Genomic DNA, 288,358 nt, shown 5'->3' on the forward strand with positions numbered 1-288,358 from the left:
AGAAACTGATCCTCTTGCTGAGGTATCACGTCCCACGGTGCCTGGGTCTGTCCTGCCCCTGTCCCCATGCAGGGAAGGGAACAGATCCAGGTGTCAGCAGGATCTGTTTTGCTGCCAGGTCAGGGCTGCTGGGGTACTGGGAATGGCTTTGGAAGGGGCCAGACTTCATCAGGCTGGAGCCCGCAAAGCCCTGAGTGAGGGTCACCCACATGCCACAGGGCCTATTAAGGACTCATAAAGGTATCATGCTTATCAATAACGAAGAGGCAGAAGTTACGTGTGAGGAGGTTTGAATGCCCCGAGCCTGCAAATGGGTGGCTGAGAGATTTCTCTCCTGCAGGTGAGCCACACAGCAGCAACCACAGCCGCAGCTGAGACCTTACTGCTTAGAGAACTGTCCTGGGCTTCAAAACCCACCCGTCTGTGGGACACACCACAGGAGAAACCAGATTTTCAGAGTGGTTTTTACTGAATCCTGTTCATCACCATTATAAAGTTGTCTCATGCCTCTCTACTACTCTATGTACTACTCCAGTTGAAAAAAATAATTGGCATATTTCTTTGCCCTTAAAGATACAAAAAAGCAAATCTTCAAAAGATAGTGGGGAGAAAGGTGCTTTCACAATGACATTCAGAGCAAAAATAGAGAAACGACATTTTACAGATCATTAGAGAGCTATCTTTGGCAGAATATTTCAAATAAATTATTTTTACAAATATTTTCTGCAGTTATATATTTATTTTGAATAGTTCACTTTCAGCTATAGGGTTACTGGTTCACCACTCTCTATTAATAGGAAAACACCACAAATATAAAAATATATGAGCTCAGCACAACTTTTAGGCTACCACAACTGTTTCCAACGGTTTCAAAAGTTGTAGATTGATACCACAGAAAATATGAAACAGGTATTTCTAACAGCATGTGTCAGGTTAGAAGATCGCAGCTCTTCACTGTTGTAAAACCCGCCAGGGAGGGCGGCTGGTGCTGTTGCACAGGATTAGTGTGGAAACAAGTTGGAGGAGCTGGATGCTCAGAGCTGGTCTCTGCTGCCATCAGACATCGCTCCACGGGGAATTGTCTCTCTCTGACCATAAAGCTTAGAGATGTCACGCTGGGTGGCAGCTGGAGGGTTTCCACCCTGGGCAGGAGAGGAGGGCAGTGGGTGGGCAACACTGGGCTCGCCGTGCTGAGAGTTTCTGACAAACAAAGCTGAACCTGGTCCTGGGCTTTGTCCCCGGGAAGAACAAGTGTGTCCACTTTTGCCCACAAAGTTGCCTGCCTTCACCTTCACGAGGGGAAAAGCACCCAGGGAGCCACCGGCTCTGCCCTTGCACCACAGCCAGGTCCTGCCCCGAGCCTTGGCCAGGACTCCAGCAGGGTGGTGACTCTGCCGGGCACCCTGGGCCTGAGCTGTGGCGGGCCAAGGTGGGGGCTCACCTGTTCCCAACCTCCTCTCTCAGCATGTGCCACCGAGTCCACTGAACATATAGATTTAAATATTTCACCTTTTTTATACAGCATGTACAGAATATACAGCATCGGATACTTATTTCCCAGTAGACTACAAATGTCTCCCAAGATGACCTCATTTATCAACAAATATATATAAATTGACGGTAATAAAAGAGTCGTACCAACAAATATTATGGCTTTTCAAATAGTGTAGCTGCATTGTGCCACTGAACTTAGAAGGAACCACGAGAGAGACTGGGAGATTGGGAGGCTTCAGCTGCAGAGCCCGGGGGACCCTCAGCTTTGCCCCACCAGTGCGGGGGCTTCACACAGGCAGCAGAGGGAAGGTGGATTTGAATTTATGACCCATACTCTGGTTTATGTTTCCAGGCAAGCCAGTTCTTCTGCAAACTCTCATTTTCAGCCCCACTTTGGAAAAATGTGGCTCTGCCCAGTTGGGGTCTGCCTGACCCATCCCTGGCAAGGGCACCGGGTGGCACACTGAACTGTCAGAGCCCCCCTCCATCTCCCTCTCTCTTTCTCAGGGTTTGCACAAGACGTCTGTCTGCCTTGCCCTAGAGTGCCCTGTGTCTGTGAAGGGGAAAACACACAGGATGGCGGGTGACACAGCATGTGGGAGGTGACCATGGCGAGTGGCTGGGCTGACCAGTGCTTTGGGTGCATCAGGAAGGGTGGTCACAGCCTCCTCCCTGCCTGTTCCTCCTGTGCAGCTCCTGTGGCCATGGGGAACCGCCCTCAGGCTGCTGAGCAGGGGGACAGTGGCTGCTGTCAGATGAAAGCAGGAAAGTGGGAGCCATCATTTTTGGAGCACATCAGCACATCAAAACCACCAGAGGACAACCTTGCCTCAGCAGTGCCATCCCCAGCTACTACCCAGGCACGGCATTCCCTGTGTCCCAGCACCACATTAGTAATGGTTCTAAATTTACTGCTACTGTAATTTGTTTTTTTTTTTACTAATTCCCATCACATTTCTCTCTTCTTCAGAATATTATGGCCACTCCCTGCAGGCCTCTCTGGCTGAAGTCAAGCCTGATGCTCACATGCACAAGCATGGGCAGCCCAGAGCTCCCCTTTGTCTCTGCCTGCAGGATGCTGAGCGACAAGTGGCTCTGCCCCCTGTGGCAGCAATGCAGGGAGCAGCACGGAGAGTGTCCTACAGCAAACCTGCTGCCTTTAAGACATGAGATTTCCCAACAACAGCTTTGCTCCCTGGCAGTGTGACCACTGGGAATATCCTGTGGGCTTGTTTGTTGGGGCTGGGGAAGGTAGTACATGGTGTCCTCTGTGTCCTTCTTGCTTAACTAACAGTGATGTTCACACCTCATAAATGCCATATCCTAGGGACAGTGGTAGGTGTGAAGTTGCTCATCACTGCCTAGTGGTCTTCAAGAAGTCATGGTTTTGCTTTTACAACCTTATGCCACGTCTCTTTGGCACAGAGACCCAAGGTACACAAGGTTGCCTTGTACCAAACTCAGCATTTTGTGGCTTTTACCAGCATGTATGTGTTTCTTCCAGCACGAGCTCGGAAGCTTAGAAGAATTCACCAAGTTGTTCCCTCTATCCACAAATAAAACCATTTTTCTGGATTGCAAATGTCCTCAACGGGTAGTCTTGAAAGCTGGGTTATTTGCAGAGCTGTGCCTCCTAATGCTTAATGCATTATGGAAAAAAGAAGCTGGACAAGTGTTGTCAGAAGCTAAGTTGTCATCAGGGGAAAAAATAAGGAACATTTTATTTCTTGCTAACATAGTGACTATAATGTAAAAGGTATTATTGCAATCTTTTGCACTCTAGAGCTACTGGAAGTGGTGCATGTTTCCTGATTAAGAGCCAGACAAGCAGGTCTCCTGCATGGCTCACTGTGTGAGCACATTTTCTCAAGAGCTTGGAAGATGAAGGAAGCAACATGGGGCAAATAAATGAAGACACAACAGGCATCAGTTTATTTTCATCTGTACAGGGGGAGCTCAACCAAGGGACAGCTAATCACAGCTCTTATTGCAAGAGCAGGGCAATGCACAGGGCTATGGCTGAAAGCGAGGGGTACGGGAGCCATCTCAGGTTTACACCAAACAAGGAGGAATCTCGTTGTGCACCTCCCTGCATTCCCAGGAGTCACAAAGCCACTAGTTTGCAAAAGCTTTCATTATAGCTCCCAAATAAGCCCAAGAGCAAGCTGGGACACATTTATACCAGCAGGATCAAATCTATCCTGTGGTAGTATAGCAGTTTTACAGTCACTCAGCAACCTTCTGTGTTTCTAAGCATCTCTGCAAAGAAGCTCATGTGCCAGAAACTCACATTTCTGTAAGCAAGGAGCCTGCCAGGAGCTGTGGGCTGGGGCGGAGGGACACACGCTTCTGGTGATGACAGTGCCGTGGACTGCCATGGCCATTTTCCTCAAGAAAACAGAGCAAAGCTGTCCTCCATGCAGATCTCACCCTGCCATCATCTGTCTGGGACTACTCTGAGTTAGAAATAAAGGAGAAGAAATAAATCCAGCCTCAACAGAGATGTCAAGAGGTGCAGGGACAGAGCCTGCTAGCAGTCCTCCATGTCCTGCAAGGATTTTAGGAGCTCGAGGGTAAGCATCCCAAGCCATTGCAACTTGCTTGACTTAAACTCTCCACAACTTAAGCAGGAGCAGGAAAGTTTTGTAGGCAAGTAGATAAGTTTTAGAATGTTTAGAGCACCAGGAACAGGCTCCATTTTGAAATAAAGGAGCTGAGGTGAACCTTGAACCCCCACTTAAAACATTTAGTATGCTCTGGAACCATAGAGACAGGTGGAGGGGTGGTGGAGTTATAGCATCTGTTGGACTTGATAATGGTGGAAATTCAGCAGAAATGTTTAATCTTCAAAAACCTCATGAGTGAAGGACAGCAGTACAATGGAACGTGGCTGCAATGGTGCCTGGTGATGAGCAGGAAGGGTTCAGCATACTGACGTTTGCTGCGTGGAAACTTGCATGGTCCTTTGCTTGCAGGGGTTTAAGTCCAGGACATCTTTTGGAGTGGTAAGTCTTTGCCCTGAGATACAAACAGCAAGCCTGAGCTAACAAGCTGTTTAGTCCAGTGAGAGAGGAGACTTGTCCCACATAGCAAGCCTCCAGTTGTGGGGCAAGAGAGACAGAGAAGGCTCCTCTGCAGGGATGCTGAAGGACAAGGGCATGCGAAGAGGCTCCACAGGTGGGACAAGCACAGATCAGGCCCCAAGCTGGGTAATTACGGAGTGCAGATGAACATTCCAAGGCCTTGAGGTGGCTCAAGGTGGATGCTGGAGGACTCCACCATCAGGTAGCACACACTCCTGATGCGTTGCTTCCCACCATTACCTAGACCTGCGCACTGTTGGGGGTGGAGCTGTACTGGGAGGGATGGAGAGCTGTCATAGTACACTACAACAGAGCAAGGGCTATTTTGAATTAAACAGATAAAAATAGTGCCTGGGGCTGCTGCTCACAGACAGCCAAAAAAGCTGGAGGCTCTGCAAAAATCAAGATGCATGTCCACAGTCATGACAACTGGGTCAGGGGGACATGCTGTGCCTAAAAGAGGGTTTCCAGGCCTAGGTGAGACTTCACAGCAATTCTCTCTTCTCTTGTGATGCTGTACATCCCACCAGCAGCACCCAGCTCTGCCTCCCAGCAGTGGTCCACAGCACCCACTCTGGGAAGGACGTGCATCCCAGTGCCCTCTTTCACACTTCTGGGGTGGGGAGCCCCAAGCTGGTGTTCATCTTGGGAGGGTGGGAAGGAGCCAAGGGAGGCTACAGGGCCTGAAGGAGAGAGTGATGAACCACCCCGGGGCACTGAGTGCTCAGGTTCAGGGCTGGCCATTCTTGGGATGCTCCAGAGAGAGAGCAAGACCCTGTGGAGACCCCTTGGATGCTCTCAGGGACATACCGTAGACAGCAAATCCTGCTGCTAACAGCAATCTTCTGGCTGTCTTTGCTGCCAACAACTCCTGCTTGACCTGATAGGCCCCTTTCCTTCACAGCGTCCCTTCCCTATGTGTGAAGGGTGTTGCTGGCTGGCAAGAGGCTCTCAGCACCTCCAGTTCCAAAAGGAGGAAAGCGTAAGTCCTTAAAAGGTGAGGAATCTCATTGTATTTATTGTCCCTTGGTGCTTTTTGCAAGAATACAGATGCCTCTGGATACTTTCCTGCACAAGTCAGGGTTTTTTTTTTAACAAGATAAACAGGCTTTTCTGCAGCTGGGCATGTGTATGTGTGTGTATGGTTGGTCATCACATGCTCAGAGAGGCCAGAGAGGTTCCTGGTGCACTGCAAACACGCTTCCCCAGATTGTTCAGGATGACAAAGCCTATTGAAAAACAATGCAGGGGTTTCTCCCAGAATAACACCCTGTGGCATTAAGTTTTCCCTTTTTTCTTTTTCTCTGTCACTTTCTGGCTATGCCCAGCTTTGTCCCGCCAGGAATGCAGCTGAACCTCCTCCTTAGGTATGTATATGGCCCCCAGTACTGTTGCACTTGATTCTTACCCAAGCATTTAAAAATAGCTGTAACAATAACACACAGGCTCTGGTTCTCCCCTCGTTGCCCATAGCAGAAATGACATGGTGAGTTTATAAACTACATTCAGACTCGTGACCAGAATAGGCTCAAAGCCTCCCTTTTCCCTTTTGTCCTTCAACCAAGAGATGAAAGTGGGGAAGAAGATGTACAAAGTACTCTTGCAGTCTCCCTTCAACCCAGAGCCACCACAGGCTGCCTGGGAACGGGTGGCACGAGAGTGGGCATGTTGTTTGGAGACAACCGGTTTGCATCTCTGGAGTGAGTTCAGGCAGGCTCAGCCATGAGATGCTGCAGGTTTGTGGCTCCCGCTGGCACCAGGGACCTGCAGAGTCCTTGGCTCCTTTGCACCTTTTCCACATGTTCAGGTTGTGGCTGGCATTTTCTTCCCTTCCCATTGGCCCCTGAAGAGCTGGAGACAGGGTTTTGCTAAGATGCTCAGGCCTGTCCCTGCTCCATCCACTCCTTCATTTGTCCCCAAGTGCCTTGCAGTGGCCTTTTGAGTTATTTGGATGTCCATCTCTGAACATCCTTTGCACCGTGCTTCATCCTTTTCTATGGAAAGATTTGCCTTTGGCTAGGGGGGTGATGACAAGAGGTGAGAGTAGCCAGGTCAGGTGGATAGATGGAGGCCAAGGCTTTGAAGTGGTGTTTCTGGAAACTCCCTTAAGTCCAGGGCTTTATCAGAGATGCTTGATCCCCTTCCCTTGTGAGTGAGGCTGGGAAGGAAGAGAAGATAGGACAGCACTGGCACCAGACGGGGGAATCCATGGGTGCAAGGGCAGTATGTGCCCACACTGGGGCCGGTCCTCCCTCCTGGCAGCACACAATTTACTTTTGCCTTTGAGGGTTTGGTTTAAAGATGTTGCAGAAGAGCAGGCATGACACCCTTGGGAACACAGACAGGTGGCTGGGGCTTAGTAGAGCGGTCCTTCCCCTCCTTGGCATAACCAGGCAGCAACCAGGTAAAAGGCTTGCTGCTCATCCATGGCTCCTCCATAAGCAGCTGGGCAAATACAACATCATGCTTTGCATAAGCTGATTAAAGTTGCCAAAAAGCAGGCAGCTAGCTGAGAATAATTGCATAAACAAGGCTGGTGTTTACTGTGTGGTTTAGGCCTTGTCCTCCACAAACAATGCTCCATCATTCCCTTTGGAAATTTCTGTGAGCAGAACCGTTATTTATTGCCTGTTAAACTGAGCTGCTACACACATCTTGTCCAGCTTGTTAATGACTTCAGTGGCTGCAATTCATTCTGAAGAAGCAAATTATGAGGATGAAATACCAACATCACCTTTCAGTAGATGTAATTACTGGGTCAGGAGAGCTGTTTCCCTTTTGTAATTCACTGCGTGGGAAAAGCACACAGGCGTGACCAGCTGCCATTGCCTGGAGCATGATGGACATTGAAGCTTGACCCGCACCCATCCTGGAGGGTGCTGAGCACCCGCAGGGAGAGTGAGACCAGCGACACAGATAGCAAAAAGCAGCGTAGGGTGTGGGGAAGGAGCAGCCCAGAGATCATGTTAAATCCTCTGGCTGCTGGGATGTGTGAGTTACCTGCTCTGCCACACATCCCTTACCTCAGCAGACAGGAATTCCGCTGCCTCTGGGGCTCTACAGACACAGTCATGCTGCAAAATCAATGATCTCCTATGCTCTCTCTCTTTGCTTGGTGGCATGTTTCTAGCCTGGAGTTCAAAGGCCAGACGCTACTGCTGCTGCCAGCCTGATGGACTGTGACCCTGCACATTAGACAGGCAGGAGCACCAGCAGGACCCTGGCAGTGCCTCACCGCGAGTAGCAGGAAGACCCTGCCAGACAAAGGCAGCGTTTGCCTGGGACTCATCTCTGGATCTGGTGTTTGAGTTCAGCTGTCAGAGCAGGACCTTGGAAGCACGGTGGGAAGGGTTTATTTGGGGACAGCTCAACAGATGCTGGGTGAAACACAAGGAGGAGCAACATCCCTGGGTGTGTAGAGACTCTTCTCCTCCTCAATGCTGTCTGAGCCACATAGGTCAGAAATGCACCATGGCACCTAGACTGGGGCATGGGCAGGCAGCTGCCCAGAGCAGCCCAAGCTCCGAGTTTGCTCAGCAAACTTGTGGGGTGTCTCAAATCTGCTTTGGCACTCATGGACTCTGCTCCAGTAATGCATTTCTTGCATTCCCACTTATCATTAGCTAGCGGCTTAACCTAGTGCAAGTCACCTTTCCATACTCAAAAGAGTCCTGTAAGAAAGATGGAGACAAACTTATTAGCAGGGCCTGTTGAGATAGGACAGGGGCTAATGGTTTTAAACTAAAGGAGGGGAGATTCAGGCCAGACATGAGGAAGAAACTGTTTAAAATGAGAGTGGTGAAACACTGGAACAGGTTACCCAGAGATGTGGTAGATGCCCCATTCCTGGAGACATTCAAAGCCAGGCTGGACAGGGTTCTGAACAACCTGATCTGGTTGGAGATGTCCCTGCTCATTGCAGGGGGGTTGGACTAGATGACTTTTGAAGGTCCCTTCCAACCCAAACTATTCTGATTCTGTGAGGCTGGAACAAGAGCAGGAACAGTTCTATATAACTAGAGGGCATAAGCACAAAGAGTTCTAAGTACCTTGGGGGCATATGCACAGCTGTCCCCGAGCCTAGGGCAAGCTAGCACTGATGGTGGGCCCAGTACAGGAGCATATCCTGGCCCCAGAAGGGTTGCACTGCAGCTTTGTCCCTGGGGGGTTTCCTGCATCCCCATGAGAGCTGGGTAGGCCGCCAGCCCCAGCTGTACTGCAGCACACTGAGCCCACACATGATGGAGATGGAGCAGGAGGAAAGCCATGAGATGGGGCAAAGCGGGCATGTGGAGACACCATTGCCCCCGATCAGTGGCAGAAACACAGTGAAGGCAAACCAATGAGTAAAGGAGAGATGGATACAACGTAAAGAGAGACAACAGGAGGGTAGGGAAGGGTTTTCCATAGAGAATATGCAGGAGCACTACTGGATCCATCAGGAATCATTACAAACTTTATTTGTCTGTGCATTGTGTACCATTGATAAGGATCATCACAATTAGTGGACTCACTGACTATAGTGGTGGGCAATACACACAAAGAAAAATCAATGAAGCCAAACAGATGAAGACGAAATAATTGTACATAAAGATAATCATAAACCTGAACAACCTGCACCTGTGTTTGATTCTTTCCCCAAAACAAGGAGACCCCAAAACACATCCAAAATGAAAAAAATGCTTGAGAAGGAAAAAAAAATACCACAACTTCATACTCTGAGAGAAAATCTTAAAACAGATTAATTAAAAATTCCACAGATTGTTCAAATGAGTACAAATAACCCCAGCCAATTAGATATGGTACAAGCATCAGATGTGGTTTTCAGCTAAGTTGGAAGAGCTCATCAGTGGATGTGCAGCCTGGGCATGTGCCTGGCTGGGACAAAGGGCATAAGGACATCTCTCAACTTCAAGTGCACGATGTCATCCCTGTGCTGCACCCAGGGGAGCTCGGCATCCACACTCAGTGGGTGTTGGGAGGTGATGCTGAGTTACACCTCACTGTCTCACTCATCCTTTCCCTCAATTTCAGATTTGGACAGGGCAAAATGTGGCCTTTTTCCTTGGGGGATGTTTCCCAGTTACGCTCAGCAATGTGGGAGATCTCCTTATGGCCCTTCAGCCCTTATGCTGAATTATTCTACCTCCAAATGGCTGTGGGAAAGGACCAGCTTTGTGGACTGATCCTGATGGCTTAGCGCTCAGAAGCAGAAGCTGTCACTAGACCCTGGGGACACAGGGAACAGCAGGGAGCCAAGGGGGTTTTGAGGCAGCCACAGGCTACAGAGGCAGAGGCAGGTGATGTGCTGTGCTCATCCACCTTGGGCTCCCTGAGACCTTGTGTGAAACCTGTGGATGCTGGAGGCTTCACACCAACTTCAGCATGTCATGGACTGGCCACTGTGGGCGGGACCCCGTCCACATGGGAGGACGAGCCTGCAGTTTCTGGGATGTGGGTTTTCCTCCCCTGAAAATCTACATCTATGTGGCTGTTATTGCTTCTCGTGGACCCACATGCAGAGCAATAAACAGGGACATCTTTTCTTCCTTTTACCCCCACTAAGAGGAAACAAGCAAACTTACAAAAACCCTATGGCAAAACTAAACTAACTGAAATAAATAAAATTGCAGTGAAAAGAAAACACTTGTATCTGCAATGATCAACCCACACGGCTGGAAGGACTATCGCTATAGAATGCTATATACAGGTAGGGTTCATTTCATTCATGCAAATGTTACAAGTACCACGACAGCATGCCCGAGGAGGCGGCTGAGGCAGGAGGAAAGCCCTCGCCACTCTGCACAGCCTTGGCTTAGGAGACTGGACACGAGGTTGCAGCTGTGCATCCCCGAAGTGTGGAAGAGGAAAGGGAGAGGCATGTGGGGGGAGGGAAATGCTAGTTGTACACACGCCAAAACAAAACAAAACAAAAACCAACCCCAAATCAATGACGAAAACGGTTTGTGTTCTATCCTTTAGAAAGCTCCCAGTTTCCCCTTGTTTTCAGTCCGGTCTCTCGCTTCTCTCCAACAGGGCCAGAGGGAACGGTCCCAAGTGGCGAAGGCAGGCGGACGGTGGTCAGAGACGAGGACCCTCACTTTCCCCTCCTTCCCTTGCCCACTGCTCTGCTTCTCACCAGCTACTCTGGCCCTTCCCTGTATGGATGCTCCGTGGTCGCCTCTGCATCCATCCTCCTGGGGGGGCCAGTGGGCGGGAAGGAGCGATGGGGAAGGGTTTGATGGCTATCAATCAGCCGCTCTTGTCAGTAGAGTTGCAGAAAGGGCCCTGCTGCGGAGCTCCTGCCAGGGCTGCTGCCTGGGGAGGGGTCCTGCTGGCTTTGGGGTCCTGCCTCCTAGTTCAAAGGATGCTCCAAAGCCGCTTTCCGTCAGCAGGTGTGTGAACATGGCAAATCTCTTTTATTCTTTTTTCTGTTCATTATACACAGCGTTATATCTATATCTATACCTATATATCACTCTATATAGATACATATAGATATATATATATTTACTATCTCTGATTGTCCCTTTAGAAGCCCTTTATGTGGCAGTAGGCTTCCAGAGATGAGAAGAATATGTACAAGAGCCAGAGGAGAATAAAGAGTGAGGATGTGAGCAGCTTGGAAGTCCGCGGCCCGCCCAGCTCACCTCCAATCTCCGGTCTCCGCCTGTAGAGCAGCACACCCACACTGATAAAAGCAAAAATGGTGAAGAGGGTGACAGAGAAGGCCAGGGTGCCAGGTGAGACTTGGAAGGCTTGTCCGTGCGCCGCATGGTAGATGGCTGCGATGGACCAGGCTACCCCAATGCCCAGGAAAACGTTCACAGCATTGCTCCCGGTGACGTTCCCAATGGAGGCATCTGCGTACTGGTCCTGCGTCGCTGCTACTTTGCTGGCAAATGTGTCTGCAAAGGGAAGGTGGAGAAAAACCCTCAGGAAACAGGCTGATAAGGAGGGACAGCACCAGGCAAGTCTTGTGGACAAATGTCAATGGCACCACTTGGGGAATGAAGATAGAGGGTAAGGGGACAGGGTACAGTACTCTTTGTGGGCACTGCCAAGGAAGGGCACATCTGGCTGGAGTCAGAGTGACAATCTAGGTTCAGAAATGCCCAGGAGGGAAATCTCAACATCCAGAAATATGGGACATCCCCCATTATGGACCCAGATGCCCCACGGTGCTTCAAGCAAGAGACAACACTTGCCAGTACTGCACTGTGTTGGCCCCTTCTCCACATTCACTAATTTGTTGACTTGCAAAAGTGCTGAAAAGGTTGGAAAAGTTTTGTGGGAGCCACAATAGTTTGTATCTGTCCTTCAGGTTCCCTGAAGTTTTGTATTTGTGTTTCTGTGTTTGCTTTGATGATGTTTCTCCAAAACCTTTTGTCTCACTAATGTCCAGTGTCTTGTGCAGACCCCGACACTTTGGTAAACAAGTGATCATCTTTCACCCCTTATGGGGAAAAACCATGCAGGTGGGTGTACGCTTGCCCAGGTGCTTCACCAGTTTTAATACTTGTAGCAAAAGAGAAAAAGAAAATTATGAGGTCAGATTTTATGTTTTTTCAGTTCTACGGAGTTTCCTTTACACTCCTTCCCAGCAAGGCTTCAAGGTGAGCCAGTGAACCTGGCATGAAGACCCAGTTTCATGTAACAGGAGGGGCTGGGCACCTATAAGCAGTGAGAGGGGCCATTTGCAGCAAAGAAATAAACCCAGCTTTATTTATTTTTTTTTTTAAAAAAAGCTCCAATTGAAATGAATCTGACTGTTGAGGGAAGGAAGCCTTGGTACAGTAACAGGGCTGTGGGACAGTGCTGATGTCTCTGTGGCGCTGCCGCTCCCACTGGGAGAGGAGGGATGGGGAACATCTGGTGAAGATCTGGGGCACATCTGGGGCACCCTGCCAGCACCTGCCAGGGTATGGAAACAACCACACAACCACATGCACTTCTGCAAGCTTGAGTGGTGCTTTTAATGCAGGAAAGGTTTCTGGCAATCTTGATTTCACTGCACATTCATCTGATGCTGGTCTGCCTCCCGCAAAGCACCCTGCACCTCCCTGGTGCGGGGGAGCCTGACGAGCACCCAGCTAACACAACACGGTCTGGCAGCATCTGCTAGTTCAAACAAGAGTAGCCAAATGTATCCAAAAAAGAACTTCTTAAATGCCACCTTTTGTCCACAAAAGCAGGAAGGAAGATTTTTCACTGTCAAGGGTGTGAGACAGCACTACAAACCTCATGCCTACAAATGCCAGAGGTGTAAAATTGCTACTTCTTCTGTTCCTTGCCCAAATCTGTTCTTTCTTTTGGTTCTACTGCTTCTTTTTTGAGCTCTGATGGCATTAAGACAATTTCAAGATCTTCGAGCGCCCAAATGCTGATTACTGGAAGTCTGGGGATGGTGAGGGTAAGTGTGACTGACATGGGGAGTAGTTGGGTTGCATTAGAGCTCCTTGTCTGGGAACCAGGCCCTGCCTGGCCAGCACAGCCCATGGAAGAATGTGTGTAAAAGGCACAGGCCCTCTCACACAAGATGACATGGGACTTCCCAGAGCAACCCTGTCACTGGGATCATCCTCTCCAGTGCATGGGTTCACCCCTGAGAGAGACCCTTTGCTGTGCTATCAGAAAAGGAAGCTGGGTTGCAGCAAGGCAGTGTGGATTGGCAGGGCAAAGTGGCATATAGGTATGGAAACTCCTGTTTTATTTCTCTCCCTGGTCAGTCCTCAGTCTCTGCTCTCTTCTGAGGCTGGGTGACTGATTGATCAGAAATACGTCTCCAACCATTTGTGGGGCTGGGGCCTTCCTGGGGCTTCACAAGTCACATTCCAAGCAGGTCCCCCAGATCAGCAACCTCACCTCAATCCATATGAACCAGAGCTGAATGTGTTCTTACACAAAGGTGTCCATGCTGGGCAGAGCACTTTGATTATGGACTTGCACCTAACTCACCTGGGAGGCAAGGTTAAAGGAGCAGATGCTCAGAAAGAAAACACAGGACTGCCACCACAGGTGGCATTTTAATTAAAGACAAATTTCCAACTCTGAGAGTGGATGCCATGGAGGCAGTCCACAGTAATAGTTACTTCACGGTCTTTGCAAGGGGAAGATCCTTGAAATAATTTCCAGGGGACTGAATCCACATCCTGGTTCAGTCCTCCTGGCCCATCTGATACTGAAAAACAACTTCCACATACACCTCAAATCTGTCCTCAGGCATCCTGCAGAGCACAGCTGAGGACCTCACTGTGCCCACCTTTCCCAGCCCAAACCTAAACCCAGACTGGGCAGAGATGGACTTCTAGAACAAAACCTGCTGTTGTCCTTACCTGGCACTGATGTCCCCAGTGCGACAAACACGACTGCAGTGACTGAGTCCTTCAAGCCAATGGTGCAGCCAAAATGGGAGGCCAGGTCACCAATGAAAGCTGTCAGGAGGCCGATCATGAGGATGGAGACAACAAAGCAAGCCCAGCCATTCCAGTAGTCTGTTGGGGGCACGAAGGCAAAGAGAACCTTCCAGAAGACAGTCAGAAAGTGCATCACATAGTCGAAGCAGGAGGGCAGCTTCTCCTCCCCACATTCATCGTCATCGTCATCTTCCCCTGGAGAAAACCACCAGTGCATGATTAGACTCACCCATCCTAGGGGAGGTTAGGCAAAGCTCCCATGCATACTGCAGCCCACTAAATGCCATCTCTCACGATTTGGGCTCTAGAAGGCCTTGACTTCCAAATATCTTATTTTCTGGGCAGTCACCAGAGGGTCTCAATGACCTTTCCTGGCCCCTTCCCATGGCACAGAGAGACCGTTGAAAGGTATTGATCTCGAAAACCAACCTGCACTTCAGAAAATGCAGAGCCTCACAACAGCACCTCGATCTAGGTTTAACTACCAGGTGCTTCCTGTGACTCAGCCCCTGCTCAGGAACCATTTCCCTGGGAGATGTGGAAAATGACCAGCCTCATGCTGGCTGGAGCTGATCAGGGTGGATAAACCCACAAAGAGCAACATGTGCTTCACAGAGACTCCTCTAAGGAAGCCCTTTTTGAGCTGCTTTTCACAAGTGCCAGTGATTGCTTTCAGGTCTCTGGAAAGACAACTGGTTTTGGTGGCTGCTGAGCTGTTATCTCTGGCGCTTTACCTTTTCTGCTATGAAGAATACTTACCCTAAAACCTCCCTGGTCCATCACTGCTGATTATCCTCCACTGTTGAATTTATCTGCCCCTTCATGTGCCTCCCTATGATCTCTGACTGCCCGTTGCTTTTGGTCTGGTCTGATCCAGGTCACTGGGCACCCCCTGCACATGAAAACGCTTTTCCATTTGCACTCTTTCCAGGTAGCTGTCAAGCACCCCAGGCTGTAAGCCAGCCATGGGGCATCATTTGTCACAACAAAAATACACTTTCCTCCTTCTCTTTATTTTCTGTCCCTGATCCAGGTCAGTGCTTCACTTCTCACCGATTTGTTGTTAATGCCTTGAAGGGGTTGTTTTCCCAGCATGAGCCTGCCAGCAGTCCTGGCCCCATCCTTGCTCACCAGGCACATTGTGTGGGTCAGAGCCTGGCTTTCCTCATGCTGTGCTGAGCACTCAGCCCTGCACAGTGCACTGCTGCTCATGGCTGTGGTCCCCGCAGCACTTGCAAGACCTGGGTCTCCAGCACAAACAGGGAGTTGGGGATGTGAGTCCTTGTGCCCATCCTGCCTGATGTCCTGGGGGCTCTCAGACCCTGAGTGCCAGATGCTGTGTGTCCCCAAAGGCTCTCAGGGAGTTGTGCATCCACAGTCATGTCCCCTAAACATGCAGGCTGGCTTGTGCCCAGAAGCTGCCTTGTGGGTGACAGGGAAAGAGCTCAGCAGATGTTGGTTTGTCCTGACCCCCTCCCCTTCTTCTTTGACCCTTTCCCCTGGCACTGCCCCAACACATCTTAGAATCATAGAATAGTTTGGGTTGGAAGGGACATTTAAAGGTCCAATCACTCTGCAATGAACAGGGACACAGAATCACAGAATAGTTTTGGTTGGAAAAGACCTTTAAGATCATTGAGTCCATCCATTAACCCAATGCTGGCACTAAACCATGTCCCTAAGAACCTCATCTATGTGTCTTTTAAACACCTCCAGGGATGGTGACTCCACCACTTCCTTGGGCAGCCTGTTTCAATGCCTGACAACCCTTTCCAGGAAGAAGTTTTTCCTAATATCCAATCTAAACCTCCCTTCATGCAGCTTGAGGCCATTTGCTCTTGTCCTTGCTACTTGGGAGAAGAGACCAACACCCTCCATGCTACAACCTCCTTTCAGGTAGTTGTAGACAGTGATAAGGTCTCCCCTCAGGCTCCTTTTCTCCAGGCTAAACAGCCCCAGTTCCCTCAGCCGCTCTTCATCAGACTTTATCTTCAAGATTAGATAGAACCTCCTATGTTTCAGTCTGTGCCTGTTGCCCCTGATCCTGTCTTTGGGCACCACTGAAAAGTCAGCCTGCTCTTGATTTGGCTCAGCTCCAGTACATGTAAATCTTGCACTCTGCTTGCATCCTTGAGGCTCTCAGCAGAGATGCAGGTGCAAGGGAGAGAGTAGTAATGGAGGTAGTGAAAGCATGACAAGAGGGAGCCTCTAATACAGTTATTTCTCTGTACATAAGGGATGTGGCATTCCGCATGAGGGCTGGGGTGAACCTGGAGGGGATTCAGTGGGGCCACCAAGGTGATTGGAGCCTGGAGGATGTTGCGCACGGGGAGAGGTGGAAGGAGCTCTCTTGGAGGAGGTTGGAGTGGACCAAGCAACAGCCTACAGTGACCTGGAGGGCAGGTACAGAGGATGGACTGAAACTTGCTCCTGCACTGACAAATAATACAACAAGGGGCAATAGCCACAAACTGCAGGTTGGATGTTTACATAAGGAGAAACATCTTCTCTAGGAGGATAGTGCAGCTCTGGTATACATACCCTGGCTGATGGACATAGTCTTTGGAGGTTTTCAATATTCAGCTGAATAAAACCATGACTAACCAGGCAAAAGTAAAACTCAGCACCCTGTTGGGGTACAACTTTGCACTCATTGTTTGTCTTCAAATCACTTTTGCAGATCAAGACCAACACATAAGATAAAGGCAGTGGGAAACTTGATGTCTCTACAATAACTTGATGGAAAAGCATGTGTTGCTTGGCTTTAAAGCTTCAAACTCACTCTGGCAGAAACGGCATGGTGTTGTTATTTTGGCAGATATAAATACCCTATTTCTGTTCGTTGTCATGGAGATAAGGAACAGTTTTTCAGACTGGGAACTCTATGCTGGCCTGTCTTTTATTGCTTTTTGAACAAAGGCTGATACTGGCAGGATACACTGTGCTGTGCTCACACTGTAATCCTCTCCCTAGCTGTATGGTGGCAGCAGGACTGTCATGGTTCTCTTCACTGAGATGATAAAATAGACTGAAAAATGAATGAGTGCCACTGTCATAACACTCATCCAGATCTGTCTATCATTTTGTTAAGCAGCAGTAATGTCTCTCTTTTGAAAAGCTGTCCAGATCCTGTGAAGGTGAGTTGAAGTGCAGAGTGAGGTTGAATCACAGAATCATAGAATCATTGTGGTTGGAAAAGACCTTTAAGATCAAGTCCAACCATTAACCCAACACTGCCAAGTCCACCACTAAACCATGTCCATAAGAACCTCAACTACACATCTTTTAAACACTGCAGGGATGGTGACTCCACCGCTTTCCTGGGCAGCCTGTTCCGATGCCTGACAACCCCTTCCAGGAAGAAACTTTTCCTAATATCCAACCTAAACCTCCCTTTGTGCAACTTGAGGCCATTTCCTCCTGTGCAGGAGTATAACTTGCTGTTATACTTGGGAGAAGAGACCAACACCCTCCATGCTGCAACCTCCTTTCAGGTCTCCCCTCAGCCTCCTTTTCTCCCAGTTCCCTCTGCTGCTCCTCATAAAGCTTGTGCTCCAGACCCCTCACCAACTTTGTTGCCCTTCTCTGCACTCTCTCCAGCACCTCGATGTCTTTCTTGTAGTGAAGAGCCCAAAACTGAACACGGGATTTGAGGTTTGGCCTCACCAGTGCCAAGTACAGGAGGACAATCACTTCCCTGGTCCTGCTGGCAATACTATTCTTGATATAAGCCAGGATGCTGGTGGCCTTCTTGGTCATGGTGATCAAGTGTTGCATTCAGGTACAGGCTCACAAGGGTCAGGATGTTTTTGCTGTGAAAGGAACTTTCTGGGCTGTTGGTCACACACTGAAGACAGCTGTGGGTGAGAGGCTTCAGCTCAGCCCCACAGATAGCATGGGGTGCCCAGTGTGGGGTGGCACGGTCTCGCCTTCACCTCCACTACCCTTCTGCAGCCCTGTCCTCCTCCTGCTCCGTAGCTCAGCCTCCCTGCCAACATTGCTGTCAGTTGCTCATTGGGTGGGAAACCACACTTAAATGTTTCTTTTCTTAGGGGGTATGTTACATTTTGAAGTGGGAATGTGTGACTTTCACCTGCTTTCTGTGTTGGGCTGCAGGGGAAAAAAAGCCAAATTCCAGTGTTTAAGGCATTTTAACTTGCTCAGCACAAAGCTTGAGCAGCTAAATCCTGCCAAAATGTAGGCTGAGAACTCAAAGACAAACTACTATTCCCCAGCTGCAAGGAACAGCTCACGTTCACCAAAATATGCCACATTTGTTGAATAGTTTTTAATCATCCTTTTGGCACTGGTGGTGGCTGTACATTCAAGACACAGTCGCAACAGGGCTTTCAGATAACTGCAGTCTTTACGTGTGTCACAGAGATGGGATCCAAGTACCAGAGATTATCTTTGCTTTAATATAGGATGCAATTAAATAATTGATTCTGGCATAGATTAATTTAGTGGTATTAGCTATAAAACCTGCAGCAAGGATTGTCTTGCATGGCATGTTAATGCTGTATCCAAAATAATGGGAAGCTTTTGGCTGGAGGCTCTAAGAGTAACTATGCTACAAGAGGAAGGATCACAATTTGAGGAGATAGCTGCTGCTGCACAATGTCCTGTCCTCATTTTCAGAGGTGGAGAGTGAATGGTATGGCCATCACTTTTAATTACTTTGTGCTGGGCAGAGTTTACTCTGTACAGCAGAGCTCAAAGTAGGAAGTGTGAGTGTTCCTCCATGCATTTCAATGCACAGTTGGCCAGATGAACTCAAATTGCCTTCCTCAGTAATTTAATCTAAAAGCTGGTTGATTTTGCCCTAATGTGTGCACACAGGCAGCCTGGGCTGGACTGTGTGGTTGTAACATCCAGCCAGTGAACTACAGTGTCTTCAGCTGTTAAAACCACATCTAAAGGAGCCTTTCTTTCATCTCCTACAGATGTCAGAATGCTAATATATTCTATATTGGGCATACTGGTAAACATGGCACTGGCGCCTGTGAGAATGGTACAACAGGGCATTTCTGAGGGAAATGCAATTTTCCAAGAAGGGGAAGACATGATCAAATATGATCTGATATGACCACAGATTTCATGTGCTGCTGCAGCTACTGGGCTGCTGAGCCAAAATCTCCAGCCACAGCTGGCTGGAGCAGCAGGAATTCCTGAAGGAAGGGGGTCAGTCAGGGTGTTTCTCTGCCAGGTGCTAAAGGCACACTTAATGCAGGAGGTTTCCTACACATCAGACAATTTGATCTCACAAAAAGGTTTAATCAGCTGTCTTATTTATGCAGTAGCTGTAAATAACTCTGCCACCTGTTTTGCCTCATGCTGCTCCACTACATTCTGTGTTATTGGCACAGCCAGGCCGAGACACAAGAGAGGTTGACTGTAATTCACTTGGTCCAAACTCACCTGCGCTGACAGTAATAGCCTCAATAAACTGCTCCCTCCAGCTGTTTGTGCCAACCACCAGGGCCAGGTTTGTCTTCTTAATGAGCTTGTCCACTGTATTCTGTGAATGGAGACACAGAGGAGAGAATTAGAGGCTATTGGGCTGGAGATGCTGGGCTAAAACCTACCAGCGCTGGTGTTTGCAGCCATGCACTCATATTAAAAACTTAGTGGATTTTAACTTCAGGTCAAGAGCCCCAGCAGTGAAAGCAAATGTAAGTACTTGTAATTCCCCTCACTGCTGCTCAAAAGGACCTTTTGAAACCTGCTCATGATGAGATTTTGAACCATCTCAGCAGAAGTTTAACAGCAAATAGTGCTGAGATGCCACAGCTCCTGTTCCCAATGTCTTGGGAAGAATTTTTACTGGACTGCTTCAAAAGTACTAACTGGGACTTGACCAGGGGCCATTCACAGAACTGGTCTTTACCTCTCTGTGCTGCTCAGAGGACAGAGCTCAGTGCCAGCAGGGAAGGTGCTGTGGGCAGGAGATGCTCCTGAGCAGGCAGTCTGAGGGCTGCCCCCATGCTGCAGTGCCTCAGATGCACAAAAAACACACAGCAAAACCATGGGAGTGAGGCAGCCACTGCTGTGACACAGTAAAGGTGATCTGTTATTATTGACACTATAGAAAAATAGAAAAGATAATGAAATGGACAATTTTCAGCTCTTGGTCTGGCACATGCATTCACGGCAGTTTAGTTTCACATCCATTTCTTGTGTTTAGGGTATCAGCCCTTTATACTGGTAGCCTCAGACTTGGGCCTCACTCAATACTGCCTGTAAGTAGGACCTCGGTGTAGCACATCACTGTGAGAATGAGCTTATATTTTGAAGCAACCTGCAGCATTTTAGAGCCCAGTCAGCTCCTAGTCTCACCAGATTGATGTGCTAATATAATAATAAACACAAACAGTCTGTGAGTGGGACAGCAAGTCTGGGATCATCCCCCAAGGACCATGGCTGTGGTCTAATAGACAGAGCGAGAATGCAGACTGTATTTTAACCCACCACCATCACCCTTTCATTATGCCTTGGCTCAGCCATCTTTCAAAAAGCCTCCCTGAGTCCTGCGCTGAGACCTTGTGATGCCAGGAGCTGCCTTGCTTTGCTCTGATACCACTAGTATGTGCTTGTCAACGCTGCGCAAGCCCAAAAGGAGGGTCCCCAGCCAGAGGGGAAGAAGAACAGGGGCAGATGATGTGGACAGTACCTTGAACTCATAGGATTCCTCAATGATGATTTCAAGCTTAGTGTGCTCCCCCAGGACTGGGCGCCCCATCTCCGCAATTCGACGCTCTTCCTCCTCCTTGCTGGTCAATGGCTGCTTTTCTTCGTTGTCTTCTGCAAAGCAAAGAGCCCGTTGGTGAGCCAGGCCCAGGTGGTCACTCTCTAGAGCTGGCTGTCCATCAGAAAGGAGGTCAGGAATCCTCCAGGTGGGAGCATGAGTGACAGAGCAGCTGAGAAGGAGGTCATGTAGCAGTAGATAAGGTAGTTTTGCTGGGAAAAGCTAGCAAGAGCTCTACAACTCATCCAGCCTCAGGAGTCCAGTTTACCCTCATGGCTGGGGAGTAGCTTACTGCCTTGTACCTGCTGCCGCAGGGATGCTGGGAGGGCACAGATCATCACTAAGGCTGCTCCATTTCCCAATTCTCCAGCTCTGCATCGGGGCATGGTCAGGACATTTCCATCAGTGTGTTACAACCAGAGAGAGCTGCCAGCAGCCCCAGGGCTGAGATGAATATGAAATCTCGGCTCTGCCTCCTTCTGAGAAGGACTTTACCTTGGAGAGGGGGCTGGCAGCCAGAAAACATGATAGTCCTGCTGGGATGGTAAGGCTGGAGGAAATAGTTCTGGGCCACACAGGTACAAGGAGCCATCCACAGGGCATGACCTGAGAGAGGAGGCAGTGAAGGGACTACAAGAGCAATGGAGCAGGTCTGCACTTCCACTGTCACCTATGCAACCTTTGGAGCATGGGGGCCCTAGGCAGCCTGGTTTTTGTTACTGTCCCTGCACAGACCCCTACTGAACTGGTCTGCCCCAGGGATGAGCAGAAGGACACCAGGGCCAGGAAGGGCTGGATTCACTGGAGACAGGAGTTAAACTGTCAGTAGCCAAACACCCCTGTGAGTTTGTGTTATATCCCACAACAGCCCTTGGGCATCATGCTGAGGGTACCTTGGATGGTGACCATCGTGCGAGGAAGAGGATGATCTCTAGCCTGGACCTTCCTGAAGAGAGGTTTGCCTATCAAAGTGATCAGCAGGAGATCAGCAGGAGGGAACATATGCCCTGTGCAAACTGCTGCTGTGCTGTTAGTAAAATCTACTCCTACTTCACACAGGGTTAGTGTTGCTCCCTTGCCAGCTGCCCTTTGTCTGCACAGGCAGCAGCACACTGTAGAAAAGCCGTTCTTCTACTGTTGGTCAAAGGGACAAGTCTTGTGGTCAGAGCCTCATTAGTCTGAATTATTGTTTCCAGGGCTCCTGAGGGGCTGCTCTGCAACATGCGGGACCTGGGACTTTCTTCCCCTGCAGTGCTCGGCCTAATGACAGGTTCTCAGCTGGCTAATGACGGATGAGCAAACCCTGCTGACAGGTCTTGCTGGTGGGAAGGACAAGATCTGTGTGCCTGAAGCAGCCACAGGGTCCTGCAGCTCCTGCAGTGCTCAGGCTGCTGCCTGGGGAGTGGGAACAGGTCCCTTGTTCTCTGCACAGCCCTGTGACCACCTCCCATGTGGGCAGCAGGGAGGGGACAGCTGGAGCAAGTTCAGAAGCCCGTCCTGCTCCAAGAGATGGAGTGGGCCTGCCTATCACATCAGAGGTGACAGCTCACCCTCCCTGGGAAGGGGGTTAGTTGTGTGCAGCAGGCAGAGCACTCTGTGAGAGTATACAGCATTAGTGTGATTGACTGGGGCAGTGGGGCCACGGGACGGCGCCTTCTTACCCTTCCAGAGTTTCCCTCCAGGACAGAACAAAAGCAAAGAGGAAACCAAGAGGAAAGAGCAAGGTGAGCATATGGCCATTAAGAGGAGGGAAGGGGGGGAGGGGGGAGCGCAGAAGTCCATACCTGTGATGGTGAAGTCACCTAGATGAAACCAAAAATGACAGAGAGAGAGAGAAAGAGAGAGAGAGGGTTAGCATCAGCGCAGCAACAGAGGCAGCCTGCAGCACACAGGAAAGCAGTGGTCCTTTCCTACTCCCCAGCCAGGGACTGTGGGCATGGGCATGGAGGGCCGCTTCCTGACACGCACCCCAGGGGCAGTGCAGAGAGACATGAACACAGACTCTTCAACCCACATCTGCAAGCTGCCAACCCCACAGTATCTAATATATGCTGTGGAGTGGGTGAAACCAGTGTAGGCCTGCCCTGGGGCTGCTTTGGGGAATGAGGGTAGTTTTGCTTCCCTCCCTGGCCACCCTATCCTGGAGATGGCCAGCAAAGAAATTCAGAGGCCAGGTGGGCTCTAAATCTTCCCAAGACCAAAGGCAAAGTTTGCACAGCATCTTCAAAAAGTGTTGGCCAGCTTTCCTGTCCAGCCACAAGCATCCTTAAGTCACCAAGGAATCCTGTTTCTGCCACGCCAGAGTAAGAGGCGATGGGTTAATTTGCAGGGTGCAGGTTTGAAACTCGGGGTGTTGGCGGGTTTACTATGGCTGTAACAGTGCTGCTCCCGATAAATGCTCCTCGGCACAGCGGGCACTCATTAACGTTAGTGACTTTGGGGCCCTACTCCGAGGTAAGATGTGGCATTAGATACCTCATCTTACATAAATAGTGCTGACCACCCTAAAAGAGAATGCTGTGAGCAAAGAAAAATGTCAAACAAAATCAATTGTCTCACAGACAAACTGGAAAAATGGAAAAGAAAAATGAATGCGCGCTTACCAAGCTCATTCAACAACAGGGCTGTGGAGGAGACAGACAGAGACAAACACAGAAGAAGAAAAGTAAATGAATAATGAAATTAAAAGAGATATCCACAGAAAGACTCCAGATCCCAGGACAGAGATTTCAGATCTGTAAAGCTGCAGGACACTATTAGTGTTTAGAGAAAGGCACTAAAAATAAAGGAACAGAAACATTTAATGGGACTGTGGATTTAAAATAAAAATTATTGCAAATGTGGGGTGGACATGGGATTAAAAATCACACACCAAAAATTCATTTTTCCCCTTTGAATTTTATGTGCAAGATCTTCCATTGGTCTCGGAGGTAGTTCTGCCCCGGGGGAGGACACAATATGTGCAGCGGCTACTGGCTTTGACCTCCTCCAGCTGCCTAATGAGGAGCAATAGCTCCAGCAGACAGCTGCTCTTCTGGCCTATGCAATCGGAGTAGAAAAGTCTGTGGCAAGGCTTGGCTCAAGGATCTTGTTCAAAATTTTAGGTCTCCAAAACAAAATAAAAAGCCACTCCCTTAGAGCACTGGTGGGTCTCTGGCCCCCATGGCATGGATCACACCAAGGCTACATGGCCCAAGGGTGACATTTCAGAGATGATCTTGTCTCCAGGGTGCTAAGCATACTTCTCACCCCACCTCACTGCCTCTTGTACAAAACTAAGCACAAAAACTGTGTTTAAAAAAAATCATTGCATGGCCAAAACAGCAAATAGACTTGCCTTCCATCTAGTGAATTTACAAAGTTGAGCTTCTTTTGAGTCTCCTCAATTATCTTTGTGACCAGGAAGATTAAGAAATTTCTTTCCTTTTCCTTTTATTTTTAATAAAAAATTTCAGCTGGGGTCTTATGAGTTGGTATCGTGATTCTCAACCTTGACTCCTGGAAAGCGTGTTTGCTTTCGCCAGACTTGCAAGACTGAGCCCACATTGGTCCCTGTGACACTGGCCAAAGCCAGAGTTGCTGGGTGGAGTCGTCTATGTGTCACTTTATCCTAGCAACACCAGCTATGCTCCATAGATGCCACCAGCACTGTTTCATGGTACAAATCCTACCTGCAGAGCCTGGGACATGCCAGTGTGTCTGGTTTTTCATCCCTGCTTCTGCTACTTAGTCACATAAACTGACAGTAAATCCAATGGAGGGGACAATGCAGCTGACCTAGGTGGCACCTGTGGTGAAGGGGAACATGGCATCGCTGCCTGATGTGTTTTCAGCCTGAAATACAAGAGCATGTCCTCTCTCAGCATGGGGGACCTCTGGGGGGCCTCTCTGTCCTGAACAAATAATATATTACAACCCATGCCTGCTGAAGGGAGAGCTTATGTCCCAGAAATTAGAAAGCAGCTCCAAGGCAGACAGACCAAATACTGCTGCCAATTTTTTACAAAGGCTTTAATAAGGGTCTGTTGTAGGGCAACTAATTATCTTAAGTAACTCTGAAACTGCTTCTTGCTCAGTCACTAATAGTGTTCAGAATTAGCTGTTGCCATTAATTTTCACTTAATTTCCTAGCAGAAAGAATGCATGGAAAAATAAGTGAACTTTATCTTTTTTTGGAAGGTTTGCAGTTGGTTTAGAAGTGTTTTTATTTTATATGATGAAAGACGAAATTGTTTTTATTATTCCTATGAGGAGCTATTACCCAGTGCAGAGCCATGAAACTATTTGAGTATAACCTGATTTCTCCTAGATTGATTGCATCTCATAGTATTACCTGCTTATGCCATGATTCTCAGCTATACTCAGAGCCTTTTGCCAGTATAAAAAGGCCAAAATTACTGCTCTGGCCATGCCTTTTATTTCAGTGAAGTCTGTTTTATCTTACAATAAAAATGATGCAGCGTCACCTTTTTACTTCCCGAGACTGCATTTTCTACTCGATTAAATGAAGGTGCAGCTGCAGCCTGGCAGGGCAGCACTCTTGAAATGTTTCTGGGGGCTGGTAATACTCAATGTCCCCTGCCCAGGTGCTTCAGGGCCTTCCTGGGAGCACATCTTGCTCCCGGGGGGCCCTTGTGAGTGAGATGGAGTCCTCCCAAAAAGAAACAGGAAAGAAAACAGAGCAAAAAAGGTGCAGTGGCCAGGCTTTAAAGGAGGGAGGGCAAAATGGCCAGGAGCCAAAGTGCGAGGAGAAAGGAGTGTGAGAGTAGAGAGACACAGAGAAAGCAGACGGAAGCGTCTCAAGAGCTGGTCTGGTTTTACTCTCACACCTTTCACTCCTCGTCGTAGCCACACCGGGTCCCCAAGCACAAGGAAGAAACTGCACTCTTTCTCATACTCCTCACGGTCAAGTACTCTAAGGGTAATGAATTTCCTGTGGGAACACAAGACAAAGGCAAACACATGATTGGCATCACACACGCATGCAGTTCACGTCCACCTGGATGCCGTGGTGCTGGAGATGGTCAGGTGGGGGGAAGCGACTGCACATCCCCCCTGGGGCATATGGGGAAGGGCAGGAGAATCTCCACCACCCTTGGTGGGTTGGGGAAAGACTGAGTTCAGGGGGGTTGGGAAGCCTCCTCCCTCCTGCCCTTTTCCATAGGCATTGGAGATGTGAGCTCAGTGTTGCAGGTGCTACGCATGAGTGAGCCAGACAGGGACACACAGGCTGGGCTCAGCCCCAGAGCACATCCCCCACCTTTCTTCTCACTCATCTCCACCAGTCGGGGCTCCCCAATCTCTAGGAAGAAGGTCTTGTTTTTCTCATACTCCTCATCATCTATCACCTTGATTGATATCGTTTTGCTGGAACAGAGAAGAAGAAATAGAGATTCAAGAGTAAGGGGGGGGAAAGGAAGGGGGGGAGACAGGGAGAGGAGGAGGGTAGAAATGGCAGGAGAAGGAGACTGTGGACAGAAAACAGTGGATTTAGTAGCACAGGCTGGAGAGGCAGCACAGCTGAAAGCAAATGGCAGGAGCTGACGGGTCGAGATTGGCTCAGAGTGAGCATGGGCCACAGGGTCAGAGAGTCAGCAGCTCGCAGGATGCCATTGTCCTCCACATAGACAGAGACCATGGCTGGACATGGCGTAGCCTGGACCAGCCTCTCTCAGAGGTGCCTCAGCTTGGGGTCGGCAAGACATGACCCTTTCAAAAAACCCAGGGTGCGGAACAACCCCTTGGCAGCTTGCACACACCTCACAGGCTCCCAGCACAAGCACTGGGAACCACCAAGGCCCTGAAAGCTCGACACACTGCTTAAACCTGCCTCTGCACGTGGAGAAGGCTCTGTCTCACCAGGCACAGCAGATCCATGCACATCATGATCAGCTGCTCAGTTTGGTCTTTGGAGGCTCGAGTTCACAAGATCGAAAGGGATGCTAGAGGTAGGACTTTGTGGAGGGGGAACATAAGGGAGCAACAGTCTTTCTCGTCAGAACAGGTTGAAGGAAAGCTTCACTGATGGTGAGATTTGACTTTTAAATTTTCCTTTGCAAGCAGCACATCCTTCTCCAAGCCTCAAATGTTTAAGAGTCATGTAGCAAGTCTCTCTTCTCACATGGCCCAGGGTTACCGAATTGCCACTGTGGCATTAGCAGGGCAGGTCCAAAGGCAGAGCCCCTGCTCAGAGCACAGCCGCAAAGAATGCACCATGAAGGGTGAAAATCTTGCAGGAGACTGTGGCCAGCAGCATAGAGAGTTGTTCCTTGGGGCACCCAATATGGTGAAAATTGAATGAATGAATTGCTTTGCAAGGAAAAAAAAATAGCATGGAACTTTTCCAGTTCTTTTCAGGGTCTCACGTAAGTAGCCCAGAAACACCCAACTGGAAGCTGCTTGCCAGAAGTTGACCAAACCCCTGGGGTACAAGGTGCTCCAGCATGTCAGGGAGACTGCTGCGTTTTTTCTTACAGTGCAAAGCCCTTGAAAGAAAAGATAAGGAGGCAGAAATCTAGCAACCCCTGCTCCCACCTGGAGCATCCTGCTCACTGTCACATATGTCTGGCATTGCTGCCAGGAGTGGACAACCTACTGGCTCTGACCTTGTCCCAGATGTGGATCAAAGAATCATAGTACTATAGAATGGTTTGGGTTGGAAGGGACCTTAAAGGGCATCTAATTCCAACCCCTCTGCCGTGCATGGGGACACCTTCCACTAGGCCATGTTCCTCAGAGCCCCATCCAGTCTAGCGCTGAACACTTCCAGGGCAACCTGTTTCGGTGCCTCACCGAATTTCTTCCTAATATCTAATCTAAATCTACCCTCATTCAGTTTAAAGCCATAAACCCTTGTCCTATCACTACATGCCCTTGTAAAAAGTCTCTCTCCAGCTTTCTTGTAGGCCTGGTTTGGGTACCAGAAGGCTGCTATAAGGTCTCCCTGGAGAAATAGGAAAGCAATAATAACAAGAAATAAAATGGCAATGCAGTGACTATCTGTAGCCCTCTGCTTGCTGCCGACCTTCTGGCTGGGTTTGCTCTTCCTCCATGATTACCCTTCTGTGAATACTCTTGCTTAAATAAGCTTCCCAGTCATTCTCCTCCTGCCCAAGCCTGTCTGTCCCATCCTTTGAAGAAACACCTCTTGTCCCATCGCTGGTTCCTCTGTGCTTCCATGGGCAGCCAGCACAAATTGGAGCATCCCCGAGGCTGGTCTAATGTACGATTAAGGAGGATCTGCTGTTCCTGGCAGGTCCCAGCACTGAAAACCCATCAACATGGAAGAAAGCCACTCACTAAGGGAGTGAAATTCAGGACATGCTGCCATAATTTCTGGCTTTCTCCCCTTCTTGCACATATGTACTGCCACCCAGAGCCCCTCTGTTAAGCTGAGAAGTATTTGACACCAGAGTGGACATTTTATTCTCATTCAGAGCAAATACTGCCAAGCACTTGGAGGAAAAGCCAGGATGATTTCTTGTGCTGTTTGCTTTGAGTCAGAAGTATATTAAGTTTGCCCTTCATGCCTATAATGAAACCATTTACTCAAGAGCAAGCAATGGCTGTGAAAAGTGTAACAATGCAGCACCCAGACTATTTTATGATTCTATGATTCTATGGCTCAGTGTAATTGTATTTGATAATGAATATCTGTAATAATTTGTTCTGTTTATAATTATTGCTGCAATAGTTTGTATATAGGAAAAACGGTTACCAAGCACACAGTTGATCTTGTTTTGATGAGTTAATGAAGGATACAAAAATGCTCTGAGCCAAGCTATCAAAGAGGACCTGACAGAATTAACAGAATGGCACAATTTCAAAAGCATTACTAACAAAATCAATGTTTTTCCTGAAAACTGCCATTAAAATTTACACCACACCCTCCTCCCATGTATGAAAAAAAGCCATTATCAGAAAAATTAATTTTAAAAGCTGCTTTCATAAATTCTGAAGGCAGTAGAGATACTAAGATGTAAACTTCCTAAGGGTGTGCTCTGGCTTGCTATGTGTGGCATTCCTCAAAGCCCCACAAAATTATTCTTTCTCACAAAAAGACACCTGGGTGCCAATTAAAAAAACTGTTCCTAATGTTTATACCCAAGACTAATAGGAATTCCTTGGGGCTTAAAGTGCCACTGCCAGCAGCTGCTGCTGTTATGCACTTTTCCAAGTGACCATTCCAGGGTGCAAGCAAGTGCTCTGTGTTGGGTAGACATATGCACTGCTGCTGTTTCTGCTGTACAAGGCTGTTGGGAAAAAGGGTGAGAGGAACAAATGAAATGGCAAGTCTGCTCTATGGATGAAGCTACAATCAGCAAGAACTACTGAGGCAAATTTGTCCCTGAGATGAGGCTCCAATCCCAGACAAAATCTTCTTCCTAATGATGTCTGAGATGACATCTGAGAAACAGCAAGTACGTGAGGATAGCACAGGCTGTCTTTAGAGCATGCCTGATCTCCATTGCCCTGCCTTTTGCCCACTGCAAAGCCCCTCCACAGGGTCTCCCATGCACATTGCCATGCGGCAGGGTTTGACCAGCAGAGAAGGAAGGTCACGCAACTGCGGCTTTTGTTGTGCATTAGAGTAAGGGTTGCTTCCTACAGGAATCTGGGATGTGCACTGATGACACTCTGTTCTTGCTGGATCCTCTGACATGGTCTCTACTTCTCATTCCTCTCCTAGGCAGAGATTTTCTGGGTAGTACTGGCAGTGACAATGTGAGCAGCACCCAGCAGGCATGTGGCTGTCCGAGCAAGCTGTGGATTGCAGCCCATTTTCCTGGTGGCCTCACCTAGTCCTGTGCTCCTGCTGCAGTCAGTGTCCAGCTTAGCAAAGTTTGCAAGCCTGTTGCCTGCAGTCCTTTTTTTTTTTTTTTTCCAGCCATACACATACTGTGAAAGGCTGATTTTCTTGCATTAAAATACATGGTGTGAATGGGGCAGAGCAGGGCCACTGGGCAGAGCCAGGACAGTTTGCTGAGGCTCAGGGAGCGATGTGGTCTGCAGCACTGAGTGCAGCAGCTGAGATGTCTGCCCCTTGGTTTCCCCAGCTAGACACAGTGGGATGAAGTATGCTGAGACACAAAATCCTGACAGTGCAAGTACATACTGAAATTTGCATTTAAAATCTCTCCTATGGTTCATAGGTTCTTTCAGCAGAAGAGGTGATAGTGCTTGTGTAAACAGAAAACAAAAGGGACACTGTACAGCACCCTGAAACCCCCACTGCTGAGTCACTGCAAGGCCAGAAACCAGGAGTCCCAAATCCACCAGAGGGAGAAAGAAACAGAAGAGAAAACCAGAAGATTAAAGCAGCCTCTAAAACATTACACATTTTCTTCCCCTCACGTGAATCTGGTGTCAATCCAGATGGTGTTTCCAAGCTGTTCCTCAAATCCTCAAAGAGGTCTAGAATGTGCTTTGATTTGAGGATGAAAGTGGTGTTTCTGCCATAATCTAACATCTCTAGGAGATAAGTATTTAAGCCAAACACTCAAGACCCCATGAGTGTGCAACACCACAGCCCTTGAAAAAACTGGAATACTTTTTTTCCTGCCTTGTCTCTCGATCACACTACTAGTGGGAAAGAGCAATTTCTGGAGCATCTCTCCAACAGATTCAAGTGCATGGGGCTAGAGGTTTCTCTGCTGAGCCAGGCTGTGCATTGGCCTGAACCACCATGCTTGGCACATCTCCTGTCCTCCTCCTTGCCTGCTGCAGGGACTCTCAGTGAAACCATGGGGCAAGTTTGCAGCAAACCACTACTGCTGCCGGCATTTTCCTTCCATTGGTGTTGAGTCCATCTTGCCTGAGCTGAAGAGCCCTGCTCTGGCATGAAGGCTAGGGGCATCCACAGCACATCCAGCTGTCCGCATTTCTGTACCAGAAATTGCTCTTCTCTGAGTCTGTAGCCAAGGCAATTGCTGGGGGAATGAGTTTCATCTTATTTCCATGTACCAGAAATCAAAGAATAAAACAAATCTTGCAGAATTGTAACTCCAGCTTTCCTCCTCTTGCTGACGCCCTGCAGCAACAAGAGAAGGATGGTATTTTCGTGATCATGGCATAAAAATCTCTGCCCAGTGCTCTCCATTATTATTTAGGTTTTTTTTTTTTTTTTTTTCCAAACCATGCTATTTCATCCAAACTGTAAAGGTCTTTTAACAGAGCATTCCTCCACAACCCTTATTGACAATAGCCCATGGAAAAGTCCTCTTGGCTGATGATGCTCTAAGGATGGTGCACCATGGGAAGAACTGCTATATGTGATGGCACCCAATAGCCATTCAGCACAGCCTCTTCTTCTGATAGCTGTAAAGAGCACCTTGGAGTAGAAGGATGTAAGAGTAGAATGGGCATATCAACACTATTTCCAACTGATGCTCTCCCAGCCCCTATGTATTTATGTCTCAGGGGTTTCCTAGCCAGACCAGGTTTCTATGTATTTAGTTAAATGGGGGCTACATTGCGCAGAGGTGCAAGGAGCTGGGTCTCCTAACTCTTCTATCTCCACCAGACTTTTCTCTCTTGTGGGATCAGATGGCATGAGGAATGGCTGGTGACAACCTGCATGGACCTTTGCATTCCTTTTGAACCTGTATATCTGCACAGTCATGGCACACCAGTGCCATGGATTTACATCCTCAATAGACGCGCCAAAATTCTGCCATTCCCAATCTATACTATACTTCTTAGTTACATGAAATAAGAGAAACCCCTTTCATGACTTGGACAAGCAACTAGCACTGCAAGGACCAAGAGAGCTTGCTGTTTCCAGGGCATCAGCAGTCAGCTCCAGAGAAATCCAGGCAGGACATGCTGGGGGAGTGGGGACATCCCTGCGGGCACTTCCTGACAGGATCGGATGTCCAGGAGCAGAGGTGTGTCAAGTCCAGAACTTACTTCCTACTGCTGTTCAAGTTCAGCACAGGGAAAGGTGGTTTTCATTGCTGCACAGCGCATCTATTAGCTCTCTTTCAGAATGGTAGTTATGCTTTTTAAACACTGCTTTATTTTATTATTTTTTTTTTCCAAGTGAGAGATTGCAGCTAGCTCCATCCTTGGAGATTTTCAAAGCTCACCTGAGCAACTTCTTTTAGCTTTGACATTGGCCCTCTGAGAAGAGCTTGGACCAAAGACCTTTTAATCCAGACACCTTCCAATCCAGAGACCTTGCCCATCTCAACCGTGCTATGCACCTAGGTCAGAGATCTCACAGTTAAGAAAGTATCACTGTGCTCAGATCATCCATGAGCTGGAGCTGGAAGAGCCAAGATATACTGCACACAGCCAATAATGGTGTCTCCAGTGGGCCAGGAAAATGATCATCTCTAAACACACAACCAAACAATCATTACAGCGATCAGTAACTAGTTTGCCAATGAGAGTAGAGCATGCTGTTGCTGCCTGGACAGACAAACACTTATTTCTGAATCGATAGAGGGAATAATCCTCTTATGCAGCTTGTCACCCATCCAGCTTCCACTGATCACTCAGGAGAGCTATATGAATAGCTTGGAGGACTTTCAGCTGCAGTTCCACAGCTACAACATGCAGGGTAGGCAGTTGGGAGTGGAGTCCCATTGCCTGAACCTGGTGCTGCCAGGCCTGAGCCCACAACAGTGAGACACTTCCCACTCAGAAGGTCAGTGATCATGGTGAGAGGATAACCACGAGGGACGCATATTCTGGAGGTGACATTTCAAAGCCAAATCCATTGGTGTTGCCCATCCTGGCATGTCTTCTCAGACTTCTACAGAAAGCTGCAACAGTGATTTCTCATATGTCTGCTTGTCAGCCAGTCACTTAATTAGCTGAAGTTAAAGATTGCCATGAGAGTCAGGCACATAGCTTGGGAAACTCCCAGCCTCAAGCAGCTCGTGTGAGTGTTGAGCACTGGGCAGTGCCTGTGCAGAGGGGCAAGTGGGCTGCTGTAGGGGATCAGGTGCCATGGGGGAGAAAGCTCTCAAATCATCATCAGGGCTGGACATCATCAGAGCCAGCAGCCAAGGCCATGTAAACTGGCTGTGGTCACAGCGAGGAGCCTGGACCAGACTCCAGGGCATGGTGGGAGCCAAGCACTGAGAGGAAGGCACCTCTTTCTCCTCCATCCCCTCCTTCACTATGCTTTGCTGTCCTCCTCCACTTGGTGAGCCTCCTCGGAGGCTGCAGGGTCTTGAGGCCCTGTCTGTGCTGTTAGAGATGCAAAGAGACCTAGCTACTCCAGTGTCTGTGTCTGCTGCATGAAACTCTTCTGACTGGGGCATCAGTGAGTGCTTTTATGCACTTAGCAGTTTCATTGCTCAACATTCTGACAGCTACTCCAGGAGGGAAGTTGTCTTGTTAGTGCAAAGGGAAAGGAGCAGATCAGGCTTTTCTTCCACAAGTCAACAATAAAATTGCACCTGATGGTGAGGAGGTGACAGCCTTGCATGCAGAGAGAGACCCAGGTCTGTGGTGAAGGTCTCTGTCCCAGCCACAGGGAACGAGGCTTGTTGGGAGACACATGAGAGGGCAATGCAACACCTGACCAGGCAGAGCAGAGATGCACCTTCCTGAGGGACAGAAGATTTGCAGAAATGGGCCAGATTATGCGAATGACCTTGTATCACACACGATTTTAGCTGTTACCCACTGGTCTGCGACAGATGTGTGGGTTCATTAGGGTTTCTGTCCCTGCTGATGTGATCCTGTCTTTCTAAGATGCCCCATGAGACAGTCATGCAGGGTCCTTTGCAGAACCAAGCCTTGCTGACACGAAATGTCTGTACTTTTGCCTGAAGTGTGCTGCAAACATGATGGGGAGCCTGATGCATGTTTTGGGAAGTGTGTATGTGAGCTGATCTGATGTGGCAGCTTGATTTGCTGGTCCAGCGGCCCAGATCTTTGTGGGGCTGCACAGTACAGTACCTACCAAACTGTGATCAAGCACACTAGCCTGGGCACTGCAAACAAAGGGAGAGCGAACCAGTCCCTCTATCCTCCCTTCACCTCTGCAGCCAAAATTCATCTGGCTGCTCTTATTTTCTTGGTTGCCCTCCACCTCTTTTACCAAGGCTTGCTGAATCAATCTTTGTAACACCACAGGGCTGTGTTATCATTTCTGTGGCTACAAAAACCAATCACTCCCCTGGCCTCCGGATGCATTAAGTTTAAGTGACAATGTATGGCTCATATACCTAACTCTGACCTGCTCCAGAGCATCATTACCAGGAAAATCCTAGAAAAGGGTCCAGCCTGCTCTTCTTTGGCCTCGTGGAGATACAAGATGTGGGAGGTGTTTTGCAGAAACAGGAGGACTGAGAGGTGTTGCTGCTTGAATAGCTGGGAGATAAGAGACACAGCTGATGCTCAGTGCCTCACAAAGTACTTTTCAGGAGTAACAATTGCCAGGCAGGACGACTTCACATGCTAGACCAAATGCTGCTTCACTCTCTTCTTAAAAAGATGACCATATTGGGCAGGATCTGTCAGACCAGAAATACTTTTCTGAAGAATCTCCAATATTTGCTCTGATCTGATTGTGAATTTTGAACACTGACTAATGCACTTCCTCATTCATCAGTCAATATCACATTTCTCAAGAGGTCAGCTGGGCAAAGATGCATGGCAATCTCTTGATCTGCCCCAAAACAGGGCCTGAGCCCTAGGTCATGCTTAAATGTTTCTCTGTCCTGGGACAGCTGAAGTTGTGGTGTCCCACTTCCCATGCCTCCGGATGCAGTAACACCAGGACAAAGCAGTGCTTTGCTGTTCTTTCCCAATCCCATTGACATATATGTCTAGTGATAGTGATCCACAGCCCTTACAGGTCTCAGAGTGCTTGCTGGAGTCAGGATCACTGGAGGATCAAACAGGAGACACTCCACCTCGATCAGTATCTGGATCTCCAAGGACAGCATGCCAAACAGTGCAATACATGTGACAATGACTAGGAGAGAAAACACGTTTGATGTGAATTTGATCAAAAACACCCCTAGCAGCAATTGCTTAAGGCACCCAGGAAAGCTGACAGAGCAGAAATAACTTATCCCCTGGCTTTGCATAACCCTGCCCATGCCAGCTAAAAACTGCCATTAATCTCTAAAAATTCAACCTGTTCCGCAAGCAAAGGATTGACAGCCCAGGGCTCAGCCCAACCCAATATCCTTGCTCAGTATAAAACCTTGCAAATCTCATTTCTAAGACTGCAGGATTCAGAGCCAAAATCTGGTATTTCTCCCTATTCTGCCTTTCTGGGATTTTCTCCTTGTGCCTGGCTGGTCAGTCAGGTCTGTGGGTAATGCAGGTAACAAAGGGGACAGAAACCTCGCTCCAACGTTTCATCATGCTCCATAAGCAAGATTTGTCCCAGTTTACAGGGCACAGAGTGCCTTGGGTGGCATGTTGCAGGGAAGAGATGTGTGCTGAACTGAGAAGGTGTCAAGGCTGGATTTTAAATCCCTGCTGGAAAATTTGAAGTGGAAAACAAGCACAGTGAGGAAAAAAATCATGGAGTGGTTTGGGTGGGAGAGGACCTCTAGGTCAACTACCCCATCCCTCTCCCTGATTGTTCTCATACATGTTTTCCCCAAGGAAAGCAAATGGAAACTCATACAAGTGCTTCTTTTCTATGCATCCACATATGTATGTGGCTTTTCTTTATAGCCAAGTTCCCCCCTTATGACAACAATTGCTCTAACCTTTCAAATAAGTATGCATTGTGCTTCCCTATGTGTACCTGGCATAGGTGCCATGACAATGTTCCTCAAACAGGAGACATCACACTTATTGAAATGGCTTTGGCACTCCTCAAAATGAATTTAAACAAGCAACTGCCAGCAGACATTTCTGCAGCCCTGTAAATCATTTAGCAAACTTTGCTGAGTTAAAGCTGACTAAACAAAACAGTAGAGACCATGCAAAATAATAGGACCATGTCTAATAGTGTGGCTTCAGCATCAGGAATCAGGATTGAAGGAAGCCCAAGATACATCTGCTGTGCATCAGTTGCTCCAGCACTGCCACTGCAGCAAAATTTTGTATCAATCATAGCAGTGCTTGTGTCTCAGGGAAAAACATATTTCAAATCCCTCTTGCCTCGGTTTCAGGGCAAGGGAGAATTTCTCTTGTTGTTTGGGAAGACATTGGACAAGGGGCAGGTGGCTCTGCTGCTGGAAAAACATCTGTACGTGGGAAAAGAAGGAGACAACGAGGAGATGCTCAGCAACAGCAGAGGGCATGCCACAGCAATTCAAAGGGCAAACATCAATAGTAACTGTGCAGGCTCCCTTTCAGGAGCAGTATCCAACTTCATTTAAACTCCATGCTCAGTCAGAGATACCTCTGACTCCTGTTATCTGCTGGATAGCCCCAAAGATCAGCCCCTTCTTTTCAAGACGCTCCCACAAAACTCTTGGAATGGTGACCCAAATGCAGGATCAGGGTCTCTCAATGGTAGAAATAATGGGCAGAAATAAACCCTTCACCATCACTACCTTTATCACCCTTTGCCCAGTGATGCAAGTGACTGATTTCAAGCCTCAGAAAACACCTGTAACGGAACCATTTTGTGCTGTGTTGCTCACACTGACGTGTCCTGCTGCTCTCAACAGCTTCTGTGTCAACTTAGCAAAACATGTGTGCATGCACACACATGCACACAAGTTGCAGTAAAACTGCTGAACAAAATGACATCTACCTCGACACACAATGTGGGCATTTGTGCAGATGTGATCTGTATTTGCAAGCACAGCAGGCAGCAAACATCCTACCTGCTCTGGGACCCCGCTGATGCTGATGGACTCCTAAGCTACAGCAAAGCCTTTTGATCTTTTACGAGCATGTTGCTAAGTGTCACGCTGAACTTTTATTAGAAGTTGTAAGTAATATACTGTCAAGGGAGGTTCAAGTGCAATGCTCGCATTTCAGCAATTTAAATAACTGTCTGCAGAGTTCACTCCTGGTCCAGACTCTCTTTGGCAAGTCACGTGTTCTGGACTAGTATCAGGGCTTACCTGAATCTATAGAAGTCATGAAGTCTCTGGGTACCAGCATATGAAATGCTGTTGTTATACAGACTTGAAGCATCAGGGATGCTCATTTCTGAAGACCATAACCCAAGCCATGAACTACGCCCCAGTGCTATGCCATGCTGTTGCTATGCCACCAGGCAAGCCCTGTGAGCGATGTGACGCAGAGCTGCCCAGAGATAAGGCCAGCAAACCCAGAACAGACCCTATAAAGTCCTGTGCAGTTACCCCCAGAGAGAGGCTGCTGCTATGGCAATGCTGCCTTAAACAGTGACAATATTTGGAGCATTAAGTCAACAAATGACCCTAAAATCTCAGCTCTAAGTCCTGCCCTAAAGGTACTGCTTGGTACTTTCACACTGTTGTTTCCATCCTTTCATAAAATCATACAATGTCCTGAGTTGCAAGGGACCCACACAGTACATCGAGTCCAGCTCCTGTCCCTGCATATGACAACTCCACAGTTCCCACCATGTGTCTGAGGATATTGTCCAAATGCTTCTTGAACACGGTCAGGCTTGGGGCCGTGACACCTCCCTGTGGAGCCTGTTAGAGTGCTCCACGATCCTCTTAGTGAAGAAACTTTTCCTAAGGTCTAACATGAACCTCCCCTGACTCATCTTCCTGCCATTTCCTTGGGTTCTGTCATTGGTTGCTAAAGAGAAGAGTTCGGTACCTGGCCCTCCTCCTCCCCTTGTGAGGAAGCTGTAGACTGTGATGAGGTCTTCCCTCAGTCTCCTCTTCTCCAGGCTGAACAAACCAAGTGACTTTGGCCACTCCTCATATGGTTTCCCTTCTAAACCCTTCACCAACTTTGTAGCCCTCCTCTGGACACTGTCCAGTAGCTTTATAGGCTTTTATATGTCCTTTTATATCCTTTGGGGATGGCTCTGGCCAAGAAAGAGCATGTGCTGGGGTTGAGCGCCAACAGTGGAGTTCCTTTCTGCCCTGAGCCCAGCAAGACTTTACAGGGAGGGGATAAACTTGGCCCCAGGTCTTGGCACCTAACATGGCAGAGCAATGGAGAAAGCTGATCTGCCTCTGAAATTTGTGTCTCTGGACACTACTTGTTTTCAGGAAGAGGGAGTGAGCACAAGAGCTGATTTTACCTCCCCTGGCTGGAAACACAGTGAAGCTTCAGACAGTTTGGGAGTTATTTTTGTTTTATTTTTTTTTTCTCCTCCTCTGCCTTTCCAATGAGTCACCTCTCCAGAGGGCAGAGAAAACAAATGTTCCAGCAGAGATGTTTTTTTTTTCCCTGCCTTTTCAAACACTTACAGGTCTTTAGGAGCTGCCAGTGATTAATGCCCATCCCCTTGCAGAGACCTTTCTGACACTGCCCCAATAAGACCAGAGGAACTGAATGTCCTTGAGCTGCTGTGTCCTGGCAGAGGCAGGTGCTAGAAGATGTGTGGGGCTGTGGTACCCAGGGGGAGGGTGCTGCCACAGCAAGGATCTGTTCCCTGTCCCTGCCTAAGTGTTTTGCCACTCCAGTAGCTGCAGCATCTTGATAAAGGCCACTTCAGTGGGGTCCCCCGATGCTGGACACATGTGAGATCAAGAACATCTAAGCAATTTCAAGAGCCATGGTTCACAGTGTGTGACTGACATGCTGTCTGTTCACTGCCAAATAAATTAAACTGTGGAATATGGCCCTCTCAGCTGAAACTGTCTGCATAACAACCCTTTGAAAGAGATACCAGGTTTCCTGAAATGCCCAGTGATATGGGTTAAAGCCTATGGTGGGAGCACTAAAGCAAATGCTTATTTGCTAAGGATTCCTCCCAGTGCTGAGGTAAGCAGCAAACCAACCCTATAAGGAGGATGAAAAATTCTGCTTCTGTCTCCAGTTAGCAAGGGCATTGTTTAAACAAACAAGAGGAACAGAGTGGTTGAAAGAAACATGAACGTAGAAGAGCACTCAAGTGCTTTCTGTCAGCTTGCTGCATTACAACCTGGGCAGGGTCCCTGTGATGGGTTCAGCCTTGGCCAGCAGGTCTTCTCTTCCTCGGGAAAAAAGTCCATATTTCAGTTTACATGCACCTGAGTGAAAATGGCAAGGAACATTTAAAAACAGCAATATGGAAAAATCTCTGCTCACAGAGACCTCAGTCGAGTGTCAGTCCCATTTATGGCAACCACGGCAGCAGGATGCAGCATTTGATGCCCTCAGCCTAGATCTTTGTGAGCACAGGCCATTAGAGGACACCCCCCTATGGGAGCGAACTAAATCCAGCTATATGTGGGGCTAAAAATGACTCCCCTTTGTCACCAGCTCAGCAGCTTCTGTCCCTGTCCCTTGGAGGACTGGTGGATGTATAAAATGATGGATGGAATATCCTACTGCAGGGCCCCATGAACACGCACATGCTGGATTTGCTCCTGCGACAATCAAAGGTAAGAAGACAAAGCCCACCAGATTGTTTGCAAGTACAGGGCTCTCTCAAGCCCCACAGACCACACACCCCATGTCAGGGGCTGCACAGGGGCTACCCCAGCTTTGTCTGCATATTGCTGTCATGCTGAAAACTGCTGATGTTATGTGGAAGCAGCGATTCCCACATAAAGCCTGGAAGCTGGTTTCCATCTCTCTGTGATCCTTAGTTCAGATAACAAGAGGGAAAGGTTTCCAGACATTTTTTCTCCAGCTGATCCTCATATCTTACACATGCTCATCTAGATGCCTGATGCTCTTAGACTTTTGAGTTAAAAGCAGAGCATGTCAAAGCACCTGTCATTAAACTTGCCCATGACTTTCTATTATTTTTAGAGTCTGTTTCAATTGCTTGATACTTTGCCATACTCTAGTAACTTGCAAAATGTGTAGGCTTCTTCAAACTGGCAGCTCAAGGTCTTGGAGTATTTCATCTGCTCTGGAAATTCTCCATATTCTACTAGTACCCAACCTGCCTTTACATGGGCTGTGCCCTCAGCCAGGGCTTTTCCAATGTCTGGGAGTGGCTGGGGAACTGGGAGCTCTGGGCTATCAATATCTCCAAGCACATGGGCTCACACTTGCTGTGAGGATGACAGGATCTCCGCAGTAATTTTCATAGCCCTTCTCATCAACTTGTGCTAGGTAAGCAATGATGCTTGCATCTATCTTTGCCTCCTTGTACTCAGCCTGAGACTGGCAGGGGATGATTCTCCTTTTTTTAGCTGTCTTGATCCTGAGCTCAGCTTAGTGAGCCAGGCCTGCTGGGGAAAGCCAGAGACACATGGCTGGAGTTTATCTAGAATCATAGAATCACAGAATCATGGAATGTCCTGAGTTGGAAGGAAGCCACAAGGATCATCAAGTCTAACTCCTGTCCCTGCATATGACAACCCCAAAATTCACACTATGAATTCACACTCTCTAGGCCAAAGCACTTGGCTTGGTAGGACCATGCTCCAACTTGCTCATTGCGTTGGCTGTCTGCAGATGGAGTGATGCTGCAGAAAAAACCCTGCTGCTACTGGGAAAAGCAATTTAAAACTACAAGACTTGGAAGCATTTAAAGCACAAAGACATAGAAACACACATAAGTATTGTCCTTGGGAGTTTGTCCCTAGCCTGGACCTGGTGAGGACCACAGGAATGGTTTTGGAGCTGTCAGGTGGAGGGAAAGCAGGAGGGATGCTGGGGGAACAAGGGCTACTTGGAGAGCCCTCCCAGTGCAAAGCCTGGGAGGGGAAGAAAGAGAAACAGAGCTAACATTTGCCTTTGGCTCTAGAAAGCCAAGCTGGTGATAGTAATTGCAGCGTTAAGAAAACAGGTGTTTTTAAGAAGTGTTGTAAAGACACTGTCTGCCAGGATTCAAGTAAACTGTACTGAAGGGTAGAAAGAGGAAAACAAATTGACCAAAACAGCCAGCCAGGAAATAAAGTCTGCCTTTTGTATTCTGCCCCTTTTCCTCTCTGAAACTCATTAGCTTTTCCTTCAAGCATGGGTAGGTGCTGTTGTGGGGATATTAGTGCTTTCAAAAAAGAGAATGATATCCCAGCAGGAGACTCCATTCAAAGAGCCTGTTTGGAACTGGCTGAGGTACCCTTCCAAATGCTACTCCGTGCAGCCCCCACCACTGTCATTCATCACACCAATTCACACCATCTCATCATGGTGCCTGTTTTTTTGACTATCAAGATGCCGAGCTGACCATGAAACTGTTTGTTTATTGCAGCCAGCTAGAGATTCTCTGCAACACATATTTGCAGTTCTATTTTCTCACCAGTGCTCACATTTTTAAAGTGATTTAGGTGTTTAAGGTTAATTTAAACCCTAACCACAATAGCTGTAGCAGGGCTTAAGCATGGTCAGGGTTTCTGGCAATGTGTCTGCAGTCTCCAGCCTGAGCCTGACCAGCCAGAAGCTGCAAGAACACCTGTGGCAGCACCATCTCAAAGACTCAGCTGATGGTACCACCATGTGTAGCAAAATGCATGAGGACCTGGATCAAATCTGTAGAGAAGGGCCATGAGGCCACATAATAAAGTGAAATTTACATCCCTGCACTTTTCAGCATGCTTTGACTGCATTTCAAAACGAATGGGGAAAATCCAGGCAGCAAGCAGAAAACAAACCTCCAGAAGTGCTCAGAGGAAGGCAGCATCAGGAGAGACAGGGTGAGCCCCAGCTCAGTGGGCACAGGGCTCAGATGCTCGGTTGAGCCAAGGTGCCCAAGAGGAGCTGCTGCAGCCCTGGTCTTGGGAGCCCTCTGCGGAGGTGAACATTTGTTTGTGGTTGCTCTTTCCCCAGAGGAACTTTTGCAGAGCATATTAGCAAAAGTCTCCAATTTTTATTGGCACTACTCAGGGAAGATGTCAGGGCATAGAAAAAGAAAATGAAAAAGAAAATAAAAAAGAAAAAGAAAGAGATGGGAAAAAGGAAAATAAAAAGGAAAAGAAAAAAAGGAAAAAGAAAAAGGAAAAGAAAAAAGGAAAAGAAAAAGAATAAAAAGAAAAGAAAATAAAAGGAAAAAGAAAGAAAAAGCTTAGGGATTTGTAACGGTGCTGCATGCATTTGCTGAGAGAGATTTTTAATTTGCTGCCTCCTTTTCTGAGCACTACAAAATGCATCAAAGAATATGCATTTTTTTAAAGAAGTAAAAAAGTAATGTTTTTTATTGTTTTCCAATTCATAGCTGCCAGAGAGCCTGAAAGATTATTTGCACAGAGCTATAAATGATGCCCCATATTAATGATTGCTTTCGCTGATCTTTGGAGGGAAATTCCTGGGTGACTTGTGAAGATGAGCTTTCCATTTCTACACCTCAAATAAAGAGTTTCATGTCAAAGCCCATAGCAGACAGGCAGAAAAGTGTCCTTCCAAGTTCCCAGAAACCCAGATAAAAATGCCCAAGGTATATTCCAAGTGGATGACAATTTAAGTTCAATTTGCAAACAAAACCAATCTGCATTTGAAGAGCAAAGAGGACCTTGCACCATGTTCTTGGGTTGGGTAGCATGCTCAGGCATGAGGGTAGAGCTTTTCCTGGGGCCAGAAAATGTTGTTGTTTACCAACTTAAACAGGTGTGCACAAAAAGATATCAGAGGGAGGCTGGTTTGAAAGTTGAATATAATAGAGATTTATATTCAATTCATACAAGATCTAGGTAGAGACACCGATTCTTCTGTGTTTCCTAAGGAGCAGAACAAGTCACACAACAGCCTGGTGACTTCCCTGGTACACATATGGTGTCCCACAAAGTGCAGGGCCATGTATATTTAATAGGCACTGGCACATACAGGCACAGCCCTGAGGCACGCAGTCAGAGCTGTAGCAGCTGCAGACACCCTCAGCCTCAGTGCTGCCTTGTGTTGTTTCTGTCTTTTAAAGTTCAGAGCCGCCCCGTTTACCTTCTGCTACTCCTGCTCACAATCGCCAGACAGCCACAGGTTTCCTAGCGGATGGGCACATACAAACCCTGTAAAGACAATGTGTCAAGAAGCTGGGGTAATGCCGCAAGCAATACAGACCTGTTTGCTGACATCACAGAAGTTATATTCACCATGAATTTTGTCCTTTATTAGGACTCATGTATGCACTCTATTATTCATGAATCCACCCTCATTTCCTCAAACTGCAGAGGAAGCCAAGGGCTAATCAGGATGAATAATTTCCAAGAGCTCATTGGATGAATAATTTTGGGGCTGGCGCTCTTCACCCGCCAGCACCCACAGGGATGCACCCAGTGCCAGAGGATCCAGGATTTCCATTCCACGACCGTTACGAGCATTATGGAAATGAGCAATATCCAGGCAAATCAAGACCAGCTGTGGAAGACACTGCAGCTGTTGGGAAAAATGTGACCAGCCTGTAGGGTTCCCTTTTTCTAGTATGTTGATAGCTACAGGAAACAGACACTTTTTAAAGTTTTCACAACTGGGTTTCAGGAGGACTCATCAGCCTTATTAAATACAATATTTCACTCTGCAAGCCCTTATTTATTTATTTATCTTGGCCCCATCATACCCACAAAGCTGCCTGGAATCAAGGAAACACAGCCTCACTGAATTTCAGACTGGAGCAATGCTCTGAGGTCTGCAAGCCAAGGAAGAACAGAAGCCAAGTTGAAAGTCTGCATACATATATATGTATACATGTTTGCAATTATTCTTTGTGGCAATGGTTTTGGAATTTGTTTGATTGTTTTCTTTGTGTTTATAGACCCTCTTTCCAAATGTGATAGTTAGAAAAACATATTTTGTTACTATATGCAGCAACCTTTATAACTTTTTGATTTGTGGTGTGACTGGCTATCCCACAAAGAGGACTCCAGCCAGTCCCTGGTAAACAAGAGAAACAAGGCTGGGAAGGAAGGTATGTGGAATGCTTGTTTCTGTGGTTTGTAGCTGTTTATTTAATAAGGATCTGTGCATAAGCTGGATTCCATGTATCAATGCAACAAAAACAGATGCCACCTTGGTAAGTGCATCCAGGCAGTGGCTGATTTTTTCCCATTCTCTCAGCACTGTTTGCTTCAGCTGTGTGCTCAGATTACAAGTGGGTTCATCCTGTTCCTCCATGTGGGTACTGAAAGAGCCCAAATGCCTCAGAGGAAATGAAAGTGCCTGCCTTTGGAGCTGGCTGTGCACACCAGCCATTTGAACCAATTTGCATATGATTTGCATTCCATCACTAATCACTGCACAAATATGTGGAAAATACCATTTTAATCAGCTGACTGTGGGCAAACAAAGTAATCTCTCTCACAAATTGGAGCCGGCAAATCTCCTGTCACACCTTCAGAAGTGAGGTCAGTTGCTGCTCAGATGGCCCAGGCTTTTCCCAAGCAAGCCAGGCCACCAGCTCAGGGACATCAGGACCCCATGCCCTGCCCATCCACTCTCCTCTGCTTCCCTCTCCCTGGCAGCCCTAATTTCTTCTAGGAAACTGCTGTGATGCTCTGTGCTACTCATGCTGTTGTTACTGTCAAGCACATACCAGAATCCCAAAGCTCATGCTTGCAAGCAGAGGCTGGAGGTGTCGAAGCACAAGACTCATCCCAGCCTTGCTAAAACTGATTTTGTTCTCAGCAACTCCCTCCATCACTGGACAGATAGATAACCCCAGGGGACAGTCTATCAGGAAGCCAAACATTGTGGAGAAATCTGCTTTCACACCCGGGGATGAGCAGTTCACCAGCACTCGGCTCTGCAGGAGCATCAGCAGCTTCTATTCCTGACCCATCGTTTTTCCTGTTTTTGTTTTGCACTTCAGCTCTTTCTAAAACCTGAATGTGGTTTTCAAAAGATGCCGTGTGAAAACCTGGGCAGCTCACAAAGTGCTGTGCCCTTGGATGGGCAAGGAAAAGGGGATCATTGCCACAAGGAGCTACTTGAGGAGGATAAAAATGGGTGCCCATCACCAAATGGGCAGCCCATTGCAGTGATTCCAGGGCAGTAACTGGGCCTGTCTGTCGAGCTGCAGATGTTGTCAGAGCAACGCATGTGCCCCTTACAAAGCCATCTACTTTTTGGATAGCTATTTTAAAAGCTTTCTTACCAGAAAGAAATAATCTAGCAGTGATTTACACCTCTCTTCCTGTTGCTCGGCACTGTGGAAAAAATCTCCATTCTGCTATGGCAGTGGGAGGTGAGCAAAGTCAGGAAAGATGGCTTTTGCTGACACTGGGGTTATCAGCCACACAACCAGCACCTGCACAGCTCTGCCCCTGTACCCTCAGAGAATACGATGCTTTAGGACCTGCAGCGTGGGATGTCTCCAGGGAGACAGTAGCCTGCTTGCTGGGAGGGTGAGGCTTACAGCATCACGAAAGCACACCCATTTCCCTGCCCTGTCTCCTTCCCTTCCCTCTTCTTGGGAACTCCATGACTTCTTGGATGTTTTTAGCCACATCCAAAAATGTGTTTTGGCATAGTGTGCTTATTAGACATTGCTTATTAGACATTAGAAAGCTATACCCTGCCAGCAGCCTTCCTGCTGCTAATCACGTACAAACTCCACATGCAGCTTTTTATGCAGCAGGATCATGCCTGATGTCTTGCTCCTGTGTGAGTTTGCAGTTGTCACATATGGGCTTGAGCTACTCTAGCCTCCATTTTAATTCACTTGAGACATCTGTCAGCCATGGGCAAACCAAGCCTCACTGATCAGTCAGATCCCAAGCTGAGCCTCATTTATACCAGCACATACAGAACAGCTGGTTTTCCTTCCTGAATCTCTCAAAAATAGGCAAACCTGTTCAATTCATCTTTTAAATATTTGCTGATGGGTCAAGACAAAAGACAGGAAGCTCTGATTGAAAGAGGAAATTTCTTGGCAAATCTGGTGTGACTGGGTTTCCTGAGGACAGAAGTGGACCTTTGTGAGCCTGGGGCTGAGATATTCAGCAGAGAAATCCCAGCTCTGCTCATGACCCATTGTATGAGGTCTCAGGAGAACAAGCCAGGCCAACATTTCAGGACAGCCTTTGGAGGACAATACTGAAATCACCCAGTCAAAACTGGCCCTATGCCTAGTGGCCAGTGTCACCCAAGTGGGCAAGGGGCCAGTTCGGCAGCTCTGTAAATACAGCCTTTTTAATGAAAGTACTGAACTGGATCTGGATGTCTGGCCTTAACAAACCCAGATTACCCAAGAACTGACTCCACTCTGCTGCTATTTTTAGCTTCCAAAAACAGTCTCACCATGTGCTGTCCTACACCCTCTGCCTATGAACCCTTTCAGCTCTATTCGACTCAGAAACTGATTTGACACAAGTGTCCCTGTATCTGCTACTCATCTCCAGTGTCCTTGAGGTGTTCTTCCACCTCTTTCCACATCACGCTCACTTCTGGCTGTATTTCAATCCACTTGAACAAGTTGGTGTCTCCAAGCGTTGGCAGACCGTTTCCTCAGGAGCTGCCTTGGAGGCTGCCACATTCAGCAGGTTGCTTCCCAGCAAAACCACCTGAATATGCATGTGGCATCTCCTCTGAGCCTCAGGAGCTTTGCTAACGTAACAAACTGGTACATGTACTGCCTCTCAGGTTCATTTTGCCACTGACAAAACACAGCTCTGGAAGCAGCAGCCGTTTGAGTTCATGTACCAAAAATCACTCAGTATCTTTAGGAAAGGGAGATCCAATGGGGCCAAACTGGCCGAGACAGAAATGGCTTAGCCATGTTGGCTTTGATCGAGCAGCCTTGGTAGGTGCCAGCTGAAATGTCCCAGCCAGCAGGTGGCACAGGGAGAGCTGCTTGTGCATTAAGACATCCAGATCTGCTTGAAGCACACCAAACAAGTGATGTCTTGCTGGGTAGAAGCCAAACAGATATAGCCCCAGCTGCCTTTCTTTTATCACCTCCAGGGCTGAGTGCTGGCACGTCAGGCAGAAATGCCATATGCCTCTTCCCAGATAGGTAAGGCACTGAACAGGCAGAAACTTACTGATACTGAGGTGTGAAATCCAGTGCTGAGCTCATGCTTAAAAATGGAGGTCCTGCAGAACTCCTTATCTGTCCTGCTTCATGAAATGCAGCCAGATAAAGCTCTGAAAAAGAAAGTCATGGGTTTTTCCCCCCACTGGTGATTCTCAGAGGAATGCAAGGTCTTTAAAAGCGTAGGCGATTATTAGTGGCCTGGCTCTATTGTTTCCTGAATCTCAGACTACCAGAAGAGGACAATTAAGTTTGGATCAGAGAATCAAAATCTACTTGAAAAAACCACACTCAGCCTTACCCCAAACTCCTTCAATGCGAGGTACAAATTCTGCTCAACTAGGAGCTGCTCCTTTCTAATTACTTGATTTTACAAGGAAAAGCTTTTTCCACTGCAGTTCAGAGAGACTTTTTTTTTTTTGGTCAGAAGTCAGATGAAAATTTATTAAAGGTAAATATTTCCTAGAACACAGATGGGGCACCGTTGTGCAGATGTGAGTGTTAAGCCTTATCTGCATCACAGTTTGCAGGAAGCTGCTTTCTTTAACCTCCCAATCAGCATCAATACACAGCAATACACAGCCCACACCACTCATAGACACATCTGGTCCTGTGTTGCTGAGGACTGTGGTCACCAGCAGGCCACCCACAAGCAATGGCAGGGAGGATGGCTGCATGCGGAGTAGCTCAGCTTTGGTTTTGGCTCAGCCTGGCAGCAGTGGCATTGCCTGCTGCCAGCCCTCGAGGGGCTTGGAAGCACAAGGGACTTCAGCTGATACTTGAGGCTGGACTGTCTCTGTTACCTCCCCATCCTCAAAACTCTCCTTCTCTGGAGGAACAAGATGCCGAAGGAGGGCAGATGACCACATACCCATTTCTCAAATATGCTCTTTATGACCCAAAATGTATAGTTTAGCAGTGCTCTATGTCCTAGGATCCATTTAGCATTACCTTATGCTATTAGATGTTAATTCATTTACAATCTTATTTTCTATGTTCATAGCATAGGGGCCACAGTGCCCCTACAAACACCCTCATCATAACTTGCTGAAATGGCTCAAGCTCTTACTTCTTGTACGAAAGCAACCTCACTGCCCTAAATCAAGATAGCCTTACCTCCCACACATCAGTCCAACAGACTAGCAGATCACAAACGCCATTTGGCATTCTGGCCCAAATAACAGAGCTCAAATGCCTTTCCCCTTGTCAAAGGCAGACTATGTGACGCTCATTTGTGTTACACCACTTACTACAGCTTCCAGGCAGATGGGGCCCAATTCCATCCTGCTCACATCACTCTAGCTAACTGCAGATGGACTTGCAATCCCATTCAATAGACATCATGACTTCAGCTCCATGATAAGACCAATAGCCTAAAATTACCACTGCTTTACAAGGGGGAGGACCAGGGTGGGAAATTGACAGTATTTCTGCTCTGGCACATTTTAGTCTGGTCATGCTCAGTTTTCAGCCTGTTCAGCATTATGAAACAGCAATCTCACATTGCACAATTAAACTGAAACTTCTCCTTCCTGCGTGGGGTCACCTGTCATGGAGAGAATGTGTGTGAGATGGATCCCTCCTTGCTCGCCATCTTCAAGGAACCTGCAAAAAGACTTTGCAAATCCCTTTTTCTTCCCTGAGTAGCCATTCCTGTCTGCTTTCTGCTAATATCCGAGCTTCTATGTGGCGGATAGAGAATTGCACCCAGGAGGTTTGGGGAGACCAGGCAGAAATCTCAATGCCTCTGTGAAGCCTATGGGAAATGTGCTGATGCTGCCAGGTGCAGCAGCACTTTGTCCCTTGCCCATTTCTCCCAAGTCCTTCCTTGCAGACTCTCCCATCAAATGGACCCACATCATTTGGCTGTTCATTTTATCTCAAAAGCAGCAACACTGAGGCTGCTGTCCCTGTCCTTGCACTGCACTCCAGCCCCAGGGGTGCAGTCTCTTTAGCCAGGGCATGTGCAGTGCCCATGGGTGGCTCAGGCTTCAGCAGACCTGGGCATTTTTTCCCCTGAGCATGCAGGATCAGTCATCTTACAGAATGCTCATCCCCTCAATTGGAACATGGGTTTATGATCCCTTTCTCATCCCCACAACCCCAGAGACATTCCTGGAGCCCAGCAACAGGAAGAGCCAGCCTTCAGCCCAGGCTGGTGGGGCAGAGAGCAACATCATTCCCAGCCTTCATTTCCCACTAGGCTGCAATATCAGGAGGTGCCTGAAACATGTGCTGTGAGGTGCAGTTGCCTCTCCCGTCTGCCCCAGTCCTTCCCCAGGGCATGGCTTTGGTTTTGGGGAATGTGAAACATCATCAGGGCAGTGGAAATACCTGTTTGGCAGTAGCTCTTTAGACAAGGATGCCAAGGGTAGAGGAGCTGTTGCGAATCACTGGGAGTTATTTCTGCAGTAATAGGGAAGGGGGACAGTGCTCAGGGATGTGTAGAGAACTGATATCTGGAAGATGACACGGAATACATCTCTTTTTCTCCAGGCCCACCCTGAATGCTACATCCACGGTATGATACCTTTGGAAAGATGAAGGTGACCTTGAGATGTGTTAGAAGATGTTTAAAAAGCTCAGGAGAGGCTAGTAATGGAAAAGAAAAGTTTTCCTGAGAAAAACTCATGTTATCATGTCAAAAATACCCAGTCTGTCAGGCAGGGGAGGTGGTGGCACTGGTGGCACAGAGGCAGGTCAGGCTGGTTTCCATGGCCTTGTGGGCTAGAGAAGTGCTGCCATGCATTGCGGACTATGAAGAGTTACTCCTCGCCACATCTCTCAGCTTTTCTCCCTGTTTTTTTCCTATTGCTCTGTTCTTATCTGCAGCAAAGGAAACCTCTTATCTGCCTGCATCACTTGTCAGCTGCCCCGCAAGTAAAATGAGGCCAGAGGGGGGTCTGTGGTGCTGAGAGGTTTTGGCACAGTGAAATCTGGGGAGAAACAAACATGTTGCAGCCTGGCCCTGATGGGGAGATTATAATATGCCTGTTGCATGCAGCACTTGACGTCCAACATAGTTAATGCATCCTTAATCACTCATAAGCCACTCTGCTCTGAAATAATAATAATAATAATAATAATAATAATAATAATAATAATAATAATAATGATAAACCCCCCTCTTTAGTCTCTTCTGCTTTCTGTTTTCCTGTTTGTAAATCCCAAGGCCTTCAGCAAAACACTGTTGCTGATGAGTGAACTTGATCGTTAACCTACAAAGAGCCACCAATGATTATGCCTCTGAAAATAGATTTTATCCATTCCTTCCACTCCACTTTACTGATCTAGACACAAATGCTTAGTGATTGTTACTTGGCAACCATGGTAAAAATGTACTGAGCCACAAGTGGCTACAAAGGATGAAATCACTGTCATGAAATTTCCAAAATAAGTACTGTAATACCAGAGCTCTTACTCCTAAGAGGAACAAATAAATGTCTTCCCTCCTTATATATTTTTAAAAAAATATATATTTTTATTAGCAAGGTAAAATTTTTCTTCTTGCTTCTTTTTGAAGCTTCTTTGTGGCTCGATTCAGCTTATTTTGTTGCAGTTGAGTATACCATACATTTCTCTGCATATATGGGCTCATAACATTTGGGAAAGCTCATATAGCCTCTCCTGAAGTCTGAAAGAAAGACCAATCTCACAGCTAGGGCAGGGTGGTCATATATAGCTCTATAGAGGTGTGCATGTGCACACACACATCTGGGACACTTTCTAGAATCTCAGAAGCAAGCTCAGAGCACATAGTAACAGGTTAATCCATCTGAGACTGCTTTAAATGAGATATCACTAGTGCAATGAAAAACTGGGATGGATACCAGTTATTGATTAACCAACTCCCTGAACCTACGGTTGTCAAATGTCCAACTCACATCTCCGTAAATCCATTCTCTCCTATAGCTCAGCTCCTGTATTCAATGCTATGTAGTCCCTGGAACTACAAAAAAGAAGATGCAACTTGTAGCAGATACTTTTCCAGATAATGAACATCTGAGCTTTAATCTTTGATGAAATGTTTCACAGTGAGAAAATGTTTGTGTCACGGCTCTCATGTGTAAAGCTCTGAGCCTTTATATCTGATTGAAACCCATCCTTGGTAGCCTTTGATTAATATGTGTTTCTGTGTTGATCTCTCAATAATGCAGGGAAGAAATTAATGTTTTTATGCTTTGCTAAAAGGCCTGGAGGCTGGCCAGCTTCTGGACAGACTAAACCCTACACAATCAGACCTATCTAAAACCAATGTACACCAAGCTCAATTTTTCATACAGGAGCCTCTTGAAGTTGTCTAAGTTCTCACCAGGGAAATATTTAATTCCAGAGATTAAGCACTCTGTCTAGAGACTCAGCAGCAAAATGTAATGCTGATTAGCATTTGTCTCAAAGCTTGATTATTCACACTGTTCCCCTTTTAGGGAACATACTTCTTTCAAGCTCATACATAAATTTGTGCCCACAGATCTTCTTTCTCCTCTGATCAATACCCATTAGTAGCAACTTTTCCTAGGTCTGAGTAGCAAGGGCATTCATTGCTCTCCAGACCAGTACCAGAGGGGATCAGCAATCTGAAATCAGATTCACCCTAGTTTTCAACCCAGCCCAGCCCCAGAGCCCTGCACACTGAGCTGGTGCTTCGTGTAAAGACAAGGAACATGAGGAGAGGCTTGTGCATCTCTGCCATGGTCCCCCTGGCAGAGGGAATGGCTGCAAGGCGGATTCGGCTCCTGAAGTAGGAATATCTGCTCAGCTCCTTTCTGCCTCTTAGGGTAGAATTTTATCAGCAGTGAAGCAACCCACACCATCTCTTCCTGCAAGAAAGGGCTTAGGGGGAAGGGTCTATTGCTTCTCTAGGATATTTCCAGGCTGATGCAGGCACTCCAGCATGCTTGCAGTGTATGGTGGGTTGAATAGAATCATAGAATCATAGAATTATAGAATCATTTTCATTGGAAAAGACCTTCAAGATCATTGAGTCCTGGTTTACAACAGAAGAAGCCTTTCCCTGCTCTGCAGCTGCAAAGGGATGAAAAATCCTGGTAGCAAAAGCCGTGCTGTGAGGCCCATGTTTGCTCCAGCATGACTATCCATTGGGGATGCTCCCTGCACAAGGGCAGCAGTGCTTGCTCAGCCCATCACAGATGGTGCTCTCTACCACAACCCACTGGGATCCCCAGGCTCCTCCATGGCTGCAACCAGGCTGCTCTGAGCCCCAGATTGGTGGTATGGCCTGAGCAAGGAAACCTGTGAGCGCTGGATGGACCCTGATTCCTTGCTGACATCTCTGATCCCCTCTCAAATGCTGCTGTCCTATCTTCCAGTCTGGCTATAGTGCCAGCACAACTCTGGAAAAGACATCTGTGCTTCCCCTGCCTTCCCTCTGCACAGGTGTGGGACCAGCACCCAGAAATCTCCAGGAGGCCCTTGCAGACAGTGAAATGGTGGAAGAGGCAGCTTAACCATGTGAAATGAGATGATGCCAAATAAAGATGTTCCTCCCTTTTTTCTGAATTCATCTTCCCTACCAACCTACCCCACCTTTATGCCTGGCCAGGGGGTTTGGGCTTGTGGGCCAGGCAGTCTGTGTGACAAGGCTGCTCTGATGCTGGCATCTTGGTCTACCTTGCTGGGATTTTGTCCTAGGCAAAGCCAGTGAGGACGCTTCGCAGCTCCCTGTGGCTATTTCATGCCTCCCTCACAAAGCCTTCAAAAAGCAATGGCTAGAAATCCCATGGGCACAGGGAGCAGCTCTGGGACTCCCTAGCTCAGAGGGAGATGCTTTCATCTGTAAAACACCCTGAAAGAATGCTGAGAAGGTAAGAGATTCACAAAAAACATGTTGAGTTTTTAACTAACCTGCCCAGGTCAGTGACACAAAACTAGCCTTAGAAAAAAACATAGTACAAAACCACACACAGCATTTTGCATCTGTTTCCTGAAGGCTGTGTTCAGCTGGGCTCTAAACTCCCCTAGGAAATATTTCTGCTTCCTACTAGCACTTTAGAAATGTGTTTGGACACTGGCTTTTTAATCAACAAGAACTGCTGAGCCATATCAAATTTCCCATATTTGAAAGTTGATTTTTCACAAGTGCACTTTAAAAAGATTCTTTTAAAAAATCCCTTGGCCTGCTAAATTGCATCTACTTTCTAAATGTACAGTGCAGACATGCAGAGCTATGGGTGACTAATAGGTATTTAAGTTAGCTATTATTTTCTTCTGCTAACAGTGGCAAACCACAAATGCTAATCATATGGGATTTCATTATCTCACATGCTAAAGACTTAGCACTTGAGATAGCTGATGTGCAAGGAGAAAATAAAACTATGCATCTCAAAGATGCAAGCCGTAAGTATGCTGCTCTGAAGAATGACAACTTAAACCCACCTCAGCAGCTCTTTTGCAGGGTCAACTTGTTAGCATCAACTTGCTGGCAAATTCCCAGCACAAGTGGTTTGTGGGTATTTAATGCCTTGACTGCAAAAGTGTGCCCAGCAGCAGGGTGGTGTGACCATACAGAGACACAACACTGTCCCTGACCCCATGGCCTTCTCAAGTGCTGCCTTGCTTCAAGCAAGAGCCCCGATAATTTCACACCCTGTTCTTGGTGATTTGGCAGTAGCTGCATTGCACTGAGAAGACACGTGCGTCAAGAGCTACACATGCACAGAAGTGCCTATGGGCAGGAAAGCAAAGATTGTCCGTATAACCTGAACTCCGCACAAATGCACGTGATCATACATCTGAAGTTCAGTATTGACATAGAACATCTCCAGCAGCCAAATGTAATGGTACCACCTGTGTAAATCATTCTGAGCATACAGGAACGGGGCAACACACACACCTGAGTGCTCCTGAGAGAGAGCATGTGAAACATTCATTTTAAACTATTTCCACATTGAGCTGCCATCACTGGGAGAGTTCTGAGCTCAGCAGCACTTTCAAGACTTAGCCACAACTAAACCCCATTTCCTGGCTGACAGATAATCTTAGCATAAAAGCCAAGCCTTGCCTGCCTCTGTTTTGCACGCCAAGGCAGAAAAAGACCAGGAGAAAGGAGATATCCCTTCTGTCTTATGGGCAGCAAAAGGAGCTGTGAGATTTTAGATGGTTGGTTTTTGTTTTATTTTTGTTTTCACCAATACCTTGAACACAAAAATGTTTCATATTTTAATCCCCCCAAAACACCCTCACTGCGGCTCTCCAGTCTGGGAGCATTTTGAATCAAAATGAGGCAGGCTATTTGCAAATTCACTTTTAAATAAAACGTGGCTTTTAGCGGTGCAGGAGGACAGCTGGGGAAATGGCGGCTGCCCCTGCCTCCTGCCCTGTGCTGGCAGTCAGCAGCTGGTCGCCATCACACCAGAGCAAGAGGAGGGATGCGACAAAGGGGTGACTGGGGTACCAGTGCTGACAGAGCTCCTGTGTCCAACCTTCTCCTTCCAACTCTCCATCCCACTTCTGTTTGTCTCATCTCTGCCTTCCTCTCTATCTGCCTCAGCTTCCAGCTCTCTTAGGGACCAGAATCCCAGCAAGACATTACAGCAAGCAGCACAGCAGTAGCCATCTGCATGAGGGGACATCTGCTTAGCTTGGGCAAGCAAGGATCAAATCCCCTCAACAGAAGGGCATGGACACAGTAGCCTACCCAAACACCCTTGTGCAGAAGTCTTTCTCCAGTGTCCTGCTTCTCTCTCCCCACCTTTCCCTCTCCCCACCACTGAAGACAGGGACAATCCAGTCAGGGAGCTTAATAACCTTTTCCCAGCCTACATGAGCCATTGACCATGAGCCTTGTGGCCAAGAAGGCCAACAGTATCCTGGGGTGTATTAGGAAAAGAGTGACCAGGAGGTCAAGGGAGGTTATCCTCTCCCTCTACTCTGCCCTGGTGAGGCCCCATCTTGAGTACTGTGTCCAGTTCTGGGCTCTCCAGTTTAAGAAGGACAAGGAATTACTGGAGAGAGTCCAGCGGAGACCTACAAAGATGATTAGGGATCTGGAACATCTTTCTTATGAGGAGAGACTGAGACAGCTGGGTCTGTTCAGCCTAGAGAATGCTGAGAGGGAACCTTATTTGTCCTTATAAATATCTCAAGGCTGAGTGTCAAGAGCATGGGACCAGACTCTTTTCAGTGGTGCCCAATGACAGGATGAGGGGCAACAGGCACAGTCTGAAACACAAGAGGTTCCATCCAAACATGAGGAGAAACTTCTTTACTTTGAGGGTTACTGATTACTGGAACAAGCTGCCCAGAGAGGTTGTGGAGTCTCCTTCTCTGGAGAAATTCAAAACCCATGTGGACACATTCCTGTGCAATCTGTTCTGGTGAACCTGCTTTAGCAGGTGGGTTGGACTAGATGATCTCCAGAGGTCACTTCCAACTCCAACCATTCTGTGATTCTGTAATAAGCATAGTAGCCCTTAAATAACTGTTTGTTGAGTCAAAAGAAGACTGACAGTTCCCTCCAGCCTCCCAGCCAGTGAGAGCTGGGATTATACTGGGCAGCAATGAGATGTTGCCATGGGTGGGAGCCTCTAGCAGCACAAGCAGTGCTTGAGCTGGGCTGGCACCCCTAACCCTGTCCCCACCACTGCCTCACCTCTGCAGCTGGCTGTAGAAGTACAGTGAGGCTGGTTGTGCCATCAGTGCACAGCAGTGTTTGAAACTCTGCCAGCTGCCAGCAGAAATCGATTATATTTTAACATGGGCTATGATTCACTCCTCTGTTTTAAGAGCCCAGGGGCAGCCTAACAGTCCACTAGGCTCTGGCCAAGAATAGTTGAGCAATTTATCATGTCTGGGACAACATCCTACAACAGGTGATGAGTCACCCTGACCTCCACAGGCATCGTGGGACACACATGGACACCATACAAAAGGCTGTGTTGCTTCTACGTCTCTAAACCTGCTTGGAGATAAAGGAATAGGTAAAGGCAGGAGCTGTCAGGAAGGCAGCAGCTGCCAGAGGAGCCAAGGGACAGATTAGTTTGCATAATTCATTCCCAGACTTCAAGGGGAGGCTCACGAGCCAAGGTCTCCTCTTGCTGAAGCTGCTTTCCTCCGTTGGCTTGCAGTGGAGACACAATCAATCACAGCCACTGCAGCTCCCCAGTGACATTTTTAAGTACTCCACTGAGTGGAGATGAATCAGAGGTGGTCACGGTGTAACTGTGGGGTGCCCAGGTCTCTCTTCCAGGCTCCCGCAGCCACCAAGCTCCATCATCGCTTTCCTCTCAAACACGTTTCTCGAGACAGATAGGATCAAGGAGATAACACTTGTACCAGCACCAGTCCTGATAACAAGCTATTAACAAGAGACATTTTCAGACTGCACCACTTTTAACAGGAGACTGACAACCACAGCGTAAATGACATAAAGCAGATAAAACCCAAGTGTTTGTCTTTATGAAGTGCTGCTCACAACCACAGAACAGTGTTCAGACTGTTAGCCACATGCTGGAAAACTCAGCTGTGTGGTCTAGTCCAGCACACATCACCTCTGCCTCAAACCTTCTGTGCCCCTACCTCTATGACAGCATGATAACAGTGGGGTTTTGTGAAGCGTCTGGGGACTTCTAGCTAAAAGTGCTGGATAACACTCTAGATGTTGCTGCAAATTGCTGAGCTACTGCAGATTTATACTGATTGCTTTCTTGGGTTAAGTATGGGACATGGACAGCAGCATGGCCAGTTGGGATTTGGCCTTTGGACCCTGAATATGCTCTGGATTTCTTGTGTGACCACTTCAGCCCTGTCAGTATCATCTGCCCCTCTGTAAGCAAGGAGAAATCCTTTGCCAGGCTGTGCACAGTGTGTTCCCTGAGGTTGCAGCTGCTTTTCACTCTCTGCTTGTCCAGCCATCTTGATCTTAAGAAAGCCCTGAGCTGTGACACATTCCCTCTCAGCTTTCTTTGGAGCCTCAGCTCCTGCAAGGAAAGGATGGGAGAGCTGTGTGTGCTCTTTGCTCCCACCGAGGGCAAGGACTGCTCCATCCTGCAAGCGCCTGCTCATGGCGTCACAGCCTATGCCCAAAGGGTTGCTTCCCCTCTTGGGCCTGCACTCCCCCAATGCCAGGCACAGCTCCCAGCTGCAGCTATTTTTCACTCGGTAGCTATTTTTACTAGGTAATCCATCTGCAAATCACAGGACCTTCAACTCTGCTTCTGCCCAAGGACCATCAGTCTGCTGGGCAGCTGTTTTTACATCTGGGAAGGAAGGAAAGGAGTGCATGCTGGGACAGCACAGTTTGAACGTGGTGCCCTCTGTCACCTTCCTGATCCATTTAGCTTAAGGTGAACTTCATTTCTCTCCAGTATTACCCGGGCCACAAAACCCCCACATGAGGGGCAGAGCAGTATGCAGGGGCACCCAAGGAACACATGAGAACCCCTCCAGGGCATGCAGAAAGCAAAGAGGCAATTCAGCACTGATGATGTGATGGCTGATCCAAGCCTGATCTCACCTTGCATCCAAGCTCACAACAAACATAGACTTGCTCCAGCTGATGCAAAAGACATCCCCCAACAATTTAGAATCATAGAATCATTTTAGTTGGAAAAGACCTTTAAGATCATCAAGGCCAACTGTTAACCCAATGTTGGCACTAAACCATGTCCATAAGAACCTCATCTATACGTCTTTTAAACAACTCCAGGAATGGTGGCTCCATTACTTCCCTGGGCAGCCTCTTCCAATGACTGACAACCCTTTCCAGGAAGAAGTTTTTCCTAATAACCAATCTAAACCTCCCTTCATGCAGCTTGAGGCCATTTGTTCTTGTCCTATCACTTGCTGCTTGAGAGAAGAGACAAACACCCTCCATGGTACAACCTACTTTCAGGTAGTTGTAGACAGCAATAAGGTCTCGCCTCAGCCTCCTTTTCTCCAGGCTAAACAGCCAAAGTTCCCTCAGCTACTCCTCATGAGACTTGTGCTCCAGACCCCTCACCAGCTTCGTTGCCCTTCTCTGCACTCTCTCCAGCACCTCAATGTCTTTCTTGTAGTGAGGGGCCCAAAACGGAACACAGTATTCAAGGTGCGGCCTCACCAGTGCCGAGTACACAGTATCACAGTATGTTCTGGATTGGAAGGGACCTCAAAAGATCATCTAGTCCAATCCCCCTGCTGGAGCAGGAACGCCTAAGTGAGGTTGCACAGGAACATGTCCAGGTGGGTCTTGAATGTCTCCAGAGAAGGAGACTCCACAACCCCCCTGGGCAGCCTGTTCCAGTGCTCTGTCACCCTTACTGAGAATAAGTTTTTTCTCAAATTTAAGTGGAACCTCTTGTGTTCCAGCTTGATCCCATTGCCCCTTGTCCTATCATTGTTTGCCGATGAGAAGAGCCTGGCTCCATCCTCATGGCACTCACCCTTTATATATTTATAAACATTAATAAGGTCACCCCTCAGTCTCCTCTTCTCCAAACTAAAGAGACCCAGCTCCCTCAGCCTTTCCTCATAAGGGAGGTGCTCCACTCCCTTAATCATCTTGGTTGCCCTACGCTGGACCCTCTCCAGCAGTTCCTTGTCCTTCTTGAACTGAGGGGCCCAGAACTGGACACAATATTCCAGATGGGGTCTCACCAGGGCAGAGTAGAGGGGAAGGAGGACCTCTCTTGATCTGCTAACCACCCCCCTTCTAATACATCCCAGGATGCCATTGGCCTTCCTGGCCACAAGGGCACAGTGCTGGCTCATGGTCATCCTGTTGTCCACCAGGATCCCCAGGTCCCTTTCCCCTACACTGCTCTCTAATATGTAATTTCCCAACCGATACTGGAACCTGGGGTTGTTCCTGCCCAGATGCAGGACTCTACACTTTTCCTTGTTAAATTTCATTAGGTTATTCCCCGCCCAACTCTCCAGCCTGTCTAGGTCTCGCTGGATGGCAGCACAGCCTTCTGGCGTGTCAGCCACTCCTCCCAGCTTAGTGTCATCAGCAAACTTGCTGATAGTACACTCTATTCCCTCGTCTAAGTCATTAATGAATATATTGAATAATACTGGCCCCAGTACTGACCCCTGAGGGAGTACAGAGGAACAATCACTGTCCTGGTCCTGCTGGCCACGCTATTCTTGATACATACCAGGACGTTGGTGGCCATTTTGTCTAGGTGCCAGTGAAACCCTGAAACTGCAAGACTGGACCAGAGGGTAAGCATGGCAGAGACAAGCAAGAAGGCAGACGTAACTTCAAACTACACGGCAAACACAAGCAGCTCCCAAAAGCTGATGGAAGGAGAGCTCGCTCCTGAAAGAGGAAACAAGGTATGAATTAATGAAGCTGCTCAGTGAGGAGACAATGTTGCTGTTCGTGCCAAGCACTGCAGAGGCAGCTTGCAAATGGAGAGCAGCAGATGTGGTGGGAACAGGCAGTGCCCAGGGAGCTGAGAGTCCCACTGCCACACAGACACCCGGCCCTGGCACCGATAACTAAAAATACACCTCCTGGGTGTATTTCCCTGCCTGGGAAAGAGTGGGATTCCCATGGCACGGCCAAAAAAGCAGAGAGCCTGTGGGAGGGTGCAGCAGCTCCAGTGCTGCCGTGCAAACCCTCTGTCATCCCGGCGAGGGAGCTGGGCTTGGAAACAAGAGGGTCTGGAAGGAAGCAGGAGGAAAATGTACAAGTCATCAGTGATTCCCATCCAGCAGACAATCCAGATGCTTCAAAGCCCTATAACTGCAGCTTCAGCAAAGGGATATGGTTTGAGCTTTCGTTTATTTCCCATAGGAAGACCATTGCAAAACTCTCACTACTGTGGCTGACATCTGTCCAGACTTGGGGTCAGCCCTGCATGAACCCTGCAGGGTCACTTGTCTCAAGAAATACACCGGCTGTCCTTGTGCACAGACGTATGGCACTGTACTGCTGCTGCGATGGAGCAGCCCCTTGCAGCCTTCTCACCCCACTCTGCTGCCTGCCCAAGGCCAAAGCAGAGGGGGAAATGCAGGCAGGTGGGCAGCACTGCCAATAAGAAGCTTGCTTATAGGGCCACAAAAATGATCGGAGGAATGGAACAACTCTGCTAGGAGGACAGGCCGAGAGAGTTGGAGTTGTTCAGCCTGGAGAAGAGAAGCCTTATTGTGGCCTTTCAGTACTTAAAAGGGGCCTATAAGAAAGATGGGGACAGGCTTTTTAGCAGGGCCTGTTGCAACAGGACAAGTGGTAATGGTTTTAAACTGAAAGAGGGGAGGTTCAGGCTAGACATGAGGAGGACATTTTTTTCCAATGACGGTGATGAAACACTGTCACAGGTTGCCCAGGGAGGTGGTAGATGCCCCATCCCTGGAGACATTCAAGGTCAGGCTGGACGGGGCTCTGAGCAGCCTAATCTGGTTGAAGATGTCCCTGCTCATTGCAGGCAGTTGGACTAGATGGCCCTTCTAACCCAAACTATTCTATGATTCTGTACAATTTATAGGGCCTGAGAGATGCAGTGTGCATGAGATGAGTGTGGGTAGGGGGACAGGGGAGCCTTGGGGATGGCTCAGCTCAGAGATCCTGGGGAAGAGCACCCAGCAAAACTGTAGCTCTGCTCTCAGCTCAATTTGTGTGGGTGAGTCATTGCCAATCCACAAAGTCACTTGCCAGGTGAGGAATTTAAATAGATGGCATCTGTTAAAAAGATGAAGGGGATGCTGCTTTCTTATCAGTGCAGGAGTGAGATTTAGACCCTTTACTGGAAGAAGCACAGGTCTGAGTCATGGGCAGTGGCATTTCTGAGGTTCTCATCTAAGTGCTTGGGTTGGCACGGGGGCATGCAAGCTTGTTACAACTCACTTTGTTCAGAGGCGATGTTTTTGCCAATCTCAGCAATAGCGGATGATGTAAGTATATAATCCATTACTACTCTTTTCATTCCTGACACATGGAAAAATTAATTTTCTTTTAAAAAGTGATGTATGAAGAACCTAGATTTGCCTGAATAATATACAAACCTATAATCTGGCTGTAACCCTTTGTCTGAAGCATTAACATTATCAGAAGGCAATTTAGAATGATTGCTTTTAAGTTGTAGAGCCAATGTTCAATTAGAGCATGAAATGAAAGACATCACTAGTACTGGCATAGAGATTTATTCTCAAAGTGTTTCTTTTCAGCCATAAAGATGCTGGTTTTCTTGCAAGTGATATGTTTAGAACAAGATGCTTTTGTCTAATAGTACTATGAAAAATGGTTTGGAATCAAACATTTTTATATTTAGGATAATGACAGCATTTTGTTAAAAAAAATCAACATCATGCTTTGAGTTTCAGTTATTGACTTGCGTTTGAGGTTTCCATTCATCTATTGGGTCCTGCTGTACCATGGGCTGTAGAGGATACTGTTCAACTACCACAAATGTTTTAATGACCAAACAGAGCTCTCTGCAAGTCTGAAGCTTTGTGGAATCCCCAAAATGAACTTTCTGTGAACTAAGTCTTTGTGAAATGCTGAGGACCAGAGCTGTAGTCAGCGTTCTGCCCAACAAACAAAGCTTGTGAACACTTGTCTGTATGCAAACCCTGGGGCTTTCAGGGTGCTTGAAAATGGTAATTCCCATTTTGTTTGCACCTTTGGATGGCCAAAGACAGCAGGCTTTCTAGTGAGATCTCAAGAGAGGTATGGTGAGGGATGGATTTATGAAGATCCAGCAACTACAGCAGGAAAAACTGTGCACCTCTGGGGAAATAAAAGAGAAAGCAGTGACAAACAGCCTGCTGGTATGTAACATTGTTACACAGCAGCTGGTCTGCATGCTGCACAGGGCTCTTCAAGTAATTGCTTTGTCCCAGATATTACTGATTTTCTGCATGCAGTGCCATTTCTTTGCTGTGTGCTGCCCAACCCCAGTGTCCATTCTGCCTCATGCTTCCCAAAGGAAAGAAGCGCGTGGTCAATGCCACTGGCTGCGCACTTGAGTTTTACACTGGACTAGGCACAAAGACCTACAGGAAAAAAAAAAAAAGGGCACTTTGACACTTACTGTGCCAGCAGTGCTTGGAAGTAGCCGGAGGACACTGGTGAGAGTGAGCAGAGGACAGCCATGGTTGTTGGGCTCAGGCCACCCAGTGCTGGTAGTGGGGGAATGGAGGAGGTGCACATCTGTGCAGCCTGCCTCTCCCTAATTTTTTTCAAATCGAAAAGACACTGAAGTGGAACTTAAGGGATGCTGGGGCTTGAGGCCATCAGGGCTGAGCTCTGCCTGGGAGAAGGGAGCCCTCACTGTCGCTAGCTCCCACCGGGGGCAGCCGTGATCTCCCTGGTCCCAGGGAAGCTCGCCAGTACGTCTTGTTCCTGCTCGGCACTATTAATTTGGCTAAAGCGGTCAGAGCTGGCAACTTGTCTGCACAGAGTCCTGCACTGAATAATAAGCCCCGACACTGAGACACAAAGTAGGGCCAGGACAGAAAAAAAGCAAGCTTTGCAAGCTGCTTCTCTCAGTCTGGTGCTGCCCACCCATGCCCCAGAGTCCAGCACTACCATGCTTCTTGCCCCTCTAAAATGCGTCCCAGTTTCTTCCCTGTTTACAAGCTGTGATCCAGATGCCTGTGTGCCTGCTCTCACTCTAGAAGCACAGTGAAGACCAGAGTTTAACTTCCCGAAATTGCAGCTCATATCTTTCTCTGATCCTCTTGCAACATTCATGTAAAAAATATGTATGCAAGCAATAAGACACACAGCAGCTCTCTGCTGGCATAAAATGGCCAGTTCCATCATGGTCAACAGAGAGGTACTGACATCTGGAAAGCAAAGCTCTAGACCTGAATTGTCACTAGGACTTTTTGGTAGAAACATTATCCAGCCATGCTTTCATGTGCTCAGGTTGGCAGCTGTTCAGTTTAACAATATGGCAGGGCTAGTTAGAGCAAGACAGTTGGGTATCTGCAATTAAACCATGCCTAAAACAGACTGAAAATGAGCAATACAGTCTGCTTGGACCTTAAGGTGTTGATATGGAAATCCTAGATAAAAGATTAAAGGAGGAAAAGGACATCATACCTCCAAGGGAAGTTTATTAAAAAAAAAAAAAAAAAAAAAGCTGGGTTCATTTATACAAAGCTGTTTTTCAAGGCTGTAGTGATTATCACCCTGCTGAGGTATTTTCCAGCTGCACTTTGCAGAGGTCTGGATGGATCAGAATTACATTTTAGTTTTGGGCAGCCTCTGGCAAAAGTTTATACAGCATCAAGAAATGGAAAAAAAATACTAGAAAGTTTCTTGCAGAAAGAACATTTGTCACTGAGATGGTTCACGGAATAAACCCTGGGCACAGGAGCAAGAGAAGTAATTGGACTGGCCATGCTCCATGTTTAAGATACTTGCCTTGGGCTTTTCAAATGTGAAAAGAAGATCAGGTCTTTCTTCAAGAGAGCAAGGAAGAGAGGGGTTGATGGCGTTTGTTTCTCAGGCTCACATATCCTCTAGGCCTTTACACCAAAGCCATGCTGCTTTGCCCCTCAAAACCCTGTCAGCATGAAAAACAGCCATTCACTGTTGGAGCGAAATAAGGACTCAGCAAAACAAGTCGATTCAATGTGAATCACGCTAAAGCCATTTGTTACAGAAACAAGCCTCCTTATATATGCAACTATATTCTAATCACGTGTCCACACTCCAAGCATGGATTCGCTAAATGAGTATCGTGGGCTGTCTGTGCGCTGGAGTCTTACTGATGATATGTCCGATGATTCACGCCACGCCAGGACCCTGGTGACTGTGGAACGCCCCTCTTTCTTACAGCAGTTTCTGTTCTCAGCTTCTCGAAGCGGCCTTGAGATTCCTTTGAGCCTGACTAATTCAGCAACAGATCTTTATCTATCAAAACCCCTCCACAATTCACTGCTGCCCTGAAAGGCCTGCAGTGCACCAAGCCACCTGTGCAGTGTTGCCGGAGTGGGCAGGAGCGGGCAGGAGAGGGCCCATGTGGGCATCACGCTGCAGCACATAGTGAAGTTAGCCTTGGAGTCGTGCAGGGACAGTGCTTCCAGAGAGGCACCTCGCCACATGCCTACAGTTTGGGAGAGCCAACAGAGAAGTTCTCAGCATGCCTTTTGCTGGCAGCTCCCCCTGGCCGTCCATCTGCCACCATAGTCTCGAGGGTGCCTCCAGACTGACAAGGAGCAGGCAAACCCCAGCCCTTTGTGCACAGCCCCCTTCCCCTCTCCAAATTCCTGAGGGCTGGGAAAATGGAGGGAAACATGGTGGGAGCACCAACAGGGTAGAGAAGACTGTGGCCAGAGCTACCACTGTGCATCAGGACCTAAGAGACCACAGCTGGGTCTAAAGGAGCTGGGGACAACGAGCCAACTCACACATTGCCAGATCTGCACAGGCAGAAAGTAGCAGGCAAACATCGCTGCTTCTGGAATCCATGTTTTGGGTTGAATATTTGGACTGGCACATGCAATGGACCCTGCTGCCTGCTGAGCTGAGCACCCACCCATCTCACTTCAGGAATGACTCCTGTGAGGAGTTCAGGCTGCATGGAGGGACCCAGCAAGAGGCCAGGATGGAGCTGGGGGAGAAAAAAAGCAAATCCACAGCTTTAGGGTTCACCTGGGACAGTTCTGAATTTATCCTCATGCAGGCAGCCCCTCTTGGTCTGCTGAGCTTGTGGCTGGTTTTGGGGATTCAGTTACTGTTGCACGGGTGAGGCGACCTTGGAGAGGCAGGGGTGGGATTCATCAGGGAAATTCAGGGTCCTACAAGTCTGTGTGTTTGGAAAGACTGAGTGTGGCTGGCATGGGTGGTAGGGGAGAGATCATATGGGCTGCATGCAGCGCAGCCTGGACTGGGGAAACTGCTCTTCACCACGCTAGTTCCTCAACCCAGTGACTCTCCAGGCTCCTCTGGCATTACACCACCTTTCTCAGCAGGGATCTGTTGATGTGGATTTTTTTTTTTTTAACTAATCCTCCATCCTAATATGCGCCTAGCAGGTTTTGAAATAAAACAATAGAAACTGGAGCCACTGGTTAAACAGGCAGTAACACAGATGTAACAACAGCTCTGTGACTGCAGGACCTGCAGCAGTCCCTGCTGAGATTGCCCATGCTTCTTAGGGCTGGTGTAAGTATCAGCATATTAAAGACTGCAGCTAGCTGATGTATTGCCAGGTAGGTAAGTACTCAAGCACAGATTAATTGCTAGCTTCAGAAGGTAATTAAAGGACACTGAGCCCCACCTTCCACCCCAGGCAGCACAGACCACATGTCTCAGCCCATGTGGCTGCAACTGCAGAAAACCTCTGCCTCCTGATCTGTGGCAGGGAGATGAGACAGATAGATTTACACAATATTTGTTTGCCAACAGGCCATCCGCCATCAATATTTAAAGCTGAATGAGTCTCAAGAGTGGGATGAAGAGCCCTTCATAAGGCAGCATCCATCATTTTGGTTTTTAATTTTGCTCTTGCTCACTTTCTGCACAGCATTATATGCACAATGGGTAAATGAATAACGGATAAATAATTCACCAAATTGCTCAACCTCTTGGTTTTCCCAATCATCACGGAGCTTGGGCACCCAGCACAGGGTTCCTGGAAGCACCAAGTGCAGGATTTTGGGGATAGTACCACATCACTGCATTACTCAACACTTCTGAAATCCCTCTGCTAACATCTGGAACACCACAGCTGTCCAGCTGGCTCTGTAGAGGCATGTCAATGCCTGATGTCCTCCCAACACCACTGAGGAGCATTCAGGAGTCTCAGCAGCCCCTGCTCCATGTCTCTGCTTGCTATGCCTGTGCACGGAGCACCAGGCTCCCATCCCTGCCATTCCCAGTGTACTGCAGGCGTGCCAGCAGCTGCATGGGCAAGCGCCCAGGACTTTCTGCTGCAACATCTTCATGCTTCCAAGGGCATTCAGAGAAATCCCCATCCTCCTGAAACCTATGCCACAACTCTGCTGGCCAGGCAAACAGAAATGTTAACCTCTGCTGCCATTGCTGAATGGGGAGGATAGGCTTTTGTTACCTCCCCGTGTTTTTTGTCATAAGGGCTTTAGACACTTTACTTCACATCCCACATCAGCACCTTTTAAAGTGGCACTTCTCAAGCTGAGTGTAGAAGGGATAATGTTGCCATTGTCTCCTGTAGGAAAGGCAATGAAACCAAGGATAAAATTATGCCAGGAAGCCCTCCCCACACACTCTTGTGAGGCTATGAGTCGGCTGCACACCAGTCCGCAGACATAACACCTTTTTTCTTCCCATCCCTCTTGTGTACTCTGCTGCTGCCCAAGGTTTGGCAGGTCCCTTCTGCTCTAACACAGCTCTCTGCTCACCCTTTGCTTTCTATAAACAATGTTGAGGTCTGCAGGCCATGCATGCCAGGTTCAAAAGCTGCAGGATCATTTGCTGGAGCACCCAGAAGCCTTATCTGTAAGAAATGCTAACAAATGTGTAACTGGATGGTAATAGCATAATAGGTGTGGGTGAAGCTGTGGAACAGGCATTTACCATGTGCAGCTTTTCTGTGAGGCTCCTCTGTGGACCAGCCATTCATCCTCACCAGCCACCCCCAGTCACGCTGACACCATTCAAGAGACCTTCTGCTTCTACCCTGTCTCACCCACATAGCAATAACCTCTCCTGGTGCTCAGCTGCACACAAGTGTCCTGCCATTGGACTGGGGCATCTTGAGCTCTGGTGATGAACAACCACAGCCTAACCTCAGGGCTGAGCCACCCAAACAGGCCATACAAGCTGTCAGTCTCCAAGAGCAGAGCCATGAAACCCCCAGAGCCCCAATTCCATGGCTGGAAAGGCTCCACTTGCCCATGTTCACTGTGTGCTGCCATTCCCACAGCAGGGACACTGCCAAATCATTGCCCCTTTGCAATATTGGCATGGCCAGCACAGCAACCCATCTCTGCCTGTCAGCCATCAGCACAGCATGCACCTCTGTTTTGAGACAGAATCATAGAATAGTTTGGGTTGGAAGTGACCTTCAAAGGTCATCTAGTCCAACCTCCTGCAATGAGCAGGGACTTCTTCAACTAGATCAGGTTGCTCAGACCCCTGTCCAGCCTGGCCTTGAATATTTACAAGGATGGGCCATCTATCACCTTTCTCAGCAACCTGGGCCAGTATTTTATCACCTTATTGTAAAAAATTTCTTCCTCGTGTCTAGCCTGAGATCTTAGCCTTAGCTTTGGTCAGATTTTTCCAGTGCATCACCAGAGAAACTCTGCTGCTAGAGTACCTTGGGACACTGGGGGAGAGCAAATCTCTCAGCAGTGCTGCAAATCTTCCCTAGTACAGCTTCTCCTCTGGCTACCAGATGCACAACAGAGCTGCTTGGAACACCCTTGGTCTTTAGCCCTGCATTGGGACCTTAAGTTGGCAAATAGAGAATCATCTCCATGTGTTTGGTGCAAAGGCCTCAGCAGTTCCTGCTGGAAGTTGCTGTATGCACAAGAGCTGATTTTCTCCAGCAGCCATCAGCAGTCTCTGAACCTCTGTAAAGCAGCTTGCTCTGTACCGAAAGCTTTACAGCTACACCAGGACTTCTCTGCTCCCATGGGTGTGTGCAGGTGGTATCACCTGCTCCAGAGCAAGCCTAGCCCCTCTCTGACTGCAGAAGCTCTGATCTGATGTGACAGTCATGATCCAGGTCTACTCTGGTTTCAGACCTGGGGTTCAGAGGGTTGCCTCCTCATACCTTCGTGCATTTCTGGGTCTCAAGATGAGATATTGGAGCTCACCAGATCCACCAGCTCACCAGCCAGTAAGATACACAGCATGTCTTAAAGTTTAGCAACCAGATTCTGGTTGGATTCTGAAATATGGAAAACAGTTTTGCTTTTCCTGCAGCATGTTTGCAGTAAACAGCCATTTTGCAATGCTAAACCACTTCATTCCATTCACGGTAATGCTTCACTGGTGTCGGCAAAGGTATTTTCAGCCTGCAGGCCACTGACAGACAAAACCCATGTACAAGGGTCACAAGTATCCTGTAAGATGAGGTAGCACAAGGAATGCACAGATATGTTTTGGGCATCCCTGGGGAGCTTTCTGCTCCTCTCCTCACTTCTGTGTTTCTCCCCATTGCAGCTATCACAGAGACCTGCATGGAGACTCATTGTGGCAGCAAAAGTGTTTCCCAGCTTCAGCAGGAAACACAGGCAGGAAATCTGCAGGAAGCTATGCACACCTGAGTGGTGGCTGGGACTAGGGGAAGGCCTTTCCAAACCACCTCACCAGGTAAAGCCACGACCTTGCTCCAGTCCCTGCTGCGCTGCTGCAGTTTCAGCACTAGTGGTTACAGGGGATGCAGAGACAAAATACTCAAGGGGCCAACATTAAGGCAAGGAGCCAGCTAGTGTCGTGGCAAGAGGGAATCTCTCAAACTGTGGTACACCCTAGCAGTAAAATTTGACTTTGTTTTTTTGACAGATTTTTTCTTTTAATATATAAACAACAAAAGTCATTCTTTTAGCAAGCGCATGGAGTTGTGTTTTGACATGTGAAGTGGTTCAGCATGTGATAGCTGAGTTCATGAGCAAGTGGAGTGGTGTCTTTAATACACTGCATGGATACTTCTTCTAATGGGAAAATTCATGGAGGTGCAAATGAGCAGCAAGCAGAAGAAAGTGGTGTAAGAGAACCCCTGTCATCCCTGACAGGGCTTCTAGCAGTGACAATCAGGACGAGGTCTCTGGCCAGTACTGTGCCCAGAGCGGACACACGAAGGTACAAGTAGAGATGGGGAGGTTGACTCCTATTCTGTCTCCCCCACCACAATCCAACAAAGAGAAACGAGAGCCCAGTATCAAAGCAAAAAGTAATCAGATCCCTCTGCCTCCTTGGTTCATTTTGTGCTGACCTTTAGTAATTGTAGAATGGGAAAGAGGCTGGTCAGTTTGCATTAGAAATTCACTGAAGTGTCTGGTGCTTTCTCCTGCTTATCAAATCCAAGCCACTTGGATGAGCCCAGTGGGCAGTTAGTGCTACAACCTTCAGCCAGAAATTTTGGAAGTCCATTTGCATATAGTTAGGAAGGAAAATGTTGCTTAATTTGTTCTGATACACTCCAGAAAAAAAAAAACAAAAAAAACAAAAAAAACCCAAACAAACAAAAAAAAACCACCAAAAAACCAACAAACCTCAAATGGCATAAAGGAGCTCAGGCAGATTATAAAGATTATAAACTGCCTTGCTCAAGATTGTAAATATCTCATCTGTGCCTCCCTGTGTGTTTTGAAGACATCTTCAAGAGCTGTGCCTGTGTGGAAGAGATTTGTTTTAATATTTTACCAAGAAATGCATATTTCATCTGCGTGGTGCTAGTGAGGGAGGGATTTTTTATTTTTAAAAGCTTCTTCAGCTGTGAGGAGACCGCGTGTGGACGATACACAGCCATGTAACTGCAACACACCAGGACGCTGCAGCTGCCCTGAGATGTGATTAAAAATGCACAGGGCAGGAAAGACAAAAAAAAAAAAAAGAAAGGAAGAACAAGAAAAATGAAGCAGGCAATGCTTCAGCCGTGAGGGAAACGAGGCACAAAGCATGATGCTGAGCCTCAAGCCTCTCATCACCATGCCTGCAAGTGCGCCAGGGGCCAGTGGAGTCCAGGCAGAGAAGGACCTTTAAATAGTGGCTGCTGTTAATTCAAGACAATCACCTCTTGCCATCAATAATCAGGCATTTACTGATCAGGGCTGGCATGCCATTAACATCAAGGGATCTTATATTTGAATCAGGGGATGGTCAACAAAGTCTCTTGATCCCTCCAATGCAGGATGGCAAAGTTTTAAGGTACTTAGACCTCCTGATGGCCTCTCGAGCAACATTAGCAGCTGATACAATGTTTTCTCTTTGCCTAAGGAAGAAGCTTCAAACTTCAAACAACTTTTTGAGGGTAACAGATTAAAGTTCCCTGCCCTTGTGGAGTGATCTTCACAGACCCCTTAGAGGTCATCCATGGTCAAAAGCAATGATGCTCAGTGCAGGATGTTGCCCAGGATGTGCAGGGACCCATTTCTAATGTCCAATGCTGCAGGAAGCAATTGTTTGCAGGGCTCGATGTTGTGCTGTCTTGTGCTCTTCCAAAGGTCTTGTCTCAAGCCTGGCAGCTAAATTTTTCATCAAACATAACCAAGCTTCACCCTATACACTTGCAGAGGAAAAACTGAAAGTGTGAACTGAGTAAAACCTAGCAGCTTCCATGGCCAACACAAAACCCCTCCATTGCCACTGAACCATCTGTCTCCTTCAAGGGTACAGGAGTTGGAGTTGATGATCCTTGTGGGTCCCTTCTAACTCAGGACATTCTGTGATACTATGACCCAGGAAGTTTCTTGCAGCACCTGGGCTGCCTGAGTTGATACTCCTGCATTGAGCTGTGAAAGCTGGTTCCCCTGGAAAATTTCTGCCTCCTGCAGCTCCTGGCTGTGGTGGGCTGTAACTACACATGCTCAGCACTGTGCACAGCCTGCTCCCAATAAGATATTTCCTGGGGTAAGCAATGAGTCTGGAGTCTGAGGCATTTGAAGACCTGAAAACAATTCCCTGCCTTGCCAGAGCCAACGATCTATCTGAACAGAGGGGTCCTCTTCTTAAACAGACAGCAGGAATGTCCCCGGGCCCTGCACTCTCAGTGAAACCAATGGGGCCCATTCTGTGCAACAAGCAGCATTTTAGGGAGAAAGTAAGGAAGACAGACTGAAAGAGCTGCCTTTTAAATAGTTGCTAACATTTAAAGGATGCCTTGAAGAATTTTGTCTATTTTTGTGCTCTGACCGGAGCTCTGCTTATCTAAATCCAGATTGGCTGCACTTCACAAACATGGTAGTTCTGAGTTCAGCCTGGTTTAGCTCTGGCCTTTTATCCTTGGTAAATGTGTCCTGCTACAATGATGAGCGGAAGCACAAAGAACAGAACAATGTTACGAAAAATGCCGAGAAATCAGCCCTTGAAGCCAAAGAGACAAGCACATTCTTGCAGGGGGTAAAATCCACGTGCAGCTAACTGCAGTTATCCTGAGACACTGCAAGCAAATGGCTAATTCAGCAGCAAGACCTCCATCAAAGGCAAGCTAAGAGTTGGAAAGACGTAATAGTTTATACTGTAACTCACTTGCAATGCTGTCAGGGATGGATTCAGCTTGGTTTGTCAGTGTTCAATGTGCCATGTCAGAAAAAGGCTCCTTTTCTCCTCTGAGAATCATTTTGGTTGGAAGAAACCCTCGAGATCATCAAGTCCAACTGTTAACCTAACAGTGGCACTAAAACACTTCCCTGGGCAGCCTGTTCCAATGCCTGACAACCCTTTCCAGGCATAATTTTTTCCAAATATCCAATCTGAACCTCTCCTGGTGCAACCTGAGGCAATTTCCTCTCATCCTATCACTTGCTACTTGGGAGAAGAGACCAACGGCTCCATGCAACAGTCCCCTTTCAGGTAGTTGTAGAGAGCGATAAGGTCTCCCCTTAGCCTCCTTTTCTTCAGGCCAAACAGCCCCAGGTTCCTCAGCTGCCCTCATGAGACTTGTGCTCCAGACTCTTCACCAGGTTCATTGCCTTTCTCTGAACTCTCTCCAGCACCTCAATGTCTTTCTTATAGTGAGGGGCCCAAAACTGAGCACAGTATTCAAGGTGGGACCTCACCAGTGCCAAGCACAGGGGAACAATCACTGCCCTGGTCCTGCTGGCCACACTGTTCTTGATGCACGCCAGGATACTGCTGGCCTTTTTGGTTACCTGGGCACACTGCTGGCTCATGTTAAGCCGGCTGTCAACCAAGATATCTATGCAGGTTGCAGAGACACTTGCAAGCCCTCTGGGTTTCACAGCTGATGCCTGCTGAGTATTAGGGTGGTTGCTTGGCCGGGGTGGTCACTGTGCCCCAGGCTCTTTGCAGAAAAGCAGATTTGAAGGCTGGGATAACACAAACAGAGGAGGCAGGGATCCCCCGCCTGGCTGCCAGCAGACAGGTGGCATGCAGCCCTGCGGGTTCGCAACAGCTCCTGGCTGCTGTCAAGGCCTTCAGCCTGGCTGTGCCAGGTGTTGGCAAGGTGTCAGAGCAGCACAAACACCAAGTAATGCAGCAGGAAAGAGCCCAGCATATTGCTCCTTGGTGTTTGCTCAGGCCTTACACTAGAAAACCTCCATGTTTTTATCGCACACTCTTTGAGGTGGAACAATGCTATTATACAGAGAGGAGACACAAGACACCACCAACACTTTTCTTCTATAGGGGTCAGGACAGGCCTCATCATCCTCAGAGCTCCCTCCTAACACAGCCTTAGGCTGTAGCATAGATGGCATCTGCCTCCTTGGGAGCAGCAGGAGAAGGAAGCCTTTAGAACCTCTGGGGGACACTCGTGGTTCCCCAAAATGCTGGCCATCAGCTGGAGGTCACCAGCCTGGTGGATGGAGGTGGGTGAGCTTGCTGCTTTCTCTGCTGAACACACCTGCCCCTGAGCTGTCCAACTGCAACTCTCCTTGTCTACAAGAAACTATGCACGGCCTCTGGCCACAGATGTTTGGGTGGCCACACACCCTCCAGCAGGCAGCCCCCAAGGGGGAAATCAAATTGCTCTCCCAAACACATAACCTTGTGTCTGGATGCACAAAGGAGGTCTCTAGCAAAGGCCAGGCACTGCAGGCAGGATGCTGAAATGACTGAACATTTATTGTTGCATCTGCCTCTGGTTTCATTCCTGTCAAGTGGCATAAACAATCAAATCAATGTTAATGAGGGCATTTGGGGAAGATTTTTAGGTTCTTATCTTGCTTTTAGTGATTCATTCAGCTTCTCTTGGCTCTTGTAACCCAAGCCCTTTCCATCTCTCCATCTCTCCTGGTGGTGCAGCAGGGAGGAAGTCCCCATGGCTTTGGGGTAGGTGCCAGGGCACACCCCACACCACTCTGCCCCCCACCTGAATGCATCAAGGTGGGAGGCAGCTACCTTCACCTCTGCGCCATTTTGGCTGGAGCAGCTGTCACCCCAATTCATCTGGAGTGGAGAAACGCTCTAACGCATCCTGCATCCATCAGACAGCTCTCCCTGCTTCTTGATGCTGATTTATGGTCTTCTTGTCCAGCTGCCAGAGGAACCCTTTATACTAGATAGCTTTTATCTCAAAATAAGCCCTGGAAAAATACCACAGGCTTTATTTGTCATTCGCTCTGGGAAAGTTTTGAGCTAATAAATAAAGCGAAGTTATTTTAAAGGGCAGCAGCTTTCCTGAAAACTCAAACTCAGGGCTCTGACAGAAACAACAATATCTCCATTGCCTAAATACCCCCTATAACCTTAGTGTATGCAAAATTAGGTTTCTCAGGTTGCAAAGAACGAAACTTTGTGAATCAAATTGCTTCATGCTCATGTAATTAACAATTATCTCCCTGGTGGAAAATGATTCCCCCACAAAATATTTGGGTGAATCACACCCAAGTATGGGTTGTGTGGGTTTTTTTTGGTTTGTTTGGTTGCTTGGTTGGTTGGTTTTTTAACTTGTTTTTTGCAAGTGCACACACACACAGAGGCACATCAGGATCTTGACGAAGATCTCCCCTTTAATCTGCCCTTCATTTCAGTGCAATTCAGACCACAGGCCCCAGATCTTAAACCACAGGAGACTTCCAAGTGTTAGTGTTGATATTAGCAACCCCACTGCCACACTGACAGCAAAAGAAAAATCAAGTATGGGTAAGGTCTTGCTCCCTGACGTGGTGAGGCCAGGCACAGTTTTGCAGAGCTGTTTACAGTGCTTGGGCAAAGAGGTGGGGGTGTTAACTCCCCCATGACGGTGAGGACACGGAAGATGCACAGCATCATACAGGAGAAGCACCCTTCACCATGAGCTGGATTTTGCACACTCATTTTCACTTGATAGGTCAGTGCTATCACATCCTCTGCCAGGACTCACTTTTGCCTAACCTCAGCCTTGTGAGACCCTCCTCCAGGAACAAACAGATTTCTCCTTATTTTCCTGGTCTTGTGGGAGCAGATGTGGCCTTTCATCACTTCCTCAGCTGGAAAAGTTGTCAGGATGATGAAAAAATGAATGGGTCTCAGTAAATTCACCCAGTGATGCTGGCCAAGATTGAGACCCCTTGCTCAGAACCCTAACACAACCATAAGACTCAGCGCAGCCATTAGAACAATGTACGTCCATGCATGTATCTATATTTTTATGGTAACTCATGAAAAGCTGGGTTTCGAAGCCATTCTAACTCTTGAATTGGTTCAGGTCCCAAATCAGCAAGAAAAACACAAAGAACAAGACCACATGCCAGCATAAACCGGCACTGCCTCCACCATCCTCTGAAAATATACATCCTTAGGACTTTGCCCTGATAGCGAGGGTTTATATACACTTTGGATCCGATCCAGGAGTCACCTCTCAAAGGCAAAATCCATGTGACCCTGCAAAGCAGCATGGCATTTGTACCCATGAGAGAAATGCAGAAGAGGAGCCACAGGAGGGTCTTTGCTTTCTTTTTATTCTGGCTGAGAAAGGAACTTGTGGGAGTAGGGGAAAGCCGCCTGCACCCATCGGAGAAAACAAATACAGCTCTGGCAGGCAGGGCTGAAGGGTACTTGGAGCAGGATCCTATTTCATGCAGAGCTGTCCCCAGACTTCATTTGTCTGCAGCCTGGACCAGCCCTTTCACATGTTATTTCAATACACAGCTTGACCAGAACTGCTCACTTTAGGTTGCTGTTGGCATTTCTGTTCAGTGAATGAATGGTTCACAGGGTACCTAGTGCTTTTTTTGTTGGAACTGGTTTCCCGGTTTGAAGGGAAATGTGACTTTATTGAAATGTGAGAATTCTGAATTCCACCCCCAAAACACACATGGCAATGATGGTCTGGGATAAAATAAGCTCATAGTCTGTTTTTATGTTCTCTTTCCCCTCCATACCATTTAACATTGTTTCACAATGGCTCAGTAACAGCATGCATGATACACTCCATTTCTCCCAGTATGGTGAACCAGAATTTTATGTGTACAATTATTAAGAGAGCAGCTCCTCATGCTGAATGAGACACCAGACCTCTCTAGAGCAAAATGCTCCCCCCTTGGCTTGTCATAAAGGGACTCACTGACATGAAGCTAGCTTAAATTTTTTTGAAAACTTCACAAAATGAATACATCTGTCTCCTCTAAAGTGGATCTAAAGCTGAAAGGCTACAGCACAAGGCAAGCAATGCAGCAGCCCTCATCATGTTCACTGAAGGGACTACCACTCGTCTTGTTTCAGGACATACAGTGGACACATATCCCACTGCTTTATGTAAAACTTGGTTATGTTGTTCCTGGCCTCCTTAAGGATTCCCAAAGATGTTTTCAACCCTCCTCTGCTGATGGAGGTTGTCTGGATCTGCAGTGGTAGCATCACTTCATGGCCCTCCTGGAAAACTGAATCTGGCCCAGACCCTCCATAGAGAGTTTCAGTGCTTCAGCAGGCAGGAGTGATTTACAGCCCATAAGGAGATGCTTCTTTGCTCCTGGGTGGGTTGTTGGAGGGGAATTAGATCTGATTGTGTGTTGTGTGCATGTTTATTTGAATTTTGGTGCACTGAGTGGGGCAGCTGCTTGTGGGATAGACAGCTGACAGATACATGGGCAGTGTAGCTGTAAGCCCTGGACCTGCTAATCCTCATTAGTTTGCTATCTGAGCAATAACAGGTCTTCAACATTTTGTCTTCCTCTCCTGCCCCTAGCTCACATGTGGCACAAAAATTTCAAACTTTTTTTATTATACAAAGTGGCTTTGTGCAGTAACCAGATTAAATTTGGAAAGAGAGTGAGCCATCAGCCAGAGGCATCTGGCGTCAAGAGCAGGAAATTTGGGGATAACCATCTAAGAGCACTCTGTGCAGCACTGTCTCATGTATGGTTCAGATGGTTGCAGCCTGGTCCAGGCCTCACAAAAGGATGGCAAGGAAAGCCAGTGATCAATAGTTAAGAGAGGTTGCAGCTTTGAAAATAGCTCAGAACTGGAAAACAAGGAGAAAGAATAAATGGTCAGTTTTCAAGAGAATGAGCTTACCAGTGGGGTGCCATACAGTTACGTGGCAGGATATGCAGGGCTTTGTAAATTCTTTAACAGTCTGAGAAAAAAGCCCATTACCCCCTCCACATTCCCCCATATATGTATACATATGTACATACATACAAATATACATATATATATGTATATGCATATTTGACTCAAGTTCAGAGAGAGCTGTGGGAATCTTCAAAGGCACCCAAGAAGGGTGAGGGAGCGGGAAGATGAAATCTGAAGAAATTAATGCAAAGCAACACACACAGCAATGGCAAAAAACCCCAAACTACTCCTACACACCCTACATTGTAAATCAGCTGTACCTGCTCATGAAGAGGACTTTGCAGCAGTCAGCCCGGTGAAGAACTCTGCTCTGACACCAAGAAAATGAAAGAAACCCTTGGATATGCAAACAGTAGATTGAAATAAAACAGTACTAAACTAGGATGATGACATTCAGTAAATCTACAGCAAGAGCACATACACAGTTTCTGTCATTCCACTTCAGAAAGGGAGAACACCAAGTAACAGGGTGACAACTGATAAAGAGGTGCAGAGATTTCCATAGTAAGCCAGGCTGCACACAGTGGATTTGTTTAGCTTAAAGATAAAGGAATATATAAAAGGTCTGTCTGACAGTTCTCATTTATCCTTCCTTGACACCAGAACAAATGATCTCTTGGTAAAATGAAAAAGTAACTGATTTAAAAGAAACAAAAAGATTTTTATATTCTCACATAAAGCATGACAAATTGTGGCACTAACTGATGAGTTGAGGTCACAAGATTAGTATGATTAAAGACAAAATCAGATATTTAAGTGGAAAATACAGTTACTTTAAATGTAAAAATTCTGAAAAAAAATAATAGAAAAAAGCATGCAAGTCCCTGTGTTTGTATGAGGAGGTGTCAACAATATGCTTTCTCCTTCAGTCCAGGTCAAAAAATCAGGAATAAAGAATAGGTCCAAAGGTGCTAGAGGAAGGCTTGTAGCACTAAAGTAGTAGCCCTGGAACTGGTGCTGCTCTCTCACTGCCACACTCTGTGTCCTGAGCCAGGTACATAGACAGGGAGATGCTGGCTTACAGCAGGGAGTCAGGGATGTGACAGCTCAGCACCAATTGCACTACTGCAATATCTTCTAATTCTTATGCCCACCTTTTCGTATGTTTGTTGGAGGGCCTGATGAAGGCTGAAGTCCAGTTGAGGTCTGGAAAACTCACCTGGCAGAGCAAATTCAGAATTGGGATGCACTTTTCTGTTCCTTTGGGAGGTACTGATCTAACTTGAATAGCCAACAGCATCACTTGTGCTAAGAGAAGCCTGAGGAATCCAGATGGTCATTGAAACATGCAAATGCATGCAAGTAAGTAAGATGAACAAAAAAATTATCTCTGTCTGCAGACAGAAAAAAGGGTTGAATTTACTCAATAACGGGAGTAATTTAACGCCCTTTTCTCTGAACCATGTAAGATTCAGAATAGACCCCTGAGCAGGGCTTCCCCAATTTACCAGTAGACAGGATTTCATCCATCAACTGTTTTTATCCTACAGCAGCCTTATTTCCCTATCCTTCTTCCTAGCTTGACTCCTCTCAACCTTGTGCTTCACAACTGAGTGCTTTGGTCGGAAAAGATGGGTTTGGAAATGAAATCACTGCAAGATGCAGAGTGTGAGCAGGCAGCCCAGGGTGTGCTTCCAGAGATCATATCCTCCTGGCCTTTCCTATGGGAAAGTGCTGTCTAAACCTGCTCACATACTTCTCCAAGAGGTTCAGAGCCTGAAGCTGATCACCCAGCCACATGCCTGTGATGATTTTCACCAGCTGGGTTAGCCAGGAAGGATAACTTTGCTGCAGTGAGCAAAAGGTTCCTTTCTCTTTTCTGGGTCCCTGATGGTGTTGCTTAGAGTCAGAAAGTGACTATTCATGGGGAAATGTGAGCAAAATGGCTGCTCCATGTCTGTGGTAGGGATACAGAAAGGGACAAGATCTCCCCATGGTGGGCTCAGCTTTGTGGTGGGAATGAAACTCCAGTTCCTGGCTGCTGTGAAGCACGATCCACAGACCAAGCCAAAGCAAATCATTGGCTATGGTGGTGAGATGTTTGCAGAGTGAAATAGCTTTATTTCTTAGCTTTATGTGCCCTTGGATACATCAATATTTTTCTCTTGTGCCACAGAAGCATCAACAGCCTGGGAGCTGCTCTAGGATGACAGGCAGGCATCACAGAAACAGTGTGACTCTGCCAGGGTCCTGCTTGGCACCTGAGCTGGGCACGGGACTGAGTCTTTTGGTGCTAAGTGGGCTCTACCCACCAGGCCATGCTACCTCCTTGTTGCAAAGTGCCAGGTGTGCTCTCCAGCAAGAACAACAGTGACTGTGGCTGATTTGGGAGTTCCCAGCCACAGAAACAAAACTGAGTTTTGTCTGGTGCTGAACAAGTGCAGCCAAGGCCTGGAAAAGGCGATGCCTGCAGCAGAAGAAGGGATGCACAGAGGCTTGTTGGTCACTAGACTTGGCTACTAGCTCTCTATCAATGGTCCCACCAAGGGGAAAAAGACCCTAATGCTATTCCCAGCCCCTGCCCTGCCCTTGGCAACCCTGGTGTGCCATCATCTCCAGTTCTCTTCTGCTTGCTGTGGAGCAATGCAAAAAGATGGGTGACATGTAAAAAACAGCCTTCTCCTGGGACTGCTTGAGCACACATGCGCACAGGAAATCTCCATTGCTATCTCCTTTCAGCCTCTTTATACTCAGAGAAGAGTGGAGTGATAGGATCTATGCATGGTTTTCAGCTGCTGCTTTGTTTTTGAAGGCAGCGAGGTTCAACAGATGGAGGAGATCTGTGGTTGATCCAGCCCTCTGCGAGGTGGTTTGTTTGTGGGAGAACCAGCACAGTCACCCACCAGAGTTACACCATGACCCCATGGCCTACAACTGGTTTAGGGATCACCTCTCAGGCCTTCCTGCCTTAGTGTAGTGGGTGCCACACACCTGATGTGATGAGGACATTGTTCATCCTTACAAATAGCTTTGCTAACCATTTCTGAGCATGAAAGCCACAATGTACATTTTCTTCTGCTCATCCTTGCCACCCGCAGTTCCTGCAGGCAGGTGTGGGGCAGCTAGGCGGGACAGTGCCCCAGCTTCACCTGATAGAGCCTGGTGCTGCTCACAGCCATTCACCCCAGCAAAGGGCTTTTCAGCACTGCTGAAAACAAACTACTTATGCAAGACAGACCTGGAGGGGAAGGTGAGTGGCCCCCTGGTCCTACCAACCCACCACTCCTCCAGTCTCAAAGCTCAGGCTCCCCAACACAGGTAGGTGACGTCTGGAGGGAGTGGAGAACGTGTACATTCTTTGTTTCTTCCCATTGGACTCTCTTAATCCTGTTTGCCATCAATAGGATTAAACTGTCTTTTAGATAATTTCAGATTGTGATTTTTTTTTTTTCTGAAGGCATCTCATGGAAAATGTTTAGAGGTTTTCAGCCTCAAAGCAGCTGGCAAACACTACTGCAGAGGGGCTGGGGGGGTTTTCCTTCCTTGCCCCCCATCAGGTCTGTTTCACCAAGGGGCAGTACAAAAGGCTCCAAGCCCCTTCACTCACTTTGCATTGCCATTTTGAGACAAACAGTCCCAACGGTATTGGACCAGCTTCATCATTGGCCACTCAAAGGGAATCATGCCTGACCAAGACCTGGTTCCACCACTGTACCGGCACAAGGACAACGGCTACAATATGTCCACATGTGAATTACTGGGGCCTGGGGAGGCCCCCTGGTCCCTGAGGATCCAAGGTGAGAGACTGGGCATGGTTCATGGTAAAGGGAAACTCAGAGCTGGGACACCAGTGACAAAGAAGGCTTTGGGTTTTGCATGGACAGAGGAGGCACACAGACATCCATAACAGAAGGTGAGCCGCACAGTCATACATCTAAGAATGGGCAGAGACATCATAGCCACCAGTGGCTGCAGGGTTCTCCCCATCCCATAAAACCCTGTCAGAAAAGCAGGGAAAGGGGGGTGCTGCAGCTGACAGGAGGAAGGTGCCAGGGCTGAGAGTCCAAGACACCCATCTGAGATGTACAGAAGTGCAGCTGGTTTTGTCTCGAGCACATCCCCAGCAATTGTCCCAAAGCTAGGGATCAGATATTTAAATATAAGGTATCTATCTTGATCCTTATACAAGCCCTGACCCTACACTGGAGTCCTTTGTGAAATAAAACAAACAATCACAAGACCCTTCCCTTTGAAGCAAGATCAGGAGCTATGGCTTTGCATCCCCAAGCACGTCAACACACATCGGACATGATCTCCTACAGCCCCGTCTACTATTTCTGTCCCTGGGTTTCTGCAGTGTCTTCCAGCAACGCCAGTGTGGTATCCAATTAACTCATCAGTCACAGCTCCAAGAGATTTGCTGGGTGGAAACTCTCAACTACATGAATAATAAATAGGCAAATTAACATCTTGTCTCTGTTTCTCTGCTCCTTTCAATTGCAAATGCATCTGATGCAGACACCTTAGTATACACACACAAGTACAAACACACATGCACTGGCACATGGAGCAGCTAAGTGCCTGCAGTCCAGTTTGATTAATTCTGCATTTGGTGATGAGTTCAGTTTATGGCAAGGCTGTACACACAGCTAGAAAATAACACTGGCTTTAATTTTCATTGAATTGAAATAAAAAGACCTAATTTTCATTATTCTTGCTGCTCTCTCTCCACCTCACCGAAGAAAGGAACTGAGGTTAATCAGAAAAAAAGGACTCTCCTTCACAGAGCTGGTGGGAGTTTGCAGCAGGGCTGTGTTGGTTATTTTCCATATTCCCCTAAGGCCCATGTAGGAACAGACATTTAGTCCAAACTATATTACTTGGTTAACAAGATTTACAAGCAGTTTGAGATAATGCAATCATTTCCAAAATGAAGGAAAGGCATTCTTTAAAAAGTAAAGCTCAGAGGAGGGAACTGAGAGCTCATTCTCTCAAAATCCATTATGTGCAGCCTGGGTTTTGCGTGTGTGAGTGTGTGTGTTGCTTTCAGTCTATGAAGAGTGAATTAAAGGCCAGCTCTGTATATTCACTGCTAGCCTTTATCTGCAGCATCATTTTTAATCATCATCTGGATTTTTTCCCTCCCTCTGCCTCCTATGAATCTTACACAAACAATGAAATCTAATCAGGCTGCCCAACCTCATTTTATCACCACTGCGTGCTGCTCCGTGCAGCCTTCGCTTGTCAGCAGCGATACAAGAGCAGAGCACGTATCAACACAAACAGGAAAGCTCAGCTAATACAATAAGGCTCTCACAGATGGATGCCTGCTTTGCAGTGTGTCAGATCCCCAGAGATCATGCCTGCTTCTTATTCACCTGAAACTGTGCAGTAATGTGAATAGCTCTCTGAAATGATCAGTGGTCATTGAATCATAAAAATCAGGGATGGGAAAACCAACTGCATCATACTGCTGTCCATGACCTCACCTATGTACACACCCATGCATGTACACAGAAGCTCCCAGCTGCTGATGCAGGATATCTCCCTAAGGCTGAGTACAGCTGGGCTTTAAATTACTCTGGTGATTGGGTTTCCAGTGACTCCCTGGGAGTCTGTGAGCTAACCAGGCAGACATCACCCACCTTACTGACAGTCTTTCCTCCTCAAATGACTAATTTTTACTTGGTCCATCATACTTGCTGTGCATCCTGCTGAGTCCCCTTCCAGAAAGCAACTTTTTCCCAGCTCCACCAAGCTCTGCACACTCAACATTTCTGCTCTTTCAGAAAAAGTGAATCCCTCAGGCTTTCTCTACCCCCGTGTCCATGGTCCTCCTGGGGTCACACACTGAGATGTGCCCGGGTAGGCAGCTGAGGTTTCACTACAGAGGGATGAGAAGAAGCAAGTGGTCATGGTGCAAGCGGCAGGATGGCCAAGGCAAAGGAACTCCAGGACAGGTAAAGGACTGTGCTCAGCACAGGAGAGAATGCGCTGAGGTGCAGCTGGAGGAGCAGAGGTAAGAGCAAGGGAGTGAATCTTGCTCCTTCTAAAAAAGGAAGGTCGCACATTAGAAATCCTGCATGGCTTTAAAGACAAACTACCTTCATGCACTTCATTTGCCAGGTTTCATGTGTGCTACAAGGTCTGGTAAGTGCACGGGCTGTTTAATATTAAATAAACTATTTATTATTTACACAGCAAAAAGTGCATGCTAAGGAGCTCTCCAAGGCAGATGCACTGAGCCTGGCCCCAAAAAACCTCCCTTGCTCCTCCCAGCAAAGTCAAGAGGAACAAACTCTTAAAACTTTGGGAATACATTCAATGGCAGCAGGGGTTTATGTAGGTCACAGGGGCGCAGTGAAGCCCAGGGCCATGGCCAAGCCAGGCCGCGCTGCCTTGGACCCGTGCAATGGCTGAGCCTCTTCCCCAACCTCCTCCTGCAAACCAGGTCTGCTCCTGCTATGGGTTGCCTCTTCATCTTCCCTCCTGATCTGCACCGTGGGGGAGTTGTCCTGCCTTCACTATTTTCTGATTTCTGACACGGTGATAGCAGCAAGAGGAACTATAAATTATTTCAAAATAGGACAATGCTGTGTATCAACAAAGAAAAGGTATGAGCAAGGCTAGATGTGGAGCTCAGCATTTCAGGGTGGGAGTGCTGGGGGACTGGCCTGCAAGGCTGCAGGGAGGGATTCTTGCTAGAGATGGTGGGAAAAGCTTCAGATCTCTTTGGAAATCCCTCTCATTTCAAGTGGTTACACAATAGCACCAGGTTGTCAATTAAATACAAGAGCTGTTAGAGCTAAAAGTAACTGCAAAAACCTTAGACCCTGGGAAGGCTTCTTTGAGAAAAAAAACCAAAACAACATATTTCTCTTAACTAGTTAATAGTTGAGACCCTGGCTAAATTTGTAGCAGCCTACAGTAAACTTGCAGATCAGCTAACATTGCTGTCTGCCCACCATCCTTGTGCCACTGCTGGGAGCATGGGACAGACCCTTCCTCTAGCATCAGCTTTCTCCTGGAGGAGTCCCAAACCCATCTCCACTGTGTCCAAAAGCACACTGATGCTCTGAACCAGGCTGGCAGGCCGCCTCTGTCATACCTTTGAAAGTCCCAAGTGCTTTATTTTGAAGATGGTAGCAGGAGTCATCTTCCAAAGCAAAGAGTGGGCTCCTGGATTATGCCACCAGCAAGGCTTGCCTTCCAGTGTGCCACCGCAACAGAGACAGCTGTGACATAAATGATCACAATGGCTTCAAGGTGGTTTTGTGTCGATGTATTCAGAGTACCTCACCACCTGCCTTCCAGACACAAAAGCCATATAGGAGGCATGACTTTTTAAAGAAAGCAGCCGCAATATTTTCTCCTTGCACAGAGCAGTTTCTGGCAACGTCTAAAGAGAAAAAAATCAGTAGCAACAGCCGGCGCACACTGTAAGAGGCTTTCAGATGATAACCTTATCCTCACCACACCATGACAATCCAAAGTTTTACACTTTCATATCAAATCTTCTCCCATGTAGCTTCAGTCAGACTCTTCTTCAGCACTTCAGTGCTTTTCATTCCTGCACAGACTTGTGTTTGTTGATGAGAAAATGAAAATTACAGCTTCAGAAAATATATGTAAGTTCCTATTGGAGCCAAACACCCTGCAGATCAGACAGAGACTGTGCCTCATCATGACTAATGCACATGTGCTTAGCCCCGGAACAGAGACTGGAGAAAATTCCTTATCCAAACCCCACCATGCTGAAAATTTCTACATATATATGATGGAAGCCTATGCCGGTGGTTTGCACAATGCATCTCAAAACCGCTCACTGCTCGTTGGCAAGGCCGTGTTGCACTGGACCAGCAGAAGCTGCCTGATAAACTAAGACAGCCCAGGAGTGCAAAGTGATGGAAGAAGCAGCAGGCAAAGCACTGTAACTCATCAGACAATGTAAGATATCATAAGTAATAAGCAGCAGCACTCTGCAAAGTGGTTTATAAAGGGCTTGATGAGTAACTCAGTTGAGCCTCTGGATGACACACGAGACAAATAATTTCATTTCTGTGCTTATGCAGCAGCCCATTGCAGTGTGCAAGGAACCATCCCTGTCCCTCACGTCTCAGAGACTTCAGATAAAAGGGTGAGAATAGCTGCTAAAACCAGGCAACACAAAGCAAATTTTTCACTTGCTCCTGAAAGAGATGAGTGATTCTTCATGCCTGATCTCTATAATTGGGGAGTACTCAATATGCACAGATGTGCAAAGCCCTAAATGGACACACAACAAAATTCAAGAAACGGGCTGTGCTGGATGGTAGCTTTTCCCAAGTTCAAAACTAGATTTGGCCAGAGGCATTCACACATTATAAAGCTGCTCTGATTGCTGCCCCGTGCAATACTGTTGAAATTCAGGGAACAGACTATCTGCAAGGGGGACCCACAGTGAGCCTGCATACCGTCATGTGCAAAAGCTACAAGCACCCACTTCTCTGAGCCTATATAGCTACCACCTTCAACACATCAGTCCTGCTTCATTGACAGAGCCTCCCAGGCTGTCTGCCCAGGCGGATCCTACTGCTTCAGCTTTCCTACTCTCGCAGGATTTTCCACCACGTTATCTCCATTCTGGCTTCTCATGAGGAGTCCTGAGTAACCTACTCTCTGCATACTTCAAATTGCCTGAATCATGCAGAGACATTGACAAGCCAACAGCAAACTTGCCTTGTTCTCCTGAGGATCTGGGTTAGCACTTTTGAACTGTTTCACCTACTTGCAACCAGGAAACTTCTGCTGCACATGCAGCATGCTTGTGCAGGACACATTACATCTCAGGCATGTGCTTTCTTGCAGTTTCATCTGCAAATGCTCAGCAAGGTTGGTGTGCCCAAAAGGCACTTGGGTGTTCACAGACCACTTGCACAGTTAGGCCAGTAGTGAGCTGTGTGCATTTAGCTGGGACTGACTGGCCTCTGGGACTTCAGCCCCAGTAGTCCTCTGCTTGCACAGACACAGCATATCATGAAGGTCCTGTCTGGGAAGAAGCAGATTCCTGCAATCTGATCCAAGCGCCTGGCCAAGAGACAACCAAGAAGGAAGATGAACCCCTACTGGAAACAACATCTGTGGCTTGAGAGTCATACAGAGACACAAAGCATTTGGAGTGTAGCCACCTGCAAATATTGCTCATCAAAGCAACTTTAATTAATTAATTGCATTTGCAACAAAACATATAGGTATGTTGATCTTGTCAGGGGAGCCTGGGCATTCCTGGAGGGTGCTGAGTTGAGGATACGCATGCAGCTTACTCACTAGTGAAGCCCAGGCTCTGCTGCTCAGAGCCCCATGGATGCCCTTCCTTCCCCCTTGCGTGAGGGGTCAGCAAGCAGTTTCCATCCCCAGGCATGGGCTCTGCCAGTGAGCTGAGCTGCCAGGCAGAGGAGCCTGGGTCTGTGGGGGCAGCCGAGCACGAGCTAGCTCATCTCCACATTCCCTGCAAGGCAAGTCCTGCTAGATGTTATCAAGTGACAATGCACTTTTGGGCTCTTGCCAAGAAAGATGAGTTCATGTCAAATGGAAAGACATCAGCAGAAAATGTCTTAGAAATGTTTCAGATCATTGCCTTGCATTTCAGCCCACTGCACCGAGGAAGAATTGCCCCATCCACCCTCTGCTCTACATCCCTGAGTGCAGTGGCACCACTGCCACCACCTGAGAAAGCCCTCAAGCATGGAAACAACAAGTCCTAGTTCACTCAAAGAAGAGCCATTCCCGGAAACTCATCCATCTCTCACACAGTGCTCTGCTGCTCAATGTAGCACAGATAACATCCTTCAACCCCGACAAGCTCACTCAGTTCATGCTCAGCAGCAGCAGGCAGGCTTTTGGCTGCAGATTTCCCCAGCAGATTTTTGGCTGCAGATTTCCCCAAAGTGGAGCTCTCTATACCATGGCATTTCAAGGCAGCCCAGCTGTTCCAGCACCTCTTGCTCTAAATAGTCCAGCATTACGCAGAGCTGGTTTTAAGCCTTAAAGTGTTGGTTTTCAAAGTGCCACAAAGAGCCATATAACCACACCCTGAAAATCACCAAGTGGCTAGAAAAGAAGGATTTGTTATGACAAAGGAGAGAAGTGCTTGCAAGTTTCTGGGGTGCATGAGATTGTGACCAGCAGACCGAGGGAGGTTATCCTCCCCCTCTGCTCTGGTGAGGCAGCATCTGGAATACTGTGTCCGGTTCTGGGCTTCACAGTTTAAGAAAGACAACGAGTTACTGGAGAGAGTCCAGCGGAGCATGTTTCTTATGAGGAAAGACTGAGACAGCTGGGTCTGTTCAGTCTGGAGAAGAGAAGGCTGAGAGGGGACCTTATTTATAATTATAAATGTCTCAAGGGTGGATGTCAAGAGGATGGGACCAGACTCTTTTCAGTGGTGCTCAATGACAGGATGAGGGGCAACACGCATAGTCTGAAACACAGGAGGTTTCATCTAAACATGAGGAGAAACTTCTTTACTTTGAAGGTGACCAAGCACTGGAACAGGCTGCTCAGAGAGGTTGTGGAGTCTCCTTCTCTGGAGACATTCAAAACCTGCCTGGACACATTCCTGTTCAATTTGCTCTAGGTGAACCTGCTTTAGCATGTGGGTTGGACTAGATGGTCTCCAGAGGTCCATTCCAACCTCAACCGTTGTGTGATTCTGTGATTCTGGTAAAATCAATCAACCAAAAATTTAAAAACCTCCACAGCAATCAAATAGCTGATGCTGTTTTCTTTTAAACCCTGGGCTGCCATTGCTCATGGCTGGTTGCAGCTAGGAGCTCCTGCAGCAGCTGTCTGTCTGTTTGCACTGGAATGTGATGTGAGGGAGATGACTGGGCAGAACTTGTGCTGTAGCTGACATTTCAAGTACACGTGGGTCAGCAAGGCTGGCTGGGTTTGAGAACAGGAGCACATCGAGCCATACCAGTCTGGCTTCCCAAAGCATGGCAAAATAACAGCATAGTCCAATCTTCCCTCCAAACTCATGACCATGAGACATCCGCACTTTGCTGCCTTCATCTATCTGGTTCAAAAAAAAGATCCACACCTTTGATGGTGAAGAACACAGTGCAAGCAGTTGCCTTTCACTTGAAAAGCCCAGAAGTATCTTGGCTAGTGTGTAAACTGTGCTTTTTCCCATTCTACAGCTGGTGACTTGTCAGTAAAGCGAGTGGAACAAACCCTTTCTGGCTGAAAGATGGTTTTCAAGAAGGCTGTGATGAGGGAAAGTGTTTCTATTCTGAGCCACATCTCCCAAGGTCTCCAGCACATGGCTTCTTTCCCCAAACTTGTTTTAATTTCTCAGGAATGAACCTGGGGAGAGAGTGTATATGCAGAGACCCCCTTTCTGGGGGACTGCCTTTTGGAACCATGACAGTGGGCTTTCAGCTTCAAGTTGCCCACAGGAGGGACAGGGACACACAAGTATGCTGGAGCACCATGGGCTCTGCTGTTTGCTCAGGTAGGTACACCTAATCCTACACTATCAGGCATCAAATACGTCAGGCTCTCCAGTTCTCTTTATTTCCTAATTTATTCTACCAGGCAAAGACATAGGCTGGGGGGTTCCAGTGTAACTGTTCTTCAAGGCAGGTTCAGAGACTACCCCATCTTGCACCATCTGGGTAATAAACCAGGATAATAATGCATTGTGACAGAGCAATTAAGAGAGGGAAAGGGAAGCAGAGCAAGGGAATGAGCATGAATGAGCGCTGGTGTGAGCCACTGCATCTGAGGTGATTTATTTTCAATTTAACTTATTAAAACCACTCTGGGTACAGATTGCTTTTCCCTACTTTGTCTTCGTTATTGCTCCACCTGCCTTGAGACTGGGCAACATTGGTGTTTTGACAGACTAATTGGAAGCCTGGCTAATTTCCCTGGTGCTTCCTCTGTGGCATGATGAAACCACTCCAGAGAGCTGCAGCAGCCATGCCAGACAGAGCCTTTGCTGCCGCTGAGACAGGTCTGTGTTGCAGGGCCCTGAAGCACAACTGTGTCCCCCGCCCTTGAGGTGATTTCTATTTGCACTGGCATGCAAAGGCCAAGCAAACAGCAGGTCTCTCTCCAAATGTCCTGCCATCATGATCAGGGTAAAGGAGGATACAGGTGGGCCCCTCTGACTTGCTGCTTCAGGTGTGGAGCAGCAGGAGAAATCAGGCTCCAGGAGAGACTTGTGCCCAACAAAGAAACTGCTCAACTGGGAATAAATCCACACCATCCACCTGTAAGTCTTCACCCTGACCAAGAACTGGTGCTAGCATGGACCCAGGTCAGCAGGACTGCCTCTTCTCATCATGCAGATGAGTCCCAGGGCAGTTACAAGTGGATGTCTTGAGATATTACATCATGTAAGGCCAGAATTGATGTAGGACAGACTTTTCCTCCACTTAAGACCCCCATTTCAGTGCTGCAGAATAAACAAGCTTTTGCTACATTTCATAACCAGCACTCCTTCCAGCATGCAGGACCTCTTCAGAATAGGATATGGGATGCCCAGTAAAACATTTCTCACCAGTCACAATCATACCCTGGTCTTCAGCATTTCCTTGAGTCATACTTAGCAGGCACCAGGACTTGGTCTTTGGTGGAAGAAATTCAAGTCATAAACATTTTGCAGCATCGGAAGTTATGGTGATCAAAGACAGCTTTCCCATAGAAAATCAAGTTGCTTTGGAGAGGTGCATCTCAATCAGTCACCAGTGGAGAGTCTGACACCAGCCGTAATGGAATCTGTTTGTGTGGGAAGCAAAAAGCAAAGCACGGAGTTTCTCCCTCTTGCGCTGATGGAGACCACAAATATCTCCCTTGCAGGTGGCATGCTGCCAGTGACTCCCAAACATGCTGTGGTCTGGACCATGCTCAAGAAACTATCCTATCACATTAATAGCTTCATCAGTAGTCAATCAGCTTTTTTTCTCTCTTGTCTCTAGGTCACCAAAGTGTTGAGGGCTGGTGCTTCTCCAACGGAATTTATTTCCTTCCACAACAGTTTTGCACCCATCTCTTCTCCGCGACTTCCTCATATCTTACACTGCCCCAAGGGTTTGTGAGATCTAATCAGCCAGTTCGAAGGTGCTCCTGGCCAGATCCAGCAGCATCTGCTATCCTGCATTTTGGACCCTAAACAGGACAGGCTGCAGCAAAACCAAATAAAAGGCACTGATTTCACAAGTCAAAGGCTTCTTTGAAACAATGGGAAAATACCTGCTTCCCATGCTAAACTAGGATTTGTGTATCTGTCTTCAGTGCCTTGTACAAGGAATTATGGCCACCTCATTGGCAGGATTTAGAGCTGCAGTCAGCTCAGAGAGATATCGAGGCTGTATCTACTTTGTCACAGACATAGGGGTTTATCACATCCTGTCCCTTGAATATATATGTCCTTAAGTATATATACACCCAAGGTGTCTTTGTGCAGAACTCCGAGAATTGGATGCATTAGGAAGAGTGTGACCAGCAGGTCAAGGGAGGTTATCCTCCCATTCTACTCTGCCCTGGTGAGGCAACATCTGGAATACTGTGTCCAGTTCTGGGCTTCACAGTTTAAGAAAGACAACGAGTTACTGGAGAGAGTCCAGCGGAGCATGTTTCTTATGAGGAAAGACTGAGACAGCTGGGTCTGCTCAGTCTGGAGAAGAGAAGGCTGAGAGGGGACCTTATTTATAATCATAAATGTCTCAAGGATGGGTGTGAAGAGGATGGGACCAGACTCTTTTCAGTGGTGCTCAATGACAGGATGAGGGGCAACAGGCATAGTCTGAAACACAAGAGGTTTCATCTAAATGTGAGGAGAAACTTCTTTACTTTGAGGTTGACACAGCACTGGAACAGGTTGCCCAGAGAGGTTGTGGAGTTTCCTTCTCTGGAGACATTAAAAACCTGCCTGGACACATTCCTGTTCAATCTGCTCTAGGTGAACCTGCTTTAGCATGTGGATTGGACTAGATGATCTCCAGAGGTCCATTCCAACCCCAACCATTCTGTGATTCCATGATTCTATGATATGATTCATCCTGGCCTTTACCTGGGCAGTTAAACTTTCTGTCCAAGCACAGAAGAGTTGATAGCATAAGGCATGCTGGAGAACCGGCTTCCTCACTTGTGTAATGTACCAGTTTGGGTCTAATTTTCCCTTGGTACCAGCTTCTAATGTGACAATTACTTAAACCAGACATGTTCTTAGAGTGCTCCTCTTGCCCATGTGTGCTGGGTGCTATGCTTGCACACTGTGATTGTACATCTAAAATTATGTCAGCTGATAAACTGGAGGCAGAAAAGGAAGTTAGAGCTCAAGCAATAGTCTGCCAAGTTTCTAATAAAATTCAAAACACAGCAATATTTAAGAGTGTACGTGAAGCCAGCATTTGTCTGTGTTTCAGTCTGCCTTGAAATCCCCTGAGCAATCAACCCATGTGGAAGAGGCTTAAGGAATGGAAAAATCAGTCACTTCTATTTCTCATGTCTTTTTTAGTCTGCAAAGTACAATATGCAGTGGGAAAATGAGATCCAAAGCACTTACTCGGCAACAAAAGCAATTTTGCTTGTTTTCAGCTTGCGAAAATGGATGATATCTCTTCCTAAAGCCTCTCATGACAGAAATCCATGGATGCTTGACCAATCACCTATCCTCAAATGCAAAAGTTTCTCAAAAGAATGCACTTGTTCACAAGCTCCCCACATGATCCTATATTTCCATTGTCCATGTGCACACGTGTTTTGATCCAAGAGGCTTGCTCACAAGTTTAAGTAACAAAAAACCCCCTTCTCCACCACCATTACAACTGTAGTTGTCACTATTCAGTGCTGCACTCCCAAACACAGTTTTTTAGTCAGGTCTTGTTAAATATCCAGAAGGGAATAGGCATTTGTGCTGGGTCTGCAGTTGTGTTCTCCATCTTGTACAGACAAGGTTTGGGAGATTCCAGTTGCCAAGGTCCCTGGTCCCCCTCAGTCTTTCAATGAAAAAAGTTCCTTTAGTGGTAGGAGACACACAGAGATACCCTGAATGAGTCAGGAGGAAGGTGAGAGCTACATTTATCTCTTGTATATCACTGTGTCATCACATCCACGTGCTCTGAGCTCTGAAAGAAGAGTGCAAATATGATTCCCTGATGGTTTCCCATCCTGGAAACACCTGACCAAGGACACCTCTCTCAAGTTCAAGCGAAGAAGACAAGGCTGCTCTCTCCAGCACAACCACTGTCTCTGCAGGCATTGCTGTGGTCTGGACCTGGGCCAGCATGAGCCTCTATATAACTTGCTACCTGTGCCATAGGCACCACTGGTATAGCTGAGCGAGTGGGGAGGGAGAGGCCAGTCTGGCCTGGGGCACCTATGAAAGTATCATAAGCTGTTCTTCTCCTGGTGAACAGAGCGAACAAGTTATTTGGATCAGTTTCTACCATGGCAATGTGCAGAACAAGGACTATGCTAGCTTCCCCTTGGTGGAGGAGAAAGCTTCCTGTAAACTCTTCATCCCAAATCTAACCAGGTTATGGCTTTGAGGAGGTCCACCCTACAATAGGTGGAACAAGCTCCAATCCCAAGGCAAGGTGGGACATTACAGTTGATAATAACCTAATTTTGTGGTTAAAGGAGACCGAAGTCTCCAAGCAATCTAAAATAGATCAAGATAAATATTTGGTGGGCAAGGAGGGACAACCTTATGGCTGCAGAGAAGCAGGAACCTGGAAAGAAGCAGATGGGGCTGGAATCACCCATGGCTATGCAGAAACTCCACGTTTCTCTTTCCATCTGGGGCAAACTCTTCACTGATGTTCTGATTCATATCAACACACCTGCAGCTTTCCCACTCTTGGATAAGAGGGCAAAGCTCAAGAGAAACAGATCTCAGCTGCAAAAAAGGATGCCTCTCACAGTCCTTAGCCAGGCTGAGGTGGATCCTTATGAAAACTTTCACTAAAAAAGATGCCAATGCCTCTGAGTTGCAGCTGGTATTTCCAGAGCTCTGATGATGCTAAGTCACATCCTGGTGTTTGGCACAACCCCTTAAAATCTCCATTTTGTGCAATAAGACCAATTTTTTTAAAAAACATAGTTCACATTTTAGCTGTAATACGAGCTCACATGACGTGAGAAGTAGCACCCTACAACCAGAAACACCTTTGCTTGTGACAGTTTGGCTCTAGATTTCATCTCAGAAGTACTAATTGCCCTTAGGGTGGGAGTTTTTCCCAGATTTCCTTTTGAAGATAAGGGATCACAGATCCTTAAACAAAGCAGAGTAAATCACTGCATTTGAGTAGGGGCGACTTGCTGCTCTGGCTTAAGAAAAATTTCTCTATTTCCTTTAAATGTCCACAATTCTGTTGAGAGAAATAATATTTACTATCACCGCTGTCCAAAAATGTCTTGTTGAAAGATTTTTTTTCCCCACAAAACTTATCTTGCAATTCTTTGCTGAAAATTTCAAGCCCTCTCTATCCTCCACACTAAATATCTGAATACCACTTTTTCCATGTCTATTTTTAATATTTTTAATATAAATATTATATTTATTGTATTATTAATTTTATTATGGTATAATAGGGAATACCCATTTCCCTACCATTTCTTCAAGTCCTCACTGTTGATGTTTCCCTCCCATTTCTTTGACTTTCCTTCCAGTGCTTCATTAATTTTTTAAAACTACCAAAAATGGGAGGGAAAAAAGGAAGAGCTACTATCTTCTTTTTGCTAAATAGACTTTGTAAAGCTAGTGAAATTCTGAAATGCTACAAAGTTACCATAGCTGTGGTTCTTCTTTTCATTTGCTATATCAGAAGTTTCTTCCCCCAAATCCAGGGAATTCTGGAACAGATGAAGAGTAGAATGAGAGAAAGAAATAAATTAAATAATTTCTTCCACAACTCTCCCTGTGACTTGACAATCACCTCTAGTCATGTTTGGAAAGATGGAATCAGAGCCAGAAAGAAAAAAAAAAAAAAAGGTGAAGATTCTAGGGTTTGGGTTGGTTTAGGGTTTTTTCCTGGATTAATCTGTAATTTTCTTATTTCAACACTTTGAGGTTTTGTATTTTTTCAATTAAATAACTTTTTCCCCTCTTGAACCAGCTCTACCCTTCAGACTATGTAATAATTTTTTCTATTTAATATTTCTGTAGCTTGTCTTGCATGCGCTTCCAAAAATAGGGCTCAGCACTAATTATTTCTGGTTCTGAGAATAATTAACTCAGACAAGAGCCCTCCCCATATGCAACTTGCATCATTCCTGCCCACACAGTGCATTGTGTCCACATTTAATCACATACAAACACAGTTCCATAATTCTTTGTGCAAAGAAAATTCTAAGACACAGGTCACCATCTCTGCCCTGGTATTTTGGTTTCCCTCTGCTCAAGGTACACCCCAGAGCCTCCATCCCGGTGAATCGCTGTCCCTAAGGACATGCTACCTCCAGGATATCTGGGGGCAGCCAGTTTCCTAGTTACGAGGTATTTCTCTTCTCCACCAAGTCTCCATTTACCATTTGTGAGATATGGAGAATGAAAGCTCTGGGGCATTATCAGCCTAAGTCAACACATACTATTAATAATCATTACTCCTGCACTGTGTATTGCTTGGCACCCTCAGCCAGATTAGCTCTGTTTTTGCATCACAGCTGTAGACGTGCTTGTCACCACACAGTTTACAACCAATGCAATTACTTGGGCGATTACTGAAAACTACAGATACGGCAGAAATAATTTTTTATCTCTTGAACCATCAGAAAACCTCCAGGGCTAAAAAAACCCCAACAATAAAGTGATTGTCACAGGGATTAAATGTTTTTGTTTTCTCCCATACTTACTTGAGTGTTTGCTTTTTTCTGGTTTACAAACAGAACTGCCCTAATCATTCTGGCAATAGCATTGCCAGGCCCCCTTCCTTATGGTGAGAAGAGAAGCAGGTGAGCACAAGCACGTCTGCCTGCAGCAGCTTTGGGCAGGACAGGTGAGAGGGACTGAAGTGACCAACTCAAACAGTGGCAGAGGGAATCATGGCCCCATAACTGCAATTTTCCAGCTATTTTCAGAGCATAACTCAATAAGTTTGTCTACTTTTAATTCTGAAGCATAATACACACAGTCCTTTAAACTGCCTGAAGTAAGAGAGGGGGGAAAAAAATAAAATAAAACCTGGAATAAGGACAAAGCAAACAGAAATTATGCTCACAGAAGCCTCTATATCTCTCAGTGTCCCATGCTGGAGTGAAAGATATAAACTAAAATCTTAGAATTTCCTACTTCCAGCATGTGTCATAAACAGAAAATCCTGGCTTTGCAAGGGGACACCAGGGACCCACACTCTTTTGGTAAATTATACCATGTATTTCTGCTGTTCAGCAGACTGCCCATCCTGTCTGATACAGATGTACCCTTGTGTGGACCACCAAATCAATGGTCATAGGTTTTTGGAAAGCTCTTCATCTCATGGGTACATGACTCAAAACTGCCAAGCCATGAACAGCTGCCCTCATTTTGTCCTCAGAATGCACATTGAGAGATACTGACTATGAAGTAGGTGCCAAGCAAGATTAAAAAAACCTTGATGAATTATTTTGAATAAGACGTGCCCCAAACCCATGAGCTTCTGCTTCGGGTTTAAAGTAAAATGTGGAGAGCTGAATTCAGCCTTTTAGTCAAGCAACAGCTAAAGCATATTAGAAGACCTATGAAGGTCTATTGGTTTCCCTCAAGAGATGCTCAGCGATTGAAACCAGCAGGAAGAGGCTGTGGACAGGACACGGCTGTTAGTTTTCTCCTCCCAGCAGACTCAGCACACCTGTGGGATGCTGAATTGCAGAAAGCTTACCCCAAAACGCACATGCGGTTTTGAGACAGAATCATAGACTCATAGAATAGTTTGGGTTGGAAGGGACCTTAAAAGCTCATCTAGTCAACCCCTTGCAATGAGCAGGGACATCTTCAACATATCAGATTTCTCAGAGCCCTGTCCAGCCTGGTCTTGAATGTTTCCAGGGACGGGGCATCTACCACCTCTCTGGGCAACCTATGCCAGTGTTTTACCATCCTCATCGTAAAAAATTTCTTCCTCATGTCTAGCCTGAATCTCCTCTCTTCTAGTTTAAAACTGTTATACTTACTCCTGTCTCAACAGGCCCTGCTAAATAGCCTGTCCCCATCTTTCTTATAGGCCTCTTGTAAGTACTGAAAGGCCGCAATAAGGTGTTCCTGGAGCCTTTTCTTCTCCAGGTGGAACAACTCCAACTCTCTCAGCCTGTCCTCACAGCAGAGCTGTTCCAGCCCTCTGATCATTTTTGTGGCCTCCTCTGGCCCCTCTCCAACAGGTCCACGTCTTTCCTGTACTGAGGGCTCCAGAGGTGGACACAGGACTCCAGGTGGGGTCTCACCAGAGCAGAGGGGCAGAATCACCTCCCTTGAACTGCTGGCCACAAACCTTTTGATGCAGCCCAAGATACAATTTGCCTTCTGGTCTGCAAGCGCACATTGCTGGCTCATGTCCAACCTTTCATCCACCAGTACCCCCAAGTTCTTCTCCGCAGGGCTGTTCTCAATCACTTCAACACCCAGCCTGTATTGATACCAGAGGCTGCCTCCAACAACTGTTACCAGGTGCTGGTATGGCAGGGCCCTGCTTTTGGTCCTTGGACATGGAAATACTGCTCTATTGTGTGAAGCAACAAGCTGCTGTGGGTTCTAGGAGAGAGTGAGTGGAGAGGTGGTGCACAGGAAGGAGAATGCTGCAAACATTGGACATGGGGGACAAAAGCATGTGATCTCTACGGTGATGGGTAAAGGCACAGCTGTGGGTTGCAGAGGAGGTGAAGGACATCGGATACAATGCAGGGGTAACCCACCTGCCCTGGGCTCTCTCAGGAACCCACATTGTGGTTAAACTGCCTGAGGGCAGCCAATAACACCCTGTGTATAAAGCATCCTGCATGCACCGAGAAGTCTGGCAAGCAGGGAGGTTCCCAGAGAGGAGGGGAAGGCTGGGCTAGATAAACCCCAAAGGGTCACTTCTGAGACTAGCCTAGGAACATGAGCAGGACCTGGCTAGTCTTCCCTGCAAGTTGCCTGTGCTGGAGGACAGGACCTGAGAGGGAGACTTTTGGGGCAGCAGCTTGTGCACTTATAGGTTCCCTTTCACAGTCTTGGGCAGAAAGGAGATGCTGGATGCCAGCTCAAGCCACACACAAGCGAGGCAGAGATTTTCCTCACTGCCCTGAGACATCTATTTTTAAACTATTGCATATATTTCCTTTCATTATCAGTCATATTCATTTGCTTTGAAAGGAGGTTACAAATAAGGAGAAAGCCCCTCATTAATTGACTGGATGAGCCCATGCCTTTGGCTGAAGTGATTTATTGCCTCCTCCCTCTCTTCACAGCCACACTGGCTTAAAGGCTGCGTGAGGAAGAGCTGCTCAGCTCTTGTTTGGAAAGGAACTCGGCACGGACCAGCGTGGAGGACATGGGATTGACTGAAGTCATTGGTTGCCTGTCTTTTAACCTCTACACAGCTCTTTGGAAAGAAGATCCCCAAAAAGGTGACCGATGACAAGTCGAAACCTGCACCCAGCTCTGCCAGCACCACGTTTGGTGTTACTTACTCTGAAGCATCAAAATTCACCCCTGCTAGGCATTTCTGAAAAGTATAAATACAGACAGGACAAATGGACAGAGATTTTCTACAGGCGTTTTTCCACACACAGAAATAATCCTGCTCTCTACCATCCCAGAGGGCAACTTCCACCATTCTTAAAGTCAGTCCCAGCAACTGATTTATCAGACATATTTCTGGCTGCCTTCAGAGAGATGGCCCAGAAGCACCACCAGGAATTTGATTTCCCTGGATAAAGAGGGAGGAAAATTACTAAAAAGGCTCAAAGGAAAAGGAAAAAATGTATGAGGAATAACATAATGGAAAGACAGAGGTAAAAAAGAAGAGAAAGTGGAAAAAAGTTTAAACTAAGCTTCAATAGCCATCAGGGAAGCAGAAAATAAAATGGACCCCTGGTCTCCATCAAGGTGTTCAAAAGCCTCTATTCTGAGTATCAACAGAAGAGCTCAGGCAGGCAAACCAGAAGGATGTTATTTGAAGCAGCTTGCTGGCTTTCCCTGGAGTTTAATAATAGCAACTGTATTTATACAACTAAAATGTTTTTTTTTTTTGTATAAAAGGCTAAGCACTGGTATGTCACACTAGTCACTTTAATTTAAAATAAATTCTAAAAGTTCTCACTGGAAAGGCTTGCAGCTAACTATAAATATATGCAATATGCAGATGGATTTTTTTTGAAAGCAGCTTTATTCTTTAGACATACTAAATTGCACAGCAGTGCAGCACTTCTGTGGCACAAATGTCCAGAGGTCCTAGGAGTCAGGATTTCTAAATACTGCATTTTATTTTTTAGCTCTTCTGCATGGAGCAGTGGCTCTGGCCTGTTTGACATGGCTTTTTGATCTATGAAGAGATTTTAGAAGACAGAAGAGAGAGAGTGGGGAATATGAAAGAGTCCTAGGCAGGGTGACATCTCTCATCCTCCCTGTTACTCTGAGCATTTGGAGGAGAAACCTGGTCAGTCAACTGTGAGGCTGAAAGCACCTGGTTGGACTCCAGTCCTTGTTCTTCTCTAGGTGAGTGACAACAACCCCAAATGCTTACTGCATTAATTACTTTCCCCTAAAAATGTAAACCATAGAAGCTTCCTCTAAGAATGTCCAGCCCATGCACTCCCCTGGCTGCGCATTACCCCATGCAATAGGGACAGCCAGGTGATGTGCAGGATGGCATTTTCTTCCTCTGCCTTCCCAGACACAGGGAGCTCTTTTCTGATGGTCAGCAGAAAACAGAGCCTGGGTGACCCCATGATTCCCACGATATGGAGAATGCCCAGACGCACCTCCCATCCCCTGTGTGGCCTCACGAGGAAAAACTACAGGAGACTGAGAGTGGTGAAACCCTGGCACAGGTTGCCCAGAGAGGTGGTAGATGCCCCTGAAGACATTCAAGGCCAATCTGGATGGGGCTCTGAGTAGTCTGATTTGAGTGAAGATGTCCCTGCTCATTGCAGGAGGTTGGACTAGATGACCTTTGAAGGTCCCTTCCAACCCAAACTATTCTATGATTCTATGATGCAGGTGAGCCTTTTTATTGAACACTTCCATCTCCTTTGTAAGCCTTGGGATGTCAAAAAGAAGGTTCATCTGCATTTCAAGCCCCAGCTCCTGCAAACTGACACAGCCCCTTGGCCAGACTCTGGTCAGCAGCACTCTGCCAGGAAGGGGAAAGCATCCAGGCAGGTTCGAGCCTGCAAAGGGAACAGCAGCTTCCTCTCTTTTAGTGCTTGCAGAGAGTATAAAAACATTGTGGATGGCCTTTACATGGACTTTCTTTGGCTTGTAAGCATTGCTGGAGCGCGTGACATCATACATTTACGTTGCCCTAGCAGTGGCCCCCTAGCAAAGCAACAGAGCTGCAGTGGCAGGCACAGGGGCCAACAGCACTGCAGCAGTCTTGGCAGCTGAGCTCTGCCTTCACCTGAGGCTTCAGCCTTCGTGAGACTTCCAAAAGGTGGTGCAGCCCCATCCCACTGGGGCAGCTGGACTGCACACTCCATTCACCAGCCTTTGCCAGGAACAGAGTTTTCAATGCAGCTGTTATAAAGGATAACTATGGTGAATTCCTTAGAAGGGACTGAAGTCAGCCTGCTACCAGATAGCAGAAAATATTTATAACAATCACTTCCAACTGCAGCCTTTCATCTAAAATCTAAACAGAAAGATGAAATCCCCAGGCCTGTAAGTTGATACCTTGGCTATATATGGGCAAAGAACTACACGGAGGAGAAAAAGTAATCCTTGTACATGCAGCAACAGCGAGATCCATTAACCTCTGTAAAATTAACAAGCCACTATTGTCAATTAGCTTTGAAGTGTGATTGTCACGCATTTGCATTAAGAGCTCTGCTCTCCCAAGGATTTCTCAGCATGCTGCACTCACTGCCGCATGTGTGACAGCACACAACATGCTGGAAATGCACAACAGACATCCCCCAGCCTCACGTGTCTGCAGCAGCAGTTCTGGATTATAAAACACTATTAACTATTGCAAAGACATGGGGTGACTTCCTCCACTCCCAAAGCAAAGCACTGCTGAGCAGCAGCAGGGCATTTTACGAGACACTCAATGACCAACAGGGGACTGGTGTTTTCTGGTATTCAGGCTTGCAGAAATGGGAGTGAAAGCAACTCCTGCATAAAAACGGACCCAGAAAATTACAAGGTATTGAAACACTTTGCTTCAGATGCTAGTAGTGACTACAACTGACCCTTCGTGAAAAAGTTCTTTTGATAGCAAAAAGTTCACATTTTCCATTAAAACGTCAATTTTTTTTTTTTTTTCTTTTTTAAGAACCCTCCATATGTCTTTCCACAACAGCAGAAATGAGCTGCAGAGCCTTACTCAGAGAGGCGCTTCACACACCACATTTCTCCACAGCCACCCAGTCACCCTGGCTGAGAGCAACAGCACAGGGGTGCCTGTCTCCCTAGTGCAGAGCACATGGCCTGGCACAAGGTCTCTCTTCACTACCAGGGAATTAAGAAGCTGGAGCCTGCCTGGGATAGTGGTGTTTTCTTGTCACACTCCTCTGCTTTTAGCTGAAGGTTTGCTAACCTAACATAACAGATGTCAACCTTTCCCTTCCTTCCTTTTCAGCTTGCAAACTGTTCCCTACCTCCCTGCTTTCACATTTACTGTAATACTGGAAGAATCACTATTTGTGGCTTTGCTGTGTTTGGGAGGGCAGGGACATTTCCTCTTAGGTGAGACACAGAATAAGGATTTATGGTCATAGACACATGGGCTTGAAAACCAGCATGGCATATTTTCCTTCCAGGAAGAACATGTTCATAGCCCCTGAAGAATCAACAGCTTTGGCCCTATGATACTAAGTGCTTTCTTTCTCTAAGACACTGCTGTACATACACACTCCAACATGGAATCATAGAATAGTTTGTGTTGGAAAGGACCTTCAAAGCTCATCTAGTCCAACCCCTGCAATGAGCAGAGAAATCTTCAACAGATCAGGTTGCTCAGAGCCCTGTCCAGCCTGGCCTTGAATGTTTCCAGTGATGGGCAACCTCTCTGGGCAACTTGTTCCAGATGGAAATGGTCTTATGCTCAAAAGCAAAGAGCTGCCATTCCTGCTCTCAGTCTGCTGCATGTAGGCTTTTAACAGCTCACCCATAACATTAAACACAAACCAGTCAAGTGACTTCACCAACACACATAAACCTTGAGCTGGAGTCCACAACACCTGGTCCTTATCAGGAGATCAGCCTCTGCACAGGACATCCTATCAAGCAGCCTGACAGGCAGATGAACTCATGTGCCTCTGGAGTAGTCCATTTCTTTTTTGTTTCTTTTTGCCCACCCCCAATTCATTACTTGCAATTTGGTTTCAAGAAAACAGCAGCAAACATCTGGATTTAAAAAAACCAGAGATTATAAAAGTCATGTTTCCTTTTGTGAGATCTGTCTCAACCTGCTTATTGTTACTAGGCAAACAGCAGCAAATTCATTTATGCATATGTCCCTGCCACATGTGGTGACAAAACCATGAAAACCATTTCTGTTTAAATACAAACTCTCTTTTGTTTCTCTTTCTGTAACTCATGCTGTATCTCAGCAGGGCATGGTCACAGCCACCACCAACCAACCAAATTTTGACCTCAGTCAGTGCCAAAGTCACAGTAATGCCAGCTAGTTATGCCATAGCAAATGATGACTATACAGGGCAAAACAACAAGCCTCTTTACAGTGATGGCAAGGAAGAAGATGCATGTTTGAGAACTGCTGTTTGAAATATAAACCCCAATATCTTTTCCTGGTAGTTATTATGTGGGCTGTATCACAGTGCATATTTGGTGCATCTAACCAGTGCCACAGGGATCTTGATGCCTTCTGACTCTTCCCAGCTTCCTCATGTGCCCCAGAGCCACTTTGCTGTCAATTTTTTCTGCACACCTCAGAAGCCGGGTTACCTCTGACCCCTGGTCGGCATTGTTCCCTGCCTTCATGCCACAACCAAACACTTGATGCTTGTAAACACGGAGCAGGAAATGTGGAAGGACAGATCTAAAAAGAAAGGTGCATCTACTAGATGTGCCAAGCCACAAGGTTGGAAGGGAAGGGACCAAAGCCCAAAACAGAGTAGCGATATTTGCATGCAGACTCACGCATTTGCAATCAGCCGGTTACACCCCCAAGCTGACAGGGAAGAGTCAAATGCACCCTTTCAGGTGAGTATGCGGCATCCTTAGTAGAAATCCAAGTGTTAAAAATCTTTGTTGGATCTTCTCTCAGCAATTTCAATTGATATAACCCAGGGGTTTAGTTGCTGGGGAGATTTATCTTCAGTCTTCTATACTCCTCTACACTTTAAAAATGGGCTGCTCTTGCCTACAGCCAATAGCTTTGAGGTTTGAAAAGAGTTTCTTTGCTGAAGGAGCATCTGTGGAGCCTACCAACAGGAACAGTGGCCAGATGATTAACCTTCCTGCTTCGAGGCATTGGCTTCCCTCTACCAGGTTGAAGCCACTCTTGCAACTCTTCTGGCAGAAAGGGGAATTATTGTCCCTCAACCTGGCAGGAGTTGCTCCTGAGGCCTCAGTGCCCACATCCACAGGGCAAAGACAAAACTGCCTCCTGTGTCCTGCCTATACATTCTCCTTCCTCCACTTGGCCAAGACATACACAGAAAGTTCCCATTTACAAGATAATGAGGAAAAAGAAATACAAGCCTGAAAAACATATCTGATGGGAGCATTTTGAAAGGCAGACAAATTCCAGAAGGTAAGAAATATTCTCCACCACATCAATTATCTACAGGGATGCAAGAAACGGGTTGATAATGAGAAATTAGATAATAAAATCTCTGTTTTGACTCATTAAGGGTTCCGTTATGGCTCCAGGTAAGTGTATTCCCACTGCATGCAGAATTTTATTTATGCCTGCATTGCAACTACCTTTGGATAGCACTGCTACAGGGCACAGAGCAACAAAAGAAGAAATCAAAAGTAATGTTGTTCTGCAGCTCAAGAGAGGTGAACTATTTCCACTGTCACAGTATGCAAGCAAACCTCCACGTCCATCACAATCGAATCCCAAACAATGTGACTGTACCCCTACTGTAGAATCATGGCCCAGGGTCTTCCCAGCACAGTAAATCTCTGCAGGTCACTCAGTGTTACTGTTGCAATGTGGATTTCTGTCATCAAAGTAGGCAAGGGTCACCTTTTATTTTGTCCCAGGTGTCTTCTCTGGAAAACAAGCCAACCTCCCCCCTAAATCTATTCGGTTTCTTCTCCAGCTTTTTAAATGAAAACCAGGCACACTTCTGTGGAGTTTCCAACTTCCATCATTTTCACCGAGAGGAGAAAATGCAGTGAGCTACTTCTGGGAAAGAATACCCTCTAACAAACATTTGCTCAGTTTTTTAAATGACCTGTGCTGCCATCCAGTGAGATCTGGACAGGCTGGAGAGTTGGGCAGGGAAAAATTTAATGAAATATAACAAGGGGAAGTGCAGAGTCTTGCATCTGGGCAGGAACAACCCCAGGTCCCAGGATAAGTTGGGGAAGGACAAGAGAGCAGTGTAGGGGAAAGGGACCTCGGGGTCCTGGTGGACAGCAGGATGACCATGAGCCAGCACTGTGCCCTTGTGGCCAGGAAGGCCAATGGCATCCTGGGGTATATTAGAAGGGGTGTGGTTAGTAGGTCGAGACGGGTTCTCCTTCCCCTCTACTCTGCCCTGTTGAGACCCCACCTGGAACATTGTGTCCAGCTCTGGACCCCTCAGTTCAAGAAGGACAGGGATCTGCTGGAGAGAGTCCAGCGCAGGGCAGAAAAGATGATGAAGGAGTGAAGCATCTCCCTTATGAGGAAAGGCTGAGGGAGCTGGGTCTCTTTAGCTTGGAGGAGACTGAGCGGTGACCTCATTGATGTTTATAAATATGTAAAGGGTGAGTGTCAGGAGGATGGAGCCAGGCTCTTCTGGGTTACAATCAATGGTAAGACAAGGGGTAATGGGTGCAAACTGAAACACAAGAGGTTCCACTTAAATTTGAGAAGAAACTTCTTCTCAGTGAGGGTAACAGAGCCTGGAACAGGCTGCCCAGGGGCTTGTGGAGTCTCCTTCTCTGGAGACATTCAAAACCCGCCTGGACACGTTCCTGTGTAACCTCATCTAAGTGTTCTTGCTCCAGCAAGGGGATTGGACTAGATGATCTTTTGAGGTCCCTTCCAATCTCTTAATACTCTGTGATTTTGTGAATGACAACCAGCAAGCCTGTACAACCTCTATCACACAGGAAGGTAAGCCAAATGACCTTTACAGGCCATCTCTAGCAGCTTTGACATACATAGTTGTGTCGTGTTTGTGGTTTAGACAACCTGTGAGATGAAGTCTTTCTTTACAACCAATCATGTACATTTAAAAATCTATGGCCTCCAAAATCTGCCTGCAACCAGCCGAGATATCCCACAGAGCAATGAAGAAAACCTTGCTCAAATGTCAAGGTCACCTAGGCTGCTTGAACACACCAGTAGACAGAGAAGATCCTCAGGAGACACAAAACTGTTTTTTCCTGGGAGGGTTTTACACTCCTGGGTTTTGTCCAGGTTTCCCCTCACTTGCAATTGCCATGGCTGTGTGACCTGTTTTGTAACATGACTGATGGAGAAAACAAGGGAGAAGAAGGAGAGAGCAATGCTTGTGCTGACATGTCTCCAGATCCACTTTGTTCACCCTGCAGCATGCCCCCATCTGCAGGAGGATGTTTGTGCAGGAAGGGATTCCCCTCTTGGGTCAGCAAATGTTTTAGTTTCCAGCCTTCTAAGAGTTTAAACTCAGCTAGTTAGTCCCAAGTTTGTTACAAGCTCACTGGAAACATCATAAACTAGCCTGTCTTAGCCTCTCCTTTTCATTCAGTAGCTTCACACCACTCCATTGCATTAATGAAATGCTCTTCTTTCTGTGTTAGAAGTCATTAGTGCAGTGGTGCTGGGGAAATAACTGCTGCCAAATCAAGACCTCTGCTCACAGTAACTGTTGCAAAGAGAACATCACTTTACTTCATTTTTAATGACTCAAACACACACCTAAAGCTACCCATGTTCAAATACGTTAGCAGAGCTCACCAGTTCTCCTCTAATTAGTCCATGTGCCTAAGCAAAAAAAAATAAATAAATGAATAAAACTCATGCCACAAACCAAAGGGTGCTGTACCCCAGCAAGGACTGGAGGGCAGGCACTATGCACCAATCCCCACGGTTGCTGGTGGAGGTCATCATTCTCATGCTGAGCTCTGGGTCCAAACCTGGCACATGGCTTTGTGACTCTTACCTGCTCCTTTCCAGGATTTTCCATCACGTAATTAGGGTGCTAGGAGCAAATTCATACTTGCAAGGAGCTGTTGCACAAGTTGCCTGACTTGTTATATGCCTTTTCAACGTACTGGCTTTCACAGAGAAATTGAGATACTGAAGTGTTTTTGCTTCACCTTCTGCCACAGTTCCTGTTAGCAGCATTTTTCAAAACACTTGGACTGAAATCCATCCCCTGCTTAAGTTTCCAGAGTTAATGAAGAAAAGTTTGGGTCAAGCTATGACTTGAATTTTATGTGAAGCAATTAAAATAAAAAACAAAAAAGCGAACCACAACACTAAACTTCAATTGATTTCTTCAGACTTCCAAATTAATTTATTCAGTTGCAACTTTCCTAAAAGGTGAAGCTTTCTTCCCTAATTAAATAATGTTCACACAGATCAGTACATTTCCCCTCATGCCCAGCAAAAGAATTTTAAACCTCTGGTCTAGCTGGAATGGAAGCGATTAACACAATATTAAATATGGAGCTCTTCATGTTACCTTTTTGCTTTCTCTCTCTCATATGCGTGTACCCATCCACACAGAGTGTGACTACCTTGGCACCAAAATGGTGACCAATAGCAGGAAAATTCAGATCAATTTAGTTCTCCCTTTCCCATGCACAGTGATTTTTCTTGGTAAGGCCAGAAGAACTCTCTTTTATTCATTGCTTTTACCTTTGCTGCCTGGAGTCAAACCAGGGCTCTCTCTGCAAGCACACTGAAGCTGAAACTTGTACAATATCAGCTCTATCAATTTAAGACATGAATGTCAAACTCATTCTGTAGCAGAGCCAAGCAGTTTTTTCAAACTAGCTGTTGTAAAATTGAGCAGCCCAACCCTTGCTCTAAACTTTGCTAGGACTGGAGGCCTCTGAACATGACCCTGAGCATGTTGCACCTCTGGAAGTGATGAAGAAGCACTCAGATGAATCATTGTGACTTTGGTTCCTCTTCCATTTTTCAGCCCAGCACTCTTTTTTCCATTTTTTATCATGCATTCACCTCTCTTTTACCTTACCCCACTTCATCCCCATACAGGCACCTCCCTGGTCAGTCTGTTACCTACTCTGCTGAGGCATAAGCATATGCAACTCTTGGGTATATGGGCACCTTGAGGTTCATGCATCCCTTTTGGAGATGGCTACAGTTGCCGCATGAGTAAGTTCTACTCACGCCAACAGGAAAGGGCAGTGGTGCAAATCAGGTCTGTAGCTGAGCTGTGCAATAGCTGAAGGCGACAAATGTGCTGTGCCCATGAAGGAGAGCAGTGGCTGAGCAGTGCCACACTCCCTTTGATGTATAGGATTAAGGACCCGGTTTCCAAGCCCCGAGTGTATGACTGTATTTTCCAGAAAGTCTCTGTTTTAGACCATGCACGTAGCTAAGCTTTGAACTAGATTCTCGTGGTTCTCCGTTCTCCCTAGTGCTCAACTCTGCTCTCCTCTAATAGAAACATAGAATAGCCTGGGTTGAAAGGGACCTTCAAAGCTCATCTAGTCCAGGCCCTCTGCAATGAGCAGAGACATCTTCAACTATATCAGACTGCTCAGAGCCCCTTCCTGCCTGGCCTTGAATGTTTCCAGGAATGGGGCATCTACCACCTCTCTGGGCAACCTGTGCCAGTGTTTCACCACCCTCGTTTTAAAAAATTTCTTCCTCATGTCTAGCCTGAATCTCCCCTCTTCTAGTTTAAAACCTGTTGCCCCTTGTCCTATCACAACAAGCCCAGCTGAAAAACCTTTCCCCATCTTTCTTATAGGCCTCTTGTAAATACTGAAAGGCTGCAATAAGGTGCAATAAACCTTCTCCAGGCTGAACAACCCCAGCTCCCTCAGCCTGTCCTCACAGCAGAGCTGTTCCAGCCCTCTGATCATTTTTGTGGCCTCCTCTGGCCCCTTTCCAACAGGTCCATGTCTTTCCTGTACTGAGGGCTTCAGAGGTGGACACAGGACTCCAGGTGGGGTCTCACCAGAGCAGAGGGGCAGAATCACCTCCCTTGACCTGCTGGCCACGCTCCTTTTGATGCAGCCCAAAATACAATTTGCCTTCTGGTCTGCAAATGCACATTGCTGGCTCATGTCCAATCTTTCATCCACCAGTACTCGCAAGTTCTTCTCCGTAGGGCTGCTCTCAATCCCTTCATATCCTCTCCACTTTGCACCCAAAACCTGGCAATACAGGGCCCCAGCATGACATCTGTGTGCCTACAGCCCATCTATGAGATTACAGTGATTGGAGGTGGAAAGCGATGCCTCGTGCACCACCTGTCCGGCCTGGCTGCCTTGCCCCTGTGACAACCCAGCCCTGTGCTCACACCCATGGAGGCGATAGACACCTCCTCTCACAAGTTTCCTCTCAGAGCTGCCAAGCCTCTCGCCCTGCATTACAGCGAGCAGCTAACAGCTTCCCAGCATCTCCACTGAAAATGCATAGATCTAGCAGTGTAATGAGCTCCACAGGTCGAGTCTTTTACTGACTCCCAACAAATCACTGAAAGGACAAACTACCTGTTTGGTTCATTAACAAGCGCTTTGTAGAAATCTGTGTTTATTTGCAGGAGAAAAACATGCTCATTCATACTAGGTCTAAGAAAACTTGATTTGAGAAGCAACTTAAGCCTCCCACTTCCCCTTTCAGCACTACAGGATTGACTGTAGAGAGCAATTCTCCCACCAAAAGCATGTAAAATTCTCCCCTGGCACACCAAGGGCCAAACAGGGCACTCTAGATGCTAGTCAACATTTTTTTGGAGCCCCAACTCTTGGGGCTTCTGATTCAGCAAGAAATTTAATTTTCACCTTGACACAGCAGAGGAAAACATCACCAGAAAGGCTCAGGCAAAAAAACGGACCTCAGTGGCACTGGTATCGCTTTCATGTCTTGTAATATTTTAAGGAGCCAAATCACCAGGGAAGCTGTTTGTGACAACATCACAGATGCAACTCATGGATTCTGCGCATGGACCTAGAAGAAAGTTGGGGTAAAGACCAGTTGAAAAAGGAATACCAGGAGACAAGGATGAAGGAAAAGTAGTTCTAGCTTTTTGCTCACGCTTTTCAAAATTACTGCCTTGAGGAGGTAGAAGCCCTCTGGCACTTTATATTTACAATTAAAACAGGCGCTGCCTCCTTTGGTACCCAAGGCTGAACTAAAGCCTTCCTTAAGAGTTTGAAGTTGCTGAGGAAGAGGAATTTTGGAAAACTTCAGGCTGGTTCTGCATTTCTACTCTATCAGATGATATGAATCCATCCAAGCTTTCCCTCACCATGGTTTTACTACATTAACACCCAGAAGCAGCTATGGATTAAAAGCTACTGCCGCAGTCCATAAAGCTGGCACAGAGAGCAACACTGAATGTTTGAATGCAGGGCAGACACTTCACAGGGAAAGCAAACTGCCCTCCTGGCTTAGAGAGGGCAGGCTAAAGGATCAGAAGTCAGGGGCTATATATTTGCTGTGGCAGAGGAGCACGGAAGGGAAGTAGCTGCTTCAGTGGCTAGAGCAAGCTTGTGGAAAAATAACATAAGATAACTTTGCAGGATTGTGGAGCAAAGGGGAACACCGGCAAGGTGCTCCCTGGAGTTATCAAGAGGCCCCTGGTTGGCAGGCACAGGGACAGGAGCTTTGTTTTCTGTGCATTGAGAGAGAAGGGCACGAAGACTCTTTGTCTTTCTCAGGGCAAGTATTTAGAATCCTCACCAACTTCCCCTACGTTTCCAAGATAGCCTCTCCTTGCATAGGTGTCTGCAATGGTTTATGCCCAACTGCATGGAGGAGCAGAGCAATCTCCCTTTCAGTGCCAGAGCTTTGGGTTCCCATTACCTGTTCTGGGAGAGGGAGGACACCACACAGAAATAAGGAACTGTTGGTCTAAGGGAGTTTTCCTAGCTCTTCTCTTCAGACGTATTGCCCAGGTGAAGTTTAATAACCACAGCCCTTAGGCCACCGCTGCCATCAGATCTGTTCGTTAGCACCTTTGTGAGGGCTTTCCAAGACTGCCAGTTCTCAGGGGAATGAGAAGTGTTTTAATTGTATATAATTAAATACCGTTCCCTTATCTAGATTTCAAAGTTTACTGTTAGAGCTTCAGTACCAATGCTCTCTTCCCCTCTAATTAGCTTCCTTAATATGTGCAGCATTGCTTCTTCCCCTACGGGGACAGGGCTCTCCTGCAAGGAAGCTTGGATTGCATCTAATTATTAGCAAAGGAGACAGACAGCAGGCAAGCACTGGAGCTGTCCCAGATATTCCTTGTGAGCAAAGAACCCAGATTGGATTGCCACAGGGAAGGTCTGAAGGTTGCATGTGTATGCGTACATTTGGTCTTTCTGCTTCATCTGTAGGTTGCTTTGCGTGTTACCCCGTTACACATTTGTGGCAAAAGTCCATGTAGGACAGAGGCCACCTGACTGAAGTACGACTCACATGATGAACCCTTTTGCCTGTCTAGCACATAACAACAGGAGAGGATGAGTTTCCAAGACCTCATCTGACCGAAATCTGTCCAAAAAGAAACAATACACCTGATATCTTCAGTAAATTTTTGAACAGTGTCTCTAAGCTGTCCTCTTAAGCTGACCTGCTTTTGACAGAGGTCATCCACTCCCCTAAGCTACTCCTGAGTGGACCCATCTGTTCCAGGAGGAAATTTTCCCTCCTATCTGATCTGAATTGCCTCTGTTGCTTCCTCAAGACCCTGCAGACACAGACAATATATTATTGCCTTTTACATGGCTCAATGCTTAGACCTTCCCTATGCCTGTGTCTTTTTAAATTAAACAGCCCCATTCCTCGCAGTCTCTCATCTGAGGTCACATTTCTCAGACCACCAGTCATTGTGCTTTCCTTTAGACTATTCCCATCTTCTTCTGGAGTCGAGTGCTCAGAGTTGGACGCAGCTAGGCAGAGCATAAGGATGGCTGCACTCCTCGTGGATATCTTCAGGATGACATTTGTCTCATTCATTGCAAGAGCATGACGTTGTGAGCTCAGATTTGGCTGCTGGCTCACAATGGCACCCCCTGACTCAGTCCTTCCCCTCCCACTTGAATTTGTGCTTACAACTATTCTAGCTCAAGCAATTCACAGTGTCCTGTATCTACTTGGGCTATTTTCCAGCCCATATCTGTAAATACCCATCCTACCTTCAGTAATGCTTCCACCTTCTTCACTCTTTCTATCTGCAAGTTTAAACACCAAACTTCTCTTTTCCATGTCCAACAAGCTCTAGTTCAGCACAAGCATCTGCTGAACACCTCTTCACCCCCATCCAGTGCCACATTTCTCTTCCCAGACAGTGGCCCATTTAGCCAGTGCTTCCTTGCAGCAGTACCGAATGAGACAACATTAAAAGCCTTTCTGAAGCTGAGTCATATGAGAACCACTGCTTTTCCCTTACCCAAAAGGCTTGCATAAAAGGAAATTAGGTTGGCTTGATAAGATTTGTTTTTGACAAATCTACGCTGGCTGTTATCTCTGCGGTACTTACAAATAACGTGTTGATTTATTCTAGGCTCTTTTAGGTACAGAAGCAGACCTAATCTGGCTGAGCTTCTTTTGAAGGCAGCTCCTGAGCTTGCCTGCAGATCTCATCTGTTGCCCAGAAAACCTTCCAGGAGGACTGCTAGCAGCTCTAAGAGCCCCCCAGGCATTCTTTTAACAACACAAGGCTAATTTCACTATGCTCGCATGGTCTGAGGACAGGTGGCTTACTTTATCTCCATCCTACACCTGCAGGCCACATGAACACAGATGTCCACAGAGGGATGTGCTTCTTGGTGGAATCTGTCATTCAGTTCCCTTCCCCTTCTCCCTCTGCACTGCTAAGGCATGGATAGGACATCTCCTTCCCCTCTAATTCTCGTCCAGTTCATGCTTAGCCTGACAGTGACCCAACACTCCCATGCTGCTCTGTTACACTCCTCCACGCTAAACTGACCCATTTTTGTGGTTTTATATGATTCTTTTTGAGTTTCAGGTCACTGGAGAGCTCATGAGTCAGGTAAATTTCCTGTTATGCTTCCTGCCCTTTCCTCTGTGGTAGGATCATTTGTGTCTGGTGCATTAATATGCAGGACTGATACCTTAGGCCCCTAGGTCCCATCACATATACAGTCACTAAGGATGAACATAAATTTCAATAATCAAACCTAAATTGTAAATGCAAATCCACTGAACTAAGCAAATACAAATGCCTGTGCAGAGTCTTATGCCAGGTAAAGCCTGCTCCCCACCTGCATGAGCCAAAGCAACAGGTTTCATCTCAGATCCATCCTCCCGTTGTCAATGAAACCAGTGTGTCTCTCCCCTGCTCATCACAGCCCTATTTATTGCAGACTCCCTGCAGAACAGAACTTTTTTTCTGCCTCATGTACTCTGACACGGCTGCGTAGTCATGTGACAGCTGTGCAGTATTAGGACAGCAGAGCCTGGGCTGCAGAATGGCATTGTCAAGAGGAAAAGGAGGGCTGCAGCTAAGGACCCACAACTCCTCGGAGCACATGTCCATGTTCTCCAGACCCACATGTTTCTTGCTCATGTGTAAAGGCATGCCAGGATAAGTCATCTGTCACAGCCCTGGCAAGAGAAGCACTCAGGTTGCACAGGTAAGTTTTTGGGTCAGAGGATCTGGAAGTCCTGGTAGTCAACAGGTTGACCATGAGCTAGCAATCTGCTCCTGTGGCCAAGAAGATAAATGGTATCCTGGGGTGACCAGCAGGTCGAGGGAGGTTATTCTCTTCCTCTACTCTGCCCTGGTGAAGCCCATCTGGAGTACTGTGTCTAGTTCTGGGCTCCCCAGTTTAATAAGGACAAGGAACTACCAGAGAAAGTCCAGTAGAGAGCTACAAAGATGATCAGGGATCAAGAGCATCTTTCTTATGAGGAAAGACTGAGACAGCTGGGTCTGTTCAGCATGGAGAAGGCTAGAGATCTAATTTATGCTTATAAATATCTTAAGCGTGGTTGTCAAGAGGGTGGGACCAGACTCTTTTCAGTGTTGCCCAGTGATAGGATGAGGGGAAACGAGCGCAGACTGAAACTCAGGAGGCTTCATCGAAACATGAGGAGAAATTTCTTTACTTTGAAGGTGACCAAGCACTGGAACAGGCTGCCCAGAGAAGTTGTGGAGTCTCCTTCTCTGGAGACATTCAAAACCCGCCTGGACACATTCCTGTGCAATCTGCTCTAGGTGAACCTGCTTTAGCATGTGGGTTGGACTAGATGATCTCCAGAGGTCCCTTCCAACTCCAACGACTCTATGGTTCTGTGACAGCAGAGCCAAGGCCACGGGAATGGCACAGAGACAGGAGCGTGAGGGCTGGGTAAAAGGAGAAGTTTGGAAAACACAGGCACAGACTGAGGAGCTGAGCCATCAGCGCTGTAAAGCTGAGAGGCTGCCTGGGAAGTCTGAGGGGCTGAGGAGCACTTTAATGGATTGATATATTTCTACTCTAGATTGTTTGTAGAAGCCAAATTTATAACTATTTTGTTCTTCTGGAAGCAAGCAACAGAGCTTGGAAAAGAACTCAAGGCAAAACAATAAGTTTTGTTTTGGTTTGTTCTGAATCCAGCAATAAACTTTGTCCTTCTTGTATCTCAGCCAGCAAGACAACAGCTTTGTCACCTGGTGACAGTGCATCTGGCCTCTGGGACAAGGCTCTCCTCAGGGCATACTGCGCCTGTGATTAATTTACAGCCACATCCCATGACCCCAAAATAGCCCAGTGTGTGACTACTGCACACTGGTGTTGTAACAAGAGGAAATAACCAGAGGAATCACTGTCGTGTTTTAACCCCAGCTAGTAATCACAACCAGAATAGCCACTTGCTCAATCTCCGTCCCGGCCCCTCCAAACAGGGGAGAGAATTGAAAAGGAAAGAAGAAACTTGTGGATTGAGATAAACACAGTTTAACATATATAACAAAACAATGCTAATATACCACTACTACTACTAAGAAGATGTATTAAATAGAAAATAGAATATGCAATAAAAAATACTCAATTCAGTTCCTCACAAACTCCATCTGCACCAAGAAGCCAGTCCTGGGAAGAGAATAAGCACCCTGGTCCCAAACAACCCATCCTGAAGAGAAAAGAGAGAAAAAGGCAGAAAGGCCCATAGGTCTCTGCAAAATGGCAGGATGTGAAAAGGCTGAACTAAAAGAAACTCACAAATGGAACTCCACTGAAACAGAGCAGAACCAGAACTATCTCCATCTCCCTCTTGCTAGCCAGAAACCTGACTCCCTTAAATATAAAGCATGATGCTAATTACATGGAATATTCCCACTGATCAGCCTGGATGTCAGTCAAGGTCTGCCCCATCCATGCCCCAGTTCCTAACAGCCTCACACCTGGAGGCAGAGAGCTGAGAAGGACTTTGGTTCTCAGACAAAAACTAAGGTAAGAGCAAGCTCTTACATTCTCTTTGTTCCAACTCAAAGACACTGGAAAGTTACTTGAAGAAAAACATAAATTCTGTCCCGAGGTGTTATCTTCTTGCTCTCAAACTAAATCCAAACAATGATCACGCTAGCTACAAAAAATTGAAGTTGCTAACTGCATGAAGGAAATTAACTCACTTTGTCAAACCAGCACGATCACACAAGCACTTCAAACAGCAAAGAGACTTCCTGACAACAATGCTATAAGATGTAAATCACCACTAGAAAAAAAAAAAGGTAGTATCTGCACACTGGACTCTACTCAGTCCATCTCCATCCCTGTCCTCAGCTATTTGAGGGCAGAGGACCTTCCCGTTCAACAGGCTTTGCTCTGGAGGAGCAGGCATAAGCAATCAGCTCCATCATTCTGCTTCTAGCGCTCAGTTCCCAGAGATCCAGTCTGTGCCCCTGTTCTTCATTATTGCTCTGTTTCTATTGCCAGACACATTTTATTGTTACTTTGATTGTGTAGGAAGGAGTCCAGACACTATGGAAATGGAACCATATAGGGACTGGACAGAGGAGGCACATGCTGGTCACCCTCTTACTTGCACAGCAGTGGGAATATTTTCTCTCTTACACTAAGATATTTTTAAAACAGAGAATGCTGTTATTATTATTTTTTGTCACCCAGGATCCAGCATTGCCATTCTTGGAAATCAGTGCAACGCATCCAATGTCAGTGTCAGAAACATTATTAGTGGAGTTTTTGATATCTCCCAAGATGTCCTCAAACTAAATGGCATTTATGACTTGGAGAGGGCTGATCTCTACTCCAACCATGCCTGAGCCTACAAAGCAGAGAACATACCCACTAATACCCCTGCAGCTAAGCCATGTATCCAGCCATCACAAACATTGTGGCTGTGAAAGACTTTTAATCAAAGCTCCTCATCTTAGAGTACTGTAGCAATACAGGTGGTTTAGCAATACCACACGGTGAAGGTTAAGCTAACACAGTTATTCTATGGTGCTGGAGAACAGGGCAAGGAGAAGAGACAAGGGATAGTATACGTGTCTTACCCCTTGCATGGCAGTGATGTGCATGTCCTTGCTAGTGAACACGCAGTTTTGTCCCTGATGTGACCAAAGCCAGGAGGGACATACACAAGGCAGATTCGGACACGGAAGACTATGCATCACCTCTGGTACACCTGCCTGACAAAAGCAGAGCTCCATCACATACCCCCTGCCAGCCGAGAGCTGGACGACAGCACTCCATCTGCCTGCAACACATCAGATGATGCTTTTGAGCTTAGCCTCTCTCCCTGGGGAGGGTCTGTTTCTGACTTAGCCAGTTGTCTGCCAGGTCCAGCTTCTCCTTTCTGTTTGGCTTTGGATGACAGCAGATGTTTCTCTGCCCATCTGCACAGATGCTTGGATGCCAGCTGTGGTCAGCTGTCTGCTTTTTGTTCTGTCACTCTCGTTTGAAGCCCACAAATGCAGCCCTGCTGCTGGAAGAAAACTATTGAGCACTATACACTGATATCAAACCTGAAGGCAAAGTATCAGAGGAAAGAAGCCTTTTCCCAAGGCAGATGCACAACTCAAACTCAGCACTTCCATCAGGGTCCTGGGTATGAACTATTTACCTCTCCCTGCTCAAGGATTTGCTAGAGTAAAGGATCTCATGTGCACAGGAGGGAGAGAGACAGATCCCTGCTCTGCTGACAAGGCCTGCATATCACAGCTGGTGTTAACGGTGCTGCTGGCAGTGTTCAAGAACATGCCAGGGAAATAACAGAGCCTTCAAAAGGGTGACAGGACTTCTCCTACCCCCTCTCTCAACTCCCTAGCAAGGACCTGCAGAGCAGCGCTTCACTCCAAGTAACTCTTAACCACACCAACAAGCTTTGCTAGGTTTGATGCTTTAATTTCTTAAAACAAGCCCAGATCCTCTGTTTTATAAATGACTACAATGCATTTAATAGGTAGCCTTTTCATAAAGGAGCACAGCGGATGTGTGCACAGGCTCTGATGAAGCTAATAACTGCCTCTCAATGGCTTTCAGAGAGTTATTACATATTTAAGATCCAAGCTCCCTTAATCAACCACAGAGATGCAGCTGGCAGCAGTAAATTGCCAGCAACAGCTCATTACAAATAAGGAAACACTGGTTTTTCAAGGACAAAAACTGTGTCAGTTCTTCAGCAAGAGCTAACCATTCTTGTTCTCACCCTTCTCTCCCTCCCACCCTTCTCCCCAGTCATGTGTTGGCTCAACTTGCTTCATCCAATAACAACCTCACTGGCTAATCCCCTCCACAGCAGATATCATCAAATCAAGTTCCTAGATTTCATGACTTATTTGGGCAAACAGCACAGACTGCATCCCGTGCTTACCCTCCCCAAGCAAGCTACAGACAGGACTTGTCCTACAACACCATGATGACATAGCCCTTGGCTTTAGCCTGGAGAGGAGAGGACCAAATCAGGCCATAAGACACTTAGAGACACAATTGTGAGTATGTGCTTTGCAGGCTTGAGAGCTGATGTGAGACTTGGGAAGGATTTTTTTCAGCCTATACATACACATCATGTCTCTGTCACTCTGTGCCCAGTCTGTGTGCACAGGACAACAGCAAGCACCTGCAGGCTCTTGGTTGCAGGAGAAAGGGGAAGGTCTATGAACATCACATGGCCTTATTTCCTTGTTGTCTCCTAAGCCCCCCTCCCATGAGGGTTGTCCAGTGCAACCGAGACAAGAGCACAGCAGTTTAAGAAAGATGCACATGGCTGGGAGATATTAAGGTTAACATTTTAGGAGTGTTTGGGAAAGACTAAACATAGTGCAAAATAAGAGGATAAAAAGAGAAGCCAGCTCACCCTGTTATATTTGTACCTTCTCCCCCGGAAAGGGGATGCCCAACTTTTGGTCTTCAAGACCCAAAGGAATGATATGTTTCAGTCCCATGGAACTTCTCCCCAAAACTCCTCTGGAAAGCAAAACAGGCCCCCATGCCATGTCCCAGCCTCATGTGACACGTGTGTCCAACTCCTTGCTGTGGGCCATGGCCAAGGCCACCTCCCATGAGATGGACCCAGGGCACTGAGTGCTCCTGCCACAGGCTCAAGACCTAGGTCCTGGTGGCCATATTTGAACTGCCTGGAAGTTTCACTGGGCCAGCTGAGACTGCAAGTGTTGAGGGGAAAACATGCTCTAAAATCCAAGCTGGGCACAGGAAGCAGGCTGAATAAGAGTTTAATCTCTGTTTGGTCTGTTTTGATATCTCACACTGCGCCTCCAGACATTAATCCTATACAAGCCAGGGGTTGTAAGGGAGGGAATGCACACTGACCCACATGAAGTGGGACAGATAAAGGAAGAGATAATACGTTCAATGATGAAACATGAAAAAGGGAATGTTTGCTTGCTTCACCTTCAGCCTCATTTACAGTGGTCTCTCTGCTGCATCAGAAAACTCTCTGCTCTTCAGCTGCATCCTACTGCAAGGCTGACCATGACAGAGGTTTCATATCTTTCTCTGAAGCTGCAGGCCACAGATGCAAAACTGAGCTACAGAGGTCCCAGGGCTGAGTCAGGATTTTATTTTTGCTGTTTCTTCAGAAATACTTCACCCAGCTTCTTTTGGAAATGGAAAGAGGAACTTAAAAAAGCAGTACCACTTGGTTCCCCACTGCCACAATCTATACTTATTGACATTTTCAAAGAGCTCTTGGGAGGGAGGCTATGTGATCTCTGGGGACATTTTCCCTAAAAGTCAGAGGACTTAGTTGATGTTTGTGTCACTTAGTATTTGGCTCCTAGATTTATGCTTCCAGAGAAATGGCAAACCTGGCTTGGACAAGTCAAATTCAGTGAGCCAAGAATGTCTCTTCCTAAACGTGCAGCAGATACCTTTTATAAAAATAGATAAACTATATATTATGAACAGCAAGATCTATTGACATAAGATTCTTCATGCACTTAGAGGTGTAACTGCATAGGTGAAATACCAGTTTCATTGGTTATCTGTATAATTGTGTGTATCATCTTCCCCACTGACTTATTAATGCAATAAAAACTTGTCTTTTGTGGGGTGTGGGTGCAGACACCTGGAATGCAGATTGTAATAGATCTCTAGTTGCAATGTTATCTCTGGAAAAAAGACTACTTTTTGAACATGAAAGAACACAGTTTTCATACAGATTTACTGTCACATCTGGAAGAGGTGCCCCTCCTGATATTTTCAGACAGTAAGGAGAAGAGATCCCACCAGCTGGGGAAGGATTGCTTTCTCCTCTAAGATTGGAGGCTGGGCCTCTTTTAAATTATTTGGCATTTGGTCAGGAGATAAAAATACATGGACTATATTAACCAGTGGCCTCTTTTATGATTACAATAGCTGCAGTAGTTGGCTGGGCAGGAAAAGCCTGCAACTACTTATCTTCTCCATGTTCTCATCAAGAAAGCTTTAATCGTCAATGGAGATGCAAGACAAAGTTGGAGTCATCTTGTTGAGGATGGCTCCAGAGGGAAGGCTCTCTCTTACACTTTAAATCATAGCACCTTGCCCTACACTGACAGCTCAGAAACCCAGGTACCTGTCCAACATCACTAAGACTGGCCTTGCTGAGACCCAAGTCAGACACCTTTAGCTTTCCCACACAGCTTGGAACAATCTGTCATGCACATCGAGATAATCCCTTTGCAAAACATATTTAAATGCCTTTTCTTTCACTTGGCAACATGCACCCATTGAACACACAAGCTGTGCTTCAAGAGCAAGGAGCAGAAAAGCATCACTCCAAGAAGCTACCAGGCAGTGCTGGGATAAAATGTTACATAGGAGGACCAACATCTTCTCTGTTATACATCTTTTTTGGTAGCATCGGAATGAGATCTTTGTTTAAATGCACAGGAGTGGCATGGCTTCAGCAGTTACACAGCTATTTTGTGCACTCTGGGAAAGGGGACATCAACAAATTGCAAAACGGGAAAGTCTCTCTGGACACTGCAAACAAACAACATGTTACATAATTGAGCCTTTTGGGAACCAGAGGAAGTCTCCAGAAGATCAGGGCCCTCCCAGCACTTTCTAATTTTTCTGGGACTTACCAACAAGCCAGACCTCTAATAATAGATGCTTGTACACAGTTTTCTTTCGTCCTTGTGTCCCCCTGCACTGCTCTACCTTTGTTGGTAGTGCCCCAGAAGAACACATCTTACTTGATTTTATCAAGCTGATTTATACAGCCTAGAATAGCAGAGCTGAAGAGGCACTGAAGACCTTTAGAAAGGGCAGCAAAACCATCTCATGGCCATCAGAGCATGGGAAAAATTGAAGTTTTAGAACTTCATTGAATCAAAACATGCTAGGGAATTGTACCGTGCTACACAGCTGTGATTTAGCTGAAGCACAGCAATAACACAGCAAACAGGCTTTAGCTCTGCAACCCACATTTTGCACTAGCACATCTTCTTTGTTCCCATTAGAGCAAACTCTTCCAAGAGAAGATGCCCATAAGCAGCATCCCGAGCTTCAGGAGCACACAGCCTTTGTGCTGCAGGGCTGCCCTAAACTTGTGCCCAGGCAAACATGGGCTTGCAGAAATCTTTTGCAAGTCAGATTGTAGCATCCAACACCTGAACATGGACTGTAGCAGCTAAGTTTTAAATGAATACCTACTGCCTTTCAAGCATGTGAACAGATTGCAATTTGCACAACCTATTTCATCTCTGTCCCTGAAAAATAGGGTACATATATGTCCTCTCCCGCCTGAATGGAGCAAGCCCCTTGGTCAACACATAGTCCTGTAGTTGTCACCTCCTCCCACCTCATTTCCCAAGACCTCATCTGTACCAGGCTGCAAACTCCTGAGGTGATGCTTAGAATAATGGAATCATTTCGGCTGGAAAAGACCTTTAAGATAATTGAGTCCAATGTAAACATTGTTAAGTTCACCTCTAAAACATAAAATCGTAGAATAATTTTGATTGGAAGAGACCCTCAGGATCATTGAGTCCAACCATAACCTAACTCTAGCACTAAACCATGTCCCTAAGAACCTCATCTATGTGTCTTTTAAACACCTCCAGGGATGGTGACTCCAACACTTCTCTGGGCAGCCTGTTCCAGTGCCTGACAACCCTTTCCATGAAGAATTTTTTCCTAATATCCAATCTAAACTTCCCCTGGTGCAACTTGAGGCCATTTTCCCTTGTCTTATCACTTGCTACTTGGGAAAAGAGACCAACACCCTCCATGCTACATCCTCCTTTCAGGTAGCTGTTGAGAATAAGGTCTCCCCTCAGCCTCCTTTTCTCCAGGCTAAATGGCCCCAGGTTCCTCAGCTACTCCCCACCAGACTTTGGTGGTCTAGAACCTTCACCAGCCTCATTGCCCTTCTCTGAACTCGTTCCAGCACTGAAATTTCTTTCTTGTAGTGAAGGGCCCAAAACTGAACACAGGATACCAGGAATTCTGCCAAGTATGCGAGGATGATCACTGCCCTGGTCCTGCTGGCCGCACTATTCCAATGTATACGTACTTCCCACATACTGTCCCTTCCTGCGACTCCAAGGAGAGAGAGTTTAAAGGCAATAGAGCTATGATAGCAATGCCCTGGCATCTCCACAGAAAAAAAACATACTCAGGCTTCTAAGAAAGCTGTTCTCCTCCATTTTTCGCTTGCTGTGCGCATACTGATAGCCAGTAAGAAAAGGCAGAAGGAGGCTTGCTGTGGGGAGGGTGCACCAGCATGCCCTGGGAGGCTGGGCAGCAACTCTCACAGGGTGTTGTCAGCCCATTTCCAGCACACCCCTTGTTTCTAGGCTGTTGGCAAAAGTCAGCAGTAGAGAGTTTAGTGGAGGACAGGCCACCAGCACGGAGAGTAGTGACAGCATAGTGGGCCCCGGCACAACACTGAGGAGATGACAGTGCCAGCCTACTGTGAAACCCCACCTCACAGGCTAAGCTCCAACAGGCAGTGCAGACGCAGATGACATTATCTGTCTTTGATGAAGGACAGCACAGACATCCTGGGCATAGTGGTGCATCAAAGACAAGGGGGAGGCCCAAGGCCCTCTGAGCACAGTCACAGAGCCTGCAGCCATTTGTTTGGCCTGCTAAGTAAACATGTCACATCCCAGGGGAACTGAGATTAAACATCACATTCTTCCTGCCAGAAGCCCAGTTTTGCTAGTGCTGAGTGACCTAGTTAAAAATAGCCTTTGGGGGACAACCTTATAGCCCAGTTCATTGCATCTTGCAGACAACTCCATGCTTCTCCCACAATGGGCAAACAAATAAATAAATAAATAAATGAAGTAACTGCTTTCCTCTCTACTAAAATTGTCATTCAGGAGCCAGGAGCAATGGCATATCGTGTGCTCTTGACCCTTGTGTGAGCAACATTCATGTTCTGGTTTCCAGACTGCTGGAGCTGTGAAGTTCTTGCTCAGTTTTTCCTGAGAAGTCGAAACCCCAACTGTGGGTTTCCCCATTCACTTCATTGTCCCTGTGCACAGAGAGCAGATACAAGTAACAGGCAGAACAAAAGGTCCACTCTTGGCACTCATCATGGGTCTGTCTCAGCTCTTAAGAGACCAGTTGTATGATACACAACACCTAAGCTAACATTCAGCTCTCCCGTGACACAGCAGTGCCATTTATCAGGGAATTCTCCAAGTTCTATGCAGCGGCTTTTTGCTACAGACTCTGCTATTAACAAGGACTGATCTACAGTCACAGACTTCACTGTAGGAAGAGCCTGAGGCTGGAACAACACAACTCCCAAAGCTTGCTTCTCCTAGAGGCCCAACTGGTCAACGAAATGTCTTCATGACATACCCAAGGATTTTCTACTGGGCTATTTTATATTCTCCACATAACGTAACAAACAAGGCTACAGCACTGATTTTTTTCTACCATCCATCCAGCAACACTCAGGACCAGCCTCCAACAGCCTTAAGGCTCTTTTTTTTTTTATTTGCAAGCAGTCAAATGTGGCTGCAGTTGCATCCTAAACATGACACTTCTCTGCATGATGAAACTTTTTCAGGACATGCATTGTACAATGACACAGGACTGTAGCCTTCAGAAGAGGAGGACGCGAAGTGACCTTCACCAAAGCCCCAAACAGAGCACTGGTGGAACAGTCTGTGGCCCAGTCCTGGATGACCTGACTCAACAGGCAAGGGGAAGTAGGTACCACAATTCATACACTCATTTTAGGCCCTTCACAAAACAGGTCCTTATGACTGGGTGGTAACAGCCAGCTCATTTTTGTTCACTCCTCCACTGTAAACCTGAGGCTAGAGAGATTTGTGTGACACATGGATAGGATGCGGGAGGCTGGGCTCACAAACCAGTCCCACTTCCTGTTGCTGGAAGGGTGGAGTGCCCCTGAGCACGCATCACTCTCTGGTCTGTTGGCAAGGCAGGGACACAGCATTTCAGGCTCCACAAAGTACATAAGGCCATTTGTGACTTACTGCAATGTGCTGACACCCAACACCTCCAGTGCAGCTCTGGGGGCCATGTGCATTTAATTTCAGGAGAAATGGAGACTGTAACAAATAAAACCTTCACTTACACTATCTCATCATTCTGGAACTCCAGCTCCCCACAGGTGTCTTCAAAGTCCTCTCCTCCACCTTTGGCTGAGCCTTCAATGGTTTTGTAGGGCACAATAACATTTCCTCGTGCACCAGAGGTTCTCAACACTTTCACTTCCATGGTCCCTACACTTTCACTGACGTGTGTTACGGGTTCCTCAAAGGTGAAGATGCCAGCGTGGTCATCGTCAAAGATGGTGACAGTGGCAGTGGATGGTGATCCCAGGCAGGCAAGCGTTGAGACGCGACTGGCTTCAAGAATGCCCTCATCTGAGGCCTCAGTGCTCACGCGGACGTTGCTGAGATGGACCAGGAAATTCTCATCCTCCTCAAATATGTCATCATCAATTATGCCAACACGGATTTCCTTCTGGGTTTCTCCAGGCTTGAAGACCACTGTCCCTTCAGTGAACTCATAGTCAGAGCCAGCATTTGCTGTCCCATCCTCTGTCCGGAAGTCAACATATACCGTGTTGGTCAAGTCTCCTCCACGGCGAATGATGGTCAGGGCAACGGTGCCACAGTTTTCCAGACACTGGTAGGTACCCTGCTCAAAGTAGAGCTTACTGATGGGATCATTTTCTGCCACATCACTGTTGACCTCATGCATGCTGACAGCTTTGCGGGCCTGGTCTGCAGCATGTCTCTTCAAGATGTTGCCAGCTCCCGTCATGAGCCGAGTAGCCTGAATGCGGTAAAAGGCCCTGCTCTTCTGCTGCTGGCTCAGGACCTGGTAGTTGGCCAGCTCTATAAGCTGTTCAATTTCCTTGTCGGGATGCTTTTGTTTCAGCTCCTTCAGGATCCGAGCCATTTCCCTCCTGGCTTCCTCATCATCCTGGTCTTTCTCATCCACCTCTAACACCAGTGTTCCATCCAAAAAGTTCTCCACATGAGAATTAGCAACCTTTCCATCCATCTCAATATCAGCCTTGGAGGAGGGCCGGTCACCCTCGTGCTCAATGATCATGCCTCTCTGCTTGCCAGCTCGATATTTCTTGTAGACGTACTTGTAAAATAAAAGCCTCCTGTCAGCTATCCAGGCAAACACCACACAGATGGGGAAGAAGAAGAAGGTGAGCAAGCCTTCCCAAACCTCCACAATCCCAGGAGAAGACACAGATAAAATAATGTAAAGCCAAGTGTAGGCAAAGATGCTCCATGCGGCTGTAACAAAAAACACTCGCAGGTGCTTGATCTTCCTTATCTCTCCATCTGGAACAACGTAAACACAGATCGCAATGATGACAAACATGTTAAATGCAGCACTCCCCACAATTGTGCTTGGCCCCAAGTCCCCCGCCGTGAAACCATGGCCACACACTTCGATAACAGACAGGAGGATCTCAGGGGCAGATGAGCCCAAGGCCATCAGTGTGAGGTTAGAAACGGTCTCATTCCAGATCCTCACCGTGGTTTTGCTGGTCTCACCATTGGGCTTCTTGATGGTTATTTCCCGCTCTTGGGATGTGATGACTTCGATGGAGGACATGAAGCGGTCAGCTATGATAGATACTCCCAGGAACATGTACACCATTGCTACAAAATACACAGTTGCCCGAGCGATTTTGTCACCGAATGAGGGGTCTTGGGGTTCCCATATTGGTAAAATCACACCCTTTTTGCAGATGTATGAGCCAGTGCACTCCTCGGTGTCATTCACAGGCAATTCGCTGGGGCTTTCCGCATGTATGCCATCTGCATGGAAGAGCAACACCAGCACAATGCTCAGAAGTTGGAAGCTCACTGGGAAGGTAGGTGGGTAAGTTGCTCGTGACATGGCCGCTTCCACCGAGTGAGCTCCAAATGTCCTCAACCTGCAGAGATGAAAGGAAACATACATTAAGTGAAGCCAACTAGGGATAACAAGATTTTCTTCTGCACCCTGTTTATTTTCTATCTTTCCCAAACATATAATCAAGCTACCCTGTTACTCAAGACCCATCTTATGAACCTATTTGTTTTATAATTACTGCAGTGTTCCATGTACAAATTATCCAGCTCAGTTATCTGAAGAAGGATGGATTTGGATGCTAACAGTAGGCTAGCATCTACCCCCTTTAGTTACCATGATTTTTAATGCCACTTTATTTCTCTTTGCTGAAAGCCTAGTAGTTCAATTGCATTTTCTGGTTTCTCATCTAATTAAAGCCCATCATTCTGCTTCACAACTGGCAGAAGTGTTTCCCATTTCAAAATTACAGAGCACCCACTCACCGGAGTTCAGGCTAAGAGCAGGACAGGACAGGGAAATCTACTAACCCCTCATAATTAAAAAAGATAGATAGATAGATAGATAGATAGATAGATAGATAGATAGATAGATATACTTGCTGCTTTTAATCACTATAAACTCTGTATTTCACAGACTTTTCTTGCTCACAGTCCTCTCAAGCACCTACTCCACATCAGATATCTGCACAAAGTGATGTCAAGCCCTGGCAAAACCTGATTCTTTACAGTAACTTGATCATAAGGTGCACCAGTAGGGCAGTCTTTAATTAATGATTTTGGAGCCATTCCTTCCACAGCGCATCACTTTGCACCTTCCCAAAACTGGAAAGAACCTCATATGTAGCCAAGCATGGCTCTCTCGGCATGCTTCGAGAGGAAACCTGTGCCTGTGCTCTTTTCCCACTAGGTCAGTTTTGACGGCTTCCCCTTCAAGAGCCTTTCTCACTCCATTTACATCCGTCATCAGTCATGACAGCAGTACTTGCCCTTGTCCTGCCTCAAAATTTTCCAGCAGTGTAGAAGAGCTGTTAAAGAAGTTTGCAGTTAGTTAACCGTGCATAAAATGACAGAACAGATGCCTCTATGTACATAGAGATGCTCGGTGCAAAAACCTGAGCATGCTCAGTGTGACATTCTCAATTTTACTAGGCAGTAAAAGCCAGAGTCCTAGTTATTAAAGCTATATTTTCTCCTCAAGGAGAGGCTTTGCTATACTATGTTTCTCCATTCCAAGTTGATTTAATCACATGGTACTTAAAAATGTTTCAATGAAGAGAGGAAAATGAGTATGTATGTCAATACTTTTGCTGGAGAATACAAAAGGCTAAATTGGTTTTGCTCATAAAAAATCCACATCCCAGAAAGAAAAAAAAAAATGCTCAGCCATGAAAGGTTTCAACTCCTAAGAGAAGGATAGTATTCCCAGGCCAATATCAGAGATGGAACACAAGCAGGAGATTCACTTAATACCTCCCGAAGTCCAGCCTCTGCAACGCCAGGAAGGTCTCACCCTACCATGTGCCATCTGCTTGGTCTTGAGCAAACACCACACCAGGTCTGGCAGCTGCACAACTGCCTGTACTTGGGGACACACATCAGCCAGTCCACACTAAGGCTGCATCCAGTGACAGCATCCCAGGTGTCAGCTGGGGCTGGTCATAGCCAGCATCACCCAAGCAGGATGGCTAAGCACACCTTCCCTCTTCCTCCTGCAAGAGGGCTTGTTCCATAGCACAGCTGGGAGCCAGGCTGGCTCTCCAGCCACACAGCAGGCTACACATGCTTCATTTCTGACTGCAAAAGTACAGCCAGGTGGGTGTTCCTGTGGAGACGAATTTATCTTCCTAAAAAGGCACACACTAAAACCTCCTTGAAGAAAAGCACCTGGTCACCACCACCCATCTCCTTATTCCCCATGATGCAGAAATCACCCTTCCTCATCAGGGCAGGAGGACATTACACAGAGTCAAGGCTGCATGCAAGTGAAGACCTGGCTGAAGGAAGCAATGGGTACCATCCTGCGCCCATGTTACAGGACCTACTCCACAAAGAGACATCATAATGATGGATCAAAGCCCTCTCCTCCATTTATTTAAGTATGCTGTAGTGGGATTATTGGGCTGGAAGGATAATACTGAGACTTTATCAAGACAGTTTTATATAAATGGCATTTTCTTACCAGGAATTGTTGGTCTGCCTCTGCCATCCTCCCAATTTGCTAATTAAGAAAGGAGGAGCAAGGAAGTAAGCAAGTCAGAGAGCTAGGTGATAAGAACAGATAAGATAAACAATAAAAAGTAATTCTCCTGTATGGAGACAGACTTAAAAGAAAGGAGACCTTTGTGCTGGAAATCCTGCTAATGCTATCAAAAGCTCTTTCTGCTCAATCCAGAAGCCCTGAACATTGTTCCTCCTGATCACAGTTGCTGGGTACCCTCTGCTTCCCAAAATGCAGGTTGTAGCCACCACCACTTAGAAATTTGAAGTAAAAAATTGAAAACATAGTGTTGGTAAACAAGAGTACCTTGTTGCAGGCCACTTGCTGGACAGCTGATTTGAAACAGATGCGCATTCATGGGTACTAAAGTTTAGCCTAAGCACGAATTAGTCAGCCAACATCTGTACTTCTGTGTTTCACACTGCTCTAAACCAAATCTTGGAGACATTTGATAAAGGAGCTGTCAAAACACAGGCTGACTTGGTATGTACTCTGTTTATCCCAGATAGCTTCTAAGTGTAGTCTTTTTAAATATGTAGGCTTCAAAAAGTTTAGTTTGGGCATTAAATATTACTAAGCTGCATGATTCTTCCCCCTCTTCTTCTAAAGAGTAGTAGTTTCAACAGAAAACTCAAGAGCATCCACCTGCCCTTGTTCAGTTAATTTTCTCCCTGTGGCAAGTCATATCCTTGCACATGTACAATTATTCAGAGCAACCAGGCATTGTGAAATCCCCTTGGCAAGAAGAGGAAACAGATGGTTCTAGAGAAAATATTATGCTTTGGGTCACTGATTTGGGTCATAAAGAATAGGAGAGTCCCATCACACTTTGGACCTGTTCTATAGTCTTAAAAGGATTCAAGCACTGGAAGCCCCAGGCAGAAAAAAAGACACCCACAAAATCAGATTAATAAGTCAGTTAAACTTTGTTACCATGTTCTTCCCTTTAGAACATCCTAATATAAGTTGGGTTTGATTTGTTAGTTTGTGGTGATTTGTTGGTTTGTTTATTTGTTTTTAATCAAGTCCCATATTATGTTAAACAGGAGGAAAAAAGGCCTAGAGGCTTGCATCTGAGCAATCCAGCTTTCTGGCCTTCCCATCCAGCTCTCAAGGTACAAACATTATTTTTTGCTCAGACAGCAGGAGATAAGAGTCATGGAACTTTTCTGGAGAGATCAGATGGATGAGGAAAGACTGGAGCTTTGGAAGAAAAACGCACCAGCCTTGGCAATGTACCAGAACCTTTATTTGATGACAGTAGTATCCCCCATCTCTATGTTGGATCTTCTCTAGCATTTTGTGGTGCAGTCATCAAGAAATATTCACATACCCTCACCAGTTTTTCTACCTGAACCAGTTCACATTGAGTGTTATTAACACCAGACTTGGGAATTATGGAGAGCTAGAAAATGCTTGGCCATAACATTCTGGTTACACACAAACAATCAGAGCCTGACACTCAAAATATCTCCATGAAGCAACTGCTATAAAATTAGCAGATTTTCTTTATTTGTACAATACAAAATAAACAGCTTGGTCCCCAGAGACCCTTTTACTTGGCATTTGCATAGGGTCTCAGCACATGGTCCGCACACTACTGCAGGCAGAGTGGTAAGAATATTCCCAGACAAATCATTCATATTTTTCTCTAATGAGAAGCAAGGCTACCAGAATGCCAGCCCTCCCTCCAAACCCAACTTTGTTAGCTTTTCATTAAGGTATCTGAATTGCATTTCCCATCCTGGCCATCAACAATAAAAGCAAATGCAGTAGGAGTTTCACAGCATGCTCGCGAGGTCAGTAGCCCCAACAAACCTTCCCTGCTGCGGTGCTCATGGCCTGGCCTCACTCCCTCAGCACCTCTTGAGTCAGACTGATCACAGCAGTGCTGGGCAGAGGCACAAGCTTGGTGCTGGCCATACATGTGTGGTGAGGAGCCCCAAATCACCACCCCAGGCCAGCACAACCCTGCCCGTAAGCGCTACCCCATGCCTAGGGGCAGCACCCGGAGCTCTCTTTATCATGGAGGGGGTGAATCTGTCCTTGGGCTCCGTGGAACTCGCTGCTTGAGAGCTTTCAAGTGGAGCTGGATCTAACCAGGAGAGCCAGGTCCCACTCGGGCTCTCCTGAAGTGGCAGCTGTGCCCCTTCCCTTTGCGGACAAGCTCCCCCGGGGCACTAGCTGTTGGTTTTGCACAGTCATGAAGTAAGCCTGCAAGAGTCCTTGTGCTCCCTTCTAGACAAGCTCAGTTTAGAAGCAGGTACCAACCAACAGACGTTGGCCCAGCCTTTATTCCAGCCTTTAGTGTTGTGAAACACCAGGAGGGCAGTTGCTGCCCACAGCAGGGCTAGGAGGGCTGCAGAAATACTTGCCTCTCTGCTGGACATGGGAGCTATAGCTTTCACTAATCTGTAGGATAGAGCTGCTGCTGCCAGCTCGTGCTGCAGCACCCCAGTTTAGGAGCTGCCAGATGGGGGGAAAACTGCTTTTTAGACTTGACTTTGACCTTTCCCTGGCAGCAATGCTCCATCAGGCTGGCTGGTTGCTGCATACGAAGTGAGCCTGAAAGCTGCTCTGCGTTTCAGCAAAGCACAGCTTTTTCTTTGCAGCAGCCTCCCAAAAGTCCCATCTCCATTTGGGCACTTTGTCCTTGAAATATCCACTGTAAGACTTGTCCTGTTATTTTCCTATAGCTTTGTATCACACACAGGTTTACGACCATCTGCAACAAGCTAGTGCCACCATAATTTTTCAGAGTAGGGAAAAAACCCTGCTAGCGTGGACACTTTCATTACAGAAGAAGGACTGGGCAAGGAAGAAAAGGGCCTGGGCTCACCAAGAATGAGTTGCCACACAAAGACAGAGAGTGAGGCTTTCCACGGTGATTTTTTTCCCAGTATTCGAATGAAAACGCTCTGCAACACAGAGCAGCTGTACCACAGTAGCATTCACACCATTGCAGTCACCACTACCTGACAGTTCCTACTTCACTGTGCCATCAGCTTCATAATAAACATTATTACTGTGAATTTACTGCCAGCTTGTGTGGGAGAAGGTGTCCCCACAGTTGTGTCACTGTGTATAGAAGGTGGGAGCAGCACCCTCCCCCCGACAGGGTGACTGGTCACTTGTTGGGGGGCAGTAAGAAGTTTGCTCTTCACGGGAGAGTGGGTGCTTTTTGGCATGCTGTGGGGACACAAACAGGAGCATGTTGCAACACCATGGGGATTCCCATACAGCTGTTCCTCATCCCATAGTCAGAGCTAGACAAAAAGGAGCTTTTCCTACTGAGAGTGTGCTGCTGCAGGGTGGTGGGAAGGCAGCTCAAAACCCCCTTTGCTGGTGTAAGACGCACGATAAAGATTATCACTCTTCAGCCAGAGGACCCATAAACTTTGGCAAAAAAGCAGGTAGTTGCTACTGCAAGGCACAGCCAACCTGCAAGCTAGAGGAACAGGGCCTCAAAGCAAGCCAGCTACTCACTGCTCTGCCAAGTGTCCCTGGTGAAAAGACAACAGTCCCCAAAAAGGCTCCGAGTGAAAGGACAGGGTTTCAAAGCCAACAAGTGCCACCCCCCAGCAAAAATGACTATTTCAAGTTATGTGCCTTTTGCTCCTACCCCAAGATCAGACCTCATCTCCAAGTCATCACACCCCTTTCCCACTTTGTCTTGCAGTAGAGCCTACTGAAAGCAATATCCAGCCTTATCTAGGCAAAGTACTGCATACCTTACCGCCACAGATGGGACTCATACCCATTGCTCTCTCTCTAGAGGGCTAGAAAACCTCTCTACCTCCTCCTGACCCTTCCTGCCTGTGCTGAAGCCTCTACACCTGTGCCTCATTGAAAGCAGCAATCTGCTTCCCAGAAAGGCAGCTCGAGCAAAACCCATGCAGGGAAAAGACAAGACTGCAAGGAAAAAAAAAAAAAAAAAAAGAAAAAGAGAAAAAGCACAAACAAATTGTCTGGTCTCTGACCATCAATTAGTAAATCAGCCAAGAGCTTAGGTCCAGCTTCCTACAGCCAAGGGACATAAAACGGATGCCAATAGCCCTGCAACGTATGTGGCGGTTGGAGATTTGTCTAGGCAGCCACAGACTCCCCTGGCTTCATGTCTGGTCTTGATGCTGACCAGCTTTGGTAAAAAGTAGCTCCTGCCAGCTGTGGTTTTTACCCATCAAAGCAGGAAAAGGACTCTACCACCATGCTGGCTGTACATCTGGACCCATGGAGGAAAGTCGCTATGTCCAAACACCATGTTGCCGCTCAGGGCTGCACAGTGTGATGGCACTTTAAACACAGCTTAGAAAAACCTTGGCTCACAGCCCTGCTCTGGATCTGCCCAGCTCCTTCTCCCTTCCACCCAGTTCTGCCACTCCAAAACAGGCACAGCCTGTTGGCATCTCCTGTCATGACCCTCCAGATCTCGACATTAGAAAAATTATTTCCAGGCCATCAGAAGCCTGATTGCATCAGTACAAAAAAATATCAAAACCTTTCCAAATATAGTCAGAGACACAGGCCCTCCATGAAACCAATCAGTAAAACACACATCAGGCCACCCTGTTTTCTGTAAAGGACATTAAAAAGTTAGAACAATTATCAGTCAGCAACTGATTTTTCCAAGTACCCTATCTCTTCGATAAAGCATCCAATAGCCTCCCACAATCTCTGCAGCAACTTTCCAAAATAAACAGACAAACAGAGAAAATAAAACAACCCTGACATAAAATTTCAGCCAGATTGGATGAATTTGGTGGCAGCTTGTAGAGACTGAGCTTGCATGTGTGTGTCAGGGAGATTCCAGCCTTGCTTTTTAGCACATGAAGACCAAGTGGCAAATCAGCCCTTTCCCCCAGGATTGAAGATCTCAGAAAGGAAAATGCCAGGAAATGAGAAACAAGGGAGAAACACTGCATTTCTCTTGGGTTGTTTGGGTTGGTTGTTGTTTTGGTTTATTTGTTGGTTTTGTTTGAGTTTTGTTTTGGTTCGGGTTTTTGTGTGTGTTTGTTTGTTTGGGGCTTTGGGTTTTGGTGGTTTTTTGTGTGTTTTTTGTTTGTTTGTTTGTTTGAGTTTGTTTTGTTGTTGTTGTTGTTGTTGTTGAGTTTTTTGGTTTTTTTTTTTTTTTTTGGTGTCTTTTTGTTTGGTTGATTTGGTTTGTTTGTTTACAACTTCCCTCCTACTCGCTGCCTCCAGACCATTTCTTTATCCCTGTCACCTACTTTTGGTCTCTTCTTTATCAAGTAGCACCAACCTCTTCCCCATTATTCCTCCTGCAGTGTTAATGCCTTGCTCTTCCTGTGGATCTCCCCTGCTGATCTAAAGCACAGTGCTATCCACCGGGTCTCCACGAGCTGACTTTGAGGCTGCCTTGCTAACAGACTGTCTCTGTGATCTCAGGGCAGCCCTTCACCTCCTTGTGCTCTTCATCTCTGTCTGTAAAATGGGAAGAGCACCTCCCATGAGTGTTGGGAAAATAAAACACTACTAATAAGCCTGAAGCTCCTGGGTAGCCTGAAGAGGAAGCATCTGCCCAGAGACGCCCCACAGGGGCCAGGAGAGAGAAATTAGCAGGCCTGTTGCTTTCCTCTCTGCCTGTGTCTGCTCTTCCCTCTGTACTCATGTTTGCACTGGGTTTGCAGCTCTGTGTGGGTCTATATATAGTGGGATGCTCTTTTGGACTCTGCAGCAGGAAGAAGCAGAAAGCTTCAAGGGAGCAGAGACAAATCCCCAGTTCGCAGGTCCCTGCACCCATCCAGGGATGAAGAGGTGGGAGACATCGCCCGGAATGTGTGTGGAGAAAGGCTGAGGTGACTGCAGGCTGTGGACCTGGGTGATTTAGACACTGCCCTAGACAGGAACTGGGCAGGTTAGTTTAGGCTGGAGGCCCATCCTGGCACACTCCATTCATCAGCTAGATACCTAGCCGTGGCTGGTGAATGGTAGTAACACCTCCCAGAAGAGTCACCCCAGAGGTACCTCTCTTGAACCTCTGACCCTAGAGGGAGCTGAATGCTAGTGCTGAGCAGACACACTGTTTTTAGACCACCAAATCTCAGGAAAGCGAACAGAAGCGCAGATGTGTGCCAGGCCTTGGTTGCTTACCTCAAATGTGAGGTTAACCATAGAGTCATTTTGATTGGAAGAGACCCTCAAGATCATCGAGTCCAACAGTTAACCTAACACTGGCACTAAAACATAACCCTAAGAACTCTGTCTAAACACCTTTTAAACACCTCCAGGGATGGTGACTCCATCACTTCTCTGGGCAGCCTGTTTCAATGCCTGAAGACCCTTTCTGTTAATTTTTTTTTTTTTCCTTATATCCAATCTAAATGTCTCCTGGTGTAACTTGAGGCCATTTCCTCTCATCCTATTGTTTGCTACTTGGGAGAAGAGGCCAACACTCTCCATGCTACAACAGCCTTTCAGGCAGTTTCAGGTCCTCCCTCAGCCTCCTTTTCTCCAGGCTAAACAGCCCCAGTTCCCTCAGCTACTCCTCATAAGACCCTTCACCAGCTCCAGACCCTTCACCAGCTTTGTTGCCCTTCTCTGAACTCTCTCCATCCCACCCTTTTCCCCAGTCTCCCCCGCTTTCTCTGTCTCCCCAGGAGAGCTTTGCAGCAACAAATCTCACTTCTATTTGTAGCCAGGTTTCCTTAGGAAGCCAAGCATATGAAATCACAGTTTCCATGCCTGTCTGTCCCCCTCCCTCCCAATTTCAGCTAAAATCACCAGAGGGATAGAGATAGCAGAGTATGCCAAGTTCCTACAAGCTTCCTGAAAATAGCTGGAGAGATACCACTCATACACTTAGCAAGGGAAAGACTGGTCAATGATCTCAATATTGGATGCCAGAGTTGCAACGACATAGCAACCTGAGCATCCAGGTTCTGCCCAGATTTGCACAGCTGCAGCCACCAGTGTTCATGATCTGAGGGCATATGCAGATCATGGCACCCTGAGCTTGAACAGAGCTCCAGTTTGTTCACTGTACCAGTTGCAAGTAGAGCCAGTATTGCATGCCGTTTGTGTTGTCTATGACCAACCTGTTGGCTGGTTGTCCAGTGATGCTCATGCCTTGGGGAACACTGGACTTTATTACAGGATCTGAGTTTCATTAGGATGCTGGAGAACAGTCGCTTTTCCCCAGTAAGCCAGGAGAACTGCCTGATTCCAAAAACACAGCAGAAAACCAAGTTCGTTCTGGATGCAATGCTGGAAAACTGCTACCTTGACAGCCCTCAGCAGATCAGGACACTATCAAAGGCTCAAACAGACAGACAAATGGCTGTGCCTATATGGCATCATGCAAATTGCTGTGAAGAGCAAGGACATAAATCAAGCTGATGCTGCGCCATATTCTTCTGTGCCAGAAGAGCAAACTAGGTGCAGCCTGGGTAGCTGTAGGACAGTGAATATTTAAGCCTCAAGAGCAATTCACAGACAGAAGATCACAAAAAGCTCAGTGAAAGCAGGAGAGAGAGAAGCGAGCAAAGTTTCAGCAGCTTGAAACTGTGCTACTTGGTGTTGGCATTCAGGAGCACTAGGCAGCAATCTCCTCAATCAAACATCTTGAACACAAACCCTGGTACAGACGAACCCTTGAACAACACAGCTCCCCAGCACTAGCTTAGGAGTTTATGCCTCCAGAGAAACAGAGCTGTTGGGGTGTAAGATGAATCAGGGAAGGCATCAACTTTCCCAAGGGAATGGTGGTGGGGATTCATGGCTTGGCTGGTGGGTTATGGATCTAGAAATGCTAGATTATTTCTCTATTTGGGCTAAATGTCTCTGCTGGAAAAGAGGGAAAGCTGCTATTGGAGAACCAATCCAAAAGAAAAGGGAAGGAAGAAACATTTATCAGATGCACCCAAGGGAACACAAATGCCTTTCTTTGGTGATGACCACTGCCTCAGCCAAAGCCATACAGCACAGCTTCTTTTTCCCCAGCCGTCATCATCACATCAACGTACAAGAATCTCAGCTTCCCTTTTCTAAATAAGAGTACATCTCTTTGTGGTGGTAAGAAAAGCACATGAATGCCTAGGCAGGCATCAGGAGAGTACACAGAGAACCCCAGCCTTCCTCAGCCCCCATTTCCATAGCTCTACTCGCAGATTTCCAACATCTGGGATTGGAGGTACTGTTTCCTGCGAAGTGCAAGCAAAGGAGAGCCCTGAAATCAAATACTTGCACCCACACGCCTATGACCTTGTGGTTTTACTACAGCTTTCATTTTTAGACTCTAGTTCTCCCTAGTGCTCGCTGCATTTTGGCAGTTTGCTTTTGCCCTGGAGACAGAGCTGAGTGTGGGGTTGCTTAGCATGGCTTGGCAGGGAGTGAAGCAACAAGGCTACGATTAAAGAATTAAACTCGAGATGACGGAAGAGCTCCAGCCATGCTTCCACCTAGACAAAGCCTACGTGATGAGCGCTGCTTAATGCCAGCCCTTAGTAACACATGCCGATCGAGGCGAAAATGGGTACTTCATTGTGGCTGCAGGTGCCTCGGACCACTCACCTCGCTAACCATTTCAAGGCAGAAAATCCCGGGGCTGGAGGAAAAGCAGCCCTGCCAAGAGGCACGAACACCCCCGCCGGGCGGAGGCACCGCATCCCCGCCGCCGCGCACGGGGGAAGATGCCCGTAAGCCCTCCGGGAGGAGGCGGTTTACTCCAGCCGCCTCCCCGGCCCCACATACCCGGCAATGCCCGGCCCTTGGGGTAGGGGAGAGGTAACCCCCCGCCGCAGCCGCGCCTCCCGTCGCGACATGTCATGAATGGCCGGCGGGGGAGGGGGGCGACCCCCTCGTCTGCCTAAAGGTGCCGTGTCAGGGTTGCAAAAAGCATTGCCGGGGCGAGGGGCAAGCATCCTACCTCCGCCGCTCTATCGGCTCCCACACGGCTCCGGGCCCCCCATCCTCCCTCGGCACCGGAGACTCCGGTGTAGAAACCAGTGTCAGGGCGACGGGGGATTCGTCACGTTGGTTAGGGCTAGGGCCGTGGCGGGGGCCGGTCAGTCGCGGTCCTACCTGGCGGGGGGCAGGAGCGGGCGCCGCCGGGGCCGGCTCAGCAGCGAAGGGGCATCACGGCGGGGCGTGGGGCGGGTGGCGGAGCCCCGGTGCTCGGCTGCGGCGCGGCGGCGGGCGGGAGGGAGAGAGAGAGGGAGGGAGAGAGAAAGGAGGGAGGAAGGGAGGGATGGATGGAGGGAGCGCGCACACACACACACGCGCGCACACACACACACACACACTTACACACACACACACGCAGCGCCCGGGGATGCGCTCAGCCGGCCCGCCCCGCAGGCAGCCTCCCCTCCCTCCGCATCCCCCAGCGGCGCTACGCGGGCAGGGAGAAACCCGCCGTCCCCCCTCCGCGGTGTCAGCTTCAGCCCTCCTTCTCCTCCTCCTGCTGGAAATATTTCCCGATTTCCTTCTCGGAGCTAGGGACTTTGAAAGGCAGGGCTGGTTGCGGACACACCCCCAGCAGTCCTGCCCGCCCTGCCTGGGGCAGCCCCCTGCCCTGCCCGACCCCAGCTCTGTCCTCTCTGCCCTGCCTGCCTTGCCATCCCGGGCCGGTCAGCTCCCAGTCCTGCCGCCGTGGCTCATCGCACCCTCCCTGGCCGCCCCGCAACTTGCCAGGGCAAACCCGACCCCATTTGCACCCTGCAGGAGGGAGGTGAGGCCTGGGAGAGATGGTGAGAAGGGAAGCAGAACGGGGGAGTGCCCCACAGTGCTGCCCATGGCTGCTATGGGGAGGCAGGAGGCTAGGAACATCCCGAGGGGCCCTGGGTTGAGGGTCACTCCCCTCTCATATCACCAATGTTGTGTTTGCAGAGGACAGCGGGGGCCATGGGAGTGACAAGAAAGGGACATCTGGGTTGTCTAGGGCCCTCCTGGGAACTGTCCCCACATCTGGCTACGTACAGGCCAGGCCCTGAACCTGCAGAGCCTCCTGTTCCCAAAGGAGGGTCATTGGGGTTGGGGAGGTCCTGCAGGAAGCCAGCAACCTGGCACAGAAGGACTTGCCACACCACAGGCTGACCCAAGTGTCCTTTCTGTGGGCAGTTCCCCTTTCACCATGCGTCAATGACTCCACCCTTTGCTGGCTCCAGCAAGGGGCAGATGAACCCATTGTCCCACCCTCCAGGCAAAACTGCGGCTCTGGGAACTTAAAGTAGGACAATAGCTAATAACTCTCACACTGGTAGTTGACAGTACCCAGCGACCTTGAGTAGCCCTATATACCCAGATCCTCAGGTGCAACAAGAACTGTGGAGAAGCAGACTCATAATGGTAGCTCCTGCATGCTTCTCTTGCTTATCTTGTTGGCTGTGCCTGTAATTTTTGTCACCACTGGCAAGAAGGCAAGCCAGAATTTTACCTTTGGATTTCATTTGTGCTTTTCTTGCCTTTTTTTTTTTTAAATTATTTTTTAGATTTTTGCATCAGCATACCCTTCAGCAGAGACAGAGAACTAAATTTCTCTGTTACAGGTGAGATGTGAGACATGGACAATGTCACCAAACTCCTTTGTAAAGCACTTTACGATAAACTGACCAACCAGCAAACCAGCTACTTGTTATTGGTGTTGCAGCTGTTATTGATATCATTTAGGTTTGGTCTTACTTTAAAAGCTTATTGTCTACATATGGGATGAAATGCATTTCCAAATAAGAATTTGGTTTAGAAAAAAAAATTATTTTGTGTACAGTAACTAACTCTGTCTGTCTCACCTCTTTTGTTTTAAAACTCTTCACAGGAGGGATAAGCTTGCATCTGGCCATGTATGGTACCTACATGGGACTCAATTCTCTCAGCAGGGCCATTGATATAAAACGATCACAACTAAATGTGTACAGCATGCACAGTAGTGTGCTCTGATCAGGACCTGAGCAGACCAGTGGTTGTGTGTCAGTGGTGCTTGGTTTGACAGTAAATGCAGGACACAAGGAACTGCACAAGCTGACATAGCAAAGGGATAGTGTGAACAGAAGAAATTGGCATTGTTGCAGCAAACACAATCCCTCATGTTGCTTTTCACCCTGCACACTGAAATCTAATAATTGCAACAGTAAGCAGTGGAACTCAGATTTTAATTAGCTGTCAGCCACGAAGTTCTCCCTGAAGCTCCCTCTTTCCCTTAGTTATGTTGCTGACCTACTTCCCAGCTCTCTCTGAATATGGTACACAACTCCTTTGGAGCACCAAGACATTAACTCTTCTAATGGGGATGCACTGGTGAGCAGCTCTCTGATGAGCCAGACACATCCCCAGTTCCTCCCAGCTCACCTTTCTCTTCAGCTTGCAGTGCATGTTACTGTCTTCCTGTGCCCCCTGCTGAGATCCTCAGAAACGCTACTTCAGGTAAGAGGTTTTTGTGACATTTGAGGGAAGCTGAAGAAAACAAGAGTTTTTCAGTGTTTGTGGTGATGGTCATTAGTCTATGCAAATGAACCCTTTGTATCACTCAGCCTTAATGGCACAGGGACAGAAAAGGTGAAGCAGAGAAGCACTATCATCTCACACGCACCTGAGTGCAGCTTTCATCTGCTTGAAAAATTACTGATTACAAGGGATATAAGGCCAGGAGGGTAGATGTCCCCCACTCCCCAGGCACTCACACATCCCTTTCTAGGCACAGTCAGACCTTCACCTTTCGCAGTCTCTGAAAGAAAGGTGGAGCTGGGCTGTGAAAGAAAGAGTGGAAGTCAGAGAGCAGAGAAGAGAGTGGGCCTCATTGATGAGAGGAGATACTGTGTGCGATTTGCTCCACGCTGCAGTGACTGCGGTTCACACTGCTTTTTCTCAGCCAAGCTAGCTGAAGTGCTAGCTATAACAGCACAGAGCTCTGCATAGGCTATGAAATCTGCTGGACAAGCTGAGCAAATGCTCCTGTGTTCTGCCTGGTCCTCCAGGCAAAAATGCAACAAGACTGCTCATGTCCTGACACAGCAAGTTTGTCATGGTGTGGGCATACCTATGTTTCATCGTGACTGCAGCCTGGGCTGTGCTGGAAGAGGCAGCGGTTTGCTCCTGCTACCTTTCCTTCCCTGTCTCTTTTTGCAGTCATGCAAGTGAACACCTACCATTGCAAACACACTTACAACCACTAATTAGTAGTCTCAAAATCATGGGGATTCTCATGCCAATGCGAACGAATGGTTCATTCATTCATTCATTCATGCACACCCACAGCTCTCTTTGACAGTAGCCTGCATCTCGCTGCAGTTGCTGGAGGAGGTTTCTGGGTATTGTCTACATATGCAGAGCAGAAAGACAGTTCCTACCTGCAAAGAATTGGGCTAGTGGACTGTGGAGCCTTGAGCACAGTGCAGAATGGTGTGAAGAAAGACATCTGGGCTACTGCACAATTTAGAGGATGGGGACACAAATCCTCAGGTATTTAGTGCATTGACAAAAACTTTCTGATGCAAATGGTGGAGTCACCAACTAGGAGAGGGGCACTGCTGGACCTCATTCTCACTAACAAGGAGGGTCTGGTTGAAGCAGTAAAGGTTGAGGGCTGTCTTGGTTGCAGTGACCATGAAATGGTGAAGTTCAGGGTCTTGTGTGGCAGGAACAAAATAGCAAGCAGAATTGCAACCCTGGACTTCAGCAGGGCAAAATTTGGCCTTTTCAAGCAATTGCTGGGGGAAATCCCATGAGCAAGGCTGCTTGAAGGTAAATGGGGCCCAAGATAGTTGGTTAGCATTTAGGGACTGCTTCTACTAAGCTCAAGATCAGAGCACCCTGACATGTAGGAAGTCAAGGAAGGGAGCCAGGAGACCTGAGTGCTTAAACAGGGAACTGCTGGGTAAGCTCAAGAGGAAGAGGAGAGTTATAGATCATGGAAGGAGGGGCTGGCCACTTGGGAAGAATATAAGGCTGTTGTCAGAGGATGTAGGGAGGCAACTAGGAAAGCTAAGGCCTCCTTAGAAGTAAACCTGGCAAGAGGGGTCAAGGACAATAGAAAGAGCTTTTTCAAATACATGGCAGATAAAACTAACACCAGAGGCAATGTAGGCGCACCGATGAATGAGGTGGGTGCCCTGGTGACAGAAGATACACAGAAGGCAGAGTTACTGAATGCTGCCTTTGTCTCTGTCTAACTCTGCTGGAGGCTGTCCTGAGGAGCCCTGTATCCCTGAGGCCCCAGAGGAAGTCAGGACAACAGAGGAGTTTGCCTTAGTTGATGAGGACTGGGTTGGGGAGCAATTAGGCAATCTGGACATCCATAAATCCATGGGTCCAGATGGGATGCACCCGCAAGTGCTGAGGGAGCTGGCTGAGGTAATTGATAGGCCACTCTCCATCACCTTTGCCAAGTCTTGGGAAACGAGAGAGGTGCCTGAGGACTGGAGGAAAGCAAATGTCACTCCAGTCTTCAAAAAGGGCAAGAAGGAGGACCTAGGTAACTACAGACTGGTCAGCCTCACCTCCATCCCTGGGAAGGTGATGGAACTAATTATCCTTGGTGTCATCTCAAGGCATATCAAGCATAAGAGGGTCATTAGGGGATGTCAACATGGCTTCACCAAGCCGAAGTCATGCTTAACCAACCTCATAGCCTTTTATGAGGACATAACAAGGTGGATGGATGATGGCAAAGTGGTGGGTGTGGTCTACCTTGACTTCAGTAAAACATTTGACACAGTCTCCCACAGCATCCTTGCTGCTAAACTGAGGAAGTGTGGTCTGGATGATCGGCTAGTGAGGTGGACTGTGAACTGGCTGAAGGAAAGAAGCCAGAGAGTCATGGTCAATGGGGCGGAGTCCAGTTGGAGGACTGTATCTAGTGGAGTCCATCAAGGGTCAGTACTGGGACCAGTATTATTCAATATATTAATCAGTTACTTGGATGAGGGAATAGAGTGTACTATCAGCAAGTTTGCTGATGACACCAAACTGGGAGGAGTGGCTGACACGCCAGAAGGCTGTGCTGCCATTCAGCGAGACCTGGACAGGCTGGAGAGTTGGGAGGGGAAAAATTTAATGAAATATAACAAGGGCAAGTGTAGAGTCTTGCATCTGGGCGAGAACAGCCGCAGGTCCCAGTATAAGTTGGGGAACAACCTGTTAGAGAGCAGTGTAGGGGAAAGGGACTTAGGACTCCTGGTGGACAACAGGATGACCATGAACCAGCACTGTGCCCTTGTGGCCAGGAAGGCCAATGGCATCTGGGGGTGTATAAGAAGGGGGGTGGTTAGTAGGTCGAGAAGGATTCTCCTTCCCCTCTACTCTGCCCTGGTGAGACCCCACCTGGAATATTGCGTCCAGTTCTGGGCCCCTCAGTTCCAGAAGGACAGGGAACTGCTGGAGAGACTACAGCGCAGGGCAACGAAGATGATCAAGGGAGTGGAGCATCTCCCTTATGAGAAAAGGCTGAGGGAGCTGTATCTCTTTAGCTTGGAGAAGAGGAGACTGAGGGGTGACCTTATTAATGTTTATAATTATGTAAAGGGTGAGTGTCACAAGGGTGGAGCCAGGTTCTTCTTGGTGACAACAAATGGTAAGACAAGGGGTAATGGGTTCAAACTGGAACACAAGAGGTTCCACTTAAATTTGAGAAGAAACTTCTCAGTGAGAGTAACAGAGCCTGGAACAGGCTGCCCAGGGAGATTGTGGAGTCTCCTACTCTGGAGGCATTCAAAACCCGCCTGGACACATTCCTGTGTAGCCTCATCTAGGTGTTCCTGCTTCGGCAGGGGGATTAGACTAGATGATCTTTTGAGGTCCCTTCCAATCCCTAACATTCTATGATTCTGTGATTCCATGATTTCCTGCTTGAAAAATTTCTGTCTTATATTCCCTGCAAAAGAGACAAGTGCTCAGCGCAAGGGCAGTGTTCCCCTCAGCCACAGCATCCTCACCTGTGAGCAGCTGTCCTGCCACCCTTTCTTGGCTCAGCCTGAAACATCTCCTCAATGGGATGCTTCAATCTCTGTTCCAGCTTTTGTGGGTTTAGATAATGCCGGAGGATAACCAGTGAGTCCTCAGTGATTAGCTGTCTCTCGTTGTGTTGTTCTTCGAGTCCCTTCAGAGATGCCAGAGAGATCCCACAGGAGCAGATGGGATGTCTCATCTGGCTTGCCATACATCTGTCTTTGTTCCTAATTGCAGCAGACCTGAGCGTGTGCCCACTGAACTTTCTCTATCTCTTCCCTGCATGTTATTGGCAGAGACCTGGATATCCCTGAGAATGGTGTTTCTAAAAAACGATGCTCAGAAACATAGTTTCCAGCAACTTGAACATTCACTGTCAGCTTCAAATTGGCCTTTGCTGGTAGTAGGATAAGTTAGGCATTTACAAATGTGACAGATGGAGATGGACACAGCAGTGAAAAGGAAGGGCAATTCTGTGTGATGGGCTTCTTTTTGAGCTCTCCAGGCAGCACCTCCTTAGCTGTTTCCAAGTAGTTGGCACAGTCATAGTCCTGATGATACCAGGGCGGTCTGAGCCCATGACATTTCTCCATCAGCCAGGCGGAAGTCTTGGATATGGAAAGTGTCTTCTAACCTTGGAAACCTGAGAGTAAAGACTATACCCGAGGGAGAAGGCAGTGCTCAATGGGATGTTTTGTCATGTTTGTGAAAAATCAGCAGCCTATGGTTTGCTGTCATTGCAGTGCTTTGGGAGCCTGCAGAGGTAACTGCAAACACCACACTTGTGCTACTTTTGAGCTTTCCCCCAGGTGCTTGCTCTGTGCTGTCCTTGCCAGGTGGTCAGAAATCTTCCTTGCCTCCTTACTGCTTTGGCTTTACCAACCTCCGCTCAGGTCTGCCCCATTTTGGGGACAGACTTTTTAATGGGGCCTGTTACAACAGGACAAGGAATAATGGTTTTAAACTAAAGGAGAGGAGGTTCAAGCTAGACATCAGGAATAAATTTTTTACAATGAGGGTGTTAAAACACTGGCACAGGTTGCCCAGAGAGATGGTAGATGCCCCATCCCTGGAAACATTCAAGGCCAGGCTGGACAGGGCTCTGAGCAACCTAATCTGGTTGAAGATGTCCCTGCTCATTGCAGGGCGTTGGACTAGATGACCTTTGAAAGTCCCTTCCAACCCAAACTATTCTATGATTCACCTCCAAGTGACCTTGCCTGGCTCCCTCCAGCACTGACCAGTTCTGCTGGAGATCAGTCCCTGAGTCCTGAGGACAGAGCAGAGCTGAGGAACACGTTGTCCACTGTTGTCAGGATGCAGTAGTCAATATTAAGCCACAGGAACCCATGGGAGTGGGAATTTCTGTGCTCCTCAGTCTTCCCCAAGGCACCTTGGAGAAGGAATGTGCCCTTGCTCCTGGCTGTCTCTGTTCCTGCAACAGCAAAGGCAGCAGCATGGTTCTCATCCCAGTTCCCTTCTCTCCCCGTAGCTTAAACACAGGTCCAATGGACAAGGACTTCCACTGGTGCACATATAGGTCTTGCTATTTTGGCACAGTTTGCTCTATTTGCACTTCTAAAGATGTATAGGCCAAGAATGTGTGTCTTTGTGCTACACGCTTAAGCAGGGGTGAGGCAGTAACCAATACTGTGTCCTAAAGATAGTAGTTGAAGCTCTGCATGTAAAGAGAATTTAACCAAAAAAAGATAGAAACAAGAAAACCAGATTTAACTTCTGCATTACTTAATTGTTGTAGATTTTTTTTTTTTTCCTGAAGATTTTGGAGAAATGAAGCTGTCATTTGTGAGATCAGATTCTCCTTTCAAATTCCCCATGCTGTCCCGCGCCAGTCTGTTTCCCCCTTGGAGTTTCAAACATGGCCTATTTGTAAGCTGCTCTGAGCTGTATGGCTTTTCCATGGCTTTCTGGATTGTGATGATACTTTAAAAGGATTGAAGATACTCCTTTGCCAGCTGCCTTGTGGTTAGAAATCCCCAAGTCTCTTATAAAAATCTTCTGCTCTTACGGGAAGCTGTTCCCAGCATCTGGCAAAACTGTTTAGGTTATGAGGCTGTACCCCTGTGCTTGTATGAGCAGGAGGGACACAGATATGTCTGTGTGTGTGGATGCATTCAGATGTTTCCTGATGCAGATTGTGCAAGCTCTGACTTCTTCTCTCTGCATTTCTGCTTATTCAGATGAACTCCTGCTCTTCTGTGAGTGCTCCCATCTCTTCAGTGGGTGAGATAGATAGTTTCCTGAGTGCAACTGTCAGTCCAGGATCATGGACTGCTGTGGTGTTTCTATGTGTGTAGGCTGGAGATCAGGGAGACAGGGCAGAGCAGTGACCTGGGGATTCAAACATCCCCCGGCTGCTGCTGTTCCAGCAGTGTGGACAGTGTAGTGGCAGGGTTGAGAAGGCATGACCGTATGGGGACAGAGCAGAGATCTTGCAGTAGAACCAGTCCACTGGTGAGTCCACTGGTGTGTAGGCAGCTGTATGTTTAGAAGATCAGTGTCTTAGCAGGGCTGATGGAAATACAGGCTTTCCTCTTTCATTCACCTCCCTTCCACGTGCACCTCAGTAAGTAAGAAATTTGCTGGCCCCGGCACCTCAAGACATCAGATTGGTATTTTGGTATTTGTGCCAGGGACGTTAACAGTATCTGGCATTTTGTTTGCCAACCGTAGACTCCAGAGTTAGTAGTTGTATTTACATAACCAGGAGCATCAGGAAGGCGGGCAACAGCTGCAGAGCCACCAATGGGAAGAAATAAGAGAACTGAGAGGTCTAGAAAACATGATTCAAGAAGAAACATTGGAGCAAAGCAGATATGTCATTTCAAGAGAAGATATATATCCTCAGAAATCTGAAAGAAGAGATGTTTCCCACTCTTACTGTAAATAAGATAAGAAGTCAGAAGGCTAAACTACAGGCAGGGAGACTGAAGTCTGACATGAGGACAAACTTCTTATAACCATGGGAATAATGGTATAGGCAGCTGGATCATCTGCAAAGAGAGAGAAGTCTGTGTAGTGGAAAAGTTCTAAGATAAGGGTGAGAAAACCTCTGTTGAGTTCAGATCAGGTGTAGATGACCTAGCGCTCTCAGCATCATTTAACCAGGAAGTTGCATCTGAGAGGTGAACAACCAGGAGACATTCAGCACACCATAAAAAAAAAACCAAACCAAACAACAAAAAGCACCCCCCCCCAAAAAAAAAAAAAAAGAAAGAAAAAAAAAACACACAGAAACAAACATCCAAACAACAACAACAACAAACAAACAAACAAAAAAACCCCACAAAAAACCCACAAACCAAAACCCCAAACAAATGAAAAAAACCCAAAATACTACTGCTGTTAGTAGGGTGAAAGAAAACCTGCCTCCAGGCTTTAGACAAATATTTGTGTAGGAAAACAGTCAGAGCACTGGAAGTTAGGCCACACTGGGAGAACTCATCTAGGTGGCAATGCTATCCAAGCTCATGCAACCTGTGACCAGACTGAACCTGATTCCAGGCTGGCAGCCAATTTCCTGGGCAGATGAGCCATTTAGCCAGTGGGACACTAGGAAAGAGACCTTGCCGCTGCTCCAAAGCCCATGCTATATCCCGCTTGGGTGTTGTCCTGCCAAGGACCCAGGCTAACAGTCATTTAACTTACTTAGCAACTTCTTCTGTTAGTTTTTCATGTTCAGCTGTAGGAACCTTGAAGCTTACCCAAATGCTCTCAGGAGCTGGTGGCACAGGAATGTTGGAAACCTTCATCCTGTCATGGCAGTCCCTGTCCCACTGCGAACTGCAAGTTGAGGTACACAGACAAATGGCCTGCCCTGAGCAAACTGCAACACTAATGAGACAACAACACAAGGGCACTCCCCATAGCAAGGACAAAATGATGTCATTGGTTAACCCTGACTTAGGGCTATATAACATACAACATGAGGTAAGGGTATGAGAAGCTACCAGAACCTGCAGACCATAAAAAGAGTAGTAACATATATGCAGCTGACTTTCCATGATCAGTAGTTGCACTAACTAGACGGCAGCATGAAAAATGGTAGAAAAGAGAAACATTGCACATAATAAATGCAGAGTACTAGCTTAATTGTTGACTGAGGCAGAAATTACCAAGACAACCATATCATGAGTACCAAATAAGTGTATAATGTCAGGAAACCTGGGGCCAGAGAAGGAAAACTAAATACAGGTGGATGGCTTCTCTGGGAGGAGAGAGTCTTGGTAAAGAAGCAGAACCTGGGAAGAACAAAAAGGTCAAAACCAGAATATAAGGTAAAGTAATTAACTCAGGACAGATTGTGGACTGTTGGTCAGCCCTGTGCTTAATTTTGACAGTTTGAAGCAGGACGATAAACCTGCTGTTTCCACCTTTCTTGTGTCCAGCTTGCCTTCATGACCAGGAGGGACTGATGTGCTTTGGGATTAATGAGCACTGTCTCCCTGTGACCGGCAAGAAAACACCTGAACAATAATTCCTGAGCACACTTTCCTTTCCTTCCCTTCCCTGACAGCCTGACTCTGTCTTTCAAGTCCCTGTTTCTCCTGCTTTTCTCTTTAGAGCATCTGAAGTGTAGACATTGGAACTGTAGGAGTTCAGTAGCTGAGGACTTATAGAGGTAACCACGCAAAAAATGAGCCACATGTGCACATGGCTGTACCTGAAGTCAATCAGACCACACACATCTGCTACATTCAGCACATATCTAGCTCTTCAAAGAGCTAGTGCCTCCCTGTAGATGGTTTTTGGGGGAAAGAGCTAGCTGAAGTGCAGTCTCTGCACAAGTCACAGCCACAAAAGACAGGACACATGTCAAATAAAATCCACTCCAAAGACAAGAAATGAAGTTACAACTCAGGACAAAGGCAGGGAATTTGTGCCAGCAAAACATCAGCTTTACCAAGGTTAGAGTCTTCAAACTTGTCTTATTCTATAGTTTTCTGTAGGCTGCATACATTAAGGCACATTTCAAGATAATAAAACTGTCTGTTTCAAAGAGAAGAATGTTAAAATCAGGTACATTTTTAACAACTGGGACAGAAAATATCTAGAAAACATGAGTAGTGGCACAACTTGTACTGCTTACAGACTTGTCCTGTTTTGTAGCATTCCTCTAGGACTGTGCATCAAAGCATGCTTGAAATAGTCTGCCAGGTTATTTTTAAGGTAAGAACACTGAAATTAAAGGACATGGGCCAAAAGTTTTCTAATGCATTATTATGGAGGTACATCTTCAGGCATTTTAATACTTTAAGGCACTTTCCAGGCACACATGAAGCAAGTTGCACACCTAGACAGGTTTACCCCATTTTCTAAAAGTGCAAGGACTGTCACTGAATTGTGGATTTTCAGGTGGGTCTTTGGTTATTTATAACAGAAATTCTCAAGTGTCTAGAAAAAAAATCAACTGTTTTTTCTAAAATACCCATGATTTGTCCTTAGTCTTACCTGATGATTGGTTACTGAACAAACAAATCATTGCCTACTAAGCAGATTTTCACTGTCAGGCAGTACAACATTTTCTCTGATAAGAAAATGTGCATACTCTCTACACACTGTTCTCCTCCACGAGATCACAGAGATCCTCATACACACTCACTGCACAGAATATTAAAGATTAAATCTTTTGTCGAGATTAAGTTGGAGACATGTCACACTTCAGGGAAAGGATGGGGTTATCAGCAAGTCTCTAAACTGCCCTAGGTATCAGTTACTCTTGTTCTCAGAAATTAACATCAGATCAAGTCAACTCAAGCCAAAAGGCAAATCTCTCAGTTACTGAGAAATATGCTTCTTGGAGCATCTATTTTCTATAATCAGTGGCAAACTTATTTCAAAACAAGAGAAACTTTTAAATACATTTGCCTTCCAAGCTGTGCTGTGGACTAGGCCCGGTACAGAACATGACAGGAATACAGGACATCATACCAGGGTCCACTCTGGTGTTGGAGCTCATTGTGTGAGATCTTTGAATAACGTAGCCAAAGAGTGTGATGAGGACACCTTTCACAGCTATGTATCTCTCTTTTTGCAGTATTCTCCATGAATTAACACTACTAAGAAGATTTGGAAAACCTGTTAGCATGTTTTCACAAATATTTGTCTCCTCATCAACTTGGAAAAACACACATGGGAGGCAAATGCTAGTAGTTAAACCTATATTAGCTCCTTTGTCAGGATACACCTCCTGCCCTGTTTGAGAACATTGGTATAACATGTGCTTTACATCTGAAAGGTGTCATAGCAGGCAGCAAAGCAGCAGTAAACATCACTATTCTGGACAATCAATAAAAATGGAGGCCTACTTATCCATGTAAAGACAGAGTAATCCAGAACATTTGTCTTGCTTCTGGACTGAGCATTTATCCTGGACAGGAGATGCTTGCAGAGCCTTGCTTCAAATAGCTATGCTCTGAGAAGCAGGCTAAATCCGGGAGGTCATCTTGAAATAATAGTTGGCAGGCCAAAGAGACTTAACATTTAACATGCTTTAAAGAACCATATGGAATAAGTTAAACCAGAGAAACACAAACACTTGTCTCTCACATCCAGTGTTATTGTTAGCAACTTATTTGATTGTGTGTATTTCTCAGCAGTGACAATGACTCACTAAATAACAGGATAATACCATGGATCACTAGCATGTTGTGGTCTGGGGCCACAGGAAGGGTTTACTTTTACTGTGTACATCTTGGCAGTCTCAACATGCTCGCAGCAAATCCAAACGCTTATTGCTGCATCTAGGGTGGAAGAACAAGATCTCTGCTTGGAGCCTTTCTGTAAGACAAAAAGATAACATGGGATATTTCTAATGTCATGCTTGCCAAAGTGCAACAAAAGCAATGAGCTGAGAATTAGATGCTGGGAAAGTAGACGTCACCTTGGTTTTGCTTCCTTATTCCAGTATGCAAAGATGGCAATTGCTGATGCTGGGAATCAGCATGGCAGGGGGCTATTTCAAAGATATGGGCTCCCTGTTCCCACACTGGAGCCTAAACCTTGATGCATGGTTGCTACTTTTGGAAACAGGCATCAAAGTAAGCTGATATGGGTGAGTGAAGAAGTTGTAGGGCAAGAGGTAAGACTGGTCCACCACGCCCTAGGCCCCTGCAGAAAGCCTGAGAGTGGTCACAGCTGCCTCAGGTGGACAAGCACATCCTCTTGGCTGGGCTCTTCACGCTTCTGTCTGAGGCTTGGCATGCTGAAGCCCTGCCCAAATCACTGTGCGCCAGGCCCCTCCACCACCTCCACTAAGATCATGCCCTGTCCCTTGCTGCCTAATACTTGTTGAACATTAGAGCTAAAAGAATCCTGGTTAGATCTTCCTGCAGTCTGGAAGACCTGTCTGCCTGGAGGAGCATTTTTAGGTAGATTGCATTAAAGGATCCCAGCCCATCTCCCAGCAGGTTAGGGGCTATACAGGTAGCCCAGGATGGCAGCATTTGTCTCCTTGCATGTTGCTGTCCAGACAGCCTTCAGGAACCCAGCTGGCAGAAAAAAAGGAGACAACAACCCTAGTCCAGCCATGCTGCAACATGTCTGATACACCTCGAAGTAGAGAAGAAAGCAAAAAGGGAACATTTCATGTGCTGAAGTTTCCAAGAAGGACTCATGGAAGCCTTGTTGGGGGATAGACAGGCATCAATGATTTTGCAGGCCACATTCCTGCAATTTCCATGTTTTGTCATTTTTCCATTTTCACATTTTCCTCTAGTTTCCTGCTTTTGCTTATATAAGAGGGAAAGAAAACCCTATTTGATGTTCCAATGAAAGGAAGGGCAATTCTCTGGAAAAGCAACAAAGGCTGTGTGATGCTGTCACGCAGAATTAGTCTGCAACCTCTAGGGCATGGTGCAGTCTGTGGGACAACCTGGGAAACATCTCAGCAACAAAAGTTTTGGTGAAACTCATCCTGGATAAGATGAGGAGCTTGAAAGCACTGGGAGACTGAGAGTAGGAAAAAGGCTTTACAATATAGTGTATTCCCATGGGGAGCAAAACAACTCAATCACTGAATCTCCCAGCCTGCTAAGGCTGAATCTATACCCGAACAACACTCCTTGGCAGAAGTTCTCAAGCCATTGTCCTCTTTGGGTATTTATAGACAATTAATTAATTAATTAAGCTGAGCAGACCCAAAATAGTCTGGGGCATATGTCCTCCCACTGTACCTTTACCCAAATCCTAGCATTTTCCAGAATTCCAGTTCTCTGAGTATCTTCCTTCTACCTTTGCCCAACTTTCTTCATAAGTAAAGTGATGCAGAGTTTTCCAGAGTGAAATGCATCTCCTCTCCTCTCCTCTCCTCTCCTCTCCTCTCCTCTCCTCTCCTCTCCTCTCCTCTACTCTCCCCTCTCCTCTCCTCTTTCCTTTCTTCTCTCTCACATCTATGGAAAGGGTTCAGCTAGAGAGATCACAAACCAAAACCTGCATTTTATGTTAGCCACGTCAGAGTTCAGCATTCCAAGGATTTAGGAAAGATCTTAAAAACAAACTTCCCAAACTCAGGAGGAAGTTCAGTGTTAAATATAAAAGAAATCCAAATAAGCTGAAGTATGGAAATCAAAACAACTTCAGCTTTGCCCTGCAGTGACCCCATGCAATAAGAATACGTTTATGATTAGATCACATTGGTCGTTGGAGCCCTAGATAAGAATAAACTGAGTAAACTCAGTACAGATTTACTGTATTGTTGCTGTTTTTCCTCCAAGTGTCACCAGAATAAACCTGAATTTATTAAGGGATTGACTCCAAAATGAAAGTCAACTCATAAATGGCCCAATTTACCTGTAAATTGGCAGAAAGCACCACCACTGCTTAAATCTGTCATGTTGCTGTCTCTTCCCATAGCAGCACATGGAAGACCAGAGTATGAGAGGGGGCAAGAATGAAACCTCTTTTCGTTTATAGGATTAAATGTGAGGTAATGTCAAGGTCCTCCCCAACATACGTGACCTACATGACCTTCAGGCATGCCTCTTCCTCCAAGTACGTCTCTGGGCATCGTTTATTTCTACTTTTCCTTTTTCTTCCTCTGCATGAGTAATTGAGAGCTCTCCCATCATTTTCTCTAGAAAAGAACACCTCTGTATTTTGGTGGCAAAACAGCTGCAGTTTGACCTTAAGTGCCTTAACCTCAGCCAAAACCTCATCGCGTAACAGTGGATGACTTAGAAAAGCAGTTGTGTATTACCAGGAGGTAACTCCTATCCATATATGTGGAGGATGCCAGTTCAGTAAGTGGCCCCATGTGTGCATGTTGTGGTCATGAGAAATAGGTGTTGTAGGAAGGAGATAGCTAGAGGCTGTCATATTCTCTCTCCATGTTCGCCTGGAGGCTGTGGGCATGGGAGACATGGGATGCACTGAGTTATCTTTGGTTTGTCACTTATCTAGAAATGATGGGTGTGAAGAGTGCGGCTCACATAAGCTGTATGAGGAGCAGCTAAAGTCGCTTGGTTTGTTCATCCTTGAGAAGAGGAGACAAAGGAGAGACTCATTGCAGCTACAGCTTCCTCATGAGGGGAGGAGGAGGGATAGGTGACGATCTCTTCTCTCTGGTGACCAGTGACAGAACCTGAGGGAATGGCAGGAAGATGTGCCAGGGGAGGTTTAGGTTGGATATTAGGAAAAGGCTCTTCACCCAGAGGGTGATGAAGCACTGGAACAGGCTCCCCAGGGATGTAGTTATGGCTCCAAACCTGAGAATATTCAAGAAGCATTTGGACAATGCCTTCAGACACATGGTGTGAATTTTGATGCTGTCCTATACAGGGACAGGAGTTGGACTCGATCCTTGTGGGTCCCTTCCAATTCAGGAGGTTCTATGATTCATGATCGGAGTCCATCTAAAGCACAGTGGAACAGCAGAAGATCTCTGCAGCCATGTTCCTGGCCAGACTCCTGGCACATCTTACTGATCACTTAGGGGAAACATACTGGGCACCTCAAAAACTGAGCTTTTTATCTCAACAGCATGCAACTCTGAATTCAGATTATTTTTTCCTGCATTTGTAAAGAGGCTTTCTCCATTTGCTGGATGTCTTTTCTGCAAACCCCAGCACTGGGATTCCTCCCAAGTGAGCACAATGCATCAATACCATGGTTTGGTTTACTAGTGAGATGCTGAGTACATGCTTAGTATCATCCAGAGCTATTTTGTAAGACCTAGACTCCAGCATGGCATTCAAGGCAACTTGTATCATGGAATGGAAATTTAGGAGTAGTTCATGTCTGCAAGTGATCAAAAATGACAGCTGGATTTAGACCAACTGGGGCCACTGAGGGTTATTTACTCATCTCTCGATGCTGTGCAGTCAATTATTCTACAAAAAAACTTTTATAAAGAGGAACTTTGTGAGGCTGGATGGCCCAGAGTTTAACACAGCAGCACAAATTGGCAGCCCAGTTTCTCTAAAACAAAGTCTATTTTCACCTCCAATTTGAAGTTCTGCTCTTATTCAAAAGGATTATGGCTACATGTGCGTAGAAGATACTGGACATATTTGTGCTGCTATTAATGAAATGGCAAGCAGCGAGCACCGTGGTATGTGCTGCAGTATTTACACGTGGTGCTTGCAGTCTGTAATCACAAACTTTTCCTAAAATGCCTTTCCTTCTAGAAAACTGCTTGTCTTTGTGAATCCCCTGGTGAAACCCTCGCCAGACAGATCATTGTCCCTTATCCTGAAGAGATGAGAATAAGAAGATTATGTTTTGGGAGAAAGAAAGCCAGAGAAGACAGCTGCCCATTTTCAGACTTTTTTGGAGCATCATATTCTTCAGGTCTCAATTCCTTGAGCAAACCAGATGTGAATTGGCAATTGGGTCCACAGGTTTCTAGGCTGGGAACAGGCAGAGCCATCACATAAAGCCCATTTCCCTAGAACATAGGCAATAAAATATATGTGGCCAGAGAAGGGGATCAGCCTGTCAGTGTGTTCTCAGAATGTGTTCCAATCTTCTGACTTACTAGAGAAAAGACAGATACAGTGTCCAAACTCCATCCTTCAGGAATCGCTATAAAATATTGCAGTTGTCTGACAGAGGAGACTACAGATTGGACTTACTTCAAACTAGAGCCAGTTTGTGAAATCCTCACTGAGCAGCTTCATGGTGTAGCTCTCCTCTGTGTTATTTACTTTGAGGATGGTCTCTTCTTCGGCACACAACCACAAACGCAGCTTTCCCTTCTCACAAGGAAGTCTGAATTGAGTGACCAGCTGTGGACATTTGGTGCAAAGACTTCTTCAGACCTGATGTCTGAAAATGAAGTGTGCTGTGTTGGTTTGGTTTTTTTTTGAAAGCCAGTAAGATTTAAGAACGCAACCCCCCAGTACACTTAATAGAAGTCCTGTATGCCTTTGGCTCCCTGCATGAGACACACAACATACTCTTTTTCAAAGTGCCACCAGTGCGAGGGCAGCTTTACCCTTGTCTGCAGCTAGTGAGAGTAAGCCCAGAGCTAAGCTTTACCCTGTTACTCGACTCCTGGGTTTTGTGCTGCCCCGACTTAGCTTGGCAGCCTGGCTCTGTCTGATTATGAGAAAGAGCAGATCTCCCCCTCCCCCTCTCCTCGCTGCTCTCTGGCAAAGAACCGTGCGTGGGAGGACCGCGTGGCGGATGCTCAGAGACTGCTGCACTCATAATGACTAGTCACTTATAAAAGACGTTAGTGATACTATCACTAATGCTTTATTTGACTATTTATATTCATGTCTAGGGTCTCTGAATGAGATCCCATCAGCTTTGCGCAAAGGGACCAAATAAACACTAGCAATACCCATGTCTAATCAATAGTAAATATTCATAATAGCTAGTGCAATGATAAGAATAATAAACATCAGTGATAACACAGCCTGCCTGGAAATGTTCCTGATAGAGGGAGAGATGGAGGGGGAAACAAAGGAGGGGTCAGTCACAAGGTCCCTGTGCAGATCTGCCCTGGGGCTGGGAACTGAGGGATGACTCCTGCCACCAGAACTTTGTCTGCTGAGCCACCTTGCCCCAGACCATGGGCCAAATGGGGAGATCAGATTAAATAAGTCTCAGCCTTTCCAGCTCTATCCTGCCATCCTCTTCATGACCTGCCCAGTGCAACTGCTGGGGAACACCTTGCTCAGGGACCTGGCACATCAGCCAGTCTGTCTCTGGGGAAAGGGAAGCATGTAGCCTCAAAGAGACGGAAATTAAAAAAAAAAAAAAGCTTTTATCTGTCAGCAGGCTCACAGAATCTATAAAACAGAACCATATCCAACAGCAAACAGAAGCAATCTGAGTAAGTATGAAATGCATAAGTATTCTTTCATAGCGATAACAGCAAAAAGTTTTATTTGTTAATGACTCAATAACATTTAAAAAGCTATCTACTGGTCCCAATTACTTAAAGATTTTGTTCTAGCATTTCTATAGACAGGTGATATGTATTTTAAAGGTACCTGTCAGAAAAAAAATTAAAGTTTGCCTAGCACAGACAAATTTCAACTACAGTTTAATTCTGAATATTTTCTTTACAGCACTTGAGAAGAAACCAGACAAAGAGAAGATTTGTATTTCAGTGAGTATAAAAACGAGGAATATGGGAATATCCATGGAAATGCTAGCTAAATAAGGGGAAATGAGGGACGTACACGAGCCCTCTTGACTGCAGACTCTACTACAGTTACAAGCAAATGCTTGCATTATGTTCTTATGTAATGACAAGGGAAAGCATTTTCATTCATGAATGGAAATATTTATGACATATGTGGTCTAGTAATTTCCCTTCAGAATCCTTCTTCAATGTATCTCTGGAAATCTCCTACAATTTCAGTCATATTCCTGATATTATTTTCTATTCTTTCTGTATAATTTCACTTCACCTGCTCTAACATTTTTTCCAGTCTATTAACCACCTGAAAAATGAGAAAGCTTTACCTAAGCACTTCGCAATGGAAGTATGAATACCATATTATAACACCTGAAAGCACATGAACTGTTACCCAGATGCCACTCTGTAGCATTTAAAGAAAAACCTCACATTTAACCGTACCACCATGAATCAAGATTTTAAACCAAGGCTAGAAAAAGGTTTTTTGTGTGTTATTTTAACAAACCACTTTCGTGGAGAAAGGCTTTCTGCCAAGGGTATACTATGCTTTTTGACAGTCCCCAGTTCACAGAGCTAACCTGTTACAGTGCTAGGTTGAAGGAGAGCTATTACTGCAGTGCTTTGGAAATATTCACAATAGCACACAGCTGTTTTCGCTGGGGTTGACTTTCACAACACTGTAATGACAGTTAAAACAGTACCAAAAATCCTTGAGCAGGATGTAATCAACCTCAAATCTACAGAGAAAAATTGATAAACTGCTTTCAAGCGCCAAGAAAAACAACAGACATTTACAACGGCCTCTTCCTGATGTCCAGTTAGCTCAACCGAAATGAGATGTTTCTCAAAACAAAAGTAGGACAGACCAGAGAAGAAAAAACCCTTGAATATTTTTATGAATTTTTCTACACAGAAACCCAGAAAGACTCAGACACTGGAAACCACCACTGATCCCTCCTGCCCCTGTAACATCAGTCAGCCTGTAAATCCAGTTCATGAGTGATAAAATGCTTGTTTTCCAACATTTTTCTCTTGCCTCTTTCAGACACTTGGAAAGTTTCTGTCTCTCCAGTGGCAAAGCTATTATTATATATCATCTTCATTACTCATAGAGCTTAATAGCTATCCAGCAACTGGAGTCACCACATAACCCCAGATTTATGGCTTTTCTCAGGATGTCAGGCTAACAGAATACCTAGGTGTTCCCAAGAAATGCCTCAATCGCTTTTCACTTACCCCAGCCGAGTCTCAGCAGTTGTGGGTAGAGCAGAATGGAAAAAAGACCTCATATGATAGTGTATCTAAACTTACCAGAAAGAAAGAAGCTGGGGTGCTTGTTCTTTAAGTGTCTCTAAAGATGGTTTGCATAGCTGGATCTCAGCTTATCTATGCTTTTCTGCTTTTGCTTCCATACATGGATCTGTTCCCAACAGTAACTTCAAGCTGTCGAAAAGAAGCTATCTGGCAGCTTTCAACTTCATCTGACACGTAAATGAGCAAAAATAAATAAATAATAATCTTTTCTGCTGGCTCCCTTTTTATTTGATTTGCACCTCAGAACAACTTTTTTTTTTTTTTTTTCCCCCCTCCTCTCCCCAGAGTAAGACTTTGCTGTTTTTTTTCAAAGTAATTCTTGGGTGGAGGCAAACAGAAATGATCAAGGCAGATTCTTCCTTTGCCTTTCCTTCAGGCTCACATAATTTTGTTCTCAGATTTTATTTATTTTTTTTTTCCTTTGCTTTGCTTAGAGGTCAGGGTTTTGCATGATTACTACTTGGAAGCATGTCAAGGAAATATACATCATGTCCGTATCAAGGGAAGGTTAAGAGTCAAATTTTTGGAGAGAGAAAGATTATAGAAGAGCCATGTGACTTCTCCCAGATTAGCAGCAGTAGCAGGAGTAAGCATTCCTCTGATATTACAGTAGCCACCATGGGACATGCCTGAAACACTGAAAAGTGGAAACTGCAGTTTGGAAACTCCTTGCAGATGTATTTGTGAATAAATCACTCCTTGTTCTCCTTCCTACTTTCCATACTTCATACATTTCAGAAAGGGCTGATAAAAGACAAAAATATGCACAGGGAGCCTTGTGTCACAGGTCAGGAAAGTAGTCATATAATTAACTTTAACTCTGCCCTGTGTTATCTCTGCTGTGCAAATGGGAATGTTAAGGGCTCTGGTGAAAGGGCAAGACTAAGTATATGCCATTATTATTGTGGCAACTGGGAGCAAAGAAGGTATTGGGGGCCTAATTGATTGCTTCAGACTGAGGTCCCTGGATAAAAGAAAACTGGTGAAAGACAATTCAGGCATTTAGATATCTAAGGCTGAATGTAGGTGTCTATATTTAGGTGATTTGCATTGAAAATGTCATCCTCAAACTTGGTGGTTTTGATTAATTGCAGGAGAAGGAAATTCCTTGTATATTCCCACACAAGAATGACCTTGACTGTTTGAGATTTTTCCTTAACATCTGTTGAACACTTGGCAGAATAGAAGGTTTTTTAAGAGCTTACCAGCTCTACCTCTACAATTAATGATAAACTACCTTATTTTACTATTTTATTACAAATTGCCCAATTAGAGATACAGCTTCTAATGGCCTATTTGAGTTCTGCTGTTTGGTGTCTCAGAAATTAGAGGTGGGGACAGAAAGCAGTGGGGAGGAATGTTTGTATAGATGGGGATCCTGGGAGGACTCCAGCATACAGCATCCAGAACAAAGATAGCTGCCCTGCAAGCACAATCCTGTGTTCCAGAGCAAGGAGAAGGCCCATGAAAGCATGAAATAGGCAGCCAAAGGAATCACTTCAAAAGATGAATAAGTATGAAGGGGACCCTCTGGTTTTTACCATGCCAGCCAAATGATTGATGCCTGTCATTTGGGGTGGTGGGAAGTAATGGGAAGAGAAAAATCTCTTCTGGAAATCTGTCCTGGGGTTTCTCCAGCCTTTCAAAAGCAGGAGCCAAGTTCATCCTAGGGTGATACTTGAATGGAAAAATATGCCTCTGTTGCCTCTCAGAAACGTTTGGTGACTCTGGATGTCTATGCTCTAGTATAAATCAGAACATGATTCATCAAAGCACTTAAATTCCTACTTAAATTAAATACTGAAAAACACTTTTGACTTCCCTGGAGTTATTAATGTGATTTTAATTCTATGCTTTACTAGATTGTCCAGATATGGACATGAAGCTACCACAAAGAAGCATAAAAGCCAAACAAGATTTGGCACTAATGTGAGTGTATCTGTGTTTCATGGGTCTCTTGACTTCCATGCATTGCTCCTAAAAACTCTAATGGCTAACCAAATGGGCTAAGAAAAGAAATACTGTTGTTTCAACCCATTGCGTGTGTCCTTCTTTCCTGAAGGAAATGTTGAAAACCACAGGTGTGCGTAACTGTAGAAAAACATAGTGGCTTTGAGAATAACATAATAATGCTGCACTCAGAGATGTGGAAACCACAAGGTCAAGGGGTTAGGCTGTTTTCTGGCTTTGATCTGCCCTTCTGCACAGCAGCTGCCTGTCACGCTCTGGATGAATGACAGCACCCTCTTTGAACTCCACTTTCTACACAGACTGGCCAAAGAGCTTCTCATAATTTCCATCAAGAGCTTTTCCATTCGTCCCTGCTGGGAGAGGTGAAGTTTGTATCACGGCATGTGGGTGATAAGGTGAAAGAAATTTTCCTAAAGCAAAAGAAAATATAGGCAGCAGTGTTGCCAAGCACCAAGTGGGCCACAGGGAGGTAGAAATAAAACACCATTACCCTTTGTGTGCACTGACTTGTCTCCTGCTCCCCAAACAAGAAGGATGGAGGGAGAAAGTACATCTTTGGACGTGAGACATGTGGAGGACATCAGCAGCTCTGTTTGGCATAGCACCAGATGAATTTGCAGAAGTGCTGGTGAGTGCAGACCTGGGATCAGGACTGGTGCCTCTGCCAGACCAGGGTGGTGGGGCTTTGTCTCCTGAGGTCTGGTCCCCTATGGGGATCCCCCCATCTGCCCTGATCTCATCCCAGGACTGCACACTTTTCTGCAGAAAAACCTTCCCAGCTTCTCATTCAGCAACCAGGTGCTGCATCTCCAGGTTTTTGTTCCAGGAGGTTATACTTTTTTTGTGTCATCCATCCTCTGCCTGTCACAGTCAATTCTGTAGCCTTGAGATGAAGTTGGGCCTTAATCTTCAGAGCCACTAGTGCTCTTTCCTAAGCTGTGTGCTGCAGTTTTGAGCCACCAAAGAGGTGCAGAAATGTCTTTTATGAATATCAATATGAATTTCACAAGAGTGATTTAAATATAGCTGACTGCTTTCCTGGGAGACCCTGTAGCTGTGTTCTCACTGCAGCAAAAGATGCACCATATGCCAAGCATTCACAGCCGTTTCCCAAAGACCGCCAGGGACTTTTTATTCTGCATTTGGCTTGCACATGGCTCCAAATAAAGGCTTGCTGGGCAGAAGGGGTGGAGGTACAGGCCACATCTGACATCTTCTGTACATTCAGATGTGCTGCTCAGCTGCATTTAAGCAGCATTATGTGCTACGAAAGCTGGACACAACTCTGAGCAACCTGATCTAATATGGATGTCAGCCCAGCTTTGAGCAGGGACTGGACCTCCAAAGGTCCCTCACAAGAAAAATTATCCCACGATTCAGTGAGAAACTCCCTTTAGGACATAGTCATATGAGGAACAGCAAGGAAATCTGAACTCCTGGGGTACTTGAGTATTTTTCTGCCTTCCTGTTGTTTTTTGTGGCTAACTTACAAACTCCTTGAGCATGGTCAATTTCTCATTCCATGTACACAACCTGTCTCTAATGTTATTTGAACCTTACTGCACTGCAAATGAAAATCCACTCTTTCCCCCTTTTTTTAAAAAAAAAACAACAACGTGATTAAAATGCAGTTGGGCCTGTGCCCAGGTAAAGCACAAAAACGTCAGGCAGCTGTTCTTTTCTTGTGTTAAATATGTAAAGCTTTGTAAGTGAATAAAACTTTTTCTGTTTAGGGTAAGCAAATATACCTCCAAGCTGGGGAGTGTCCAATTCTTAGTGATCATTAAGTGATTGTTTATTTCACAAAGGCATAAATTACTGTGCCTTCAGGACAAAGCTAATAGAAAAAATGCTAATTAGTGTTGGTCAGAAATTTTCCAATGGAACATTCCTCTGTCAGAAACTCTCCTGATTAGTCAAAGTTGAAATGTTCCACAAGAAATTATTAATTCTGCTGAATCCCCAGTAGCCCATGGTGGGCTGAGGTGGGGTAGAGTGCAAGTAGGGAAAGAGGGAATCCATCAAAATCCTCTTGCTCATTGTCTGCCGATTTACCTGCCTGGCTATAAGCCCTGTGGCATCACTATGCACTGGATTTGTGGGGAATCTGCCATGCAGACAACATGCTGGAGGACAAGTCCTGGAAATTCCTGGTTCCTGGATGGGAGTGGTAAATATAGAAGTCAGGGAGCCTACTTGTCTTCCCAGCTCTCTTTCACAGGACACAAGCCTGGGAAGAGGTGTGCAAAGTGGCACCTTTTCCAAATGAGTTACCTCAGTCAGTTAAATCAGACCTTCTCCCTGGTTCCCAAAAGAGGAGACTTGAATTTTTTCTGGAATTTCACCAGAACAGCAGGAGGATCTGGTCTGATATTAGCTGTGTTCATTTGAACTCAGGTTTCTACAGTTATAGCTTCTCCATCCTCAACACATAGAACCTGCATGCAGTACTTTTTTTCATCTGACCTGCCTTTTTACAGAGTTGCCTCCAAGGCTGAAGAGATGAGGATCGCAGCAGCCTCGTCCCTGTGATATTCCTAAATTCAGAAATAGCCACAAGGGCTCCAATCTGCATGTAACTTGTGACACTTGAGGGCTCTGTGGCAAGACTGGAACTGAAAAGCCCATGAGTGCTGGACTTCTGTGGTGGTGACTGGAGGAGCCTGTTGATATGAGCTCACCCTGGACCTGCACTGCAGCCTTGGAGAGCACACATGCAAGCAGCATTGTGCTTAGATGGTGCGTTGATCATTGCACATTTGTTCCTGGTTATGCTTGTATCTGCTAACTCCTTTGCTCCACTCCTGCTGAAACCATCCTAGCTCTTTGGATTTCCACATTTCTGTCCTACAAAGTACACCCCTGGAGCTGAGCACCTGTGGGTGCAGTGGACATGACCTTTCCTTAGCTCATGCCACCTCTTCACATCCTAAGGCTGACAGAATGTGGTTCTAATGCTGATCAGAATATGGCAGTGACCAGGACTAAGAGTACCCTGAATTGCCAAGCATTAATATTTGATGCATTTCAATATTTAAAGAGCTTGATAAGATAATTTAAGAAACACTGTTGCTTTTTAAATTACTTGTAGATGATTTATAATGCAACAAATTCACTTGTAATGAACGATATTTTAGCTAGGGTAGACATATGGCTCAGAGAGATGCCTATATTTATTTAAAATATCAGAGATATGACAATTTTGAAGTTCTCTGCTAGAAACCTCTGGTCTCAATAGGCCAGATTCCCAGCCAGTGGAAGCAAGCATAGGATCCAGGCAGTACCTTAACAATTGTAGCAATTTTGTTGAAGGAAAGTTTTGCCTCTGGAAATAAAGTAAGAGACAGAGGGTTTCCCTGAAAGTTTTGTTTTCAGTGAAAATATTTGGATTGTCATCTAAAACTTGAAAACCACAGCTGGAAAAAAAAATAACTGCAGGTTGCCAAAAAAGAAGAAAAAATCCCTGCTACCTTTTCTTTCTTGATTTATTTGTTTTCCTAGAAACATCCTGATGTGAGTGACTGCAGCAGTTTATGCTAGATCAGGATCAGACCCAATACTGATAACACTGTCACTTGCTTGATAAAAGCCATATGAGTCTACATAGAGTTCACTCTGGCAGCCACATCTCTCACAGATATCACATAGCTGCTGTGTCCCTGAAGGAGAGGGCAGGGAGGTGATGGCACAATTCATGCGATGATAAATGATCTGCTTTATGTAATATAATATGCTTCAAATGCACCCAACGCACCACGGAAACTATGCAAGGAAAGCCAAGAAACCTCTGTACAATAGCACAGAGATAGTCTGTAAAGGACAGTACACTTGGTTACCAGTGAGGGAACATTCTGCATGAAACATCCGCTTTGTTTCTGATTGTCATAGAATCATAGAACGTCCTGAGTTGGAAGGGGCCCACAAGGATCATTGAGTCCGACTCCTGCCCCTGCATAGGACAACCCTAAAGTTCACACCATGTGTCTGAGGACGTTGTCCAGTCTCTTCTTGAATACTGTCAGACTTGGGGCAGTGACACCTCCCTGGGGAGCCTATTCCAGTGCTCCACCATCCTCTGGGTGAAGAACTTTTTCCTAATGTCCAACCTGAACCTCCCCTGGCACATGTTCCTGCCATTCCCTCGGGTTCTGTCATTGGTCACTAAAGAGAAGAGTTCAGTGCCTACCCTTCCTCCTCCCCTTGTGAAGAAGCTGTAGACCACAATGATGTCTTCTCTCAGTCTCCTCTTCTCCAGGTCAAACATACATACAAACATACCTTTCCTCCAAGCCCTTCACCAGCTTCCTATCCTGGTCATCAATGGAGGTCTCTAAACATGTCATCAAAAGATGAGCCTTGGAGCAAAAATTCATACCTGCTGGAAAACCTGGAAAACCCTGGAAATCAGATGGTACTGGTTTTACGGTGCATAGGAATTTTCTCCAGCTGCCCCTTGGTAGTCCAGAGAGAATCACCACACTTTCTTTCCTTCCCTAAACCACCACTGGGGTCTAAGCCACTCTTCACCTCCTTCCCCTCTGATGATCCTGTCTGCTGCTCAAACACCACCCAGTTCAATCAAATTGTATGAGTCCAGGTAATTAAAAAAATAATTTATCAACTTGTACTTGATGAAAAAGTGGAAAGTGAAAAGTTCTTTTTTTTTGTGGTTTTTCCTGCTGCATTGCTAGATTAGTCCAACTCACTGCCTCTGCCTACAAACCATGCCTTGCTTATAGCCTCAGGTGTTTGCTAGTCCGGCAGCCCTTTCTGAAGCCAGAACAAGGGCAGAGGAGGGAGAGATTTACTCTGTCGTAGTGCTGTTTTCTATGAAAACCAGCCCATTGCCCCACAGGTACCTGGGCCAGGTGCATTAGCAACTGGAAGCTCAGTTTGCAAGTGGAAGCTGGCTATCTCATTTGGCCTTTCTCTGCTCTGTTTAATTCCCGTGCAAAACAGAAATGATAAGACTTTATTGCCACTGTTGTGTCACTTTGGATTTAGGTGGCAAATTTTGTTTGCTACTGTAGGTGTGGAGGGACTTGGAACAGAAAGGTTTTATTCTGCTGGTTTTCTAGGTATGGCTATAATGCAGTTAGGAGAAGTAATCATTTTTATTTTTCACCAGTGAAGAAGGTGGCACATGCAACAACTGGTACAGCAAAAAAAATTCATCTGTCCCAGAAAATGTGAACAAACATGACAGAAGTGTAGCAAAGCAACAGTTGAAGACTTCAAAATGTTGACAGTCTTATGCTTGATAAAAGGAAGAGAAAGGCAAAAAGAATGGAGTTGAACATTTCCGATCATGGCAAACCACCTGGGAGCAAGCACCCAAGGGCAGGTTTTCTGAATGTCCCTAGCACAGCTCTGCCAGTCATTCTGCAACCAGACAGGATTTTGGAGCTCTGAATGGTTGAATATTGCAAATTTCAAAAATTTCTCTACTCTACACTTTGCTTATGATCTGATACTCTTTTGTCTTAAATAGTCAGGAAATCCCATCTTTTGGTTTCTTCCTCTGGCATGAAACCATGACCAGGTTGCCCCAAGCCAGTGGGGCTGCCAAGATAAAAGTGGTGCTTTTTTGAAGAGAGCTTGGTCACAGAATTTTACCTGAAGGTGTCCATCATCCTTGGTATCCCAGAGGTCATTTTTGGCCCTCTGGGATTAGGAAGGAGTTTTCCATCCTGTGGGAGGAGGAGTGTGGCTCAGGGGCTCCTTTGCTTCTGCAGTCATGTCAGGGTGATGGGATTCTGACAACATTTCTCCAGAGTGTTTTCATTTCTGTTCATCAGCTTGTTGGTGTGATAACATTAATCAGCACTTCTGTGGAAACAGTGCTTTTGGAGACAAACATTATAATCAGGATGAAGAGACGCTGATAAGTATTGCTAAAATTAAAAGCCTAAATTCAGCAAAATTGCTCTTTCTAGGAAAATGTATTTTGATCCAGAACTGCTGTTACCCACTAGCTCCATGCTGTCTTGATATAGCCAGGCATACTCGCAGTCTCAGGGGGTGGCACCTGTGTGGGAGTCCCCATAAAGATGTTCCTCAGATTTCCCCAGTGGTACTTTCCTCAGTGTGTCAGTGATCTCCCTCTTATACTGTCATCTGACCAGACAGTTGCTGTGAGCAGCTTTGTCTCCAGAGGGAAGACAGTCCAGAAACAGAAAACCCAGCTGATGATTGTGCTGGAAAAACTGGTAGCTGCCCACTACTCGCTGCAGCACTCTTCATTCCACACCCTGCAGCCTACTGAAAAGGTTTGGGGTTTCTCCCTGGTTGTTGTCATCCTTGTATGGTCCATAGATGTATCAGGGCTCTCTGTGACACTGTCCCACTTGCAGGGTAGAAAGAGAAGTCTCAGGGTGACACCTGAATGCCATTAAGACAAGAGATGCCATGTACACATACTCCATTGACCTTGCTATCTGATCTCTTATCACCACCAGAGATCATAGAATCATAGAATCATTTTGGTTGGAAGACACCCTCAAGATCATCGAGTTCAGCCATTTACCTAACACTGGCACTAAACCATGTTCCTAAGAAACACATCTATATGCTTCTTTTAAACACTCCCAGGGATGGTGATTCCACCACTTCCCTCGCCAGCCTGTTTTAATGCCTGACAACCCTTTCCATTAAGAAACTTTTCCTAATATCCAATCTACCCCCCCCCACATCCAGCACTATTAACTCCTTAGTGGATGAATGGCTTTTCCTAAGGTGACTTGAGCCCTTCTTCCATCCCTGGCAGCCTCTTAGACGTTGCCTGACCCTCTCTATTCATGGTGACGTGTTTCTCAGCAATTTGTAAGCATGAATTTCTCACTATAGAAAACCAGCCACATTGGGCATGCCACATGTTCCTGCTCTTCATTCTCTTGAACTCTCTGGCTTGCTCATTGCTCTATTGACCCTTCATCACACACTCCAGAAGCCCCATGACCCATGCCATTCAAGGATGGGTAGAGACACCTTCACAGCTTTATTCATCTACCTTTTTACGTCAGTCGAAAAAAAATGTCCCAATTTAGCATGGTGGAGACTTGCAGCATGTGATCAAGCACAAGGAGACCATGTATGTGTTTGAAGTCAAAGGGCAAAACTGAAATCCCCTATTAATGCTTTAATTTGTGGGGCTGCAAAGGTCTCCCTGAGGAAGGGGCTGTCTCTGTTTTCCCCCTGCCATCTCTGTGCTCCAGGCTGTGATCTCTCCTGGATGTCTGTAAGCCTTGCTGGAGGCAGCAGCTACAGCTATGGGGGCTGGAAAAGGGTAGTTCTTCGCAATCCTTGGTGCAACAGTACAAACTGGAGTAGATAAATATTCATATCCAGAGAGTCATGAAAGGGTGTAACGTCAGTGTTAGTGTCACCACAGTCAGGTAATTTGTGCATGAACGTGACTAAATATTAAAGGAAGATATCTGTTTACCCATAAACCTGCCAAGGGTGTAGCATTTCAGAAGTATTTCATGGCCTATAAAACTGAAATGCAAAGCCTAAAAGTATCACTTCCCACTGGAAAGCATGAAATGGCTCACACTGCCAATGCTGGGGCCATAAAGCTGCAAGTGCACAGCTCTGTGGCAGCCAAGCTTCTTTTCTCCTACCCATAGTCTGAAGGAGTGAGAGTTGCTTCAGCCTCCACGAATGGCCTCGTGCTTTACCATCTCTCTGGAAAGCATGAGGAAAGCAGAGGAGAAAATATTATTTTTTACTGTTGAGTATTACTGCTTATACTTCATATATTGCCACTTAATAATGTTAATGCAGTTCATACAACACAGGACAGTTTTAATATACAATTAATATATTTACTAGGTAATCATTAATAACTTCCTGCATGTTCTCAGGGGGCTGAAAGCAAGCCCCAGGCTGGCAGAGCAGCAGTCCTAGACAGTGTGTCGGATCAAAGATTAGGTTTCCTAAATCTTTTCCTTTCCTCAAGACTATCTGCCAAAAATGTTTGCTTTGCCCTCAGCTGCAGGGCAGAAAGGGAAGGAAGGGAGATGATTTCACCTGCTGCTTCCTTTTGTATTGTCAGAAACATGCCCCAGTCACTTCTTTCTTTGTGTGTGTGAATTGATTAAATGGTGGCCTCTCGATGCCCAGAAGAGAGACCTGCCGTTCCTGGGTGAAGAATTGGCTCCCCTCACCCACCATGAACCATGCATTTGTGGGTGGCAAGAAGTTGCTTAAAGGAGAACATTTCAGGAACAGCTCAGTCATCAGAGACAACTCTCATCTTCCCACTACTGCTCATCAGAAATGATACCTGGAAGACCACCATCATGTGAGGCACAGCACTGCCCCCAACATTCCCACTCTTTTCTCAAAGTACAAAAAAAAGGGTGATGCCAACAGCATCAGCAGAGGAAAATAAGAAGAGATACTAGGAAATCTTTTTTCCTCATTAGGGTGGTCAAACATGGGCATGGAAGCCCTGAGAGGCTACAGCATCTCCATGCTTGGAACCACTCAAACCTCAGGTGGACATGTCCTTGAGCAACCTCATCCAAGCCTGACCGCAATTCTGTAATTCTCTGTATTTCCAAGATCCAAAGGTTCGATAGAGAAAGTTTCCTGGAACTGTTGACTGACACTTAATCACCGGCATGCCAAGGGCAGAGGTGCAAAGCCCAGCATTTCTGTAGCGGGAGCGGGCTGCCTCCAGATTTACGCCTTGTGACAGACACCCTAATCTTTACACTGTGTTTTGTCTTCTGCTAGTTTAATATTCAGGACTGGAAGGAAGTGGAGACAGAGACTGATCACTTGATCCTTTAGCAGTGATTATTATTAATTCATTCATTTGAACTCATTTGGAATTTATTTTTTCTTGCTTTTGAAGCCTGTGTTTGTATAGTTCAACAACATTACTTCTAGTGGCTGCAAAAATAAATACCTGACAGATCTAGTTTAGCAATGTGCCACCTGTATGTATGTTTTCTAATGCATAATAGTAAATATATGCTTGTTAGGAATATATGATCTATAAATCAAATTTTCCAAGGTCTTTGATTAATCTTTGTGAGTAGTGTGAGGAAGATTACTTTCACCTTGTCACAAGAAATCCCTAGTCTGGGGTCTAGTAGCAACCACTGCCACTGAGGTCACAAACCAGTTTCTGTTCACCTCTCTTTTGTTTTCATTTCCCTCTAACTTTCTGGGATATTCACCTCTGATGCTAAAATTTTCTATGCTGAGCCTCTGCCTGAGGAGGGCCTTAGACAGCCGTATTTTGGGAGGGAGAGTGCAGAGGGCAGTAACAGTCATTATTTTCCCCTCCCTCTTATGGCAAAGACAGTGGGATAACATTTGCAGAGTGGCATGAAAGCCCTCCTCTCCAAAGAGCTGGCTACAACCCACAGCTGGAAGGACCTGGCTGAGGCAGGCTTACAAGCATGCAAAACTATTGTATCAAACCTGAACTCAAAATATTTGCATGGGAAGTGGTGTGGTACAGCTCCACATCAAGACTCCATCCCTGCACAGGTAATGCCTGTTCTCATTTGTGGGTTGTTCCATTTCCCAGGCATCATCCCCAGGACAGGGGTGGGACAAGGGGATGGAACATCTCCTTGCTATTGTTATGAGTGGTCTTGCAGCTAAGTTTAGGCAGTTTAGGGCTGAACCCTCAGAGATGCTGAGGGCTACATAGCAATGTGAAAGGTGAATGTGCCTTTTTAGCTAGTTGATTTACTCAAAGAGCTGCTCAGCAAGTTTGAAGTGAAAAAAAATCTCTTATATCCGTTCTGATCACTAAGTAGGACAGTCTGGTATTTAGGCTTGCAACAGACCACCTTAAATGCTATTGTCAAGGACAATACATTCTGCTGGTCACCAGGTAACACTTTTCCAAAGCTCCTCTGAGCTGCCTGATGATCCTCACAACCTTCAGCTCCATGTTGGCTGATGTGCAGCAGTAGAAGGCCTTGCAGACAGCTGTGTTTGGCTGAGGGGGAACTGTGACCAAAGCCTTTTTGAAGTTGCTGAAGATTGTGGTAGTACTTGTTATGGTATGTATGCTACTCCTTATTCATATAGTTGCTCTCTGATGCTATTCAACATCCATCAAATGCTGGACTCTGTCTGCACCATCATGTGGCCCAAAGGCAGGTCAGGTTCAGTAAAAGTGATAGTGGTGAGTGACCATTGTGTTTTGGAAAATGCCAGCCTTGCCCATTCTCCAGGGTACTGGGGTGAGTGTGTTGGTTCACACAGGGGGTGCACCAGGATGGCTGCTGCAGAAAGTTTCACAGAATAAGTATTGAGTCATGCAACAAATGTCCTTGAATTTGAATGGCTTGGCTATGTTGGGATCCCAGCAACTCTCCTGAGGTTGGATAAAAAGAGATTTGGATACAAAGGAGGGAAATGGTAGTAGTGATTTATTTATAATAGTGATGCTATGATGAAACTATACATCTGATGACAATGCTAATGCCACACTTACAGTCTCTCTGTTGACATTGATATTATATCTAGGCTTCTCTAGAACAGACCATTGACTCATCTGATATTAAAAGCTTTCCTTTTTCTGTTTTAGAATTCAGCATGCCCTGTTAACAACGTTTGAAAAAACTTTTAACTGAGGCTTTTGAAAAAATGAGTTTCCAGGAGAGGAGGAAGCGTTGTCTCTAGACCTGTCACTCCCTGCCTGGTTGACAGCATGTTCTAATGGATGAGGCAGGGGTGTGAAGGAAAGACATGGTGCTTCCCAAAGCTATGCTTACTTGGTGCCATACTATGTGGTTTGCCGGCTGTGTGGCAAGAGAAGGTGAGGGGTATGGGGCAGGGATCTTGTGCTGCAAACATAGGTGCTGATGTAGTGCAAAAGGAGGCAATGGGCATATATTTTGCTATATGTAAGTCAGCCTGTCTATGTAGATCAGGGCTGCAGCCTGAAGGTTTGTCTAGATGAGCTCTTATCCCCATGCCCCCTCCCCTGGGTGTGTTGTCTCCACTAATGAAGGTGATGCTAATTAACAAAACGTTTTTGTAAAAGTTAGATCCTCGTTTAGAAATGGCCCACCGTATCTCCCCAGAGCATTCTTTTCTTTTTTTTTTTCTTCTAACCTTGGTTTTGTGCTATGATCTGAAAAATCCTGGTTCAGCCTGGAAAAACCTGGCTGGCAGAGATGGCATCTTTACTGATACCCCTGCTCTCTCTGCTCTCTGCTGGCAAAGCAGTTGCAATTTGATGTTTGTGTCTCTGACTTTCCACTCCCCACAATTACCCCTGGTTAAAAGTGCTGTTGTGCCACAGACTACTTGGTGTGATCTCCTGACTTGGAGGAGATTAAATAGCACAAGCAGCTGAGGATGTCTGGATGTGTGTCAAAGAAGGAAAATGGAAAGAATTAGTTTTCATGGTTTAATAAGTAAGTGACATACTGAGGCCTGTCTAGAAAAGCCAGAACAGCTGGCTTTTTGATGACTTCAGTCATTTTAAGGCCACCTTTTTGAAGTGTTTAGCAGCCTGATTTAATTCTTGATGGTCTGCCAGGTGGAGTATATTGGCTGCTCTGTCGTGCAGCATGAGGTGGTTGGTGCAGGTGGACACGTGGATATCCTGGTGGGAAGTTACCTGTGGTATCTCTAGTCCAATGGGTACCTTAGTGAGGAGTTCAACCACATACACGAAGTGCATGGGATTCTTAAGTGTATCTGTTTGTAGCACTTATGGCTACCTATACCATGCAAGAACTGTAGCAGATTCAGTTGCAACCCATTGTAGCACATATTTGATGATCAGCCATCTCTTAAGGAGACCTCCTGATTCAGTGCCATATAGGCAGATTGGATTGGAGGGTAGGTACCAAAGAGCCACCAGTAGTGCCTAGCATGTTTATGACAACAGGTTAGTCCTCCTGGAAACCTGAGTGACCACAAAACATGGTTTCTTCTACAGCATTAGGTTTGCCAGTTCAGATGAGATGTGGTATCTTCAGACATAGATTTAGCAAGACAATAATAAATCTGCATAAAACCCTACACTTACTCACAATAGAATTATGTTTTTAGCTAAACTCTAGCCTTAGCTTAAAGTGTAGCAAGGTCTTTTGGATTAAACTTGTCTTTTCAAGACCATAGAGTTATTCTTAGTTGTCTAAGCTCTTAAGGTTGCCAGAAATGTAAGGATTCTGGTTTAAAAACCTCCAAGAAATTTTATATCTGTGTTTCCAGTGTGTCTGGAAGCAGTGACAGATTCTTAATAATTTCAACTCCATTTGCAGAGCTAAACTGTGGTGTGATCCTGCTAAAGCTTCCTATCTGCCTGGAAATGAGTCAACCAGTGCTATGACAAGCATGGGAGCAGCCACTGTGCTGTTGGCATCAGCTGGAGTGTCTCTACGGAATGAACATATGTTCTCCAATGCAGCAACTTCATTTGCTGTTCCCTCGTTAACTTTTATGGTATGATTTTTCCCCCCGCTTAATTAAGAACTTTGACGTTTTGAGAGGTTTTTAAATTTTCCCTTTTCTGTGGGGGAAGGAAAAGGCAGATCCTAGGAGACAGAAGCTTTCATTGATGAAAACAATGAGATTTTTCATGTCCTGCCTAAGAAGAAAATTGGATTGAAACACTAGTGACTAGAACAACGTTCCGAAAGACCTTAAGGATTGGCAGGTTGTTAAATTTGCAACTGTGCTATCTGGTAAAGAGGAAGGAAGTTTAGATGGAGTTACATTAGGCTGGTGCATAGATCTCTAAAGACTGCAGAGTCCTCAGTTTAGTTCAGAAATGTTCTGCAGACTTGGTGGTGGCACTGGATGTTGCAGGTGACTATATCCGCCAGGCACATTGGTAAGATATCACAATAAAGAACAGAATTAGCAGGCACATGGCAATAAGAAATGAAACTGTGATGAAGCCAGAAGGAAATCATATTAATAAATATTTTAAAAGGTAGAGGTGTAATAAATGTTTATGTTCTCTGTGGTCAGAGCTTGCCTGTGGAATCTTCTGCATGTCTTTGAAAAGGAACTTAGAGAAGGTGGCCAAGACTTGTTCTGGATGGTCCAAACTGACGGAGGAGCTGCAAAATGAACTTGCAAATAAAATTAACTTTATTGAGCTGAAGAATGAATTTGCAAATAAAATTAACTTTATTTAACTGCAAAATTATGTCTATGCATGGAGGGGAGTCTTCAATATGCCTATGTGCTGTTTTTCTCTGAATTATCATGTAGCATTTACAAAGAATGTCTGAGGATTTGTGAGACATTATGTACAGCTCAGCACGGTCAAAAAGACGAATGAGATGTGAGTAATTATTAGCAGAGATATCCAGAGAAAAATAAACAACATTGTTATCCTGCTGCATAAACCCCACATGTGCCTCAGACTTGCACAAGACATGAAGCTTTGTGCACTCCGTCTCAGAGAATATGACGGGAGCAATGAAAGGATGAGAAGAGGGGATCTTGGAATGAAGGTATGGACAGGCGATCTTTAAGAAGATTTTAAATATGACTTGAAACAAAGCAACTGAAAGGGTCATAATCAAGTTCATGAATAAGAGTGAGAGCAGGGAAATAGTAGATGCTGCTTCTCATAACTGAAAACCTTCCAAAATCAGGATGGAAAGAACTCAGAGTGACCTGATCTTGTTGAAGATGTCCCTGCTCATTGCAGGGTGGTTGAGCTAGATGACCTTTCAAGGTCCCTTCCAACCCAAACTTTTCTATGATTCCACGATTTTTTAAAAAGCAATATTAAAACAGACTGAAGGAAGGATCCTTTTGCGTGGATTCCTCAGTGCATAACGAAGCTGTGGAGGTCCCTGTCAGAAGATGTTGAACAGACTAAAAATCTAAATGAGAGAAAGCTTAAAAACCACATAATTAGAAAACTCATGCAGAGTTGAGGTGTCAAAGGTTGTTTAACATGACAATAACTACCATGGCCTTCGCTGCGAGCTAAGATGCTGGGCAAATATGGCAAGGAAGAGATGTTTGTGCAGTGTTTCCCCCAGAATTTGTCCCTGACAACATGTGATCACACAAAGTACAGATAGACGTATGATGACTATGTCTGGTTTATATACGTGCTGAAAGAATAACTTTTCTCCCTGCCTATTTGCCTTCCTGCCTTTGTGTTTTCAGGTTTTTCAGAGAGGGGCTGTGTCCTATATGACCTTACAGGAATAAAGGTGTTGGAACCCTGTTTTGGTTGGACTCTTCTTTTTAATTCCTCCAAGGGATAGTGACAATGTAGCATACAAGGACAGTGACATTCAGATATTTGCAGTATATTTGAGACAATAAAGTCTACTTTGTTCTAAATAATCTGAAGAGCCCAAGTACAAGGTGTCTTACAGTCACCATACTCCATGTGCCCCTGAATGGCTTGGAACGAGTGTGTGACATGATTTAACAGTTTCAATGCTTGTCATCAAAAGTGGTGGCATTTTGGTGGCGTGGGATCCCATTGCGTGAATTTTTTCCTGAAACAGGGTAACTTCCATAAGGAAAGCACTTTGCACGTTGTGACTTACTCTAGCAGTGATTGCTTTCACTGCTAGAGTGAAAGTGTGAAAATTTCTTTTTATTTCTATCACTTGCTAAACCTGTTTTGGCTGGTGCAGCCCCTGCAAAGAGCTCTCTTCATGGGATGTGTTACTCAGAAATGATCCATCCTATTGCTGAGATTCAGGATCTAGTTTAGGAAGTTCTTTGCTTGCAAAGCAAACCTGGTGAGCATTTGCCGCCTGCCAATATAGTGAAAAGGAGAAAAAAAAATTATCTCTTTTATTTTATCCCTTAGCCTGACAAGGACAACTTTGTCTCTTGTATATCTATTAGTTTTAAATGTTGGTGTGAGCACAGGCACAAGAAGAGCCAGAGGCCACGAATGCATTTGCAAAGAGCAAGTTTTATTTTAGTTACCTCTCTACTGGGGGATCTCCAAAGCCACACCTGAGCTCCCAGGCAGAGGTGACACCAGCAGGGACGCAGGCGCTGGTGAGTTCAGCCCTGATGGAAGATCACTGGGCCTGCTGAGCTCACCTGTATTTCAAGGCTTCAAGCAGGTGCAGCCTCTCACTCTTTCTCAGAACAAAGCAGGAATCTCAGACACCAAGAGTTTCTCACAGGCCTATGTTATCTAACACAGAGGTGTGGCGATGAGGAGCGATTCATACAGACGCAGACAGACACGCACAGGCACAGAGTTCTTGTTAGCAGTGAGAGCGGAGCTAGGCAGAGTTGAGCCCACTTTTATTAACAGTTCTCAGTTTATAGGTTTACAGACACAGGACTGGACCAAGAGGTTAGACAGCGTGTTTTTTCAAAAAAATGTTATCTCAAACACACCACGTTCATGTTGTGACTGTTTTCAGTCACATTCCCATGCGTATCTTGTGGGCAGTGTCCCAAACCACTCATTCACACACCTAGGCCCAACATTCACATGTCATACATAGGGGGGCGGTTTTCCAACCTGAGATATCATTCTCACTGGCCTGGGCTATCACTCCTTACACTCATAAAAAACATACTTCTGTATAACCTGGCTAAGGCTATTTAGCTGGAACCGCACAACCTGCTGTTCCCACACAGAAGTTCTACTCATTAAGCATACAAGGTTAGTAAAACAATTAGTGTGATATGTGCTTTTTCTACAGACAGCTGCAAACCACTTGAGTGTATTTACATTTAAGCAACCTCTTTGCCATTCTTCCGCTATATTCCTATACAGTTGGTATTTGTGAGTATGAAATAAACTCCCATGGATCAGCGTCCAGTGAATATGTTGGGGATGCCTCCCAGACTGCTCTTAATGATGAGTGGCAGATGAGCCAGGAGTCCTTGTTTCACTCTCTGGAGCCAAATCCCTATCATAGCTTCCATTTGATAAAATGGAAATAATGTCACCTTGGTTAGTAGTGGTGGGGTAAAGACAAGTGTGTTTGCGAGGTGAAGGACTATAATGACAAGCTCTAGAGCTGGGGGAAATGAGTAAATTTGCCTGCAAAGTAGGCTTTGTTCTGTGTGATAAGTAGCATCTGAAAGTGTGAATGATGCAGAATGTTGAATTTTAAACTAGATGAGAGACCTTCATCTGTCTGATCTGAACAAGACAAAAATCCTGAGGACAAAATAAATATTTTATATTTAAAAAAACCCCAAACCCGTCCTCTACACACAAGAGGTTGTGACTTAGTGATTGACAGACTTGCAGATTCATTTCTAGGGACTTTTTCAGCTGTACTTTGAACTGGGAGAGACGCCAAAAGTTGTAGCACCTCTTCCATAAGCTGTGTTAGAAATTTAACTGAAAATATGCTTTAGATAAAAGAAAGGTTAAACACTTCTAGAATATCTAAATATCTCTTATCTTCATGGTACAATAATTTATCACCAAGTCTTGTGCCTGGAGACAGAGGAACAAATTGTCCTGTTTCTGCTTTTCTGTTGATGGACTCATTTCTGTCTGGTAGCTGTTTCATATGGCTTATTACTTTTTCTACCTTTTCCATATTAATAACATCTTTTCTTTGCTGAAATACATTTCTTATGAGAGCTGTCAATTCCTCTTACCCTCATCAGTTAACAAATCTGGCCAACATGTTTATGCACTGGACCAAATGCTCATCGTTGAGAGCAAAATGAACTAAAGTTACCACAGCTGATGTCTAAATCTGCTGACACTGCATTGCACTGGGAACAAACTGGTTTACTCAGTCTATATAGAGCCTTGTGAAGCAGAGAACTGAGCCCAGGTCGTGAGATGGATAAGGCAGGACTGAAGCATGATGCTGTGTGGTCGGTAAAAAAAAATTAAATGAGAGCCCAATCTCACTGGCACAGAGGAAAGGATTCCTCGGTTCCCCTTTGGAGGTAATGAATGAAATGTACCCAAGGGAGAAGGCAATTACTCCCAGACACATTTGGATTTTAGACTATTCTTACACTTGGTTAATGTTCTAGTAACTTCCTAGCACTGAATTACGAAATCTTTGCAGATTTCTGTTTCATTACAGTACAGTAATTATCATGATTGATGTGGACAAATGTGACCTTGAAAGGGCAATAAAAAGACATATGGCTCAATACTAAAGCAAATACATTTTAAAAATCAATTTTTGAAATAAAAATTGCAAGAACAATCATGCAAGTGTTACATCTTTGGGTCTGACTCTCTCACTTTTGCCTGGCTTTTGTTCTGCAAAATGTTTAGCAGCAGCCTCAACCACAGTGATGTGGAGTCTTACTCCCTCAAAAGACTGTACAGTGACAGACGTGCTTACTTGCTTATATCAAGTTAAAGAATATTTTGCTGTTTGACATCATTTTAGAGGAAGTGAAAATGTTGTTGGACACATTTAGTAGTATTAAAGAGGAAGATGTGAATGTGTTACAGGGACATAGATAAAAACTTCTCACTAAATATTTGTGTGAGCAAGAGTGGAGAGCAGACACTTTACAGAAAAGTGAACCGTGAGTCTGACCCAGCAAACAAGTTCGCAAACACATTTTCCAAGTATTCACTTGGTGCTGCGAACAACTAGTGCAGAAGAGAAATATGTCATCAGTTCTTTGTAAATTTCTGTGAGCAGGGAACTGATATGTAGCAATTTCCTCATTTAGCACCAACTTCTTTCTAAATTTTACTACCTCTGGAAGTTTGCTACCTTCAGATTGCTTTTCCTCCAGTGCTGAGTTACAGGAAAAGGAATAAAGTGTTTCTAACTGATACTTGGAAAAGACGAAATAATTGTTATAGGCTTGGTGAAAATGTCAAGCTCTTCCCTTCTCCTGGAGCTTCTGGCAGCTCCTGATGTACAGGCTGCACTCCCCTCTGCTGGAGGGAAACTGGGTGCTTGGTGGGTGAGGTGCCTTGGGTTGCTAGTGGAAGACAAAAACCAAGCTCTTTCTTCAGCTAGGGAGGTTTTCCTTTCACTGGCTGATGAAAAGCTGAGTGGGAGGCGGTAGATGCTGTGTCCTGTCCCTGGCAATGCACGTGTGCAGTTTAATGACTGTATTTTGCTGGCATGGATTTCTTATTCTTGTCACTATAAGATTTTTCTCTCAAATACTATATTTAACCTGATGCTTTGTCATGCTGCTGTCTCTGAACAACGAGCATACATCTTTAGTGAGCTATCTGCAGTATTTCCTTTAGTAACATTACTAGATTTTTATGGACGGTATGTATTATTGTACCTTTACCCAAATAATGGAAAAAAAAGATTTCATATGACTTCCATCTCCTCAATGTATCTGGATGTGTTTCGAGATGCAGTGCTTCAGGATTTGAACTAGCATGAATCAGTGACAGAGAAGACAGGCTTACTCAGGAAACAAGAGTACTTCTTTTATTTTAAATTCTCAAGAAAGTCATGTGTACATCAGGAAAATGTGATGCAACATGGGCCACCAAAATTCATCTTGTTGCCAGCTACTGATTTTGCAACAGGTCTGTCTGACTCTGGCAAGGCATGCCAGGTAGTTTTGAAGGTGCCAAGCACTGTAGATTTGTCCATTGCTCTGACTGTACTCACTATAACTGCCAGAGAAAAGGAAAATCACCAAAAAAAAAGACAGCACTTGTTTCTAGCTTTCTGTTTGCAGAAGGTTTTTTAGCCTGCTGGAACAAAGACTATGTCTTCCCGTAGTAGTACCTCTAGCTAGCAAGGATGGGGACCACGTTGCACAGGCTGTCTCTCCTGATGCATCCAGGTTTCCAGGAGCATCCACCACAATTGCTTATTCACCATACACTGTTTCCACAGTTTTCTGTGATTAAAGCTGATCACTGAATATCTGCAAATGGCTGAAATTCCTGCACAAGGACTAATGCTAAATAGGAGAGTCTAAATGGTATCCACTCGTGCTAAAGCCACACCGTCTTTTGATTCAGACCAGAAATTTCTCTCTTCTCTGTGGAATAAAAAGGGAAAGTCCTACTGGACAGCATGTTTGGGATTTGGCACTGGAGACCAGGTCAGGAGAATGTGACCTTAATTACCAGATTTCTTGCTTTTATTAGTACAGCTTTTACCATTTGATTTATTTTAGTGATGATGTTTTTCGTTAATTGTATGATAAACTCTGCAAAGCAAACTGTGCTGGAATCCATTGTCCTTGGATCACCTTTCTGAGTTCAGGTGTTAGACGGACACTACAAGTAAGAAAAAGGTGTCTTTTCGCCATAGTGATGTGCAGTAGTCTGACATTGAGACTTCCTGGAGCGCTCCTTAGTGCACTGCGAAAAAAATAGGTGGCATTGAAATATTTATTAAGGAATCCAACCCATGCTGGAAACTCACCTGACACATATTGAATTATATTGGAATATTGCCATTACTGAAAACTGTATTGGACACTCGTTTTCTTAACATCCATTTTGATAAACAGTCTTAGTAATTGAGAAATGAGTTCACCATGTGGCTAATTACAAATGAATCAGCAGTGTTTACAGGGTCAGTGAGATGGCTGTGAATTATGAGAACCCCTTAATTGCAGGCAATTGTGCTTACTTGCACTATATTAGTGAGAAATTGCTGCATTCAAACAAAACAAAGGGGAAAGCAAGAAGAGGGGAAAATAGTAATCATTGGTGATGAGGGTATGATCAACCTGACCTGGTTTGAATTTGCCCTGCTTTGAGCAGAATGTTGGACCAGGGACTCTTGAAGCTGAGTTACTCAATCATTCTGCAAATATTCCTGAACAACCTCTCAAGCTAAAGTCAACATTTTTTCCTAAAAACTCTTTTGTGGCCTATGGTTACTTTGGATAGTGGAAGGAGTGAAGCAGAAGGCCAGGAGATGTCTCAGATAGCCAGGTTCAGCTCTGTTCTAGGCTGGGGAGATCATAAACCTGTGTATTATGCACACAATCCTGCTTCTTCAGTGGGAGGCAATATGGACCTCTGGACATAAAGGACAGTTCAGAATATGTGGCTGGAATAAAACCAGCAGCACTCCTGCTTCCAAGTGATGCACAGATCTTGCAAGCAAAGAATATTCTAACCTTAATAGCAAACATTATTCAGCTGTATGTCAGCAGAGTTACGTCTGATAATGGACTTGTCAAAGCTAAATCAAAATTGGACCCAAGAGAGAATTACTTCTGGACCTTCCAGAATAGGTAAAGAAATTAGCCCAGAAACATCCACTTACATAAAGTTTGACTTGGACATCAAAAGTCTTCCTTCATAAACATCCCACAAATATTTCTTAATAGTTCTAAATAGCTCTTGGAGGTTGTGCAGCAGGGTCTGTAAAATGCCTGAGAGCAGATCTCAGGATTTGTGCCACACAATGTGCTGCTTTACTATTCTTTCAGCCTTTTCTATTCCAAACCCTTCAAAAGCCTGCAAAGTTTTGAAGACTGTCTACAAGAAGGAAAGGCTGAGCTAAAATCTATCCTTTGGTGGCATTTATGTCTCCAGGAACTTTAATGGACTTACCTCAGCAGGTGTGGGAGCTTGCCAGCATATTAAGTACCTTTGCTTGTCTAATTTATTTCTTAGCATTTCCAATCTTATTTTTAAAGAGGAAAAATGTATTGAATCAATGCAATGTTGAAAGTCTCATGGAATCAAAAGACAGAGGATGTGCTCCAGGGATTAAAAGCAGTGAGCATTCACTGAAGTCAGTGTTGGGCCATCTGCATGATCCACAGGGCTATGCAGAAAATGGTAACATGCCACTTGCTCCTCAGGAGAGCATTTGGAGGTAGAGAGTAAAGACATGAGAGTGCAGCCTGTCTGGATAGATTTCCAGGCCTAAGGGTATATTTATACCAGCTTAGCAATCAAGATGTATAAATTCATTTTAAGGCAGGATATACCCTGAAACATCAGCAGTTCTTTCTGGATATGTGCAAGTGCAGGAAAGGGCTCAGATGCCTTCAGAGTGCACCACGCTTTTGAAACAGCTTGAGCCCATCCTGTCACAGTTTAGCCGCAACTAGCAATCAAAACCACGATAGCTGCTCGCTTGCTCTCCCCTTCACCCCCAAATAGGGGAGACAATCAAAAAGGGAGGGAGAAATTTGTGGATTGAGATAAACACAGTTTAATAAAATAACAAAATAATAATAATAATGTATCACTACTACTACTAAGCAGATATATTAAATGGAAAATAGAATATAAAATAAAAGATACTCAATGCAATTCCTCACAAACTCTGTCTGCACTGAGCACCTTGTTCCCAAACAGCTGATCCTGGCGGAAGAGAGAAAAAAAGACAAAAAGGCAGAAAGGCCCAGGGGCCACTGCAGAATGGCGGAAGGGCAAAAGCTTGAACTAAAAGAACTCCCAAATGGACCTCAACTGAAACAGAATGTAAATAGAAGGGGGTTCCATCTCTGTCTCCCTCTGCCTAGCCGGAAAGCCTGAATCTCCTTAAATATGAAGCATGACACCCTTATTGATCAGTCTGGATGTCAGTCAAGCTCTGCCCCATCCATGTCTCACTTCCTCGCTGCCTCACACCTGTGGGCAGAGCACTCAAAAAGACCTTGGCTCCCAGACAATAACTAAGACAACATTAAGTTCTTACATTCACTTTGTTACAACTCAAGCACACTGGAAAATTACTTGAAGAAAAACATTAACTCTGTCTTGGGGTGTTATATTCTTGTTTTCAAACTAAATCCAAACGACAACAATGCTAGCTATGAAAAATAAAGGTTTCCAAATGCGTAAAGAAAATTAACTTGCTTACAGTCAAACCAGCACACAGCCAAAACATGATGTCTGGGGGACTAAAAGAGGACAACGGCACAGTAAAAGACATTGGCTGAAGTCTGATCACCTGTGCAAGGTTGGAAATGGTCTGTTTGGGGTGTGGAAGTGAAAGATGAGCCATGCCTGAGACCTCAAAGCCATGCAAAAAATGAGAAATTAGCAGCCTCTGAACATCAGGGAAAAATTCATCCTGTCACATCCTCGGACCCTTCACACTTTCCTCCTTCTCTGAAAACTAGACACCTCTATTTCCTGTATGGGTTGTCTGATCACTTCAGGAAGCCGAAGAGAAGTGCCATTAAATGACCCAAAGCACAACTTTTCCAACATAGTTAATCTCAAATAAATTCAGATTCTAAGTCATGCTGTGTAAAAATGAGCACTTCACTGATTTCTTGAAAATTGGAGCTTGTCTCCCATAAAGGAAAAACGACTTTCAAATTATTAAATAATCCAGATTTGTTTATATATTTCCTCCTGCCATTTCAAAGGCCTTGAAGCAGGCTTATGTTGAGGACTTTTTTCTTGGCACTCTTCTTAGGAGCTATTCTGGAAATATTTTACCTACTAAGTATCAGTCTTATCCTTTTATGTTAGTTTGCAGGTCATTTGCAGATATCCTTCCCCAGGTCTTATGTGCACAACATGCCATTTCCCAGAACAGGGACCTAGGAGGCCTTCCCTTTCCCTGCTGTCTTCTTTGAGGAGTTCTACTGGGGCTTGCAAACTTAACACAGTGGACTGTCCTGTCCTCAAGTCCCTATATTCCTGCAGCTAACATAATTCTCTTGAATTTTGCCTAGAATTCCTCAAGCAATTCCCAATAAAAAATCTTGATGAAAGTCTTTTTAAAAGGCTTCCCTCCTATGCAGGAAGTTGCCTGCACCAAATTATGAGGTCTAGAAGAGAGCTTCACAGGCTGTGCCAAACCATTAAAATGTGTCACCATCTGTAATATCTGCACTTCAAACTCAGTATATGTATTTCAGAAAGGACTAGTGCTAGTTTGGTGATAAGCTAGCTAGTGGTATATGTTACTTTGTTCCTGACCCTTTTTCCTGATATTACTTTGTAAAAGGTTACTTTGAGGAAGACAGCAAATTGAATTAATCCTATGAGGAAAGTGCATTTGGAGTATTCATTCACTTATTAAAGCAGAGCCAGTGTTTAACTTTTCTTCAACACAGTATTAGAAGGAAGTGAATGAATTATTGAATGAACTGTCTTCAAAAGTTCCCTGAGGCTTATATCATCCTCCACTTACCAAAAGTATGATGCCTGCTGTGCTCAGATAATCCATTTATAAAGCTTTAAAACACTGAAGGATGAACCTTATAGGTTTCCTATTTCCAATTAAACAAAGTATTGACTTTGTTTAGAAAAGCCTGTAAGAAACACAAAACCTCATTGCTTAAAATTACTTTGGAAACTTGTTCCCAGTTCCCAACAGCCCTCTTTTATTCTTGGAACTGATTTTTTTCTACAGTGCTGTTTTGAATAAATCAGTTTATCTTGAGTTTGCCATCTCTGATTCCCTCGCATTGTTCAGGATGCAGTGTATACCTAGAGATCCCATGACTCAGGATGTGCTGAAATTGCTGGTTGCTGAAAGTTGTGCAGGGTGCTAAGCGAAGCCATTTTTTTACATGCTTTATAGTCTCCCAGCAGTGTTTGTGGGAAGGACTGCTACAGATACGTAATTCAAGCTTCTGTCATCAACACTAGATCAATGTGGCTGCAGATTTGTCACAACGCAGCAACAAAACCTCCAGTGGTGGAGAATCTCCCCATCCAACCTCTCTGGTGACCCAGATCCTGGGGAAGACATTTTTCTCAATCCCCAGGTTTAACCTACTAGACTGCAGCTTTCCATTGTTGCTCCCTGTTGCATTGTATCAAGAGTGTATCTCATTGTTGCTGCAACCGCCCATCACGTAGCTCTTAGATGTCTCCTCTGCCTCTTCACTGAGTGTTAAGGTGCAGCTTGTAACACTTTTTCCAAACTGTGTGTTGTTTGGCCACCACTGTGGATAGGGTGAGGAGTGTTGCCTCCTCCAGAAGTTTTTCTGTTTCTGCCACTGTTGAAATTCAGACTCCTACTCATAAAGGTCAGCCCCAAAACTGACAGTAATGTTTAGCTCAAAGTCTCAAGTTGTGTAAGGAAACACTCTGCACATGCAGTTCTGTGGTCCAATGATCTAGACTATATGTTGCTACTCGGTGAAAATTGAAGTCAATTCTGTGACAGTGAATGAAGAATGTCAGTGATGTAATTAAATTTTGTCTAAACCAGACATAAAGATTATTGATTTATCCTGGATTTTCATTTAAGCTGGATATGTTTCAAACGTTGCAATTTTTTTTTTTTTTTTGAGTTAGGCCTTTTCCTCTTTTTTGCCCTGTTCTCACAGAACGAGCTGTAAATATTTGAAAATACAAAATTATAACTACTTTGCTAGAAAAGGTTGAAAATGTGTTCCTGGAGGTTAATCTACAGCAGCTGTTGGGCTGTCTAATGGGAACTTTTGCCTTAATGCCCTAGGGTTTTTAGCTGTTCTAAGGGGTAGTAGGGGCTGTGACTAATCTGTGCTGCTGTGGAGACAGAAGATGCAAGAAACACCTTCTCCTTTACGGTAGAGGATGGCTCAATGAGCCAGTAACCAGGTCTATTGCATCAACACAGTACTTGCATATGCTGAAACTGCTCTCTTCCCTAGCAGGAGAAGCAGGGGAAGACAATGAAAGGTGCTCTGACAACAGAGTGAGCAACACTGATATTAGAGCATGTGGAATTAAGCTAAAGGTAAATGTGACTTTTTTAAGAGGCTCCAAGATGTGCCAGTTTTTGAGGGCAAGTGACTAAATGACTGCATGACTAATAAATAATTTTCAGTCTAAATTGAATAATAAATTCCATCACATAAAATCTAATTTTTTGTTCTATATATATCCTGCAGTCACTCCAGTTTTTGCTGTGGTCCATCAAGTTGCAAAGACATCCAATACAAACAGCTAACAGTCGTTTGTCTTGATTTAGGGTTTTCCTCTGCTGCACAAGCTGAGAAATTAATTGTAATGGGTGTTCACACTTCAGGAGAAGGAAATCTGAGCTGACTGAGACACAAAATGACAATTTCCAGTTTGCAAAGGGCAATCTTCAGATGAATATGGTTTTTGGTTCCTTGAGTGAGCAGCCCAATCCCATTTCCACAACCTCTGTTTAATATTTTGCTCCTGAGAACAGTGGAGAAATGGAAAAAAAATGCTTCATACATGGTGATTTTTCAGTGTTTTTGGGCACTGTTGTAATTTAATTCCTCAAGAAATAGAATTAATGAGTCCTGAAGGTGAACAGATCAGATCAGAAACATCTATGAGAATGTCTCTCTATAGGAATGTCTCTGAAGTCTGGAAACACCCATGACTCTGACGGATGCTCAGGTCTCCTCAGGCTCTGGTTCTACTTGTAAGCACACAGGTTTGTCAGTCCTGCAGATGCCTGGATGTCAGTCAGGACCTTTCTGAACTCTGCTGAGACTGTTGATCTTGCAGTCACCAAAAGTCCTGAAGTAAAAGTGTAAAGGGAAGGAATCTCCACAAGACAGGTGATAAAATAGATTTCCTGATGAAGAGAAGATAAGTCTTACAATGCCATGATGATTCCGTTGCGTGGGACAAGAAAAGGTGTCTATACCTTCAAAGGCATCACAAATGTCTTTCAGAGGAAGAAGGTGGGACGAAGTGCATGATAGATCATCATATGGATGCCTTTGAATATATGAAAAGCCTCACCACATAGGATACTGCTTTCTAGTATAAGGTCATTGAGTGGATGCAACTAGAGTGACTGTCCTGCATAAGGAGAAAAATCTGCTGAGGAGGCATAAAATATCACAATTTGTTATACCCTGATTGGCATAAGCCAATTGAATTGCCTTCCTTTTGGGGTTCTGAAAGTCATGGTTTAATATGAAGTCACAGTACAACCTGACCAAAACAAGTCTCAATGTTTTGTTACCAATTTGGGTGTTTCCATTTAGTTTTCAGATACTAGACTTTGGCTGAAGATTTGATACGTTTAAATGGAAACCAGACCTTTTTTTCAAAACATCATTTAACTGAGAACTCAATTTTTCAGTACAAATCACTTAATCATATAATCATAGAATACCAACTTGGAAGAGACTTGACTGTGCCCAGCTAGGCACTTTTGATATCCTGCTATGCCTGTTTCATTTGTGACCCACAGAGTTCCTCAGCGGGCTGAATATCTCCTGAATCATCCACATCTACCTGAGCTTTGCAAAGCCAGCCAGAAGTATCCACAAATGTTTTACAAATAAAACAAATGTGCTCACTCCAAGGAGACCAAATATGCATTGTAAACTACCTGTCAGCTTTTGGGTAGTGAGAAATGTTAATTAAAAGGAAAATCATCACTGTAGCTCAAGATGTGTTTATACCATCTACTCTGGAAGATTTTCAGGTTGTAATTTGAAAGCTTAAGAGAGGCAGTACTAACAAGGACAAGAAAAGTCTCACAACAAACAACTCCAAAAGTGCCAATTAATCTGAGCAGCAGAGGTGGTGAGCTAGAGAACTTGAGTTTGTTCACAAGTCTTCTTGCAACTCATATGCCAAACGGTAGTTGGGAAAGTAACATCCATAGCCCGGTAGGAAAAATGAGTTCTGGAAGGGCTATTGATCACCTATGATTCCCCAGGACAATCACCATTAGCATTGCCTGGAAAATGAAGATGATATGTTGTTGCAACTCCTCCACTAAAGGCTGTCAAAACTAGTGTCCCATGAGTTATCAGAGAGCAAGGCACAGAAATGCTGATGTGAAACTAGGCATCGTGTTCCATATATTTCTCCTGTCCATCATAAATTTTACTTAACAGCTCACATTACACACTTCTTTCCTCCTATTCATCGTTTTTTGTTCTGCTCTTGTCCACCTAGACCTGCATCCCTCTGGCCATTGTCCCTCCATCTTTTTCTTTTTATTGGTCTGACCTAAGGCCCAGCACAGTCTTGTTAGTTTGACCTGTCACAGACATGCCATGTGATATGCAAAATCCTGCCTCTCTTGAAGGCAAATTGCTTTTCTATTTGCCTTAGTGTTGTCAGAGTTTCACCTGAGGTATGAATTGTACTTATCTCTAAGGGTAACTTCCCATTAGGTAGTTGTTGGGACCCAAGTACTACAAAAGGTATCAAATGGCAGCTGGCTTAGAGACCTTCTGCAATCCATTCCCACCTCAGGGCTGCAACTTGCTCTTGCAGTAGTCAAGTCCACTGTAAGGTAAGAATAAGCTTTCTGTCTTTGGATGGGAAAAGTCAGATGATCTGCTCCTGATAAGTACTACAGTAAATTTGGAGCCATACATTGCAAATGAGATCCTGTGATGACTCTATTTACTCTAATGGAGAACTTTGCCAGATCTGGCAATGCTAAAGGAAGCAGGGAAATGAACATAGCTGCACTGACTGGGACTGTTTTGAATTAACTTTCTATTTCTTTTTATTTCCCTGAGGCAAGGTCATGTGAAGGTATTGGAAAATTTCAAGGCAAAGAAACTCAGCACCTTAAACTTTGTATAAAATAGTGTTTTAAATATATGAAACCCTGGGATATTTGGCAGTCTGGCTAATCTCTAAGCAATAACTAAGGTTTTAAATGCTTTCTCAGAAAATCTAAAGGATTTAGTTCTGGCAAAATGATGTCAACACACTGTCAGCTGCCTCTTGGTAGGTTATTGCAGAGAATAATAAATGTTTTTGAACTCCTAGATGTGGGTTATATCAAGGGGAGAAGGATAAAGCATTGAAGTTGTTAAAGGCAATCCATCTCCTGACCTGGAAAGATATGAATCTGGCAGACACTTCAGCTGCCGATCACACACTAGCACAGTGCATCCAAGAAGACAGAAGCTTTGCAAAGAGCTTGTTTCTACATTGTGAAGCCTGGGTGGTTTGTCTAAAGTAGCGGAAGGGACTCAGCATTTGTGATGCCAAGATCTGTCCTCTTGCAGCTCCTCGGCACCTCTCCTTGCAGGGTGAATGGATTATGAAACTGCAGTGGAGAGAGTTGTTTAGAAGACAAAATGGAACTTTTAACTAAAACACCTATGTAATTGCAATGATATAGTGCTATAGTGCTATGACCATCAATATTCATCATTAATTAGATGGAAGTCAGTGTGCTCCATGAGATGTAATGGAGAAGACAGCACTGTGCAGAGACTGGTTTTTAATTTGAGAAGTACTCTAGTGACATCTAAGGTATATTTTTCTTTTAAATACAATAATACTTGTTTTTCATGACACATGCAGAAAGTTGAAGAAATCTGGGGGAGGAGTCATTGTCCTTTCTAAACACTGTTTTAAATTTTTGGCATAGTTTCTGGTGGGAGGTGCAAGAAGACTGGTTTTTGGTTTTTATTGTTTCCTGTTCACCTGTCTACCTGCAAACTCAGAGATCTTGAATACATTTGCCAGATTCAATGAGATCTGACTGAAGTGAAGAGATCTCAAAGCTGTCAACTTAAATTGTACCCCAGCTACCTCCTAACTGCTACATTACTTCCTGTATGCTTAATGAAAACTGGCATTTACACTGAGGTAATAGCTCCTTTTGGGCTCATATTCAGCTGAAAAAAGCTAAGAGCATTGCTCGTCCCTCACATATAATCTGGGTCGTTAATCATATAGAAGCTATTCAAAACATTTTTTGTGAATAACAGGTATTTTCAGTCTCAAAAATTTCTAAACTAGCTTTTGTAATTCAGTTGTATTAATCATAGATGGGACTACTCCACCCTGACAGTGTGAGAGGGAAGAAAGACCTTTATTTGGTTTAATGCTGATTTTCATCCCTTTGAAGAACTGTATTGGTTGTATCATGTACTCTCAGAAATGTAAGATAGAGAAACAGGCACAAAAGAAAACGGTGAGCAAAAAAAGGAATGGAAAACAATGTTGCCAGGGCAACTTTTTCATGGTTTCCAAATATATATTTTTTCATCCCTGAAAACATTAGTTGCATTTATTTTTAATACCTTATTTTATCTATTAATTTGGAGTGTGCTTTGTCATAGCATGAAAGGCATGAAGGTAGTAGATGACCTCTCTAGGATGAGAGTTCGTTTGTCTGTGAGGTCTCAGTGCTGAGTCTGCGGTTACCCAGGATTGCAGCAGCCTGACATGCCCATGACAAACATGCTGGAGCTCTGTGGACTGACATGTTGCTATGCACCAGGAGGTGCTGCTTCATGATAATCCTGGTGAAAAAGGCATTCAGGTGCTGTGAAGTATAATTTAAATGCTGTTTATTAGAGCTAGCACTGTAAAGGAAAGGATAGAAGAGATAATACTGTGTCCCTTCTGATACTGGGAACCACTAGCTGTGTTGGTCTCTGATGAGTGCACTGCATGCTGTGCAGGCCCCATCCATGGAGAGGTCCCCCTAGTTTGTTCATTTGAGCTATTAGATGATCTTCTTACAAGAAAACTCCATGCATCATTTAGAACATCAATCAGAAAGGATGTTGCCATGCAAACTTCTTGCTGCACTTTTAAGTAAGGGCAAGGCCACACAGGTGTACAGCTGCTGGTACCGTGTGAGAGATGGCAGCAAGCTCCTCTGTCACTGTGACCTGGTGACGATTGTCCTGTGGCTGAGGGCACATCCTGGACGCCAAGCTGGGCTGGCAGCATAGCGTAGGCCCTGCCTACCAGGGCAAGCTGTGATGAGGATCGCTGGCTCCTTGATGTGCCACGGTTTCCAGGTCAGGACCAGGACACATGCATCCCTGTAATGACTGATGGCTGTGGGAACAAAATGTGAGGGGCACGTGGGAAAGCTATCTCGGACAGACCCTTCTTTCACTGTTGCACTCCAGAAAGACTCTGTAAACTAGAAACATTAGTTTTCATGTTGAAAACAGTCCAGAATGTGCCATTTACAGATATCTTTGCACTCTGTTTTTGCAAAAGGAGTTGTGATACATTATATAGCTACACCATGAATGCAATAAAGCTGTACCAGTCACTAATTTATTCCCCTCCCAGATACTTAATTTAAAACGGAGTATTTCCAACATACCTTGCAAAAAGTTTTTGCTGATGGAAGAAGTTTTCATCTTACCCTAGCATGGTTAAATGCAGTTAGGAAATCACTATTATTGATAATAGGGCTGTGTAATTTTTTCCCCCAAACACTGAAGATACTAAAGCCAAAAAAAAAAAAAAAGGCAAATGAAAAAATTGAAATAATACTTTCATCAGTAAAATGAGATATTTTTGCTTTGATAGCAAGTGATTTCTTTACTTGAAACAATTACAGACAAAACATAAGAAAAAATGTTGTGACTGAACAGACACATTTAATCCCAAAAATACAGAGAAGGAAGCTTGGCATTTATCTGAATTATGTAACCAATCCCTCAGTGGAACTGACAAGATTTTCAGGAACACGTCAGTCCCCAATTCCTTGCAAATCCTCATACCATGTCTAGGGTCACAGAAATTTTCAAAGCCACTGAAACTGATATATGCCCTTTCCCTCAGAAGTGCACCTGCTCTGACCTGTAGATGTTAATGTGCCTCTTCACACCAGTGTTTTGAGGAGTCTGTGGTCACAGAAACCCGAGCTGTCACTGATGAGTGTAAATCCACTACTGCAGTCAGTATATCACAATAGGAATTCCTTCTCTCTCTGATTCACTCCACTTTGCATGCAAAACTGGTTATTTCCCAAGCCCACCAGAAATGTAGAAGCACTAAGCCAAACTAGCTAGTAGTTCACCTTGGCAAAGCAACTTGCTTACCTTGCTCAGAAGTCTTGTCTTCAAATTTTTACCATTAATTTCCAAACAACAGCTCGGCATAGTTAAGAAGAGATGCTGAAACCAAGAAGATTTGAATTAGTGATGGAGACCATCCCTAACCTAAACTGTGTGTATGTGAAAGTGCTCCCATCTACAGAACACCAGCAACTGAATGCAAAGGGTGCAAGTGATTTCAGGGTGGAAAAGACAAGATTGCTGTACAGCTGCTGTGCAGAATAGTAGCTGGAATTATTTGTGAAATGAAAGGGAGAATAGGTTGCAAACTGGTCTCCTGCTTGCAGTATTTCTGAAATAGAGGGTTTTCAGGTTAACCTGCTTTCAAAATTCATGTGGTCCTTGCAAATCCTGTTGAGCAAAAAGTCCTGGTGTCCTGGTTTTGTGTTGGTTTGGGTTTTTTTGTTGTGGTTTTTTTTTTTTTTTGGTTGGTTAGTTGGTTGTTTTTTTCTCTGCAAGGAAAAAAGTGTGTATGGGCCACTCAGGGAGTGTAAGGTTGGGTTTCCTGCTCTGAAATGGGAAATGCTAATGTAGGAACTCAATGTGTGGCCTCAGTACCTGCTCTTAATGGTGTTCGCACAAAAAACACTTGTGTAAACCAACTGAACTATGACATGCAACAGTTCCCAGCCATATCCTTCAGCTTTTCCTAAAGTATATCCAAAACTTTGACAACACATCAGACGTTCAGACAATAGTAGGAATAAAATGTATCAGATTTTCAGTTTTTCTGTAGGCTTTGAAGTGGTGGTCTTCAGAAATGATGTTTTTGGCAAATGTGACGGAGCTGACATGTTCCTTCTGCAGATGTGAACCTGACTTGCTTGTTTACTGAATTAATTTATTTGCTAAATGGTTTGGACAAATCATTTTGCAAGTGTGAGTGTTATGCAAATCAGCAATTTGCATCCTGGCTGCTGGTTACCTGAGTTGTGTGACATTATCCTCACTCACTGCCTGAATAGTAGCAAAGAGCAAAAATTGTGAAGCATGCCTCAGGTAAACCACTATGACTAGAAATCATGAGTTCTAGCTAGATAATTGGACACTTATCATGATTCATAGGATAAGCTGTGACTCATGTAATGTCAGATAGAGTATATCAATTCAAAAAAGTCATCCAGGAGCAAGTCCTACAGTTTGTCCATTTATTTATACATTGCTAACTTATGAGATCTTGTCTCACAAAATTACAAATCATAGAAACATGAGCAAACTTAGGATGTGAGTTCAGGAATTTATTCCTTGCAACAGCTTCCTAGAGCCATTTTCTCCAAATTCCCTGCATCTGGCTGATGCAGGGGGAAATGCTCATGATTTATGCAGGACAAGGCATGGGCAGGTAACATCCAGACTATGCCTGATGTGGCTGGGAGGTTTGACATCCTCAGTCCTTGCAGGTATTTTAGAGAAAATGCTGGCTAGAATAGAATATTTCAGTTGGAAGGGACCTACAATGGTCATCCAGCCCAACTGCCTGATTAATTCAGGGCTGACCAAAAGGTAAGGAATGTTATTAAGGGCATTGTCCAAAGGCCTCTTAAACACTGACAGGTTTGGGTCATTGACCACCTCTCTAGAAAGCCTGTTCCAGTATTTGAGCAACCTCTTGGCAAAGAAATGCTTCCTAACATCCAGACTAAACCTCCTGTAGTGCAGCTTTGAAGCATTCCCATGCATTCTATATTTTGACTCCAGGGAGAGGAGACCACGGAATCATAGAATGCCTGAGTTGGAAGGGACCCACAAGGATGATCAAGTCTAATTCCTGTTGCTGTATAGGACAACCCCAAAATTCACACCATGTGTCCAAGGGCATTCTCCAATTGCTTCTTGAACACTGTCAGGCTTGGGGCCATGACACCTCCCTGGGGAGCCTGTTCCAGTGCTCTACCACACTCTGGGTGAAAAACCTTTTCCTAGTGTCCAACCTAAACCTCCCCTGGCATATCTTCCTGCCATTCCCTCAAGCCCTATCATTGGTCACTAGAGAGAAGAGAACAGTGTCTGTCCCTCCTCCTCCCCTTGTGAAGAAGCTGAAGACCACAATGAGGTGTCTCCTCAGTCTCCTTTTCTCCAGGTTGAACAAACCAAGTGACTTTAGCTGCTCCTCATATGGTTTCCCCTCTAAATCCTTCACCAACTACATGGCCTTCCTCTGGACATTTTCCAGTAGCTTTATATCTTTTTTATCCTGTGGCTCCTAAAACCACACACAGTGCTCCAGGTGAGGCTGCACCAGTGCAGAGCAGAGCAGGAGAATCACCTCCCTCACCGGGCTGGCAATGCTGTGCTGGGTGAACCCAGGACACGATTGACCCTCTTGGCTTCCAGGGCACACCGTTGGCTCATGTTCAACTTGCCATCGATCAGAACTCCCCAATTCCTCTCGGCAGAGCTGCTCTCTAGCCTCAATCAGGACTTCCTTCTCCATGTCCCCTCCTCAGGAACCTGTAGAGAGCAATGCAGTCACCCCTCAGCTTTCTCCAAAATAGACAAATCTACAGTCCTCAGTCGATCCTCAGGACATTCCTTCGAGCCCTGTCACCAGCTTTGTTGCCTTCCTCTGGATGTATTCGAGTACATTAACATCCTTTTAAAACTGTGGGGCCCAGAACTGCACACTGTACTCAAGGTGGGGCTACACCAATGCTGAGTATAGCAGGACAATCACCTCTTTTGACCAGCTGTTCATGCTGTGTTTGATACACCCCAGGATTCAGTTTGCCCTCCTGTCTGCCAGGGTACACACTGAGCTACTGCTGACCAGCACTGCCAGGTCTCTTTCTGCAGGATTGCTCTCCAGCCATTCCTCTTCCAATTTATACTTGTGCCCAGCATCACTCCATTCCAGATGCAGAATCTGGCATTTGGACTTGTTAGATTTCATCCCATTAATAGCTCAACGCTCCAATACATCTAGATCCCTCTGCAAGTCATCTTGGCCCTTGAGAGAGTCAACAGCACCTCCCAGTTTGGTATCATCAGCAAACCTGCTAATGGTACATTCAACTCCTGCATTCAGGTTGTTGATAAATACAATATATTGAACAGAACTGGCCCTAGTGTTGAGCCCTGAGAAACACCATTGGTGACTGATTGCCAGCCAAATGTAGGCCCATGCACCACAACCCTTTGAACTCTGCCTTTCAGCCAGTTCTTAATCCAGTGCACTCACTGTGAACTCACTCATCCCACAGCTGGACCACTTGTCCAGAAGGATGTTGTGAGGGACAATATCAAAAGCCTTACTAAAATCTAGAAAAATTACATCCACCACCTTCCCTTCATCCACTAGGCAGGTGACCATATTGTAGAAGCATATCAGATCAGTTAGACGGGACTTTCCCTTCATGAACCCATGTTGACTGTACCTGAGGATTGCATTGTTCTTTAAATGCCTTTCAACAGTACACAGTGTAATCTTCTCAATGTCTTTTCCAGGCACTCAGGTTAGGCTAATAGGCTGTAGTTCCCTGGCTCTTCCCTTTTTGTGTATTGGAATAACATTGACTAGCTTCCAGTCAGCGGAGAACTCCCCAGAATCCCAAGATCTTTGGTGGATGATCAAGAAGGGTCCTCCAATGGCATCTACTATCTCCATCAGTACTCTGGGAAGAATCCCATCAGGCCCCATGGACTGATGAACATTTAGCTAATACAGTTGGTCCTTACTATTTTGGTGTCCACAAATGGAAAGCCACTGTTCCACACTCATTATTTGAATTGAGCTATATCTGTCTGGGAATATCTGATTTTTAAAAAAAAAAAAAAAAATATTTTGGGACTTTCCTACACATAGCTACTAGTCTCACAGTGAAATGGATTTGGTTAAACTGGCAAGGTACAGCCACTGCTCAGCTTTTTTATTCAACTGTTTTATTCAGGGATAGTTTGGCATATCTGAAAGACTGAAAGAGATCCTGTGTTATCTGATTTCTCTCTGGGAGACTGATGCTCAGTTTAAATTTAGCTTAGGATGAAAACGTCTGTTATTCTTCAGAGTAAATATGTTCTGGTATCTTCCAATTGATTGAGACAGTTCAGAAGACGGAAACTGAAGGCATTTTAAGTCATTACTGCTCATGTCTGGAGTAGGAATAGCTTGTTTCCCACTCTTATGAGTCATAACTAGAGGTAATAAAAACTCCTTCAGAACGTGATGATGATCGTAAATGAGTTGTAGATGTTCCTACCTTTTCAGCAAAAAACTGATAAAAGGATGTTATAGACTGGAAAGAATTCGTGATCTTATGAAAAATTTACATTTGCCATATTAGCTGACTAGAGCCTAAAGCACTGTCTGTAATTGTTATGCTAATTTGTTATTTACATTGCAGTTGTGCCTGGAGATCTTAAGCATGCATTTTGGTCTTAGTGCGTGAGGTGCAGGCACATGGGAAATAATAAAGTTAAATGTTATCTCACAGCTTGTTGCACTTTCCCTGCATGCCCAGCTGAGAAGTCAGGACAAAGGGTCATCTGTCCCTCTGACAGTCATGTTGGGTGCTCTTGTTCTTGTCTTTTTGGAACTGCATTGTGGGTTCAAATGGCTCCTCTGAGGGGCTGAATATCATATGCATCTTTTCTGTATAAGGTAGATTTGTTTGAGCCATCCCTGAAGTACTAACAGTGGTCTAGCTGGGCTGGTTGCCTAAACCCAGGTCTGATATGAATCAAAGCTAGGGCAGCATTGCCTGCTTACGCTAGCTTAAAGCCTGGACTTCAATGCAAATATAAGTTTTCTTAAATATAGAATTTGGAGAGTTTTTCGTGTTGCCTTGTTTTCTTATGACAGTCATATCCTACCCTTTTCTTTTCAAGGTGTGATTTGCAGACACTGTTTTTCATTCTCTCTATTTGTTTTCTGTCATGATCAGGAAGATTCTGACCTTTGGAAAGTCTGAAAGAGCTGAGAGGAGACTTGAATGCAACACCACTGAATGTGGTAGGACTGAGCTTCACCACTGTGGCTCAAGCACAGATTTTGCTTTCCTTAAAGCTTCCATTCCTTGAAGCTACCATTTGGTGAAGTCTTGTTCCAGAATAGTTTATTTGCACTTTGATTCCACTGTCAATTTTTTTTTTTTTTTTCAAATAGATATGATGAATACACTTTTTTTTTTTTTCATGTAGGTATTATGAATATGTTTTACATAGATGGCTTTTGCACTTTAGGGCTCTCTATCTGTGATAATTCATAGAAAGGTTGAATCTAAAACCCCGTGGCACTGCGTGGGTTCAGATTTCAGTAACCAAAAGGCAGTCACAGATTAAGCCATGGCCTCCCTGACCTAGTGTTTGGGGATAGTCCTGCTCCAAGCAGGAGCTAAGATGAACTTGAAGGATCCCTTCCTTGTGCTGTAGGGTGGATGCCCTGGGCAAAGCAGAGCATCATTTATGCCTGGCAAGGTGTAAGAGCATGGGCAGCTGCCTTCTCAACATTTGGAGCAAGAACTTACTGTTTCCAACTGTCTCTGCTGCCTCATGGCTAGACAGAGCAGGTACATGTGGAAGCTCTTGGATTGTCCATGCACCATCCCCATGCAGCAGGATCCGCTTGTCTGTCCATTGCCAGCAGGTACTTACTGCAGCTCACTGTTTTGGTTTTTGTATGGCAAAGCTGGAATCCATCAGTGTCTTTTCAGACCTTTCATCTGGGTCCTTGGGGTTCATTCCTGAGCCACCTGCACTCCACCAAGAGCTACACTTAAAATGTAGCACTGGCATCCATGTGGCATGCATCTTCTGTGTCTCCCCTCTGCTTCCCTGCCTCCTCCCTAGTTTGTGTGCAACTCATTAATCTTTTTCTGTGTGTTTTGAGATCACTGTTTGTTTTGGTTTGGTTTGGTTTTTTGTTTGTTTGTTTGTTTTTTTAATCTGGTGCAGTATTAGGCTGCTGGTGTGTTTATTTTTTAAGCCCTTTCTGATTTAACAAACTCCTCTGCTCTGCCTCACTGAAGGAGTCGCTAACAGGTGGGTGGCATTTGCTTTTCCATTCAAATGTTCAAAGCAATTGTGCTCCTTGAAGGGTTAGTGAGGTGTCCAAGTACCTCTGTTGTAGGTAGGGTACTTGGTACTCTTCTCCCTTCCACAAAGCTTTGGGCATCCTTATTCTGCTGTCCCTGCTAGAGGCTGCTCTGGCTTAGTCTGTGCCTAGTTTTTGAATTGACCTTGTGATTTTTCTGGGCATCAAAATCCTGTCTGGCTGTTTATGTCTCAGCAAGGGTTGTGGGTCACCGTGAACTATTAAACCATTATCTGCTTGCTGGACCTGCATGGGCAAATGTCAAAATCTTCTTCATGGTGATGGTAGACATGCCTTTCTTCCTAAAAAAGATCAAGCTGGTGTTATCATATGCAAAATGAATATTCTGGCACATACCAAAAAAAAAAAAAAAAAAAAAAAGAAAAAAAAAAGGCAAATGAAGCATGGTAGGTTTTCTTTTCAATTAAGTAAAGCTATAATACCTTCTGCTCTATATATGAGAAGATAATGTGTGCGTGGAAAAAAATACACTCCTCCAACACTGGCCCTGCACATTTTGGTGATGTGTGAAGACCTTCCAGAGAAAATTCAAACACACAACAGACATTATTTACTGTTCTGTAGGTTGAGTAAGTGCTGGTGGCATAACTGATGTTTGCTTGCTCTGGTGGTCCCCTGAACTTACTATTGTAAAGAGACGTTCACTAAAGTAGTTGCTGTCCTGTACAGAATGGTGTGTTCCTGACTGTGCTGATATATTATAGTAAAGAGTTCCCTGCTGTCTCAAAAGTCAATTTGGATGTGGCCAGCCTGTTTTGGAAAATAGTGTTGCTTGGTGTGAATGCAGATATTTCATCCAGTTTGGCTTCAGGGCCAAGGCACATCTGATTCACTATCGAGACGCAACTTCGCCCCTTTTCTTTTTGAGATACAGTATTGAAACACAAGGGAGGAAATCTCTGATTGGGGATGCTCTAAAGAGAGCAGGGACACAAGGCAAATAAAATATGTCTAAATCAGATGTTACAATGAATCATAACTAAAGACAGGTAGGTTTTCTGACCACCCACACCAAAGCCTTTGCTAGAAAGCTAATGTTTCACTGAGTTAATTTTTCTTTTTTTTCAATATGGTATCTGCTTGCACAGAGAAAATACAGTTACAGCTGTTTATTTCTTTCACATATTCTTGAATCCCTTCTGTGAATTTCCTCGTCTCTTATTTTGAGCCATGGCTGGCACATTTACAGGTCGATTACTTATTGTTATATGTTTTTTTCCAGTTTTGCTACTGGGACTATGGGTGTGCAAATGAAGTGTGAAACATCTACTCTGTATGGGCAGTTATGCTGCTATGAGACTCATCCAATCTGTTTCATTCCAGGCAAGCATCAACATTCCTGTCTATGCAAATGGCTGGTCATCAGGGCTTTTATTGCAATAAGTGAGTATTAATATCTCACAACCCTTAACACACTAGTTAGAGAAAAAAGCAAAATAACCGAATAAAATCTGACCTCTCCATAGTTCTCATATTTACATAATATAATTTCATTCTTTCAAGGAAAACCAATGCTTTGGAAAACAAACAGCAGCTAGCTCTTTCCTTATTTTGTCATTAAAGGGTCATTCCCCATCCTGCAGGAACTGGTCACTAGAGCTAGATATCACAGACTCACATTTGCACTCCAAGTGTCTTGCCATTGTGTGTGTTCCTCTTTATTCTGAACAGTGCTGCTTCATGCTAGAAGAACCACAACACAGGACACACAATACAAGGCACACCACAAGGATTTCAATGTCCTGTAAAACAAGGTGATCAATAAGTAGAATTAAGACTTGTTTCCTAAATAAACCTGGTTCCTGTCCTGTTTCCTTTATAGGCAGCTTCCGTTCTGTCATTGATGATGCCTGTAGGTAATGATGAAGTACATCCATGCTTGTTAGCCAGCCAGCACACTTGTGCTGCTGGGTTGCCAGCTGCTGCCAAGCACAGTTTATAACAGACAGAAAGAACACTTTCTGGACTACTTCCTCTGGCCAGATGCCAATCTTCACAAAATCTGTAGGGATATAAAATCCCGGAAACATTAACTGCTTAGTGGGATTGGCTAATGAGTTAAAATTTATTAGTGGAGGATGGAAAGATACATGAACAATGTGATCTCTTAAACAGCATGGTTATAAGGAAACAAGCCAAAAGGAAAAAGAAGGATATATTATATGTGCAATCAGGCATGATTACTTGTGTCTTTATCCTCTTTTTATCTCTACAGAAGATTTGATGTAACATAGTTTAAATTCCATAATCCTTTGATCAAGAATCAGAACCTAAATTAATGTTTTCACTTATTGCTTCTGCTGTAGAAAACATCTTGAATGCATGTCCTGCAAGAATTACGTAACTTTACCTTGTTCTGAACTTCGCTAAAATGCAAGTTTCACTTGTGAGTGACCTGCAGCACCTGTTAAAAAAGTTATCTTACTTTATTGCAACAGCAAAGAACATGTTCACTGGAAGATTAGAGAATGTTATTTTTGTTAGTTAATCAAAAATCTAGAGGAAGACTTACAATAAACCATTAAGCCTAAACCATTGTGATTTAGTGTGTTGCATTTGTAGTGATATTTAAAACTGACTACATGGAATATGCTTGCTCCTTTTAAATGGCTGGATGGCAAATTCCTTGCCTCATACCATCTTGTAATTGATGGGATTACTTTGTTTAAAGCTTTTCCTCTGTATAAGGCATTCATAACCTGATCCACTTGCATATCATTGCCTGTTCATGGGGGACATTTTTTTGCATGCAGTACCAAGTTTGTGCATGTTTTAATCTCTGCACCAAAACTGGTGACTTCTGACCAGGTTAGATAACCTCTCTTCTGGTTCCTGCCATGTGTCCTATACCATCAAAATTGGGTATAGTTCTATGCCGCAAAACTTTTCAAAGTTTACATGCACGTCTTCTTGAATCAAGTCCTTTCCAGGATATATAGGCTGCTTTCCTGACTTTGAGTACAAGTAAAAAATTCCTTCTGAGTGTCATCGTTCCCAAAGGAGCATCCCACAAGTATGGCTCTCAGTGTCATCTCATGTCCTTAGTTCTGTCTGAACAGCACTCTAAGATGACCCATCTGGGTTTGGCTAGTATTTGTTTGTCCCATGCACGTTTTAAGGACTTAGAGGATATTCCTCATCCTTCTGATAGTCTCAACGGAAAACTTGTCCTTGACTTCAGGCAGACATAACTTCCTGAAATGGCAGTGACATTTGTTTTCTACAGCAAAATGTCAGTGTTTGTAACTATTATGAGAGTACTTTTCTATGCAAATTTTGCTTAGAATACAGTAATGTGACAACACACTTATTCAGAATGACACTCTGCAGTCAGCCCCACACTGATATGAATGCAGGTAGGTGGATGTACAGATGCTTCACAAGGTTCACATCCAACATCCAGAGAGTTTTTTGATTTTGATTTTAAATTAATTTTGCAAATTGCCTGGTAGCTGCAAAATATGCATGGAATCTGCCTATGGTCATGTCCAAGATTTTTCAGAGAGCTTCATGCCAGTAGGATGTGTTCATCAAAACCATGATGCTAAGTTGCACAACACATGATTTTCCTGGTTAATATACATAATGTAGCAAGGAAGAAACCATCAAAGATAAGCAATAAGCAGTTTTGTTTCTGCCTTCCATTACTGTAGGCTTCATAACACATATTATGCTTTGATTTCCACTGCAGTGTCTAGTCTAATAGATAGAAAAGTATTTAACATCTCACTGTTCTGAATAAACAAGGTGTTTTTTCAAGTCACAAACTTTTCTTTCCTGTCTTCACAAACCCAGATGAAAAACATGCAGGTTTGTACCAAGATGGAAAAAAATGCTGGTTGTAGTCTGTTATTCTGGATAACACTGGATCCTTCTGCCTTTCCTGAAACCTTTGGAAGTACCTTCTGTTCTTTGGTTTAATTTCAAGCATTCCTGAAGTGTCTTTGGCTTCTCAGCCCTTGCTTGTGGAGCAAGTACAAACACATTTGTCTTGTTTTATTAAAAAGCCAAATAAAACATCCTTCTTCCTCTGAGTAGGATTGTGATTGAAATATGTACTTTTTCCAGTTTCATTTTGTAAACTAAGTATACAAATACGTGGGGTTGTCTTACGGAGTGCCTTTGGGATGAAAGGGAATAATACAGCTATACTGGATGTTAAATGATGAGGAACTAACTGTGTTGGTCCCTGAAGTGTTGTTAGCATCTAATTCCAACACATTAGGTCAAAACCACATTATTTTGGCAAAAGTAATAGGGTGATATGAGAGCCCTCCTTGTGTATGTAAAGAGGAATGCCTCATATCTCTTTCTAACATTACTGGAAAACAACTGATGTTCCTACTGAATTATTTCAAAAGGCAAAGCAAAATATTATTCTACTGTAAGCAGCTGGACTTGTTAATCAGTGCCTGCCGGTGTCACAACCTCAGACTTTTTAAGGCTCAAGAAGCACATGAGCTTTGTATTGCATGATCCAGGGTACCGAGAAGGATGACAAGTCTCTTATCAGTCTGTATCATTGTTCTGGCATCTGTAGCAGAACTGGGAAGCTCTCGGTTCAGAGTGCCCATCTCACCTCAACAGAGGAAACAAAGATAGGTGTCAGTGCTACTTCTCAGATTTGGTTTATGAAAAAAATTTCACAGAGCTTAAAGATTCCTTTCTGTACTGACACAGACAATATTAACTAAAAGATCCCTAACTGTTTGTCATGTAAAACAGATATACATGACAAATAACTGGAAAAGGTGGCAGCTTAACTTACACAAGAGGAGTGCCTCAGTGCTCACTGAAAGTACTTCAAATCTGAATTTTGAAAAGAATAAAAAAAATGAAAATATTTCTTTGAATAAAATGAGAGACATGCAGCTTTTTACATTTGATTTGCTAAGACAAGGATTGTTTTTGCAGGAAAAAAGTGATCCCTGAAAGACAGTGTGCCTGCTCACCCTGTTTTAGATGGAGTAGTCACGTGTCCTCTAAGGATTAAACAACCATATGTATTATATATAAGCAGTCATATACAGAATAAATACGAGGATTAAAAATCTCTGAGAGTATCTTGTCACAGCCTCCTTGCACTTTGAAGCAGCAGAGCAAAGAAAGAATGCAGCTAAACCTTGTTGTTTTCTTCATTTTGATGATCCACAAGGTCTGAGGTTGTTCCATTGAATTTGAGGGGGTTCGGATCAGGCCCTTACTTCCTTGCAACAGCAAGGCCATGGATTTTCAATGCAGTACTTAAAATATGTTCCTTATCTCCAGCCTGTGAACTGTGGCTCTTCTCAGTTTTGTCTGTTGCAGCTCTGTCTCTCAGCTTGGAAACCCTGCTGCATAGCTCCTTGAAAGGTCAGCCTTTTCCTGGGCATTTTCACACCAGGATGTTTTTGCAGATTGTTCTGGTCAAACTTGTCTGGTCCTTTGCTGTCTCCTGGCAAAAACAGATTAAACCAGCAATATGTTGAAGCTGGCTGTTTGCAAGTGAGCTTTTATTTGATGGCTTTGCTCATGCCATGTCAGTGCCTGGATTGACTTTGAAATGGCAAGCTCTTTCTCATGTTGCCACTAACATCGGATGTGTTTTGGTGGAAGGAGAGTCAGACAGGGCCTTTTGGCAGCAGTGTGGTACTCTGAAAGAGTGGTCTTACAGTTTGCTACTGGTGGATGGAGCATTTAGGGTCTACCAGGGTGCATGTGCCAACTAAGCTGCCATCCCATCCCTCTTGGCCAAGACAACAAGGTGTCTCCTGCAAGGCCAGTTGCTGTGCCTGTAAGGGGATGGGGGAGAAATTTGAATGAACTTTGATCAGGAACAAGTTTGAAGATCCCCAGTATTTATCTTCAGGTAGGAGATGCACGCTTCTAGGAAATATATCTTCCTTGTCATGCTCTGATGAAGGCCAGATCAGAGAAAAAAGAAACAGCTCTATTCAAACTGCTGCACTTCTCTTGCAGTGCACTGCAAAGAACAAAAACCTTGTTTTGGTACAGGCTTAAGCATCACAAGCAAAACTTGATTTCGTAATTATATTTCATTTGTTTTCTTGGCATTGTCTTGTTCCTGTCAGGCTCCTCGATAATCCATTTTTTATTTCATTTTGCTGTGTTTTTTTCCATCCACTTACATTTATTTAGTGCCCAAATCAACCTTCTGTTATCAGTCATTCATCTCAAACCCTCCTACTTTATAGAGACTACAAATGACTTGGAAAAGTCACTTGTGTTTTATTTTTAAAGGTCACTTGCCAATAACAAAGCAACATCAAATTTGGTTGCATACTTGGAGGAAATCAGCAAAATACATACTTTTAACTCCCATAGATGAGCTCTACATTTGCTTACTTGGACTTAAGCTTTCTCTTCAAACTGCAGTGAATGGTATTTCCAAGTGCTCCAAAGGTACTTGGAGCAGCAAATTGAATGAGGAGCCAGCCTTCTTCTTTTGTTTTGTGCTGGTTATGATAGTGAACGCATTGCTTTAAATCAGAATGATCCTAATAATTTTAACTGACAGTTTAATTGATGTCTTGGCTTTCCTCTCTGTTGTTTTTGGCAGCAGCACCCCGTCTGCTGCACGATGCCTAATCCAGCACTATTAATATACTAAGTTCAACAACACATACCTGCTATCCATCTCTTTAAAAGAACATGTATAAATGACAAAGCAATGGGATTTCCTTGTGGGGTGGCCATTAGTTATTTGTAGAGTCAAACACATGCTCTTACAAGTGTCCAGGTTGAAAGAATGGTAGTTAGCTATCAGAAAGAAGACAACAGTTATTACAAAGGCATTATACATTTTAATCATAATTTTGAAGGCTTGTTAGTTTCAGCCCCCCAAAGTCTTTTAGGAAATTTGGCAATTTCTTGGGGGGATAGGGAAGGGCCAAAACTTTGGAAGAGGACCCTTCTCAGTGAAATTTGACACTGGAGTAGCAGATCAAGAGGCAATAGGGCACTACAAGCATAATAAAAATAGATGATTAAGTAGAAAGGTGAAATCCAACTAATGTTCATACTAAGGAAAAGACTGGAGAACAGATTTGGCCCTTATTAGACATCAGAGAATCCCTGCAAAGCCTCCTTTCATTTCTCTGCTTGCAGAACCACTAATTTTCCCAGACAGCTTCTTCCCTTTAAAAGACAAGATATTAACTGCACTGAAATATGAAATTAATACCTTTTCAGTGTGATACATTGATTTGTGTACGTTTTAATTAGGTTTTCAAACATTAAGATTTTTGAATAGTCCTTTTGGAAATCTTTCTTTGAGGTTTGTTGCTGTTTTTTTTCTTGGCTTTTGGCAGGAGTTGGTTATTGACTGTTAATTTCTTTCTGGTTCTTTCCCCTTTATCTCTTACATCTAATTTGCAGTAGATACCTTAGCTCTTTTGAAAAATGGTTGTGGGTTTGGTTTGGTTTGTTTTTTTTTTTTGGTTGGTTGGTGTTTTTTACACCAAATTTAGCAGCAGCAGCTTTTGTTTCTTCAGATGATTTCATTATAGTATTCCTGACATTTCCCTGCCTTTGTATCACCTATTTATGTTTGAGATAAACTGCTTTGGCTGTAGTAATTAAAGTATGTTACCAAGTTTGTAGTCTGCTCAGTAATTCTTCTGGCTGCACAGAGAGGATCATCATCTTTCACGTGGCCAGCAGGTGAAACCACAAAGACAGAAAATACCAGGGAAAGAGATTTCACATGGAGCACTGCTTTGTCATTGTCCTTCTGGCTGACTTTATTTCCCATATGAAGCAAACAAAGCCAAAATCAGGAGTGTCTTGTCTCATGAGCCATCTCAGCTGGGGATGCAGGATTAGGGCGTGTTTCTCAGAAATGAGAGAAACAGATGCTCCTGAAACAACTCAGAGGCTGTGCCAGGCCTGCTGGTGCTATGTGGTGATGTCACATGAGCACATCTCCCTCTAAGTTCTGCTTTTTATTACATTCTCTTATTTCTCAACAAAGAAGTAATGATGTGAGAAAGAACTCTCTGGAAGAGTGTTCGTTTACCCAGAACATGCAGAAAAAAATGGGGATCTCTGTTTTTTGTGCCCAGGAGAATCAGGAACATGGACTCATGGCACCTTTTAGATCATATCTCCAAGAAGAAAGCCATGATGTTAACACTGGACCTGAATGATTGAGGGGAAATAACATAGCTACTTCAACATCGCTTCATCAGAAAGTGGAAAACATTCGTGGGAAGAAAATGTCAAGCATACATGCAGTGGGGCAGTCAGGCAGGCAGGAGGGGATGGGAAGCATATGCTGAGCTTTGAGCCTTGGCTTACATGCCATTCAGCATCAGAGCCCATGGTTGTTCTCTGGAGTGGAGAAGTGGGACCCTGTACTGGTGCACAGTGTTCAAAATCCTATGGATGTGCTTCCTTGCCGGTCAGCGCCTGTGTTTGAAGATCCCAGGGGCTCATCAGTACTGGCTTTTGCTGATCCTGGTGGCTGTTTCACAGTCCTGGAAAAGCAGGGCTGTAAAACCCAGGGAGCAGCATCATAACACCTCAGCAGGAGGCAAGGTGAGGGGAAGAGTTTCTTCTGGATGGACATTCCAGTGTCACCCCCCAGTATCTGCTCAGACTGCTGTGGCCTAAAAGAGCTAAGAGAGAGAGAAATTATATTACTCAGTGTCAGTTGTGCTAGAAGTTTTCCTTCCTGCTAAGTTCCTGGCCTGGTTGAGGAGTGGTGAAGAAGATCTACCTTTGAATTCACCTGTATCAGTCCCCATTTCCATCGACTTTGTTGATCCCCAGGGTGTTGCAGCATCACACTGGAAAGAATGACATCCATCTGTTTCCCAGTGCCAGCTCTAACCCCTATTTGTCATTTCATCTGTTTTTTTTTCAGGTGACTTTCTGGCAGGCCCAACACAGATTGACAGTTTCACTCCCAAGGCAGAGCATATTTACAGGGACAAGTTTGAATCTCAGTTTGAATTTTTTCTCCTTCCCTCTCCTTGTGGGATAGCTTGGGACATCTGAGCTTAGATAAGTAGTAAACTAGCAGAGAAAAGGCATTTCAGGGAGATGGAAACTATTTGTGGCTTGAATTTAGCAAGTGGTCTTGTCTGAGAAAATAGTTTCCACAACTGCTGAAACACTTCCTTTCCTTCAGATAGAGCTTTAAGGCTTCCTGTGTCCACACAAAATCAGAGTGCATAGTGCATTAATCAAAGACAGATTGTGGGCGGGATGATGAGTTTCACTACAACTCAACCAAACACTTTTTTTCATGCTGCAGAGTGAAGTTTAAAATGTTTCTAAGCATAACTTACTTAACTACTGTTCTAAAATGTTTCTAAGCATAACTTAAAGGGTTAGGATATTTTTCATGTCTGGTGTGCCTTTGCAGATTGATCCACAGTGACTAAGTTCATCCTTGTGAAGCATTTTACTTCTGGCCATCTGACAATGCTACAAGAAGTACCAGACTGTGAGAATTAAGGACTTCAGAAGATGAACTGGAGTTCCTGTCTGCACTCTGCAGTTCCAGTTTCACAATTTTTTAATCCTATGACAAATACAGTGTAGTTCAGAGCTCGGTATGTAAAGGCTTCTTGGATTTTGCTAGTTTTGTCCATTAGATATGTAAGTTCCAGGGCCATATGGCGCTCTCTCATTCATTCAGTTCCTGAGCTTTGTTTGCTTGCTCAAGTAGTCTCCTCAGCTGCTTGTCTTACTCACATCCTATTTTCTTTAATGTACAGGTTGCATTTAAAAAGCTAAAACAACTTTTCAACTCCTTATTAAGAATTTATTTTTGAGCTATACATTTATAGCTTATGTTTTTCTAGTGCAAAGACACATCCATCAAAAGGTGGGAGGGTGACATTAGTAAAAGTAAAGCAGTAATTTCTAATCTGAGAGTTGGCAAAGTTGTAGTGTATCTGTATGCCACAACCAAGTCTGCAACATAAAAGCATTTTTGTAATTTGCTATACCACACAGTGTCTATTTTATTTTGGGCAATTGGCTACTGGGAGTAAAAAGTGCATTCACTTCTTGTGAGTTGCCAGTTAGCTTGTGTTTACAGAATTGAAGTGGCTCTGCTGAGGAAGGAGGCCAGTGAGCAGTGACCCTCTGTGTTGGTCCTGTGCTCGTCTCCATGCAGTCTCCTGGGCAAGAGCAGGGGAGGGCTGGCCCGGCTGAAGGGGAAAGCATTGCTGACACGTCTTTGCCACATTCAGGGATGTGGCAGATGGGGCCACACAAAATTCCTCTGGATGTTGATGTGATCTCTGCACTTACTGCTGTTTGACTTGGCATCCAGTTTTCCCTCTGGATGATCAAATCCTGCTGCTCAGTTAGTTATTGTATCTTTCTAAAGGCCACTCAGAACAGAGTATGACAGGTATCTGGTTATACTGCTCACACCAAGCCTGACTGGCCAGCCAGTTTTCCACCTGACTTGTGCAGCCAGGTGGTATCTTGGTCAGATGGATGCATCTACTCAGTGGGCGAGAGGTGTGTAACTTTGTCTATAGGAACAGGGAGAAGCAACATTGTCATACCGCAGCTGCCGAGCTAGATTTCAGGTACCAGGAACACCACTGCATCCCGCTGCAGGTTGCTTCTCTAAATTTAGCCCTGTCAGTGCCTCCTGGGTTAGCTCTGGTCTGTCTCTGTTGGCTAGGAGTGGGCCAAGGGCTGGGGGAGAGGATGTGATGCTTTGGGTCATAGCTCACACTTCTGTTCCGTGCCTAGCTGTCACAGCCAAGGACCACTTCACTTCTTACATGGAAGAGAGAAGAAATCATGCTTACAATTAGAAAGATGTCTAGCTTGTTGACTGTGTCAGGATGAATCAACTCTCACATTTCTAACAAGAAGGGGTGCAACAAAATCTGTGCTTCCGTAGTATTTCACTCTTACACTTTTCCTGTCTTTCAGCAAATTGTAAATAACAGGATGGTTATAAATAAAGCTACCCTGCTAAGCAAGAAGATTAGACTGGAAGAAGACATCAATTAATTTCTATTCACAACATAAAATGATCACCAGCCCCTCTAGATCATGAGCTTTGAGGACAACATCACCGTATCACTATACATTTCTCTGGTGGGTAATCAGGATACAGGTTTGCAGATGTGAGGATATAAGCCAGGGAAATCCACTGTTCTGTGGTGGAAGGACAAGAATATGTTAGTAAGGAATAGAATTATTTTCCTTTTTTTGTTTTCCAGTGTATTTTGTAGACATGTGAAATAGACCAACACCTATTAAAAATGTCCCTACTTTCTCATTATCATGAAAAATAGCATTTAGCATGGCTAAATGTAAGGAAAGTCGATTGATGAAAACAGTATGCAACTGTAAGGAGATATTTAGTAACATGCACATGAATCTTTACTTCCATTAAAATGCTGCTTCAGGCAAGAATGCGTTGCTTGATTAGTTTTTTGGAGAGCAGATTTTCATTCATAATTAGAAGACACAACTGAGCCACTGTTATTAACGTGAACATGCTATAAAATGAAAATAGAAAGAAACCAAAGCCAAGAAACTGTCGGGACAGCAGAAAACAACATCAGATCTTGACAAGGTAGGCTGCCCAATCTCATAATAGTGTTTAGGTACCATGGGAGGCACATGCTGTGTGAGCATCACTGATATTATCAGCAGAGTAGTCATTCACATAGCAGTCAAATTGGATCACCAGTGGCCTTGGCATTCCTCCCCAGTGTTTTCTTCACTGTGCATGACTTTTAAGATTTTGTGGACAAAATTGTATGTTGCAAGTTTCTTGGGGCTGGATACCAGTTTCTCATCTGTTGGCTGAAAAGGTGATTTTTCCATGGCTTATTTAATAAGGCAGCTCCTTATTGCAATGCTTTACAAGTGATTAGCCTTTGTTCTGCAGATTACAAGTATCTCTTTTGGTCAAATGGAAGGTAAAATACAAAACAGATTCTTCCTTCAGTCACTTTGACTGGAAAAGGCCAACTTCAATTTCTTTTCCCTTCTTATGATCATCTGTGTTGCAGTATGTAAGAGAGAGCCAGTAAGTCCTTTTGTTCAGCATTGTCACTCCTCTGCTGAGTACAAAGTGAGGTGGTTTGCACCTGGGCATGTGCACCTTGCATAAAGGAGAGCAGGTTAACGCTGCTCTGTTTGCATGTTGCCTTGGCCATACGAATGCATCAGCAGTGAGAGATAAATACACAACAGAAACTGGCAATGAAGTGAAATTGCAGTGTCTTCTAGAGAGATGACTGCATGAAGGACTTGCTCTTCCCTTATGGGTATGAGGTTGGCAGGAGATTTAGAGAGGATGAAGGTTAAACAGAGATGGCAAGGGGTAAAGGTAGTTTCCAGCAATGAAGGATGAAAACCGTCTGCCTCATGAGCACTACAGAGGTTGAAGTGGCATCTTTTGCAGCTAATGGGTGAGACTGTGTCTTTCCCAGTCTTCACTTGGGTTCCTATTCTCCTTACTCAGTGAGTTCAGCCCTGAACAGCCAAGCAATTCCTTCCCAGCCCCACACTGAAACTAAGTCCTTTGAGTGTAGGAGCTTTGGGGCACAAGATTGAAGCTAAGAGCAGCAGGCTGGGGCTTGCACAAGAAGGGGGTACCCAAATATGAACAGCCAGCATGTCTATGTGAACTAGCAGAGCCTCCGGCCCCTCTGTCCCACAGGGAAATATGTGCTTGCTTGTTAGAGATGCCATTCCTCTGCTGTCTTCCTGGAATCTGTCGTTGAGGGTGCTCCCTTGAGATCTGAGCTCAGAGTTCTGACTGTTTGTATGGGGGACCCTGACTGCTCCAAAAGGGTTCCCTCCCATCATCTCCCAGCCTGGCTGAGAAAGAAAAAAAAAACACACCCCCCTGCCCTGCTCCCCAGCTAACAACGTGATTGTGACCAGACTGACAAAACGTAGTAGTTGAATAGTTTTTCCTTTAAAATTATCCAGGTCAGTTTTGCCCACTTAGATTCTGGTATTTCTGCTACTGTATGAGTTTTGGGACCAAATAAATTGGAAATAGTTAAAATTGTTACCAAAAAGTCAAAATGAACTCTTGAACTTAAAGATAATTCTATGAATTACTGTTCTTTTCTCTTGTTTGCATACTTCACAATTTTTAGATTTCCTTCTGACATGGAAATTTTTACTATGTTTGCAGCCTTGCCAGGAAAGTTAAAAGCAGGAGGTACTGCTGCATAACTTGTTCACAGGAGTTTTGTAGGCAAAGAGGTAAACCTACATAAATATTTTAAGTCTCAGGCACATCTTGGACCTGAATTAAGCTGCAATCCCTCTGCCCAGCTTTGCTCATTCAATCCTTTCCTGTGTTTTGTGTGGTTGACAAAGTTCCACAAATTTAATGCAAACTGTAGAATAATTGAAGTTTCTGCTGGTCATGTTTGCTGTTTCTCCCAAAGTGCTGGAGGTACTAGTTCCCGTGCTTGATGTTTTATCCCTGCTGTAACAAGAGCTGCTTGCATTTTTTTATCTGTCAGGTTTTATAGTGTGCTGTGAACCCTGGGAGTATTTTTATCGCCTATCACTTTCTCCAGAAAATTAGAGATTACTTTTATGTTTTTTTCTACCAAGAGAGTTCAGGCTGGTATTGACACTTTCTGGGACAATCTCTACATGTAAGCACATTTCACAGCAATATTGGGTTGCTTGACTGCAATTCTGGGACTTTGTCACGTACTGAATCTTTTGGTCCATAGGCAGAACTGTCACTCTACTAAGGTGAGAAAAGCAGTGCAGTCTCTTATCCATTTTTCAGACTGGAATTTTCATCCAGGTCTATGAATCCAGCTTCAAGTCTGTCTTGCCTTCCAATATACTGTGACACGTGCATGCATAATCCAAAATCACATGCATGTATCTCCATGAGAAAATGAACTAATTAGATAGGAGGTCTGGAATTATTTTAATAGGCAAGGTTGTTATCTCAAAAGGCCATAGTCACAGGGAGTTTCCTCTGAGCTGTCTCCATGTATCACATATCTTCAATTTAAAGTTTTGTAGCAGCTCATGATCTTCCAGGCTTTGTGACAGGGGGTCCTGGACTACATGAGGTAAAAGCATGCTCTGATGGAGGAGAAAGAAGAGATATGTAACATCAGCTGAAGCAGGTTTGGAAGAGGATTCAATGCCCCAGAGGAACATCAGCTGTTTCCCCAGTTTTCTTAGAGGATCTTTGGCTACTTAGGAATTGTCAGAGTTTCATCATTTCCCAGCCATCTGGTGTGATTTACACTCCATTCCTCTCATTTCAAGCTCCACAAGGCCAGGAGGTGGCTTGCAGCACATTTTAGTCTGAGACATGGGTGTCAGTTGTATTTAGGAGAATGAGGCTCTGACTTGTGCAAGAGAGGAAGCTCTTCAACCTCTTTCTTGCTTATTTAGGCTCTTCTGGGCTGGATAGGCACCCAGATCTGGAGAGAACAGGGCATGGGCAAAGATAAAGAGAAATAGTTACCTCCAAACACCACCTGTTGCATTTATTACAGAACTGAAAATTGGTGAGGAGCATTTTATGAAATTGCAGGGAAGTATCAAGGTGCTATGGTGATGCAGTATCTCAGAGAACAACAGTCTGTGCAAGAATTGCACAGTGATGGCTCACTTTAGAAGAGACAAAACAGAAGAAGGATATGGTAAAAGCCTTACATTCATAAAAAATCTGTTCTTTTTCTGTAGAAGGGCCATTATTGGTTCTTTGTGTCTTCTTGGATAGGACAAGATATCAGGAACATGAAGTTTGATAAGGAGAGACTGCCTCATGGGGATGGAGAGGTGGACCCACTTTGGCACTGGACTAGCCAAAGGCATGGCACAATTTTGGTTTCACAGAGAAAAGCACTGAATGTGTTGAAAGATCTTCAGCTGCCCATGGCTTTTGTGTTCATATGGCAAGTTTTCAAACCTAATATGAAAAACTTTGTAGGAAAAAAAAGATAGACTGTGTAGATAGATTGTTCATGTGGCCATGCTTACGAGCTACTATGTTTTGTGGGACTGCAAAAGAACCTGAAGTTTAAAGGAGGACAATTTCCTTTCTAATGCCTGTGAAAATGGGATGTATGACAGTGGCTGCTGAACATGCTCTTCACAGAATCAGTTCCTGAAGCCAGATTGTTGCTCAAGGCATTATTTTCATGTTATTAGAAACACCAGAAATCAACTCAAAACCTGAATTGTATATGTTAGGTGTGGCCAGGGTCAAGAGAGGGCAGGCAGGACAGATCTGATCCAAGAGCCACCATTCAAGGGTCTCTGGGATGAACAAGGTGCACGCACACAGCCTGCATACGGAGGTCTGAGAATGTCTCAGCCAGTGTAAGGGCTTACACTGACTCCATTGCTGAAAGAGAAAAAATGCAAGGAAAAAAAGCAAGTGACCAGGAGAAAAGCATGATGTGGAGGAGAGAACAAAAGGAAGGAATTGAAGACATGAGAAAACCCAGAAATTCAGTTGAGCTGAATACCGAGATAGTAGTTTTGGCCTGGACTGTTGAAGGTTGTCCACTGCTTGATTCTTAGATATTTTTTTTCCCTACTCCTGTCTCAGTCTTTAATAGTTATTTGTTATTAAGACATCTGTTGTACAAGGAGCTGAATCAGAGCTGAGACCTTCAGTGTTCCTAGGGTCTTGAACTTTAGAACAGAAATACACTCATCAAATTTTATTCTTCTAGTAAACCAACACTCTCTAGATGACTAGGATTAAAATATAGGCCTATGGTTTTCTTATGGCTAGAGAATGAAAATAAAATGTCTTCATTTTCATTCCTTCCACCTTCCCAAAATACACCATATGTTTAAGTATCTGTATCTACAGATGTCCCTTTCTATATACACATTGTATCATACATTTAACTACACAAATAACATCCATATATTCAAGCTTAACCCATCAATATGAATTCACCAGAAAAGGGAAGGGAAATGCCAAGATAAAGAGACCAGTGTTGCTTTCATACTTCTAGACATACTTCTAGGCTAAAATCAATGCCACAGTATTGGTCGTTCAACAGAAACACAAGGTAGTATCCAGTGGTTTCCACTCATGGAAACCCTCTGTCAGAGTTTGAAAAACTTTTTTATCTCAACAGAAGAAAATGGACTTTCACTTCTGTAACACAGCACAGAATCTGGGAAATCCCTCCTCTGCATTCCTTGTGCTGTGTTCAACCTGCCATTCAGATTGCTGGAAAAGGGTACACCTCTGATTCTCGATTATTTTGCTGAGGGGTGTGAGAAGGACAGCAGCATAGGACACAGCAACCTGAGTCAAGGAATTAGCACAAAAACAACTTCAGGCATTTGGGGAACAATCAGCTCATTTGGAAAAAAGAAAATTACATAAATGTGTGCTGGATAACAACACTGAGAAATAAATCACAGAGAAAAAAGAAGCTGATATAATTGTTGTAAACAAAGCCTAGTATACAATTAGAGCTACTCAAGGCTTTTATTATGAGAAAGCCAGTTAATCCAACAAAATCCTTGTTCAGCTGCCTTTAAAAACAAACTCAAACAATTCTGTGCCAGAGAAACAAACTCCACAGAGGAGCTATGTTTTATCTCCAATGAAATTTAGTAAGATAGTAGAGAGCAAGATTGTTTGTTTGTTTGTTTGTTTGTTTTTCTGGAGAGCTTTTGTCAGGAGAAATAACCAGACATCAAATATTAACATCAAACCTAAGAATAAAGAATACCAAGGATGAAACAGTGATTCTTTGAAAATGAAGCCTGCAATTTTCTTTTTTCAGGCTATGTGATCAGCTTTGTTCTGCCTCTGCGGCTGCACCACTGTTCTTCAGTATTGTGTGCCCCAACAGCACTGAAGCAGAGTATCTGAAAAGCACATTTATAATTCTCTAGCCAGAGAAACAACAATATGTCTGCCACAGAAACTCTGCTGGTGGGTCCTCTTCATGTAGGCGAGGCAAGAGCACCATGAATTCCTGAAATAAAAGCGACAGACATCCTGGGTTGTGATATGCCTGGTCTATAGGTAAGTGAGGTTACCTGGGTGGATTTTCAGCAGGGTCTGTTACGATAGGACAAGGGGTAATGGTTTTAATCTAAAGGAGAGGAAGTTCAGGCTAGACATGAGGAAGAATTCTTTTACAATAAGGGTGGTGAAACACTGGCACAGGTTACCCAGGGAGGTGGTAGATGTCCCATCCCTGGAGACATTCAGGGCCAGGCTGGACGGGGCTCTGAGCAACTTGATCTAGTTGAAGATGTGCCTGTTCGCTGCAGGGGGGCGTTGGACTAGGTGACCTTTTATGGTCCTTTCCAAGCAAAACCACTCTATAATTCCATGATTCTGTGAAAGTGTGCTTTGGCTCGCAGCCAGTGATAATCAAGATAAGGATTTGTAGGGACTCTGTACGTCAATTGAAAAGTAAAAAAAAAAAAAAAAAAAAAGAAGAAGAAGAAAAAAAAGAAATTACGTGTAAATCAGTTCTGTGGCCTACTGAGCAACAGCATGATTTTTGACACTTCTTGTCATCTCAGTAATGAGAAGGACATTTATGGTCACAGCAGGAACACTGTCATAGGTTGAGTTTTCTTGATGTTCTGTCAAAGAAACCCAGATGTTTAAGGAAAATAATATTTATTATAATTAGAGCTGGTTGAGGACTTCCAGATGGTGTGTTTACTGTCTGCAAACCTGTGGTTCATCAAAACTGAAATCTGGTGTGAACGTGTTTTAGTAGTTCTTTCTCAAGGAAGAATAGGCCGTCCACATCCCACACTAGATAAAACTTTGTTGAAGTTTTCGGGTCCTGTCAGACCTTGCTGGCACCTATACTGTCAGGTTGCAATTCTGCCACTGGCAACGCAGAGCTGCTCCTTTCCTGAAAGCCTCGGAGAAAATATAACAAATGTTTTGCCTTCTCCAACATCTACTCACTGTCCTGATGACCCAAAATGTCCCTAAAGCCAGTTTTGCTTAAACCTTGTTGAGTCCATGTCCTGTTTTTGTTAAAAACAAGTTTCTCTTCTAGTGAATTTGTCTGTCAGCTAAAGCCTTCATATTAGCTGCATTTTCCTGGAGAACCAGATACATATTTTGGTAAACATAGCAATGGAATGCAAAGTTATTGATAAGCATGGATGGATATCTTGTGAGAGGGGCAACGAGAAACAGGTGACCAAGAAACTGACCAACTGTGTATAACATTCCATTCACATGAATACTTCATATAAAAGTGGGAGATCACGAGGATGTCATCTCTTTTTCCTCATGGCTGACATTAGGAGAGGACCTTGCTAGTCATCCCTGCGAACTGAGGCCTAGTGAGAGACTGAATCCAGCTCCGGTTGGCTGCAGAGTCCAATCCAGGACTTTGGGTACCAGCTCTGCAGTTGCTGAGACTTTCAAGATTGGTTTTGTATATTTTGTATTATTTTCTCTATTCTTATTAGTAGCATTAGTAAAACATTTTTAATTTTTCCAACTCTTCTCTCTCTATCCTTCTTTCCCTCCCAATTGCCTGTCCTTAGTGGGAAGCGGGGAGAGGGAGGGGCGAAAGGGGGAAGTGGGGGGAGGAGAGGAGGTTAACAATACATCTGCCAGGTTTTTATTGTTACCCCGCAATCTTAACCCTCGACAGTGCATTAGAGCTGAAAAAGGGGTAAGCAAAAAACCCAAGCAGGATAGTGGAGAAAAGAAAGAATGAAAAGAAAATTATTTCCTGGTCTCCTGTGGCAGAGAGCAGACATCCTAGTAAATGGATCAGGTCATCGTTTATTTATTGTGTGCTTCACTTGTAGGTTGTCTCTGACATATGATTTACCATTAAATATCTGCCAACTGTCCTTGAAGGGACAAAAGGCACAAAAAAATCCTCCTGAGATAATCTTCTAGGCTATTCAGTGCAGCCAGCTGTCATGCTGAACTGTATCTCTTAGGACCTTTTGTTGTGGGGTTGTCGTAATTGTGAGCCACTGTATGGTACATGCAGCTGCCTGGATTGGACACCCCTCAAGGAGGAAGATGATGAGCTGCTGCTGGGGAAGATGGGTTTTCTGGAGGCCACAATCACTGTTTCCTCATCACTGTCTCTACACAAGTACTATCCCAGCAACTCTTGAGGGATGTTGGGCCTTAAAAATATTGTGAGCTCTTGGGAAACTGGACAAGAAAACACCTCTGAAAAGCTCTTTGGGACATCAGTTCTAAGCCTTTGTCTGGGAAGCAGATCGAATGTCACTTTGGTACATTGCTATTACTTCTTTAACACACGTAGAAGAAAAACCGTGGGGCAATTTAGCCTCGTTTTTTCTATGTGTCCCATGGCTCAAGGAAGGGACGTGTCTAATCTGCAACTTGCTTAGAGGAAGCATTGCTATACTGATAAATAAAAGAAACGTCATCTCTTCAGAGGTGGCTAAACTGCCCCATAACATTATCACAGGTGCCACATAAATGCTACAACACAATATGTAGCTTTCAGTTGACCTTATCAATGTTTAACTTGCCCTCTTCCACCTTGTCATTTTGATTTCATTAATTTATGGGTAAGTTTTTTCATTTTCATAAAGTTTCACTAGCAAAGATTTTCAGTAACAAGGTGAAACTGCCTTATTTGTATAGCTTATGCACCAGTCAGGAGAGTCCGCCACTCTTTACTGGACTGAAGTCCTGTGAAAATCTGTCTTATGCTTGACTTTCTCCTTCAACAGTGAGCATTTCCTCCTGAAAATCTTTCCAGAATTCCCACTCTCCCTTGCTTGCAGTCATCTATGAAGGACTCCTGAATAATTCAATAGTACAAAGTCATTGTCAGTACCCTTGGCTGAACGATGTCCAAAGAAAAGCCACGCAGTGCCAGAGGCTCCACCAAATCTTCACCTGTCCCTCCTGGGACACATAAAACTCCTGGACCAGTTCTTTCTCCATAAAAAGATCTCCAACTTCTATTAATTATAGCTATGTTCTGTATCAAGCAAACAGTTAACTCCCAATAACCTCAGGGAGCAGCCACTTTCCCATAATTGCCAAGCTGATGCCAGAACTTGCAGTCAGCAGAGGCAGCCCTGTGTGATGACATTAAGTATACACAGAATCATAGAATAGTTTGGGTTGGAAGAGACCATCAAAGGTCATCTAGTCCACCCCCCCTGCAATGAGCATGGACATGTTCAACTCGATCAGGTTGTTCAGGGCTCCATTCAGCCTGGCCTTGAATGTTTCCAAGGATGGGGCATCTACCCCCTCTCTGGGTAACTTGTGTCACTGTTTCACCACCCTCACTGTAAAAAATTTCTTCCTCATGTCCAGCCTGAATCTCCCTGCTTCAGTTTAAAACCATTTCCCCTAGTCCTATGCCAACAGATCCTGCTAAAAAATCTGTCCCCACCTTTCTTATAGGCCCCTTTTAAGTATTGAAATTCTGCAATAAGGTCTCTCCAGAGCCTTCTCTTCTCCAGGCTGAACAACTCCAACTCTCTCAGCCTGTCCTCACAGGTGTTCTGATCATTTTTGTGTCCTCCTCTGGACCCTCCCTTCACACTGAGCTCTTTTACTTCTCCCCAGCCCTCTCTGACTTCAGCACTGATGTGCTCCCTCGCTCGGGGCCAAGCACTATGGGCAATGAACTGGCACTATTCCCACCTGCAACTAGGCTGTGCAGCTGTCCCAGGGCATCCAAAGCGCTTGTTTTTATCTGGTCAGGGCTTAGAGGAGGAATGGAGGTCACTGTTGGAGAAAACCAGTACCTAAGGGACCTGGGGGTCCTGGTGGACAACAGGATGACCATGAGCCAGCACTGTGCCCTTGTGGCCAGGAAGGCCAATGGCATCCTCGGGTGTATTACAAGGGGGGTGGTTAGTAGATCGAGAGAAGTCCTCCTTCCCCTCTACTCCGTCCTGGTGAGACCCCATCTGGAGTATTGTGTCCAGTTCCGGGCCCCTGAGTTCCAGAAGGACAGGGAACTGCTGGAGAGGGTTCAGCGTAGGGCAACAAAGATGATTAAGGGAGTGGAGCACCTCCCTTATGAAGAAAGACTGAGGGAGCTGGGTCTCTTTAGTTTGGAGGAGACTGAGGGGTGACCTTATTAATGTTTATAAATATGGAAAGGGTGAGTGCCACGAGGATGGAGCCAGGCTCTTCTCGATGGCAAACAATGATAGGACAAGGGGTAATGGGATCAAGCTGGAACACAAGAGGTTCTACTTAAATTTGAGAAAAAACTTCTTAGTGAGGGTGACAGAGCACTGGAACAGGCTGCCCAGGGAGGTTGTGGAGTCTCCTTCTCTGGAGACATTCAAAACCCACCTGGACATGTTCCTGTGTGACCTCACTTATGCGTTCCTGCTCCAGCAGGGGGATTGGACTAGATGATCTTTTGAGGTCCCTTCCAAACCCAAACATACTGTGATACTGTGATAATTACACTGTCAACAGGTACAGAGGTAGCATACGCTGTTGACAGCTGGCTGTATTAAAGAAATAAAACTCAAGCCAGATAATTAATGTAAACTCTCCTTGCCAAGGAAAACAAGTCCACTGTCCTAATAAAGTGCAGAAACAAGGGGAAGACTTCATCTACAGCATGTGTTGTACCATGCATGGACCAGAAGAGCCATAACAAACAGCATCAAGTTTCTTTGCAGAGTCAGGGGCACCTGGGTGGTGGCAATCCAAAAGGCAGAGGTAATGCAGGTGGGACAGTGCATGGGGCTTGTCCAAAACCACTCTGAAGCTGCACACCTGATATTCTCTATACATGTGGGATACTCAAGAAGAGCTTCCTGTGACTTTAATAAGCAGAAATCCTGGAGTATCCTGAAAAGAAAGAATCCCCAGATGGACAACTGAATCCAGTTATCTGCTCCCACATACATCACACACCTGATAGTCACAGACTTCTCCCAGGAGATCTCCACTACTCTTTGTTCTTGGAGGTCATAGAATCATAAAATCATAAAATGTCCCGAGTTGGAAGGGACCCATGAGAATCATAGAGTCCAGCTCCTATCCCTGCATATGACAACTCCACAGTTCACACCATGTGTCCAAGGGCGTTGTCCAGTATCTTCTTGAATACTGTTGTGTTCGGTGCCGTGACACCTCCCTGGGGAGCCTGCTCCAGTGCTTCACTACCCTCTGGGTGAAGAACCTTTTCCTGAGGTCCAACCTAAATGTCCCCTGGCACATCTTCCTGACGTTCCCTCGGGTTCTGTTATTGGTCACAAGAGACAAGAGATTGGCACCTGACCCTCCTCCTCCTCCCCTTGTGAGGAAGCTGTAGACTGTGGTGAGGTCTCCCCTCCATCTCTTCTCCAGACTGAACAAACCAAGTGACTTTAGCTGCTCTTCATACAGCTTCCTCTCCAAATCCTTCACCAACCTCATAATCCTCTTCCGGACACTCTCCAGTAGCTTAATATCTTTTTTTTTTTTATCCTGTGGCACCCAGAACTGCACACAGTGCTCCAGGTGAGGCCGCACAAGTGCAGAGCAGAGCGGGACAATCACCTCTCTCGCCTGGCTGGCAATGCTGTGCTGGATGCACCCAGGACATGGTTGCCCTCCTGGCTGCCAGGGCACACCGTTGGCTCATGTTCAACTTGGTGTCAACCAGAACCCCCAGATCCCTCTCTGCAGAGCTGCTTTCCAGCATCTCATCCCCCCATCTGTATGTACAGCCGGGGTCGCTGTGTTCCAGGTGCAAAATCCAGCACTTGCCCTTGTTGAACTTCATGCAGTTGGTGATTGCCCAGTTCTCCAATTTTTCCACATTCCTCTGCAGGGCCTCTGCTCTCGAGAGTGTAGACGGATCCTCTCAATTTTGTGTCGTTGGACAACTTACTGAGTAATCCCTCGAGTCCTGAGTTGAAGTAATTTAAAAAGACCTTGAAGAGTCCTGGCCCTAAGATGGATCCCTACGGAACGCCACTAGTGACTGGTCACCAGCCCACCATAACCCCATTTACTAGAACCCTTTGAGCCCGGCCTGTCAGCCAATTGCTCACTCACTGCATTGTGTGTTTATACAGCTGTATGTTGGATACCCTCTTGTCCAAGAGGATACTGTGAGAGACAGTATCAAAGGCTTTACTGAAATCCAAAAAGATCATGCCGACAGGCTTCCCTTGGTCAACTAGATAGGTAATCTTGTTATACAATGAAATTAAGTTTGTTAAGTGAGGCTTTTCCCTCATGAACCTGTGCTGGCTGGACCAATGACTGCATTGTCATTCAGATGTTTTTCAATAACTCCCAGAACAATCTTCTCCATGATTTTTCCAGGCACAGAAGTGAGGCTGACAGGCCTGTAGTTGCCAAGGTCATCCCTGTTGCCCTTCTTGTAGGTTGGGACAACGTTTGCCAGCTTCCAGTCAACTGGGACCTCTCCAGATTCCCAAGAGCTCTGAAAAATCATGGAGAGGTCTCACTATGATTTCAGCCAGCTCTTTAAGCACCCTTGGATGAATCCTGTCAGATCCCATCAACTTGTAGGGATGTAGCTGGAGTAGTAAATCCCATACAAGTTCTGGATTCATTGGGAGTTTGTCATTCTCACAGGCATGGTTCTCTAACCCAGGGCTATGGGGGCCCCTGAGTCCATCATTGGTGTGGAAGACTGAGGTGAAGAAAGTATTAAATGTCTCGGCTTTGTCTATGTCCCTGTTAAGAAAGTGATCATGCTCATCAAGTAATGGGCCAATGTTATTTCTAGTTTACCTTTTGCCATTAATATATTTTTAAAAGCCTTTTTAATTGTCCTTCACAGAACTGGCCAGTTTCAATTCTAATTGAGCTTTGGCAGCACTAATTTCCTCCCTACAGTGGCAAGTAGCGTCTCTGTAGGCCTCCCACATTGCCTGACTTTGTTTCCACTGACCATGTAATTTCTTTTTTCACTGTGTTTCAAGAAGAAGATCCCTTCTGAACCAAGCTGGCTTTTTGCCTCACCTGCTAGATATTTTGCATTTTGGAATTGCCTGGTCCTGTGCTTTTTGTAGGTGGTACTTAAAAAGCGACCAACACTGATGGACCCCAATGCCTTCAAAAGCTTCTTCCCATAGAATCTTATTAAGTAGTTCTCTGAGCAGCCTGAAATCTGCTCTCCTCATATCTAGTGTTAAGATCTTGCTGGCACTTTTCCTCCTATTAGCAAAGATTTTGAACCTGACTGTTTCGTGGTTGCTGTGGCCAAGGGAGCTACTGGTCTCCACTTCTCCCACAAGACCCTCTGTGCTCGTGAGAATCAAATCTAGGAAGGTACCTTTCCTGGTTGGTTCCCTTAGTACCTGCACCCAGAAGTTATCATCCAGATGCTTTAGGAATCTTCTGGACCTGTTAGTGCCAGCTGTGTGATATTCCCAGTTGACATCTGGCAAGTTGAAGTCCCCCATAAGGACAAGGGCAGTTGACTTGGAGGCTTCACTTAGTTCCTTAAAGAACAACTCATCTATGTCGTCATCCTGGCTGGGTGGCCTACAGTAGACACCCACAACGACACCCGCTTTATTTGTCTGACCTTAATCCTTACCCAGAGGCTCTCAACTCTGCCATGAGGTGCCACAAGCCCTGGGAAGCTGTAATCTTTTTTAGGTCTGGATTACTCCACTACCAGCTGATCTGGGGAAGAAAGTGCCTAGTTTCATGTCACAAATGGCATGGTTCTCCAAGGGCTTTTCTCTTCCAAATATGCTTGTATTACCTAGCAGTGCACCTGAGACCAAGCATGTGTTTCCTCTGATGTCACGTGGGGTGATCTAACAGTGCAGTCTTTCTCACTGGTGCCATGATAAAGACTGTTCTATCCCTATTTGCCTCATTTCACCAGATTTCAAGGGACTTTTTATCTGTCAGACCATTGTCAAAGCTGGTCAAGATTGGTCAAGAGACTGAAGAGCTCTGAAGTGCAACTGACTGACAGGCAGCATGATCATTTGTACTTTGTGTCCTAGGAAACCATGCTAAACCCCAGCATGTTAAGGCACTGCCTCCAAAATGCATAGACTGCATCAGGAGTAGTCCAGAGATTCCTCTCTATGTGACAACTCATTGGTACCTCCTCAGTCTGATTTTCAACAACCAAAAAAACCAGACAACTTTGTGTTTCAAGGTAGCAGAGAGTGTCTGTTCAGGCTTACAGTGTTGCCCCAAACATTATAGTGCCCAAGACACCTTCTTAAAATTCGTGGTATTGCAGAGAGGTTTAAAAATGCCACTTAGCTGAGCTGAGGCTCTTCTTGGCCAGAAAATGAGATTTGCAGATATTAGTGTTAGTAAGCCTTGTGTTTCCCATGCACTGGAGCCAGAGTTGTCATTTCTCTGAGGTACACGCACAGGGCAATGTCCCAGACCTTGTGCAATAGGATAGAAAGGAATCGCAATGACAGGATGTATCTGACAGAGGTGACTTCTCACTAGGCCTTTTTGAGCCCAAAGTCCCAGTAAATGTCTCTTCACTGCAAGCCAAGGCCCCGGCACCCCTCCCATGCCACAGCCCCATGCAGGAAGGACCACTGCACAGCTGTTTGTAGGGCCCTGCAAGAAGAGAGGGGCCATGCCATGGCACTCCGTGCAGGTGGAGAATGGCTGAAACAGCAGCGACTCAAATATTCAAGACCTGCATGCAAAGGCTGCAAAACTCATTGGGATAGTCAAGCTCTTGCTGGTTTTGTGGACAGACATGGTCATGAATACAAGGGGTGTGCTGAATTATATCTGCAAGCTGCATCACCTCTCATGGAGCAACACTTTTGTTCTAACTGTCTTTAGAACGTGCATAGGAGAAAGTGAAGATGATACAGACCAATGCTGCAAACAGAATTTACTTTCTGCAATTAATTATGCCACAGGGATGTGCATGTGGCTGCAGGCACTTGAAAAACAACTGAGCAGATATTGATTTAGGAACCTTCTGTAAGGCTTCTGGTTTTTTGAACTGTTGAAGCTGAGGGGCAGATATGCACACAAACAGCAGTAGATTTAACTTACTGCTGATTATAGAATCACATAAACATACCAGTTTGACAGCTACATTTATAAATTGGGCCACTGTCCAGAGCTAAGATTCATGGCTCCACATACATCTTGCTCACTGGCATCTTTATGGAGGCAAAAGTTTGTATAAAGAAAGATGGAAAACAAATAGAAAAATCAGGGTGAAATGACTGTGGGGCAGCAGAAAGTTAATTTTGGTGCTGCAGATACAAAATCTGATGTATAACTGTATCTTAATGTACATATTAAGCTTAGTGTCAGAGGGATATAGCTAATTCCAAATTCTGACTTCCAAATGTATTAAAGTCTAAGAAGTTTTAAAACAGAAAAGAAGAGACAAATTGTTTGTTCTAGAATATAACAACCTTAACATGGAAGTTTCTGTCAACTTAAAGAATATGAACTGTGTATTTTAACCCAGAACATGAAGGAAAAATTGAATACTTGTGAGGATAGTGAGAATATTCCAAGTATTTCTCATTTCTAGAGAAATCCTATCCTACAGCTCTTTCCTGGCCATATAGAATTAGAGTGAAATGAGAGCTGTGTACCTATTCCCTTCTGTCTGTTCCAAAATCCCAATCCAAATGCCTTAACCACTAATATTTTCCCAGACCTTCTGATTCGAATGAGACCTTAAAACTTGAGTGCAGACAACGAGATAAAATCAAATCAGGTTACACTGTTGTGACACTAATATAATTCCTTTGGGGGGAAGGGATTAGAGTCCTTTAATGCCCTGATTTTATAGGTTTTTGCAAATGCAGCATCAGTTTAGCTGCAGACATCTGGACTCTCCTTGTTAAATGAATAAGGGCTTTTTTTAATGCAGAGGATTCTCAAAGGAAATAAGAACTTCACTAGTGGGTGAGTAAAACATGGAATACATTTGCAACACTCAAGAGGTAAAGAAAAGCACTGCATAAAATTAAAAATAAAAATATGTGAAATTCTTGATAAAGAAAAATAACAGAATGTAACACATGTCAAAGGCTATGCAGCCAGTAATGACAAAAGGTGATATTAAACGTTGCAGAACCCTGATTAGTTTTGTAATAATGTATAAATCTGTGAATGTATAACTCCAAAAAGAAGATTTAAATGTCCTTCTCTAAGCAGCTTACCAGAGCTCCATTTTTTAAATCTTCATTATTATTTCTTGCTAATTTTTTACCAGATTCTCTTACTACCTCCTGTGCACTCTCTTTATGAGGTGCTAAAAGGATTAGGAGCCCAGGGATTTCAAGAGGAGTTAATCTTTTCTACTCATTCTTGTTCCAGAAAACAAAAGCTTCATAGCTAACTTTAAAATAAAGTCAAAACTGAATAACATAGGTCATTCTTTGCAAAACACTTGGGGAGCAAATGCAGGAAAACAACTCTCACTGCTGTTGACTTGTGGCTACTCTACGATAGATAAAAAGAAATCAGAGGTATGGCAGATTTACCACTTCAGAAAAAAATGCTGCCCTCATTTCAGAGTTCTTTTCAGATCACAGTACTCACCAGCACCAGACAGTTGCTTGTCCAACAATGTCAGAAAGCAAAGTAATTTCATTCTTGAAGAGTAAAATTTAAATCCCAGATGACATTCTAAAGTGTGATGCCACTTGCACATCTCCAATGCTGTGATCCCATGATCTAGAAGAAACAGTTCCATTTATATCTGACTTCATAGCAAGACAGATCATTTCCCACAGTGCACAGCAATGACTCTCCTGGTGCACATGTGGACTGAAGGGCTGCTCCAAATCTGTCTGTATCTGGCTCTTACAACCTGTGTGCTGGACTCCCGTCACCTTTCAAGTGCACCATGGACAAAATGCTTGACAATGAGGTAGTGACCCTGGACGGAACAACTGTAAGTGCCTTTGAAATTTTCTGCTGATTACTGAATTCATAAAATCAGGCTTGCAAACTGGTATTGGATTTATGACACACACCATCTCCACAATGGCATCATCATTGCACAGACTGCCAGTCCATTCGCTCTCTACAAAAATGGTCCAGGTCTGGCATATGTGAAATACGAAGACCAGTAGAGTGCAATGGACTGGATTAACCTGGAAAAACGGAAGTTAAAGGGACATCTAATTCCAACTTACATCTTGGATACGAAAAATCAAGATTACAGAGCTGAACTCCCCTTGGCAGGTCCAGGGGGTGTAACAAAGGCAACAGCCACAGTTGCAGCTTTGGCTATTCAGGCTGGGCATTGGAAAAACTTTTTCCCAGCAAGGTGGTCATTGGTGAGATCCCCAGTCATTGGTGAGGTGGGCGATTGCCATCCTTAGAGGGTTTCAAAACTCACTCAGGCAAAACCACAGCTGCCCTGATCTAGCACTTGGCAAGAATCCTGCTCCAAGCAGGTTCTTTCTGACCAGCACTTCTGCGAGTGTGTAATTCTGTGAATAATTGTCCATTCCAAAAATAACATCTGTATCACTTTATCCAAAACTGCCTAACATCACGTACTGGCTTTACATGGTAAAGTTTTGATAATGGAGTGGGGAGGAGATACAGTGTGGCTTCCGCAAGATGTCAGAAGCTGCCCCCGTGTCAATCAGAGCCATTTCCAGACAGCTCCAAGACAAAACAGCTGCTGACCAGAGCTGAGCCCATCAGTGGTGCTGCTAGTGCCTCTGTGATAATATATTTAACACAGGGTAAAAAGTGCTGAACAACAGCAGCTAGGAGAGAGGAGTGAGAAAACATGAGAGAAACAGCCTTGCGGACACCAAGGTCAGTGGAGGACAGGGAGAAGGTGCTCCAAGATTCAGAGCAGACATTCTCCTGCAGCCCATGGAGGTCCACAGTTAAGCAAATACCTACTCTACTGCCTATGGTGGACCCCATGCCAGAGCAGGTGAATGTGCCCTGAAGGAAGCTGTGACCCCATGGAGGGCCCACACTGGAGCAGGCATCTGGCAGGACCTGTGACCCCACTGGGGACCCATGCTGGAGCAGTCTGTTCCTGAAGGACTGCACCTCATGGAAAGAAGCCATGCTGGAGCAACCCATGCTGGAGCAGTTTGTGAAGAACTGCAGCCCATGGTAAGGACCCACATTGGAGAAGGTCATGAAGGACTGCATCCCATGGGTTACATACAGGAGCAGGGTACCCCATGCTGGAGCAGGGGAATACCATGAGGAGGAAGGAGTGGCAGGGACGATGTTATAAACTGACTGCGAGCCCCATTCCCCATTCCTCTGCTCCACTCAGGAGGGAGGAGTGGAGGGAAGCTGCTTTAGATTTGTTCTTATTTCTCGTTATCCTACTCTGCTTAATTGGCAATAAATTTTCCCCAAGTTGAGTCTGTTTTGCCCATGACAGTAATTGGTAAGTGATATCTCTGTTATCATATTGACCCATGAGTTTTGCATCCCTGTCCTTTTTACTCCTTCCTTCCTGTTGAGGAGGGGGAATGATAGAGCAGCTTGGTGGGCACCTGACAGCAAGCCAAGGTCAAACTACCACACACTACTTCTCTCAAGTCATCTAAGCAATGATCAGAGTTCAGTTTAATTTACAATTTATTTCTTTGATGGCTAAGCCAGTGGGAACCAGTTTTTAGTCTGGCCAGACTAATACCTAAAATCAGCAATTAGTAATAAAATATGTTAATAAGAACAAGGTTCACAGATGTTAGGTTTTAGGCACTTACTAGGTGTTAAGTCAAAAGAATGGTATTTGTTAAGATAAGCAGGAGAAGGGTAGGCAACAATGCCCTTGCTCTCAGAAGATAAGGTGATGAGACCAGCACAAGCAGGTTAGAAGCCGAATAGAAAGGAATGTAATGCATATGCAAAGAATTTATTGAAAATGTAATGAATAAGTATGATCTGTGGGGATGCAACCTGTGTCCGGGATTTGTTCAGGATTCCCACTAGGAGGAGCAATCCCCGTGGGTGTGCCAGCATGCCAATAAAGGATGCTTGTTTTTAAAACTTTAAACCCTGGTTTTACAAGTTCCTTCAACCAGCCAATTTCAGGGTACCAGACTAACTTGGTCCTTTCCTACCTTACAATTTGCTAGTCCCTCGGTTGTGTCTGTACAACTACTCTTGAGAAATTCCTTGCCTGCAAGCAAGCTGGAGGCAGGTAAAAGCACGTTCAGCACTGGAGAAAATGTCACACATTGTACCCTCCGAACAGATACCTTCAACCTGAGCTTCTCTTGGAAGCTGTTGCTTTTCTTTGCAGTTCTGAAGAAGAGTTTGTGCACTCCAAACTGGGTCTGTGTCTTCTGAGAATGTTAGCTAGTCTGTTACTTCACGAGATATCTGATCCAAGATTTCAAGTGACGCAGACCATCCCCATTTCTAAGCAAATCACTGCAATATCTAGTTTTCCACCTCAGAACAAAAAGATGCTAATTTCTTGCAGTCTCTTCTGTGAGTTGGACAGATTCATGTTGCTAGATGCTTCCCACATCTGTAAGCTTTTACAGCCCCCAGACTTCAAAAGTGAAGGCAAAACCAATTTTTAATTGGGCAAACTAAAGTCTCTCATCTGTTATCTTTTTGAACTGCATGTGGCCACATCACTAAGACTTTCACAGCAGGACAACATGCTACATTGTCTGCCTTCACTTTTATTGTCTGCTGAGATTGAAGTATAGATAAGAGGTGCAGACGGAATCTGAAAACACCTTTTTTTCATGTGTGGCTACTGGCCATAATCCCTGAGAGCTTTTAGCACAGCCTGGAGAAGAAAAAAGCAGAGCTAATTTCATTATGGCAGTGCTGGGTGGCATAAGCAGAGAGTTTCTCATTTGATAAGAATTAAGTCCATTATTAATTAGCACATAAATCCTTTGAAAGTTTTATTATTTCATGAATAATTCACTTGGCTTCCATAGACTTAGATTATCTGTCTCACCATGCGATTGTAGACTTTCTCCCAGTGCCTACCCCTGCCTTAATTAGTTCATTTCTTCCCTCCTTTCTTTCCTTCTTTCTTTCCATCTCCTGTCTCTCTCTCTGAAATTTGCTTCTCATGGTTGGCTCAGTTGCCCTCCATAAGTAGTCAGGAAGGTACCACCAAATATCAAGTCACGCTGGGAGCAAAGTTGGCAGCAGTGACAAGGCCCGAGTGGAAGAGCTCACTCCACCATCAGAGCTGAGATAAGCCAGAGAAGTGGAAGACGGCAGAGGTGGCATCTTCTGTACTTCACTCTCCACCTGACAGCACTGTTTAGTCAAAGAGATGACAATTGAGCTTTATTTCTAAAATTGGTTTGGAACCTCCTCATCACATTCATGAACATATGGTCAGAGAGGGATAACAACAGCACACAAATCTGAGTAGTACACATTGAAATGGAACAAGATGTGTAATGTTGATTGGGATAAAGCAAAGGGGATTGAGAGAGAATAACAGAGAACTACAAGACCCATAAATAATCTTTGCCAAAACAGTTTCAACCTGCCAAGCAGAAGAAGACTTGCACAACCAAGGTTTTAAATGGATGGATGGGATTGAAAGGGCAAATACTGGAAGCAAAGAGATCTGGGCCAACTAAGACTTGCAGAGGTCTGCATAAGGATACCTGTGTGCTCACAGCTCCCACTCTGAGGTTTTATTGGCTGCAGAAACACTAAGAAAATACCCATCACTTGGAAATAGCTGAAACGGATTATAAGCTGAAGCAAGAGTTTGCAATGGTTTGCTATAGGTGTATAGCCTGGAAAAAGAAGACCACAGCAGTACCACCTGATTTGGGAAGGCCTTCAGCAATGCCACAGAGTGTGAGTAGACCTTTCTTCTAAAGGGAAATGGAGCATCTATTCTAGGTGAACTGGTAGCAAACAATACCTTGGGAAGATACATTTTGGGAGACTACTGGAAAATGAAGGGAAAGAATAGCTTGATTAGTGGGTTATATTTATGTTGAACATTTGATCTAGCCAATGGTCTGACTTCTGTGGGACCTAGGCAGTGGACCAGTGTTTTGAGACAAGTGAACTTTCAACAGGTTCCACTCAGACTTGAGAAAGGTTCGCTTATCCACAGACTGGGGCTCTGGTAAGGATCCCCTTGATCTAGGACAGAAACACCTCAGTCGTGTTGGTGTCCTCTTCTTCTAGAAGTCACAGGAGTAGATGAATAGTTTGTCCTCATTACTCAGAGGCTGGATCGAAAGTCTCCTGACCCGGCCAAACTTGCACAGATATATCCAAAAAGCGAAAAAAAAAAAAAAAAAAATCTGCTAATTCCAAGAGTAGAAATTCTGGAAAGGTATATTTCTCTTCTTTGATAGACTCAGGGAGCTGAGAATAAAATTACAATGGCAGCTAACATATCTGGGATGTGTGCAGGGAGGTCACAGCTTAGGAAGACCTCACTAAGCTGTGAGACCAGGAGTGGTAGCAAGGATGTCAGTAGTGAACAAAGGGAAATCTGGGCTTGACTCTTGTTCTGCACCAGCCGCTCAGGAGCAACATCTGTACGTCCAAGGGCTGTGGAATACCAGATTTAAAAATACATCAAGATGTCAAAAGAAAAATCCCAAATAGAGGGGTGGTAAGTTTAAGCTTGCCTACCCACTTGGGCTTCACAGACACTGTCTGTGTCTATGAGGCAGTGTACACTATAGGCAACATAATGTTGCTGCTTGGCCAGGCTGCATCACCCATGGGCACAGAGAAGATTCATGTTACTCTGCACTAGGCTGAGCAGCTCTTGGTCCTCAAGGATGTGCCTACCCTCTTTCCAGCCCTAGGACTCCTCAACTGATGGCCCAAAGGTCCTGCCATGGCTTGCAAAGCCCTGTCATCCTGTATCAAACAGGGCATGGCATTTCACCCAGCCATCTTAATGCAGAGGAAACATCCCTCCCCATGGACCAGACAAGCTGTGGCCCCATTTATTGAAATTGGAGAGTTTCTTTGAAAAGGATATCTGCTCTGACTCCAAGGAGTGGCTCTTGCAGGTGCTGTGCTCAGCTGGCACAGAGATCCAGCTCCAGTGATTCCCTCACCACACAGCTTTCCTTTGCCTTCTACTCAGTTAACCAGAGCAGCAACAGCCTCTGCCCATGAAATGTGCTCAGAGTGTCTGGCTGTGAGAGTACACTGTGCTATGAAGCAAGGGGTCCCAGGTGAAAACACTCAGCTGCTTATGGCTGAGAGAATCCATCACTTTTTTTTCCCTGGCTTATTCAGTCTGCTGCAGACAGAAGATTTCTTGTTTAAATTCTGACCTGACAAAGTCACTTTGAGAGTTGTTTATTAAAAAGGAATATTTTCAGGGGGAATTTATTTTGCAGTGACAGGAAGATGCCATTGCATGCCCAGCCAAGTTCATTTGGAAAGGCTCATTTGCTATAAACCAAAGCATCTTTTTCTCTTACCATAGGGAGAAAAGTCTGTTCTAGAAGTAAACTGGAGCTTTTTCTCTCTTTTGCACTATAGCTACTGTCCTGACAACCATGCCTAAGCTCATTAGCCAGACACTCAGAATTTCAGGGCAGAAAGAAAAGCCATAAGAGAAGCCAGAAGAAGTCTAAGCTGCAGCACAGCACCAATAAATCAAGCACCAAAGTTCAGCTGCGGATTCAGGGGAGGTATATGTGTCAATTTACCTTCTTGTCCCACAAAGCATTTTGTCATTCTTACAGGAAGATTTGGTAGATATAGATCTCTCTTAAAGTATTGTTTCTAACATATAAACCTCTCCATTTGCTGATAATGAACAACCACTACATTATTTCTGTAGTATTGCCAGGTAAACCTGCTGAAGGTGATACTGTATACCAGAGCAGGAATCCCCTTGTTTTAGGCAGCTTGTAAGTAACTAGGGAGATGCATGAAGAAGCATCATTCCCAGGTTCCCTGGTTTGTGCTCTGCATATGAATGTGTGTATATGTGAATATATATCTATACAGGTATGTGTGGTTTGTGCTCTGCATATGAATGTGTGTATATGTGAATATATATCTATATATGTGTGTGTGCATGCTCTTATCAACTGCTGTGCTCCAAGTGAGCAAGGATCAATAGCAATAAAAGACTAGGTGGGGTTCACATGAGGTGCCCCGGTACTGGAAGAGGCCACTTGTGCTCAACACAGGAGGTTGGGACTGATTTCCTCATGGGATATTTCACAGTAAAGGTGTATTCCCCATGACTACTGTAGCCATCCACAACTTCACTGCACAGTACAGGGCATGTACATCAAAATCCTACCAGAAGCTTAGCTTCTGACACCACCATGTTGAAATCTGCCCATGCTCAAAGGAAGATGTACACTGGAGAAGCTGGAGTCAGCCTTTTTGATTGTCAGCAAAGAGCCTTTTCCTGGAAATGTTTTGGAAAGAAAATGTGGTACAGAGCCCCAGATGGCAAACTAGTTGTGTTTCTCTGTTCAACCTTCACCTTGCCCCAGCGACTGTGTAAGGCTGGTATGAAAACAGACCCAGAACTATTGTGTGCAGTTTCCATTGAGAAGTGAATGGTACCTACATGTAGTTTGCAATGCCTTGTAAAAGGCAGGTGTCCTGTGAGCATTTTTTAATTAAAAAAGTGAGTATTAGAAGCAAACATACTTTGGGACTTGCTAATTTGTCATGCGCCATCTCCTTCCTGCTGCGTCTCACTCAGGCAGTGACTCTGCCATGGAGATCCTGGTGTCTCCCTTCATCAGCTTTGTGGCAGGCCTGCAAATGTTGAGAAGGTTTTCTGTACAACTACTTCCCAGTGAATTATAGACAACCAGTCTCGACTGTTCATTCTAATGCAGCTTAGATGGAAAGATGGAAAAAAGCGGAGATCATTTTTCTTCCTTCTGTCTCCTAGGGACTAAACCATAAATACACATTAGTCGCATACCTATAATTTATCTCTCTTTACAAGCTAAATGTTCCTTGTAGGAACTTATTTTAAAAAACAACTGGTTTTTTCCCCTACATTCTTTTTTGCCGTTTCTCATTACAGAATAGATGGACTAACTGCTATTCTCACTGTTCCGCTTAATTATGTGTCTAACTTTAAAACTTGGTAGTAGTCATCCTGTTGTTTCATCTGGTGCCAGTTAACTGCTAAAATAATGATTTAGAGTGTGTTTTACTTCTTAGAGTTTACTGTCTTCTGTAAAACATTAGAGATAAGTCCTAAACCACTTTTCTCTCCCAGTTTTGTCTTCTCCTTGTGACTAGGGACAGAGCAGCAAGGTCACATGTCTCACATGGATTTGCAGGGCATCTCCTTAGACATGCATGACTCATGCAGAGTGAAATCACTTCATCAGCTGGACTCGGCAGAACCAATCAGGAGTGAAAATGTGTTTTAAAAATAAAATTTCTGGAGTGATTTTTGCAAATCCCAGCTGCTTTGGAAATTGAAGGGTTTGGAGAAACTACCCCCATGACTTATGGGTCTTCAAGTTTAGATACCTTAATTCTTTCACTCTGTATACAAGATGCCAAGATGAAGTAATGTGTCCTTCTGTCTGATATGTATCTGGGAGAGCTTGTTTACTCCAAGAGAGGAGAATGGCCACATGAAAAAAATGTGCTGAAGTTCCCACAGAAATTTCCATGAGCTATTCCACATGGGCAGGTTTAGGCTGGGGGTCTTTTAGTAAAAAATAAAATTTTGCACAGAGCAAAGTGCTAGAAAGTAGTGACTGAAACCAAAATGTCAGAGGAAATGCAGGAGGTAGGAGAAAAGGAAGTAGACCAGAGCTGATACTGCTATCTCCTCTTGCTTACCACACCAAAAATGTCACAGGTTTGATTGACAGGTAAAATAACTGCCCTGCTGTACAGCAATTTTGAACTACTGTCACAAGCCCAGTGCAAAAATACTGCTGACAAACATGCTTGGTTGGGGGGCGGACAGTAAGGAAATACAGAAAGTGAAGAAAACTTCAACTCAAACCCTGCAATATGACAGCTATTCTGGAAAGTGCCATTATGATAACTTATCATATAGCTTCTTATTTTCATTTCTGAAGATCTGGACATGCAAATGATCAGCTGTATCATCTCTAAGGGGTAAGTTACTATGTTTTAGGTTTTTTTCCCCATATATGCTATTATAGCAGAGGACATTACTGAATCAGATGGAACAAGACCCCACTATTGATGCTCGGTTTGTTCAGAGAAGAAAATAGGCATGCAGGTTCATCTGCAGTTGTTCTTAGCTCCAGATTGATTTCTTTTTTGTGAGGGAAAGATGTGTTTTATTCCTGTATCTAGGCACACAAAGCCATGGACTCCTTCCTGCTCACAACAATTTGCACAACCAAGATCCTGGAAGCAATCTGATAGAAAAAGATGTTGACTTCTTATTTGATCAGCAGTTGGGATAAGGAAAGATAGAAGAGGTAATTGGGAAAATGGATCTTCATCTGCAGGCCAGATATAGAGAAAAATGCACTTTCTGTGCAGTCATTCTCACTATAGACCCTTTTCTCTTGTCTTTATGACAGCTTCCAAGCTAAAATTTTTAGCCAGAAGATGATCACCAAGGAAATGTGTCCAATAGAGTTAACAAGAACTGAAACTGCCTATAATGTCAAACACTCGATATTCCAGTACTATTGTTTCCCTGGTATATGTGTTCACTTGACACACATACCTTCTCTTGCCAGAGAGAAGCAGCACAGTATTGCATATGTATTCTTCTGAAATACAACAAACAAATGAAGTTACTTTTGAAAAAGTTCCGTGGTGTGCCTGAATTAAAATATTGCTGATGTACAGTGTGCACAGCAAGCATGGACTAATGAGCTGAGCTCCGAGTTATGACACTTCACTTGTAGTTGCTAATGTAAATAAAAGTTTGGCCAGTTCTCATGAGCAGCTTTTCTGCTCCTCTTTCTATCTTCTTGCTTTATATAGGTCATACCATTTTCAGAACCATGGATGCCTGTTACCAAACCTGATTACTAAAAAGGAATAAATCATTAGTAGTACAATGTCTTTGGGGAAGTATACCTCAGCTTAAACATTTCCTATTTGGGTCATTGTGGCAGCTAACCTTCCCCCTTCATTACTTGGCTAGACTCTGGATTGATTGGTAGGTGACCTGCATCCATCACTGCGGGTGTTCAGCAAGATGTAAGAAAGCAGCAGAGCAGCTGAGCAAGTGCTGACACTTGCCAGATTGTTTCTCAGAAAGATGGGGGCCAGGGCTAAGAGTCCTGTCAGACAGCCCCATGTCAGTGCTGGGGCACCTACGGGGCTCAGGTTTTGCCCCAGGAGAGCAGAGCAGAGCCAAAGCACAGCTCTGCTGTGCAGGCTTCAGAAGAGAAGCATCCATGGATGAAAAAAGCTGTCAGCAGGAGAATCTCTGTCTGGGGTTTTGCAGACTTTGAGCTGACCAACTCTCCAAGGGGGAGTTTCAGTGTTTCACTTACCTCATTTCCCAAGAAACCTCTAAAAAGAGAGAAAATGAGAGACAGAGAGAATAAGTCAAAGCCTTTGACTGGCACCTATTCCCTCTGCTTCAGACCTTGTAAAATGACTGAAGGTCCTGCCACAACTGTACTCTTATATATCCCATAAAGCTGAGTGCATTTAATTTATGTCACACTTTTGAATACACTTGCATGCACAATGAGCCGTGCTGCCTGCCAGTGGAGGAAATGGAATAAAAGCAGAGCTGGCCAGAATGCCATAAAGGCTGTTCCAAGACCTAGTAAAGTCTGGCTGCATTTTCAGAAGGTTATTTAGTCTCCCCACTGTTTTATATTAAAGGGATAATGGTCACAGACAAAAACCCCCAACACTTGTCAGGTAATGATCAACTGGAGTGTCTTGTCAGGTCTGGCTGTAAACCAAGATATGGTTCCCAGGAGCAGAGGCCCACAAAGGTCTCACCTGCTCCTTCTCTGGGGCTCTAGTATGCTCCAACCACCCCTTCGATGGAACTGCTGCCAGCTATCAGTCAGATGAGAGTTCAGGACATTGCAGGCTGCACTTGAAAAATGCCCATTGCTGTGCACAAGCATGGGAAAATCTTTGTGCCCCTTTCATGCAAACATGGAGAAGCTATGGTTCCTCTGAATGGCTGGATTGACAGCCTTTAGATTTGGGTATAGTGCAAAGACTGCTTCCATCAGTATCTCACACACTTTGCTGCTGCCAGGGAGCAGAGATGGCTGGCTGCATCCCAGAGGAGGGAAGTCTCACAGTTTCCTGAGCTTTGCAATACTTACCTTTAGACTGCTACTGTCCCCTGTTTACTTGTATAACATGCTTGTACCACTAGATACCCAGTGGTATTTACAGACTGAAAGATACAGATAGTTCTACTGGGATTGCTGAAGTGAAATGCATCCTTCGTAGTTAATTTCCCTTCTGGCATCACATGCACTGATTTAATTCTGCTCCATGGCCTCCTCTCACATGTGATTGTGCCTCTCACACTAAGACAGCAACATGCCACATTAAACTAAATAAATTACTCAGAACTTTTTCAACTAAGTGAAGAGAGATTTACATCCTCCTTTTCTCCTGTAGTTACCACAATGATAAGCAAAGGCACCCAGTACCCTAAAGGGATATTCCAGATAATATCATAATTCCTCAGCTTTGTAGTTACACAGTTTCAATTTTTCAGTGACTCTGAACTGCTCTTCTAGCAGGACATAGAAGGGACCTCAGGCTGGATATGAGCATATTGTGGATGGTAAGGGAGTGAATGATTGGAAAGGTTACCTTATTTTTCACGCTATCAAAGAATGCAGTCCTGCCTGAGATATACCTGATGACTTGGTTATTGCCCCTCCTTGGGTTGATTTAACACTCATACTGATTTAAAAGCTAGGTTGGCATGGGCCATCTTGCCTCTGCTGCTACACAGTGAAATCCTGAGGTCCACAGCTTCAAAAAGACCTTTAAATGCATTTTATGCCAAAGAATCACAGCCAGGATCATTTCTAAGAGAGCCAGTGAAATGGTCAGAGCCATGGAGCAATGTGAAGGGCTTCAAGAGTGCTGGAGTGCTCAATATGCTGAGATGATGGAGTACAAGGAGCAAAAAGAGAAAATACTCTCTAGCTTTGATGAAAATGCTGGGTTTAGGCAGTGACATGTGTATTGTGTCTCCCAAGGAGACTGGATTTTCTGAAGAAATAGGAGAGAAGGCTGAGGCAAAAGGGGGCTTTGTGATAAAACTCTTCAACCTTCTGCACTGCAGCAAAGGAAAACTGAAGCTTGCCTTTACCTTTCAATCCTAAACTGTAGGACCCCAGAAACCAGAGTCTGGGCTGGGAGGAGAACTTGGGAGATGGGAACTCTTGCCTGCTGTGAGTTTAGGTTGGTATTTCAGTTCTTCTTCTCTCAATTTCCCTTTAACACCCAGAAGTCAGCTCAGCCTCCTCTCCATGGGCCCAGCCTACCAGCTATTCTTGCAGTGCTGTTTCCCCTTTTCATTTGCCAATTCCTTCCCCCTGCAGTGAAGTTCATGTGCAGTCAGTCTCTCTGCAACACCGTGCTCCTTTCTGCTTACCAAATGTTAGCACTCTAATCAGAGACAACACTTAGACTTACAGACCTGGCACACCTGTACCAGTTTTAGTACCAGCTCTGAGTAACTAAGCACAAATTAGGGATGAAAATCAGAAGTACGAACACCAGATCAGATGTACCTTCATAGGGAAGGATGGTGTAACGTTTAATAAAAAAAGTCTTCTTGTAAAACGTGTCTGTTTTCAACCTGAAACCTGCAATGTGATACAGAGTCCAGCAGGATCAGGCAAGTGTACCTTGTTTCCACAAAGCCACTGGGCTGAACCATGCTTCCTTAAGCAAACAAGCAGATTTCTGGGCTTTCAAGGATGTGAAGTCTCACAAGCTTTGGCCAGCATTTTTTTTCAGACACTGAAGAGCTCTTCTTTGCTTAGCAAAGACACAAATGCCTGTTTTCTCACAGATTTGGGGCTTCTTAGAGCTCCTGAGCTGATAGTCTGTGTGATGTCTCATCAGCCCTGTAAGGCAACAAAATATGTTGACTTTTTGGTCATGAAAGTTCTTCATAACGTCTCCCATAGGCAGTACAATCACCGTCTGGTTACCTTCTCAATACCACAGTACAGCTCTGAGGATGTTTCTGGAGAAAAGCCAGTTTCCACCAGCGAATTCAGGTGGCTAAGTAACCATCAGTGTGTTTTGGATGTGTTTGATAAAGGTCTGAAGGGGTAGGACCTCATTGATCCTGTACAGGGTAAGATTAAACCAATTTTTGTCCATCCTTATCTGAAACAGTAAAAAGCCAAATGGAATAAGGCAAAAAGCTTTTTTTTGTTGTTGTTTTTTTTGTTTTTTGTTAAAATCAGAGGTGCTGCCCACAACTGGCTAGGGAGATTTTCAAAATATGTTCAAAGGTGGCTGTCTGTGCCCCTATAGCAGCACACTGTGCAAGGAAATCTCTCTCCTCCCTGAGGTAGTTTCTTTAGGAAGAAAGCAGTCAGCAATGATGGTATTAAAGAGATCAGCTTTAGACCTCTGAGTAGAGATGAAAGGGGACCATTTATTGTCTGCAAGACATTGCTTCTGGTTTTATGCAGAATCAGCCAAGTAGCTCTGCACTGGTTACATTTATGTCAGTGTCTGCAAGACTTTCTTTTATGCAAAAAGGTTGAACAGTTCCTATTTTCAAAGTAGAGTTGGAGTTTCAGGAAGAGCAGTAGACAGCATCAAACACAGCAGAGAATCAAATGTGGATCTTATTTTCATGCTTTTCTTGCTTCAAAAGGAAAAAGATACTGGAAATTAAAAAAATTTCTAAGGACAAGATTTATAACATCAAGATCCCCCTACCCCCACCCCATTCCCAGAAAGTGTAGTATTTACTTCTGCTCAGATGATGCATCAGCTATCAGATCAGCTACCTGCAGTTTAGGGGTGCTTCACAAGGCAGAACACTGCAAAGCAGCAGGGACATGTGGTTGTAGCTGGTCCGTGCTGTTTTGTTTTGCTGTATATCTGCTGAGCTTTTGCTCTCAAACAGGTTCCCACAAAGCCAAAGATTAAATGTAGGAGCTTTGATGTTTCCTATTACAAGAGAAAATAGATGTGTCATGTCCAGTTTTTCTGCTGCAACAATTTCACAGGACAAATTAAACCATTAGTCTAAAACACAAGAGGATAACATCATGTTCTGGCATACAAAACAACTACCATGACAGAAAGGCATTCTTGTCCACGAAAGGGAGGCTGTTTTGGTATTTTAGTCTTGATCACAGGTGCCTTCCCAGTGGGACATCCCACTTACACCAATTAATATCTGGACTGGCCATGCAGGGGAGCCAAGGCAGTGCTGTTTCAGCTCAGGTGGGAACCAAAAATACCCGTTCAGAAACAGTAGGAGAACAGCTATGAACTTTAACTGTGAGGAGAAAGGGAATTTGTACAATGTGCTGGTTTGACTGAAAGTGAGTTAATTTTTCTTCATGTTGTTAGAGACTTTTCTTTTTCATAGCTAGCACAGTTGTTGTTTGGATTTAGTTTGAGAACAAGTAGATAAGACCACAGGACAGAGTTAATGTTTTTAATTGTTGTTGTCTAGGAACCAAGGTCTTTTCCAAGTGCTCTGCCCAAAGGTGTGAGGCAGCAAGGAAGCGGGGCATGGATGGGGCAGACCTTGACTGACGTCCAGACTGATCAATAAGAATATTCCATGTCATTAGCATCATGTTCCATATTTAAGAAGAGTTGGGCTCTTCCGGCTGAGAGAGAAGACAGAGATACATTTCTGTTTCTGCTCCATTTCAATGGAATTCTCTTCAGGAGTTCTTATTGTTCATCCTTTTCCCATCCTGCCATTTTGCAGAGGCCTCTGGGCCTTTCTGCTTTTTTCTCTCTTCTCTCTCCAGGATCAGCTGTTCAGGACAAGGTGCTGCTTCCTGAGACTGGATGCTTGGTGTAGATGGAGTTTGTGAGAAATTGGACTGAATGTCTTTTATGTTCTATTTTCAATTTAATATACCTTATTCGTAGTAGTAGTGGTATATTAGTATTATTCTATTAAACTCTGTTTCTCTCAGTCCATGAGTTTCTTCCTTTCCTTTCGATTCTCTCCCCTATCTGGGGGTGGGGGAGAGCGAGCGAGCATCTATCATGGTTTTGAATTGCTAGATCGGGTTAAACTGCACCATGCAGTTACTTCCTTTTGTTTGTTTGTTGTCTGTTTTGGTTTTGTTGTTGTTGTTTGTTTGTTTGTTTGTTTTCTTGATTTCCCCCCACCCCATCATTTAGCATCTACATTGTACTATAGGCTTTGCAGGATCCAGGTGGTAATTTTATATTCAATTCTATAAGGACTGACTTTCACTTGAAGATGCAGTTCAAATTTAGGTTTCAGAGCATGTCAAGAGCTGTAATATGGTACCCACCGCAGGCAATTCCCCTATGGAGCATCACTCCATAATGTGGAACTGGGTGTCCTGGTGCAGGAAACACAGAGAGATGGCTCAGTACCCAGAAGTACCCTGTCTTAAGAGTCAAGATGAAAAGAGAGAAGGAACTCAAGGTTGCTATTGCAGGCATTAACTGGGGGAAGCAGTTGGCAACGCACAGACAATTCTTCCAGCTCACACCTTTCAGCTGTAGTCAGAACAAAATCCTAAATCAATGTTATTGGTCCCCAGAGAGATTTAGTGGCTCTAAATGAACATAACCTTATAAATGACAGGCTTTCCCATTCATCTCAGTCCCTAGCAAGAAACTATCCATTGCTGCAGTGCCCAGGAGGAATCCCAAAGTTCTAGGTGCTCCTACAGGACACATGAAACAAAACAAGACTTCCCAGCTGAAACCAAAGTCTTCATACAAAGTCAAAAAATCTTCATTCTTTATATTTAGTGAAAGAACAAAACATGAAAGAGTATAGCCCTCTCTGTTGAAGCCTTCCTCATGACACCACCTTCAAGAGCCTCCTTCTTCAGCAATGGAGATGCCTGTTTGCAGAGCTGAAGTTTAGGGTGGACAAGAGTTGATTTCCATTAAGTATCCTGCCAGCAATAATGGGCATAGTCCTTTCCAGGCTTTTGTGCAGTATGTTGTACATGACATCTGCTGCTGCAGCGGAGCATATTGTATTTCTTGCTCCACCCTTCCTCAGTGAGGACTTGCCCTCAGGCATTCTGGTGCTTTCTCAGCCTCCTGAAATCCAAACATGACATGATGTTAAGGGCCTTATCATAAAAGAAGGACTACTCTCCAGGAACAATGAGGCAAATTGCCAGTGGGATAAATGTCGTTTCAGTGCCCTTATGTGTGATCTGCAGTGCTCTGGTACTCTTCTGCACTAGCATGCCACCAGATGATCACCACTGATTCGTTAACTATTGGAACCCATAAAATAATGGACGAACAGCCATTGTGATAGTTCCTGGAAACCCTGGTCCCCATTCTGCTGAGCACAGGAAAATCAAGTATCTGCAAGAAGGCAAGTTAGAACTGAAATTTCCATGTCTCAAAGTCACGCCTGGCAGTCTGTTAAATGATGGTTTCAGCAAACTCTGAGCAGGGGAGGTGGCCTTCAGATCCTATGTGCAGTAATCTGGTGTTCTGCACCAGGAGTGTGAAAGACAGACAGTGCAGGGCTCCTTCCGGATCTCAGTAGAAGGCCCCAACAAGAAATTATGGAATAAAATAGCTGTTCTAATAAGATAGAACAAAAAGAGGAGTATAGATATCAAGTAAATTTTAGAATCCTTCCAATGTGGGAAACCCACATTCATGCAGCACGGGACAGACCCTGGATGGATTTTCCCATGGCATACTGTGCAAATCTTCTTCATGAAGAGGCTCCACCTCTCTCCCATGCCATGGTGTCTTTTATTTTGCATAACAAACAAAACCATTTATCTTCCTCCGACATCCTAGACTGTCACCTTTCTCATAACACCTATGAGTGCACAGCATAGGCCATCACAGGGCATTCCAGCAGATTCCCTTGCAGCAGCCACTCATGCTAATGTTAGGGCTGCTCAGGCCCTGTGTACAACTCCTGGTAGGGCAGACATGGACTGTTCATGATCTCTAATTCCTTAAATACAATGTCTTCTGGAAGGGTCCTGGGTCTGCGGTAGGCCAAAGTGAAGTACTATCCAACCAGAACCCAGATTCTATTGGGGAGAAGATCCACTCCCTTCAAAGGCAGGAGGCAATAAGGAAAAGCAGGCAATAATTTACAAATGCAAATAGCAAACATAATCCTTTTTGTCCTAATGTGCAGAGGAAGGGCTAATTTTCTCTGGAATATTCCACAAGTTGGAGGAGGCGAGATGCACGAAAACAGGGGAACAGAAACATAAGCTGAATGGGGAGCCACATCATTGAATGGGGAAACTGATACCATGGACATGAGACACTGTCATCACCCAAGTCATGATGAGGTCACATATCTCTCCTCACAGCATACCAAATGCTGACTCTGCTCCGGAGGTCAGGCCAGGCTGAATGGCTCATTGTAACCCTGCCCAGGTTACACACAGCTGCTATATGAAAGGCCTCTGGTGAATTCCATTAGCATTCTGCAAGACAGGGAAGGGTTACCAAGAGCTTTCTCTTGGAATCATTCAGTCTACAGGACATTCTCAGCTGACCTGAGCTGGCGTTACTTTCTTCAGCCTTTAGTTGGGGCTTTTTCCTGCTGCTCATGTTGGGAGAAAATATTTCAGTAAGATTGTCAAATACATGACAATCAGTGGAGAACACGAACAAACTGCAGGGATACGGAGCAGGCTGAGTAAGGTATTTTTGTCATTTGGAGCAGAAGAAGAGCTCTTTGTCTTCCCAAGTTTATTTAAGGGAAGGTCTGGAGAAGAAAGGGAGGAGGACAAAAGCACCTCAAGTTTGGGAAGAAAATTACTCTAGATGTGACCTACTTTTCTATGCTAGGAAACACTGTTTATTACTGATCTGTTGCTTTCACTTTTTAGTATGCATAATAGACACCAATTTTGAACAAAGCCCCTCTTGAAAAAGATGTGATTTTTATGTGCACAGAGCCTTTCAGACTTGGAGGTCTCAGGTGTTTTCATTCTTTTTAAATATGTCAAGGTCATGGGGATATGATGAATAAGCAGGATTGAACTGCATTTTATTGTCTGTGGGAGCTCACAATGTGCACAGCAATCTTCTCCTTTGAGGTTGGAGTATTGTGCCATGTAACAGTGAATTAAAGATAGCCCATGGTATGAAAGCAAGATGTATCTCACCTGTATTGTCTACATTTTATAATAGTAACCAGCCTGCTGAAAACAGCATAAATGCTCTGATCTAGGGGTTCACTTTTTTATTTTCCCATCTTTCTGATTGTTTTAGGGAGGGTGTGATTTGGTTTTCTTGGTTTGGGATTTGGAGTGTGTTTACATGAAAGAGAGACAGAGGAAAACTCTGGTTTATAACTTTACAAGAAGACTCAGTAACCTGCTTGGCCTACATGCAAGGTAGGATGACTGCATACTGTAAAGAGTCTGTAAAGAGTTTCTCAAGACTCTTCATTTGTGACTATGGTCTGTGCTACCACACTGGATTCTGTGGTTCTAGGGCTCTTCTAAGACATCTGTGCCATCAGCCACAGCGGAGTGCCTTGTTTCACCCCTCTTCCTTGGTTGTTTCTACACGTTACTTCATTTGCACAGTTCAGCCTGAGAACCCAGAGATCAGGCAAGGAACAGAAGAGAGTTTGTGGGGAAAGAAAGGGATCCAGAGAAGGTATCTCTTTCATGACACAACATTGCCCTCCTTCCCTTCACAACCACCTCAGGAGCACAAGGTAGAGAGCTGGGACTAGCAGTGTCTCCCTTGTCTGTTTTCTGTTACTGCCTTGCATCTTCCAGGAAGAGGTTTTCCAGTCAGTGCCAAGGTAATGAGAAAGAAAAACTCAGACTATTTTGTGCTATAAGGCTAAACAGGTCACCAGGTAGAACTCCAGCTCCTTGCCATCGATATAACTCCTCCAGGTTTTGCAGTCTCCCACCCTGAATCATTCTCTGAGCAGTCCTTTTGGGACACACTGTATTCAGGAAAAAGTCTACCTCAGATAGAGTTGCAAACTTAGACCATGAGGTGCAGGAGACTTGGGTAAGCATCCCTCACCAAGCCCTCTGGGAGCAGATATCAGGACAGCTAAAGAAGTAGGGCCTCCCAGGGAGAAGGACATTGCAGTACAGACCCACAGACAGGAGATAAAATGGGCAGAGGGTCTGCCAGCTCTAGGTTAGGGATGGCACGGAGTATGGTGAGGATGTGGCATACACCAGGAGGTATACCAATACTCCAACACTGTGGAGGCTGAGCCCTCCACCAACAACAAAATACCACCCTACCCTCATCTCAAGAATTGTAGAAGAGAAACATAGCCGGGGACTGTTCTGGACATGCTTTTGTTTTAAAAACTGGTTTAGTTTGTGCAGCAAAAAGATACTTGAAAAGGATCTTTGGAAGTGGCAGGAGGAAACATAGAGCTCAGCTGGAAGAAAAACAAAACACTGGTGCGAAGAATGGAACCCAGACACAATAATAAATGGGTCAAGAGGAATCAGCCTTGAATGACTGCATAGCGCTTCTTGGGTGGAAAACTGGTGACTGGCTTATTGTTAAAACAGTCCATATTTCTCGTGGGAAGTAACCATGTAGAGTAGTAACACTCATGTAAATAGAAAATCTCTCCAGAAATTATTTCTGAGAATGTCAACAGTGTTAAAATAGTTGCTTGCTCCCTCCAAATGGACACCACTGAACTTGCAAATCAAGGTAAATCCAGAAATGAGCCTGTAACTTCCCTCTGCAGTCACATTGCTGATTTACCAGGTAAGAAACAACTATTCACATCTAACACAGTAAGGCAAATCAGGTTGGATTTTGCTTTCCAAAAAATGAGATGTCATGGTCAGGTATTTCTGCTACCAGGGAAGGTTTAGGGTGATATAAGAAAGCAGCTTGCTGCTGCTAGAAGACGTCAGGGAGATTATTGGGAAGTCCATGTATGTTTTTAAAACATTTTTCTTCCTTTAATCTTTATATAACCTTTACTGTAAGTAAATGACACTTAGGCTTTCTCAGAGGAATTCAATTCCCTCTTTACAATAAGGATTTTTGTTTCCCTTTTTGTTTGTCTGTGTTTCCCCAAATTTGTATCTCACTAACTCAAAAGCCAAAGCATCATTACAGTACAACTTGCAACTAGTTTGTGTCCTTAAGAATGAACTAATTTTCAGAAGGTCTTTCAGATTCTGACTCCTCTTTGGTTACTTTCATTATGGCATATCTATTTTAAAATGAGCTGCAGTTTTCAAACAGCTATTCAGCAGCCTACCTCAAACACATAAAGAACAACATCATTGATTAGCAGTGTTGGTAACAAGTGTTTTCCTTGTGTTTCCCGAGAGAGTAATGACTTCCATCTCTACCTTCTCTTCCAGTGCACCCCAGAGTTGAAAAGAGCGAGGTTTTTGCTTTGTGGTCCTGCAGAGGGACATCATGGAGCTGTTGGGAGTCAGCCTGAAATCCCAATGACCTTTCTCAAGGCACTGAGAAATGGCTATTTCCAGGTGGCTCATGATGGAGGGGTGGTAAAGCTGAGCACCAGTAGCCTTCATTTTCTGGGCCAGCTCTGCTAAGATCAGGATCTGTGTTGGACTTCCAGCACAGAAAATTTCACAAGCGTTTAATGAAACCTGATAATTAACACAGCTAAACTGTTCTTTGCAGGGGATGTGATGTGGCTCAGGACAAACTGTCCCATAAACAAATCACACCTAAATATTCTTTTTCATATGACTTTTTAGGCTTTTGGTTCAAATAAGCTTTCCTCCACTTTATACTAACAACTCTGCGATGAAGTATTGCATCTGAATTATTTCATTTCACACCAGGTTTCCTTTTTATATTAATGGGATTTTATACATTTAAATTTCAGATGCTTCAGGCTGTCACATGTTGCCTTGAGAACCTGAGCCTCTTTTTGGCTAGAAGCAAAACTCCCTGAAGTGGATCCAATGGGACAAGGGATCCCACCTTCACTGGAAACTGTAGCTAGTAGATGTTGGCTCTAGCTGTACCTATTGGACCAAGTGCTCCTGTACCTGGTGTTTCTTCTATTCTGTCCTACTGAAAAATAGCAGTCAGGTAACTGGCAGCCCACTGGCCATTTTAGGAAATGAGTCATTATTAAATGACTCTTATTAAATGATAAAAAGCATATAGGCAGTCTGTGTTGTAGTTTTCCAGTATGATGCTGGGCAGGCTGGTGTGCACATGCAGTGTAGTGGTTCAGGTGAGATGTCCTGGGTTATTAGTACCAGATGGCATCTTCAAAGAGTCCCAAGCTTGACATCAGGTTTAAGGTTTCATTTGAGTGTTAGTAATATGACTGACTTCAGTATCTTTCTATCCATTTGAGAATAATTTATTTTTTGAGGCAAATAAATCATGATGGCTTAATTAAATGGATTAAATGGGCAAGATAAGATTACTCCACCTGTCTGAGGCTAGAATTCACCCATTGACCAGACAGTCTGGATAAATGTGGGAAGGAATTTTGAGAAGGGGAAAGAGAAGTGATTCCAAGGATAAGACTACCAGTCTTTGGAGTTTTTAGTCTGGGAGATGGCTGATCCCTTCTTCATTATTGTACTTTCTAGGAGTAAGAAACAGCCCTTTAGTATACTGCAAACAGTGAGTGGGACAAAGGAGATAGCTAGGAGCGGGATGCATTGTCTAATTTACTGTACTTACCCATGGAGGAGAGCTGAGGCTGGAGCTCTTGCAGTGTTATAGTGTTCATAGATGTCTGCAACAAGCCAACAACATGGCTTTGCAGTGTTTGTTGGACTCAGTTCTGTTGTGCCTGCTAACAAAGCTTTTGGGGTGTGTGTAGGTGGTGTTAATCACTTCTGCTCAGAGTCAAGCAAAGCAAAGCAATTTCACTTCAAGGTCATCTCCAGGGTACTGCTGACTTCCAGGCTTGATGGTAACTAAGATTTGTTCAAAGAAAAGCTCTAGATAACTTCATCCAGCCCTTTTTGGCTTCCAGTGGGCTTTGGTAGAAAAGAGAGAACCAGAAAATAATGTTGTCAAAAGATACCTCTGCTGTCTGTTATGCTGGGAAGGCAAACTGACATTTCTGGGAAGGCAGCTGCCCAAGTTAGTAAAATCACGAACGCTTTTCTGGTATTTAAGTTTTTCTTCTAACCAAAGGTCACTTCTACACAGTTACGCACTTAGAGATATCAATTAGTCAAAACAGAGGTGGATTTGAGCCATATGCTAAGAACTAAACCCTGCTCATGTGGTTTATCGACTGTAGTAGAGAGTCTGTTGATTTATAGGAGTGTAGTTAAAAGGAGATCCAGGTTTTAATGAGGTGCTTTAAAGCAAGGGGTTATTTATGAGGATTTCATGAGTTGAGAGTAAGGGCGCAGCCTCCAGGTAACTAAAAATAAATGAAGAGTCGAAATAAACTCTGGAATCAAGTGGCTTAGTGAGGCACTTGTTCGTGCTGGGCTGGTTTGGCTCCACAGGCTTCAATGTAACCAGAACCAGTTGGTGCCAGACTGAGTGTTTTGCTGGAGAAAAGTCCATTTGGAGGGCCAAGAAAATCATAGCACCTGACATACTCACTCCCCCACTGCCACCCGTTTTCTTGTTTTGCTGATGTTTTGATAATTAAGTTAGTATTGACTAACAGCTTTGCCCATCCTGGCTTTGAAGGGAATGGAAGGATGCTTTCAGGGTGGAAATCCTGTAGGGAAGGGCGCTGTTGTTGTTTACCTGTGCTGATAACCATTCAAGGCTGAAATTGGACAGGGCATCTGGATGTGGGCCTATTTTGTTTTGTTGCTTTACAGTCAACAAAATGGGTTGCTATATACCTTCAGTGTAAGACACAATTACGGATCCTAATAAATTACCATTTGGACAGGTGATTTTTCAAATATTCCTGATTTCTGGAATGCTAAATCTGTCCAAGAAGAGGGTCAGACCACTTAGGGGTATTTGGATACATGTAGGCCCTATGTATGTGCTTTATTAGTTACCACTTGCAGTCTCTCAGAAGTCCATGAAACCTTGGGCTGGGGTTGAAAAGCATGGCCCCACATAGAGATGGAGAAGAATTGTGCTTGTGTAACCTAGATGGGGAGTGGTGAAGTTGCTGGAATTATATTATCTATTAAGAAAGCTGAACCTTGTACAATTTGTGGAATGGTCTCTTTCTATCATGGTGCACCATAGAATGTCCTGATTTGGGAGAGACCCACATGGATCATTGAGTCCAGCTCCTGTCCCTGCATAGGACAACCTCACAGTTCACATCATGTGTCTGAGGGCACTGTCCAAATGCTTCTTGAACACTCTCAGTTTTGTGGCCATGATACCTCCCTGGGGAGCCTCTTCCAGTGCACCATCACCCTCTAACTGAAGAACTTTTTCACAATGTCCAACCTGAACCTCCTCTGGCACATCTTCCTGCCATTCCCTTGGGTCCTATCACTGGTCACCAGAGAGAAGAGATCAGCACCCGCCCCTTCTCCACCCTTTGTGAGGAAAGTGTGGACCACAATCAGTGTTCTTCTCTAGGCTGAACAAACCAAATTACTTCATCTGCTCCTCATATGACTTCCCCTCTAAACCCTTCACCAACTTCGTGGCCCCCCTCTGGGCACTCTCTAGTAGCTCTATATCCTTTTTATAAATAAGATTTCTTCATAGGTCAGAATTTTGTGCTGAACTCTCACATGTGCTTATTTTTTTTTATTTATGTGAGATAAATTCTTTCTTGTCTTTCCTCTCTCATGTCATGGGTGGGCACTGTAAACAGTACTAATGAGGCTGTCTCTGTTATCTTGTAGTACATATGATTAATCTCCACCAAGTAACTTTAAGGTAGATTTAATTTTATTTTTAAACTTCTGAATGTTTTGAAACAGGGTAGGTGATTAAATTAAAAATTATATGTGAATGAGGTGGGACACCTGCATTTGCTTTCATGGTATATTCAGATTTGGAAGTGGACTGCAGGTGTACCTTCTTGGTAGGGCCACTAAATGAATGGTTGTGGGGAACAAAGTATAAAGAAGCAGAGAACAGAGGCTGAGAACGACTCTGCTAAGTGCCGTGTTGCATCTGTGAGCATTCACATTGCATACTGAAACTGTGGAAATTGTGGAAAAGCATTCACATTGCATGTTGAAATGTCAGGGAGTCCTTGGAGCAGTGCTCTTACCTATATTGAAAGGCTTGCTTTTAGCTATGAGAGTCTGACTGCTGAATAAGTTTTGGTATCCACAAAAAGCCTTATCTGCAAAGAGGTGATGGCCTCCCCTCCATGCCCAACTCTATCAGAGTAGCTTTCCTAAAGACCTCGCCCCTGGACTTAGGTGCTTATGGGTCAGTCTTGGCAGAGTGCAGAGCTGGCTTTAGCCAAGTGTGATGGGAGGCTGGGCTTGCTGCTGGAATCCTCTCCTGTAACTTGAAGCTCCTGTCCAGCCCCTGGTGAAAAGGAACAAGTTGCTCTAAACTTGCACCTCAAACTGTGAGGCCTTCCCATGCATGACTTAGTAAAAGGAAAGCCTGTGATATCAGCAAATAGCAGATGTAGTGATGCTTGCTGTCTTACTGTTTTCGCTTCTCAAGAAACCTGTCTCAAGCCTTTCTGATGAATTTTGTTTAATTTGCAGGAGGCCTACACAGCTCTGAGGAACTGCAGTGCATCACTTCATCCGGCCAGTAAGAAGCACCTTTTTTTTTCTTATTTTATTTCATAATGATTGATTGACCCAACTCAGGTTTGCTAGCAAAACTTATTTTTCTTCTTGCTTTGGATCATAAATTTATTCCTACAGTGCTTTAGAAATACATTATATAGAAGAAAATCAATTGAAATGCCTTAGCAACAGGTTTTGAATAAAGAATTAGGCCACTGTTATATTTTTTTTCCAGTCTTCCTGTGGAATGAGTGTCATATTTCCTGAAGACTAAATATAGCAATGTGCATTGAATGCTAATGGGCAGATTTCTCTGTGTAAAAATGTTATAGAGAGATCTTCAGAAAGTCTGTAGGAGTTCAGTAAGGAGCTTAAGAAAAGCTATTGATCACATCTAAAATATTGCAGACCAGTTAAGGAAAGTGGTCAAAAGAAATCTGTGTATCTTGTATTTCTGTGAATATTTTAAAGGGTAATCACAGAATCACAGAATCAGAGAATGTTAGGGATTGAAAGGGACCTCAAATGATCATCTAGTCCAATCCCCCTGCTAGAGCAGGCTGGCTTAAAATGGCTCTTCTCTGCCTGTCCCCAGAAGGTCATAAATAAATATAAATTTAGACATTTTCCTTGTTTTTGGACATGTCCTTGCAAAGATGTAGGATTTTTTTCACCCCACAAGTTCCGCTGATTGAATTCTTTAGTCTCAACACTTTTTTCAGACTGGGAGTAAGGGGTAAACAATTGGTCTGCTGTATTGGCAGCACAGAGAAAGCTTGGGAGGGAAAGAATTCCTGCCTCTTGGCAGTGCTTGGGTCTCTCAGGAAGCCGCAGGGTTCTGCCAGCAGGAACAGCTTCCTCCTGGCAGCTAGGAGGTAGAGACATGTAGTACCTTGGGAAGGACAGGCCAGTGGCTGGGCTTGGGGGATTTAGGAATAAGCAAATTACTTCGGGTTGATCCACCAAATCCTATGACTGATCAGCTGCTTCTCCAGGCAGAAAAGCCAAGAATGTACATATTCCAGGGGCCTCTTTTTCGTTGTTGTTGTTGTTGCTTTGTTTTTGTCATGGTGTATTTTTTGTCTCCCATCACTGAAATTCACCTGATACCCAGATGTTTGCTGCCAGAGGTACATGGAACTGTCCAGTATACAAGAATGGCCAAGGAGCAGAGTGTGCACAAGCTATGTGGATCAAGACAAAGGCTTGGCTCCATACTGACCAGGATACAAATGCTCCAGGGAAACTCTCAGTGAGCAGATCTGTTCCTCAGTCCCTTGCTCAATGGCTGTTTAAAATATCACTTTCCACCTGACTGGAGAGAGGTATCAGCTGCTCCTGAATCTTCAGGAGATGTCCTACTATAGGTCACACAGTACCAGTGAGGAGCTAGGGTAGTGCAGGGTAGTCCATGCATTGGAAGAAGAGTTGAATGATAATAGGATCCCTTTGGCTCAGCTGCAATAAGATAAATCCTTGCTGCCCTTCCCAGGGCAAACTTCCTCAGCCCAGTGTGCAGAGGAGAAGCACCATCCCTGTTCTCTGAAGACCACCTCCTGCTCCTCTGGCCAATAACCAATCCTCTGCAAGGGTATCCTTCCTCGTGGACCAGCACAGACACGGCAAGGACAGTCTTCATGCAAGGCAGGGAACTGGTGAATGGGAAGTGGGGAGCTTTCCAGCAGCTCAGCTAGACTAATGAGCTAGTCCTGTTAGGTCTCTCTTCAGAAAGCTCACATTGGCAAAATTAGCTCTTGAGGAAAAATGAGACAGCAATTTTAAATGCCCTAAGAGACTTTTAAAAGCATAAGTCATGTTTGCACATCCAAAGCTACAAACGTTTTGATGATCTCCAGCTTAACTGAAGGATGTTTCAGTGTGATTTAATTTGATCGTTGCCCTGATAATAAATTATATATCTCTATGATATAGGTGTGTGTCTTTATGCACTTGATCCTAATTATTAATAAGTAGGTGTGAGCCGTAATAGCACCAAGCCCTTACCTCAGGGCAGGTAACAGCAGGGTGGCGAGGTGGGGGGGGTGTGCTGTTTTTAATCGTCAGGAATTCATTGACTGTGAATGGGGTTGAGAAGATGATGTTATTTTAGGGCTGAGAAAGCAGATTTCCTAGGGGATTTATCCTGTCAAAGGCCTGGCACTAAGCTCTCTCCTGTGTATAAGCTTCATTGCCAGCTCATCAGTTCTGTGAAAAACAACCATAGAGCTGTCATGAAGCCAGGACATTTTTGGGATCTGGATGAGTGTAGGACAGGTGTCATTGTACAATTCTTATCTTAAATACCTGCGTCAGGTACAGCTGGCATCAGGCCAAACCCGGAGAGCAAACCAAGGCATTGCAAACCCCCATGGATCAAAACAGATGTTGTGCAGTGCAACTGCTTCTCTCATGCAGACCTGCAGAAAAGATGCTTTTAAAGCACACATATGCTCTGATATTCCCAACCTTTGGGTGACTCCTTGGGGAACTTGCAGAGAACAGGAATTTAGGAAGGTTGTGGAAAACAGATCTGAATATTTTTTGGTGGTAGCAGAGCAAGCAGGGAAAGATAACCTGGGCTGGTTCCAGGTCTTTAGTTGGAGGCTTTGAAATGGTGTTGTGGAAGTTGAGAGCAGCCAAGTTCTCTGCTTTGAGGAAGGCTTGCTCCTGTCACAGCTCTCTGCTCCTTCTGCTGCTCGCTTCTGTGCAGGTGTTTAGCATGAGTCTGGGAAAGCTGTGGTGTTGTGGCGTGGGACTTCTGATCATTATGTAGTTCATAATCTGTATTGCAATTTGGTTTCCAGTTTTGACTGCTTCTTTCTCAAATCAGGCTAATAGTAAGTAGAGAAGTTGCATGTTCTAGTTCCTGACGGATTTAGTATGAGCAGGGTTTAAAAAAACAAACAAACAAACAAAACAAAAACCAAAACCACACTCCTACTGTTGGGCAGTTGCATATTCTTATTACAAAAGCATCCTTCTAGGCTGTCTTCTAGAATTTAAATTATTTCTTAACATTAATTTTGTCACCTCATAATGCATTGTGCAAACCTAACATGTATCAGAATACATAATACTCATTCCAGCAGGAGTGCACTACAGTGATAAATATTGATAATTAAAAACAAACAAACAACAACAACAAAAACCCCACAAGCAAACAAACCAAAACAAAACAAAAAACACCTTTGCTTAAAAAATAACACTTATTGCAAGATCAAGAGTTTAAGTGCTGGAAGGAAATCAGATCTTGTCTTTTGTTGAATTATCTGATGTTCCAATAATCTTCCAGTTTTTCTGATGTGATAGGAAATGTTTTGCAAACTTGAAGGGTTATGGAAGTGGATATACTCGTCTTTCCGATCTAATTCTGTAACAGAGACAAATAATGAAGGAGAAACAGAAATGAATGCTGTGGAATTTGTGTGTAGGAATTAGACAGGCTTGGCCTCTTTCTCAAGTTTGCTGCAATTGCATGAAATAGTTGAAAATGAAAAATGAGGTTGTCAGCCAGGACCCAAGTTCCCTGTCACACTGTGACAGTTGAAATGTGTAAATAAACTTCTTATTAAATATGAAAGTGCAATTTAACAGAGGACAGGAATACTCTGACAGCTGGACTCAAGCTTCTGACAAAGTAATTACTTAGTTTTATTTTAATTATATTATTATTATTATTCCCCACTGTAAAATGTACACGAAGGCTTCTGATGCTGTCAGCTGGAGTATCACTACATGGACCCCCAGATGAACATGCTGAAGGAGACAATGCTGAAGAGGGGGAAGCTGTGTGTCTGAGTTCTTCCTGGATCATAGAATCATAGAATGGTTTGGGTTGGAAGGGACCTTAAAGATCAGCTAGTTCCAAACCCCCTGCCATGGTCAGGGACACCTTCCAGTAGATCAGGTTGCTCAAAGCTTCATCCAGCCTGGCCTTGAACACTTCCAGGGATGGGGTATCCACAGCTTCTCTGAGCAGCCTGTTCTAGTGCTTCACCACCCTCAGGGTGAATAATTTCTTCTTTATATCTAATCTAAGTCTACCCGCTTTCAGTTTAAAATCATTATGCTTTGTCCTGTAACTACACTCCCTGATAAAGTGTGTCTCCCCATCTTTCCTGTAGGCTCCCTTTTTATGTACTGGAAGGCTGCTATAAGGTCTCCCTGGAGCTAAACAACCCCAGGATTCTCAGCCTTTCCTCATAGGGGAGGAACTTCTGCACCCTGATCATCTTTGTGGTTTTCCTCTGGACTTGTTCCAAGAGGTCCATGTCTTTCTTATGGGGGGGTCCCCAGAACTAGATGCAGTACTCCAGGTTGGGTCTCATGTGAGACAAGTAGAGGGGGAGAATCCCTTCCTTTGACCTGCAGGCCACATTTCTTTTGATGCGGCCCAGGATGTGATTGGCCTTCTGCACTGCAAGTGCACACTGACGTGTCATGTTCAGTTGTATTTCCACCTGTGGCAGAATGCAAACCCCCCTCTCTCCCCCTCCCTCCTTCAGTATGGAAGGAGTAGGCATATCTCCCTCTCTCTCTGCTACTTGAGGCTAACAGCTTCTTTTGTTTGGCCCCAGAGCACCCTGGCTAGGGCCATTAGGAGAAGGGAGTGCCGAGGCACCACTGAGCCGCTGGGCACCTGCAGCCAGTGTGGGGGATGTTTGGAGGCTTCAGGGGCACCCACAGCCAGTGTAGGGGTGCAGAGAAGCTTCTAGAATGCCTACAGTCAGATCTGATCAGCCAATATAAAAACGGGATTCTCGTCGAGATTCCGCCCATTGTCGCGGGTCTCTCGGAGCACGAGCAAGATGCTGTCGCCAAGACTCCCCACCCCGGGATGGAGACTCCGCTTGCCTTGCCGCCACGGGTGTGAGTAAAACTTCTTGCAGGATTGCGAGTATATTTATACTTTTCGTGCACATATGCAAGTGTAACTTTCCGTGCTCAACATAAGAACGTGTAAAATTAATCCTCACAGAATTGCGGGTGTATTTTCTTTCCATGCACACTTGCACGTGTACTTTCCATGCTTAATACAAGCATGTGTACTTTCCGTGCACATTTGCACATGTAACTTTCCGTGCTCAATACGAGCACGTGTATAAATTATTTCCTTGCACAATTGTGAGTGTATTGTCCTCCCGTGCTTCCACATAAGCACATGTAATATTCCATGCACATTTGCACGTGTAAGTAAATTAACCCTCGCAGGATTGTGAGTGTATTATAAACTTACCCTCGCACAATCGCAAGTGTACACTTTCCGTACTCACTACGAGTACGTGTATCTCTTTTAAAATAATCCCACACCCTGTTTAGGCAAGTGTGTACTTCTCCAGGACTCAGGGGCGGCTCCGGCATTGTTTTGGGTGAAGCCACGTGCATGCACACTGTGGACCGCCTGTTGTATTAGTTGCTGCCCCTTAATAATTTTCTTCAACTGATATCCGAACCTTTATTTAAGTCACTTTTGGAGTGCTAAAACCCTGTTTCTCACCGGTTTAATAAAAGTTGTTTTGGACCCTGTTGTCCCTTAAACTAACCTCAGAGTACCTCCGTGACACCACCAATACCCCAAAGTCCTTCTCCTTAGGGCTGCTCTCAATCCACTCATCATCCAGCCTGTATCCATATTTGGGAGTGCCGCAAGCCAGGTGAAGGACCTTATACTTGGATACTTGGCCTTGTTGAACTTCATGAGTTTTGCACGGGCCCACCTCTCAAGCCTGTCAAGGTCACTCTGGATGGCATCCCTTCCCTCTAAAGCATCAAACACACCACTCAGCTTGGTGTCTTCTGCAAGCTTGCTGAGAGTGCACTTGACCCCACTGCCCATGTCCCCAGCAAAGACGTTAAATAATGCTGATCCAAATATAGACCCCTGAGAGACGCCACTCATCACTGGTCTCCACCAAGACATCAAGACATTGACTGCAACTCTTTGAGTGTAATCATTCAGCCAGTTCCTTATCTACCGAGTGCTCAATCCATCGAATCCATGCCTCTCCATTTTACAGATGAGGATGTTGTGTGGGACAGTATCAAATGCTTTATACAAGTCCAGGTAGATTATATCAGTCTCTCTTCCCTTATTCACCAACACTGTAATCACATGGTCATGGTGGACTGGGCTGTAGCAGCAACATGTCTAGAATTGCAGGCAAACACCATAACCATTAAGGAGCACAGCCTTTCCGGGGTCTCCTCAAGGAAGGTTTGCAATAGAATTGTAGAATCATTCTGGTTGGAAAAGACCTTTAAAGATCTTTGAGTTCAACCATTACACTAACACTGGCACTAAACCATGTCCCTAAGAACCTCACCTAAATGTCTTTTAAACACCTTCAGGAATGGTGACTCTGAGCTTTCTGAGGAGATTTTGTCCTCCTAGATGTTGCTGTACTGCAGCACAGTGTACAAAGTCCATGGGGTAGGTCTGGAACTCCTTAATATGCAGAGCTGTAGCAGCTGTCTATACAGCTCCTGGTGCTCTGTAGGCCTGTGGACAGTGAGCGTTATCAGCTGTCTTGTTGGTTGCAATGAGTCTGGTTGGAGAAGGGGACCAAAGAGAGACAGCAGGAGGTCAGAGGAGTTAGCATTACATACATCTGTCTTGAGTTTCCTTGACTTCTTAGTATCTTTGCTCTGCAGAGGCTCTGTCTAGACATGGATCCAGAGCTGATCCTAGCCCTCTCACCCAGGCACACATTATCTCATTTTCTGGGGCTAAAAAGGAAGTCATCATTCTCTAATAATGAGTAAAAGCCTAATTATACCTGGTGTGGTTGAGGAGAGCATTGTCTCAGTTACACCTATGGCATAAGGACATCTGGTTTTCTAGTTGCCTCTTCAAAGAAGGGGGAGGTACTCTGGCATTTTAGGGAAAATTTTCAGAACTGAATTTTCAGTGAAAGTCCTAAAACTGCCTGAAATCCTTTCTATTTTGGGAGAACAACAATGAAAATATCTTCTTTATGAAAAACTGCAATTCATCACCTCTGCTATCTAGAAATGCTTCTAAATTTAGATGATGAGGGAAAAGTGGACAGTGGCAATTTGGGGACAATGAAGCGTGGCTGTTCCATCTCCATACTCCTTCTGTCTGTGGCTTCATGGAAGGATTTAAACCCAGTGTGCAAGATCACCACATTAGCCATGGATATGTGTCTATGGTGGAGTGTATGTCCTCTCAATAGGTAACAATCTACACTGGTTTGAGAGGGTGATTTGTAACCCCCCTACTGCTGCATCTTTGTCTTTTCCTTATTAAAATATGCCTCTGGAAGGTAGATATGATGCAACAGTTCTTGTTTTAACTTCATGACAGCATAGCTGCCATTTTGAGTCTGCTTGCCAAGGTGACAAGATTGATAGCAAGTAGAGATACTGAGTGGGTACTTCATCACTCTACGAACTTGAATAAATTTAGTGATTGTGCTGTAATTTACATCCTGGGTGAAGGACTGCTTAGTCAGGTACCCAGGGGTACACATGCCAGCACATTGCTAGAAGCAAGCCTTGTGATTTCCAGCAGTGGTCCAGAGGGGCTACAAGGATTAATAGGCTATTGTTAATTAGGACAGCTCACCAGCTTTAGCGGTACTATGTTTGAGATTGGTTTTCTAAATAAATAAGGCTTGCACGATCATTATGTCTATCTGGTTTTTCTTCCACTCCCAATAACTCCTGATTGTAGTTGACAAACTTGATTGATCTGATGAATGAGCAGAGTTCCCAGAGCTAATGAATTTCCTGCAAATACTGGGCAAATTACTGGCCAAAGAAAGAGTCCTGATTGACTCAGAAGCTTAGTGCTGTGTTAGGTCAGCTGGCAGTTGCCCAGATCAGCAGCAAGGCGAGCTGCATGCTGCACCCTCTCCAACTGAAAGGGGAGATCAGCAACAAATGTCTTGTGAGACATAGAGAGAAGCTGGGAGTATTGCAGTGGAGAAAAGTAGAAAATAAAAAGTAAAAGCATGCAAATATGCTGGAATTACTTCCACTAATTGGCATGGTGGCTTTTTAAGGAACTAGAAAAGGAAAGAGAATTCCTTATAGAAGTTTGTACCTTTCCTGTTGCTGCATTGTCCAAATATCTTCTAGTCTTTTGTGAAGTTGTACAGCTGGCCTCTATCCTGTATGACTTGTCCTTTCTTCAAGTATGCCGTTTCCACCTGCTGCCTGTGTTCCTGGTGCACAACCTGAAAAAGATGACACTCACATCAGGTGACCTGGTGGGAGAAAGATGAATCCATGGTGGCAGCAAGAGCAGTCCAGAAATGTGGCTGTGCAACTTCATCTTGGTGCATTGCTTTGATGATGGTTGAAGGCTGGCTTGTTCAGGGTCTCCAAGTTGTGCATCCAGCTTGAGTAGAGCTTCTACTTTGCAACTATCAGTTCACACCAGCACACATGCCCAGTACAACCAGAGATGATGCAAACACTATAGAAACCTGGACCTGTGCTACCAGTTTTGTTGTGGCTATCCTTGTTCTTTCATAGCACATCCAAATTCTGTTAAAATGAACTTGTGCTGAAGGAGCATGCCTTAGGAGAAGGGGTCTGAAGAAGTGGTTTGGCAGTGTCCATCAAAATCAGGGAAGCACTGCTAGGACAAAGGAACAGATGTTCTAGATGTGTGAAGGCCCCTGCATCCCCTAAAAAGGGATGCTTGTGAATACCTGCTAGGCACTGTTTATCAGCAGTGAGACAAAGCTTAAATCCACATGGTTTAAATAGCCACAGGGTCCCTACAAGCTCCAGAGAAGACAGAAGACTGCAGGCCCCTCTGAGGCAAACAGCAGCTGCTTGGTGCATGGAGTCTCAGCACAGTTGTCTTTACTGTCTCCAATAAGTATATGCATGTATGCCACTGAGACAGATGTTAGGAGGCTGCCAGAGGTGAACTTGGCCTGATTACCAGACATAAGATAGGGCACAGGCAAGAGGGTGAGATATGTGCTGAGGCAAAAGTGCTGAGATATGTGGGACCTCTACCTGAACAGAGCTGGAGGGGACCACAAAGGCATCATTAGGCTCAGGAGGGTAACTCCTGTTCTGGGGGTCCTTTCCCAGCAGGAGATATCCTGTGGGGAATAGGTTGGGGGCATATGATAATGTGGAAACGTTCCTGGGAAAGGACATGTGGAAGGAGAAGTGACACAGCATCTGAGAGGAATGTGAATAGAAATGCAAAGTTAGGCATGAGTCATCATGGTGAATCTGCTTCATTGCTGCTTAAAACCTGGTCACATCTGTTGCTTGGTTGTTGTAGGATGTAGCAGGAGTTTGCCAGCCTTGGGGCACAGGGCAGTAGAAGGATGACTCGCACCTAAAATGTGATCAGGTTCTGAATTAAAAATTTAAGTCACAGATGGACATTTGAATTAAAAAAAAAAAAAAAATCTATTTCAACGATATCTCTGAAGAAGCAAGTATTGAGACACACTTTGTGACTATTAATATTGATTGTAACTGTTTCAATCTGTAACTTTCTAATTGTGGCTGGCTCTTACCTACCACTTTTGGTGTGAAAGAGCTGGCTTGCTGTGGGGGCTGTCTCAGGGGACGATGCAGCTGTATCTTTAATTGGTGCACGTGCAAATCAGTACCATGCATGGTTGTCATTCTTGCACTGACCCAGCTCCTTGGTACACTGTGGTGTCTCATCCAGAGATGCTCTTCTGTGAAAGACTGACAGTCCTCCAAGTTAGGAGATGAGGGAGGGAAAAGACATTTCTCCCCTGCTTTAGCAAAACCTGTGCCTAAATATCTCAGACAGCTTTTAGGAACTTTAATCTTAATCCCTTATCTCAAAGTGTATAGAGAACATCAACAAAGATTTGTGTTCAGATTTGGTGATGTCTTAGGTGTTTCATGAAGAAATATCAAGAGGTGAGTAAGTCCTTCTGACCAAACACTGTTAAAATTTTGTTATCGTATGAATATATATTATAGGAAAAAAATGCAGAGAAACTACAGTACTTCAGTTTGGTAGACAACACTAACATCAAAGCAAATTCAGGTTGGACACTGAACACACATGTTCCATACTGAGTAACTGCGGAAGTGTCCTCCAAAACCTCCTCCCGTTCTTGATATCTTTAAACTATAACCAGCTACCTTCCTTCTGGCAAATTGTTTCTTTTTAGCACAGCACAGTTGAGTGATGGCCTGTGATTTCTTATGGAAAAGGTCAAACTTGATGATATACTGGTCTGTTCTGGATAAATAAGACTTTTTCTTCAAGTTCTGTTTGCAAGTAAAAAATCTTTAGCGTTCATTAGCATTAGTTTCTCCCCTTTTAGTATTTTCCTTCTAGTATTTTTATGAAAGATTAATCTCTGCTTTTATGAAAAATATTAAAACAGGGCTGTTAGCATCTTCTGTGAGTCACTATCTTTTAAAATGAAACTTGAAAAGTACTAAAATCCTCTGTCCACTTCCTTGAAAAACAAAAGGAAAAAATAAAGAGATACAGCCATCCTGACCACTGATTGCATTCAACTTCAAATTTTACTAATCAGCTGATGTTCTGTTTCCTGCCAAAGGTTTTTTTTGTTGTATGAAAGTGGGTATTTTGAGGCTGCTGTACAACTTGGAGGCACAAAAATTTGTAGCAGGTAATCAGCTAAGCAAGCCAACAAAATATATCTTTCTGCAAGGAAAAACAGACAGTGAGGCCCAAGGGAGTTTCAGTTAATGATAGGTATTGCTGAGGAGTACCTATGATATGGGACATACTGGAAATAACTGGAAAATTACAAAAAGACTCACTTGTGTTACTAAGTGTGACCAGGCACATGCTGAAGTCTGTTTGAAAACCTAGGCCACATGCTGAGCACTGTCAAACATCACACTAGTAACCTCTGTTTTGGTAATGTCACACTGGTAATCTCTGTTTATGGCAGTTGAGGATTTCAAAAGAGCTCCAGGATTAGGCAATGGGCCCCTCCTGAAAATAGCATACCCAGTCAGGTCAGACCTCTTCTGCAAGGGTGACTTAGCCCTTTCTCTCAATCAGCTCTACTCAATCCATTTTTCCAGCCAGGCAACTCCTAATCTTTTTGAAAAAAATTGCTATACCCAGTCACAGGTACTGACATATTTATGGACAAAATGAGAATGTGTGTACAGGAGTGATGCATGCTGAGTGGTGGCTTTGTCACTTGTGCTCTCCTTCACATACCGAACTTCCCTTGAGTCTGTAGGATGCTATCAGTTAGGTTATCACTTCCAGGTTTAGAATACACCTGGTTTAGAGGGGAAACTGCCTGTCCTTGGGATGTATCCCCTTCTGCAGAAACAGCACTTTCCCAGTGGAGATGGAGATGAGTACTGTGTGCAGTTTTGGGTGCAACAGTATGAAAAGGTTATAAAGTCCAGAGAAGGGCCATGAAGTTGCCGAACGGTTTTGAGGAGAAGCCATATGAGAAGCAGCTAAAGTCACTTGGTTTGTTCAGTCTGGAGAAGAGGAGACTGAGGAGAGACCTCTTTGTGGTCCACACTTTCCTTACAAGGTGTGGAGGAGGGGCAGGAAGATGTGCCAGGGAAGGTTTAGGTTGGACATTAGGAAAAGATTGTTCACCCAGAGGGTGGTGAAGCACTGGAACAGGCTCCCTGGGGAGGTGTCATGGCCCCAAGCCTGACAGTGTTCAAGAAGAAATTGGACAACACCCTCAGACACATGGTGTGAATTTTGCGGTTGTCCTATGCAGGAAAAGGAGTTGGACTCAATGATCCTTGTGAGTATCTTCTAACTCAGGACATTCTATGATTCTATGAATTTTCTCTGGTCGTCTGAAGAGGTCTGAGCTGTCTGTCTGTGTCTTGGGGGTGTTGCAGGGATGACTGCAACTACATGTTTGGGCTTTGTTACACGAGTGTTCAGCTTGAATCTCAAACTCCAAAGTACTGCTGATTACTCATGGTCCCAGCATGGGTGCTTTTGCTTAGGTGAAATGTAGTTTCTAGAAATTGAGGGGGGAGGGTGTTAAATTTCCCTCTAAGGCATTAATCACTTGAGGCCTGTTGTTACCAGAGTACACGGGTGTGGTATATTAGTACTGACAGGTGCTCCTAAGATGCTTTTTTGCCCAGCTAATTGTCACTCTACCCATGCTCTTAAGACTATTATTGCACAAGGCCCATAATGCTTAGAACGATTTTTAAACAAAACAGCTGGAGGTGACACACAGGGGACAAGTTCCTTAAATTATTGCTGCAATGATGGTGAAGTTGCTGCTTGTACACTGAATACTTCACTCTTGCTCTGAATGATTGTGGAATTTGTGCCAGAGCACTGGAACTGAAAATGTAATTGCTGCCTCCCTTGAAGTTGTAATTGCTGCCTCCCTTCTCTTTCTTTCTCGAGGTGGGCTGGGAAATGCAGGCATGCTGGGTTAGGTGGGCCACATTTTTGTGTGTGCTTCTCAGTCTGAATGATTTCCTGGTGACTCTCCTTCAGCTCAAAGTTGTTTCTCCTGATTGTTCTACAGAGTTTCTTTGGGTAACTAAATTTACCTTGGTGCATCAAAGCAATGAACTCAAGCTGACCCCTTCAGCCTTTATCTTCGATATGGAGAATTACATACAAGCTGCTTTGTGCAGTGTTTAAAAGTGAGGTATTGTTCTCAAAATAGGGATGTAGAATTAAATACAAAATCAAAGAGTTGAGAAAGGCTGTTCTTCAAAAGACTGTGCTGTCAGGGGTGCAGGAGGCTTTCTTGTTTCACATAGTGACAATGCAGCAATAGGGGTTTTTTTATTGGGCACAGTGTGTTAGCTTTACTGTTATCCATCACTTACTAATGTTGTTGAGTTACTTTCCTCCCCGATTCATCTATTGGAGGTGGGATGTTTGGAAAATAAGCTAGAATCTCCTAAATGTTTTCATCCCCATTGCTAGTCTGGATAGCACCTCTTGCCATGCAAAAATCAAATGATGTTTTGGAGGGTATCTGTTGCAAAGGGAAGAGAAATCCCAAGCCCTCTGGAAATCTCTGCTGTGGCAGTGAGGTACCTTACCACTGACTGAGCACAAACAATGTTCTGCCCTCTCTTCTGATGTTGTCTCCCACATATGTCAATTCTTTGTTCTTTATCTGAGATGCCCTTAGAACTGTTTCTTGGTTCCCTTGCCTGCTGCCCTGTTGCTTCCCATTCTGTTCTCTTGTTGCTCCTCTGGTGTCTAGAATGATAGAATCATTTAGAATCATAGAATCATTTCAGTTGGAAGAGACCTTCAGGATCATCTAGTCCAACCATAATCTAACCTAACTCTAGTACTAAACCATGTCCCTAAGTACCATGTCTTTTAAACACCTCCAGGGATGGTGACTCAACCACTTCCCTGAGCAGCCTGTTCCAATGCCTGACAACCCTTCTGTCTCTTCTTTCCCATGTCCTTCAACTGCTTCTCTCTTTTCCTCTTATACCTCTGTGTGTGCTTCCGTTGATGAAGATTTATCTAGACCTGTCCTGTATGCCTCTTTCTCTTTTGCCCATCTTCACCTTCAGCCTGTGACCATCAGCTGTTTCTTATCTGCTTTCAGTCTGTTGATCCTTATACTACACACTTTCCCGTTCTTTCCCATTTAAAATACACATTAATGCCAACTAGTTCTTGCATGAGGCCCCTCCACAAGCATGTCCAAAGCTACTTCAGTGCCTTCCATCAGACTACTCCAGTGAACATCTCAGTTACAACAGCTACAGAAAACACGCGGTCTGTGGCTCTTTTGCTTGTTCCTGTTGAAGAAGAAACGAACAGCTTACAGGAGTGTGTTGTACGTGCCAGGTACTAATGGAGTATTTAGTGAGTGTTAAGAGACTTGAGTTGAGACTCAGAAGTTTCACAGGGGCTACATGGGTTATCTAAATCATGTGCAATATATGAACCAAAATGCTGGCTGCAAGCCAGTTTAACCCTAAGCATTGCAAGCATACATATATGAACCCAAAGGGGAGAGGAGTATGGTGTAGCTACAACCTGAACTTGCCATGTAAGCAGGCACTAAGTATGTTTTGGAGAACTAGGGTGTATGGTTTAGGTAGCTGACAGTCTTGTCACGATCTATAGCATAGCTCTAGTGTTCTATGATCAGAAAAATATTGCTGCTTCTTAGGTTCCACAAATAAAAATAAATCTTCAGGACAACCACACAGCCTGATAGGCCCAGGCTTTGAATTCTTGGGGTTTGGGACTGCTTCTCTGAACTGATTAGTGCTCAGCACTATGGAGCTCTAGATTCGCTCTTGCCTAGTTAAATTCAGCTCCTAAGTCTTTGCCACCTACTTCTTGGGTGAGATGAGAAGAACTCTCTTATTTTTCCTCAGCTAGACACAACTCTTCTCTCCTCCTCCTGAGTGCACTAGCAATAAACATAACCCCTGCTATCATAGGCTGCAGAGTGCAAAAGATTTCAGAGAAATGCCATCAAGCAAACTGGTGGCAATTGTTAATTAGGGTCATTACACAGTTCATGGCTGTAGAGGCCAGCAGAACATGCCTCTTGGCAGATTCTTTGCAAAAATATTAAGCCAGATAGAAACATGGGCAGCTGCAGAATGATGTGAAAATATGCAATTTATCATCCTGTTGATTTGTCCATTCTGGTATTAACTAGGACAGTGTGATACAGTATTTTGCCACCTCCTGCTACCGTTATTCATCTTTGCTATGAAAGCTCTGTATTCTCCTTTGTAGCTCACCAGATACCTTAATAAAGATGAACCTTATTCTTCTGTCTGATACTATAGCTCTCTCAAGAGAAACTCCATTTAAGGAGGGACCTGAAACTAATGTATCTAAGGGAGACCATGTTATTGAAGTTTTATTTTAGCAATTGATTTTTCAGCTTCTTTTAACCCAGAAATGAGTATGTCAGAAAAGCTACAAAATGTGAGTTTTGCAGGGAGAAATTCTAGGTCTACTTACTTGCTTAGAGGTAAGAAGAAACATTTTCCTTTGAGATCTATATTAGGCTTTTCTTTGGCCCCAAAAGAAAAAAACAAAAACAAAAACAAAAACAGATTTAAGAAATGTGTGTTGTGTGGGGTTTTTTGGTGTTCTGGTTCTGTTCATTTGTTTTTTGTTTTGTTTTGTTATGTTTTAAATTCTTTTTATTCCTGCAATAAAAGGACAACAGACATAGTGAAACACGCATTTGATAGTCTATAACCATGTAATGGCAACCCCATCCGACCTTGTAGAGACAGAGATTCTGGTGCCTCGATTAAGCTTGGTGTATTTAGTTTCATTGCCTTCATGGAGGGAAAGATCCCTTCATATCTTAAAGGGTTAGCGTCAAGTAACAGACATATGTTAAATACTTGTTATCCGTTGGTGTGGACAGTACTTCAGTTGGAGGGGAGATCAGGCCAATGAAACAAAGATGTAACATGTTCTACTCTGAATATCTGTGATAGAGGCACAGATCATGCAAAACACTTGTGTGTGAGTTAAGTCTGTGAACAAGGTCACCTTTCTCTGGTCAGGCAGTGGTAAATCTTTGCTGTAGACCCTAGGTGTGCCCAAGTCCACAGACAACTTCATTTTGACTGTCCTTAAGATGGCCTTACCTTAGTATAAAGCACTCCAGGTCCTTTGGCTTGGTCCGGTTCTGAAAGTGGTCATGCTCTCGCTCCTCAAAACTTGTGCTGAAATTGCTCTGAGATGAGGAGTCAATCCTTTGTCTATGTCCAGGTGATCACAAAGGGCCCTTTCCAAATTCCTGGAGTCTTCTCCAGGAGGACAAGATGGGAGGTCTACGGAGGTCCCTGCTGACTGGAAGCTAACCAGTGTTATTCCAAGTTACAAGAAAGGCACAAGGGAATACACAGGAGAATACAGACTGTTAGTCTAACCTCAGTACTTGGAAAAACTATGGAGAAGGTTATATTGGGTGCCATTGAAAGGCATTTAAAGAACAATGCAATCACAGGGCACAGTCAACATAGGATCACAAAGTGAAAGTCCTGCCTAACTGATCTGATATCCTTCTACAATAAGGTCACCTGCCTAGTTGATGAAGGGAAGGTGGTGGACATAGTTTCTCTGGATTTTAAGGTTTTTGATATTGTTCCCCACAACATCCTTCTGGACAAGTTGTCCAGCTGTGGAGTGAGTGGGTTCACAGTGCATTGGGTGAAGGACTGGCTGAATGGCAGGGCTCAAAGGGTTGTGGTACATGGGTCTACATCTGTCTGGCAACCTGTCACCAATGGTGTTCCTCAGGGTTCAATTCTAGGGACTGTGGGAAACTGCAGCGGGTCTGTGGAATCCTTGACAGAAAATATGAGAGTAGAGATCAGCCTTGAGATATTAAGATTTACCCTTGAGAAGGATGGGAGTAAAGGAGTATCCGGAGAGAGGAGATATGTACCCGTGAGAGAGAAGGGGATAGAAGAACAATATGGATCATAGAAAAATTAACCAATGAGATGTTAGTGCTGTAACTTGTAACCAATAGTGAAGAGACACATGAACTGGTAGAATTGTATAAAAATGCACTTGTAGCAATAAATGGCACTCTATTACTTTCATCTTGAAAAAACCTGGTCCATGTCGTTTGTCCGTCTCAACCGCAACATATGGTGAGCCCGACGTGATCCTGCCTGAAGAGGATCTCGCATAACAAGGTGACAGCGGAAAGCTGTGAACAGCCGAAGAAGAGCTGTGGAGACGGAGCCCGGTACAGCTGATAAGAGCAGCCAAGGAGAGCTGCCGAAGATCCGGATTGATTGAAAAGACACCTCGCTAAGGAGTAGGTGAGCTACTGGGAACAGGGGGGGTGAAACTTATCTAAATAAGAGGGTACTATATTATCTACATGGAAGCTGCTTCTGAAGAAGCAGGGTGTTAGCCTTCCAGAACTGACTTTAAGAAAAATGTTACTATGGGGCAAAGCACAAGGTTTAGAGGTTAATCCTGTGACAGCATTTAGTGTGTTACAATGGATGGACTTGGGAGATAAATTGTTTGATAGTGCTACCCAAGGGTCCAAGGAAGCAACTGAACTGTTAACGACGTGGCGCTTATTATTAGATACTCTGAAAGAGTTAAAACAGCAACAGGCAGAGGCGGCCGAGGGGGATGGTCTTCCTGGCTCTCCTGGGCCAAATTCGGAGAAAAAAGCAAGGTTAAGTACTGCTCTGCTTCCCCCTGTTACTAAAGATTCGTCAAAACCGCCCAAGTCCATATCATCTGACATGGATAAGGATCCGCGGCACTTTCTTGGAAAGTTAAAAGGAATAAAGGAGGAGCGTATGTATGTGTGGCCCCGAGATCAGAAAAAAACTATGAAAGAGTTGTATACATATGTGTGGCCCCGAGATCAGATAAAAGCTATGAAAGACTCACATGAAAAAACAGTGTTGGGTTATCTGCTATCTCGGGAAGGGCCCTCGGAGCACTGGTCGGAGCGATGCGTTCGGCCGATTGCTCCGCCGTCATCGATCGCGGCTCAAACCTCTCCTCTACCATCATCAACTGCGGTTCCGCCGTCTGCGTCACCGCCATTAATCACAGTTCAACCCTCTGGCCCGTCGCTATCAGTCGCGGAAGAAAAAAAAAATGGACTTTTTTTTTTCCTATCCCACCTTGCCTGGAGATTTAGGTGGGGAGGATCCCCACGTGGTGAGCCAGACCAAGCCAAATAATGTAATTCCTACAGATTCAAGTCTCCCCAACCTGCCCCCGCCTCCCTCCCACACTGAATTCCTGAGGGTGAGGGCAGAATTTCAGAGCGTAAACCAAACTTACCAAAAAGCTGGGATTTACCCCCAGTTTCGATTACAGTTAAACCACGGGACCTTGTGTGTTTCTGGAAGAGACATTAATTGACACACCACAACTACAGGCACGATAACTTTCTGAAATCCTGAGGCAGTCAACAGACCTCGCATATCAAGCTATGATAAAGGTACCTGAAACCGACAAAGCAGCCAAATCATTTGCAACTCTTAATCAGGGTCCCAATGAGAATTACATGCAATTTATTGACCATCTTCAAGAGGCTATCAATAAGCAGGTTGAACACTTAGAAGCTAAGGAAGCATTGGTGTTGAAATTAGCAGTAGAGAATGCTAATGTTTGCTATCTGCGAGTTTTGCAGTACATATTGTGTGTTTCTGTGTATTGCCTCTCTGAAAATCAAGCAGCTTGTTAGGAATGTGAGTTAAGTGCGCCGTAAAACTCTCTCCCTATTTTTCCCAGTCATGCTGCAAGCAGCATCCCTCCCTTCCTCCCCCTTCTCAAGGTTTTTATGTGCAAGATGGGGTCAGGAATAATTATTTTCAGTTTTGTTCCTGAAAAAATCAATATTGGGAGGTGTTTTGAAACTTAGGAAAGCACTCGGAATTATAAGGGAGGAAGATCTTTTTAAATATTGAAATCAATGTTCGCTCCTGTTTAAGTTAAATGATTGGTAAAAGTGTCTGGAGAATAGAATTTTGTTGCAATTAATGTTGTTTTTAAGGTGAGAAGAGCAGGACAAAATAAATCTCTACAAGAAATCATTAGATCATTACAGACAGTTTTACAGCTGGAACAGTTTGACGTCAACAAGCTGAGAGAGAGTTAACTGATAACTCACAGGTCACAGTAAACTTGATAAAGTCTACAAGATGCTTTCCTCATTAACCTGTTTTCTTTTTAGGTATCGGTTTAAGCATGTTGCAATTTTGGTAGGTCTTTGTTATATGGTACGATAACTTCACAGTCTGTTAAATCATGAGAATTCATTGACTCAAAATGTGCATTTTGTAATAATATAGAAGATCATAAGTAATTTAGTTCTTTACTGCGTGAATTTGATGGTAAAATTTTGCGTGTAGTAGCTGTTATTTTTCTCTAGCATGCTAGCTTTATTCCAGCAACTCTGTGACAGGCTGTGTCTCATCTCGGTGTGCTGGATTTGGTTTTTTCCGTATGCACGTCATGTAAAGAATCCTGGTTTTGGAATAACAGCTGTAGTGCACCAGATGAGACACTAAAACAAAAACAAAACAAAACAAAACTAAACTAAACTAAACAAAAAAAAGGCCTTGCCCAGTCCGGCTCGGTGGGTGCGGATGGGTTTCAGCGCACAACTGACTTTTTTTGTCAGGGAGACCCAGAGGTACCTCCACCTGGCTGAGCAGTAGGCGGCCCACAGGTGCAATGCAAAAAAATGAGATATTGTCTTAAATTGGTGTAACTGTGATCCATCTGCATATTTGAACTTGGTATATGGTTTTCATATCTGAGCTCAGTATTTTAGTTTGCATATTCATGTTTGGTACCAAAAGAATCTTGTTTGGGGAGATAATTACAAAATGGGAACCGGTTCCACTGCTAAAATTCCACCTTGCTCCCCCTTAGGATGCATCCTTACACATTAGAATGATTGCTCATATTGTTAGAAAAGCATTTAAATTGTTAAAATGCTATGATAGCTGTGAATTTGGAAGAGGCTGTATTTAAAAATTGCTGGAATATGAACTGATTTGGATCTAGGAAACCAGAATAATGGATTTATGTTTATTATACTGGTTTATACTGTTTTTTGATATCTCTAAATTGTAAAAGGTAAATGCAGCTAAGGAATGTAACTATTTCTGAGCTACTTGAAATTGCATATAAAGTGTGTTATGGTTGAAATGAAATGGGAAAACAAAACAGCAAAATATCCCAGGCCTGTGTGCAGCTCATTATAACTGAGGAGTTTGCCAGAGCGTCCCACCTCGTACCAGTGATTATGCCAGCTGCGTGACCTTGGTTATATCTGAACTGCAGTAAGAAGAGGAAAAAAAAAAAAAAAAAAGAAAATGGAAAAAACCTGTTTTCCCGCTGCTAAGCAGAGAAAGGGGGGCTTTACTCCCCCCGCTCTGTCTTTTTTTCCCTGAAGTATTGTCATCCATTTTTGTTGTGGCACTGTGTTGTTTTTCGGCTTTGAATCAGGGGTTGTTGGTGTTGTTTATTTTTGCTTCTGTCTTGTTTCCTAGGTTTTGGCACATCTGGGGAAAAGAGCTCAAAATTTTACCTCCTTGCTGAAGTCAGTCTTTTCACACTGGTCAGCTTTGGGGGGTCACAGTGTTCAGTGCTTCTCTGAGTCAGACTGGTACTAATTTGAGTGTGGAGTGGAGCCAGATTGGTTTGATGTGGAGTTCGAACTGATGTGTTTTCATGCTGGGCTGTATGTCTTGCCATCTCAGATGGGGGTGAGAGGGAATTTTTATTCCCCCCTGTGCCCCTCCCCCAAGCAATGTTACTGCTAGAGAGCTGTAATACTGCATGAAGGAGTCTGAGGGTGAAATTTAAAGGCATCACCAGTGGATCCATAGTTCTAATGAAACTGCAAAATTAAACCAAAAATTTGTTAATGGACTTATTCTGTGGTAATTAGTTGTAAGTGACTTCTTAGTAAATTCACCATGCTAGTTTTTGAGGTCATGAGAGAGAACGAAAGAAAGGCCGTTTTTTGAGACCAATGGAATGCCAAATTTGGAACAAAGTTTGAATACATGAATTCTTATAGTTGTTAGAAACTCCTATACCTCTCTTAGGTTAAGATTTGTTAAGTAAATTGTAAGCTCAAATAACGTTTTCTGAGAATTCTGTTTAGTTGCATAGCCTACAAGAAGCTGCTGGAATGGTGCAGATCTGCTTGCTGCAAGTGAGAAATCTCCAAAGAAATTTCAAATGCTGTATTTCCACTAGTATTAGCAGCCAATGTTTCGATAAAGCAAATACTACTACTGATAGATCTGAAACAGAACTTCGATCTGGTAAAGGAAAACAATATCCAATAAATATGACAGCCAAAATGGAGTTGGAAACTTTGAGGAATAAATTTATGACAACCTTACAGGTTGACTGTATTTGATTGGACTTGCAGATTTGTCTATTTATAGCTACAACATAGAAACAACCTGTGGCTATTGTGGGACAGTATGATGAGATTGCTAATAGACTGATATACCGACTGTTATATACCAATTGTCACTCTACTCAAGAAAATGCAGGGAATTAATTTAAGTTTCAATAGGTCATGATCCTTTTGTCATATATGTACCACTTGTGAAATTTAATTTTGATTTTTTTATTTGTAATCTATGTCTTTGTAAATTGCACTAGCTGGTTTTCTTAACACCACAGCTTTTGGCATGCATAAATGTAAAATGTAAATTGCTGCAGAACCTGCAAGTCTTTAACATCAGGCCATAGGCCATACTTGTATTTGGTCTGATCCTACATACTTGCAAAGTTTTTGTCGATGGTTCTGGGAAGTCTCATAAAGATGTAGTGGTTTGGTGTGAAGATAACAATCGGCATCATTCTGTAAAAATTATTGAAGGTTCAACCCAATTAGCAGAACTTGGCACAGCTTTAAATTACTTAGAGCTTTTTAAGGAGGAACCTCTAAATTTGATTTGTGATTCTGAGTACGTAGTCAAGGTCCAATGCACTTATCTGCTTCTGAACTGTGATTTTTGGTGGTTTTTTTTGTTTTTGTTTTTGGTTTTTTTTTTTGTTTTGGTTTTGTTCTTTTTTAAAACAAAAAGGGGGGAGAAGTAGGGAAAACACCACAAAACCAATGGTCAAAAGCATTTTATGTGATGAAATACTTTGCAAGTGTGACCCAAAACCATGCTAAATCAGAAAGAACCTACATTAGTTATGGCCAAATCACTAGTTAATGGTCAATGGAAAAGGCCACATCAATTGATAACCTGAGGGAGAGGTTCTGCTTGTGTCTTCACAGATCAAGGGTCGCAGTGGTTGCTGGCACGAAGTGTGAAACCTGTGTCATCTTCCTGAACATGATTGTTGCAGCTGCTGTGTTTTGGATGCCCTCACAGACAAAGACTAACATGTGGAGTACTTTAGCCAACATGACTGACCAGGACTCCATATGCCTAGCTATGGCATCTCTGGAAAACCCGTTCCACACATGCTTGGTTGGCATCCCCCTTGATGACTACAGCAGCAGCACACAACTGTTTCAAAACAGTGGTTGGTGCAAAGGCATTGCAACAATCTGTAATAATACCAACATGGCACTTTGGATTAATTGCCTCCCGGAAGCAGATATTGAACCACAGGAACTGGAATTGCTGGGATCTGTGCCCATGGACGCTTGTATCCAGCTGGTTTGTGAAAAGTGCCAGGACAATATGCTAAAGCATGAATGGATAAGACTGCAAAATGTTAATGCTACCATTGGTGACTACAGAAATGAAACTCGTTGGTGCAGTGCCTCGCAAAAGAATCCAAGGGATGTCATTGATAATGTGGGAACAGCGACCCCAAAACCTCCTGTATGGTGTATTCTTGATCTGTGGAGATAGAGCCTGACCAGGAATTCCTTCTAATGCTGTTGGAGGACTGTGTATTTTGGGACTATTAACTCTCTTAACACCCAATGTATCTATGATAATAGATCACAGAAGAGTAAGACGAGAAAAACACTTTTTGCGTGTATATGAGTTAAAATGTGATGATAATGTAGATTTTTGGGGATCAAGGTTAAGGGTTTTAGGATCTCTTGTATCTGGTGTTGGCACAGCTAAAAGCTTTAAATATTTTAGAAAATTAGGATGCTGGCTAGTTAAGCAAACTAACAGAACTTAAAAGGCTTTAAGTGGACTTTTGTTAGATGTAGATTCTGTAAGAAATGCCACATAGCAGAGTAGGGCCACGATATATTTTTGTTATTAGCTCAAGGACATGGGTGTGAAAATTTTGATGGGATTTGTTAAATAAATTGCTTAGTGGTTGAGGGTTTTTAGGATGGTTGTTATAAGTAGTGAAAACAGGACTGATCATTTTGATGATTGTTGTGGTTGTGTTACTAATGTTGCCATGTATGATTTCTCTGCTGCAAAGGGCCCTGCAGCGGACAATGAGGGCAGCATTTTTAGCACAAATAAAAAAGGGGGGAATTGTGGGAAACTGCAGCGGGTCTGTGGAATCCTTGACAGAAAATATGAGAGTAGAGATCAGCCTTGAGATATTAAGATTTACCCTTAAGAAGGATGGGAGTAAAGGAGTATCCAGAGAGAGGAGAGATGTACCCATGAGAGAGAAGGGGATAGAAGAATAACATGGATGATAGAAAAATTAACCAATGAGATGTTAGTGCTGTAACTTGTAACCAATAGTGAAAAGACACATGAACTGGTAGAATTGTATAAAAACGCACTTGTAGCAATAAATGGCACTCTATTACTTTCATCTTGAAAAAACCTGGTCCATGTCGTTTGTCCGTCTCAACCGCGACAAGGGACAATTCTGTTCAACATATTTGTCAATGATCTGGATGCAGGACTTGAATATACCATTAGCAGGATTGCTGATGATACCAAACTGGGAGTTGCTGTTGATTCTCTCAAGGGACAAGATGCCTCATGTCCGGCCTGAATCTCCTCCTTTAGTTTAAAACCGTTAGCTCTTGTTCTGTCACAACAGGTTCTACTAACATCTGTCCCCATCTTTCTAATAGGCCTTTTTTCAGTACTGAAAGGCCGCAATAAGGTGTCCCTGGAGCCTTCTCTTCTCCAGGCTGAACAACCCCAATTCCCTCAGCCTGGTCTCACGGCAGAGCTGTTCCAGCCCTATGATCATTTTTGTGGCCTCCTCTGCCCCTCTCCAACAGGTCCATGTCTTTCCTGTACTGAGGGCTCCAGAGCTGGACACAGGGCTCCAGATGGGGTCTCACCAGAGCAGAGCAGAGGGGTAGAATCACCTCCTTCAACCTGCTGGACACACGCCTTTTGGTGCAGCCTGAGACAGGACTGGCTTTCTGGGCTGCAAGCACACATTTCTGGCTCATGTCCAATCTTTCATCCACCAATACCCCCAAGTCCTTCTCTTCAGGGCTTCTCTCAATCCCTTCATCCCCCAGCCTGTACTGGAACTGGGGGTTGCCCTGATCCAGGTGCAGGACCTTGCCCATGGCCTTGTTGAACCTCATGACTTTTGCATGGCCTTACTTCTCAATTTTGTCCAGGTCCCTCTGGATGGCATCCTGTCCCTCAGACGTGTCAACCACATCACTGAGTTTGGTGTCATCAACCAACTTGCTGAGGGTGCACTCAATCCTACTCTCCATGTCATTGATGAAGACATCCAGACACCTTGCCAAGGGCCTCAAAGCGTCTCAACTGTGAAACTTGCCTCTACTTGTTGATCTTGCCTTGTTCAAGATCCAAGCAGCAGTGATTCTCCAGGGGCTCAGGCAAGCAACACACCAGAGCTACTTGGGAGTAGAGGCTGTGTGAGTTGTCTCTATTGTCATTGCACTATCTCAGAGGAAATCTCTGCTTAAACTCCAGGAGGTGGGCAAGGACTCTTGTACTCAGGATTTGCAGAATGAGTCCTTCAGTGGTGGGACAGGCTTTCTTCCCAACTGCTTGTCTTGATGGGTCCTTGCAACCCCAAAATTCGGAGTGTGAGTGACAATACTGAGGGTCTTAACATGGCTTTTGTTACTGTGACAGTTTCTTCTGTGAGTCTTGTAGCCTGACATTTTCTGCTGGCTATTAGGAATGGAGGACTGTGACCAGACTCCCAGATGCTGGGGAGCTGAAGTTATTCTGTGGAAAATTGAGTACAGATGCTTTCTCTTTCAACCTTTTTCTTCTCCCACTCAGAGCTTCCTTAAATTCTTGTGTTAACTCTTTTCCTTGTCCTGTTATGTCTAGACAAGCATCACTTTCACCCTCTCCCATAAGGAGATTTTCCATGTGCTGCTCTTTCCCCTCTCAGCCACCAGTTGCTTATCTGTGAGCTCTAGTGGCCCTGGCTTCCCTTTGTTCCCCAAATACACTTGCCTGTCACCATTTGCAATAAGCAGAAGCCTCTTAGAGGGAGTCGGTACAGCTGTTAGATGGTGTTTAGTGTCAGTATTAGAACCTGTTCTACAAATTGAGAGACATTTACACAGATGTTTGGTTGACTACCTTGCAAGAGTTTCGGTATCTCCTTTAACAGCAGGGTCTTACAATACTGCCTTGAGACATGGGGAGTGTTCTTCTTTTTCCTCTTTCTTTAAATCTGTTCCTGATTTTTATTTTTTTTTCCTGCTATTCAGCTATTTTGCTCTTTGCTTGGGGAAGGAAATACAGCTGTAGCATGTTTGCCATTTATTGTATAGCCCTTTTTGGTTTTTGGTTCTGTCTGTGAAGGGTTTGTCCTGCAGTGTCAAAATACTTAATACTGGGAAGTCCACAAGGAAGGTATGTCTGTATAATTTAATCCAGGGGCCAGGAGGAAAGTGTGCCACTTGGTGAACTCTCGCTGGGTCAGGAAACACACTCACTTGTTACACGTGGTCCTGCAAAGACTGGCAGGCAAAGCATGGAAGATTAAGGAAGCTGTTCCCATGATGGGCAAACATGATGAACTAATATCTGTAAAAGGGGCTTCAAGACTCAAATCCCATTCAACCCTAGCACATTTGTCGATGCAACTTATTTCTCACTGTGAAGTTGGATGCTCAGATATCTCTAGACTTTGCCAGTGTCTTTCAACATAGAAGTGGTGAAGCTTTTTTAAAAAAACAAATGAACAACAACAACAAAAAAAAACAACAAACAAAAAGAAGTCTGTTCTTTAGCATGTGTAAATTGCCAAAAGCAATCTAAGAAAAAGATGCAATTTTTTATTAAGCCACATGCCTCTGCAGACTTACCTTGTTCCATGCCCAAATGCTGCCTTACAAATGCCAACTAGCTCTTTCTACACTATCTACCATGTCTCTGGGCAGCAGCTATGTGCTGAACTGCTGCCTTTGGAGTGTCAGGGATGGGTGCTCATTGGCATACTTTGCAAAGCTCGTTTGAACAGCTACATATCTCCATCCCATGTGTGGGCTTCTTTATTCACACTACCTGCTGCAAATAGGGTTTATAATAGTAAATAAAACATCATGAACCTGAATGATGATGGTGATGCCAGTTTTGTAACTACTTGGCTAACCTGAGGATGTGCCTGTGGGTGGATTTATCAGACAAGCTACCCAGAGAAGTGTCTAATCGTTGTTCTGATGTACTTTACAATGGCAACTAAATCAGCAGAACATTTATTATGGAGAAGAGCAGTAAATGTATTCTTTTATGCAGGTTTTCATCATTTGTACACATCAGCATGTCTTTTATTCCCCAAAGCACAAGATGAGATCTTTTTAGAGCAGAAAATTGTTTCATGTTTCACGATGTATTTGAAGTCCAGCACCAAAACTTTTCCCTTGTGCTCAGCTCTGATTAAATCTGCCTTGGATTCTCAGGAGAAATGCTGGCTAGGAAGGAGAGCATTCTGAGATCTCCTCTGATGTACTAATGAAAACATTGCTGTGTTTTGTATTCCAGCAGGCATGCTGCTGTGCTTTATTTATATTTTCAGTGCAATGCAATTTTATATGTATCAAAACTGGCAATGAAATTAATATACAGCATATAAATGCATTATAGGAAAACAACAACTATTGCAGCTGCTTTAGAGAAGTGATTAAGATTTAAAAGGCAATTTGCCAGTGGAAGAAAACAAAATAAACTCATTATTTACCATGGCTGCGTCCCTAATGGAGTGTAGAAATTATTTTATTAATGTTTTTGGTATTTCAGAGGGTGTTGTGGGTTTTTTGTTTTGTGTTGGTTGGTTGCTTGCTTGCTTTTGGTTTTGGTTTTGGTTTTGGTTTTCTTGATGACTACAGAAGATCTGCTTCTTTAACAGGGAAGACAATTGCTCCAAAAGCTAACACTTTCTGTGGCAAACCCAGTTGCTCTGACAACTGCTTTTTCATTCAGACGATAATCTTCAAGAAATAATTTTCTGCCTCCATTTTGGGCCAACATACTTGTAAGTCAACTTGATTTATCCTCTAGAAGGGGTCATAACATTTCTTCTAGAAAAAAAGTCTGTGCAGAAGTGTTGGGCCACTAGGTCATTTGAGCTCAGCAAGAAGGGTACAGCAAAGACTTTGACTAACTTCTAAAAAGGGTCCTTGGACTTTCAAAAGTCTGGAGGGTATCAATATCATCAGCAGTAGAAAAGAGGAAGGTATTTTCAAAAGTCCTGGTGAAAAAGGCAGAGGGATGGGTCATAAAACTTCTTACAAGGTGTCTAGATCTGTGACCTGGTCCTTCTCAGCCAGATTTTTACAACCCTCAGTCATGTTCTTACCACACTGAAAGCTTGTTCCACTCTCTAAACCCTGGGATTTTTCTGAAACCACTGATCTCTGTATTTCAGAGACCTTTTGAGACTTCTAGAGCTTTATTTCTAATGACTTTCCCAGTACGAGTTTAGCTTGTCTAGACTAACCCTTTTAAATTGACTGGGCTGTAGACCACCCCACACTCCAGGCTGTTGACATGGTAAGGATGATCTGGCACCTCAAACAGCAAGGAGACACTGTACCTGTAAGAGCTGTGACAATCACTGATTTTTTAGTTATTTTTTTAAGTTGACTTAGAATTAAGGGAAATAGCAGCAATTTTCTTCTGACAAAGAAAAAGCTTCTAGGTTTTGTTAATTGGATAACAAGGAAATAAAGACTTGAGATGTGTTAATTGCTTCTGTTGAGATGTCTACTGACTGAGCAATTAGGATGTCATTGCAAGAGAATGCTCGTGTATTGGGCTGGACCATTTGGATGTAGAAATTTTGAAACCTTTGACTTTTAAGGTAACTGTAGCCTGAATAAAGTAAGTAAAGATGCTGAAATGGTGGAAGATAGTGCCCTGAATAGCCCTTGGGATATACATCTGTTCTGTGTTAAGTGTACACATGAATGAATCCCACTTCATTTTGGCTAGCTGTCTGCTATACTTATTGCAGGAAGCTGTGAGTACAAAAGACATAACAAGAACTTGTGTTGTAAGAAGTTATTTAATCTTGTTAATCAAAGGATATTAGTAATGCCTTCTGCTTTTGCATATGACTCTTTGTAATAATTTTAGTAGAGCAAAAAGCATAACTATAGCCAGTTTCAAGCTAATCTGACTGTCAGCAAAGGTATCTTGTAATTAAATACTACTTTAGTCTGTTCTAGTATCTAGGTTTTACTCCTTCAAGGCTTGGAACTAATTACATTCAGGTTTAACCTTAGCTTAGGCAATTTTCTCTGATAGGCCTTGAAACTGCTAAGCTCCAGAGGCTGACCTTCACTTTCTCTAACAGTATGGATACAAAGTTGTAGTGAGATACAATTGCAAGCACTGCTTCTGAGGAATTTTAACTGGTACTTTCCTTTCACATTTGAAGTCATGCTGTGAGCTGAGGAAGTAAAAAATATTTCACTAAGTCAGTGGAGCACAATGTAGTGAAAAGTGTAATCTGAACTAAAAAATCGGATGCTTACTGGCCCCTGCTGCAGACCATTTGGCTTGTTCCCTTTGGGTCTGAGATTCCTGCAGTGTGATCCTGCGCACACCGATTTGGGCCAGAAAACTGTTATATTTCTTCACATGACAGCTACAGCAACCTGGGGAGTATCCTAGGTAAGCTATTTTACCGCTAGGATACTAGGAGTATCCTGCTAGACTATTCTTGTCTCTACACCTGTCGCGGTTGAGACGGACAAACGACATGGACAAGGTTTTTTCAAGATGAAAGTAATAGATGCCATTTATTGCTACAAGTGCATTTTTATACAATTCTACCAGTTCATGTGTCTCTTCACTATTGGTTACAAGTTACAGCACTAACATCTCGTTGGTTAATTTTTCTATCATCCATGTTATTCTTCTATCCCCTTCTCTCTCACGGGTACATCTCTCCTCTCTCTGGATACTCCTTTACTCCCATCCTTCTCAAGGGTAAATCTTAATATCTCAAGGCTGATCTCTACTCTCATATTTTCTGTCAAGGATTCCACAGACCCACTGCAGTTTCCCACATACACCAAGCATTTCTTGAGTTCTAGGTGGTTGCCTCTTCCTTCCCTGGTGCAGAGGAGATGCCTGACAATCTCCTTTTGCCCCCAAGCCTGAAGGAGGGAAGGGAAACTGCAGGTTCGTTCCCCTAAGGGAACTGCTGCCCAGGGTGGCAGGTCCAGGAAAGTGCTGACACTGTGGCCGAGTCATCTTGGGTAGGGCTGGAAGGCCTTGCCATGTTTAACACCTCCTAGAAGTGAAACATACTAGGTTAGTGCAAAAGTAATTGCGGTTTTGGACCATGAATTTTAAATAATTATAACTAGGCTCAAACACAACTTTATTAATCAAAATGGGAACCATTACAATCTATACAGTTTTGCCAATGAGAAATAAGTTTGTTTATTCCTGTGGCAAAAAAAAATCCGTCCTTTGGGATTCAACAAATTCTCTGAAAGCATTTTCTGCATTTTGCTGGCTGTGGAAGCATTTTCACCACAAAATGTTGTCAAGATGCTTGAAGAAGTGGCAGTTGGTTGGCAAGAGGTCAGGTGAATATGATGGATGAGGCAAAACTTCATAGCCCAATTTATTCAACTTTTGAAGTTTTGGTTGTGCAACGTGCAGTTGGGCCTTGTCATGGAGAAGAATTGGGCCCTTTCTGTTGACCAATGCTGGTTGCAGGCATTGCAGTTTTTAGTGCATCTCATCAATTTGCTGAGCATGCTTTTCAGATGTAATGGCTTTGCTGAGATTCAGAAAGCTCTAGTGGATCATACCAGAAGCAGAGCACCAAACAGTGACCATGACCTTTTTGGGGGGCAACTTTGGCTTTGGGAAGTGCTTGGGAGGTTCTTCTTGGTCCAACCACTGAACTGGTTGTTGCTGGTTGTCATATAAAATCCACTTTTCACCACATGTCACAATGTGATCAAGAAATTATTCATTGTTGTCATATAGAATAAGAGAAGATGACACTTTAAAATGACGACTTTTTTTATTTTCAGTCAGCTCATGATGCACCCACTTTTCGAGCTTTTTCACCTTTCCAATATTCTTCAAATGCCAAACAACCATAGAATGGTCAACATTTAGTTCTTTGGCAGCTTCTCAGTTCTTTGACAACTTCTCGTGTAGTTGTAAGAGGATCTGCTCTTGTCTCCTTTGTGAAATTTCTTGAACCACCACTGCACTGTAAGTTCATTAGCAGTTCTTGGTCAAATGCATTGCTGATCTTGCGAGTTGTCTCCACTGCTTTACAACCCCTTTTGAATTCGAATATGAAAATCGCTTGAATTTCCTTTTTGTCTAATATAATTTCCACAGTTTAAAATAAATATAAAATAAATAGCAAGGAATAAGTCAATAGCAAGAAAAAAAAAGTGAGAAAACCACACTAAAATTACATATAACATAACCACATTTATTTAAGAATGTATTCCATTATCAAATGGTGAATTTCAACAATGCAAAAACCGCAATTCCTTTTGCACCAAGCTAATTGTTTCTTGGTGGATTTTCAATTTGAGTCACTGATTATTTTAGTGGTTTTTGCCTGGATTTTTTTGTTTGCTTATATGGTTTTTGGTGGTAGTAGTTGATTGGTTTTTACTTTTCTTGCTTCTTTTTGTTTTATTGGTTGGTTTTGTTGTTTGGGCAAATGTTTCTGACAGAACCCTCTCAGCCCAGCAGTTCCTTGGTCATGCCCATGACCTGCTGTAACATGCAAAAGAATTTGACATGACTTCTGGGAAATTTCACCTGCTCTCAATATTAGTAATCCCTGCCTGTGTTTTATGATGGGGCTATCACTATTTGCCCCTCAGCAGCCCATGTTTTTTGCTAACGTGACTCTCATTCATAGGTATGAAATAAAGGGATGCTGTTTCACAGCTAGGAAAGTTGGACCACAGAAATTTTTGGGGTCTGTGTTCTTGGGTGCCCTTAGGTACCTTTGGTCACTTGTTTCTGGGCCACCCGACCTCTCCAGGGTTACAGATTTGCCAGTATCTCCAAGGCTAGTTTTCACCTGCAAAACTAGGAGACGGCATGGTGATTTTGGACAGTGGTTGAATTCTTAGTTATTGCTTGATGCCAACAGCTGAAGGACAAGGCTTAACTGTGAGGAAACGCTTGCAGGGCAACATATTTTCCCTGAACCGTGACTGCCCTGGTCATACCATGAGAGCAGGTTGAAATTCTGAGAAACTAAAATATGCTAAATATGGTTTTGTCAGATAGGAATCTCTCTTCCAAGCAGAGATCACCCAGAGGGTGAGCTGCTCAGGGCAAATTAACATTCTAGAAATAATAAAGCAAGTTTAAACCTGTTTCTATTTATCTGACAAGTGTTTTCAGGCTAATAATGGAAAGGGCAGCAGCGTTGCACAGTAATAGGCCTCCTTTCCGTTGCTCTGTGAAACTGCACTTCATTAAATGGAACCTTTCTCCTGTCCCTAAATAGTAAACTATAACAGTAGCAATATAAAACCACTTCAATATTTTATAGCAGCTAAGGCTGCCTGCTATCTGTAATTACAGTCAATACTTGGACTGGAAAGAAATGCCTTAATTTTCTTAATGTTTCATGCGTGGAAAAGCAATCAGGCTTTTCTTGTATTTCTAATTGCATTGGCTGGCTCTAGGTGAGTGTGCTTTTCCAAACTATTACCAAGCCCTGGCAAAAGTAGAACTGAAGTAAAACCTTCTCATAACTAAATTCCAGTCCTTGTTGCAGTATACTTGTGCAAGCCTCTTATCCCAAGTCCCATTGAGCTTTGGGACCTCAGTTCCACATTCACAGACCTTAAACCTGGATTAAATTCTGCCTGGAAAGCAATGGGCCTGGGAGTTCTCTCTTTCCTGATGAGTGGCAGCTGTGTCTCATGCCATCTCCTGCACCTCTATGGTCCTGCTAGGAAAGGGAAGGTGGATGCCTGATATCTTAGATGGGGAAGAAATGGAGAGCAGCTTTGCTCAGCTAATGAATTACAGGTAGAATAGAGGAGAGCAAGGCAGAAGCCATAAGTTGCAGAGATTTTGCTATTATCTCTTGGGTTGTCTTGCTGGTCCTTAGGAAAGGACATCCAGGACCATGAGAGCTCAGGCCTTAGTCTTGAAAGAAGGGAGTCCAACTTGCTCGTCTGTGTGTGGAGGACCAACACTCAAGTGGTGCAGTCCCCGTCCTTGGGATGGGGATGAGAGATTCCACCAAGATTAGATAGAAGCCATTATTTATAGCACTGAAAGGAAAAATAAGTGAGAGGCAGAGAGCATTTCTGACTGATGCTGCTTGGATGAGGGGAGTTGAAACAAAGACACTGTGGGCTGTAACTGTCCCTCTTTCTGGGTTCTGCCTCCAAAAGTAATGTAGGTAACATAATTTCCAGGTCCTTTCCAAGCAGTCTGGGCAGGTCTACTGCTTGGCCTTCCCAAAAAGATCCCCAGTCTACAAAAAGCAGCACTTGTCATAAAGAAAATGCTTTTGGCTGTGTGCTACAGAGAAACTACATCTGCAGACAGCTGTCCTGTTGATGTCCCCTTCATCTCTCTCCTGAAGCCTAGCAGACTTATGCATCTTCAAGACATCTTCTGTCTGTGCTTAGATTTGCTTCCAACTGATTCAGCCCAAAATTTGGCTGTGGAGTCCAAGGCAGTGAAATATGGATATGGCCGTCCTGATCCACTGTGGCAACTTTTACAGCCTGTGGGCTGCCTGAACACCAAAGGACCCACCGCTTGGATTGTGTGCCTGTGCATTACAGTGCAGAGCAGTCTGAAACTTGGACATGCTTGCAAACAGGTATTGTGTGAAAATGCATGAGAATTACCTTCAAGAAAGTTCCAAATTTGTTTGTTCATTGCTGTAATTAACATGTCCCTGTGACACTGATTGGGTAGTCAAATGAGAAGATTTATGCACAGCTGACACCTTAACCGCAAGCACTGCTAGAATACCTATAACACTGCTGAATGCTTGCTGTAAACCTAATTTGGTCAACACACCTGAGCAAAATCCAGAGCAGAAGTTTCCCCATCACTCACTGCCATGCACAGTAAACATACACGCTCTCATGTTACTGCTGGTTGCCACTATGCACCTGAAGTATAGGCTATTTAGGTATGTTACCAGCTTGTTGGAATTGAACTGCAGTTAATATGAAAGCTTTGACGGTAAGTAAAGATGAGGTGTTGACCTGAGAAAGAAATTATTTCACTTTCTTCCCAGAAATACTGATCCCTGTAAGACCTATCATGTATTAGCCATGTGTCTGTGTGACAGTTAATGGAGCTAATGCTGACACTGGCGACTGTAGGCCCTGAGCTGTGTAGTCTATCAGGATTAGGATGCTGTATGGCTGAGTTTTCCATTGTGGAAGAAACATGTTCATTTTTACTGGAGCAGCTGCAGTTCATGGTGTGCTGGCAAAGAAGATGATCAAAAAAAGTGCTTGCTGCCTGTGAGCCTTTGACAAAATATTTGCAGCTCCATTCCCTGTGCTGGCAGCTGTGAACATGAAGGCAGAGGTTGGAAGAGGAAACCTTGACCCAACATCTGAAGCAGAGGCTTTGCAGACAGAGGGAGCATCTCCAGCAGGGATCTGGGGATGGGCAAGGAAAGCACTATCTTTCCATGTAGGACAGGGTCTGATCTGCTGCCTGCAGTCTCTGTATTTTTGCCTGCAAGGCCTTTTGCCATCTCCTTTTCTTTCACAGGAATGCACAGCAACACCTCAGCATTATTAAATACCACTCCCATCCTAGAAACAGCTCTTCACAATCTTTTCACACAGCAGATGTGTAGCTTCATAGAATCATAGAACCATTTTGGATGGAAGAGACCCTCAAGATCATCAAGCCCAAACATAAACCAACTCTTACACTAAACCATGTCCCTAAGAACCTCATCTATATGCCTTTTAAACACCTCCGGGAGTGGTGACTCAAGCTTGATGCAATGCAAGTGAGTGCTTGGCTATAGCTGGGCTGAGGAAGCTGCTGAGCTGCTCCAGGGTTAGCCACTGCATCCCATCCTTGTGCTATTCTCCTGCTCCCTTTTCAAAAAATCACAATGGCTTTATGTCCTCTGGGGAGACCCATCTTATCTACTGTCCATGCTTAGGAGACATTTCATGGCCAATAAACATAGCCATTTGTTTTTAGCCTTCTTCCAAGTGAATAGGAGGTCTTTTGAGGAATGGTACCAGGGGAGATTTCCCTTGGCTCTCACAGCTCTCTGTCTGCCACTGTTTCCTGAACACCAGTTGGTTTAAGTACATATTCCAGCCCAAATGTCTGTGAAGGGAGAGCATCTCTGTGTAGGCCATTACAAATCTCCCAGGGATTTGTGGTTCCCATCCCTGTAGATTCAGTAATGGGGACCATTGCTACCTGTGGCCTCTCCCTAACTATTAGTTGGATTATCCCCTGGTTATACTCTATATTCTGCCTATTTCCATCTAAAATACTGCATGTTAATTTTACGTGCTGGTACTTTAGAGGCTGGTGGGAGTTTCCATCTTCTTGGGAGATGGATTAGCAACTAGATAAGCAGTGTCACTCAGATCTCAATGACTTTTGCCTTTTGTTTCTTTAGTTACTTTGGTTTTATTTGTTTGTGTGGTTTGTTGTTGCTTATTTATTTACTTATTACCTGTTTCAGGAAAGTGTCACATTTTAGAGAAGAGTCTCTGGAGAAACAAAGTCTTCATAGGTTGCTCAAGATTTTGTGACCCAGTGTACTTGTGATTTGAACTGGTGCCCTGAGCCTCACAGAGGAGGTGTCCCAAGAAACACAAAGGCAGAACTACCAGAAAATAAAGTAAAAATTTAAAAAAAAAAAAAAAAAAAAAAAAAGGGAGAGAGAAAACCCCACAACTCTGCTGTCAGAGAAATTACTGCAAAGTAGGTATGCCAATTTTGAACAGGGTGACTGTCAGCAGCTTAGATGGGGAGAGGAGCTCAACAACTGCATGGTCTGGGAAGAATTCTCACATGTATAAGGAAAAAAGCTGCAACAAGCATGGCCTGGTTTTATGACTTGGCTGTAGCACCACTAGTATCAGAGCAAATCCAAGTGTCACTCAGGGCAGGGAAAAAAAAAAAACAAAACAAAGCTCTTAATCCAACATCTTTCTACAGTGTTCAAAGTGGAGCTCAATAGTACCTAGATTAAATTATCCAAGAAACACACAGTTGTCTAATCACTTATGTGGCATTTTACAGTTGTTGCTCATGCCAGTTTTGTCAGTCTCCCTCACGTGGAATGTTGCATACCTGTCCGCCTTCATCTTCCTTGACAGCTAGGTCATATTTGACAATTCCTCCTCTAAACTGACGTACCCATATTTTCCATCTCTTTAGAAATAAGAGTTTATGGTCTTTCTGCTGTATTAAATAGAAGCCATTGTCTCTCTCACAACCCTTAGCTCCATTCTGGTCTTTTTCTATAACAAAAGACTTTATTGGAGCCGAAGTATGTAGTTTTACAAACTCCTACACAGCCATAAAGCACACAGATATTCATTGTATCAGATTTAAACAGCAAAGCCACAGATTGCACCAAACTGGTTAGGTAAAACAAAGACTTGTTGTTAGTCGTGAACAGGATGGGGAAAGTGATGTGCTTTGAACCAGACCACAAAGTCACAGCTACATAGTCATGGCTTCATAGTTACTGCTAGGATAACCCTGAACTGGTTGCCTCTTCTTCCCTTTTCCTGGGACCATGGGCAAAAGGGCACTTTGTGTGCAACTCTCTTAAGTAAGAAATATCAGAGCACCTTCAGATGAAAAGGTTTGATGGTGAAGGGGGACATTTATGGATAATTTTGTTGCCTTAAAGACAGACAGCTAAGAGATAATAGCTAAAGTTTTTAAAGAGCAAAATAATGATTCTACTTTTCAGCCAGCCATTGGAGAGGAAAGTATATATATCTACATATACTTAGGTTGAGGGTGAGAAAAAGCCCTAAGCTCTTCACAAGTGATTCTACAGTGTCTTCCTAGTTAATACCACCTGTGATACTTGCTGAAGATTTGACTCCATATCAATTACATACAAATGGCTGTGTGCCAACAACTGAAGCTGGGGCAGGAAACAACACCAGTGCAAAGGCTGCATTCAGCCTAGCCAAAGTCACTCTGCTTTGCAGAACAGACTAGATTTCATCCTGAAAGTCTTGCCACTTCCCACCTCCTCATTTCAGTTACTGAGTCAAGGAATCAGTTATTTGAAAAACCCTGTTTTTCCTCTGCAGTTTGGCTTGGGATCTTGCTGATGCATCCAGATTCTCTTTTTCCTTCATTAATTCACATTTAAGGCCAAGCAAAAGCAAATTTTATGCTCACATAAGTGTCTAGGACCCCCTTCCAAAGAGAAAGCCACACCTGTAAAATCAGCCTTCCTTCAAATTCATTACAAAAATTGAGAAGACATTTCAAGCATTCTTCTGAAACAGACGAACTAGAATTTTCTTTCAGTTACTCGAGGAAACAAACATTTTGAGCAAGTGTTCTTTAATATTTTTTAATGTTCTTGGAAGAGGTTTTGTACAAATGTGAAAATTAATTAGGATGCAGCATGTAGGATCTTGTTTATGTGAACATATTTGTTGAAAGTTTATGAGGGCTGAATATTGCAGTAATTGATGCGTGCTTGTATTTCAGTTTCTTGTGGATGCCATCTGGTCCAGTTAAGTTGCTCTGTTGTTTTATATGTTGTGTTGTCGTGGTTTTTTTTTCTTTCTTATGATTTTGTGCCTACTGTTGTTGGGAAGGAGAGGGAGTGGGAGAGAGGCAAGTGTGGACAGGCTGGAGGAAGGATGAAATATCTGTGAAAGTACAAGCACAGGATCAGTTCTGATGAATTCAGTTTGTATATGTGGTTTACATTAGGAACTGGCAGCATGTGACTAGAAGGATGGGTACATCTCACACAGATTTTTGAACAGTAGTCAGCTAATTTCAGGAGTGAGAGAGAACATCTGCTGAGCTGTTAGTGAAAAATATGCATCCTTTTATCCCCTGCAAACATGGACAACGTTTTCAAAGCTGAAAATAGTATGTGTGGTAGGGGACTTGAATTTTTGGAATGGCCATACTTGGATAATGCAACTGCTTTGCTGAAAGTGCTGCCTGCTTATGCTCACCATCCCTCAGCAACTGATGCATTTGTGGATAGCTAAATTTCTTTCTGTTCTCCATTGTCCTAGTGCAATGGAGGAGTAACACACTTCCTGGAACCCAAATCAAGGGGCTCCTGATCTTCTGTGCTCAAGGTGTTGCCTTTCCATGCTGAGGGCCCGTTTCTGCTAGAAAGGCACTCTTCCTTCATGGGACAGACTTCATTTAGTCCAGCAGAGACCTGATTGCCCATGGACAACTCTGCATTGGTAGCTGGTGATCTGTATCCTTTTTCTGTGCTGCTCCTGTGCTGACCAGCTGCCATCCTTTCCCTGTCGCCATCCTGGAACTGTGCTGTCAGAAGGTTTTCCATCTCCCTGGTCATAGATTTTTCCTCCTCCCTCCCAGGTCCTCATCAGTGAGTGTTAAACCTTTTTCTGGGCCATCAGTTCTCTTCTCACTCTACACAGGCAGCAGCAGATCTATTGCAAAATGATTTCTATTCCACAGCAATAAACTTCTCTCCCCATCATGGCCTCCAGGACAGCTGTACTGGTGCAGAGAGAGTCAGGGCTATTCCAGGGCTATTCCAGGACTGGCCACTACCAGCTGCCACCTCCAAGGGAGTAAAACAGGTGACGGTGACATACCTGTCTCCCCACAGGGACCTTGTGGAGTGTTTCTCCCTGCAGTCTGGCAGGGAAGTTCATTTTTCTCTCAGGTACGTTGTAGTTTAGCCCCAGATCCCCCCCAGCCAGCAGCTAAAACTACTTGCCGCTTGCTCACCCTCCCCCCATCCCCAGTGGCACAGAGAGGAGAATCAGAAAACAAAGGCAAAATTCGTGGTTTGGGATAAGAACAGTTTGAGAAAAAAAAAAAAAAAAAAAAAACCACAACAAACCACAACAACAAAACTAACAACAGCAACAAAGAACCAAACGTGTCTCTGTCAAATTGGGCTGAAATCAACTAATGGACTCTAAGTTATCAGAGTGGACTGAAATGTTTATTATAAACCCAGATGAAGAGCAGCATTTCAGGCAAGGTATAAACAGTTGCAGCTTGCTTACCTGGTAGCATTATGTTGAATATCCCTTTTCTCTGTACCTTTATATTTAAGGTTCCAAAACACTTTGGAGAAAGTATTTTCTTTGTAGATGAGAAGGAAAAGGTTTCTTAATCAAGAGATTAAGATGTCATTAGTAGGCCTGTGTACATAACATAGCAAAAACATGTAAATGTGGAGGGCTGTATATTGCTTTGAAGACATAAAAAATATTTGGTAGAGTTTAAAATATCTTTTTTATGACACTTCTTAGGTATAAGAGCTCTTTTCCTCCCCACATATTTGCATAACAATTTAAGAGATGCTTTTAATTGTGTAGGAAGAGGTAAAGCTTTGATAGATAAACCCAGGTGGAAAAGGTATAGGGCCATAAATTCTACTCTGAGCAGAGCTGGCTGGGGAAAAGTTCAGCCTTCCTGAGGGTGGGAAACTGCAACCTCTTTGAAAAGTCAATATTTCCCACAGCATATTTTTGTTTTGTCAAAAAGCAGAAAATTAAGATAGAGCAATAACCTTATTTTCTCAGGTCTGGGCTCACTCACCAATCAGTATCTCCCACAATGTCTTGTCTCTGGTTAGAAGGATGTGATATATACTGGACTACTATCCTGAACTTCTGACAAAACTATTTTTTAAAACATTGGAGTGATTTCAAGCATAGAAATTCCTCTTTTCTTTTCTTTTTTTTCTTTTCTTTTCTTTTCTTTTCTTTTCTTTTCTTTTCTTTTCTTTTTTCTTTTCTTTTTTTTTCTTTTCTTTTTTTTTCTTTTCTCTTTTCTTTTCTTTTCTTTTCTTTTCTTTTCTTTCTTTTCTTTTCTTCCTTTCCTTTCCTTTCCTCTTTCCTTTCCTTTCCTTTCCTTTCCTTTCCTTCTTTTCTTTTCTTTTCTTTTTCTTTTCTTTTTCTTTTCTTTTCTTTTCTTTTCTTTTCTTTTCTCTTCTTTTCTCTTCTTTTCTCTTCTTTTCTTTTCTTTTCTTTTCTTTTCTTTTCTTTTCTTTTCTTTTCTTTTCTCTTCTTTTCTCGTCTTTTCTCGTCTTTTCTCTTCTTTTCTCTTCTTTTCTCTTCTTTTCTTTTCTTTTCTTTTCTTTTCTTTTCTTTTCTTTTCTTTTCTTTTCTTTTCTTTTCTTTTCTTTTCTTTTCTTTTCTTTTCTTTTCTTTTCTTTTCTTTTCTTTTCTTTTCTTTTCTTTTCTTTTCTTTTCTTTTCTTTTCTTTTCTTTTTTTGCCTGAGACAGAGGATCTGGAGGAAATGGCCAAAGAGAGAAACAACACTTTCCCCCCATAAGTGATGCTCCGTCATTTCTCTTTTGAATGATTAGGCAAAAACTCAATTATGGCAGAAGACAGACTTCTATAAGGTTTATCTGGCAGTACAACTATCTTCCATATTTGGAGAGCCAAAATCTAAGTACAGATTGGACTGCAAACTGGATTTTAAATCAGGTTTTCCTATCCAGGTTCTTCCAGTGTCTCAGTAGCCATTTATAAGATTCATATGGTAATTTACCAGTGCTCTGCTTTGGGTGAAACAAATCTCATTCTTGGCAGGTTGGTTGGCTTTGAAGTGTCCTGCCAAATGCAGGAATTGTGGTGTTGCTCATAAAACAGTACACTGGCATAGAAAAGAGCTTAATGGCTCAGATAGTGCAGTCTTTTGTGCTATCTTGACCTTGTGTCAGCCACAAAGGCCATGCAGTCAACCCTGTTGTGTGCTGTAGCAGGGCCTAGGATCATCCCGTTCCTTCTCCAGTACATCCTTCAACATTTTTTTGATGAACCACTATGCTTGGGACTGTGGTACTTTACAAGGTGCCTGCACACAAGGAAACATGTTTCTGTTCCATTAATCCTTTTGCATGAAAGTCTACTCTTGGTTGTAGATGTAGCGTATCTGTCAGTCTAGCATTCTTTTCTTTTGTCAGGAGAGTCCCATGGATTGTCTCCCATGTCTACCATGCTGGGGTCAGCATGGTCTTTGCTGTAGTTTCTTAGCCCTTCCATATTATTAAATGTTGAGAAAAGTAAAAAGCATTGCTCTTCTCTCAGATGTTTAATTCTCTTTAACCACTAAGAGAAAGATCATTGTAGTTGCTTCTTGCATTTGCTAAGTAAATATGTTCCAAGAGTGTTCTGGACAGACAGCTTTGCCACAATGTCCTGTCCTGCACTTAACCCTCTCAGTTAAATGAGGCTGGTCTGCATGAGACAACTTTCTGAAGTATTTCTCCTAATCCTTGAAAAATTGAAACCAAGAGTAAAATAGATTGGTCAGCTTGCAGGGTTTTAGGAAAAAAAGGTACATGGGAATTTTGCTGGGTTTCAGCAACGATTTCTCTGCTCACCTTTTGCCAAATGCTCGAGCTCTTTGTTTAGTAGCCTTGTATTGACAAGTAAAATGTGTTTGTAATTGCTCTGCTGAATCCAAGCTCTGAAGTGCGGCAACTAGGAACGACACACACCAGGACGCAGACAGAGATGCATGTACAGTCAGAGATTTTGTTCAGGAAGGAGCGCAGAGCCAGGCCGAGCAGAGAGCTGAGCCAGGTTGAGACCCTCTCTTTATTAGCCAGTGACAATTTATAGAGTTTACAGATATGGGCCAGGACTAAGATTTTACATAAGATGTTTTTCTAATAATTGTTATTAAAAACACACCACACTCATGTTATGTTTGTTTCGGTTATGTTCCCACTCATTCACAGACCACGCCCAAGGACATTCACACATCTCAGACACTTGGGGGCAGTTGTCCGGCCCGAGATACCATTCTCATGAGTCTGGGCTATAACTTTTTACAATTATGAGAAATGTTCTTCAAAATAATCTGTCCAAGGCCCTTTATATATTATTATGTTAGTATTATGTCTCTGACCGTCCAGATGGCCATGTTAGTATTGATCTTCCTTTATCATGCAGGTGGCTGGAACCGCACATCTTGCTTTCCCACATTTTACTTTCCAACACTGAAGGCTTTAATCTTTCATACAGCGATAATTTGCTTTATTCCTGAGTCTCAGGATACCTGGAACGTACAGATGATGACTGCTCTACCTTGTCCAAAATGCTTTTCTGGTGGAGATATCTTTATGACAGGGTGGCATTCTGGGAGTAAATTCACAGCTTAAGGTTGAAGCTTATGGCAGTGTGCCTGGCTGACAACTGATGTAGCTGAAGCAGTAACCTCGCTGTTCGTGACAGAGGGCTGGTGCACACAGATAGGGACAGGAAGCCCTTTGACAATAGCAGGTAAAACCCAAAAGGGATTACGAGTCAAAGCCCTCGAATGTTAACACAACAATAAGGTAAATTTATTTGGAATACTGTGCTTCCTGGTCATGCCTTTACCTAAAAGGACTCCTGAATGGGACTGCTCTCTGGGATGTGGGATGATTGCACAACACATTTGTTGCTCTTTAAAAGCAACTGTGGAAAGTTAGGGTATAGTTCTGGGGAAAAAAAAAAATAGATACTTTGCAGTAATTTTTAAAGAACTCAGTCTGATTTTTGAAAAGAAGATGAAAAAGTAGCTTGATTACAGGGTTTGACAACAAGGGAGACAAGTTTGATTACAAGGTATGACAACAGGGAGAAAATAGCAGGTATTACAGGCCTTATTAATCTAGTAGTGAAAACCTGAACAAAAACAATGTCTGGAAATGAAAGGCAGGAAAGTACAAATGAGAAATAAAGCCTGTTTCCTGGCAAGAAGGAGGATTGGTGTGATCTCCCAGTAGGCATAACAAAATCTCCTTTTGTGCATGCCTTCAAGTCCAGACTCAGGGCTGTTTGGGGACAATGCATTAGGCAGATGTGAATAGCTGAGTTATACCTTAAAATGACTGGCCTGAGCATCATAGCTGGTGCTATACAAAGGTCAGAAGATTGTCTGGTGGACTCTAGGGCTACAGAAAAATATACTGTTTTTATGTCCATGGTGCCGCAAATATGGACCACAGAAAAGCTCTATTTGAGTTTTATCAACTTTAGGGCATTCCATTCATTCTCAAATGTTTATCATCCTCCCAACAAGGAGTATGGATGGCACTGGATTAAGGAATTGCACTGGTTTAAAAACAAATAACTGAAGCCCTAAACCACACTCACTTCTAACCTTCTACATCTAGATGAATTAGTGAAGAATGCTAGGGAAAGTGCACACCCCTCAGTGTCAGTAAATGGGAGCTGTCATGTGCACCCCATCCTTGGACTGGGATGTGGAAAGATGGTGTACAATGTCTGGAAAACCACTCTCAGCCCATGCCCTGTTGCTAACAGCTCACTTTACAGAGGAAGCCTCATGAGTGGGAGGAAATGGCAATTCTTCTAATGGCAAGCATCTCTTCGCTGCAGAAACAAATTGCACTAATTCTGGTAACACCTGACAGAGCTAAGTAAAACCTGCTGGAGTAACACAGGCATTGCTGAACTACGTGCCATGTTCCAACTTTCAGAATGCAGCCATTATCCACAGCAAAGAAACTCTCTGCATCCTACTGACTTTGCTCTCTGGAGGTGCTGGTATGGTCAAAGGAACATGCCAGACAGAAGTGCTCCTAGGATTTAAGTGGCCCTGGATGAAGGAGCTCATCTTGTTCAGCACTGGGACAGGTCCTTCTGGAAACTGTCCCCTCCCCAAAGCATTCTTCCTCCTGACTCTGTCCCATGGCTTCTGCCCTGGAGTTAGAAGGGTTCATACCTTTACATTAAAAGTTGTTTTTAGAGATTTTTGTAGCTCTTAAAGTCTACATCAACTGCATAAAATACACTGTCATTTTATAAAAAAGGAACTATTAGCCTAGAAAACTTCACCGCTTGAAAAATTTTTGTCTTGTAACTATTGGAAACGCAGATGTATCCATACTGCAGTCAGCTAATTTTCCTATTGCTTTTGAGAAAAAATAATGAGCTGATTAAGCAATATCTCCTTTGGTCATGACATTACTGTTTTACAGCATGAACCTCATTCTGGTATATAGCATAACTTATTTCTAGTGAAATCTGTTAAACTCAGAGCACATTTATTGATCAGACAGGCCTTGAAATTAGTAAAATAATGCGACAGTTGTGTTCGATTTTGATAGCCAAACCTTTTGTTTCTTGGTCTGAGTCACCAAGAAACAGAGATGCTACAGAAAGACATCTGGCATTCTGTGTGTCCTTCCCTTGTAACAAGGATCTCTGGTATTTTTTTGAGCTTTACTTCAAAGTTTTTCTCCGAAATTTTTCTCTTCTTTTCTTCCCTTGCCCCTCCCCCAATACAGCTTTTCAACAATCTAGCTGCCACTAAGGAATTTTCTCATTTCTTTGAATATTTTTTTCAAATAAGCCTAGGAAGATTTTGAGAGGTATTTTATTCAGTTAAAACACATCTCAATTCTTCCCATAGAGAAGACATGTATGAAAAACATCTCCAGTGTCCATTAAAAAGCAATGTTTTGCTTTCCCATCTCTTGGGTTACTTATTCATTGGGCTGTTCTGTGAAAAATTAAGAAGGAATTCACTTGGATACATTGATGTGCATCCTAACCTCTAAGAGATTTATTTGGTTAGGGCTCTCTCACTTTTAGCCTTTTTAGGGCATACTCACTTTCAGCTTCCCTGAGTCTTATTTTAAAATTATGTTGAGTGTTTAGATAAGCTGTAGCACTTGGTGAGGTGCTGGGTTGTCCAGTGATGGAAGGTTTCAAGATTTGGCTAGAAAAAAACATAACAGACCTGATAGTGTTGGCCATGATCCTGCTCCAAAGGCAAGGTAGGTCTGGAGGCCTCCAGATGTCCCTTCCAACCCAGATATAGGCAAAAAGTTATACAATATTAGTAGTGGGGTTTTAAGGATGGATGCCAGCATCAATCTGGGTGGTTGTTCTCCTTCTCTCAGCAGACATAGCTTGGAAAACAGAATTAAAAGTGGTTTTCCTTATCATCCTTAGCATCTACTTCCTACAAAGGCTTTTGAGGATGTTTACAGGACCAGCTGCTAAGTCTACTTTTGACAAACTATTCAGGCAATTTTTTTGCACCTAGCATTCAACAGTGAATCAAAATTCTGGGGTTTGGCAGCACCTGGATGAGACAATTTACCTTTCAATTTAGTCCAAGCTCTTTCCCATAGTGCTCATCCTCAGGCTGTCCAACCTGCGTCTTCTCAGCTATAGATAACAGCTATATGCTTTGCGACAGTCAGAATAGACAATGGCTGGATGAATTCATTACAGTTCTGGTCAAATAAA

The 288,358-nt window shown here is 44.6% G+C and overlaps 1 protein-coding gene across 1 annotated transcript; it reads right to left on the reverse strand.

Moving 5' to 3' along the window:
* Positions 1-11,108: 11,108 nt before the first annotated feature.
* Positions 11,109-153,833, reverse strand: SLC8A1 (solute carrier family 8 member A1; the record flags this gene model as incomplete). The annotated part of the gene is made up of 8 exons (XM_080341886.1): positions 11,109-11,485; positions 13,913-14,188; positions 19,412-19,511; positions 20,664-20,794; positions 22,523-22,540; positions 25,568-25,671; positions 121,069-122,904; positions 153,781-153,833. The coding sequence occupies 8 exons, from the start codon at positions 153,831-153,833 to the stop codon at positions 11,109-11,111; spliced, it is 2,895 nt and encodes a 964-aa protein (XP_080198012.1).
* Between the last annotated feature and the right edge of the window lie 134,525 nt (positions 153,834-288,358).

The sequence above is a fragment of the Nesoenas mayeri genome (genome assembly GCF_963082525.1).
Source record: "Nesoenas mayeri genome assembly, chromosome: 3".
NCBI classification, from domain to species: Eukaryota; Metazoa; Chordata; class Aves; order Columbiformes; family Columbidae; genus Nesoenas; species Nesoenas mayeri.